The 237,929-nt window shown below is 45.0% G+C and overlaps 1 protein-coding gene and 5 long non-coding RNA genes across 12 annotated transcripts; 1 reads left to right on the forward strand and 5 right to left on the reverse strand.

Moving 5' to 3' along the window:
* The first annotated feature begins 31,717 nt into the window (after window positions 1–31,717).
* Window positions 31,718–148,433, forward strand: NOL10 (nucleolar protein 10). 4 transcript variants are annotated; one of them, XM_055251698.2, is made up of 21 exons: window positions 31,718–31,910; window positions 37,389–37,434; window positions 39,930–40,028; window positions 45,988–46,065; window positions 48,351–48,388; window positions 50,218–50,354; window positions 53,091–53,156; window positions 54,524–54,584; window positions 58,453–58,538; window positions 62,277–62,355; window positions 63,641–63,790; window positions 66,998–67,064; window positions 77,071–77,123; window positions 113,160–113,286; window positions 117,323–117,402; window positions 117,606–117,704; window positions 119,534–119,623; window positions 130,696–130,869; window positions 131,155–131,402; window positions 142,328–142,430; window positions 147,893–148,433. In XM_055251698.2, the coding sequence occupies exons 1-21, from the start codon at window positions 31,845–31,847 to the stop codon at window positions 148,010–148,012; spliced, it is 2,067 nt and encodes a 688-aa protein (XP_055107673.2). In that variant the 5' UTR covers window positions 31,718–31,844; the 3' UTR covers window positions 148,013–148,433. The 4 variants fall into 4 exon arrangements, with proteins under 4 accessions (XP_055107673.2, XP_055107674.2, XP_055107675.2 ...); XM_063623964.1 differs by lacking the exon at window positions 31,718–31,910 and adding an exon at window positions 31,919–32,133; XM_055251699.2 differs by lacking the exon at window positions 45,988–46,065.
* Window positions 129,361–137,055, reverse strand: LOC129467303 (uncharacterized). Of its 3 annotated transcripts, none has more exons than XR_010117257.1 (2): window positions 136,967–137,055; window positions 129,361–129,595 (listed from the first exon to the last, which is right to left on the reverse strand). It is a non-coding gene; the product is annotated as an uncharacterized lncRNA (long non-coding RNA). The 3 variants fall into 3 exon arrangements; XR_010117256.1 differs by lacking the exon at window positions 136,967–137,055 and adding an exon at window positions 131,140–131,274; XR_008652362.1 differs by lacking the exon at window positions 136,967–137,055 and adding an exon at window positions 130,680–130,804.
* Window positions 137,059–147,898, reverse strand: LOC129467301 (uncharacterized). 2 transcript variants are annotated; one of them, XR_010117255.1, is made up of 3 exons: window positions 147,644–147,898; window positions 141,663–141,808; window positions 137,059–137,100 (listed from the first exon to the last, which is right to left on the reverse strand). It is a non-coding gene; the product is annotated as an uncharacterized lncRNA (long non-coding RNA). The 2 variants fall into 2 exon arrangements; XR_008652360.2 differs by lacking the exon at window positions 137,059–137,100 and adding an exon at window positions 141,462–141,562.
* Window positions 148,434–148,704: 271 nt separating the features above from the next.
* Window positions 148,705–154,968, reverse strand: LOC129467302 (uncharacterized). The gene is made up of 4 exons (XR_008652361.2): window positions 154,772–154,968; window positions 151,424–151,504; window positions 150,706–150,848; window positions 148,705–148,798 (listed from the first exon to the last, which is right to left on the reverse strand). It is a non-coding gene; the product is annotated as an uncharacterized lncRNA (long non-coding RNA).
* Window positions 154,969–161,204: 6,236 nt separating this feature from the next.
* LOC134733608 (uncharacterized) lies at window positions 161,205–163,637 on the reverse strand. Its single transcript, XR_010117258.1, has 3 exons — window positions 163,304–163,637; window positions 162,032–162,216; window positions 161,205–161,385 (listed from the first exon to the last, which is right to left on the reverse strand). It is a non-coding gene; the product is annotated as an uncharacterized lncRNA (long non-coding RNA).
* Window positions 163,638–171,695: 8,058 nt separating this feature from the next.
* Window positions 171,696–199,355, reverse strand: LOC129467297 (uncharacterized). Its single transcript, XR_008652356.2, has 3 exons — window positions 196,838–199,355; window positions 174,949–175,054; window positions 171,696–172,077 (listed from the first exon to the last, which is right to left on the reverse strand). It is a non-coding gene; the product is annotated as an uncharacterized lncRNA (long non-coding RNA).
* Window positions 199,356–237,929: the final 38,574 nt, after the last annotated feature.

Consider the following 237,929-nt stretch of genomic DNA (forward strand, 5'->3'; position numbering starts at 1 on the left):
AGTGCACGAGACAGGGCCCACCTGTGGGGAGCCGCTCAACAGGTGCGCAGGTGCTCGGGACACACCTGGGTAGACAGCGAAGCTTTTCCTGTCCGTGTGGGCGCGGGTGTGCGCCCGGTTGCCCAGGAAACTCCCACCTCACCCTCTCCACCTTCCGAACTGCCCTGTGGATGGTGGGTGGGGGGGAGGTTACAGCTCACAGTGCGACGATCAGAGGTGAGTTCATGATCCGTGCTGTCTGGAACCAGGAGGGGAAACCCTGGAAATTAACGTGTGAAGGTTAAAAACAAGACAGAACCAAAGGAGAACTCGGAGAATTCATTTTCTCTGGACTGAAGGAGAAAGCTTTAAAGCATCCTTCCATGTGGGCGATGCTTTCAGTGGTTTCTGGGAAAGATGAAGATCTCAAGAGTGTCCTTCGAGGGGGCATTGGAGACGGTGTTCTTGCTTCCTTAAACGTGGGCTCCACCTCCTATGTAAACTAGCCGTATCTATCAGCCCATTCTTGTGAATGCATCAGGGTCTTTGGGAGAAGTATTTGACATCATCTGAGACTTAAGCTGTAATCATATAGGGTGGGATGGGAAGCCCCAGAGACAGGACAGAAAGGTGGCTTTGAGATCACAGTGGGGTCGTACTGTGAGCCTAGGGTAGACTTGGAAGTCCCGGCACCTGCAGCAGGCATCGTTATTGGGACACTAATGTGCATTAGTCAGTCGTTGCAACATCTTCCTGAGGGAGGATACCTGAAACCAAGGGATGGGGAAACCCCGGTATGTTTGAGGACATTAAGTGGCTATTCCAGGGAAGGAGTGGCCCAGTTAGACATGAAAGTGGGGTGGTCTCCAATCTTGGACATTATCCAGGCACACCATTTTATCCCGCCAGGGAAAACATCTTAGAGCTGGGGGCAGATCTCATCTGCAAACAAGGGTGGAGATGCCCACAGAAGTTACGTGAATTGCCCAGTGTCACACAGCTGGTTATGTCAGAGCTACAGTTGGAACTCGGGCCTGTAACTGAGTCTTATGTCCTTTCTACTGCTCCCAGCAAGCCTGCAGGACTAGATAATCAGGGTGAGGAAGAACACATGCTTTCTATTTTAATCCACATTTTCCCATCTGCAAGGTTCAAAGCCATGGACCTGGCTTCTCAGAGACTGAGCAACACATTTAGAAGTATCTGTGACTTTGCTCATGGCACCACTCTTTCTATACAGCTGGTTACCTGTAAATACTTTGTTTTGTGCCAGGCGTGGTGGCTCACACCTGTAATCCCAGCACTTTGGGGGGCCGAGGTGGGCAGGTCACCTGAGATCAGGAGTTCGAGACCAGCCTGACCAACATGGAGAAACCCCGTCTCTATTAAAAATAAAAAATTAGCTGGGTGTGGTGGCACATGCCTGTAATCCCAGCTACTCGGGAGGCTGTGGCAGGAGAATTGCTTGAACCAAGAGGCAGAGGTTGTGGTGAGCCAATATCACACCATTGCACTCCAGCCTGGGCAACAAGAGTGAAACTCCATCTCAAAAAAGAAAACAAAAAACCCAAACCAAACCAAAACAACAACAACAAAAAACAAAACAAAACAAAACTTTGTTCTGTGAAATAAGAGAGTCAGACACAAATAACTCCTGGATAGGCCAGGCACGGTGGCTCACGCCTGTAATCCCAGCACTTTGGGAGACCGAGGCAGGCGGATCACGAGGTCAGGAGATCAAGACCATCCTGGCTAACACGGTGAAACCCCATCTCTACTAAAAATACAAAAAAATTAGCCAGGCTTTTTTTTTGGCGGGCACCTATAGTCCCAGCTACTTGGGAGGCTGAGGCAGGGGAATGGCATGAACCCGGGAGGCGGAGGTTGCAGTGAGCCAAGATTGTGCCACTGCACTCCAGCCTGGGCAATAGAGCGAGACTCCGTCTCAAAAAAAAAAAAAAAAAAAAAAAAAAACTAGCTGGACATGGTGGTATGCACCTGCAGTCTCAGCTGCTAGGGAGGCTGAGGAGTGAGAATCACTTGAACCCAAGAGGCAGAGGTTACAGTGAGTCAAGACCATGCCACTGTATTCCAGTCTGGGTGACAGAGCAAGACTCCATCTCCAAAAACAAAAACACACAAATAACTTCTGGACATCATCCGATTAAGAAAATAATAAGGACCTACATTGTTCCTTGTCTTCCTCAAAATCTAAAATCTTTCTGGTCTTTCGCATCTTAAGTTTCTTGTTTCATAGCTGAATTTATAATGGATGATGTCTACTGCTGCAGGGGTAGCTTGACATTTTTCAAATAACTTTTTTTCTGCTTATATAGGTAATTCTCTCCTTTTCTTTTCTCCAACAAGAATGAGCTTGAAATTTCTCTTTTTTTAAAAAAGAATTTGGCAAACAGAGAAGTATAAGGAAGAAAATAAAAATTACTTGTAATTCTATAATTAGCTGCTGTTAACATTTAAATTCTTTATTACTGTTTAATGCATATTCATACATAGATGCAGATTTCTTTGCATGATTGAGATTATATATTATTCATAAAGCTTGGCATTCTGCTGTTTGCTTTCTAAAGATCAAAAAAGTTGATCAAATGTATCTTATCAGTAAAGGATAATCCAATATCATCAGAGTTTACCACAACTCAGAACTTGAGTAAGATTCTGAAGCCAAATAAAGACGCCTTGTTAAACAACTTACATCTTGAAAAGGTGGCAAGGCGGGCGGGAATCTTGTCCAGGAGGTTGTTTGATTTGCATTTCTCAAAGGCAGCCACATATGTACTTACCAGTTTTGAGTTGACTTGTGTTTTTCTCTCACAAAGATCAGCCTTTAACAGATAACTAGAGAGAACACAACAAAAAGTTCTGGAGCCTGCTCCCTTGGTATATTAGAAGAGTATGATTTAGCATTTACAGTCTATGAGGAAAGTATTTTTCTTCCATATTTCAACCTGAAGCACCATTTAGCAACCCATTTCTGTCCCCTCCCTATACATCCTTAAAGTCTCTGAAATCTGCTGCTAAAAGACTTAAAAGTGTATGTGCCTTAATCACTGCTTTTAAAATACTCCCCAGGTTATGAAAAATATAGTACCCAGGTCATAATAAATACCATCTCTTCCCAGGAATAAAGGCTGGGGAGGAAATGCCAGGAGCCTTGAATCATCTGCAGCTTATTATGAATTTGGCTTCAGTTAGTTATTTCTGAAATGTTTCTGCAGTTGGCACTGGTCATGCACTGAGCCAGGTGAAGTCTGTGCAACATTGAACAGTCCCGTCAGGTTTGGGAACCAGAAGGGTGAGGCTGGCCTCGTTGGTCTGTTGTCCTCTGGCCACTCCCAGCTGACGTATTTTGAACTTCTTTATTACTTCATAGCCATCCAAAGATGATGCTCTTTCCAAATCAGCCCAGATATCCTTGAATCTCAATCAGCTCAGGTGGGTTGTTCTGGGTTTTGCTGAGAAGAACCCTGGGGAGTTTTTCTATGGGGACAGATCCATAGTACAGAAAAATGCAAGTAGAGTTGTCGCTTGCACGTCAATACGGTGCTGTAGAAACAGATTAGGCTTTGCAATTAGACAGTCATATAAGCTGCTTACACTTGCTATGTTTCAGGTTTCCCAGCTGAAAACAAAGGAGCAAGATTGTGCCCGATTTTTAGGCTTGTTATGAGAATAAGACAGAACTGCATTTCTGGTGAGAGCAACTGAATGAGAGCTCCCCTCACTTCTCACTCTCCTGCTTTCTTAGGTTTCTTTACGGTTTTACACATTAAGTGCAGCACATTGTAAAAATCTCTCGAAATCATCTACCATCCTTCTTCAGGGCCCAAAGTCCTCTCATCTCTATTTTCTCTTTCACCCAAAAAGCCTTTGTGATTTTAGGACAGCCATTGTTATCACTGTCACTGTTTTGGTCAGAGAAATTAAGGCCAGGGAATTCTCAGGATTTGTCCTAGTGTACACAGACAAGGAGAAGTCACCTCTGCTCACTTCCTCATCTAACAAGTTTTTTTTTTCCCCACAATATTTGCCAGGCACTGTGGGGCATGCAAAAATAAATCAGCATTTTCATACTAGTACTAGAGCAAAGCAAGTCTGATAAACAGAATACTGAGCAGTTCCAACTCACTAAGGTCTGAACACAAAACACTAAGCAGGATGTGATATGTGCATACACATGAGGTGTAGACATACCAGGAAGACCATGATCCTCATTTCACAGATGAGGAAGCAGGCTCAAGGAGATTAAGTGAGCTGATCAAAGCACACTTAGTGGTAGAACCGGGTCTTGAACTTCATTCTTCTACCTCCAGTGTCTCTGGCATTACAAGCTCTAAACCACCCCTCTAGGGCCCGTGCAAAGACCTAGTTACTAGCACTCAGCCTGTAATTGCATTCGTTTGTTTGTTTGTTTGTTTGTTTGTTTGTTTTTGAGACTGAGTCTGGCTCTGTTGCTCAGGCTGGAGTGCAGTGGCACGATCTCAGCTCACTGAAACTTCCATCTCCTGGGTTCAAGCAATTCTCATGCCTCAGCCTCCTGAGTAGCTGGGACAACAGGTTTGTGGGTTTGTTTGTTTTTGACAGACTCTGGCTCTGTTGCCCAGGCTGGAGTGCAGTGGCACGATCTTGGCTCACTGCAATCTCAGCCTCCAGGGTTCAAGTGATTCTCCTGCTTCAGCCTCCTGAGTAGCTGGGATTACTACTCAGCCACCATGCCCAGCTAATTTTTGTATTTTTGGTAGAGACGGGGTTTCACCATGTGGTCCAGGCTAGTATCGAACTCCTGAACTCAGGTGATCCGCCCATCTCAGCCTCCCAAAGTGCTGGAATTACAAGTTTGAGCCACTGTAACTGGCCTACATAAGTCTCTTAACGTCAGTGGACTTTTTGGTGGGCTGTAAACTGTGGTTAATAATAGTACCTATCGGCCAAGCGTGGTGGCTCACACCTGTAATCCCAGCACTTTGGGAGGCCAGGGCGGGCAGATCGCCTGAAGTCAGGAGTTCGAGACCAGCCTGACCAACATGGAGAAACCTCGTCTCTACTAAAAATACAAAATTAGCTGGGTGTGGCGGCACATGCCTGGAATCCCAGCTACTTAGGAGGCTGAGGCAGGAGAATCACTTGAACCTGGGAGGCGGAGGCTGCAGTGAATCGAGATAGCGCCCTTGCACTCCAGCCTGGGCAACAAGAGCGAAACTGTCTCAAAAAAAAAAAAAAAAAAAAGTACCTGTCTCATAAGGTTTTCCCGGGAATTAAATGATATGGCAGAGTGAACAGTGCATATTAAGCAATTGACAAAGGCATGCTATTAGCATTTGCTACTTTAAAAAGCTCCATTCATCTCTGCTTCTTTTCCTCCTTTTATTTCTCACTTCCAAGTTCCTTTTTCTCCTCACAGCGTTCTTTGGGAAGATGCGAATTTTGCCCTATTATAAATATATGGCACATTGCCACTCCTGTATTCAGTCACTTTCAACCTATCTTTGATGGAGTTAGCCTACGTGGTAGGTTAACTACATCTTGGAGGTACCACAGGGAATAGGAGAGGTCCCTGGCCTCAAGAGTCCTGAGCTGGAGAAATAAGAGAAAGAAGAGAAGGAGTGTGGCTGGTGCTTAGGGAAGAGTCTTTGGGCTACAGCCAAGAGCCCTCTGCAGGAGTTTTGAGCTCTGGCTTTGGAGTCAAAACGATCTGACCTCAAGTCTCAGTTCTGCCACTTACTAGCTGTGCCCTTTCCAAGTTACCCAATCTTTCAATACTCCAGTTTTGAAAATGGGGACTTCAAGTTAGAGAATTGTGATGAAAATGGAATGAGATAACGCATGCAAAATGTCTAAGCATGACTGAGCCTGGTGTGCTCACAGTAAGTGCTCCCATCATTTTATTTAGATTATAGGCTTCAAGAAGGCACTCTGTTCACTGCCAAGTTCATAGTGCTGAATAGACAATATATTTTGGATCACTGCACTTCAAGCAAGGAGCTTAAATGCTGGAGGATGTCTGGAGAATCAGAGGAAGCTGAGTGTAAATGTTTTTGCTGTTAGATCTACCTCTTTTAGAAGTATGAAATGATTTGAAAGAGACATGAAAATATAACACTGTATATTTAAGTACTGGGTATCTACGTTACAGATGAGCGACATCTGTAGTCATTCAATTATGTTTATAAGACTGAAAATTGGAAACAACATATATGTCCAACAAAAGAGGATTGAACAAATTAGTAATTTTATAATCATGCTGTCATTAAAAACATTTTAGAGGAATATTAAATGACATAAGTGATCATATAATCCAGCATTTTGGGAGACCGAGGTGGAAAGACTTTGAGACCAGCCTGAGCAAGGTAGCAAAACCCCACCCCTATTTAAAAATTAACTAATTAATTAAAAAATAAATGATCATTAACTGTGGGTTTTTTTTTTTTTTTTTTTTTTTTGAGATGCAGTCTTGCTCCATCGCTCAGGCTGGAGTGCAGTGGCACCATCTTGGCTCAGTGCAAACCACCTCCCGTGTTCAAGCAATTTTCCTGCCTCAGACTCCCGAGTAGCTGAGATTACAGGCGCCCACCACCATGTCTGGAGAATTTTTGTATTTTTAGTAGCGACAGGGTTTCGCGATGTTGGCCAGGCTGGTCTCGCGCTCCTGACCCCAGGTGATCCGCCCGCCTCGTCTTCCCAAAGTGCTGGGATTACAGGCATGAGCCACCATCCCCAGCCTGATCATTAAATTTTAAGCAGAAAATTCAAAATCAGATTCCAATTCTCAGGCCAGGTACAGTGGCTCATGCTTGTAATTCCAGCACTTGGGGAGGCCAAGGCGGGAGGATCACTTGGTGCCAGGAGTTCGACACAAGCCTGACCAACATGGTGACTATGGCCAACATAGTCTCTACTAAAAATAAAAGAAATTAGCCAGGCATGGCGGGCGCCTGTAATCCCAGCTACTACCAAGGCCGAGGCAGGAGAATCGCTTGAACCTGGGAGGCGGAAGTTGCAGTGAGCTGAGAATGCGCCATGGCACTCCAACCTGGGCAACAAGAGCAAAACTCTGTCTCAAAAAGATAGAAAAAAAAGAGAGAAAGTCCAATTCTCTGTAATCCTAGTGCTTTGGGAGGCCAAGGTGGGAGGTTTACTTGAGGCCATGAGTTCAAGACCAGCCTGAGTAACATAGTGAGACCCCATCTCTACGAAAAATAAAAATTAGCCAGGTGCAGTGACTTGCACATGTATTCCTAGCTACTCAGAAGGCTGAGTACAAGAGTATCACTTAAGCCCAGGAGTTTGAGGCTGCAGTGAGCTATGATTGCATCACTGTACTCCAGGGTGGGTGATAGAGCAAGACCTCCTCTCTGAAAAATAAAAATAAAACCCCAAACCAAATATGGAAAAGGAGAAAACTAGAATAAATCCTGTGCTACTGGACTGAAACTGGAGGTGCCAGTCTAAACTCCTAGATTTTAAAATGGGTGGATGAAGGGAGAGAGAAAGAGAGAGAGAAATAAACCATTTACTAGCTCTGTTTGCTGGGAGACCTCAGAAACAATGATTTACCAGTAGCACTGAATATACCAGTAGTCCAGATCTTAGTTTCTAATACCACTATCCACTAAAAGGAACCAGGGAACCTTGGAGAAATGGGTGGCTTCCAGGCTGGATTAGAGGATAGTTAACAGATACGTCAATTTACTCTCAAATATTGTATACATATAATTATGTCATTATATAATATATAGTACATATTGTAAGTATATATTAGGTGATATACAGAACTATGTCATATATATTACATGCCAATATAATAGTCCTATCATATACCCACATCTGTTTATGGAAGTTCCTTGTGCTAGTCTTACAACTTTTCTGTAAGGCTGAAATTTACGAGGCTGTGTACGGTGGCTCACACATGTAATTTCAGCACTTCAGGAGGACAAAGCGGGCAGATCACTTGAGGCCAGGAGTTCGAGACCGGCCTGGGCAATATGGCAAGACCTCATCTCTACAAAAAATACACAAAATTAGCTGAGTGTGGTTGTGCATGCCTGTAGTCTCAGTTACTCAGGAGGCTGAGATGGGAGAATCGCTTGAGCCTGGGAGGTCGAAGTTGCAGTGAGCCGAGATCACATCACTGCACTCCAGCCTGGGTGACAGAGCCAGACCCTGTCTCAAAAGAAAAAGAAAAAGAAAATAAATTTTGTTAAAATAAAAAGTTATCAACCAACAACAGGAAAATCCCTTTGGCAGGCTTCCATTAGTAGAAGTGAGAAGGGTGGTCCTGTTCCCACCCCCAGCTCCCAGCCTGGCCCCACTCTGCCTAGAGGACAGTTCGGGAAGCCACAGGCTCTGAGGTCACCCTCCCCTGCTCACTCTGATCTCCATGCGGCTCGGCACACCCCCTCTTCAGTCCCTCTTCCTGTCCCTCCTCCACCCTCCGCCCTACATCTGTGCTCTCTGGCATTCATGTCCCTCATCCGCAAAACCTCTGGCTCCCAACTTCTTTCAATTTCCCCACCTTGTGCACTCCCCTGAGGACACTGTTTTACTCAGAACTCCTCAGAGGTTGGCTCTTTCCTGTCCCCAAACCTACCAGCACTGGGGCAATTCTCCTTCCCCCATCTTGCCACGTCAGGCCCTTCTCCTGCACTCTGCCCTAACTCCCCTCGTCCCCACCCCTAGCTTCCAATCTCCGCATAGACCAGCACTGGCCAATAGAACGCTCTGTGATCACTGGAATGTTTTATAACAGCACTGCCCAATACGGAAGCCATTGGCCACATGTGCACCTGAGGAGGCTGGAGAAACTAAGGAACAGTTTTACATTTCATTTAATTTTCATTACTTGATTTTTAAAAATTCATTAATTAGATAATTTTATTTATTTAATTATTTTGGAGACAGAGTTTCGCTATGTGGCCCAGGCTGGAGTGCAGTGGTGCGATCTCACTGCAACCTCCGCATCCCAGGCACAAGCCATCCTCCCACCTCAGCCTCCCAAGCAGCTGGGACTATGGGCACACGCCACCACACCTGGCTTATTTTTGTATATTTTGGTAGAGACAGGGTCTTGCCACATTGCCTAGGCTGGTCTCAAACTTCTGAGCTCAAGCGATCCTCCCACCTTGGCCTCCCAAAATGTTGAGATTACAGGCTTGAGCCACCGTGCCTGGCCAATTAATTTATTTTTTGAGACAAGGTCTCGTTCTGTTGCCCAGGCTGGCGTGCAGTGGTGCAATCACAGCCCCCTGCAGCCTTGTCCTCCTGGGCTCAAGTGGTCCTCCCATCTGAGGCCTCTCCTGAGTAGCTGGTACCACAGCGGCATGCCACCATGGTCAGCCTTAATATTTGCATTAATTTAAATGTAAATTGACTACACAGCTGGTGCTACTGTATTGGGCAGTGAAGTGTGGACAAACCGCTCTCTACCCTTCTTTTTATGGTGACCTCCAGACCCCCAAGTTCCTCCCTCTCATTCTAGTCCCCTTCTCCCCATCACTGTTCCCATCCTTATTTATGGATGGGTTTTTTTCTTTTTGTTTGTTGGTTGGTTTGAGACAGGGTCTTGCTCTGTCACCCAGGATGGAGTGCAGTGGCAGGATCATGGCTCACTGCTGCAGCCTTGACCTTCTGGGCTGAAGTGATCCTCCCCCCACCTCAGCTTCCTGAGTGGCTGGGACCACATACAGGTGCATACCACTACACCTGGATAACCTACTTATGTCTTCTTTTTTTTAATGGAGCAGGGTCTCACTATGTTGCCTAGGCTGGTTTTGAATTTCTGGGGTCAAGCAATCCTTCTGCCTTGGCCTGCCAAAGTGCTGGAATTACAGGCATGAGCCAGGGCACCTAGCCTATTTATAACTTTTAAATTCAGGGGTACATGGCCAGGCACGGTGGCTCACACCTATAATCCCAACACTTTGGGAGGCCAAGGCAGACAGATCGCTTGAGTTCATGAGTTCGAGACCAGCCTCTGGACAACATAGTGAGACTATGTCTCAAAAAATAAAATAATTTTAAAAAATGTTTTAATTAAAAAATTCAAGTCAGCTCAAGCATGACCTGCCCTTGAAACCATTCTTTTTTTTTTTTTTTTTTTTTTTTTTTTTTTTTTTGAGACGGAGTCTTGCTCTGTCCCCCAGGCTAGAGTGCAGTGGCGCGATCTGGGCTCACTGCAAGCTCTGCCTCCCGGGTTCATGCCATTCTCCTGCCTCAGCCTCCCGAGTAGCTGGGACTACAGGCGCCCACCACCACGTCCGGCTAATTTTTTGTATTTTTAGTAGAGACGGGGTTTCACCGTGTTAGCCAGGATGGTCTCGATCTCCTGACCTTGTGATCTGCCTGCCTCGGCCTCCCAAAGTGCTGGGATTACAGGCTTGAGCCACCGCACCCGGCCTGAAACCATTCTTGATCCTCATTTGGGCTTCCATCCCTGGCATCTCCCATCCCTCTATCACAGCTTTAGTGCCTGATCCCAAAGTCCTGGATTCCTTATCTGTCTGATCTCACACTGCAAGCTACTAGAGGGCACTCCGCTCCTCAGCTCTATATTAATGCCCAGCACCATGCCTGGCATAAAGTAGGTTGCCAGCAAATGTTTGTTTAATACGTGAATTCTTATAATTATTTTGATAAGCATTGTGATTTTTAATTCTTTAGTAAGTATATCAAATGTTTAACTATTTGGAAAATATATATTGCTCATTGCCATAATATGTGCTTAATTTGCCAATAGCTGATAAACATTGTGGAAACTCAAAATTCAGAGAACACACACTGTGATTAATAACTTTAGAGGTCAGTAATGTCCAATTCTCAGAAGAATACCTGTCTTTTTTTTTGTTTTTTGTTTTTTGTTTTGAGACAGAGTCTTTCTCTGTTGCTCAGGCTGGAGTGCAGTGGCGCGATCTCAGCTCACTGCAACCTCTGCCTCCCTGGTTCAAGCGATTCCCCTGCCTCAGCCTCCCTAGTAGCTGGTATTACAGGCACCTGCCACAGTGCCCAGCTAATTTTTGTATTTTTAGTAAAGACAGGGTTTCACTATGTTGGCCAGGCTGGTCTTAAACTCCTGAGCTCAAGTGATCCACCCACCTCAGCCTCCCAAAGTGCTGGGATTACAGGCGTGAGCCACCGTGCCCAGCCCCCATCATTTTCTTAAAGAGGTTTTCAAGATCCAATTTAGAACTGCTGGTTTCACCCATGAACATTTATGCTAGTGTGAGTGACCTCCTTCGCTCTCCCCTGGGATTTATTTGGCGGGAGTAGCACACTGACAGATGGACGGAATACAACATCAGGAATTAACAGCATCTTTTCTTTTCAGCACACATTATTTTTAAGGTGTATACACTTGGGAAATGGATGCTATGAGAATAGGGAATTTTGGATTCAAATGTTGTGAAGGAATAATGGTTCTCAGCCACACGAAAGCCATGGAATAACAGCACTGGTTTTCTCCAGTTATCCTGTTTGGTGGAAGCCTGCTGAGTCTATTGGCAGAGGTAAGCCATTGCAACTTATGGCAGCATACAAGGTAGGACTTTTGAGATATCAGTAGAAACAGGGGTGCACTGGTCCCTTCCTAGGAGGGGCAGAGGGTGTCAAAGGCATCTGTGGGTCTGGGTTGGGTGCGAGCCTGAGCCTCATGTGCATCGTGGAAGTTGCCCAAGATTGTGGAGTTTGATGGGGAGGCCCTCATGTTGCAGACCATCCCTCCCGTCTGCTTCCCGGGCACCTCTGCTTCTTCCCAATCTGCCTGTGTCCTCCCTAGATCCCAAAGCCCTGCAGCTCCCTGGAGCCATCTTCTGGAGTAAACAGACCCTGCGACATCATCCACCTGCCTCCACCCCCTGCCATGGCCCTCACCTGAGGACGCTGTGGGGAACTGCAGGTCTCTGCCCTCCAGGCTGCTGCTGCCAGACCCCGATACCTCCACACTTGTGTAGAAGACCCTGCTCCCCAGGGCTCCTGCCATCCTGCTGAACACCCTCTGCCCCTCCTAGGAAGGGATCAGAGAAAGTCATGTGTGTCTGCAGCGATGGGTTTGCGGGAGACGGTCAGATCCACTAGGGGAGCATCTGCATCTGCCTGGCTCACCACAGGGTAACGCTAATAAACACTAACTATTTCCCTGAATGAGCAAATGAACGATGAATGAATTAATGTTAACACCTGCCCACTCCCCGTCGCGCGGTGAATACTCAGGCATCTAGCTTTAGAGCAGTATTTTGCTCCAGCCCAAGAAGGGTGGCTTCAGTGCCCCGTGAGGACACTGGATGGCCGCCTCTGTGCACCTTCACTTCCTCCACTCCAAGGCCTTCCCTTTTCTCTCCCTTCAGGTGCCCACTCCTGTGCCACACCCTGTACCTTGTCATCACCTGAAACTGCTCCGCCCCTGAAATCCTGAATACCAGTACCCCACTCTCTGACCCCACCTCCGTCCCCCATGCCTGCCTCCCACCACACCTTCTCCTTAACTCACACACCACCTCTGCTCCCTCCCACCCCATCACCTCCTCCGGGTCCTGCTTCTCTTCCAGCCGAGCCTGAACCCCGGGCTGCCTGAACCTCCCTCTCATCAGCACCTTTCCTTCTCTGTGCCTCACCTTGTTTCAGCAGAACCCCAGCCTAGCTCAGCTTTTTTTTTTTTTTTTTTTTTTTGAGACGGGGGTCTCCCTCTGTCACCCAGGCTGGAGTACAGGACTCAAGGGATTCTCCCACCTCAGCCTTCTGAGTACCTGGGGTTACAGGCACCATGCCTGCCTAATTTTTTTATTTTTTGTAGAGATGGGGGTCTCACTATGTTGCCTAACCTGTTCTCAAACTCCTGACCTCAAATGATGCTTTCACTTCAGCCTCCTAAAGTGCTGGGATTGCCGGCGTGAGCCACTGTGCCCGGCTACATTTTTTGTTATATCACAATATCACCCTCTCCCAGGGTTGCCTCTTTCTTCTTAGCTCAGGGGATGCAGCGCCTGCGGTTCAAGGTCATTACCACCTCCTGTTTGGACACAGAATCCTCCCCAGCTTCCCATCAGCTATCTCCTCATTTTATCTTCAGACTCATTAGATTGACCCCTCCCCTCAGCTGGCAAATATGCACCATTGCCTTCTGTCCTAACGCCCTCCTCCTTTGGTCCCTGATGCCCATCAGCTGTCATCTAATCTCTCTCCTTCCCTGCGCATCTCACCTCCTCAGAAGGGAGGCCTCATCACAGTCGTCAGCACCTGCCTGCATGCACATGCACTCCCTCGACAGGGGAGGTCCTACCTGCACGTGCATCAGGCTTATGGCTGGGGAGAACCAGGAAAACATAACAGACAAGGCTGCCGACCTCCTGAAGCCTACATTCCAGTGCAGAAGGCAGGAAATCGGCAAGCAGATAGGTAACTACAAATGAGAAGTGCACACATTCTTTTAAAGCCCTATGAAGAAGATAAAAAGAGGCAACGAGTCTGAGCGGGCCGGACATGGGGTCTCACACCTGTAATCCCAGCACTTTGGGAGACCAAAGTGTGGAAGAGTGGGACATCATTTGAGACCAGCATGGGCAACATAGTGAGTCCCCATCTCAAAGAAAAAAAAAAAAAGAGAGACTGAGGGAAACTGAGAAAATGCACTTCAGTGAGCGTTCTTTCTGAAGCAACAACAGTGCCTGAAAGTTTATTTATTTATTTATTTTTGAGACAGAGTTTTACCTCTTGTTTCCCAGGCTGGAGTGCAGTGGCGCGATTTCAGCTCACTGCAACTTCCGCTTCCCAGGTTCAAGCGATTTTCCTGCCTCAGCCTCCCGAGGAACTGAGATTACAGGTGCTCATCACCACACCCAGCTAATTTTTATATTTTCAGTAGAGATGGGGTTTCACCATGTTGGTCAGGCTGGTCTCAAACTCCTGACCTCAGGTGACCCACCCACTTCAGCCTCCCAAAGTGCTAGGATAACAGGCATGAGCTACTGCCCCCAGTCTAGTGCCTGAAAGTTTGGAATGATCCAGATATGTGAGGAGTGGAGGGAAGAGCATGAGGGGCCCTGGGAACAGAAAATGCAGTGCCCAGGGCTAAGAAACCGCGTGGCTTAGGGAAAGCAAGTGCCGGTGGGCGCCACGCCCTCCTCAGCCCTCCACAGCCTGGTTTCTTCCCCCACCACCGCCTTGGAAGCCACACTCTTCTCCTTTGTGAGCCCGGTGAGCGGGTTCTGTCATATTGATTAGTCCTCCCTGCTCCATTTCTCCTTCCTTGATCTTCTTTTCCGGAGCCACCCCTTCTTGTGACTTCCATGACTGGGAGCGCCCCCCACCCTCCCTGCATCCGTGCCCACTCCCTGCCTAGCTCCTTTCCCGTGCTGCTTCCCTGACCGCCCTTCAGTTTGCTGGACCTGAGTCTTCATTCTCACCCACTGCTCCCTCACTCCACACCAGAGGGTCAGAACGTTTTCCGGGGTCATAGACTCCTTTGATTCTCTGCTGGTCACTCTTCCCAGAAAAAAATAAGTGCACATAATACATACATATGATTTTTTTCATACAACATCATGAAGGAGTTTGAGGGTCCCCCTAAATGTTGTGAACTCCAAATTAAGAAGCTTCATTTCTCATTGTCCCAGAAAGATTCCATCTATTTTCACAGTACTATCTGTTTATAGCTTTTTAAAGTTGAAAACTGCACTGTAATCCCAGCACTTTGGGAGGCCGAGGCAGGCAGATCACTTGAGGTCATGAGTTTGAGACCAGCCTGGGCAACATGGCGAAACCCTATCTCTACCAAAAATACAAAAATTAGCCAGCGTGGAGGCAGGCACCTGTAATCCCAGATACTCGGGAGGATGAGGGAGGAGAATCACTTGAACCCGGGAGGCGGAGGTTGTAGTGAGCCGAGGTCCTGCCACTGCACTCCAGCCTGGGTGACAGAGTATGACTCTGTCTCAAAACAAAATAAAAAGACCCTGAAAATTCAGGTGGGTAGGGATGAATAGGCAGACAAGAAGATCTATGTAATACTGTAGTGGTGGATACATGTCATCGTATATTTGTCACAGACACAGAATATACAGCACGAAGAGTGAAACCTGATGTAAACTGTGGGTTTCGGGTGATAATGACTTGTCAGTGTAGGTCCCTCCACTATAGGAAATGTGCCACTCTGGAGGATGGTGTTGATAGTGGGGGAGGCTGTGAGTGTGTAGGGGTAGTGGGTATATGGGACATCTCTTGAGAACGTTTTGCTCAATTTGCTCTGAAGAACAAAGCTCTAAAACTGCTCTAAAAAATAAAGTCTGGCCAGGTGCAGTGGCTCACGCCTGTAATCCCAACACTTTGGGAGGCTGAGGCGGGTGGATCGCCTGAGGTCAGGAGTTCGAGACCAGCCTGGCCAACATGGTGAAACCCCGTCTCTACTACAATTACAAAAATTAGCCGGGCGCGGTGGCAGGCACCTGTAATCCCAGCTACTCGGGAGGCTGAGGCAGGAGAATCACTGGAACCTGGGAGGTGGAGGATGTAGTGAGCCGAGATTGCACCATCCCACTCCAGCCTGGGCAACAAGAGCGAGACTTCATCTAAAAAAAAAAGCCTGTTATTTTAAAAATGAATCATATACAGGAAAGAGAACAAATTACATGTATGAAGCTTGACAGATCATAAGTGGGAATTCCCATGAAGCCACCACCCAGGTCAAAAATGAGCCCTGAGTGTGACCAGAAGCCCCCTCTTGCCCTCTGCTAGTCACTATCCTTGCCCACCCCCACAAGGAAGCTACCATGCTGACCTGCACCCCAGTGACCAGTTCTGCCTGTCATAAGTAGAATCATCTGCCATTGGCTCTTCCATACACCCGGCTTCATCCGTTATGCTTGTGAAATTCTACTTTCTTGGCTGTAGCAATTGTTCTTTCTCGTCCATCGCTGTCCAGTATTCATTGTCTGATGTCCCATAGTGTGTTTTGATGGACTTCTGTTTCAAGTTCTAGGCTATAATGAATAATGCTATTGGAGCATTCTCGTACGTGTCTTTTTTTTTTTTTTTTTTTTTTTTTTTTTTTTGAGACGGAGTCTCGCTCTGTCGCCCAGGCTAGAGTGCAGTGGCGCGATCTCGGCTCACTGCAAGCTCCGCCTCCCGGGTTCACGCCATTCTCCTGCCTCAGCCTCTCCGAGTAGCTGGGACTACAGGCGCCCGCCACCGCGCCCGGCTAATTTTTTGTATTTTTTTTTTAGTAGAGACGGGGTTTCACCGTGGTCTCGATCTCCTGACCTCGTGATCCGCCCGCCTCGGCCTCCCAAAGTGCTGGGATTACAAGCGTGAGCCGTGTCTTTTGAGCATTCTTGTAAGTGTCTTTTGGGTACACATTTCTTTTCTTTTTTTCTTTTTTTTTCTTTTTTTCTTTTTTTTTTTTTTTTTGAGGCGTAGTTTTGCTCTTGTTGTCCAGGCTGGAGAGCAATGACGTGATCTCAGCTCACTGCAACATCTGCCTCCTGGGTTCAAGCGATTCTTCTGCCTCAGCCTCCGGAATAGCTGGGATTACAGGCATGTGCCACCATGCCCGGCTAATTTTTTGTATTTTTAGTAGAGACGGGGTTTCACCATGTTGGTCAGGCTGGTCTCGATCTCCTGACCTCGTGATCTGCCTGCCTCAGCCTCCCAAAGTGCTAGTATTACAGGCATAAGCCACCGTGCCCAGACACACATTTCTTTATTTTTAATTTTTAAATATTTTTTAGAGACAGGTGGAGTACAGTGGCTATTCACAGGTGCCATCATAGCACACTACAGCCTCAAACTCCTGACCTCAAGTGATCTTCCTGCCTCACCTTCCTATGTAAGCTGAGACTACAGGCACATGCTACTGTGCTGGACTGTACATATTTCTTTTTTCTTTTCTTTTTTTTTTTTTTTTTTTTTTGAGACAGAGTCTCACTCTGTCACCCAAGCTGGAGTGCAGTGGCGCAATCTCAGCTCACTGCAACCTCTGCCACCCGGGTTCAAGTGATTCTCCTGCTTCAGCCTCCTGAGTAGCTGGTATTACAGGTGCCTGCCGTCGCATCTAGCTAATTTTTGTATTTTTAGTAGAGACGGGGTTTCACCATGTTGGCCGGGCTGGTCTTGAACTCCTGACCTCATGATCCACCTGCCTTAGCCTCCCAAAGTGCTGGGATTACAGGTGTTAGCTACCACACTGGGCCAGCTGTACATTTTTCTGTTGAGTGTGTATTTAGGAGCGGAATTGCTGGGTCGTAGGAGATACATATGTTCAACATATGTAGATAATTCCAAATAGCTTTCCAAAGTGACTGTACTCATTCACACACCCACCAGCAATGTGTGAGTACATCTCCATCCTTACCAACACTTGGTATTGTCAGAATTTTTAACTTTCACCATTCAGGTATGTGTGTAATGACAGCTGGTTGTGGTTTTAATTTGTATTTCCCCAATGACTAATCATGTAGAGGACATTTTTATGTGCTAATCGTTATTAATACAGTAATATAATTTTATTGGATTGCCTTTATATTATTGAGTTATAGGAATTCTTTGTATATATCCTGGATACTAGTCCTTTGTCAGACACATACTTTGTGAATATTTTCTCTTGGTGTATAGCTTGCCTATTTTATTTTCTTTCTTTCTTCTTTTTTGTTAGAGACAGTCTCACTCTGTCACCCAGGCTGCAGTGCAGTGGCACCATCATAGCTCACTGCAGCCTCAAACTCCCGGGCTCTAGCAATCCTCCTGCCTCAGCCTTCTGAGTAGCTTGGACTACAGGCACTAGTCACCATGCCCGGCTCCTATTCTTTTTTTTTTTTTTTTTTTTGAGACAAAGTTTCACTCTTGTTGCCCAGGCTGGAGTGCAATGGCACGATCTCGGCTCACCGCAACCTCTGCCTCCCGGGTTCAAGCAATTCTCCTGCCTCAGCCTCCCGAGTAGCTGGGATTACAGGCATGCGCCACCACGCCTGGCTAATTTTGTATTTTTAGTAGAGACAGAGTTTTTCCATGTTAGGCTAGTCTGCAACTCCCGACCTCGGGTGATCCGCCCACCTTGGCCTCCCAAAGTGTTGGGACTACAGGCATGAGCCACCGCGCCAGGCCCTATTTTCTTTTCTTCTTTTTTGAGATGGAGTCTCTCACTGTCGCCCAGGCTGGAGTGCAGTGGCGCGATCTCCACTCACTGCGACCTCCACCTCCCAGATTCAAGCAATTCTTCTGCCTCAGCCTCCTGAGTAGCTGGGACTACTGGCATGCACGCCTGGCTAATTTTTGTATTTTTAGTAGAGACAGGGTTTCACCATATTGGTCCAACTGGTCTCAAACTCCTGACCTTGTGATCCACCTGCCTCTGCCTCCCAAAGTGCTGGGATCACAGGCATGAGCCACTGTTCCCGGCCTTGGCTCCTATTTTCTTAATTATGTCTTTTGTTGATCAGAAGTTTTTCATTTTGATGAAGTCCAATTTAACAACTCTTACAATTGTTGCTTTCTGTGACCTAAGACACCTTTGCCTATCCCCCAAGTCACACGGATATCATCCTAGGTTTTCCTCTAAAAACTTTACGGGCCAGGCACGGTGGCTTACGCCTGTAATCCCAGCACTTTGGGAGGCCAAGGCAGGGGGATCACGAGGTCAGGAGTTCAAGACTAGCCTGACCAAGATGGTGAAACCGTGTCTCTACTAAAACTACAAAAATTAGCCGGGCACGGTGAAGGGCACCTGTAATCCCACCTACTCGGGAGGCTGAGGCAGGAGAATCGCTTGAACTTGGGTGACAGAGATTGCAATGAGCTGAGATCGTGCCACTGCACTCCAGCCTAGGTGACAGAGTGAGACTCCGTCTCAAAAAAACAAAACAAAACAAAAACTTTACGGTTTTAACTTTGATATTTAGGTCTATGGTCTTTTTTTTTTTTTTTTTTTTTGAGACAGAGTCTTGCTTTATCACCCAGGCTGGAGTGCAGTGGCACAGTCTCAGCTCACTGCAACCTCTTCCTCCCAGGTTCAATCAATATCAGTGCCTTAGCCTCCTAAGTAGCTGGGATTACAGGCATATGCCACCATGCCTGGCTCATTTTTGTATTTTTAGTAGAGATAGGTCTTGCCATGTTGGCCAGGCTGTTCTTGAACTCCTGGCCTCAAGAGATCTGCCCATCTCGGCCTCTCAAAGTGCTGGGATTACAGCTGTGATTCACCATGCCTGGCCTATGGTCCATTTTGAATTAATATTTTTTGTATGATGTGAAGTAGGACTCAAGGTCCACTTTTGGCCATACAGATACACAGTATCCCAGTACCATCTGTTGAAAAGCATTTTCCTTCCCCATTGGATTGCTTTGGTGTTTTTGTTGAAAATCAGGTAACTACATAAATTGGAATAGATTTCTGAGCTCTTTATTATTTTTATCATCTGTTTGTAGATTCTCAAACTAAAAGTGCATAATTCATTACTGTTGCTTTGTAGTATGTCTTGAAATCAAGCAGTGTAAGTCCTCTGACTTTGTTCTTTTTTTTGTTTTTTTGTTTGTTTTGAGATGGAGTCTCACTCTGTTGCCCAGGCTGGAGTGCAATGGTGCAATCTGGGCTCACTGAAACCTCCGCCTCCCAGGTTCAAGCAATTCTCCTGCCTCAGCCTCTCGAGTAGCTGGGATTACAGGCATGTGCCACCACATCTGGCTGATTTTTGTATGTTTAGTAGAGACCGGGGTTTCCCCATGTTGGCCAGGCTGGTCTTGGACCCCTGACCTCAGGTGATCCACCCCCCTCGGCCTCCCAAAGTGCTGGGATTACAGGCATGAGCCACCATGCCTGGCCTGACTTTGTTCTTTTTTGAAGTGTTTTGAGAAAAAACACTTTACATTTCTATATACATTTTAGAATCAGCTTGTCAACTTCTATCAAAAAAAAGATTACTGAGATTTTGGTTGGGATTGTGTTGAATGTATAGATTAATGTGGTGAGCACTGGAATCTTAAAAGTAAGTCTCATCCTGAATTGTTTACTTATCTCCCCTATTCTCCAACTGTCCACCAAAACCTGCTCTTACTGATGTATATTGTGTCTTAGGCAGAGTACCATTATCTACTATCCTGCCCAACCTTATAACTGGGAGGCACTTTTAACTTCACCCTCTTCCTTAGCCCTAACAACAGTCTTTAAGGCTGGCTGAATTTGCCCCCTAAATCTTACTGGATTCCTTCGTGACTCTTTGTCCCTGTGACTGCTGTGCTAATGTAGGCCTTCCTCGTTACTCACCGGGGTAACTGCAATCACGGCATAACTAGTTTTTCTACTCTAGGCCGGACCCTGCAAATCTAGTTTGCACTCAGCCTCAGACAGACTGCTGTTGCAAATCTGACCGTGCCACTCTAGCTCAAAGCCCATGGGCTCTAAGATGAAGTCCTGATGGCTTTGACCTGAGATGCGACGTGTTCATGATCTGGCCCTTTCCCAGCCCTCAGTTGCATTTCCTGATATTCCCTGTACTCTGTTTTTCTGAAAGTCTCGTGTACACCACAGATGAATAAGGGTCCCTTCTTAGTGTGCCCATAATGCTCTGTACACAGGACCAGCTACATAATTTCAAGAACCTAGTGCCAAATTAAAACATGGGGACCCTTGTTCAAAAACGGTTAAGAATTTCAAGAGGTGACAGTAGAATGTTAAACCAAGTGTGGGGCCCTTCTGAGCAGGGGGACCCTATATGACCATGCCGGGCCTGGGCACATCTCATGCTTGTTATTGTCTCTGTTTCTGTGATACAAACAGGCAGCCCTAGAGCTCTGGAGATCCCAGGCAAATCATCCATGAAGTAAGTTGCTTTCTTCCAAAATCAGTGGCTTTGGCTTTTGTTATAATCTGATTAACGTAAATGCTCTTACAAGGTCAAACATTCAGTTTTACAGTCCAGTTACTCAGTTCTGAAAACTGCAGTTAACTAATGACAATGTGTGAGAAGTCCTAAGATCAGGCATCGTGCGTCGTGATTAAATGGATTGCTGTGGTCACAATGTCGGTCAGCAGTTTCACCACAAATGTAGAGATTGTGATAAGCATTCAGACACACAAGTTACCTTGGGGTCAATTTGTATTCTATGTAGTATAATTAGCCTGTGCTTATTCTCAGTAAATATCTGACAATGTTCTTATTCAAAGGATTCTATAAATTAAATGTCCCTCCCCAGAATAGATTGGAAATGCACATTTATTTGCACTTGGTATTACTCATACAACACTTAGGTGTGTGATTAAAGGAGGAAATGTACAGTGAGGTGGCATCCTCTGACTTTGGTAGAGTATGGGTGTTGACTGTGGCATGGTTTGGGACCCAGGCTCTAGCAAGGGTCTTCATGGTCAAGTCTAAGGGTCTTTTGGTCTGTCCTACTGCCAAGCCACCTGACTTCATTAATCAGTCCCTAGGATTCCTTCTCAGTGCAGACAAACATCTTAGCCAGCCTTTTATTTCTATTTCTACTTATTATTTTTTTGAGATGGAGTCTTGCTCTATCGCCCAGGCTGGAGTGTGGTGGCACAATCTCGGCTCATTGCATCCTCCACCTCCTGGGTTCAAGTGATTCTTCTGCCTCAGCTTCCTGAGTAGCTGGGACTACAGGCACGTGCCACCATGCCCGGCTAATTTTTTGTATTTTTAGTAGAGACAGCGTTTGACCACATTGGTCAGGCTGGTCTCAAACTCCTGACCTCAAGTGGTTACACCACTCCAGCCTGTGCAACACAGCAAGACTCTGTCTCAAAAAAATAAAAAATACAAGTTTTTAAAAAATACACAAAATGAACAAAATTAGCCAGGCATGGTGGTGCACGCCTGTAGTCCCAGCTACTTGGGAGGCTTCAGTGCAAGGATCTCTTGAGCCCAGGAGGTCAAGGCTGCAGTGAGCCGAGATCACACCATTGCACTCCAACCTGGTTGACAGAGTGAGACTCTGTCTCACAAAAAAAAAAAAAAAAAAAATCTTAAGACTTTTTAATTTCAAAAAAGAGAAAATAAGTTGTAAATCTCCTACAAATATCCTAGAGTTCCCATTTACCACCCCCCACCGAGCACTCTAGTTAACATCATACATAACCATGGTATATATATCAAAATATGAAATGAACACTGATACAATGCTGTCAATTAAACTGCAGATTTTATTCGGATATTACCAGCTTTTCCACTAATGTCCTCTTTCTATTCCAGCATTGAGTCCAGGACACCACACTGACTAAAGACATTAATTCTTTTTTTTTTTTTTTTTTTTTTTTTTTTGAGACAGAGTCTCGCTCTGTCGCCCAGGCTGGAGTGCAGTGGCGCAATCTCGGCTCACTGCAAGCTCCGCCTCCCGGGTTCACGCCATTCTCCTGCCTCAGCCTCCGAGTAGCTGGGACTACAGGCGCCCGCCACCGCGCCCGGCTAATTTTTTGTATTTTTTTAGTAGAGACGGGGTTTCACCGTGGTCTCGATCTCCTGACCTCGTGATTCGCCCGCCTCGGCCTCCCAAAGTGCTGGGATTACAAGCGTGAGCCACCGCGCCCGGCCAAGACATTAATTCTTTTAAATGTTACTTAAAGATGTACAAATGGAAACCTAGTTACAAAGTGTATTATGCTTTTAACTCTTGTATTATTATAAACCAAATCAAAACAAATTTTTCTATATATATATATATATTTTTTTTTTTTTTTTTTGAGACAGAGTCTCACTCTGTCACCCACGCTGGAGTGCAGTGGTGTGATCTTGGCTCACTGCAACCTCCATCTCCCAGGTTCAAGTGATTCTCCTGCCTCACCCTCCCAAGTAGCTGGGATTACGGGCATGTGCCACCACGCCTGGCTAATTTTTTGCGTTTTTTTTTTATTTAGTAGAGACAGGGTTTCACCGTGTTAGCCAGGATGGTCTCAATCTCCTGACCTCGTGATCTGCCCACCTCGGCCTCCCAAAGTGCTGGGATTACAGGTGTAAGCCACCGCACCTGGCCCTTTATAAGTTATTTTCAAGCAAAACTTTAAAACTTCAACCTAGTATAATTCAAATTAATTTAGTACAATGATTGATATTGTTTTGATGGAAACCTGCTCTTTGCTAAATGAATGAGGAGCTCTGTTATGGCAAGAGTTCTCTTGCTTCCATCCCTGTGCTATCACGTTCTCTGGGATGATTTAATTCTTCCCACCCCTGACTTCGATTTGGTCAATTGCAAAACGCTTTTTCCCACAGTGAGCCATGACATCATTGACTTTCACTTGGCTCAAACTTGTCCATATCATATTACCTCCTATCAGACCCATCTCCTGTTTTTTTTTGAAACGTAGTCTTACTCTGTCACCCAGGCTAGAGTGCAGTGGTGCAATCTCAACTCACTGCAACCTCTGCCTCCTGGGTTCCAGCGATTCTCCCATCTCAGCCTCCTGAGTAGCTGGGACTACAGGCGCGTACCACCATGCCTGGCTAATTTTTCTATTTTTGGTAGAGACGGGTTTCACCATGTTAGCCAGACTGGTCTCGAGCTCCTTGCCTCAAGTGATCTGCTTGCCTTGGCCTCCCAAAGTGCTGGGATTAGAGGCGTGAGCCACCGTGCCCGGCCCAGAGCCTCTCCTAATCACTGAGTCAAGACAATAAAAGTAGTGGGGACAGGCTCGGTGGCTCATGCCTGTAATCCCAGAACTTTGGGAGGCTGAGGTGGGCAGATCATGAGATCAGGAGATCGAGACCATCCTGGCTAACACGATGAAACCCCGTCTCTACTAAAAATACAAAAAATTAGCTGGAGGCCGGGCGCGGTGGCTCACTCCTGTAATTCCAGCACTTTGGGAGGCCAAGGAGGGCAGATCACAAGGTCATGAGTTCGAGACCAGCCTGGCCAATATGGTGAAACCCCCATCTCTACTAAAAATACAAAAATTAGCTGGGCGTGGTGGTGCATGCTTGTAGTCCCAGCTACTTGGCAGGCTGAGGCAGGAGATTGCTTCAATCCGGGAGGCAGAGGTTGCAGTGAGCCGAGATTACACCACTGCACTCCAGCCTGGGTGACAAGAGCAAGACTCCGTCTTAAAAAAAAAAAAAAAAAAAAAAAGAAAAGGAAAAATAGTAGTGGCACATGGAACCAGTGAACTGTAAACTTAAATGCAAACTTGGCACTGAAATCAAGCAGCAGTGCTTCTTAGAAGATGGCCAACCAGAGAATTGGGTGTGCTTATATAAAAAGATTATCACTGAAGTATTAATAGAAGAAAAACACCTAAAGGTTATCTCTCTTTTATTATTTTTTTTTTCAAGACAGAGTCTTGCTGTGTCACCCAGGCTGGAGCACAGTGGCACGAACTTGAGATCTTGGGTCACTGCAACCTCCACCTCCCAGCCTCAAGCGATCTCCTACCTCAGCCTCCTGAGTAGCTGGGATTACAGGCAAGTGCCACCACATCCAGCTACTTTTTGTATTTTTGGTAAAGATGGGTTTTCGCCACATTGTCCGGCCGGTTTCCAACTCCTGGCCTCAAGTGATCCTCCCACCTCGGCCTTTCAAAGTGTTGGGATTACAGGCATGAGCCACCACACCCAGCCAGTTATTGTATTTATTTATTTATTTTTTTGAGATGGAGTCTCGTTCTGTTGCCCAAGCTAGGGTGCAGTGGTGGGGTCTCAGCTCACTGAAACCTCTGCCTCTCAGGTTCAAGTGATTCTCCTCTCTCAGCCTCCTGAGTAGCTGGGATTACAGGCCCACGCCGCCACACCCAGCTAATTTTTTGTATTTTAGTAGAGACGGGGTTTCACTGTGTTGCCCAGGTTGGTCTCGAACTCCTGAGCTCAGGCAATCCACCCGCCTCGGCCTTCCAAAGTGTTAGGATTACAAGTGTAAGCCACCGCGCCTGGCGCCAGTTAGAATACAAGTGTAGTCTGGGCATGGTGGCTCACGCCTGTACTCCCAGCACTTTGGGAGGCTGAGGCGGGCAGCTCACCTGAGGTCGGGAGTTCGAGACCAGCCTGACCAACATGGAGAAGCCCCGTCTCTACTAAAAATACAAAATTAGCCGGGTGTGGTGGCGCATGCCTGCAATCCCAGTTACTTGGGAGGCTGAGGCAGGAGAATCGCTTGAACCCAGGAGGTGGAGGTTACGGTGAGCCCAGATTGAGCCACTGCACTCCAGCCTGGGCAACAAGAGTGAAACTCCATCTCAAAAAAAAAAAAAAAAAAAGAATACAAGTGTAGGCTGGGTGCGGTGGCTCATGCCTGTGATCCCAGCAGTTTGGGAGGCTGAGGCAGGCGGATCACCTGAGGTCGGGAGTTCAAGACCAGCCTGACCAACATGGTGAAACCCTGTCTCTACTAAAAATACAAAAATTAGCCGGGTAGTGGTGCACGCCTATAATCCCAGCTACTCAGGAGGCTGAGCAGGAGAATTGCTTGAACCCGGGAGGCAGAGGTTGCAGTGAGCCGAGATGGCACCATTGCACTCCAGCTCTGGGCAATAGAGTGAGACTCCGTTTCAAAAAAAAAAAAAAAGCTGGATGTGGTGGTGGCTCATGCCTGTAATCCCAGCACTTTGGGAGTCCACGGTGGGTGGATCACAAGGTCAGGAGTTCAAGACCAGCCTGGCCAAGATGGTGAAACCCCATCTCTACTAAAACTACAAAAATAAGCTGGGCATGGTAGTGGGTGCCTGTAATCCCAGCTACTCGGGAGGCTGAGGCAGAGAATTGCTTGAACCAGGGAGGTGGAGGTTGCAGTGAGCCGAGATCTCGCCACTGCACTCCAGCCTGGGTGACAGAGAATCCATCTCAAAAAAAAAAAAATTATAAGCTCTAGTTTAAGAAACAAAACAGTGAGATGATACACAATGAGAACTTTGATCTCTAGAGCCTCTTGCAGGTGAAGAAAGATTCAAGAGAGTTACCCAGGTGTCTCAGTCCATTCTCTGTTGTTTACTACAGAATACCTGAAACTGGGTAATTTATAAAGAAAAAGAGTTTATTTGTTATAGCTATAGAGGCTATGAAGCCCAGGGTCAAGGGGCCATATCTGAAGAGGGCCTTCTTGCTGGTGGGGACTCTGCAGTCCCGAGGTGGTGCAGGGCATCACATGGTGAAGGAGCTGAGTGTCCCAGCTCAGGTCTCTCTTCCTTTTCCCATAAAGCCACCAGTTCCCCTCCCATGATAACCCATGAATCCATTAACCCATTTATCCATGAATGCAGAGTCCTCGTGATCCAATCACCTCTTCTAGGCCCCAGCTCTCAATACAGCCTCACTGGAATTAAGTTTCACTGTGAGTTTTGGAGGGACATTCAAACCAGAGCACTGTGCAGAGGAGGGTGTTAAAAGTAGCCAGAGGAGCAGGAGCAAAGGCAAGAAGAGGGTGAGAGAGGCCTTGTATTTTTCAGGCTATCAGTAATCCAGGATTTTCGGAGAGGGTAGTGAATGCAGGAGAGAGGCAGCAGCTTCGGCACTGGCTGGCAAAGGAAGGAGGGGCCAGGTGCCTATAAGGCCAGAACCTGCAAAGGTGTTCGAATATAGTATTTTCTTTTTCTTTCTTTTTTTTTTTGAGATGAAGTCTTCCTCTGTCACCCAGGCTGGAGTGCAGTGGCAAGATCTTGGCTCACTGCAAGCTTCGCCTCCCGGGTTCACACCATTCTGCTACCTCAGCCTCCTGAATAGCTGAGACTACAGGTGCCCGCCACTATGCCTGGCTAGTTTTTTGTGTTTTCAGTAGAGACAGGGTTTCACGGTGTTAGCCAGGATGGCCTCGATCTCCTGACCTCGTGATCCGCCTGCCTCGGCCTCCCAAAGTGCTAGGATTACAGGCATGAGCCACCATGCCCGGCCTAGTATTTTCTTTTTCCTAGACTGGGTCTCACTCTGTCACCCAGGCTGGAGTGCAGTGGTACGATTATGGCTCACTGCAGCCTTGACCTCCCTAGGCTCAGGTGATCCTCCTACCTCAGCCTCCCAAGTAGCTGGGACTACAGGCGTGTGCCACCACACCTGGCTAATTTTTTGTATTTTTTGTAGAGACGAGGTTTCACCATGTTGCCCAGGCGGGTCACAAACTCCTAAGGTCAGGTGATCGCTCAGCTGAGCCACTGCACTTGACCTTCAGATATGTTCCTTTTGGCTTTAGGAGAATTAAGAGTTTTTGTAGGAGTGCACCATAATCAGATTTGCCTGTTAGAGAGAATGAGTTTGACTCTTATGAGAGACAGACTTGAGGCTGGGAGAACAGGAAAAGGGACTGCAGTGGGCCAGGTAGGAGACAATGAGGTCTGAACTCCTGCAGCAGCAGGAACAGAGAAGGAATCTGATATTGGAAAGAAGGAACCAAATGCTTTGGAGACCCACTGGCCATGGAGGTAAAGAATTAGGAAAGGAGCCAGGCGCGGTGGCACACACCTGTAATCCCAGCACTTTGGGAGGCCGAGGTGGGCAGATCACCTGAGGTCAGGAGTTCGAGACCCAACTGGCCAACATGGTGAAACCCTGTCTCTACTAAAAATACAAAAATTAGCCTAAAAAATTAGCCAGGCGTGGTGGCATGCACCTGTGATCCCAGCTACTCAGGAGGCTGAGGCAGGAGAATCGCTTGAACCCAGGAGGCGGAGGTTGCAGTGAGCCAAGATCCTGCCACTGCACTCCAGTCTGGGCAACAGAGTGAGACACTGTCTCAGAAAAAAAAAAAAAAAAAAAAAAAATTTAGGAGAGCAAGCTTGAATGTTATTTGAAGGTTTCTGGAATGGCAACTAACACCAGAACACTTAAGGTTAGTTGGAATTTGTAACAACTAGTTTTTCTGGAACAGTTTTTAATGTTTCGGTTTTCTAATAACTAGCACTTATGTAGTGTTCTGTGTAAGCCACTGTTCTAAGTGCTTTATATGCACTTTATTTTATTGACTCTAAAAGACGATTACCTGTAAGATGCACCATTCCCTCAAGATATGCACGATACACTAGACACATCCTTTCAGAGATGTTAAAAAAATGGATGTCCTGAAATCAGTGATTTATGGCATAAACTCACTTTTTTTTTTTTTTTTTTTTTGAGACAGAGTCTTGCTCTGTTGCCAGGCTGGAGGAGTGCAGTGGCATGAACTCGACTCACTGCAACCTCCGCCTCCTGGGTTCAATTCTCTTGCCTCAGCCTCCTGAGTAACTGGGACTACAGGCATGTGCCACCACGCCCAGCTAATGTTTGTATTTTTAGTAGAGACGGGGTTTCACCATGTTGGCCAGGATTGTCTCGATCTCTTGACCTCGTGATCTGCCCTCCTCGGCCTCCCAAAGTGCTGGGATTACAGGCATGAGCTACCGTGCCTTGCCTTTCTTTTCTTTTCTTTTTTTTTTTTTTTTTGAGACGGATTTTCACTCTTGTTGCCCAGGCTGAAGTGCAATGGCACGATCTCGGCTCACCGCAACCTCTGCCTCCCAGGTTCAAGCGATTCTCCTGCCTCAGCCACCCGAGTAGCTGGGATTATAGGCATGCACCACTGTGCCTATAATTTTCTATTTTTTATATTTTATATTTAAAATGGCCAGCTACTTTTATATTTTTAGTAGAGACGGGGTTTCTCCTTGTTGGTCAGGTTGGTCTCTGGTCTCGAACTCCTGACCTCAGGTGATCCACCCGCCTCAGCCTCCCAAAGTGCTGGGATCATAGGCGTGAGCCACTGTGCCCGGCCCAACTTGCTTATTTCCTAACAAATCTCTGAACTAAGTACTATTAATCTCGTTTGACACATTAGGTTAACTTGCTCTCTACAAGCTCTATATGGGTTGCAAGGGGTTGAGGCAGTGTTTGAACCCAGGGAGTCTGGTTCTGAAGTCTGTGCTCTTAGCTGCAAGCACAAGCCTCTAATACAGCATTACATCTAAGTTCATGACTGCCTAGGGACAGGATGCTGTGTGACACACAATACTACAAACACTGGAGAAGCTGCACCTCGCACTGCAGCTCCATGCTCAGTGGGAAGCAACCCAGAAGGGAAGCAGGTCAAATTCTCAGGCCAGTGACTGCGGAGAGGGAGCTGTCCTGGCATGAGGACTGTGGATGCCTCGTTTTTTCTCAAAGTAAACACCATGTTCCCTTGCATGTGGTTCCTGACTATAAGCTTTGACATTCTTGATTGGAGAGACAAAGTGTTTAAGTGGATGTGTACAAAACAACAAAGAATCATCTGGTTGGGCGTCATGGCTCACACCTGTAATTCCAGCACTTTGGGAGGCCAAGGCAGGAAGATCACAGGAGCCCAGGAGTTCAAGACCAGCCTGGGCAACATAGTGAGACCACATCTTTATTATAAATATATATATGTGTGTGTGTGTGTGTGTGTGTATAAGCAACATATGTGTGTGTGTATATATGTAAGCGATATATATGTGTGTGTGTATATATACATATAAAACATTTAAAAAGAGAAACAGGCTGGACGTGGCGGCTCAGGTCTATAATCTCAGCACTTTGGGAGGCCAAAACAGGCAGATCACTTGAGCCCAGTTTGAGAGCAGCTTGGCCAACACAGCAAAACCCTGTCTCTATAAAAAATTTAAAACTTAGCTGGGCATGGTGGTGTACACCTGTAGACCTAGCTACTCAAGGAGGCCGAGGTGGGAGGATCCCTTCGGCCCAGAAGGCGGAGGTTGCAGTGAGCTGAGATTGTGCCACTGCACTCCGGCCTGGGGTGACAGAGTGAGATCCTGCCTCAAAAAAAAAAAAAAAAAAAAAAAAAAAAAAAAAAAAAAAAGACAGTCATCTGCAGAGAGCTATGCTGTTTTTAATATTACCAAAGGCTGAAATATATGGAACAAAAAATTACGATTTTGGATGAGGACAGAGTGCTATGTTCCTCATAAAATTCATGTTGAAATCCTAACCCCCAATGTGATGGTAATAGGAGGTGGGACATTGATTAGGTCTTTTGTGTGTGTGTTTGTGTGTGTGTGGGTGTGGGCGTGTGTGACAGCATCTTACTCCGTTGCCCAGGCTGGAGTGCAGTGGTGCGATGTCAGCTCACTGCAACCTCCGCCTCCTGGGTTTAAGTGATTCCTGTGCCTCAGCCTCCAGATTAGCTGGGACTACAGGTGCCCACCACCACACCTGGCTAATTTTTGTATTTTTAGTAGAGACAGGGTTTTGCCACGTTGGCCAGGCTGGTCTAGAACTCCTGGCCTCAAGTGATCCGCCCGCCTCAGCCTCCCAAAGTGCTGGGATTACAGGTATGAGCCACGGCGCCTGGTCATGATTAGTTGTGTTTTTTTTTAATTTTTTTGAGACGGAGTCTTGCTCTGTTGCCCAGGCTGGAGTGTAGTGGCACCATCTCTGCTCACCACAACCTCTGCCTCCCAGGTTCAAGCAATTCTTCTGCCTCAGCCTCCCGAGTAGCTGGGACTACAGGTGTGTGCCACCATGCCCGGCTAATTTTTGCATTTTTGGTAGAGTTTCACTATGTTCGCCAGGCTGGTCTCAAACTCCTGACCTCGTGATCTGCCTGCCTTGGCCTCCCAAAATGCTGGGATTATAGGAGTGAGCCACCGTGCTCAGCCCCTGGTTAGCTCTTAAGGACAGAGCTCTCACGAATGGGATTGGTGCCCTTATAAAATACAGGTTGAGTATCTCTAATCTGAAAATCCAAAATCTAAAATGCTCCAAAATCTGAAACAGCATGAGTGTCAGTGTGATGCTCAAAAGGAAATGCTCACTGGAGCATTTCGGATTTGAAATGTTTGGATTAGGGATGCTCAACTGGTAGACCCATCTCTATAAAAACAAAACAGCCAGCTGTGGTAGTGTACCTGTACTCCCAGCTACTCAGGAGGCTGAGGTGGAAGGACAGCTTGAGCTTGAGTTTGAGGCTGCAGTGGGTCATGATCATGCCACTGTATTCCAACCTGGACGACAAAGTGAGATTCCCCCATGGAAAAAAACCCATAACCCCAACAGAAAGTAGATTAGTGGTTGTCTAGGGCTTGGTGGGGGATGGGGCATGGAGTGAATGCTAATTGAGGCCAGGGTTTCTTTTTGTTCTAAAAATGATTGTGGTGATGGTTGCAGAACTCTGGATACACTATAAGTCACTACATTGTACATTCAATGGGCACATTTTATAGTATGTTAATTATATCTCAATAAAACTGTTAAAAAGGAAATGCTAATGGAATTTTGATACATTTCCACTTATTTGGTATATGGCATTTATTTTCAGTTTTATTTTACAAACATTTACATGGTCTTACTATGTGCCAAGTACTGGGTTCCAAATGTTTTATAAATATGAACGTATTTCTCCATCTTGGCCAGGCTGGTCTTGAACTCCTGACCTCAGGTGATCCGCCGACCTCAGGTGATCCGCCTGCCTCGGCCTCCCAAAGTGCTAGGATTACAGGCGTGAGCCACCGCACCCGGGCTACAGTACTTCTAATGTAACGTCGCAGAAACATTGGAGGAGAGAAAAGAATACACTTCCACTCGGAATTCGCACCCTGGTCGCCTTCGCTAGCTGGGTTCACTCGCTGAACCGCCTCGCCCCCGCCCGGGAGGATGACATCTCGGCCTGGGCAGAGAATCGAAAGCCTCCTCTTGCCGCTCGGGATGTTAACAGCAGGCAGAGCAGCGTCTAGTCTTGCCCCGTAGCAGCGTCGCTGACTGACCCGCCGGGTTGCCAAAGCCTCACTAATTTTCCTCCCGGCCGCCGCTCTTCCCGGATTCAGCCACTTTGCCTCTTCTGGGAACGTGCGCGCGTGTGCCGGCACCCGGAAGTGCGTCATCAGCCGGCGCCAGCGGCCGCAAGCCGCGGAGCAGGGGCTCGGAGGCCCCGGGATTCCGGTGCTCGAGCACGCTGGTGGGAAAGGACCTGGGACTTGAACAGTGTTGTGCGCCGCCATGCAGGTCTCCAGCCTCAATGAGGTGAAGATTTACAGCCTCAGCTGCGGCAAGTCCCTTCCTGAGGTGAGTCACTTCCCGGCCCCCTCACTCTCGAGCTCTTGGGGCCGTCTTCCTCGTGGGGCAGCCGCCCCACTCCTCGGCCCTAGCCGCTGTTTTAGCTGGACCCTGTCACCCCCCGACTCGGGGAGGCCCAGAGGCGGCTGACAGTTTCCTGGGGAGGTGTCGGCATTGGGAGACCAGGACACTGCCATCACCGCGCCAGAAGCTGGACCAAGGGGTAATCAGGGTCAGTGAGCTTTGCTGGAACTTTTGTGAAGTTCTCTGTTCCAGAGAACGCATCCATTTGGGCTTCTTTGGGTGTTCACAGTCCCTGCCACACACTGAGGTGGAAAACATGGAGATTGGTTGACGCATCTCTCCCCTATATGACCATCAGCTGTTTGTGGAGTCTCTATCATTTGCCAGGTCTTAAGGATACAACAGTTAACAAGGGAGATACAGACTTCGCATCTGCAGAATTTATGGTGTAGAGGACAGTATTTTTGAGCCTTGCTGAACTTAACCTGGTTCCTAGTCTTAAAGTTGGAAAGGGCTCGGACAAATCGGTAATTCTCTTCCAATCTTCTCGTGTTTAATGATGCAGCTGAGATTTAATAATGCGTTTGATATGCAGCTGAGATCCAGCAAGGGGAAGGGTGACTTGTCCAGCATGACACACTTAGGCTCTGAAACTTGTCTTTTGTTTCTTGTACGTGATGATCAAGCCTCTGTCCACGCACTACCACTGAGCACTACCTTTTGTGGAAGCTCATTTCCATTTTGAGACTCTGCACTTGTTAGAAAGTGGTTTTCAAATATGTCACCTTATAGCATGCCACTGTTGGCCTGAGTCCTGCCCTTGAAAACAGAGTAAAGATAGCTCTCCTTCCATGTGTCTGCTTCTACAAAAATTTGGAGCCAGTGCTTAGGTTTTTCCTTTCTTCCTAAAATTCTGGTTTAAATAATTCTCTGTCTTCCAATTGTTCTTCACACCTCATGAGCTTTCTCATTTTGTTCATTCATTCTCCACACGTATTGAGAAGTTACTATGTGCAAGCAACTCCGTTTTAAGTATTGAGATATATGGTGGATATTTCAGATAAGGTTCCCTGTTGGGGAAAAGGGGAACAAGTGAGCAAATAAGGCAATTTCAGGCAGTCAAAAAGTACTTTTCGTGATGAATGGTTAGAAGAGAGCTGTTTTGGATAAAGTAGTGAGAGAAAGTGTTTAGGATAAAACCTTCGGGGGGCCAGGCGCGGTGGATCACGCTTGTAATCCCAGCACTTTGGGAGGCCGAGGCGGGCGGATCACGAGGTCAGGAGATCGAGACCACAGTGAAACCCCGTCTCTACTAAAAATACAAAAAATTAGCCGGGCGTGGTGGCGGGCGCCTGTAGTCCCAGCTACTCAGAGAGGCTGAGGCAGGAGAATGGCGTGAACCTGGGAGGCGGAGCTTGCAGTGAGCCGAGATCGCGCCACTGCACTCCAGCCCGGGCGACAGAGCGAGACTCCATCTCAAAAAAAAAAAAAAAAGCTTCGGGGAAGGCCTCTCTACAAGAGGTGACATATGAGCAGAAACTTAAATGATGAAGAGGAGCTAGTCGTGTGAAGATATGGGGAAGAGTTTTCACTGCTGAGAACAGAAAGTGCAGAAGTCCCCACATGGGAATGTACTGGACATGTAGGAGGACCAGAAGAGGCACAGGTGTGATTGTAGTATGCTGAGTGAGGGGGTGAGAGCAGGGTGGATGGGGCTGGAGAGGTAGGCCTGGTAGGAAAGGTAGGAAGTTCAAGTTTTATTCTTAGTGCTGCTGGAAGTCACCGTTGTGTTTCGACGTGGGCTGCTGTGTGACAAATGACTAGCTGGGGAGGGTTCAAGTGGGGATTAATTAGGTAGTCCAAGTGAGCGACTTTGGTGGCTTGGGCTTGCTTGGTAACAAAGGAGATGCTAAGACACTGAGATTCAGGACATATTTTGCAGATAGGGCTAATGGAACTTGCTAATGGATTGGATTGTTGGTAGAGGGAAGTTGAGGTGACAAAAAGGAAGGAATCAGAGAACTCTTCAGTTTTGAGTCTGAACAAGCGGGTGCGTGGTATTGCTGCTAACTGACATGGAGAGGAATCGAGAAGGAACACGTTGAAGGGTGGAGAGGAGGAATGTAGTGAGCAAAAAGAGTTATGATTTTTTTTTTTTGAGATCACGTGCAATGGCCTGATTTTGGCTCACCGCAACCTCCCGGGTTCAAGCGGTTCTCCTGCCTCAGCCTCCCCAGTAGCTGGGATTACAGGCACAAGCCAACCACGCCCAGCTAATTTTTGTATTTTTAGTAGAGACGGGTTTCACCATGTTGGCCAGGATGGTCTCGATCTCCTGACCTCGTGATCCACCCGCCTCGGCCTCCCAAAGTGCTGGGATTACAGGCATGAGCCACTGTGCCCACCCCAAGATTTTTATTTTCAGTACTGAACGTTTGAAGTTCTAATACATACCAAATGGAGATGTTGAGTAGTTAGCAGTTGCATGGATACTAGGATGGAGATTGTAGGTGAAGTCACTGTCGTTGTTTGGGACTAGGTGAGATCAAATTGTGAGAGAAAGAACAGGAAGATAACTGGCCTGAGTACCTGAGGCAGTCTTAACATTTGTCATCCAAGAAGAGGAGGGGAACCCGGCAAAGAAGAAAGACTAGTAGGCACTGATGGAAGGGGATACTCGGAAATGTGTAGTTTTGTAGAAGCAAGTGTTTCAAGGAGGAGGGAGTGGTCATCTGTGTCAACTGCTACTGAGAGCTTCAGTAAGATGAAGGCAGAAAAGCGACCATCGACTTTGGCATGATGCAGAGCACCCTTGACCTTGGTGAGGAGTTCCAGTGGAGTGGTAGGGAGGGTAGCTTGAGCTGAGTGGATTTGGAAACCCCTGCTTGTCCTGGTTAATGTTTTCTGGTTATTTCTTTGAGGTGTGGTGCCTAAACTACACGTGGAACCCCAGTTGTTGTCTGATCTGTGCAAATATTGCTTCTCTCCTGGGCTTTACCTACATTTACTCCCCTGGTGATCTGATGCAGTCTCCTGATTTTAAGCACATCTGTGTATCGATAACTATCACATTGACGTTTCTAGCCCTTACCTCTACTCTGAACTGGACTTGTGTATCCAGCTGTTTCTTGACATCCCCACTTGGATGTCTGATAGGCATCTCAAACTTAACTTGTCCAAAGTAGAACACCAGCTTTCCCCCCGCATTTCCCCTCCTCCAACCTAGTGGTCTTTCCTCTCTCAGTCAGTGGCAACTCCATCCCTCAAACTGTTGACGCCAAAAACACTGGAGGCTTTTTGTTGTTGTTTCTTTGCTCTCATACAATCCACTAGAAAATGCTGTTGGTTCTATGTTCAGTATAGATCCAGAATCCAGTCATCTCCATTACTGTCACTGATTCAAGACACTGTCACCCCTGGACTATGCAATTGCAGTTATTGCAGTTGACTTCTAAGTGGTTTCTCAGTTTCCACCCTCTACCCCTTTATTCCACAGTCTATTATCAGTAAGCTGCCAGGGTGATCCTCTACCCAAAACCGTCCAGTGGCTCCTGGTCTCTTAGGGGTGAAAAGCAGAGTCCTTTGAGTGGCCTTTAAGGTCCTACTTGATGTTGTGCCTTCCCGCCTTCCTGGAGAAAGCGGTCGCTGTTCTCCACCTTACACTGGCCTCACAAGTCTCCTCACTGCTCGAGACCAGGCATACTCCTGCCGTAGGACCTTGGCACTGGGGATTCCCCCTGCCTGCCTGCTTTTCTCCCAGATGTTCACCAGGCTTGCCTCCTCATGCCTTTCAGGTCGTTGCTCAAGAGAACCTTAACCTTACTTAAAATCATAATTCTCTACCAACACTTTGTCTCCTTTTCTTGCTTTATTTTTTCCATGGCATACATAACCATCTGACATTCTAATTGTTTTGCTTCCTTATTTGTTGGTGTTCTCTCACTTGAAAGAAAGCTTCATGAAAGGAGGAGTTTTTAGATTTTTTAATTTAATTTTTTTCTTTTTTTTTTTGAGACGGGGGTTTACTCTGTTGCCCAGGCTGGAGTGCAGTGGCACAATCATGGCTCACCTCAGCCTTGACTTCCCTGGGCTCAACGATCCTTGCACCTTAGCCTACTGAGTAGCTGGGACTACAGGTGCGCACCAACATGCCCAGCTTCTTTTTTTTTTTTTTTTTTTTTTTTTTTTGTAGAGACAGTGATCCCATTTTATTGCCAGGCTGGTCTCGAACTCCTGGGCTCAAGTGATCCCATTGCTTCAGTGCTGGGATTATAGATATGAACCACTGCACTTGGCCAAGAGGGTTTTTTTTTCCTGTTTTATTTACTACTGCTATACCTAATTACTGGCATTTAGTAGTAATAAATATTTGTTTAATGTATTGATGAATAAAGTTAATTTTCATTTTCAGCCCTATCACTAACTTTTGACTTGGGGCTGTGGATTTTATTCACGCAATTTGACCTACAGTCTCCCATTCTGGAATTAATCAGCTTTTGTTGTATTTTTAATGCTGTTAAATTTATTTTCATTAGTTTTCCAGTGGTTAAGCCTGTTTTTTTCCTTTTTTTTTTTTTTTTTTTTTTTGATACGGAGTCTCTCTCAGTCACCAGGCTGGAGTGTAGTGGCAAGATCTCAGCTCCCTGCAACCTCTGCCTCCCGGGTTCAAGTGATTCCCCTGCCTCAGCCTCCCGAGTAGCTGGGATTACAGGTGCCCACTACCACAGCTGGCTAATTTTTTGTATTTTAGTAGAGACGGGGTTTCACCATGTTGGCCAGGCTGGTCTTGATCAGCCTCCCAAAATGCTGGGATTATAGGCGTGAGCCACTGTGCCTGGCCAAGTATCAGCTATTTGGTCAGTTATTTGTCTGGCTTTATTCTTTGTAAAAAATATATTTCTATAAGAAACATTCTTCTATAAATGTTTTACTTTTTAAATTCTCACTTAAATAGATTAAATTGTTCCGTATATTTAGTTATAACCCATAATATTTGAGGCTTTCTGCTTTCCTTTAGGTTGGTTAGATGGGTTAGTTTTTCTCTTGTGTAAAAGGTTGTAGTTCAAAAAATTTCTTATCTGGCCGGGCCCGGTGCCCATGTCAGTAGACCTAGCATTTTGGAAGGCAAAGGCGGGGATTGTTCGAGCCCAGGAGTTTGAGGCTTCGGTGAGCTGCAGCCACATCGCATCATTGTAATATAGACTGGGCAAGCATGAGACCCTGTCTCTAAAAAAGTAAAAATAAGAGAAATTATCTAATGTATTTAAGTATACACAAGAAAAAAAATCTAGGAGATATTTAATACGTTAAGAGTAGAGTTAGGATTAGAGAGTATTTTTGCTTCCTATGTTATACATACCTGTAAAGTTTGAATTTTTAAATATAAGCATGTATTGATTTTGCAAGCCAAAAAACAATTTAGCTAAATTTGTTTTAAAATAAAGTCTCTTCATTTTCTTTAAGTGGCTTTCTGATAGGAAGAAGAGAGCGCTACAGAAGAAAGATGTAGGTGAGTATTGTTTTTTCCCACTTCAGTTGCATTAGTGATCTATGTTCTAAGCTTTTACTCATTTGCTGTTATCATATATAAGTGAGGATTTATAAGAATGCAGTAACATATAGTGGAAAATGAATGCTCTTGTCCCTTTTTTTTTTTTTCCTTTGACATGGGGTCTTGATGTGTTGCCCAGACTGGTCTCTAACTCCTGGGCTTGAGCAATCCTCCCACCTTGGCCTCCCAAAGTTTTGGGATTACAGCCATGATCCACTGCACCCAGCCCTTCTCCTTTTTTTTTTTTTTTTGAGATGGAGTTTCACTCTTGTTGTCCAGGCTGGAGTACAATGGTGTGACCTCGGCTCACTGCAACCTCCACCTCCCGGATTCAAGCAGTTCTCCTGCCTCAGCCTCCTGAGTAGCTGGGATTACAAGCCACCATGCCCGGCTAATTTTTTTTTGTATTTTTAATAGGGATGGGGTTTCTCTATGTTGGTCAGGCTGGTCTCGAACTCCCAACCTCAGGTGATCCGCCCACCTTGGCCTCCCAAAGTGCTGGGATTACAGGCCTGAGCCACCGCGCCTGGCCGCCTTTCTCCTTCTTAAGAAACTTTTTGTTGTGGTTGGTATGTTCCTGGAGGGTATGAGATTTGATTTTACCTTATTAACTAATAAGTTAGCCTGTTACTGTTTCATGAATAACAACAGTAGACGCAAGACTCCTGGGTTAGAGATGCAGATTTTATTACTCACAGCACAGTAAATAGCATAAGCATCAGCATATTTGTGCCAGTTCCCCTCTTGAGTCTCCTGGGGACACTTAGCACAGTCCAGATGGGTGCTTGACACACAGTGGATTTGTGTTGTGGCTGAGCAACACAGCTTGGGAAGTCCGCTGCTTTTCTAGCAAGCGGTAAGCAAACCTGTGCTTTGTCTAGAAGGGACATGTTACCTGTCTATCAAGGTTCTCAGCAGTGTAAACAACCCTGAGAAATGGCTCAGGTAAGAGTGGCCGGGGCCTTGCAATCTCGCCATACCCAGTAAGCATGCAGGTCCAAGGAGGACTGTCTCTCCTAACAGGTCCATAATTGCTTTGCTCTCTGGTGTATCAAAATCTTATCCTGTAAATTAAATCCATTTATCAGTGTTTGAGATACAGAGACAGTGAGCATTTTTTGAAGAAAAGAATTTTACGTGTAGAATGTATGAACCCGAACAATAAAAGATGATTGCAGAAGATGTTGATTCTTTTAAATTTATGGCAGCAAGAAATTGTAAGAAAAATTTCTAACTTTAATAATTTTGGTGAACAAGTTTTTATTATATTTTCTTCATTATAGCTTGTCACATATGAAAGAAAATTTATTTTCCCATATATTTTGTGTAAGTTATTCTTTAAAAACCTAAGGTATCAAAGGCATTTCCTCTTGTCTGCAGACAATTGGTGCCAACAGAGGCATAAGTTAGGTTAGCTTCGTAGCAGTTTCTTATATAAACTTAAGAGGTTGGGCCAGGTACGGTGGCTTACACCTGTAATCTCAGCACTTTGGGAGGCCCAGGTGGGCAGATCACGAGGTCAGGAGTTCAAGACCAGCCTGGCCAACATAGTGAAACCCCATCTCTACTAAAAATACAAAAATTAACCAGGCATGGTGGCACGTGCCTGTAGCCCCAGCTACTCGGGAGACTGAGGCAGGAGAATCGCCTGAACCTGGGAGGTGGAGGTTGCGGTGAGCCAAGATCACATCACTGCACTCCAGCTTGGGCAACAGAGTGAGACTTTGTCTCAAAAAAAAAAAAGAGTTTGGAGGCTTAAACCTGTTATTTAGGAGAAGAAAAAGTTAGATTTTTGTCTTTGCCACGATTGAGTAGAATAGTGGTTTAGGGGCCCAGTGCGGTGGCTCACTCCTGCAATCCCAGAACTTTGGGAGGCTGAAATGGTAGGATTGCTTGGCCCTAGAAATTCGAGACCAGACTGGGCAACGTGGCGAAACCCCATCTCTACAAAAAATACAAAAATACCTGGGTGCGGTGGCATGCGCCTGTAGTCCTAGCTATTTGGGGGGCTGAGGTGTGAGGATCACTTGAGCCCAGGAGGTTGAGGCTACAGTGAGCCATGATCATGCCACTGCACTCTAGCCTGGGTGACAGAGTGAGACCCTGTCCCCCCACCAAAAAAAAAAAAAGTGGTTTAATGTTTATGTTCTTCATCCTAACACTGGATGTTTGATACACTGTTGTGGAAAAATTTTTTTCAATTAATGATGATACTTTTTTTCTTCTTGAAAAGTAAAAATGAAATAGCTTAGAAAAACAATGTATGAGCTAAAGAAAAAACCTCTGCTGTTTAACAGTTGGGCTATGCTGGTGACCTTTCCCAAGGCCAGGAAGCATTTGGGATGAATTTCACCTGTTTATAATTGTGGTGACTGCTTGGCACACATTTGTCTTGTTATGATAGAGAATAAGCACATGTTAGTGAAACTAGTTGTTTTTTTCTCTCTTTTTAGATGTCCGTAGGAGAATTGAACTAATTCAGGATTTTGAAATGCCTACTGTATGTACCACTATTAAGGTGTCAAAAGATGGACAGTACATTTTAGCAACTGGTAAGCATCTTTTTGGTTATGATTTCCATGCATTTTGTACCAGGAAATGCTGTGATGGGAAAGGTCTTTTTTTTTTTTTTTAACCCTAGTATTTTATTATAAAAAATTTCAAACACACAGAAATATTGAAAAAAATTATATAGTAAACACCCATTTAACTACTACCTGAATTCTGCTGTAAATCGTTTACTCTGCAGTATTTGATTTATCCCATGCATCTGTCTCTTTGTTCATACATCAGTCCATCTTGTTTCTTTGATGCATTTCAGTGTAAGTTGAAGATACCAGTATACTTCACCCCAAAACACCTCAGCATATATATCATTAGCTGGAGTTCAGCATTTATCAATATTTACTTACGACTTTTGCAAGGTAAATTTATATTGGTGAAATGTACAGATCCTAAGTTTACCATTTGATTAGTTTTGACAAATGCACACGCTTGTGTAACTCAAAGCTCTATCAAGATACAGAAACGTTTTTTTCCTGCAGAAAATTTCTCCCACTCATGCAGAGACAACCATTGCTGATTTTTTTCAGTACAGACAAGTTTAGCCTGTTTTAGAACTTAATATAAATGTAGTCATACACTGTATATTCTTTCTCTGTGAGACTTATTTCATGTAGGATTTTGTATTTGAGATTCATACACGTTGTTGTATGTGTCAATAGCTTCTTTTTTTTATTACCAAAAAATATTATTGTATGACTAAACCACAGTTTATTTACCCCATTTTCCATGTGATGAACACCTGGGCTGTTTTCATTCAGTTTTTTGGCTGTTACTAATAAAGCACTATGAACAATCACATAGAAGTCTGTTTTGTGGGTATATACTTTCATGTCTTTGGTAAATACCTAGAAGTGGAATTTTGGGGTCCTGGGTAGGTGTATGTTTAGTATTCTGGGAAACTTCCAAGTCTTTCCCCAAAGTGATCATGTCATTTGCACTCCTACTAACAATGAATGAGAGTTTTAGAAAAGGTCACTTATAACAAGATTTTCTGTATAATGTACTAATTTTTAAAAATATCCCTAAGATTTTACATTAACAGTATTTATCATTATCAAAAAATCGTGAAATATAGAGAACTTTTAGTGTGTTGGAGTGTTGAACAGTATCACCCAACCTTTAATGGTTGTGATTTTGGTGCGTAAGTCCTGTATATTGTCCAAACATTTTTTGCTGGTATCAGTATTCCTTTTCCAAACACTTTCTTTTTGGTAATACCTGTTATACATACGTAGGCCAGTCTCTTTTGCTTTGTGTTAATGATTATCTCAGTACTAACTAACACTATCTACATCTCTTAGCCTTCAGTTTTATGTTCAGAAACTGGTAAAAAGAATTGAGGAAATCTAAGATATATGGACACCCTTACTGAACACTAGAAGAAACTTAAATTTTCTTCATTTTCTAGATCCAGAGATATTAAGTGACTTGTCTAGGCTCACAGATCTAGTACTTAAGAAAGCTAGGGTACAGATTTGTTAAATGACACTTTCTTTTATGAAATCGTCCTCTATTCCCATGCAAAATTAATGGTTCTTCTTCTCCTTCTCCACCTTCTCCCTCTCCCTCTCCCTCTCCTCCTTCTTCTCCTTCTCCTCCTTATTCTTTTTTAACAGAGTCTCACTCTGTCACCCAGTCTGGAGTGCAGTGGCATGATTTTGGCTGACTGCAACCTCCACCTCCCGGGTTCAAGCGATTCTCCTGCGTCAGTCTCCTGAGTAGCTGGGACTACAGGTGCGCACCACCACACTAATATCTGTATTTTTTTAGTAGAGGTAGGGTTTCACCATGCTGGCCAGGCTGGTCTCGAACTCCTTGCCTCAAGTGATCTGCCCAACTCGGCCTCTCAAAGTGCTGGGATTATAGGTGTGAGCCACTGCACCTGGCCTAATGGCTTTCCTTCTTATTCAGAATGTCTCGGTTTTATTTTATCTTAAAAATATTTCATAAATAATATGTGGTCTGGGCGGGGTGGCTCACACCTATAGTCCCAGCACTTTGGGAGGCTGAGGCAGGCAGATCACATGAGGCCAGGAGTTCGAGATCAGCCTGCCCAACATGGTGAAATCCTGTCCCTATTAAAAATAAAGAATTTAGCTAGGCGTGATGGCGTGCACCTGTAATCCCAGCTACTTGGAGGCTGAGGCATGAGAATCACTTGAACCCAGGTGGTGGAGGTTGCAGTGAGCCAGGATCGTGCCACTGCGCTCTACCCTGGGCAACAGAGCGAGACTCTGTCTCAAAAAAAGAAAGAAAGAGAGAGAGGAGGGAGGGAGAGAGAGAGAAAATGTGAAACATGGTAGTGAGACTGAGACTGAGGAACTGAATGTCTTTTTTTTTTTTTTTTTAGAGACAGGGTTTCACTCGTAACCTTGAACTTATGGGCTCAAGCCATCCTCCTTCCTCAGCTTCCTGAGTGGCTAGAAATATAGGTGCTCACCACTATGCCTCGCTAATTAAAATTTTTTTTTTTTTTTTTTGAGACAGAGTTTCACTCTTGTTGCCCAGGTTGGAATGCAGTGGTACGATCTCGGCTTACCACAACCTCTGCCTCCCGGGTTCAAGTGATTCTCCTGCCACAGCTTCCTGAGTAGCTGGGATTACAGGCATGCACCACCACGCCCGGCTAATTTTGTATTTTTAGTAGAGATGGGGTTTCTTCATGTTGGTCAGGCTTGAACTCCCGACCTCAGGTGATCCGCCCACCTCAGCTTCCCAAAGTGTTGGAATTACAGGCGTAAGCCACTGCGCCCGGTCAAAAAAATTTTTTTTTAAATAGAGATGGGGTCTCAGTATTTTGCCCACATTGGTCTTAAACTCCTGGACTGAGGCAGTCGTCTGCCTGTCTCAAAGTGCTCGGATTAGCATGAGCCATGGCACCCAGCTGGAATCTTAAATTTAATTTGATTTTAATTAATTTTAACTTAGCCTCACATTGCTAGTGACTGCCATATTGGACAGCACAGTTGTGGAGTCCAGAGTCCTGGTTTGACTTTCCTAGAGGCCTTTTTCTGGTATTGGTAGGGGAAGTGGAGTTGGAGTGTCACTTGCTTCTGCATTTAATTTGGTAGAGGTTTTTCTTTCAATCTCGGTATCTATCCCTACTTCTTTCTCAGATTCCCTTTGGTGTTCTAGGCCTTGTGGCTAAAAACAAGTTGAATAAGATTGGCCCTGAAGACCTTTCATTCTGGTTGGGGAAATAGATTATCTAAGGGAATGAACCCAGGGGATGTGCTAAGTATTGATTTGTTACGGAAGTGACTGGCCTCTTGATTCCTTTTGGAAGCATTGGGTTTATGATCATGCCAGATTCAAATCTATCCTTAGTGGTTGTGTTAATTTTTTCTGTTACTTGGGGATGAAAGATAAGAAATAGAGGATCTACTTTTATTAATGTTTATATTTTTTTACCACTTTTTTCCCCCTAGTGGCCAAAGTAATACTTGTAAGCCTTTTAAACAGCATAGCAATAAAAAACAGCAGGGTACACAGTAGCTCATGCCTATAATCCCTGCACTTTGGGAGGCTGAGGCAGGATTACTTGAGGCCAGGAGTTCAAGACCAGCTTGAGCAACACAGCAAGATCCTGTCCCTACAAAAAATAAAAAGAAATTAGCTGAAAGTGGTAGTGTGCACCTGTAGTGTCAGCTACTCACGGGGCAGAGGCAGGAGGATTGCCTGAGCCTAGCAGTTTGAGGTTACAGTGAGCTATGATTGTACCACTGTGCTCCAACCTGGGCAATAGAGCAAGACCCTGTCTCTAAAAAAAAACTTAAAGCCCCAAAAACAAACGACAGTGGAATAAAGGTCCTGGCTATATTAAAAGTTTTATGTATAGCCTTTCAAATTATGTGTGTGTGTGTGTGTGTGTGTGCATAAAATTGTGTATGTATATATGTATCTGTCTATATGGATATAGATATATATATATATACACATATATACACACGCATATATATGTGTGTATACACACACACACAAATTTATTAAAATTATTCCCATACGACAGTGGGCTCATATTTACTGGTTTTAAACTTCTCTTTTTTAAGCTGGGTGCGGTGGCTTATGCCTGTAATTCCAGCACTTCGGGAGCTGAGGTGGGTGTATCACTTGAGCCCAGGAGTTTGAGACCAGCCTGGGCAATGTGGTGAAACCCCATCTTTACAAAAAATACAAAAATTACCCAGTCGTGGTGGCAGGCGCCTCTTGGTCCCCACTACTTGGGAAGCTGAGGTGCGAAGATCACTGGAGCCCAGGGAGGTTGAGGTTGCAGTGAGCTGTTATTGCACCTCTGTGCTCCAGCCTGGTTGACAGAGTGAGACCCCCATTTCAAAAAAGGAAAAAAAAAAAAAACACCAAAGAAAACCCCACAAAATAACCTTTTTTTTTTTTTTTTAAACTAAATCTTGGGTTTTGATCTATGCCAGAAAACAAAGGACTACCTCATTCTTTTATTTTTAAGATGTCTTTATTTTAAATACATAACATAAAATATGAAAGTCTCCGAAATTGCACTTCACGGAGATAGATTATCATTGTGAAGTTAGTTCCTCCAACTTTTGCCTTACAAAGTGCCAAAGTTAGGCCAGGCACGGTGGCTCACTCCTGTAATCCCAGCACTTAGGGAGGCGGAGACAGGCAGATCACCTGAACTCAGGAGTTCAAGACCAGCCTGGCCAACACAGTGAAACCCCATCTCTAATAAAAATACAAAAATTAGCCAGATGTGGTGGCAAGCACCTGTAATCCCAGCTACTTGGGAGGCTGAGGCAGGAGAATCACTTGAATCCAGGTGGCAGAGGTTGCAGTGAGCCGAGATTACTCCTCTGCACTCCAGCCCGGGTGACAGAGCAAGACTCCATTTCAAAGAAAAAAAAAAAAAGAGGCCAGGCTCAATGGCTCACGCCTGTAATCCCAGCACTTTGGAAGGCCAAGGCGGGTGGATCACCTGAGGTCAGGAGTTCGAGACCAGCCTGACCAACATGATGAAACCCCGTCTCTACTAAAAATACAAAAATTAGCTGGACATTGTGGCCTGCGCCTGTAATCCCAGCTACTCAGGGGGCTGAGGCAGGAGAATCTCTTGAACCTGGGAGGCGGAGGTTGCAGTGAGCCGAGATCACGCCATTGCACCCCAGTCTAAACGACAGAATGAGACTCTGTCTCAAAAAAAAAAAAAAGACAAAGTGCCAAAGTTGCCATTCAATTGTACAAAATTGGGATCGTATTATATGGATCATTCTCCAGCACTCGCCTGTGCTCTCCCTGTACTTTTACTTTATAGTATGTTTTGGCAGCTTTCCATGTCAGTGGTTACTACAGGTCTGCCTCATCCGCTTTATGGGCTATGTAATATTCCCTTGCGTGGATTTATTGTCATTTATTCAACCATTTTCCCGTCAGTGGACATTTTATTTGCTTTCAGTTGCTGACCATTTACAAATAATGCTGCAGTGAACATTCTTAATATCTTTGGCAGGCTTGTGGATATATTTCTGTGAGTTCAATTTGTGTAAGTTGAAATATAGATTGAAAGTGTACAAACATCATGTATTTTAGGGATTATCCTTCAAAGAAGTTGTATCAATTGTATACTAATCAACAACAGTATATGGGAATATTTTACACTTTCACCAACACAGTTATTAACCATTTTTTAATCTTTGCCATTCTGGTGGACAAAACTGTTTCATTGTTTGCATGTATTTTGTTAGATTACTTGTAAAGTTTCGTAGTTGTTTTGTTTGGTTTTCTATGACTTGCTTGGTTAGCTTTTGCTCAGTTTTTCCTTGGGGTGTTTGGGAGGGGCTGCTTTTACATTCCTTTCTTTTGATTTGGTTACAATTAATCCTGCTTATCTCTGAACAAGAAGTACACTCAGTGTATCTGGATGTTTTGACTATGAAAGTATGTCTTTAGGTTTTACATCACATTAATTTTTTGTAGGAACATATAAACCTCGGGTTCGATGTTATGACACCTATCAATTATCCTTGAAGTTTGAAAGGTGTTTAGATTCAGAAGGTGAGTAAAAAGCTAAATTTGAATTCATGAAAATGGCTTTTTATGTTTGTCTGCTTTTCTGGTTTTAAAATGAGAAAGGTTTGTAATTAGTTTTTTATTGCTATATAACAAATTACTGTACTAGAATCTCGATAGCTTAAAACTTCCATTTAGTAGCTCACAGTTGTGCAGATCTTAAGTCTGTGCAGGTTCTGTGCTCAGAGAGGAGGTCAGGGTGTTGACCAGGTGGAGCTCTAACTTGGAGGTGCTGGGCAAGAATATGCTTCCACTAGTTAGTTTGTAGTTCTTTTAGAATTGACTAGCAGCTTTTCTGGTTTTCAGAGAAAGCACCCTCCCCAACCCCGAAAATAATAAAAAATAAAAAAGAATTTGCTTCCACATACACTCAGGTCGTTGTCAGAATTCAGTTTGTTGCGGTTATAGGATTGGGGTTCCCATTTCCTTCTGGCTGTCAGCTGGGGGCCACTCTAGGCTTCTAGAGGCTGCATGCATTTCTCATCACCCGCTCACCTCCACCTTCAAGCCAGCAACAGCTCATCAGATCCTCCTTGTATTTCTTTTCCTTCCTTCCTTCCTTCCTTCCTTCCTTCCTTCCTTCCTTCCTTCCTTCCTTTCTTTTCTTTCTTTCCTTTCTTTCTTTTTCTTTCCAGGTAGGATCTAGTTGCCCAGCCTGGAGTGTTGTGGCATGATCATAGTTTACTGTAGCCTTGAACTCCTGAGCTCAAGTGATCCTCCTACCTTAGCCTCCCAGGTAGCTGGAACTACAGATGCGAGCCACCACGCCCCACTAATTTTATAATTTTTTGTAGAGATGGAGTCTAGCCATGTTGCCCAGGCTGGTCTCAAACTCCTGGCCTCAGCCATCCTTTTGCTTTGGTCTCCCAGAGTGCTGGGATTCCAGGCATGAGCCACTGCACCCAGCCCCTTGTGTTTTGGATCTCTCTGACTTTTTCTTCTGCTGCCAGCCAGAGAAACTCTGCTTTTATTTATTTATTTATTTATTTATGAGACGGAGTCTTGCTCTGTTGCCCAGGCTGGAATGCAGAGGCACGATCTTGGCTCACTGTAAACTCCACCTCCCAGATTCAAGCGATTCTCCTGCCTTAGCCTCCTGGGTGGCTGGGATTACAGGCGCACTTCACCATGCCCAGCTAATTTTGGTATTTTTAGTAGAGACGGATTTCACCATGTTGGTCAGGCTGGTCTTGAACTCCTGACCTCGTGATCCGCCCACCTCGGCCTCCCAAAGTGCTGGGATTACAGGCGTGAGCCACTGCACCCAGCTGAAACTCTGCTTTTAAAGGGCTCATATGATTATAAATCTCCCCTTTGCCATAAAATGTAATGTAATCATGGGAGCAATGTCTTATCAATTCACAGTTTCCACCTACACTCTCAAGGGAAGGGGGTTATACAAGGGTAAAGGTCACTGGGGGTCATTCTTAGAATTTTGAATGGCACTGAAGTCAAGTTAAAATGGGAAAGTTCAAGTGCTTTTATCGGTTGGCCTAGAATTTGGGATTGAGGGGAAAGGAGTTAATGGGATATATGGTCTGTGGAATTATATGCATAGTCTCCCAACTTGTTTCACCCTTTGTTGTTTTTTTTTTATTTTTACTTTTTAGAAACAGGATCTTTTTCTGTCACCCAGGCTGGAGTGCAGTGTTATGATCACAGCTCACTGCAGCCTCAACTACCCAGGCTCAAGAGATCCTCCTACCTCAGCCTCCCAAATAGCTGGGACCACTGGCGTGCACCACCATTCCTGGCTAATTTTTTTTCTGTTTGTTTTTTTTTTTTTCCCATAGTGATAGGGTCTTTCTATATCTTTGTTTATTGAAAACAATAGAAACTGTGTGTGCCACTAATAATGGCTATTTTTCGTTCTTTTTGTTTATCAGGTAGATATGAATGGGTAAAAAATGACTGTTATCTTTTTTGTTAAGTGACAGTTTTTTTGTTCTTTAATGTATATTTGAAAGTCTTTAAAATTATTTTGTTTTCAACATCTCAGAAAGTGTCAGAATTTAGAAGTCATTATATTTTGTGAATTTGCTTTCAGTTCTACAAGAAATCTAGTTGATGTGTATTGAGAAATTATGAGGCTTTTAAGTTTTGTTGGTGTTTTGGGACAATATACTATGACAATTTTCTTCTTGTTTCACGTAGAGGCAGAAAAAAAACTGGTATGTGTATAATTTCTGTGTTGAATTCGCTCATGAAGTTTGCATTGTTATTAAGAATGTTAATTGATAATTGTATTTTTCCTATTTCTTGTTTTTCAGTTGTCACCTTTGAAATTTTGTCTGATGACTACTCAAAGGTATGTTTTATAGCATTGGTTTGTACTGACTAGACCCAAGCAATGAGTGAGTGGAATTTATTTTTATGATAAGCAGTTTTATGATATTTTTCTTGTTAAACTAAAATGGCTGTGTAGTTCCATTGTTAAACAAAAATGGCTGTGTAATAAAATGTAACCCATCATTTTTTATTAATATTAATGCAATGATACAGATAGCCTTTGGCCAATCTAATATCAAAGTTAATTTTTCATATCATATATGAAACCTTATTTATATTTTTAAGAATTGGCAGCAGTCATCTTTTATATCATCTTATATTCTAGATTTGTGATTCTGATTATTACATTTAACCTAGATTTATTTGCCAGGTTGCTTTCATTTTCTTATTTATATGTGAAAAGCAAACTAGCAGGATTGTATGTTTGATTTTTTTTAACTTTGCAAATGGTTGTGGTATATTCTGAAACAGTTCAAAATATAGCTAAGTAGATTTCTTTTTTTTTTTTTTTGGTGCCGTTAGTCCATCTTTCAACTCTTTTTTTTGGAGACAGGGGCTTGCTCTGTCACCCAGGCTGGAGGGGCAGTGGCGTAATTTCAGCTCACTGCAGCATCAACCTCCCGAGTTCAAGTGATTCTCCTGCCTCTGCCTCCTGAGTAGCTGAGACTACAAGCATGCGCCTCCACATCTGGCTAATTTTTGTGTTTTTAGTAGAGATATGGTTTTACCAGGTTGGCCAGGCTGGTCTCAAACTTCTGACCTCAAGTGATCTGCCTGACTTGGCCTCCCAAAGTGTTGGGATTACAGGCGTGAGCCACTGCCCCCGACCCATCTTTCAACTCTTATAGTCACTTTCAACAGTTATAAAATTGTTAGTAAACTCTTGAATTTAAAATGAAACATTTTTAGTGATGTCAAATGGCATCTTGAAAGAAAATTGAATTTTCTTAGCTGACATGGCTTTATATTTTCAGTTTTGGAAACTATGGGGTACAGCTTATCCTTTTGTCTGTGGTATCATTTATCATACGTTTTGGAACATGTAATTTTAGAATGTATTTTCTCTAAATACTGACAAATTTGCCTTTACATACCATCTGTTGATGTTTAAGATACCCCTTTAGTACACTAAAGTCAAATGTATACAAGGAGTTTATCATAACTTGTGTGATAATGGTGGGATTATTATTATTTTTTGTTTTTTACTTTTTGAGACAGAGTTTCACTCTTGTTGCCCAGGCTGGAGTTCAACGGCACAATCTCGGCTCACTGCATCCTCCGCCTCCCGGGTTCAAGCGATTCTCCTGCCTCAGCCTCCTGAGTAGCTGGGATTACAGGCATGCGCCACCATGCCCAGCTAATTTTGTATTTTTAGTAGAGACGGGGTTTCTCCATGTTGGTCAGGCTGGTCTCAAACTCCCTACCTCAGGTGACCCACCTGCCTCGTCCTCCCAAAGTGCTGGGATTACAGGCGTGAGCCACCATGCCCGGCCAGGATTATTTAAATGTGTTCCCAAGTGAAAGAGGAAACTGATCATTGAGGGTACCATGAGAGTGCTCTATGTTATAACACGCTGGTGCCACATAAATGAAGGGTGTTTGTTTCACGTCTTTAATTAGTGGGTAAGGTTTGCAGAAAAGCTATCAGGATACAGAGAGGCATTAAGGAGCCGATGGAGAGTTTTCATTTTTAATCCCAGTGGAGAGTGTGTGCATGGACATGTGTGTTTAGATAGAAAAAGTGAGAGAGAGGTAAGAGTTTTCCTTGGTTTGCCAGTTTTTTAGGGATAATGAAGTAAACACCTAACTAGAAACCTAAGCAAACTAATTTTTTTGTTTTGTTTTCAGATTGTCTTCTTACATAATGATAGATACATTGAATTTCATTCGCAATCAGGTTTTTACTACAAAACCAGAATACCAAAGTTTGGGAGAGATTTCTCTTACCACTCTTCATCCTGTGACTTGTACTTTGTTGGTGCAAGGTATTGGATCTAGTCCCTTTTCCCCCTTTTCAGCTCCTGAAACAACCAACTTCTGTTCCTAAATTTGTTGTACATTTTCTCTGTTTAGATAACTTGCTTTAATAAAAAAAGTGATATGTGGCTCTTGTAAAAAAAAAAAAAGTAGAAAACACAGGATAGGCAAAAAATTCTATTTTCTACATATTGATTTACTTATGAGTACCATATACTGTTTTAACAACTGTTGTTTTGCTTAATACAATATTTTCTAATGTTAAAAATATCTGTGATAGTTACCTGCCTCATTAGAAAATACTGATGGGAAGTGTGTGAGCCTTTTCAGTTTAGCCCAGTTGCCACAATTTATGAGACATGGTGTTGTTTTATTTATCTGTTTATCTTCTAGATTTCTGTCTCTACTTTAAGTTTGCTTCATGTCAGTAATCAGTTTCTATCTGATCACTTTGTGATTAATAGGTCATATGTGGTTTTGGGCTCTAGTTTAAAAAAATCGGGAGAGGGCTTTATTATTATTTTTGGTAATTTGATAGTTTGACTTAATTTGATTTGCATGAAATGACAAAAGCATTTAAAGCATCTTTCATTATGTAGTTGATGTCCTACATTAATCTACTAAATTCTGAACAAAAGGTTATTAGCAAGTTTTCAAAAATTTAAAAATTAAACAGTTGTTTCAAAACCATTAAGTAGTAAATGTATTTAAGAAACTAATTAGGACAGATGTCATAACTTCAGAGCACCACTACCTACCCATGTTTTTTGTTTTGTTTTGTTTTGTTTTTCTGGTTTTTGTTTTTTTTTGAGAGGGAGTCTCACTGTCGCCCAGGCTGGAATGCAGTGGTACGATCTTGGCTCACTGCCACCTCTGCCTACCAGGTTCAAGTGATTCTCCTGCCCCAGCCTCCTGAGTAGCTGAGACTACGGGCACCCGTCACCACGCCCAGCTAATTTTTGTATTTTTAGTAGAGGCGATGTTTCACCTTGTTGGCCAGGCTGGTCTCGAACTCCTGACCTCAGGTGATCCGCCCACCTCGGCCTCCCAAAGTGCTGGGATTACAGACATGAGCCATGGTGCCTGGCCCTGTTTTTTGTTTTGTTTTGTTTTGTTTTGTTTTTTATCAAAGCCATTAGTGTATCTTTTTGGCTATTAGTATTAGCAATTTATCTACAATATTTAACAAGATAAATTGTAGGCAAAAATTTAATAAATTTCAATAGAAACATCCCTTTTTTTTCCCGTGGAAATACAGCAGTATTTGAAGGACTAATTTCTTTAAAGAAGAATAAGACATGATCTTTGCTTTTAAGTTGCTTAAAGGGTATAATTCCTACATGACTGACTCATTTAGGAGTTATATCTTTGGCTTCTGTTAGTATGGTGCTAAATTTGGAGAGATACATGTATAATTTAGTTGATAAAGTCAGTTTCTTAGCCCTATTGCACAGTATTTCAAAACTTTTTATTCTAAGTACCTTTTTGGTTTTATTTTTAGTTTTTTATAAAGATGGGGTCTCACTATGTTTCCCAGGCTGGTCTTGAACTCCTGGGCTCAGTGATCCTCTTGCTTTGGCCTCATACAATGTTGGGATTACAGGTGTGAGCTACTGTACCTGGCCCGTATTGTATTATTATTATTTTTTGAGATGGAGTCTAGCTCTGTCGCCAGGCTGGAGTGCAGTGGTGCAGTCTCTGCTCACTGCAACCTCCGCCTCCCCGTTCAAGAGATTCTCCTGTTCCAGCCTCCTGAGTAGCTGGGATTACAGGCACGTGCCGCCACGCCCAGCTAATTTTTGTATTTTTAGTAGAAACAGGGTTTCACCATATTGGCCAGGATGGTCTCGGTCTCTTGACCTTGTGATCCGCCCACCTCAGCCTCCCAAAGTGTTGGGATCACAGGTGTGAGCCACCTTGCCCAGCCCTGTATTATTTTTATAGTCATCAAAAAGGTAGCATTTGACCAGATATTTGGCTGTGTGTATGTGTGTGTATATATAAAATACATTATATATGTATATAAAATACATTATATATGTATATAAAATACATTATATATGTATATAAAATATATATATATATGTAGACAAATACATACTCATTTTAGAAAATTGGGAAAATATAGAAAAGAAAAAATTCAGGCTGAGCACAGTGGCTTATGCTTGTAATCCAGCACTTTGGGAGGCTGAGGTGGGCAGATCACCTGAGGTCAGGAGTTCAAGACCAGCCTGGCCAACATGGTGAAACCCTGTCTTTATTAAAAATACAAAAAATTAGCCAGGTGTAGTGACGGGCGCCTGTGAGCTGAGATTGCACTATTGCACTCCAACCTGGGCAACAAGAGCAAAACTCCATCTCAAAAAAAAAAAAAGAAAAAAGAAAAAATTCAGCCATAATTATACCACCCAGAGAGAATCCTTATTATGTTTCCTTCTAGTCCTTTCTTATATACATATGTAGATACATTACGTGTACTTTTGGATCTTGTATTCTCCATCTTATTTGTAAATAGTATTCTACGTAATGACTTCATAATATTTCCTTGGCACATAAGTGGTTTAAATCACCTTTATACATGAACAATTCATAAAGTGAATATTTTTCAGATTTAGAATACAATTTTGTATCAGTTTTACAAAAGGAAGTGATGGCTTATGAGTGATATATATTTGTAAAATTTATATTTACTTAAAGTTTCATTGTAGTTTAGCAAGTTTTTAACTTTCTTTATTACTTTACAGTTCTGAAGTTTATAGGTTAAACTTAGAACAAGGACGATACCTGAATCCTCTACAAACTGATGCCGCGTGAGTAGTTTTAGTAGTTCTGCTATATACATTTTGACCAGGAGGTGGAGCCACATGCTCAGTTTGTTAGCAAGTAACTACTGCAATTAAGCATAACTCCCAGCAACTTAGTTAAAAAGTACTGTTGAATTTATTCTTAAACAGAAAGTTCACTGAAAGATCTGGTGATTACTTTAAAAATTAAATAAAGGCTTTTTTCATATACTCAAATTTAAGTCTGTTAAAAATACTCAGTTTATTATTATTACTTGCAGTGTTCTTTAAATTTACATTCATAGTTTTGTGATATTTTCTCCTGTGGAGAAATTTTGAATTAATTTGGAGTGCCATTTTTAAATTTTTATGCTTTGCTAGCGGACATTTAAGGTTTTTGAAGGTTCCGTTTTATCATACGTTATAGTCTACACATACATATTATGCAGCAAGAGTTTTTAGGAATGAATCCATCATCATCATCACAACAAATAATAGTGATAAACACAATAGGAAAGCACTTACTTTGTGCCAGGTGTTATTCAGTCATTTTACTTTTATTAACTCATTTTAAACTTAGAACAGATTTTTGTGGTAAGTACCGTTTTACAGATAGGGCAGCTGAGGCTCAGAGAGGTAAGTAGTTTGCCCAAGGCCACACAACTAGTCAAGGGTGGAAGCTGGATTACTTCTCACTGTGTATATGAAGAGCTTGCTGAATTTTTCTTAGTGCTTTGAGAGGATTTTTAAAGGTTAGGCAAACGTGATAATAAGAACCAAGTAAACTCCAATATTTTTTTATTTCACATTGGCTAGAAATGCTTTTATTTTTATTTTAAAAAACTTGTAGTAGTAACTTCACAATGCATTATATTGAATGTCCTTTGTACCCCAGACACTGCTGAACACTTTGCATTCTTTTTCATTTAATCCCCATAACAACCCTCTGAGGTAGGTGAAATATCCATTTTACAGAGAAAGAAAATGAGACTTAGAGTGATGTACCCAGGACAAGCTTGTCAAGGCTCAGGATTGTCATGGTGATAGTGTGTGTTCTTTTAAGAATGTTACCTGCCTTGGAAGAAAATACCTTGAAAAAATAGAGTGACCCTTTCTTCTCACGGTAGTGGAATAGTATTTCAGAAGGAAGTCCCTCCTTGTTTGTCACCTAGCAGGTAGAGTTGTCACCCTGGGGATCAGAAACTGCAGTGACTGTGAGCCAGGCACTTAACCCTTTCATACCTTGGTGTTTTCCATTCGCAGATTAGTGAGAGAGAATCTGTGTGTCTTCTTTCTCCCCAGAATTTGGGTTGACTGTTTATTTATTTAATATTCCTTCCCCACTCAAGTAGGTGCTAACTAATACTTTCTCTCTTACTGCTTTCCCGTGTTAGGGAGAATAATGTTTGTGACATAAATTCAGTGCATGGCTTGTTTGCCACAGGCACCATAGAGGTAAGCATATGTTGACTTTATTTTTTAGAATATTTGTTTTATATTTGATTGGAATTTTTATTTAAAGACTGAGTTGCTTGATTCCTTAGAGCAGGATGATAATGAGGTGATAGCTTGAACATCCTGTAGAGTAGCATTCTGTAAATATTGAGATGAATGTACACAATATTTTTATTTTAAATGATAATGTCTTTGAATCAATGTCCTTCACACTTACCAATAATTTTTTTGTAGATTTGCATTTTTCACTTAAAACAATGATAAATACTCATAGTTTTTAAAAATGCAAATATGTCAGAAGCATGTAATTTTAAAAAGTGCCCTTTTATACCTTCCAGTCACCAAATCCTACACCCCAGAGGTAACACTTGAATGGTTTGGAGCAGTATCCTTTCAGATTTTTTCCTAAGTGCTATATGCCAATATGCATATGTGTACATATATATTTTTAAAAGTGGTTTACCAAACTGAAAGTGTATTCTACTGTAGTTCTCTATTTGCATTTTTTTTTTTAGACATAACAGTATATAATATACATCTTATTGGTACTTATAATTACTTACAATGCTACACTGATTTTAAAAAAATTTACAGGCCAGGCACAGTGGCTCACTAATCCTAGCACTTTGGGAGGCCAAGGCAGGCAGATCACTTGAGATCAGGAGTTTGAGACCAGCCTGGCCAATATGGCGAAACACCATCTCTACTAAAATTACAAAAATTAGCCGGGTGTGGTGGCACACACCTGTAATCCCAGCTACTCGGGAGGCTGAGGCAGGAGGGACGGAGGTTGCAGTGAACGAAGATTGGGCCACTGCACTCCTGCCTGGGTGACAGAGCGAGACTCCATCTCAAAAAAAGAAATGATAGTTTACAGATAGCATTCTGTTGTTTTTACTATAATTTATTAAACGAGTTTCATACGGATGGAATTAATGATTTTTTTTTTACTCAAATTATTTTTATGTTGAGAGATTAATGCAGCCACAAAAAAGAATGAAAGCATGTTCTTTGCAGCAACATGGATGCAGCTGGAGGCTGTTACCCTAAGTGAATTAAGACAGGAACAGAAAACCAAATACTGCGTGTTCTCACTTATGAGTGGGAGCTAACCATTGGGTACTCATGGCCATAAAGATGACAACACTAGACACTGGGGATTACTGGATGGGGAAGGGAGGGAGGGAGGCAAGGGTTGAAAACTAACTGTTGGCTACTGTGCTCACTGCCTGGGTGATGGGATCAGTCATACTGCAAACCTCAGCACTATGCAATATACCAGCGTAACAAACCTGCATGTACCCCCAGAGTCTAACATAGAAGTTGAAGTTGTATTTTAAGAAAAGATTAAGATTTGAAATGGGACACTGAGTTTGATCTGACAGATATTATGTAAAACTATGTTGAATGTGTTTGAATACTATTATGTCTAAATCAAGCTTTCTCTTGGTAGTCAGGTTACTTGAGATTACCAAGGGGAAGTTTTACAAGTTTCCCTGAGAAAATAGTTTTTAGGGTCCTTACAGGGCAGTCTAGGCTAGACACCAGGCAATGTGCTCTCTGAGAGAAGTTATGTATTAGAACGTGCTGCTCTTTCAGCAGCTGGTTTAAGACCAGCCTAGGACATGTTGAAGTGGTAGGAGGTAGGGATGCCCAAAGACTGGGCTTCCTGAAATTCCTTGATTATTAGCAGCTTGCAGTTTCATAAGCATCGTCAGATCAGGCTTAACAAATTCATTTTACATTGATTTTGATATTGTATCTCAGATTTTAGTTTCTTCTTTAGTTCTTAGTTATCATAATATTGTTGTCAAACTAAATGTTTGCATTTTGTGCTTTTTGAAGTGCCTAAGAGTGGAGGTTTGGCAATGGAAATATTCAAATTTAGGTAATAGAAAATCAGTGTGCCTAAAAATACATTTTGTATTTACACCGGAAGTTAACCTGCATACCCATTTTGTGTTTTTGGAATGCAGCTTTTCTTTTTTATCTCCATAAAGTTTATTAACTCATTTTGAGAAGACATAGAAGACTAGACCATTTGGAATTACCTGCTGTAGTTTAAAAAGGTTTCCCTTCCTTTGTTCATCTTTGCAACATACATACTTGTAATAATATTAAAAGATTAATGAGGTCAGAACCTCATAAGTATATCCAAAGTTTTGCTTTTAAGGTAGTTAATATATTAAACAATCTTAAAACATCTTTGTTTATGTTTTTGTTTTATCATTACAAAGTCAAATGATAGACAAGAATACAAAGTGAGAAGTGTAATTCCCTTCTGCCCTGTCCTATTCCTGTTTCCTTAAGTAAACACTGTTAATAATTTGCTCTGTATCCTCTCAGGTTTTTGTTTGTACAAGCATTTTTTTAAAAACATAAATGTTGGCTGGGTGTGGTGGCTCACGTCTGTCATCCCAGCTCTTTGGAAGTGCGAGTGGGTGCAATGCTTGAGTCTAGGAGTTCGAGACCAGCTTGGGCAACATGGCGACACCTCTTTACCAAAAATCCAAAAATTAGACAGGCGTGGTGCATACCATAGACGCAGCTACTGGGGAAGCTGAGGTGAGAGGATGGATTGAGCCCACAAGGTGGAGGCTGCAGTACGCTGTGATTGTGCTCTGCACTCCAGCTGAGCGACTGAACAAGACCTTGTCTCAAACACACAAACAACAACCCCTCATTTAAAAAAATAAATTGCTTCTTTGTGGACACAATTCTAGTACATGTATATTCACATCATTCTTTGTAATGGCTAATATTCAGTTTAAATGGACGTACTACAGTTTCTCCATTCTGTTTTTTTTTGAGACGGAGTCTTGCTTTGTTTCCCAGGCTGCACTCGGCTCACTGCAATGTCCGCCTCCCAGGTTCAAGCGATTCTCCTGCTTCAGCCTCCTAGTAGTTGGGATTATGGGCATGCGCCACTACGCCTGGCTAATTTTGTTTTGTTTTGTTTTTTTGAGACGGAGTCTCGCTTTGTCACCCAGGCTGGAGTGCAGTGGCGCGATCTCGGCTCACTGCAAGCTCCAGCCTCCCGGGTTCATGCCATTCTCTTGCCTCCGCCTCCCAGGTAGCTGGGACTACAAGCGCCCACCACCATGCCCGGCTAATTTTTTGTATTTTTTAGTAGAGACAGGGTTTCACTGTGTTAGCCAGGATGGTCTCGATCTCCTGACCTCGTGATCCGCCCATCTTGGCCTCCCAAAGTGCTAGGATTACAGGTGTGGCTACCGCGCCTGGCTGGGATTCTTTTCATTAAAAAAAAATTTTCCCCAGCTTTTTATTTTTAAAAAGTTCACATCTTTGTAAAAGTTTAGTGATAACTTATATATATTTTGCATTTTCTTTTCCTATAAAAATGTACATGTATTAAAAATGTTTTTTGAACCTTTTGAAAATAAGTTACAGACATTATATTTCTTCTCTAAATACTTGAAAATGGATTTCTTAAAAATAAGGACTTTTTCTACGAAATAAACAATGTTAATGTGGTTTATTTTTGTATGTGTTTTAAGGATTTCTTAGCAGCTTTTTTTTTTTTTTTGAGATGGAGTTTTGCTCTGTCGCTCAGACTGGTGTGCAGTGGCACAATCTCGGCTCACTGCAACCTCCACCTCCCGGATTCAAGCAGTTCTTCTGCCTTAGCCTCCCAAGTAGCTGGATTCCAGGCGTGCACCACATACCCGGCTAATTTTTTGTATTTTTAGTAGAAACGGGGTTTTGCCATGTTGGTCAGACTGGACTCAAACTCCTGGCCTCAGGTGATCAGCCCACCTCGGCCTCCCAAAGTGCTGGGATTACAGGCATGAGCCACCATGCCCGGCCTTCTACAGCTTTTATTTAAAATTGTTTTTCATTTGCTTAGGGTAGAGTGGAGTGCTGGGACCCAAGAACTCGAAACAGAGTTGGCCTGTTAGATTGCGCCTTAAACAGTGTCACAGCAGATTCAGAGTAAGTAGAAATTAATTTGCAATGTAAATGTTCATCAACTTTTAATTTAAGTGGTGTATCCATGTTAAATTGAAATAAATTGCTACAGTGTATCTGCAATTGTACTTTCCATGATTGCTTTTCATAAAGATCCTCTCCTGTAAAAGCTCACTAGTGAGTCAGCCCGATAGAATTTCTTTCCCAAATACTATACAGAAGGCCTTATTTCTTTAGTTGCTGTACGATTTTATTAAAACAATTACACTACAGGAATTTATATTCCACTTTTGTAGAATCTAGTGATAGAACCGGGAGTCCACCACAAAGTCCACAGAGGTGTGCTTTGAATTCTCTGGTGGAGGGAAGCAAGTGTTTTTTTAATATTTTCTTGTTCCTGTTTGCCTAATTTCTACATTTAAAACAATCAGAAGAGTTTTCACTATTATACATCCATTTACAGTTTTATGATTATTTCCTGAGAAAAGATACCTAGAACCTGAATTTCTGGATTAAATAGCATACATATTTTGAAGGTTTTTGGTACATTGCTACATTGCCCTATAGAAAACATAACCTCAGGTTAAATGTCTGCCTGCATGCCCAGAGCATACATTGCTCACTCTCCTCAGCCTGGGACGTCCATCACAGCACTGCTAATAATAAGCTTAGAAAGAGCCTGAGGATATTGATTAAATAAAGCTTAGTAGAAATAATAGCTGACAGATAGTGCTTTCTATTTGCCAGGTTCTGGGTCTAAGTTCTTTACATGTATTAACTTATTTAATATGACAGCCCTTTGCTATAGGCACTGTTATTGTATTTATTTTACAGATGAAAAAAATATTCATCAATGGCATACATGTTATTCAGCCTTTAGGAATTATGTTGCAGAAGCATATTCATTACTAGGAAAAGGTGGTCCAAATGCACCTGTCAATGTAAAAGGGAGCCATACTGTTGCCTATAGAGTGTTACCACATTGTTATCAGAAAAACAGTGAACACAAGTATAGTCATAGGAAGAGGGCTGGGTGTATACCAGAATGTTAAAACTAGGGTTTTTTTTTTTTTTTTTTTGTCTGATTTGGTTTTAGGTAATTTAATTTTTTAATTTTTTTTTAATGCTTAGCTTTTTTGTTTTTGTTTTCCCTACAAACCTTAGAAGCTGTCACTTCTAGGTGGAGCCAATACAGTATGAGAAAGCAGTAAGTGTTGGATAGGGGAAGCAGGCTGTCATTATTTGCAGATGATATAAGTTTCTCTGCCTGAGAAACTCAGGAGAGTAACTGAAAATCTATAAGAACTAATATAGACCAGGCACGGTGGCTCACGCCTGTAATCCCAGCACTTTGAAAGGCCGAAGCTGGAGGACCACCTGAGGTTAGGAGTTCAAGACCAGCCTGGCCAACATGGTGAAACCCTGTCTCTACTAAAAATACAAAATTAGCCGAGAGTGGTGGCGCATGCCTGTAATCCCAAGTACTCAGGAGGCTGAGGCGGGAGAATCGCCCGAACCTGGGAGGCAGAGGTTGCAGTGAGCCAAGATCGCCCCACTGTACTCCAGCCTGGGCAACAGAGCGAGACTCCATCTCAAAAATAAATAAATAAATAGATAGGCTGGGCACGGTGGCTCATGCCTGTAATCCCAGCACTTTGGGAGGCTGAGGCAGGTGGATTACCTGAGGTCGGGAGTTTGAGACCAGCCTGACCAACACGGAGAAAGCCTGTCTCTACTAAAAATACAAAATTAGCTGGGCGTGGTGGCGTATGCCTGTAATCCCAAGTACTTGGGAGGCTGAGGCAGGAGAATCGCTTGAACCCAGGAGGCGGAGGTTGCAGTGAGCCGAGATCATGCCATTGCACTCCAGCCTGGGCAACAAGAGCGAAACTCCATCACAAACAAACAAATAAATAAGTAAATAAAGTGTTACCACATTGTTATCAGAAAAACAGTGAACACAAACATAGTCATAGGAAGAAGGCTGGATATATACCTGAGTGTTAAAACTAGGATTTTTTTTCTAATTTGGTTTTAGGTAATTTTACTTTTTTTTTTTTTTTTTTTTAATGCGTTGGTTTTTTTTGTTTGTTTTCCCTAAAACCTTATAAGCTGTCACTTCTAGGTGGAACCAATACAATATGAGAAGGCAGTAAGTGTAAGTGTTGGATAGGGGAAGCAGGCTGTCATTTCCAGATGACGTAAGTTTCTGTGCCTGAGAAACTCAGAAGAATAACTGAAAATCTATAAGAACTAATATAACAGTTAAATAAATTGGTTGTAAAATGTTCAAAAATCAATGACCTTGTTATTTATTAGCACTATCCAGTTAGAAAGGTTATAAATGGAAAAACATTCTAATAACAACAAAAATTGTAAAACTCGATAAGAACATATATGGGCCAGGTGTGGTGGCTCACACCTGTAATCCCAGTGCTTTGGGAGGCCAAGGCGGGCAGATCACTTGAGGTCAGGAGTTCAATACCAGCCTGGGCAACATGGTGAAAACCCATCTCTACAAAAAAATACAAAAATTAGCTGGGAGTGGTGGTGCACATCTGTAGTCCCAGCTACTTGGGAGGCTGAAGCAGGAGAATTGCTTGAACCGGAATGTGGAAGTTCCAGTGAGCCGAGATCATTGCACTGCACTCCAGCCTGGGCGACGGGAGTGAAGCCCTGTCTCCAAAAAAAAATATGAAGAAAATGACAAAGGAATAAGTAGAGAAATATATCACTATACTGAAAGAAATGATTAAGTATACTTTGAAGAGTGAGTGACTAAAGTTGCTGTGCATATGAGGCTTCGAGGTTCCCACAGGTGCCCCAGTGCAGTTACAGGCTCAAGCTCTAGGTGGCAGAAGAGACCTGATGATGCCGACAGCCAACAGCCAGGACTGTAGGTCCTGGGCCAAGGGCATGTGGACGATAGGATTGATAGCAATATTGTCCACTTCTGACTCATCGCCTAGCACTCTTTCCACTGGAGATCATTGCTTTTGGTGCTGATTGGCTTGGTTGGTATGTGAGAAGCATATTCTAGAGTCGTGGCCATAGCATTCACTCTGTCTTTGGTACTTTCAGAGGCTGTAGGGTCCACATTTGAGGATTAGTCTTTTATTTTAGCTGAACTTGGCTAATTTTAAAGTGGAAATGGTATACCCATGTCCAAACAAAACTATTTCTTCTTAAGTATAAAAGGGGATGTTTCTATAAATACCTTATTCTGGCTTAATTAAAATGGAAGAAAGACGTAGATTACATTTTGTATATAAAGTGTAACTTTATTTTGATTATGAAAGTTTGAATACAATTACCATTTACTTACTATTTTTGAGACAGGGTCTTGCTCTGTTGTCCCAGTTGGAGTGCAGTGGAATGATCACAGCTCACTGCAGCCTTGACCTCCCAGGCTTGAGCAGTCTCTTGCCTCAGCCACCCAAGTAGCTGGGACAACAGGTGTGTGCCACCACAACTGGCTATTTTTTTTTTTTTTTTTTTTTTAATTTTTTGTAGAGATGGTGTCTCACTGTGTTACCAAGCTGGTCTTGAATTCTTGGCCTCAAGAAATCCTCCCACCTCAGCCTCCCAAAGTGCTGGGATTACAGGTGTGAGTCATCTTACCAGGCTGCAGTTACCTTTTAAACAGAAGGCTAGAAATGTGATTTGCCCCCATTAGATTTGAAGTGAAGATTAATAATGAACTTGTTACTTGGAAGGAGGTTTGGCTGTATATTCATGAAGCATGAATATTTTGCTTTTCAGGATAAACAGTTTACCAACAATCTCTGCTTTGAAATTTAATGGTGCCTTGACCATGGCAGTTGGAACAACCACAGGGCAGGTAAATATGTTTAATTTGGAAACTTCACATGTAAGTTGGTATTTCAGTGGTGTGTGTATGTGTCATGAGAAATACAATGCAGGAACAGAAAATGAGATCATACTATTTTAGCCAGACCAGAGGGTATGCCAGAATGCTGGATTCTTCCACACCTTGAGAAATCTTGACTCTTGCCTTGGTCAGTCTGCGGTGCTGTGGACTTAGAGCTGCAGTGGGATAGGCCTGCACCACCATACCTGGCTAATTTTTTGACTTTTTGTAGAGACAGGGTCCCACTGTGTTGCCCAAGCTGGTCCTGAACTCCTGAGCTCAGGCGATCCCCCCACCCTTGGCCTCACAAAGTGTGGGGATTACAGGCGTGAGCCACCGGGCTTGGCCATAGATATTCTCTTGTTAGTGGTTTGGAACAGCATTTTTCAGAGTCTTTGCAACAGAATTCTGTGGTCAGACAGTCTTGGGAGTCTGCCAGACTTTTACTCTTGAAGATTGACTGTGAGTTTCAATACTTTTTTAATGAAGGCTCTCAGGAATTCTTGCAGACAAGAAATATGTTTAATAAATATTTCCAAAATTTATGTGTTCTAGGAACTTTTTTTTTTTTTTTTAACATAGCATCATTAACTACAGCACATGCCATGAGTGGTCAGCAGAACATGCATTAGCAGTGCTAGTCTGAGGAGTACTTCTTTCTTTCCTTCAAGGCAGAGGCTGTACACTTGCCTCCTACAAGAGGTCTGAAACCCTGCCTTGGAAGATTTACTTTCTTTGTCGTCATGGGCTAGAGGGCATCTGTCACCTGGGACTTAATCGTAGGGGAGCTTTCCCAGGCTTCCTTGCCTCTAATGACAGGGGTCCAAAGAGATTTCCCCTTCTCCCAAGAAGTCACAGCCTTGTCACCACCATCTGTCTTGAATCTACTAGGACTGTTCCTAATTATGTCTTTCATTTTTGTTTATTGCTGTGACACTGCCTGGCACATAGGCCTTCAGTATGTATTTGTTGAACAAATTAAATTCTTATGGGCTTTCATTTTTTGTTCCTTTCTTAGTATGTTCAGTAGCTCTTACAAATTACTCTTGGGGTTGAATTCATAAAATGTATACTCTAAGGATTATTTAAGAGATCTTTCTGGAAAGAATCTCAAATCTCAGCACCTTGAGTAAGGGTGTTCACTGTGTTCATAACAAAGTAATGAAGCAAATGGCTGCCATTATTCTCACTTATAAATATTTCCTTTGAAGATAAAATGTCTAGTTTGTTTTAACAGAAATAATTTTTTTTTCAGGTTTTATTATATGACCTTCGATCTGATAAGCCATTGCTTGTTAAAGATCACCAGTATGGGCTGCCCATTAAGTCTGTTCATTTCCAGGATTCATTAGATCTGATTTTGTCTGCTGACTCTCGAATTGTCAAGATGTGGAATAAGAACTCCGTATGTATTTTTGGTTGAAATTACTTCTTTATTTGCGGGTGTTCCGAATGATCCTTTCCTCTCCATTGCCTTTTTTATGTGGGTTATTGAGAAAGAGATACCAAACATACATTTGGGAACTTAATGGGAGGTCAGTTACTTTTGGATAGATAATATCCATATTTAGATAAGATACTCATGATTGCTTTCTTTCTGTTAAGACATTTTCCTGATTATCTAGAATTGGCATGCATTTTAGATGTTAAATTAGGTAGAGAGAAAATCATGGTTTACAAAAGTTGATCTATGACCCGAGAAACCCCCAAGATACTGAGATTCCCTCACAGACGTATGAAAAGTCTTAAGAGCTACTAATTATCCTTCCATGCGCGTTGGTATTATTACATATCTCAAATTCATACTTTTCCTTTTTTTTTTTTTTTTTTTTTTTGAGACAGAATTTTGCTCTGTCACCCAGGCTGGAGTGCAGTGCTGTGATCTCAGCTCACTGTAACCTCTGCCTCCCGGTTTCAAGTAATTCTCGTGCCTTAGCCTCAGAGTAGCTGTGGTTACAGGTGTGCGCCACCATGCCCAGCTAATTTTGTATTTTTAGTGGCGACGGGGTTTCGTCATGTTGGCCAGTCTGGTCTTGAACTCCTGGCCTCAAATGATCTGCCTGTCTTGACCTCCTAAAGTGCTGGGATTACAGGCGTGAGCCACCTCACCTGGCCTTAAAAGCTGTATTTCTTAAGAATATTTTGATGGTCCTTCTCCTGGCTCTAAATGTCATTTGAAATGTAACAAAATCCTATATTGCTGGTTTTAATCTGTCTTCTGCTTTTCATTTTTCATTTTAAAACCTAAGTATTTTGAGAGAATAGTAAAAAGTTGATCAAATAAATGGGAAAAATGCATTCAGTATAGCTATGTTTTTAAGAGTTCTTTGCATTTAATTCATTAGAAACTTAGCATTTTTAGTTTAAAAACAGATAACTTTTAAAAAATTCCTATTTGTGATGAAGTTGGGTGGACGGTCCACCAGCCTGAGCAGTTCATGCCTAAGCGCAAGTGCCCGTCTATTCTGCGGGGGCTGCCTTTGCTCAGGCACACATGCTACAGACAGCCCCTCACAGTTCAGCTGCCTGTTGAGTCTCTGGCTTTCTGGGCTGTTACTTTGGTTTTTTAAATTTCGTTTTGTTAATTCCTGAAGTATGGGTCTTACTTGGCTTCTTTTCCTTTTTTTTCTGGATCTGTCCTGGAGGCCAGAGGTGTGTTCTACATCCCTGAGGCCCTCACCTAATTCATAGTTTCTGGTGACTTTGTTTATGTTACAGAGAAGAACATAAAGAAAAAGACAGGCTTTCAGTCTTTCCAAATTCTTGGAAGAATTGCCCTGATGATTGCCCAGGAAGTGTCTATGCTGTCTGCTTTGCTGGCTTTGAGTTTGAAGGATTTTGAGGGCTTTTTTAAGGAAGATTCATGATCTTAGACCAGAACTTTCTCTGCTCTTTTTCTGGCAATTCAAACTAATTGACATTAAAACAATATTTATTTTTAATACTACAAATGCATATGTTTTTATTCTTAAAAACTCATAAAACACTGGTAAAGTAGAAGTTATTTATCCTTGGCCTGGCTTTCATCCAACCAAAGGGAAAGACTGTTAACAATCTGGATGTATCTTTCCAGACCCTTTAACTGCTGCATAGTTTCCATCGTGTGGATTATTGTCACCTTTGACACCTTTTTGTTATTGTTCCGTGCCATATAATTCCTTTCCCTTTGCTTCCTGGTTTTCCCTCTTTTCCTTCCTCTTGCAGTGGGAACTTGAGAAGAACAGGAGGTAGCTGTGTGAGTTTCACTGTTGGTCTTGGGTTAGGACTTGGCTGTGTTCTTCATCGGACACAAACCATCTCGTCTGTGCTCTAACACTGCTCTTTTTCGCCGTGGGCACTCAGTCCATCCTAGTGTCAGACTTCTCATAATGAGTTACAAATGCAAGAGCTGGCAGAAATTTTCAACATCATTTCTTGAAATCATCACACTGTAATTGCTACAGTAAATTTTATTTTGGCATTTTTTTTTTGTTTGTTTCTTATGACTAAAGACTTCCTCTTGACTAACACCCACATTGCTTGGTTTTGCCTGACTTGCTTACCTTGTTTATCTTTCTCATCACCTTTTTCCACACCCACCTTCTTAGCATCTTTTTCTTTTACTTTCCTTCTCTTAATTTTTAAAAGATAAAACACTTTTCCCCCGACACTTAAAATAGAAATGGTTTAGCCCTAACTACATAGTAACTAACACTTAAGTATTTGTAGGATTTCATTTTGTATTTCATATCCATTGTCTCAGTTGATCCTCCTTGAAACCTTGTGGTGCAGGCATGGCAGTGTTGTCCTCATTTTCCATGCTGGCCATCTCTCTCCTCTGATTGGTTTCTTTTCTTTCCTTTTCTTTTCTTTTTTCTTTTCTTTTCTTTCCTTTCCTTTCTTTTCTTTCCCTTCTTTTCTTTCTTTTGTTTCCTTTCTTTCTTCCTTCCTTTCTTCCTTTCTTTCTTTTTTTTTGGACGGAATCTCACTCTGTCGCCCCGGGCTGGAATGCAGTGGTGCTATCTTGGCTGACTACAACCTCCGCCTTCTGGGTTCAAGCAGTTCTGCCTCAGCCTCCCTAGTAGCTGGGATTATAGGTGCAGGCCACAACGGCTGGCTAATTTTTGTATTTTTAGTAGAGTCAGGGTTTCACCATGTTGGTCAGGCTGGTATTAAACTCCTGACCTCAAGTGATCTACATGCCTCAGCCTCCCAAAGTGCTGGTATTCCAGGTGTGAGCCACCGCTCCCAGTGGTCTTCTGATTTCCTTCAGTACAAGTTGAGTTGGGTACACTTCACAGATTATGAGAGATTTTTTTTTAAGTTGATGCATAATTCAAACTTCATCTTTTCCTGCCATGTTGACATTATCTTTAAAATGTTGTAATTTTTCTTTTTTTTGGACAGGTCACTTCTCCTCCCTAGGCCTGTTTCTTCATCTATAAAATGAGATTTTTTGATAAATTGATAAGATAAATTCTCTAAGATTTTTAAGAATTTAAATTTTGTATTTGAATTAGGCTATTTCATTTATTTACATAGGAGTAGATGGTTGAGTTACAGCTTCAATTTGACATTGCCAAAGTTGTTGTTCTTTAACTTTTAATAATTTGTTTCTGCTTGCTATTTGTAGGGAAAAATATTTACTTCCTTGGAGCCAGAGCATGACCTTAATGATGTTTGTCTCTACCCCAACTCAGGTATGCATTCTGTAGTGAACATTGAGTGAGACAAAAAGGCTATACTTTTTTAGGTTTTAAACCCATTTTATTTCTTAAGATAGAATTTGGCTTTGTCAGCACAGTTCTTGGATATTTAACTTACTTAGAAGAATTAAGAGCAGGAAGTGGTGTGGATGATTCAGAAAATGGCACTCTTAATGACTCAGTGCTCAGTCCGCCCAGCTATTAGTGGAAAGTGGTAACAGCATACAGGTAGGAGGCAGGTGAAGTGCTATTTTAGTGTGCTCTTTAGCTCTTTTATGTGATTAGTAATAGTGTGTGGAAATTGAGGGCAGAGATTTGGAGAAAGCTAGATTGCCTGATAATACACAGATGGCTCATGAAGCCATAGGTTTTGTAAATTCTAAGTTGTGTGCCATTCAGCAATTTACATGTTAGGTTTCAAAATTTAACAATGCATTCAAGGCAAATCTGTGAAGAATTTCAGAGTATGGGAGAAAAATGAGAATAGTTTCTACTCTGAGGACAGAGGTACCCAGATCATCCTGATAGAGGGAAGTAAGGCAGAGCGTGAGAAATCCTATCACATTTGAGCAAAGAGTATTTTGACTGCTTGCTGGAGAGAGAGAGCTTTTACCCTGACCACTGAGAGCAGAGCAGTGAGAAGATTTTGCTTTGTGTTGAGCTGGAGTGCCTAGTGAGATTTGGTTAGGTGGAGTTGGGGGGCTGAGGTGATTCTCATGGGAGAGCAGTCCAAGATGACCAAAAAGGATGGGCACAGAGGGCTCGGTTGGGGTGGGGAGGAGCGTCCTGTGCCTGAGCTGTGGTGGCCCTGGGAAGGCTGAAGTGGGAGGCAGAGCGTGGCGGGTGGTGGAGGGCTGGGCGTGATGTGCTAAACGTCTTGGGCTGCATGTGCGGTCAGAGAGGACCTGTTCCGACTGTGCTTTCAGAGGCAGGTCTACCCACTGTGCAAAGGGTAGATTGGTTTTGAACAAAAGTGCCTCGGAAGTAACTGATATTCTGAGCTGAGATGGGGAGCACAGGTGAGAGAGCAAGTTCGGAAAGATTATGGCTTCTTTTTCTAACGTGTGAGGATTAGGAGGTGACAGGACAGTGGCAGTATCTGGCACTATCTGGCTTCCCATCAAAATCGTCTGCACAGCTTTAAAGGTACAGCTCCCTTGACCTTATACTAGGTATACTCACTCATAGTGTCTATGGAGAGGGCTTAGAAATGTGGTTTTTTTTTTTTTTTTTTTTTTTTTGAGTTGGAGTCTCGCTCTGTCACCCAGGCTGGAGTGCAGTGGCACGATCTCTGCTCATTGCAACCTCTTCTGGGTTCAAGCAATTCTCATGCCTCAGTCTCCCGAGTAGGTGGGACTACAGGCACGCACCACCACGCCTGGCTGATTTTTGTATTTTTAGTAGAAACGGGGTTTCACCATGTTGGCCAGGCTGGTCTTAAACTCCTGACCTCAAGTGATCCGCCTGCCTCCGCTTCCCAAAATACTGAGATTACAGATGTGCGCCACCGTACCTGGCCAGAAATGTGTATTTTTAACATACTTCCTGATGGATTCTTAGGCAGCAAGCCCTAAACTAATCCGCAGACTTGTGCTTGGGAGGCATGCCTGGCGTCCAGTAGAAAATGTGGTCTTGGGGTAAGCAGGTCTGTAGATAGAGAGTTTTGCGATTGTTCCAGAAGTGGTGGGAATGAATGAGATTACTGATAGGGAAAGCTGGGAGTGAGATAAGAAGTGAGCAGGAGCTGGTTCATTTGGGAGAATGAGGGGGAGGAGCCAGCTGAGAAACTGGGCGGGAATGGACAGAATGACAGTGCCAGGCCCCACAGTTTTTGAAGTATGGGAGAGATTCAGTGGGCATTGCTTAACAATGACTAAGGATTACAGAAGTTGGGGCAGAAAGGAAAGAACTAAAATTGATTGCATGCTGCTGTTATCAATCTGGATGATGGATGCTGTAATACAAACTTATTTAATCTTCTGTGACTGTGTAGTCAGTGGTCCATGGCTTTTATTTTTCTTTTTTCTTTCTTTCTGTTTTTTTCTTACCTCTTAAGGGGTCAGAAAAATTGGGTAATTCATTCAGGGTTGGTCACCCAGCTGGTGTGTGGCAGAGCCTCAGTTAGAACCCAGCCTTCCTGATTCTGGTGCCCATGCTGTTTTTTCTTTTTTCTTTTTTCTTTTTTCTTTTTTGAGATGGAGTCTCCCTCTGTCTCCCAGGCTGGAGTGCAATGGCGCGATCTCAGCTCACTGCAACCTCCCCCTCCCGGATTCAAGCGATTCTCCTGCCTCAGCCTCCTGAGTAGCTGGGATTACAGGCGCATGCCACCACGCCCGACTGATATTTGTATTTTTAGTAGAGACAGGGTTTCACCGTGTTGGTCAGGCTGGTCTCGAACTCCTGACCTCGTGATCCGCCCGTCTCAGCCTCCCTAAGTGATGGGATTACAGGCGTGAGCCACCGCACCCAGCCGCTCATGCTGTTTCTAATTGCACACTGCTCTCCCAAGAAAGATGAGAAACCCTGGACTTTATAATTTGCATTTCATCTGTGATAGTTGAGAGAATTTTATTATAATCATGGGAGTAAAGTGAAATTCTGGTGAGTTCAGGAATAGATTGCAGCTGAGGATGCTGGTTCCTAGTTAGAGTATTGAAATGACCTACACTGGGGTCTGGGCTAAGTAGGTAAGTGAGTAAACCGGGTGGAGCTGGGGTTGGGGCAAGGGTGATGAGCAGGGATAGTGCGACTGGGGGAGTGACAGTTTGAAGGGCACAGAGAGTGGGGAGAGAAAGAGTCTCACCTTGGGCTGTACAGTTTGGTAGCCACTAGCCACTCGTGGGCATTGACATGTACTGTAAGTGTAAAATATACATTGGATTTAAAAGACATTCTATGAAAAAAGGATGTAAAATAGATCATTAATAATTTTCTATTAATTACATGTTGAAATGAAAATATTTTAGACATGTTGGATTAGTAAAATATATTAAAATTAATTTTACCATTTTTTAAAATGTGGCTACTAAAAATTTTAAAATCACGTATGTGGTTCACATGCTCTTTCCATTGGACAGTGCTGGTCTAAACTGGGAGAGCTTCAACCCTTGAGGATGCTGGTAAGGTTTAATAGTGCTTGTGCCTGGCCCAGTGTAGCGGGGATTGTTGAGGCTGGTAGGCTGCCTCAGTTTTTCCGTTGTAACCAAGAATATAGAAGCCCAAAGAGACACCTGCTGAAATTAGTGCCAATCTGTTGGCCCCCGCAAGGCTGTGTGCCTAAACAGCTTCACCAGGAGGCAGGGCTGGAGAGTGGACTTGTGGGCAACTTGATTTCTCAGGTCAGTTTTTGTGCATCTCTTCCCCCACCTTTAATGGCTGTAAAGATCTGTTAACCCACAAAGGGTGTGACTACTTGGCAAAGAAGCTTCTTTCTGAGAAATACTCAGGCTCAGACTATTGAGGAACCCATTCTTGAAATTCCACCACTGATGACAGTGGTTGGAATCACAAGGACAAGGAGAGGAGGGAGGCTGATGTTAGCAGTGCGTGTTGTTACCCAGGTGACTGCCGAGGAAGAGACTTAAAATGGATTGAGAAGGTGCTGATAATTCAACCACACATCTGTGGAATACTGATTTTATTTTTTCGCCTGGTCTGTATTTATTTATTTTTTCAGAGACAGGGTTTCACTTTGTCACCTAAGCTGGAGTGTAGTGGCACAATTATAGCTCACTGCAGCCTTGAACCCCTGGGCTCAAGCAATGCTGTCTAGGCCTCCTGAGTAGCTGAGACTACAGATGTGTACCATCACGCCGGGCTCTGCCCTGTTCTTACAATAAAAATTTAAATGATTTGTCATTTAAAGTGGCATAAAAATTGTAACAATAAGCATGCTTTTAAATGAAATTTAAAAGTGTTTCTCTCTGGGAAAAACACCTAGAACACTTATTTAATGAAGATTATTGTGGCCTAGCACAGTGGCTTCCGCCTATAATCCCATCATGCCTATAATCCTGAGGCAGGAGGATCACTTGAGGCCAGGAGTTCAAGACCAGCCTTGTCAACACAGCAAGACCCTGTCTCTACTAAAAATAAAAAAAATTAACAGGAAGCAGTGGCACACGCCTGTAGTCCCAGATACTCTGAGGGCTGAAGCAGGAGGATCGCTTGAGCCCAGGAGTTTGAGTTTATAGTGAGCTGTGATCTTGAAACTAACTTTACTCCTGCCTGGGTGACAAAGCAAGACCTAAAGAAAATAATTATGTTGATAACATTTTAATTGTAGAAGCATTTATAGCACAGTGATTTAAATAGTTACTTATTAAAGTAATATTTATGAAGAAATGTTTGACAATCTGGTCAGAAAACATTCTTAATGAGTAGCATTTTAAAAAGTCTATTTGGCAAACTGACCTATAGGCCACATCCAGTCCCCCACTTGGTAATTTGCAGCCTTTGAATTAAGAATGGGTTTTACATTTTTAAATGGTTGGAAAAAAAAATCTAAGAAGAGTAATATTTTATGACATGGAAATTCAAATTTTTGTGACTGCAATTCAGATTTCAGTGTCTTTCAGCATAAAGTTTTATGTGAACACAGCCACCCTTGCTCATTTATACATTGTCCATGTGGCTTTTGCGGCACTGTGGCAGAGGTGAGTAGTTTTAACAGTGACCAGGTGGGCTGCAAAGCCTAAAGTGTTTACTGCCTGGCCCTTTACAGAGACAGTTTGCTGACCCCTGGTCCATATTACTAATATAAACAAAAAAGCTCATTTTATCCACAGTATTTAGTTATGAAGAATTTCAGGCCAGGCACAGTGGCTCATGCCTGTAGTCCTAGTACTTTGGGAGGCTGAGGCATGCAGATCACTTGAGGTCAGGAGTTCGAGACTAGCCTGGCCAACATGGTGAAACCCCGTCTCTACCAGAAATACAAACTTAGCTGAGCGTGGTGGCAGGTGCCTGTAATCCCAGCTACTCAGGAGGCTGAGGCAGGAGAATTGCTTGAAACCAGGAGGCGGAGGTTGCAGTGAGCGGAGATCATGCCACTGCTCTCCAGCCTGGGCGACAGAGCAAGACTCTGTCTCAAAAACAAACAAACAAAAAAAAACTGGTAGAATGAACATCTTTATATTCTCTCCTCAATGTTTTGTTATTGTTATCTTCACCATAATTTATTTATTTATCTCTGTGCTTCTGTGGTTGTTCTGGTTTCTTTGTGGAATCACTCCAAAGTCAGCTGCAGACATGGTGGCACTCACCTGCACCGAGGGTGGCATTGATCTCCTGAAAATCACTGAAATTATTAGGTCCCTTATTGTGCCTAATAAAAATGGCAGCCCTTTTCTAATATTGTCTTACATCCAGTCCATTTTCAGGTTTTCCTAATTGTTCCCCATATGCCCTTTTTTAGTTAGGTGTGGTTTTTTTGTTGTTGTTTTTTGTGTTTTTTTGAACCAGGATATAATTGAGGTTGTGTGTTACATTTAGCTATTGTATATCTTTAGTTTCTGTCAATCCAGAATAGTCCCCCACATCTTTTTCTTTTCTTCTCCATGATGTTGACTTTGCAAAGATCAGGCCAGTGGTCTCAGAATATCCCTCATCCTCGATTTATATGATTTTTTTTTTCTCATGATGTTGTTTAACTTGATCCTCTACCCTGTATTTTTTCTAAAATAGAAGTTAAGTCTAAAGACTTAATTAAGTTTAGATTAAATTTGGGGCAAGAGTAATGTGCAGGCTGCTGGAGTCTCCAGATCGTCACAGTATCAGAGAGGGGTAAGTTTGATCCCATTGTTAAGTGATATCATCATTACAAAGTACAGTTTCTTGCAAACCAGCAATTTTAAGCATGATGTTTTGGACAAAGGAATGACTGTTACTATCTAATAATTCGTAAGAGGTTAATCAAGAGTAGAAAAGCTAGCCAAATAATTTATTTCATAAGAGAGCAGGCAGAACAAGACCCGTAGGGGCCCCTTCTTTGTGGCTTGGATCTGAGTGTGGCGGGTGCATGTGCTCCGCTTTTCCTTGCTTTCTCACACCTTTTCCTTCCGCTCTACTCTTTGTGTCTGGTGCTTAATCATTGTGGGCTTAATCATAGTTTAGAAAAGCTGAAACTGTCTTTTTTCTTTTCACTTACTCATTTTGGAGTAATTGAAGCTAATCATGATTATGGTTTTGTAATATTTTTCTTATACCAAGGCTGCTCAGTATATTGGGAAATGGTTCCGCCTTCCTGCCTTGTTCAGGGCCCTGCTCCTATGGCTCATCGGCCACCTGTACAGTGAGCAGCTGCTCCATGCCGGTCAGGGCACTTGAAGAGACAGCATGGCTCTATGACTTGGGTGTGCATCAGATTCACGACACGGGGAGTTTGTAAAGCATACGTGTGTCTTGAGTCCCACTCCAGACCTGTGGAATCAGCATCGGTGGTTTCAGAACCATTGGTAGAGAGAAAAGAACATGGGCACTGGGCTCAAGAAAGACCCAATTCAGGCTTAATAGTGGTAGAAATTACCCAACCTCAGAATTCTCACCTGCCTTACAGGACTGTTGGAGACTGCCTGTACTGATAAATGTGAAATAGGCTTTTATTCTGTCAGTGCCCTCTAAATACATGGAAAACTGTTGAAGCCATCTATAAATATCTTTGGTGCCTTGTATAGTAAACTCAAATGCCCCATACTTTCGTCTGAGGTACTATATAGGGCAGGAGCGCCCCTGGCAGTCCCCTTTGGCACAGTTCTGTGTGCACAGCCTGTCTCCTCTAAGCTGTTCAAAGCAGTGACTGATGCCATATGTTTTTGCACAGCGCTTCCCAACATGTGTGGTGAAGGACCAGGATTTTGGTTTTTTGTTTTGTTTCGAAGTTTCTAATCCACTGCACATTGATGTCTGTGAAAGACAATACCAATGAATTACTAGGAAAATGATCACACATTTGGTTGTCACTGCAGTGTTGAATTGCAGGTTTCTAAATGCTTCTTTTCAATTTCTGCACTTATGTCCTGGCCTAGTAACAGTTTGCAGTCTGTCCCTGGGGACACACTTTGAGCAGCTGTAGAGCACTGTGTTTGTGTTGTGAGCTTCAGCGAGTCCTTTAGTCCCCAGAGCACACGCAGATGAGTACTGATTCATGCATGTTTCTGGGGAGGGCACGATTTTGTCAAATTCTCTTTTATTATATTATTACAGTGTACAGTGCACTGCATACTGTACACTATAGTGTACTGGTTCATATTGGAAATGTGTTCTTTTGACTCTAGGTGCTATCTTTTCCTTCCTTTAAAAATGTATAGTTTTATTGTGGATAAACTACATTAAAATAAATTTAAAGGAAAAAAGTCCTCAATGCCACAGTCTCTTTACATGTACTATTACGTACTGTTACTGTCTTCATGGGTGAAACTATATTAATCCTGTGTTCGTATGTTTTAAGTTGTCCTCACACTGTACTTACGGTTATCTTTTGCTTTTCAGTTTGACATTATATTAAACACATCTTTCACGTTGCCATGTGGTATTTATACTGACTTTCTTTTAGTGGTTTCTTACTTGATCATGCAAGAGGTCTTTTAATTTTATCTTAGTTGATGAAATGTCAGAGTCCCATGTTATGGAGCCTTGGAATTGGTAGACTGTCGCCGTCTCTACTTACTAGCTATGTGGTGGCCCTGAGCAAGGGAGGTAACTTGCTGAGAATGTGACTTGCCTGGCGTGGTGCTCATGCTCTTCTCTTCTCCTGCCTTGATCATCTTAATTTCTGCTGAACTAAGACTTTCTTTCATGGGTTTATTTTTCTGTTTCTGCTTGTTAGAAGCTGCTCATACTCTTTGGGCTCTATGATGTTCTTTTTCTCATTCATAATTGCTTTCAGCCCTGACCCTCCTCACTTGAGTTTGGTGGTAGACCTGCTTGTATCATTAGCCATATGTGGTTATGTGAGATCCTCCTCCATTTTAGAAAACAGTCTAGCTGTGTCCAGTCTGAATTTTTTCGTGTAATTACATTAGAGCCCTTTCTGTGGTTTGTTTGGTAGGTGGTGTTGTATTTCATTGTTGAGTGTTCAGGGTTGAGCCAGTGGAGAAGGCTTAGGAGAGGTCTTTAGAAGGAACCTTCCTTTTGGTTGTAAAGATGTGGCTTCTGTCTCCAGAACTTTAATTATATCCAAAGGCTCCTGGAGATCTTTCAGCAGTGCTGTTAGTGGAGACCTAGGAAGCACAATCAGTAGAGGCTGTTTCCGTCCATCATGACCTCAGTGAACATTGTTTGGAAGGCCAGAAAAAGTGCTAAGATGAAAGATTCTACAGGAGTTACAGGCTATGAAAAACAGCTCCGATTTTGTTTTGGTTTAATTTAGACATTATTCTTGCTTTTTTAGACTTCATTAGGTGCTTTTAGATGTTTTTACACGGTGTGTGTGTCTGTCTGTGTGTTTTGTGTGCATATATTTTTGGTGACCTGTTGCTCCCAGTTCAGGGCTAGCTCACACTTCTGATTTATAGGCAAGACGTGGTTTTGGTAAGATAGTGTTGAGGCCGGGTGCGGTGGCTCATGCCTGTAATCCCAGCACATTGGGAGGCCAAGGTGGGCGGATCATGAGGTCAGGAGATCGAGACTGTCCTGGCTAACACGGTGAAACCCCGTCTCTACTAAAAATACAAAAAATTAGCTGGGCGTGGTGGTGGGCGCCTGTAGTCCCAGCTACTTGGGAGGCTGAGGCAGGAGAATGACGTGAACCCAGGAGGTAGAGCTTGCAGTGAGCCGAGATTGCGCCACTGCACTCCAGCCTGGGCGACAGAGCAAGACTCTGTCTCAAAAAAAAAAAAAAAAAAAAGATCGTATTGAGTTCCTGCTTGAGTGGTAATTGACTCTGTTCACTCAGCATCTCATTTCTGTAATAGAGTCAAATATCATCATTTTTACAAACTTTTGTGTTAATAAAAGGAAAGGCAGCAAAAAATATTTTTAAAAACAGAATCTAATCATTGCCCTTAACATTTGGCATATTCATTTATCATTATGTGATCTGATAATCTAAATGTCTTCCCTCTGTGGATTCCTCTTGTATCTTACAAATAGATTTTTAAAATGAATTATTACTTGTCTGATCTGTAGAAGTCTTTATTTAAAAACAGGAGCTCTTGAGTTTGACTTTAGCTTTAACATTCTCTCACGACTGGGGCATCAGTCCCTCTGAGCTTTATTTTTCTGATCAATAAAATAGGGCTGATGATATATCTTCTTTTAGAGGGTTGTTGCATGTTCACTAAGATAATATATGTGAAAGTGCCTACATGATTTTGAAGGACTGGTCAAAGTCTTGCTGGTTTCAATGTTATTTAAAGTGCAGCGGTCTGGAGCAAGGGATCTGTGGAGTTTTGATGTTTGCATATTGCCATGTTGGAGCTGCTTCAAAACACTTGGGGAAGGAGTATGTTGCAAAAATGGCAGAGAAAAGGGAACAAAACTGAGACATTTGAATACTTTGATACTAAGTAGTTTAGTACCAAATAATGTATTATAGGTTGGTCCTGGGGTTATAGAGAATCCTTTATTGAATGCTGGAAAGTTATCTCTTTCTTTAGTTTTGCTTTCTTATATGCTGATCCCAAGGAGACTCAATTATTAACCACCCTGTTGGTTCAGTCTGTTATGGTTCCCTGTGAGGGAGTGACTGTGCTGTAGTCAGGGCTGTTAGAGTCCCTCTAGGACTTTCTGGTGTAGATGATAACAAAATGTAGACATTTTGTTTTGCAGTCAGTTTTGTAAAAGTTAGGAATTTGCTTTGCAAAAGCAAAGCAAATTTGTTCTGGAAAATTTGAATTTGTTTTGCAAAAGTTAGGAATTTGCTGTGGCATTTTGTGGGAAATGCTATACTTTGGTTCACTGACTAACAGAAGTTCCTCAGGCATTTCAGAATGGAAAGCAAATAGAAAAGGGTGCTTTCTTTTTCCTATGCGTTGACCTTTTTCATTGTGTTTCTTCTTAGGCATGCTTCTGACGGCCAATGAAACCCCCAAGATGGGCATCTATTACATTCCAGTAAGTAATACAAAGAGGAGTTTCAGTAAAAATAGGACAAGCAGAGATACTTTTTATTATTTATTTAATTTTTTGAGACTGAGTCTGGTGATCACCGATGCTGGGGTGCAGTGGCGCAGCCTCAGCCCACTGCAACCTCTGCCTCCTGGGTTCAAGTGATTCTCCTACCTCAGCCTCCTGTAGCTGGGATTACAGGTGCGCGCTACCACACCCGGCTAATTTTTGTATTTTTAGTAGAGATGGGGGTTTTGCCATGTTGGCTGGGGTGGTCTTGAACTCATGACCTCAAGTGATCCTCCTGCCTGGGCCTCCCAAAGTGCTGGGATTACAGGTGTGAGCCACCACTCCCTGCCAAAGATACTTTTTAAATTGGATGTATTGAGGAACCTGGGTCTACATGTGGCTGTGTACATTAGACACAGTGGACTCACCTGTGGGTTGAATTTGTTTTCTGGAGCCAGTCAATTCATGCTCAAACATTCTTTTTTGGGAACTGTTTAATATCATGTTAAAATGGACATTTAAATTAGTATTTATTCCTCTGATTTACATTTATTTTTTGTTTCCAAGTATTTCAGAATCTTAAACTTGCAGCTGTTAGTGATCCAGAAGTCTAATTCTAAAAAGTCTATTACTCTTCAAGTCATCTCAAAATTATCGTAGATCATTCTGATCAGGGGTGACATGTAGTTTGCAAAAAAAAAAAAAAAGCCTTTTTTTTCCCTCCTTAAATAATTCTTCTCTTAAATAGCCAGAAGCTCCCCACCCTTCTCTTTAAGTTTATAGTAGAAACGAAACAAGGAAATACGATTTCATAAGCAGAAAAACACATAGTATAAAGTTGGCATTAGATTACTTTATACTCAGCAGACATCTCCCTTACCTGAGATTTGAGAAGAGAGTAGAGTGAGGGGTACTGAAGATCAGAATCTGAGGGAGGTGAACTCTCTGTAACCACTATCATCTTCCAAGTATGAAAATTCTTCCGGTCTATGATAGTCCTTTTAAAATTGCTCAGTTATGTATTCTCACACACAAAAAAAGCCTGCTGCTTGCTGTTGACTGTGGTTTCGGGATACTGACGTGTTGTTGAAAGCGCTTAGAGATATTTCGTTTGGTTGGTAGTGAAATGAAGGCCGTTCAAACAGGAAGCATTTCGGTTTTCCTAAGTTACCATTTGTTCCTTTTCCCCTGGACTCTTGCAGATACTGCATTTATATTCCTATCAACTTATCCATCTTTCCGTGTATTCACTTGTAATAAATATTATGGACTACATCAACTGTGTGTCGGGAACGATGCTGTATGCTGGCAGTATTACAGCATCCAGGGTACTGCCCTTCACTTTGAGGAGTTACTGTTGGGAATCCAACAAGAAAGTAGGCAGTTGCCATTCAGTGTGAGGAATGCTACCAGGGTACTGTGGTGGGAGCATGTAGGAGAGACCCTGTACCCACTGAGGGCCCGGGAGCTGATGAGACGTATGGTTGGCGCTCAGGGAAAACTTCCCAGAGGGAGAGACTTTGAAGGAGGGACCGGAGGATAGCTGCGTAGACTGGGTGAAGGGGTAGGGTGGAGTGAGGTGCCCAACGGGAGAAGGGTTTTTTTTTCCTTTTCAGTCGACTTTCCCAGGTTGGACAGTAGACCTGGGATCGGATCTTGACAGTAGAGTGGGTGCAGAGCTGAGGGAGCAAGTACCTCCCATGGCTGAGCATTTGAGCCTGTGGGGGCAGCTAGAAAGCCAGGTTAGGAGGGGTCTTGTGAGCCGGCTGTGGGGATGTAGGGCAGGGAGTCCTGACAGAGTTGTAAGCGGGGGAGTGATAGGATCAGACCTGTGTTCCGAAAAGATTACTTTTGCTGCCACAGGGGAATGCATTAAACAAGGTCTAATCTGGACGCAACAAGCACAGGCTGTGGCAGCCCACAGGAGAGATGATGGCACCTGCATTACCTGTGCCAGGCTCCCTTTCTAGTAGTTGTGGCTCTTTGGGATTCTGGGATAATGTGAGAGAAGTCTAATCTTGTAGGCAGTACTTGCAGACGATTCATCCTTGAATTGCCTGGTGGCATGTCTCAGAGGTGTTCATTGATTGAGAGCTGTATAGATCACAAGAATGCTGCTCTCAGACCAGCGTTACATAGTTTTCTCCAAGTTTCTGCCCCTTTGGGGAACACTGTCAGGAGAGGCAGAATAAATCAGCTTGCCCCTAACCTTTTCATCATGAGAAAGGTCTCTTTCATCTTCCTCTTAGAAGTGCTTATTGTATTTTGATCACTACAGCAACATGGACAGCAAGTGCCTGTCCATGCTTTGGATCTTAGATCCCTTCCGCATGTCAAAAGTAGATAGAATCAACTAGTGGGCAGGTGAAAAAGCACTCTCAGTGTGGAGTGCTGCTTCGGGAGGTCGGCCTAGTAGAGGAGGAGATGTGGGCTGGAGAGCCACGTTGTGGAGAGGTGGGGAGGGGCAGTCCTGAAGACGGTTGCAGTGAGGCCACCTTACAAGCCTGTGTGAGGATGGTGGCCATGGGGATAGAATTGGAAGGGTTGTTATGGTTGTAAGAGACTTGAAATTGATGAATGTGGGAAGTAAGGAATAGGAAAGGACCAAGGATGACATCCCGGTTTTTGCTTGGGCAAATGTGCGGATGACTATGTCATTCTGAGCCCAGGAAGAGGCAGGAGAATATTAAACATTATTTTCTGCATTTTATAAAATGATCTTTTAAAAAAAGCAAAACAGCTTTTTTGTTTATGGAAACAATGTATGCATATTCCTATTTACTCTAAAGTTACAAAGTATATGAAAATAAAAACCAGCTATTCCCTCTTGATAATACTATAACTACCATTAATATTTGGATGTATTGTTTTTCAGTTATATTTGTGATGTTATGTGTGTGAAGTTGTATTTTTTTTTTAAGCTTTAATTTTTTTTTTGAGACGGAGTTTTTGTTGCCCAGGCTAGAGTGCAGTGGCATAATCTCGGCTCACTGCAGGCTCCGCCTCCCAGATTCGAGCAATTCTTCTGCCTCAGCCTCCTGAGTAGCTGGGATTACAGGCCTCTGCCACCACACCCAGCTAATTTTTTTTTTTTTTTTTTTGTATTTTTAGTAGAGACGGGGTTTCACCATGTTGATCAGGCTGATCTCAAACTCCTGACCTCATGTGATCCGCCTGCCTCAGCCTCCTGAAATGCTGGGATTACAGGCATGAGCCACTGTGCCTGGTCCTAATTTTTGTGTTTTTAGTAGAGATGGGGTTTCACCATATTGGCCAGACTGGTCTTGAACTCCTAGCCTCAAGTGATCCACCGCCTCAGCCTCCCAAAGTGCTGGGGTTACAGACATGAGCCCCGAAGTTGTATTTTATATACAAATTGGTTCCTGGTTTCTTCAGTTAACCTTGGAAATATTAATTCTAAGGTACTGAAATTACCTAAAATATTTTTAGTTAACCTCTATTATATGTCATTGGCTGGTTTATGACATGTCTATTATCTTAGAACCGTAAGAGACCCACTGTTTACTTCTGATTCTCTGGATCAGTTTCTTAGGGTGGGCGTTTTTGTTCCAAGTAGTGGTGACTTTAATTAGCATGAGTGTGAGGGGCTGGTGATGAGAAGAAGTATGAAGTGTGAAGTGTGAGGGGCTGGATGATAGCCAGGTGATGAGAAATTGCCTTCTTGACAGATGTTAGCTTATCTTAAAAGACCTTTTTAGTTTCAACTTTGTACCTGAGATTTAACAGAAAGCTGTGAAAAAAAAATCCAGAGAGCCCTCTCCTAGGTGAGGTGCATATGGGGACAGTGTGAGCAGAAGTTGCTTTTGCTAAGCGAAGCATTATGCTGAAACTCGGACTTCAGTGTTCCTTTCTGAGCTACCTTTCTGCCCTGCTCCCTCCCACAGTACTGAGTGATATTTTATAGCACCACTTGTCTTTACTTGGAAACTGCTCTTTGTAATACTCCTTCAAAGCAAAGAGAGAGCCCAGGGGTCTGAAAGCCTGCCATTTTTCATAAGATTTTATCAAACTTACCAAGCTGACATTTGGCAAGAAGGTTCATTTGAGGCCTATAGAAGCAAAGAAATGTGTGTTTAATGTATGATCCATGCCAAGTTTAGGAGGCCTGGACTGTGATTTGTATTAACATCTTATAAATCAGGTTTGAAAACTTTTTCCCTCTCTCTTTGGGGCATGCTGAAGATGAAGGCAACTTAGTGTTCTTTTAGCTTGTTAATTGTTGCCTATCTGATACCATCTTTCTTGATAATTGAAATCTTTATAAACTAATGCAGTTCCTGATACACCACCTTCTGGCACTTAGATATCTCTGTAGCCAGCTTGTCCTTTGAGACCAAATAGGTTGTCTCCAGCCCCTGTCCCATTTTCTCAGTTCTTTCCTTTTTTTTTTTCTCTCAGAGACCAGGTTCTATTGTTTTGTTTGTTTGTTTTCTCCAGGGTCTAATTCTTCTGCAGCTTCAGAGACTAATGCCAAGAATAATTTTTCAAGCTTGGTTTTTCCTCTGAAATATAATTTAATCTTAGGTTAGTTCTTTATAATTAACATCCTTGGCAACTATGTAGACTCCAGAGGGAATCCAAGTCCCCTGTGGCACCCAACCCAAAACCCAGCCCTTGTGCTTAATGGTGTTTCTGTTGGAAATGCGCCTGAGCTCCGAGCCCCTAGCATATCAGGGCACTCCTGCAGCCACTCATTGCTTGGTGGTGGTGGTTGGGGTGCAAGTGATTGCTTGCTGCTTGGTAATGTGGATGTGTAAACTTGAGGAAAAATGTAGGAGGAAAACTATTTGTTTGGGAAGCTGTTTGATTTAGACGGAGTCTCGCTCTGTCACCCAGGCTGGAGTGCAATGGCACGATCTCAGCTCACTGCAAGCTCCGCCTCCTGGCTTCACACCATTCTCCTGTCTCAGCCTCCCCAGCAGCTGGGACTACAGGTGCATGCTGCCATGCCCAGCTAATTTTTTGTACTTTTAGTAGAGATGGGATTTCACCGTGTTAGCCAGGATGGTCTCGATCTCCTGACCTTGTGATCCGCCTGCCTCGGCCTCCCAAAGTGCTGGGATTACAGATGTGAGCCACCGCGCCCGGCCCAAGCTGTTTGATTTAGAAGAATAAAAGTAATTCAGTTGGCCGGGCATGGTGGCTCACGCCTGTAATCCTAGCACTTTGGGAGGCTGAGAGATGGGCAGATCACTTAAGGACAGGAGTTTGAGACCAGCCTAGCCAACACAGTGAAACCCCGTCTCTACTAAAAGTACAAAAATTAACCAGGCGTGGTGGTGCATGCCTATAGTCCCAACTACTCAGGAGGCTGAGGCAGGAGAATTGCTTGAACCTGGGAGGCAGAGGGTGCAGTGAGCCGAGACCACACCAGTGCACTCCAGCCTGGGCAACGAAGCAAGAATCTGTTTCAAAAAAAAAAAAAAAAAAAAAAGTAGGCCAGGCGCGGTGGCTCAAACGCCTGTAATCCCAGCACTTTGGGAGGCCAAGGCGGGTGGATCACGAGTTCAGGAGTTCGAGACCAACCTGGCCAACATGGTGAAATCCCGTCTCTACTAAAGAGACAAAAAATTAGCCGGGGGTCATTGTGGGCACCTGTAATCCCAGCTACTTGGGAGGCTGAGGCAGGAGAATTGCTTGAACCTGGGAAGCGGAGGTTGCAGTGAGCCGAGATCATGCCATTGCACTCCAGCCTGGGTGACAAGGTGAGACTCCATCTCAAAAAAAAAAAAAAAAGGGAGTTCAGCTATAAGGGTATGTGCTTTGTTTTTGTTTTTTTCTTTTTTTAATGTCAATATTTAAGATGTTATAAAGAATAAATACATTACTGCACCCAGCTTTCAAGAATGGCATTTAGGTACTGTTATGTTATGTTATGTTATGTTATGTTATGTTATGTTACGTTATGTTATGTTATGTTATTTTTGAATGAGACAGGGTCTCGCTCTGTCACCCTGTCTAGAGTGCAGTGACGTGATCATAACTCACTGTAGCTTCATCCTTTGGGGCTGTAGCATCCTCCCACCTCAGCTTTGTGAGTAGGTAGGACTACAGGCATGTGCCACCAAGCCCAGCTAATTTTTATGCCGTTTTTTTGTAGAGGGAGGATCTCACTGTGTTGCCAAGGCTGGTCTCAAACTCCTGGCTTCAAGCGATCCTCCCACATTGGCCTCCCAAAGTGTTGGGATTACAGGTGTGAGCCACTGCACCTGGCCAGGTATTTTATTTTCTTAAGAAGAAACTCCTATATTATTTCTATTAAAAATATTTTGACTATTTAAAATAAAACACTGATTAAATATTTTAACATTTACCATTTAATTTAAAATTTGGAAAGTACTCTTGGAACCTGCAAATGAGGCAGTGTTAAAAACATGAAGAACCCTTCTAACCTGCACTAATACTTCTGCGTCTGTTCAGAATAGCACTGGAACTTATCCAGCAGTTCATAAACCCACAAAACTCTGTCTTTGCAAATAGAGGAGACTATGTGTTAAGAAGCATAAGACCTCAAAAATACACACAACACGACTTCACAGAGGCATGCAAACCAAAGGAAATGCACAATTAGAAGCCACATTTTTGGGAATGTAATAAAAGGTTGTTTAGTGAATGTTTCTAAGCCTCTCAGCTGAGTAGGTAGCACACTCCCCGCAGAGCTGAGGCTTTCTGATGCCATCACAGTCAACGCTGGTATCTCCTCAGGGCTTCAGTCACTGGGCTAGGGCAGACATCTGTGCTCCTGCACCTGTAAAGATGGCAAGGCAGTAGGTGCTGCAGAATTTTAGGGGTTGTCAGGGAGATGCTTTTGAAATCATTATAGCATTGGGAAGTCAGTTTTAGGGAAATGGCATGGACATTTTTCTAGTAAATATATGAATATTTGCAGTCTGGCAGATTTTTTTCTTGCTCAATGAAGAAATAAAAATAGATATTATAGTATTTTTCTCAGGTTTTTTTTCTGTAAGAGTTTTTGGTTTTAGTTGTTTTGTTGTTGTTTTTTTTGTTTGTTTGTTTTTTGTTTTGTTTTTTTTTTTTGAGACAGTCTTGCTCTGTGGTCCAGATTAGAGTGCAGTAGCACAATCAACCACCACCTCCTGGGTCAAGCGATTCTCTTACCTCAGCCTCTCAAGTAGCTGGGATTACAGGTGTGCACCACCACACCTGGCTAATTTTTGTATTTTTAGTAGAGATGGGATTTTGCTGTGTTGGCCAGGCTGGTCTCGAATTCCTGGCCTTAAGTGATCCACCTGCCTGGGCCTCCCAAGGTGCTAGGATTACAGGCATGAGCTACCACACCCGGCCTCTAAGGGTTTTGTGACAAAAACAAATTTAGGTGCAAACAATTTTAACTTCTGTCTGTGGTGAATTGAATTTGTTAGTCTAGTTCAAAACTCCATGACTATGTCAATGACTGTTGTCGTTAGGGAGGTACTTATGGATACTTTTTAATCATCCCTATGTGATCTTCTTCATAGATGGTATCCTTTTTCAAGTTCAGTATTTGAAACATTACTGTTCTGGTGTGTTTTGGCATAATTTTCCAGAGTCTTAAGAACACAGCCTTACTCCTCAGCTTCATTAAGAAGATACTTTTTTTTTTTTTTTTTTGATACAGGGTCTCACTCTGTCTCCCAGGGTGGAGTGCATTGGTATGATCACGGCTCACTGCAGCCTCACAACTTTCTGGGCTCAGGTGATTTTCCTACCTCAGCTTCCCGAGTATCTGGGACTACAGGTATATGCCACCATGCCCAGCTAATTTTGTTTTTTTTTTGTTTTTTTGTAGAGACAGGGTTTCACCGTGTTGCCCAGGCTGGTCTCCAACTCCTGGGCTCAAGCAGTCTTCCTGCCTCGGCCTCCTCCTAGAGTGTTGGGATTGGGATTACAGATGTAAGCCACTGTGCCCATCCAAAGATGCCATATTTTATCAGCTATCCAGAGTATATGTTGTTTTAGTTTAACAGTAGATTTGACAATGTCTTGAAAATAAGTGTCAAAAATTCCTAGATGGGCCAGGCATGGTGGCTCATGCCTGTAATCCCAGCACTTTGGGAGGCCAAGGCAGGTAGATCACTTGAGGCCAGGAGCTCGAGACTAGCCTGGCCAACAAGGCAAAACCCCGTCTCTACTAAAATACAAAAAAATAGCTGGGCATGCTTTGGCACATGCCTGTAATCCCAGCTACTTGGGAGGCTGAGGCATGAGAATGACTTGAGTCCGGGAGGCAGAGATTGCAGTGAGCCGAGGTCATACCACCGCACTCCAGCCTGGGTGACACAGACTCTGTCTTAAAAAAAAATAAAAAATACACGAAATTCCTAGATGGATGAGTGTTTTGCTATTTTGTCTATTAATATTTTTATTTTTTCTTCCTATATTATAAAAGTAAATGTAGGAGACCAACAAGTGCTTGTATTTGTTCAGAAAGGATATATTGAGTATAGTACTAGGCTGCAGGAATATGTTGGTGAAGAAAACCAGCATGTTCTCTATTGTACACTCACCGCCCTTGTGAGCTTACAATCTAGGTGAGGGGGTGATGATAAACAGATCTGTGACTAAGCGCTGTGAAGGAAGGCAGCAGGGTTCAGTGGCTTCCTAAGCATTTTCCCTAAGTGAAGGGTCAGGCACTTTGTATCAGTCTCTTTCTTTATGTAGATATTTTATCAGCCCCCTTCTTCTGTGTAGATATTATATATAGATTTGTAAAAATCTCCCCCACCTTCATCTTAAATTTGAATTTCAGGGTTGGAGACTTGGTGTTTTCTTCGACTTATGATCATAGCACATATCTGGGGCAAAACAGTGAATGATGATATTTGTCCCACAATCTCTGGAAACAAAAGAGAACAGCAGAGAGAATGTTGGCCAATAGAGAAGGTAGAGGTTGAGCCTCTATAATCCAAAAATCTGAAATGTAGACGCTCCAAAATTTAAAACTCTTTTGAGTGCCAACATGACTCCACAAGTGGAAAATCCAAACATGAGGACTTAACCTAAAGTTTGTTTCCTGCCAAAAATTATTAAAAATATAAAATGTTTAAAGGTATAAAATTATGCCGGGTGTGGTGGCTCACGCTTGTAATCCCAGCACTTTGGGAGGCCGAGGCGGGCGGATCACGAGGTCAGGAGATCGAGACCACGGTGAAACCCCGTCTCTACTAAAAATACAAAAAGAAATTAGCCGGGTGTGGTGGCGGGCGCCTGTAGTCCCAGCTACTCGGAGAGGCTGAGGCAGGAGAATGGCGTGAACCCGGGAGGCGGAGCTTGCAGTGAGCCGAGATTGCGCCACTGCACTCCAGCCTGGGCGACAGAGCGAGACTCCGTCTCAAAAAAAAAAAAAAAAAGGTATAAAATTACCTTCGGTCTGTGTATATAAAGTGTATATGAAGCATAAATGAATTTCATGTTTAGACTTGGGTCTCATCCCAAAATATCTCATTATTTTTATACAAATGTTCCAAAAGCCAAAAAAAAAAATCAAAAATTTAAAACTCTTCTGATCTCAAGCATTTTAGAAACAGGCTACTCAGCCTGTATTACTTTTCCTGGACAGACATGTGTACAGTCAGCCTCCATTTCTCCCTGAACATACGTCTCATACGCAGATCATTTTACTTTATCTCCAAGTGGTATTTAGAAACACAGTTGACCAGGCCTCCTTAAAACTCTGTGCCCAGCTTCTAGAAGGCCACATTCTCCTGGGATTCCTTCTTTCATCTAGTTATCTCTTTTCAGTCTTCACTGGCTCCTCCTCCTGCTGATAACGTCCTAGACTTCGGATCTTGCCTCTCTCCCCTGGCCACTGAATGTTAGTGAGCCCTAGGACTTAGTCCTTGTCTCTTCTTTATTTATATTCTGTCCCAGGGAGCTTGTTTATGCCTAGGCTTTATATAACAGCTGTGTGTTAATGACGTCCAATTTTCCCTCTCCAGCCTTCCCTCTGAGCTACAGAGGTACATATCCATCAGTCTACTCGGCTTCTCCACTTGGATGTCTAATAGCAAATCCTGTTTAATGTGTCTACATCAGAACTTCTGATCCAGCTCCCCACCTGCACCCCACCTGCCAGGGTCTCCATTTCAGCTGAAGCCCTGTTGTTGCTCACTTGGCTGTCTAGGCTTAGAGCACGGGAGCCGTCCTTGTTTCCTCTCCCCTCCACTTCATGCCTCCTCATCCAGTCCATCAGCTGTTTGCAGATTTTGTTCCACATCCAGCCATTTCTCAGTGCTTCCCTTCCATCAGGCCTCTGGATTGCTGTAATACTGGATAACTGATCTTTCTGCTTCTGCTTTTGTCTCTCTTGTAACCTATTTTCCATATAACAGCCAGACTGATTTAAAATATTAAAAATATAAACAAAACAGGCTCAGTGCAGTTGGTCACATCTATAATACCAGTGCTTTGGGTGGCTGAGCAAGAGGATCGCTTGAGCCTAGGAGTTTGAAACCAGCCTGGGCAACATAATGAGACCCCATTTCCACAAAAAGTTTTAAAAATTAACCAGGTGTGGTGGCATGCGCCTATAGTTCCAGCTACTTGCGATGCTGAGGCAGGAGGACCCCTTGAGCCCAGGAGTTTGAGGCTACAGTAAGCTATGACCATGCTACTGCACTCCAGCCTGGGTGACAGAGCAAGACCCTGTTGCTTAAAATAATAATAAATACACACACACACACACACACACACACACACACATATAAACAAAACAAATACAAATCAGATTGTGTTACTCTTCTGCTTAAAACCTTCCAGTGGCTCATTATTTTGCTTACAACTTGAAAAGTCTTACATAATAGAAAAGCAGAGAGAGACTAAAGAATCAGATTCTCTGTTTTCTTCTCACTCAACAGAGAATAGATCTCTATAAAGCATTAATCTATTTACAAAGATCACCAAATGGTCAGACTGTTAAACCAAATCCTCAGCCACTGCCACCATAAATGGGGAATAACTTATGGGCTGTTAAACCAAATCACCAGCTACTGTCACCATAAGTGGGGAATAACTTATGGGCTGTATATTAATAATACATCAATATATAATTAATACCAATGTTATGATATATTAATATGTAATTAATATATCAATTATATATTAGATAAGCATTATTAGATAAGAAATTTAAAATTAGAGCCTTTTGTGGTGGTACCCACCTGTAACCCCAGCTACTCAGGAGTGGAGAATCACTTGAGCCCAGTTCAAATCCAGCTTGGGCAACATGGTGAGACCTTGTCTCGAAAAAATAACAGAATAAATAAGTAAAATAAAAAAGAAAGACAGACACAGCCAAGTTCTACTGTTTTCATCCCACGAGCCAAGGACAGCTGTGCTTGGATTTCAGGAGCCCAAGTATGTTACACTCTGATGAGGAAGTTTTCCTGGTTCTGTCAGGTGAGTCCATCAGATATCTTAGTGAGACCTCCAAAACTGCCAAAAGATAACTTCCCCAAAACATGAAATCATGATTCTCATATAGATATGAAATAAATACATGTTAAAATTTTAATTTAGGCCTAGTGCTGTGGCTCACACCTATAATCCCAGCACTTTAGGAGGCTGAGGCAGAAGGATCACTTGAGCCCAGGAGTTTCAGACTAGCCTGGGCAACATACCAAGACACTGTTTCTATTATTTTTTTAAATAATATTTAAAAAATTAAAAATTTCACATTTTAATTTAACCTGTAAATTAAATGAGGGAACCAGGCCCATGGTTAAATCAAAAGATAAAATTTTAATTTAACTTTTAAAAGGAAAAGTGTAAAAAAGGACAAATTTACATGGAATAAAGTTATATTGAATTGGGAATGTGCAAGTAGACACAAAATGGTCTATTTTGGACTATTTGAGGTCTTTTCCAAAGGTATAAACTGTCCACCAGACATAATTCATTTGCATGTCTATAGATAATTATTTTGCATTGCTTCCAGTTACCTACAATTTGCAAAGTTGTAAAATAGGTCCCATAGAATGAGAATCAGATGATCTTGCAGGGTGTACTCTAGACTGGGGTTTGGGAAACTAAACACCAGCTGTCTGTTTTTGTAAGTAAAGTTTTATTGAAACACAGTGAGCCCATTCATTTATGTATTATCTATGCAGCTTTCTGACTATAATGGCAAAGTTGAGTAGCTGTGACAGAGACCATATGGCTCGTGAGCCCTAAAATATTTTCTCTTCATTTATTTACTTCTTTATGTCTATCTTTCTCCATTGTAATGTAAGACATGAATGCAGGGGCATTATTTTGTCTTTTTCCCTGTTATATCCTCAGCACCTAAAGCAGTGCCTATCACACTGTAGGCCTTCACTTAATGGGTGTTGAAAAATTAATGAGCACACAAGTGAGAGTGACCTGATTACTACAATTTGGAGCGTCTTCAATAATGGTTGTATACTTTGACCATGGCTGGTTTGCAGTGCTTCTTGACTGTACTTATGCCAGATTGAAATTTTGCATTTGCCCTTTTCTGCTACTACTATTAAAATATAGAAAGGCACTTTGGGAGGCCGAGGCGGGTAAATCACCTGAGGTCGGAAGTTTGAGACCAGCCTGACCAACATGGAGAAACCCCATCTCTACTAAAAATACAAAATTAGCCGGGTGTGGTGGTGCATGCCTGTAATCCCAGCTACTGGGGAGGCTGAGGCAGGAGAATCACTTGAACCTGGGAGGCAGAGGTTGCAGTGAGCTGAGGTCGCGCCATTGCACTCCAGCCTGGGCAAATAAGAGCGAAACTCCATCTAAAAAAAAAAAAAAAAAACAGGGAGAACATGGTTCATGTGTGCCAGGGTATAATTTTTATACGGTAGGATTAGCATCAGTTCTTTGGCTCTGACAGTGCCTTCTAATCAGCCACATCTGAGAATGGTGATATGATGCAATCGTTGTGTTTGGGAGTGCCAACAGATTTTTAAAAGTAATACCTTGTCCAAAAGATTTAATAGTGATTCTGTTAAGAAGATAGGTTAATTAAACTTTTTTCCTATAAAAATCCAAAAGGAGAATATGAAAGCAAGGGCATTTAGCTTTTGTCTTAACTTTTTTGGAATTTGTGCAGAAGTTGGCTTTGTATCTAGAGTACGACAGCCTTATTGTATGTTTTAAAGATTGAAAAGAATGCCTTTTGTTTTTCTCCCCGTGCTTTTAACTGGAGTTGCTGGGAGTGTTGCACATGTCATTCCCTAAGATTTGGGTTTGACTCAAGACCACGATTGGTCCAGTTGATGTGTTTCAGTTCAAAGCCAACAATGTAGGATCATTGATGTTTACAAAATTGATATTCTGGAGAAGTCCCCAGTAAGAGATCTCTTTGCCCCATTAGTATATGTTGAAATGGCCCTGAATCTGTTAGTGTCCGTGTAGAATCCTAAATATGAAAGATCACACTTTCATCTAAAGTGCACATTTAAGCAGAGCGCTATTAGACATAGTGACAGATGTAATTTTGCTAGAAATTGCTTTTATAGTACCAGTAGCAACATACTCTCTTTGTTTGGGAAGGTAGTGTCAGATGAAAAGGAAACTCTTCCCTAGGGAATTTATCAGTATACAAACGATGTTCCAGACAGAATGTAAACGGGAAAGTCGTAGCTCAAATCTTGTCCACACTAAAGGATTTATCCGTGTGCTTTAAAGGAAAGGGGAAGCTTTGGAGCATAGACCATCAGAGCTAGAAGGGATCTCCAAGGTCATCTAGTCCAGCCCTTAATTTGTAGCTGAGGAAGCAAGTTTTTGGTTTTTTGTTTTGTTTTGTTTTTCCTGAGACAGTGTCTCGCTCTTTCACCCAGGCTGGAGGGCAGTGGCGCGATCTCGGCTCACTGCAAACTTCGCCTCCCGGATTCACGCCATAATCCTGCCTCAGCCTCCCAAGTAGCTGGGACGACAGGCACCCGCCACCTCACCCGGCTGATTTTTTGTATTTTTAGTAGAGATGAGATTTCACCATGTTAGTCAGGATGGTCTCGATCTCCTGACCTTGTGATCTGCCCGCCTCAGCCTCCCAGAGTGCTGGGATTATAGGCATGAGCCACCGTGCCCAGCCGCAAGTTATTGTTTAAGGTCAAATGGCAAGTTGATGACAACTGGATCTAAAAGGCATTTCTTCATTCCACATTGCATAGTAGAAATAACTTAGACTTTGGAATTGTTTTGACCCGAGTTTGAATACCAGCTTTGCCATTTATAAATGTTGTGACCTTGAATGAGTTACTTATTCTCTCCAAACACTAGTTTCTTGAGCAACAAAAGAGGAATGATATTGTAAGGCATTTATGTAGAATGGATATACTCATTCAGTCATTTCTCATGTTCAGCTGATTTCTTGTAATGAACAGAATTCACAGGGTCCGTGGCAGAGACTATTTGGATAAAATTAAGTCATTAAGCTGGGCATGGTGGTTCATGCCTGTAATCCCAGTACTTTGGGAGGATGAGGTGGGAGGATCACTTGAGGCCAGGATTTCTAGGCCAGCCTGGGCACCATAGTGAGACCCTCTTTCTGCAAAATGTTTTAAAAAATTAACTGGGCATGGTGTTATGCACTTGTGGTCTTAGCTACTCAGGAGACTGAGGGGAAAAAATAATAATTATGGCATTATGTGAGCATGGACTTTTATTTAGCTTTTAGAAGGGAGTATCATGTTGAGCAAAATAAAGCTATACACAGAAAAGATTGTGACAAACTTATGAATGTGAGCAAGGAAAATGACTTAAGACATGATTTGGGATTGTTTAGTCTGATAATCACATAAGATATAGATTGAGAGAGGTCTGTTGTGCCATTAGTTTTGCCATTGACTATTGAAACAGAAAGCAGTGATAGCATCTGGTTGTTTAAATAAGAAGTCTGATTTTTTTAAAGTGAAGTTCACTTTCCCCAATTATATCATCAAGGCGCACTCTTTGCAGAAAATATGGCAAATACAGATGAGTAGAAGAAAACTAAAATACCCTTCCACTGCCTAAAGACAAATATTAACATTTTGCTGTATTTTTTCAATATTTAATCTGAAACTTTGTTAATATGGTTTCATATCTTGTTTTTTTCCCATTAAACATTTCTCTTTATTATTATAAACTCTTGGAAATTATTTAAAAATATATTTTCTATATGAATATAAATAATAGTTATTTTTGAAAATACATAAATATCAGAAAAAGATGAAAAAAACTATAAATCTCACTAGTCAGAGACATTCTTGCCAACATTTCTGTTACATTTTCTTTGCATTTGGGATATTTTAGTGGCTACTGATTGGATTTAAAGTGAAATCCTGTCAGAAGCTCATTTAGCTTACATCAGTTTCAGTAAAAGCCCTTCAAGATGTTGGAGGCTGGAGGTGGAGGGGTGGGGAGGGGGAGGGAGGGAGGTGTATGTAGGGGAGAGGTGGAGTGAGCAACCGAGCATGTTTGCACTCTTAGGCAGTTTCACTTATGTGGCTGTCCATTTGCTCGGGGGACATATGTCCTGGACTAAACTTGAGATGGGAGGGCCTTTCTCAACCAAGAAAACGTGTTCCTAATTCCCTAAGGCATCCAGTTTATGTGATCAGTTACCTTCTCTCCCATGCATTTAGGATGGCTCCAGTGATGGATTGTTGTTGGGAGAATTGAGAAAATAGTTACTCGGTTATTTTTGTGTTCTTGGTTGAGATGAGGAAGACTGTTTGAAAAAGTTTGCTTCAATCTGTTGTTTCCTAATACCGCTCATGGCAGCATCACACTCAGTGTGATTCTGGTCATTTAAGACATGGGATTTTTTGGTATGACGTAGTCACCAGGTGCAAGTCTCCTGCTGTATCTGGTCTTATTCTAACACCAGATGGAAATTCTGACGGGCCTTTCAAGTTTAGGTTTGCTTATATTCCATTTAGTCTTATCTGCTTGACTTTAGAACCTGATCTTTATATAAGAGATTAAACCAATGAAATTAAACCAGAAATATTTAATGCAATGGATAGAGTAGGAGAAGGGGAACAATTTTAAAAATATAATTAGCAGAATGGATGAGATGGTGCCTAGCAGCAGCATCTATTAACAAAAAGAGCTCTGTTGGTTTCAGTCAACTGTAAGTCAAAGGAATAAAGGTTAAGTAGAATATTGGCAGTGACTCCACTTGTGAATGGGGGTCGAGAATGTCAGGGTAGCACAGTGAAGGGGCTGTCTTGGGGCTCTTCATGTGCCGAGTGTACCTGTGTTTGTTATTTCTTCTAGTGGTGGTAAGTTGGAGAAAGCTCAGAAAAGAATTCAAGAATCGTGTTTCCAGGCATCATCTTAGATAGAGAAGGCATGATTTTAGGATCTAGGTAAAGAGTAAGATCATGCAAGAAAGATACCTTGTATGAGGTACAGAAAATGATAGAATATTGGCCTGAAGAAGAAAGTTTTCATTGTTTGAGGGTGTGGGAAGAGCTGTCAGACAATGGGAGGCAGTGAAGCACTCGCCTTTCACAGCTTCTAAAAGACAAATTTGAATGAAAAATATGATTTACTTTAAATTGAGTTCAAATTTGAATTCAGATGTATATTTTTAATTTTTTATTATTTTTATTTTTTAAAATTTTAACCTTTTTTTTTAGATTCAGGGGGTACATGTATAGGTTTGTTACATGGGTATTTTGTGTGATGTTGAGGTTTAGGGTGCGATTCAACCAGTCACCCTGGAAGTGAGCATAGTATCCAACAGTTGTTCCTCCCTCCCTCTCTACCTCCCTCCCTCCCTCTCCAAAAGATGTGTTTTTTGTTGTTGTTGTTTGGTTTTTTTTTTTTTTTTTTGAGACGGAGTCTCACACTGTCACTCAGGCTGGAGTGCAGTGGCGCAGTCTCAGCTTACTGCAACCTCCACCTCCCGGGTTCATGCCATTCTCCTGCCTCAGCCTCCTGAGTAGCTGGGACTACAGGCACCCGCCACCACGCCCGACTAATTTTTTGTATTTTTGGTAGAGATGGGGTTTCACCGTGTTAGCCAAGATAGTCTCGATCTCCTGACCTCGTGATCCGCTCACCTCAGCCTCCCAAAGTGCTGGGATTACAGGTGTGAGAAGATGTGTATTTTTAAGATGTCTTGATTCATAATAGGATAAAAGAAACATATGCCTAATCTTATTCTCCAAGAAAGATATTACAGTGATAAAGCCAAGCCTATAAGAAAGATCTGGAAAGATAAGACATCTTATGGAAGGTAAAAGACCTAATTTTATGGGGAAAAACTGTGGAGTTCTGTTTTGTAATTTTTCAGTTATATATTCATAACTATGAACTGGGAAGCAAGGCACAAATGTCAAGTGGTTAATACATATTCTTCTGTAACAGAAACAAGTTGTTTGTGACTTTACAAAGGGGAAATGTGGACTTCCTATTTTAATCTAAACACTTTCAGGTAGTAACAGTATCTGTGGCCTTTTTCTTAACAAAGGATATCCTCCCCATTTCCCATCACAATTTATTGGATCACAAGAATAGCAGACATACAGAAGCATTAAAGTGTGACAATCAGGAAGTAATTTTCTGAGCAATCCTGTCACATTTTCAAAGTTAATTCCAGTTCTGACTGGGTAAAAATATATGTAATTTTCATGGAGATATTTGATATACATATGACATACATTGTGTTAGTGTATCAGATGATGTTTGTTTTTGCTTAAATAGTCTTACGTCTGGCATGTCCATTTTCTTGAAAATAAATGACAACTTCCTATTCAGATGCTAGTTTGACTTCAATGTTGACCAAAGGCCTTGTCTCCTGGTTCCGGCATTTCCTCCATCTTGGTGCTTACCAAGTCGGTCTCGTTACCATTCTTATTTTGGATGAGATAGAGTCGGACTTAAACCTAGTATTTCAGTGTCCTGGTTGTGTAGTCACTTAGGTGGCGATGTCTTTAGTTAACATGGCCATTATCTGTTTTCGTTTTTTGTTTTTTCCTTAAAAAAGAAGGTAGCTTATACAAGTAAGCCAGAAATTTAGACTACATTCTTTTAAAAGGCCCACCTTATACAGAAAATAATAAGAAAGTTCTAGGACTTACACCGTCTCTACTTTGATTCAGTGTTCTCAAATCCCACGAAAGTTTCTCTTCTGATGCCCACTTAGGATGTAAGCTCCACAAGGCGGGAACTTTGTATGTTGTGCTTTTTGCTGTGTCCTTGGTTCTTAGAACAGTGTCTTATACTTCATAGGCTTTCATTGACTCCATGCATGCTGGTTTAAAGTAATGAATATTGACCCTTTTAAAATATGTTTTATTTATTATTATTTTTTGAGACAGGGTCTCACTGTGTCTCCCAGGCTGGAGTGCAGTGGTGTGATCATGGCTCACTGCAGCCTCCAAACTCCTGGGCTCAAGTAATCCTCCCATCTCAACTTCCCATGTAGCTGGGACTACAGGCACATACCACCATGCCTGGCTAATTAAAAAAAAAATTTTTTTTTTTTCTAGAGACAGGGTTTCACTATGTTGCCTAGGCTGATCTTGAACTCCTGAGCTAAAGGGATCCTCCCATCTTGGCCTCCCAAAGTACTGTGATCATAGGCATGAGCCACCACACGCGACCTGACACATTTTTTTAATGTATTATGAAAAAAATGTATTTTAATTGTCTCTCATTGGTTAGAGGAGAAAAAGTTTCAAATAGACATAAAAGTAGAGAGAAATGTAACAAACCCGTCTTCTACCCATCCTTTTGCTCCCATGTCATCAGCTTTTCCCCCAGGCTTTTTTTTGTGGGGGTGGATGGAGGTAAATTTGGCTTATATCGTATTACTAGCACTGTAAATTGCTCTAGAAAGTAGTTATTACAGCTTGTTAAATGGGAACGAATATTAGATCTTGACATGGGCACAAATCCTCATTTGGATTATAGGTTTACCTTCTTGAGGAACAGAACATTATTCTTGGTTGGAAAACAAGTAATATATAAATGATGGTAGTGGGACATTGAAAGAAAGATTAGATCTGCCTGTCCATGTTTCTTGCATGTCTGTACATGGTTACGTCATTCATTCATTCGGTGGTCTTTATTTTTTAGAGCAGTTTTTGGCTCACAGCAAAATTGAGTGGAAAGTACAGAGTTCTTATGTCCCTCCCCCACACGCTCCCTCACCATCAGCACTTTATAACAGAGTGGTCCATTTGCTGCAGCCAGTGAGCAGACATTGACACATCACCACCTGAAGTTCATAGTTTACATTAGAGTCCACTCTTGGTGGTGTACATTCTGTGGGTTTTGACAAATGTATAATGACATGTATCCACCGTTACAGTATCACATAGAATAGTCTCCCTACCCTAAAAATCCTCTGTTCCACCTGTTCATCCCTTCCTCCACCCCCCAAACCCTGAGCAATCACTGGTATTTTTACTGTCTCTAGTTTTGCTTTTTTCCAAAATGTCATATAGCTGAAATCATACAGTATGTAGGCTTTTCAGATTGGCTTCTTTCACTTAATCCTGTGCTTTTGAGATTCTTCCATGTCTGTTTGTGGCGTGATAGCTCATTTTCCTTTATCGTTGAGTAGCATTCTCTTGTCTGGATGTACTGCAGCTTGTCTGTTCATTCACCTATTGAAAGGCCTCTTGGTTGTTTCCAGTTTTGGCAGTTAGGAATAAAGCCGCTTTAAACATTATCGTGTAGGTTCTTATGTGCATATAAGTTTTCACCTTGTTTGTATAAATGTCAAGGAACCCAATTGCTATGTCATATGGTCACAGTACGTTTAGTTTTGAGAAATTGCCAGATGGTCCTCCATAGTGCCCATACCTTTTTGTATTTCTGACAGCAGTGAATGAGAGTTCCTGTTGCTCCACATCCTCGTCAGCAATTGGTTTTGTCAATGTTTCTGCATTTTAGCCATTCTAATCGATGTATAGCTTATAGTATCTTATTTTAATTTGCAAGTATCATTTATTTATGTTGGTCAGTCATGAAAATGACACACCATGGTTTTTGTCTTTTTGGGCTTAACTAGATAGTTGTGTTAATTAGTTGTTAGTTTTGAGTATTTGGGGGGCTGGGTCATTTATTATACAAACATTTGTTACACAAACACTTAGTGAGCATCTTTCCTGTGCCAGGACCAAGGGTGGGATATCAAAAACTGCACTAGGATATCGAAGGTGTTTGAAGATACGGGCCTTGCTGCCTAGGAGCTGTTAGTCTAGTAAAGGAACAGATAGTACAGGTGATAAGGGACTTTGGTTTACAGGATCTTACAAGAGGTAAGAAAGTCACTTTCCCATAAGTAATGTTTCATTCAAATTTCGAAGGACATTCAGGAATTAGGCAGTGATGGTGGATAGAAGGCTGGCAGAATCAGGGAGATCATCCTGTACAGAGGGAGCTGAAGTGAGACCCGCGAGCCCCAGTCTATTCAGTCTGTTTGGGAGGAACTTGGGTTTTTCAGCGGCTATTAAGGAACAGGAGATACCAGTACTTCTCCAGTCTTACTGGAGAAGTATCAGGACTTAAAGCCAAACCTTTTGTACCATGTTAAAATTTTTGCTTTTGCTTTAACTAGAGTGGCATGCCTTTGAAGGGTTTTATTCAAGGGAGTGAAATCAGATAGGTGTGTCAGATTATTCTGCCTGTATAATGGGGGTTGGTTTTGGAAGCCAGGGATAGGACACACTGTAATTGATTAGAAAAAATAATGAGGGCCCCATTTAAGGCAGTAGGCATGGTGAGGGAAGAGCTGGGTGTGAGACACAGTAAGGAGTATGCTCATGGAATGTGGTGATTCGTAGGGAGTGATGGATGAGGGGGAGAGGGGAACTGAATGCACAGTGATACCATTCACAGAGATAAGGTGGAGTAGATACTAAATTCAGTTTTGGCCATGTTGAATTGTCTTAATTCTAACTCTTCATATATATGAGTTAAACTGCTTCCTGGGAGGGAGTTTTGAGCTTTTGTTTTTCTGGTTCCTCTCCGTGGAAAAGGTCAAAGGTTATGACTTAGGTTCTTGAATTTTCTGGAGAAAGAAAAAATCATCTTTATTAACTACACTTTGAGTATCTGTTCTCAGCCAGTGGCACTAGTACTGACTTGAGTGCTCACTAATAGCCTCAGTTTTGAACTAGAGGCCGGGTCTCTGCCCCTTTACAGAGTATTTGAAATAATTGAGGTTTCAGTTTGATAGTGTAAAGAGCTTGTTCACCACTTGGTATCTGCATCTATGCCTGTATTCTTTTGGGGGTGTTTATTTTTTCTTCTCTCTCTCTCTTTTTTTTTTTTTGAAAAACGCTCTAACTAAAAAAAAAATTTAACCTTGTAACAATACGTAACCAAGAAGATAAAAGTCCTTCATTACCATTATTAACAAGCTATTAACAAGTTGGTGCACATGCTGTGCAGTCAAGTCACATATGACGCACACAGCACTGGCATGGGGCTTGAGCAGAATCAGGGTCTCCTTATACTATTCTCAAAGGTTTTTTTGATCACTAACAATATCATTTTGGTCAGCACGTAAATCAAGCTCTCTTTTTAATAGTTGCATAGTATTTTGTTGTGTAGATATATCATACTTTATTTACATAGTTTCCTGTGTAACTGTTTACCATCTACATTTTCCAATTCTCTAAACCAAAGTCTGCCACCAGCGTTTCTGTGATGACAGACGTGTTCTGTATCTGCTGTGTCCTATGTGGTAGCCATTAGTGACATGTAGCTGTTGAGCACTTGAAATGTGAGTACTGCATCTAAGGGACTGAATTTTTAATTTCATTTAATTAATTTTAACTTAATTAGCCACAAGTGGCTTAGTGGCTGCCTTATTGGGCAGCATAGCTCTAAACTATTCCAGAGTCAAGTGAGATCATTAGGCTACTTCCTTAGACCACATTACTTTGGCCTTCATCAATTATGGTTTAATGATTTTTCTTTGATGTCGAACTTATGTAAGCCTCTCAAAGAAATAATTTTGTTGCCAGACTCCCTTAAAGGTCTATGTTATGCTACTTGAGTTTTGTTCCAACAGAGAATTTCTCCTTCCAGATCTATCAGTATACTTTCCTCTAGCAAGTAAAGGGTATCTGTCCACCTTACTGTGCATCTCCTTTTGCCTTGGTTGCCTAGGAGCCCAAAGTTAATTTTTATTTTTATTATTTTTGAGACAGGGTCTTATTCTGTTTCTGTTGCCCAGGCTAGAGTGCAGTGTCCTGATCACAGCTCAGTGCAGCCTTGAATTCTGGGGCTCAAGTGATTCCCCAACCTCAGCCTCCCAAGTACCCAGGACTACAGGAATGTGCCACAACACCCAGATAATTTTCGTATTTTTTATAGAGATGGAGTCTCACCATGTTGTATAGGCTGGTCTTGAATTCCTGGGCTCAAACGATCCTCCTGCTTTGTCATCCCAAAGTTAAATTTTTGATTGAATTATGGCAGTTGGTTTTTTTGCCTCTCACCACCATCCCTATCAAACTTCATCACTTTCTTTTCCTTCTGAGTTTAAAGATTTCATTATGTGTATGGTTTTTTTTTTTTTAATAAAGCTGTTCATACTCTTTTTGAAGATGCTTAGATTTTACATGAAGTATTTTGGATCTATCCTAAAACTTCACTAAAAAATGATAAGCAGCAGCCAGGCACAGTGATGCACGCCTGTAATCCCAGCACTTTGGGAGGCCGAGACACGTGGGTCTTTTGAGCTCAGGAGTTCGAGACCAGCCTGGCCAACTTGGCAAAACCATCTCTATTAAAATACAGAAAATTAGCCTGGCGTTATTGTGCATACCTTTGGTCCCAGCTACTCAGGAGGCTGAGACAGGAGCATCGCTTGAGCCCAGGAGGTGGAGGCGGCAGTGAAGTAAGATCATGCCACTGCACTGTGGCCTGGGTAATAGAGCAAAACTCTGTCTCAAAAACAACAACAACAACAAAAATCAACAGTATATACATACTGCTTCCCTCCCACAGTCATCCACACCCACATATCATACATCTTAGTGAGATTCTAAATATTATCACATGTTTGTGGGAATCCTGTTTATCACCTCAGAGGAAGCTATGCATATTTAAGACTCTACTTAAGTACTTTTGTGGTTGACCACATTTTATTCCACTGAGTTCGGATTGAGTTCCTTTACGTCCTTTGCTGTGCCAGTATCATGCTTTCTTTCCTTCAGCTTTATTTGGGGAAACATATGGGAAATCTTATTTTGTATGAATTTAAGGTATGTTCTTCAGGATTTCCTAGTTCCGTGCATGACCGCCTCCCCAAGATAATCAGTAACTGCTAAATGGTGTTAAAATATTTTTTCACCTTCCTAGAATAGCACTGTTAAGGTATAGAACCTTGAATAAAAGTGTACATATAATTTTTTTAAAGTTTTGCTCTTCCTTTTTTTCTGCCGAGTCTCCCCCCCTGGGTATTTTTAAATATATTGGTACCCTTAGTTTTTACATAGATTTCAAAATTAAGAATTAGAAAGCAATAAGAATATGCATAAAAGTTATTAATAAACACTTTTGCCTGCAAGGAAGTTGAGTAGAACCAGGAAACTACTGATGTGCTAAGGATAACACACCAAACCATCTGTGTTACTAACTCTTGGCAGGAATAAAATGACAAAACAAGATCTTGGGAGATGCTCATTACCAGGTGCATGATCAAAAAGATAAATACATTCTCATGTAAAAAAAATTGGTTTAGTGCCTTTAGCATCCTTGGGGCATGTGTGCGTGTGCATGTGGGCAAGTTTAGCATTTGATGTAGCTAGGAAATTGGGAGAGGAAAAGGGTAGAAGTAGAGGACTTTAACATTGCTTAGAGTCATTGTTATTGCAAAGTCTGGAAGTGAACTCTAGGAAACTGCACTGGAATTCAAGTGTAATATGATGATAAACATCAAATGACTGTTTGTAGCCGAGGTGCAAGGCCAGGCTCTTCAGGAAAGAATGAATAGGAGACCTTAAAATAAACATCTGTTTTTTTATTCAGCTAACAGTGGACTTTGAAGAAGATTGGGGCCATGTTAAGATTTTCTTTTTCTTCCTTGAGAATTGAAGAAAAATGTCAGCTGAGGATTTTTTCATGCTATTTAATATGTCATTTGTAGTGTTTCATGAAAAGCAGACAGATATGTAAAGCTTTTTATTCTACTTCAAATTAGAATAATAAGTTAGATCCAGTTTTGAATTTAAAAGAGAACTTTAACAGATTTGTTTTATGAGTGAGTTTCATGATTTTGAATAAAATTTTGACACACTTAAACTACAGTGGTTTGGCCAGGTACAGTGGCCACAACTGTACTCCCATTGCTTTGGCAGGCCAAGGTGGGAGGATCATTTGAGCCCAGGAGTTCAAGACCAGCCTGGGCAACATAGTGAGACCCCGTCTCTACAAAATAAAATAAATTAGCTAGGCATGGGTACATGTCTGTAGTCCTAGCTACTCAGGAGGCTGAGGCAGGAGGATAACTTAAGCCCAGGTGATCAAGGCTGCAGTGAGCTATGATCATGCCACTGTACTCCAGCCTGGGTGACAGAGCAAAACTCTGTCTCATAAATACATATATACATACATACTACAGTGGTTCATTTGAAAGTAACTCTATATGTCCTGTTCCTAAATGTTTTAGGAATATCTGGTTTTCACCAAGCTTGCAAGTTCTGAATCCTGCTTAAGTTCAAAGTTTATAAACCTCCAGTAGGTATGTGAATTTGGTTTTCAGCAAATCATTCCTTTGGTTTCCCAGAAGCTTCCTTCACATTCCAGCTCCTCAAGTAACTGTTAAAAGTTTAAACAGGAAAAGGAGTGAATTGATTTTGTGTATATTTTTGTTTGGTGAAACAGCAGAGTGTAGGCACAGTCTTTTCATGTAAGTTTGCCTAAAAGTAGTTTCCTGTCACCTCCCTTTGAAAAGAACTGAGGTGTGCTCCGTCCTCAAACCTACCATCTTTCCAATTTATTTGTTTATTGGGGTAGTAGGTGGGAATAAATGTTTCTTAGATTTTTCTGGCCTCCCTTCTTAAGCCAGGGTAGCTCCTGGCAAATAATCTCCAGACAAACCTTAACTGGGCCGCCTTCCTAGAACCTCATTTTATATCCAAAATACAAAAAAATAAAAATACAAAAATATGAAAACACATGAAAATAAAGTGCTGTAAACACACGACTTTGCAAATATTAATCATACAGAGCCAATTGCTTATAGTATAGAAATAGTCTGAAGTATTCTTTTGGCACAGCATTGCCTGTGTGATTCTCACCAGAAACGAACTGGATCTGATTATGAGCAGTGATCAGCAGAGGACTGTGGGGACCCTTGCAAATCGGGGCTCTAAGAGCTCTGGCCTGAGCCTTGAGCAAATGTCCACGTCCTGAAAGTCAGTGAAGGTGGGGGGCTCCTAGATTAAAGGAAACTAAGGAGACATAATAACCTCCTTAATTCATTTTCCAAAAAAAAAAAAAATACACCTTTTTAAAGACATAATACACATACCATGAAGTTTATCCTTTTAAAGTGTATGGTCCTAAGCCAGGCTCTGTGGTATCCACCCATAATCCCAGCTACTCAGGAGGCTGAGGTGGGAGGATCACTTGAGCCCAGGAGTTTGTCAGCTTGGGTAACATATTGAGACCATGTCTCAAATAAGAAAAAAAAAAAAAAAAAGAAAACATGAAGTGTACAGTCCACTGGTTTTTAGTACACTCAGAGTTGTGCAGTGGTTGCCACTAATTCCATGACGTTCTGTCACACTAACCAGAAACCCCATGCCAGTTTTTCTTCCTTCTCCCTCTCCCAACCCCTGCAACCACTCACCTACTTTCTGTCTATACATTTGCCTTTTCTGGACATTTCGTATACAGTATGTGGTCTGTTTTTTCTTTAACATGTTTTCCAGGCCCGTCAATGTTGTACCATGTCTCAGTACTTTATTCCTTTTGATTGCTGAGTGACATCCCATTGTATGGATATATCACATTTGTTCACCATTCATCAGTGGATGAATGTCATTATCCAGTTTTTACTCTTAGTGAAATAACTAGTCTCTTAAAGATGAGTTCTCTGGCAACTTTCCCCCTCCCTGCATATGGACCCTGCTTTTCTTGTTTCTTTGCATGTCTTGTAATTTTTTTGTTGGAAGCTGGATGCTTTAAATAATATAATTTAGGAATTATGGAACTCAGTCCCTCCCCCAGGTCCCCAGGGTTTGTGGTTGTTTGTTTGTTGAGTGACTGTCATGGACTAATTCTGTAAAATCTGATTTCTTTCTAACATGTGAGCACTGAAGTCTCTGCTTGTTGCCGAACTGTCAGCTAATGAATAAACAGAGATTTCCTTCAATGCCCGGAACAGTCAGTTGCCTAGCCCCAGCTACAGTGATCCTCATGAATGCCCCTGCTCACCATTGCTCTCTCTATTCAAGCCACACTGGGCTGGTCTTTTTACTGATCCACAAACATGCCAAGCAATTCCAACCTCTAGGCCTTTGTAGTTGTCAGGTAGTCTTGAGGGTCACTCCCTCCTGCCCCTTGGGTCCCTGTCCATCATGTCCCCTTCCCCTCTATTCTTCATTGCCTTCTCTCCTTCAGTTTCCACAGCACCAGTCTCTGTCTGTCATACTCTCCACTGCCTCTCCCTTGTTTGTTTTTTCCCCTTTCTGGAAGGTAAGCGCCTTGAGGGTGGGGATTCTTCTGTGTTTTGTTACTGAGTATCTAGAGAGGGGGGAAAGTGCCCCCCTCTTTGTTGAATAAGTGAATGGGGAGGAAGCTTAGGCAACCTGTTCTTGTTTAAGAATGAGGGCCAGACGTGGTGTCTCACTCCTGTAATCCCAGCACTTTGGGAGGCCGAGGCCGGTGGATCACTATAGCTCCTAAAAATACAAAAATTAGCCAGGTGTAGTGGCACACGCCTGTAATCCCAGCTACTTGGGAGCCTGAGGCACAAGATTCCAGGAGGCAGAGGTTGCAGTGAGCCGAGATCGCACCACTGCACTCCAGCCTGGGTGACAGAGCAAGACTCTGTCTCAAAAAAAAAAAAAAAAAAAAATGCAGGATGATCTTGTCCACTGGTAGTTTTCATGTGGACCCTTCAGCTAATGGCTGTACCCAGATATCAATATCTTAAAGTCTGTCTTCTGGGACCTTTCATTTTCTCCAGAGAAGAATCCCCCGGTTTTGTCCTGAGGTGTTAGGGGTTTGGGCTGGTAGAGTGGACGCACAGCAGCATAGGCTTGACTTTGGCATTCCAGGGGCTGGGAAAAGGAGGCGAAGGTCCCATGGTTTGATGTCTAGACTGCCATTAATTGTCCTGACTTTAGCCCCACAGCTCAAGTCACCTGTGCCTGGTGGCATACTCCCCACCCACCCCCCACATAGGGCAGCTTTGGTTCCCCTCCTCCAGAGAATTATCTTCTGGTCTCTTTAGGCATGGTGGGGATTTGGGTGTTCATCAGCTGCATTGTTCCCCCTTTATTCGGGTCTGTGCCTCATCCTGTCGTCCCCCATGCTTAGAGCCTTGAAGTTCTTATCGCAAGGATTCTGAGAGGAATCTTTTCTCTTTGCTGTTCACCTCTGTAAGCTCTCATGTTTACCAGGTTAAGTTGCTTAAACTACTGCATCGTCTTCTTCAGTTCTTTTTGTCCTTAAAGGTTAATACCTTTTAAAATTCATTTACTGTCATTTTAAAAAGGCTTGACAGCGATGGGGGTACCATTATTAACCGAAAGCTCTCTGTGTTTCTTAACATCAGTTTTAATTTGGTGTTTAAATGTTTGCTTGGGGCGTCCTGTCTCTGCTAGCCCTTGATCGAAGGCACTCTGTCGTGCGTATTTGTACTCATAGTGTCACATAGATTGACTATTGCTTGATGGGCTATTAGTGAGATACTGGCTTAAGGAATCTTAACAATTTTTTTTTAACTTGGCCTTATTTTTCTTGTTATTTCATTTCAGTCCCTAAATTATCTTTTCAAATATTAAATCAAGTCATGGCAGATAATAGTTTTTCTTTTTTAAAAATAAATCTTTTAAAATGTTGAAATTAAATTGCTTCCTTGCTAATCTGATTTTTAAGAACAAAACACTACAAGTAGAGTACATTTAAATGACTCATAATTACTCACACAAATGCATGTAAACTTGGATATGCAATTAGGCAGCTCATTATGCTGCAAATGCAATTACACGCTTAAGGTCATGGCCACTCCCTCTGGCTCACCCAGTTGTTTCTCTTGGGTTTATGATCATTTATTAAGCCTCAGCTGTCAGAATTTGAAAATACATGCTGCTGCTAGTGAGGCCTTTCCAACAATAATGGAAGAAAAGCTGAAAAAGAAAATTTTCTTTTGAGTTTATATGCAGAGTTGGTTTTCTTAATTGGCAAAATCCCATTTTCCCACCGGAGATGCAGGCTATGTAATTAGAAAAATTATCATTAATCATAATAGTGGTCAGTGATATTTATAGTATATCTATATTTAGTACATATTTACCATATGTAGCTATGTATAGTGTGTATATGCATTATAGTACAACTCCATCTCTTATCTGCAGTTCTGAAATTTAAAAAGCCTTGAAAGTTTGTTTATAACCCTGTGGTGAACCCTGACTGGACCTGATTCATTCAACCTATGTGAAATAATGAATTTCTTTGTAGTTCTGTGTTTATCCCAAATCACTGGTGTGAATTTGTGTAGGTTTTGCTGCAGAGATGTTAATATGGTTTGATCATGGGCCACTGACCCAGACCTCACTGAAGATTTTTTGTTATATACAGCATACATACTGTATACAAAATACAAAAAAGTATTACTTTTTAAAAATGCAAAAAGTTGTTTGTTTCAAACTCTGGCTCCAGTTGTTTCTGTTAGAGAACCAGGGCCTCACTGCAGTGAGCTATGGTCATACCACTGCACTCCAGCCTGGGCAACAGCAAGATCCTGTTTCCCAAAAAGAATCATGGCCTCACAGTAAGGGTAACAGATTTCTGGTTAGACCTGGATTTAAATTCTAATAGGGGGCTGGGCGCACTGGCTCATGTCTATAATCTCAGCACTTTAGGAGGCTGAGGTGGGCGGATCACCCAAGGTCAGGAGTTCAATACCAGCCTGGCCAACGTGGTAAAACCCCGTCTCTACTAAAAATACAAAAATTAGCTGGGCATGGTAGTGCATGCCTGTAGTCCCAGCTACTAGGGAGTCTGAGGCAGGAGAATCACTTGAACCTGGGAGGCGGAGGTTGCAGTGAGCTGAGATCGTGCCACTGCACTCCAGCCTGGGTGACAGAGTGAGACTCCTTCTCAAAAAAAAAAAAAAAAATTCTAATGGGGGATAAAAACCCTCTACCTCTTAGAGTGTGGGTTGCTAGTGCTATTATTATTTTTATTGTTGTTGTTGTTTTTATTATTGTTCCAGTTCCAGAACTGATATTTATATCTATTTTTAGAGTGTCCTGAAAACAGTTCTATAATAAAATAACTAGGTACTTGATATGGTTGCTAGGTGGTAAAAAAACTTTTATATTCAAACTTCCTGTTGCTGTTAGTCAGTAAATGTAGTTCTTACCTGTTTGATTTAATAGTGTCATTATAACATAAAAGTTTAAATTGAATTTCTAGGATTGTAATAGTATAAGATCACTAAAAGGTAAAAATGACAATTCTCCTAACTAAACATCTTGTGTAATTAATCAGTGAAATATATTAATTTTATGTAGCACTACATTCTAACTATTCAGTATGGCAGTTAAGCTTTACTGATTATGAAACCATAACCTCTCAGTTGTTCAGGGCCTTGCTCATGTGCCCCTTGCAAAGCTATCTTGATCGGCCTCAGCAGATAAAGGGCTTCCTAGAACCTTTTAAAAATGTCTGTTTTGGCACTAATCCCATTGTATTGTACTTGATTGTTTTCCACATACTTATGTTTGACTTTAGCACTTAACTTTTACCAAATGCTCAGTTAACTTTTTGAATGAATGAATGAAGTTGAAGAAATTAAGAATCATTTAGTCCTTCCACATAAGTATTGCTATATTTGAAACAACTCTGTTCCTTTTGGGTTTCATTCTACTATTTTTATAGGGTATACTGTACTTGGAACATAATAAATATGGAATTTAATAAATATGTGATGAATAAAAATTGAATTGAAATCTATCTCATTACATTTCATGGTTTCAGTTTTATTCCTGAAATTAAAATAATTTACTTAGGTCCTTTTTCCATGTGATTCTTTTTCTTTCTTCTCTCTTCTCTTTTCTTCTCTTCTCTTCTCTTCTCTTCTCTTCTCTTCTCTTCTCTTCTCTCCTCTCCTCTCCTCTCCTCTCCTCTCCTCTTCTCTTCTCTTCTCTCTTCTCCTCTCTGGTCTTCTCTGGTCTTCTTTCTCTTTTTTTTTTTTTAACAGGGTCTTATTCTGTTGCCCAGGCTGGAATGCAGTGGTGTGATCATGGCTCACTGCAGCTCAACCTCAAGTGATCCTCCCATCTCAGCCTCAGGAATAGCTGGGACCACAGGCACATGCCACCATACCTGGTTAATTTTTAATATTTTTTATAAAAAATATAAAAAATTGTAGAGACAAGGCCTCACTACATTGCCCAGGCTTGTAAAAGAATATTTCTAGGCTGGGTGCCCTTGAAATCCCAGCACTTTGGGAGGCCAAGATGGGCAGATCACCTGAGGTCAGGAGTTTGAGACCAGCCTGGCCAACATGGCGAAACCTTGTCTCTACTAAAAATAGAAAAATTTAGTTGGTTGTGATGGTGAGTGCCTGTAATCCCAGCTACTCAGGAGGCTGAGGTATGAGAATCGCTTGAACCTGGGAGGCAGAGGTTGCAGTGAGCCTAAATCATGCCACTGTACTCCAGCCTGGGATACAGATGGAGACTGTGTCTCAAAGAAAAAAAATAATATTTCTAAAAAAAGATAATTTCAAATTTAATGGGTGTTCTATGTTATCAATTATTTTCTTATTTTTCCATTAATAGTACGTTAGATAATGAAAGGCTTTGTCATACTCAGTGGCATTATAAGTAAGCAGAAAAAAATGATGGCATTTGTATTGGTTTAGTAGACTTTGGTTCTTTGTCTATAATATTAATAGTACTTTGTTGTTGTTTTAATCACTCTTGATCTGTTAAAACCATTTATCTGGTAATCCTCAATCTTTTTTTCTGTCTCAGCACAGCTTTGGGATGTAGCACAGTGATTTTTCTAAAATAGAGTGAGGGAAGGAGTATCCTCTTTCAGCTCCCTAAGAGTATTTATTTATTTTTATTTTTATTGTTCTTAGAGACAGGGTCTCACTCCATTGCCCAGGCTGGAGGGCAGTGGCACCATCATAGCTCACTGCAGCCTCCAAATCCCGGGCTTAAAGGATCCTCCCATCCCACCCTCCTGGGATAATAGTTGGGACTACAGGTACATGCCATCATGCCCAGCTGATTTTAACAATCTGGCTTTTTTTTTGAAGAAGGGTCTAATTCTGTCACCCAGGCTGGAGTGCAGTGACACAATCTTGGCTCACTGCAACCTTCACCTCCCGGGTTCAAGCGATTCTCATGCCTCAGCCTCCTGAGTAGCTGGGATACAGGCATGTGCCACCACGCCTGGCTAATTTTTGTATTTTTAGTAGAGATGGGGTTCCACTATGTTGGCCAGGCTGGTCTTGAACTCCTGACCTCAGGCGATCTGCCCACCTCAGCCTCCCAAAGTGCTGGGATTACAGGTGTGAGCCACTGTGCCTGGCCAACAATATGTATTTTTGTAGAGATAGGATCTCACTGTGTTGCCCAGGCTGCCTGGAACTCCTGGGCTCAGGAAGTCCTCTCACCTTGGCCTTCCAAAGTGCTGAGATTAGGCGTGAGCCATTACACCTGGCCCCTAAGATTTTTAGTATTCACCCTTTTTCCTCCCCACTTGTAGTCCTTTACAGGAATACATGAGAATTTTGAGTTTTATAATTAACATCTTAAAGACAAATTGTAATCATAGAAGCAGTGATCATCTTGGGCACATGGCATGTATTTTCATGTCCTTTAAAATTGGTTCTTCCACTCAAGTAGATTGGCACAAGCAGATACTTTGCTGCATTTGAGTTGTGGCCTTCTTGTAGCATGTTAGTACATAAAGATTCATATTTTGGAGAATCAAGTATTTTCATTTAGATTGGTTGATATGATTATCATTAAAGTTGCTAAGGGAGCCACATTATCCCTTTCTAGCAATCTGATGAGTCAGTTTTCAATTTTCTACTTTTATTAATACTGACCCGTGAGTTGAAGAAATATTTGCTGGGCACAGTACCACTGCCTGTAATTCTATCTATTCTGGAGGCTCTCAAGAGTTTCAAGACCAGCCTAGGCAACACAGCAAGAACCTGTCTCAAAAAAAATAAAAAGAAAAAAAGAAAGTCTTATAAATTGACCACAGCATGGGCAACATGGTGTGACTGAAGTATAGAATACAGCAATGTAACAGCAGGACAGAAAACCTGGAAAGTTTGAGGTAGTAGTGATAGTCCATATATGTCTAAAAAGGATGTTTTCCTCAAGTTGTAAAATGTGGAATTTAGAAAGTAAATTAATATATTTCAAAGGATTAGTTGAGGTTTAACATATTTTATGGCTATGAAGGCAACAAAGACATTTTACGCGTTGATGCTGTGATGTAGCTACATCAGAGAGTGTGACGTGCCTGCGGTTGAGCCCTCCTTATTGGCTAAGCTGGCCACTGTTTTTGAAACTTAATGGTAGGCCTCTGAGGAAAGGTCTAGTGTGGATAAAACCTGCAGTTTATACCAGTGTAAATCAATAATTTCAACTTTGTTATGGTGGTTTTGATGTTTTTTCTCTGAAAAGGAACTCAGGAAATGTGATTAATAAGGTCAACTACTAGATTTAATTTTGTTTTTGATGGAAATATTTTTTCCTAGAAAATTTAATGGCCATGAATCTGATTGCAGAGATTATTTGCCATAACTAGACCTGTCCCCTGACAGGCAATTTAAACCACTTCCATTAAAATCTAGATAATCAGAAAGAATGTTGTGGAACATTATAAAAGAGGGCTATGTGAAAGTAAATTCACATCTAGACTGTTTTAGTATTCCTGCCCCTCACCTCCAGAAGTCAGTGCACACGGTATGATCTTTTTATTGTCTTTGAAGCCCATGTTTATGATTGATTTAAAAAGGTGGAACAATTTATTTTGAGGTTCTTTGGGTAACAGTGTACCCTTGCATAGGAGTCAAGATAGATCTGACTTTCACCAGAAGTATTCATATACCCAGTAGCTTTATGGTGAGGTATTTGAGTGTTTTTATCTGAATAAGGAATATTAGACCAATTTAGAAATACTTTTGCCAGAGAGGACCCTTTCAGTTTTAGTACTTTATGCATATGAAATCCATGTGTTTTATACATGAATAGATTTATTTATCACATAGTTACTAAGCACCTACTATTTGGCAAGCACTGTTCTAGGTACTAAAAATTCAGCAGTTAACAAAACAGATGTCTCTCCTCTCCTCAGAGGACAATATCTTGGATATTATATTCTAAAAAAGCAATAATAGCATACTTTGTTCTTGTCTAGAAAAGAAAAGATTGCTGTTTTAGGGAGTACACCAGTATCTGATAGAGCTTTGCATTTGCAGGTTTGTGACTCACTGGAAGCAGATATCCCTGTAGTTACAAGGGCCTCAACTCTCTCGGCTTCAGAAGATGCCTGTGATTTTCCTAGCTTGCTCATGTGCTCCTTCCGACATGAAGTCCTTTCTCTTTTTTTTGAGACGGAGTCTCACTCAGTCGCCCAGGCTGGAGTGCAGTGGCATGATCTCGGCTCACTGCAAGCTCCACCTCCCGGATTCATGCCATTCTCCTGCCTCAGCCTCCCTAGTAGCTGGGACTACAGGCATCTGCCACCACGCCTGGCTAATTTTTTTTTTGTATTTTTAGTAGAGACAGGGTTTCACCGTGTTAGCCAGGATGGTCTCAATCTGACCTCGTGATCCTCCCACCTCAGCCTCCCAAGTGGGAGGGTGGCATGAGCCACCGCGCCGGGCTATGAAGTCCTTTCAAATAGACTTATTCGGTGTCCCAGCCTTCCCTAGTTTTTTTTAAGCCATCTTCCCCTTGGACTCAGTGCCGTCTGAGTTCATTGCACACACATTGTGTGTGTATGTGCGTGCGTGTGTATGTGCGTGCGTGTGCACATGCAAGTGCACACATGTGCTTCAGCTGGATTTTAAACTTCAGGGAGATTGTGGTCAGTGTCTTTAATTTAGCACAGTGCTTTGTATGTAGTAACATTTAGTTGTTGACTTCAAGCTATTGTCCTAAAATTGCTTAAAACCATAGTTCTTTTAAAAAGTGTTGTATATGGAATTTTTAAGAAATGTCTTGCATTTCTTGAAGGTTTGTCTTTGATGGCTGGAGTCAAACCACTTAGTATATAAAAACCTTTACTTCTATTTTTAAAAACTGTAGATTGCGCTAATATGAAATTTCTGTGGAAGACTATATGCTCGAGTTTTTTTCATGTTTATGAGTACCATAGCTGTGTTGAGGTGAAGAGAATCACTCTTTCTAATCAGGCAAAATAATATAACTAAATTATTATGGCCATATCTAACATTTACTTTTTATTTGAAGAGGGTGTTAACAGGGGCTGTTTTTCTTTGTTACAACTCTCTTCCTTCTACCTTTCGTTCTTCAGAAAGTTTAAGCTAGATTTAATAATTTCCATTATGATTTCTGGGTTTTTTTCCAGTATGCTTGATTACTAGTGAAATAAACAGGTTAAGTCATCACTGGAAGTTCCATTTTGCCCGAGCCCAGTGTTCTCTCATCGGAATACCTCTAGCTTAAGGGAGGATTTCACTGGCATATCTTCTCTGTCGACTGAGCAGGTTTCCTTTGGCATACATTGACCTCAGTGGGTGTGGCATTTTGTTGGGGAAGATTTTATCAATAGCAAAAATGTACAAAGTGATCATAGTATTTTATGAAAGTAATTGAATTATATTTTTTCATAGTTGGATTACAAACTTAATGATTCATATTTTATTAATTGGTTGTAATTCTGTTCAGCCTTTTGTTCCTCAGCCTTTCATTGGGATAACTCGTGGAGCCTGGTCACCCATTTAGTTTTGAAGAATTCTTTATACAGAAATTTTTAAAATCAACTAATTATTTTTAAATGGCAAATAAAAATTATATGTATTTGTTGTGTACAGCATGATGTTTTGAAACATGTATATGTTGTGGAATGGCTAAATTGAACTAATTAACATTTGCATCACCTCACGTAGTACTTACCATTTTTTGTAATGAGATCATTTAAAATCTACTCTTCTTAGCGATTTTCAAGAATACAATATATTGCCATTAACTATAGTCTAGAATTTTAGTTTTTAATCAGTTAAATGAATTAAATGAAGTGGACCATGCAGAATGGAATGTAATTGTCAAGTAATTAGTTGAAAAATCTTAAAGGAAAGTAATTTTGGGCCGAGTGTGGTGGCTGAGCCTGGCAGATTGCTTGAACTCAGGAGTTGAAGACCAACCTGGGCAACATGGCAAAACTCTATCTCTACAAAACAATAATAATAATCATAATAAATATTGTTTTTTAAAAAGGTAATTTTTCTTTTAGACTTTTGTTTGGCAAACTTAAAAAATCTAGTGTACCAAATAATGCTTTTGTAGAATTCCAGTAGTATTTTGAAGGAAGGAGGTGATACATGAATGGATGGATGTTATTATAAGTATCTGAATTATTTATCTGTACTTTGATAGTGCTAATATAAGAACATTCATTCATACTTTTGTACCCTAGACTAAGTGAGATTGTTTTCTCTTACAAGCCTAAACATTTACTACTTTGTTTATTCTCTTCTGTTATATACTTGTTCATTATACATATTGCATCCATTTGTCAATACTTCTGATAGAAAAAAGGATTTAGAAATCATATTTAACAAAATCTGGTTATAAATAACTGAGACTTGGATGGCATGGTAAACTGTGCCTTTGCTGACCTTCTCATAAACACCAACAGGTTTTGGGTCCTGCTCCTCGGTGGTGTTCCTTCTTAGACAACTTGACCGAAGAATTAGAAGAGAATCCAGAAAGCACAGTCTATGATGATTATAAATTTGTCACCAAGAAAGACCTTGAAAATTTAGGTAAAAAAAAAAAATTGTGATAAAATATTATGTAATTACTTTATTTCTACTTTTTTTTTGAGTTTTGAACATGAGAATTGGCTGAGCCATGTTTACCTCATCTCCCAAATCTTCCCTTTCTGCCAAATCAGATATTAAACATATTATATATTGTCAGATTTGTAACCTTTCTTCTTAGAGAAAAGTTCAAGTAAATTTAACATATTGAAGCTTTTTTATATTTTAAATGAGAATTTATTTTAGCAAATAATTTTCTTTTAGCGTACTAGCTATATAGAGGAAAAAAATTGTAACGAAAGCAGTGATTTTTTTTCCCCAGTATTATCTGAAGTATAATAAGGTTTTGAAAATGTCTCAGAGACGGCAAGTAAATGATTCCTGCCTCCCTTTTAAGTTTGATTATAAAAGACCCAATCCAGAACTTAGAAGTGATACATTGAAACTTCAGATGTAGAAGAACCTTAATAGTTACTTTATGTTTAAAGGTCACAGGCCAAGAAGTGTCTTAAAAGAACAGCAAATACTTATGAGATAGGGCTTACTATGTGCAGACAGTATCCTTTTTTTCTTTTTTGAGACAGAGCCTTGCTGTGTCACCCAGACTGCAGTGCAGTGTCCCAATCTTGTCTCACTGCAACCTCCACCTCCCAGGCTAAAGTCATTCTCCTACCTCAACCTCCCGAGTAGCTGCGATTACAGATGTGCGCCGCCACGCAGCATGGTAAGACGGGGTTTCACCATGTTGGCCAGGCTGGTCTTGAACTCCTGGCCTCAGGTGATCCACCCACCTCAGCCTCTCAAAGTACTGGGATTACAGGTGTGAGCCCCCGCGCCCAGTCTGTGCAGGCAGTATTCTAAGCGTTCTACATGTAACTCATTTAATCTTCACATCCCTATGGATTGGGTACTATTATGATTCCATTAGATAAGGAAACTGAGGCAAAAAAGAAAAAAAAAGATAAATACATGTTGCCAGAAGTTTCAGTGGTAGTAAACTTGAGAGTTGAGCTTTAAATCCAGAGTCCGTGCCCTTCCCCCAGCCATCCCAGCCCCTGCAGGACATGTTGGGCCTGCTTGCCTAGCCCTCCTCTAGGTTAGAGTAGATGGTGCTCATCTTGTTCTGCTATTGCCAGAGGGGCTACAGCAGAAGTTACTGAGAGTGGGAAAACTTAGAGGGTCCATGCTGTGCAAGGCAGGGCAACTTAGTTGTCTTTGGAACAAATAAATGTGCAACAACAGTTGAGTATTAAAACAGAATCATGTTACCATTAGATTAATTAAACTTCCTTTTTAACCCATATCTCATAGCACAGTTAATCAAGGCAGAATTACTTTCTGTCAGTTACTACCAAAAAAGAGCTGAATTTAGCCTTTTAAAAAATGACTTGAATGAAATAGGACCTTCTTACTGCAGTGCCTTCTTAGGTGTCTCCTACATAATTTTTATAATATGCTGTGTCACACTCACCTACATTTCTAAATCAAATGAAAGAAGGTCATTGTTCTTTTGTGGATTTTTTTTTAAAACTACTGTGTTTAGTACATTTTGGGTTCTTTTTCAGTCTTTTTACTGGGTTTATTTTGGGTGAAGAAAGCAGTTATATAAGTTTAGGTATATTTTGTTAAAAATTAATTGTACTGCTCATTTTTAAAACTATAGAAATAGATACTCAACAAAATGACAGTCATACTAGAAAGCATTTTATGTATATTACTAATATCTTTTGATGTCAAATGAGCTTTTATCATTTCCCCATAATATATAAAACCTTCTAAATAGAATATCTTAAGAGTAGAAGTAAGTAATGAACTTCCCTTACTTCCTAAGATTATTTTTAGTGCAGCATTAGTATATTGAAGATTTGCAAGTTCTGACTCTTCCGGATATGGCCGATAGCAGATCTTATAGCTGGGTATTTCCCACAGTGCGTTCTTTGGAAAATTACGTCTGTAAAAAGGACTGGGTGAATAGCATAGTGGCTGATGTTGTGGGCACTACAGGTAGACTGACATGGGTTTACATCCCACCTCTGTCACTTAATGTCTGCACAACTTGGCCAATTCACTTAGCCTCTTTAAGCCTTGGTTTCCTCATCTGTAAAATGGCAATAATATTGGTCCCTGCCCATAGGGTTGCCTGGAGAAGGAATCAGAAAATGCTTGGAAAATATTCAGCACCCTGTTATTTTAGGAGATTTGTGGCAAATAAGGGAAATGCTAGGTTAAGCACAGTTAAATCAATTTCTTTACCTCACATACTTCTTAGAGCCTTTAATACCATCATACATTGTAAATCTCCAAACAGGAGGAAAGTGTGAAACATTTCCCAAACTTACTTGACCATGGAGCCCTTTTTTCTCAGAAGATCTCTTGGGACTAGTGATCCATGGAGTTAACTGTAGGAAATGCTGCTGCATCCGATTCTCGGGTTAGGATTGTTTCACTATGAAAAGCGCTTCGCTCGGTTTTTATTTATGACCTGACTGGGATTAATTCTGTGACATTAATAAAAGAAACAAAAAATTACTTTTGCAATCACTGGTATATGTATTTTATAGTGTAGTGGTTAATCAGACCCTTATCCTGAGGAAGATTTATAGAATATACACGTGCAGTTGTATACATTCACATTTCATTAAGGCTCAGCCCTCTTTTGTTAAGACTCCATTGTGAAAGTTCAAACCCTATAGTTTATTAACCTAATGAATTCTATGACAGTATTTTCCTAATCAAGTTTTAGAATTCCATTATGAGAATATCCTAAATTAAATTTTCTTTTTTATATTATACTATAACGTATACTATTTTATACTACTATATGATTTTGCTCAGTACTTGATTTTCAGGTCTAGATGGATGTATATTTCTAAAATTTGGAAATTAGAGTAATGTTTTCCTTAGAAAGACAGTCACTTATACCAGGGGTCCCCAACCCCTGGGCCATGGACCCCATACCAGTCGGTGGCCTATGAGGAACCAGGCCACACAGCAGGAGGCGAGTGGTAAGTGAGCATGACCACCTGAGCTCTGCCTCCTGCCAGCCATGTCATTTGATTCTCATAGGAGCGTGAACCTAGTGTGAACTGCACATGCGAGGGATCTAGGTTGTGGGCTCCTTGTGAGAATCTAATGCCTGATGATCTGAGGTAGAACAGTTTCATCTGAAACCATCCCTCCCCCCATCCGTGGAAAAATTGTCTTCCACAAAACCAGTCCCTGGTGCCAAAAATGTTGGGGACCACTGACATATACTATAAATGTTCTGCATGTGAGTACATCACATGTGGCCTTATTTTGAAGATAAGTCTCAATCTTTTTCTGTGTCAGTATTTGGAATTAATAAATAATTCCTGTGACGTAGTCAGAGCATTCTTATGTGACCACCAGCACCACAAATTCTAAGTGTAACCTATTAAAACTGGGAAACTCTGTGAAAGGTATTGTTTGAGGCCGGGTTCTCAAATCCTGACTGGCAGTGGACTTTTCATTAGTCCCTGATGAGGAATGCATATGTGATACGAGTATTAATATGCATGTATGTATGTTTATATATGGTGGTAGGAATTTGTCAGCTGTTCTTTCTTGGAAGATGGTTCTTTGTACATTGTTTTTGTGAGTGTCCTTTGTTTTTGCAAATGGTCCGATAGCAGTGTTTCTCCTCTCTCCCTTCTCCTCATTTCAATTTGGCAACTTACTGTTGATCCCCAGTATTATTTTCTAAATTGAACTTGTTTGTGGAAATAAAAAATCTGAGGACCACTCAGAGGGTATAAGGGAACCCTCTTTGTCTTAGTTCATAAGGACTTTCCTCATCATTTTTGTGTGTAGTATTACTACATTTAAAATAAATAAGGATGATATTGCTGAAGTAGATTAAATGTTCTCTATAGATATCGAAGAAGGTTAGTAATTCTAATCCTTAAATTTTTAGTCTGAAGTGAAATCTTATTATAATCAAATTGTTGCCCAAGAAAAACTGTGGAATTTTAATGAAGATTGCATAAGGACCTGCTGTCTTCTGTTTGACCTTTCCCAGGGCTCACCCACCTCATTGGATCTCCTTTCCTCCGGGCATATATGCATGGGTTTTTCATGGATATAAGACTCTATCACAAGGTAAACAGAAAACTGCAGTTATTATATTTCAGGTAACTAATGTGTAGTCTATGGCCATTTCCTCACTACTCGCACTTTTGTAAAACATACATAGGATTTGTAGGGGATCTGCCTGTTCTTTGGCATAACTGTCGTGGTGTATATGAAAACGATATTACTAAATACCATTCTTTTATTTTAAAAACTTTTTTCATTTTGAAAAGGTGAAACTGATGGTAAATCCATTTGCTTATGAAGAATATAGGAAAGATAAAATACGACAGAAAATAGAAGAAACACGTGCACAGAGAGTCCAGTTAAAGGTAAATATTATGCTTACCATTGAATTTATCAGAGAAGAGTACTTAATTTTCATTTTGTGTATTATTCCAAAGAAATCTGCCATTCTTTTCTGGATTTTCCATCTTTAATTTGCATCTTTTACTAATGTTTTTGGTATAGTTTGTTTGTCATCAGTGTGTCATGTTTGTCATGAGGGTGCAAAACTCTACAATTTTAGCATTATGACCTCTGCGGTAATTGTACTGTGGGAAATAATGCCAGGATGATTGATATCATCACCTCCACTAGAAACCCGATAGCATTTTTAAATGGGTTTTCCATTTTTGGAGTATCCGGGCTTTGCTAATCCCTATTCCTTACTGACCTTTGGCAGTATCTTAGGCTCTGTTTGGATCATGGGAAATGGTCGACAGTCATAAACGGCACTCGCTGTCTGAGTACATAGAATTTAATGTAAAGAATGATTAACTTGGTATTCGAGAACTGAAAAGGCAGAACTGCTAAAGGATGGAGGAGAGAGGTAAACTGCAGGAAGCAGCCACTAACTCAGAGCTGGGGAACAGCCTGGGGAATAGGAAGAGGAGGCCTCGTGGAGTTGGACCCAGGCCTCTGAAGAGGGGCCGCAGGCTGGTTCCAGGGCCCTTGAGGCATAGCGAGGATGTTCCCGGGAGCATTGGAAACTGCAAACTGGAATCCACCACTGCTGTGGAACCATGTGTTGTTTCCGGGACAAAGAGTTGCTGTTGTGTGATGCCAGCGCAGACAGGGAAGGGCAGGCCCTGCTCTGGCGCCTGCCTTGCAGTCTGGCTGCAGCCGCCCCTATTCATTTCAACCACCAAATGATACCAATGTGTATAACTGAACGTTGGTATACATACATCCTCTGTCACTATAAAAGACTAGTGACTGTTTTCTGCATTTACCCTCAGTACTTTTTTGTTTTTCCAGACTGTTAAAAGATTTCTGGTGTTTTTTTTTGAGACAGGATCTTGCTTTGTTGCCCGTGGTGGAGTACAGTGGCATGATCAGAGCTCACTGCAGCCGCGACCTGAGCTCAAGTGATCTTCCCACCTCAGCCTCCCAAGTAGCTAGGTACTACAGGCACACACTACCACACTCAACTCATTTTTTGTAGTTTTAGTAGAGATAGGATTTTGCCGTGTTGCCCAGGCTGGTCTTTAACTTCAGGGCTAAAGTGAGCCTCCCATCTTGGCTTCCCAAAGTGCTGGGATTACAGGCATGAGCCATTGCACTGCCTCTCAGTGCGCTAGGAAGAGGCTCTCAGTGCCCTGGGAAGAGACATGGGGCAAGTTCCCCAGCAGTAAGCTGGGGTTGCCGTTTTTGTGCCGTGTGGCCCACCCGGTATCGTCACCTGTCTACATTTCCTACTATGAGGATAATGAAATTTTAAAAATAAGAATTAGTTGGCTGTGCGTGGTGGCTCATGCCTGTAATCCCGGCACTTCGGGAGGCCAAGGCGGGCGGATCACAAGGTCAGGAGATCGAGACTGTCCTGGCTAACACAGTGAAACCCCATCTCTACTAAAAATACAAAAAATTAGCCAGACGTTGTGGCGGGTGCCTGTAGTCCCAGCTACTCGGGAGGCTGAGGCAGGAGAATGGCATGAACCCGGGAGGCGGAGCTTGCAGTGAGCCGAGATCGCACCCCTGCACTCCAGCCTGGGCGACAGAGCGAGACTCCATCTCAAAATAAATAAATAAATAAAATAAAATAAGAATTAGTTATCTCCTATTTATGAAATTATACTTACACAACTGTTTACCTTTAAGCTAATATGTAAATATGTAAGCTTTTAAAATAAAATATCAGCTTTTATTTTCTGTCTAGAAATTGCCAAAAGTTAACAAAGAGCTGGCACTTAAATTAATTGAGGAAGAAGAGGAGAAGCAGAAATCTACATGGAAAAAGAAAGTTAAGGTAAGATGAAAAAGTATCAGCAAATTGTTTCTGCATTTTGTTGATAGTAACTTACATCTTTTGTATTTTCTTTTTACTTTAAAAATACATGTAGGACTTTTTCTTTCCGCTTATAAGATTAGTATATGCTTAAGATGGGAAGTCTGGAAAATATAAAAGAATATCAAGAAAGCTATCCTTACAATTCTTATACCAGAGAAAGGCACCATTAATATTTCAGTGAATTTTCTTCCTGTCTTGTTTGTTTCAAAATTAGAAACTACAATAGCAAGAGTCTTGTATGTGTAAAATGTTTATCTTGATTCTTTAAAATAACACAGGTGGTTTCCCATTTTGTTAAAAATTCTTCGTAAATATTTTTAATGGCTACATATTCTGTTTTATGGAGTGATTATAATTTACTCAATCTTTCTACTGTTAAACATTTAGATTATTGTTTTTCTTTGTTTATAACTCCAGAAGTAACTGATTTTTATTTGGACTTGGTGTTCTTAGGAGTATGCAGGCTGAAGTGTAACTTCTACCTGCTTTCCTTTATTAATGTGAAAATAGACAAAGATCAGTCATAAAATAAATAAAAGTTAGCACTTTGTTTAGTTGGTATTGTCCAGAGGTGAGAGATTTTTCTAGTGTTTTCAGATATATGAAGAGTACCTTGGTCCTTTGCCAATCCTGTTTTCTCTGCTTAGATGAGGCAGGCAGATAGCCAAGCTTGGTTATGTGCTGGAATGAGTTGGAAAGAACTGATCTCTGCAACAGCCTGCAGAACCTAATGAGTAAGGAGCTGACCTTGTAGTTTTGGGCCAGCTGTGTGGAGCCCTCAGGAGGTTTTTTTTTGTAGCTTATTCTTTCTCTGTCCTCTGGTTTTTAACCAGGTACATGCATCTAAGATGGCTGAGCTCCTTTTGTCTTCATTTCTGTTTATGCTCTTCAATACCCAGGGACTGCAACTAAAGGATCTTGTTCCTAGCTCTTCGCACACTGGTTATGTAATCTTGGGTGATTGCTCATCTTCACTGGGTCATAGTTTTTTCATCTATAACATGCAAGAACCGGAGATGGGCATTCTTAGAGCTGTGATTTCCAAATGGATTCAGACTCAAGACTCCCCCTTGCTGTCTTCTGCTTCCTTAGCCTCTCCCTGCATCCCCTTATCCTCGTTTATTACATTCTTTTAGTATATTATTTAAATTTTAATTTCTGGAAGCCTCTCAAGTAAATAGAGGACTTTTAGGTTTCCATTTTCATGACATGAATAGTATGCCAATGTTGAAATAATTCCTCAAACTTATTAGTATTTGAATTTATGTCTTTGTGCTATGGCTCTGCACCTTCCTAAGTTACACCAATGTGTATAAATGAATATATATGTCTTTAAGTGTTTAAAACACAAGTCCTTCCTGCTGTGTTGACTCTCTCCTCAGAGTATTCACACTGATCTTCTTGTTAGCCAAGCCTAAGCATGATTAGGGAGGTAACTTTTCCGCTTTGTAATGTCATTTTACAGTAAAAGCTAAATGGAAGTGATCTTTGGATGTACATGCCCTAAGGCTTCAGTAGATAGAGAGTAGAGCTAACTTAGACTGTATGTGTTTGCATTCCTATCTGTGTTTTATGCCAGAGTCTTTATCATCTGATAGAGGCAAGAATACTTAAGTTACAATTCAATTTTGCTACTTTGTGCAGCATGGTATACCAGAGCCTTTTTGTAAGGCCCTGTGATTATCTAGATGCAGAAGTGCCCTTCCTTTCCCCCTATTTCTTTGGTAGACCTTTGTTGAGGTTGAGGGCAGCCAGAGAAGATTTAGAATACCCCGTAGTGCAGGATGGTAGAAATGACCTCACAAGTTGAACACATGCAGAGCAATCTTCATGGTCAGTAGGGAAAATTAGCATTGTTCCATGCCTTTAAACATTTTTGACAAAACATTAAAAACTCTCTTACTGTCCATTATAAATTGGAAAACTAGGATCTTTTTAGTGTATTGTAATTTAAAACATTAGGAATAAAGCGTAGTTGAGTATTTTATTTTCTTTGTTTTCTTTCTTTTATTTTTTTTGTCAGTAGTACTTGGAACAGTGCTTACTTTTTTCTCCTCCTAAACTTTTGATACGGAGCCAGCATTTTTCTTTGCCTCAGCAAATTGTCATACTCATTTTCTAAGTTTGGATAAGCTTCCGATGTTTCATCCTTTGCTCTTTTGACATTATGAAATGTCTCTGAGAGTTCCTTTAATGTGAAGTTTTTTGCCAGCGTCACTTCCACTGGGACACTTTTCTTCTTGTCACAACTGTTTTCCTCATTTGTTTTCAGAGGTTCGCCATTACTCGGTCCCCTCACTACAGACTTAGAGTGCCAGCCAGCAACAGCAGCCACATTCCCTGTATTCCCACAGCCAGCCCTTTCTTCTACAACTCCCTTTAAATTGATTCACATTTTTGTTGTTGCAGTTTTATCTTGTTGATTAGTTCTCTCTGAATTGTTCTTTTTTGTAAATGTCACGCGAGTTTGTCTTTGGTATCTAAAGAAGCAATGCAACAGTTATACATGCGTCCTGTCTGCCGGAACTGAACAGGAAATGCATTGCGCATCACACCGCCTGATGCAGTGACCAGTCACTGACAGGCTTTGAGAAGAGCGACCCATTATTTACGTAGAGATTTGTGGACTAAAGAGCTCGCAGTGGAGTTATACTTTATGCACACACTCAGTTGATGAACAGAGATAACTGAAATTTGAACCGTTTTATTGGGGCACCTGGTATTCTTTAACTACATTCCTTGGCTACTCCTTCCTGTTGGCACTGTGCGAATCAAGGACTTGCCTTTCTGTTATCTCCAGTCACAGCTATGTTCCGTTGGTGTTCACTCATTTTGTTGCTACATATTCTCTAATTAACTATCAGGGTGGCATTTGATTATTTTAAAACCTGTTTGTGGGTCACCCTGTAAAGAATTACCAAGCTGTATACCATTTTACCTCCAGTGAAAAGGAGGAAGAACCTTAGAAATTCTTATCTTCTTCCATCAAACAGCAGTTTCTCTGCAGCTCTTCATAGCTGGAAATGCGATCTTTGTAGCCATATCTCATGATAACAGAATTCTTCCAAAGAGTAGTATTTGTAAAATGTGCCCCTAATCTTCTTGTTTGTGACTTCCTAGCCCAAATCAGACCTATTATCAGAGCTCATTTTCATTCCAGAAATATTTATATATGGTCTTTTGAAAATCTGAGGCTGTGCTTGGAAAAAGTTTGTATAATTTGTTGTTGAACAGTTTCATCTTATGTAAAGTGAAGGTCGTAGAAATAACTCATGAATTAAGGAAAGAATCCTTCATTATAATTTAAAAGAATACTTGAAAGAATTGCTAAGTCCCATCAGCAGATAATTAGTCTCGCCTTTGAACTCAGCTCCTCAAAAGCTTGAGAACTTTACTAGCTGTGAGACCTCCTGATTTGAAAGTCGGTATCTTGCAATACCAATTTGAAAGGTATGTTTTGCCTTGTCTGCAGCTGAAATTTATTGGAGGGAGACAGTGAAATGTGTTCCCAAATATTGCTGCCACTGAGAACACAAAAATCGAATAAGATGTTTACTATATTGTTGATATTGAACCTAAAATGGGAAGTGGCCCACCACATAATGTCAATCAGCGTTATATGGACATTATCCAAACTCAGAAATTTTGGTTGCATTAATTCTAGTTAACAATTAAGGCCGAGTGCAGTGGCTCACGCCTGTATTCCCAGTACTTTGGGAGGCTGAGGCGGGAAGATTACTTGAGCCCAGGAGTTTGAGTCTGCAGTGAGCCATAATCACACCACTATACTGCAGCCTGGGCTACAGGGCAGGACAGCATCTCTTTAAAAAAAAAAAAAAAAATGAATGAATGTATTTATTCTTTCAACAAATATGTGTTGAACTTCCAGTATGCACAAACAGCTTTCAGAGGCATGGACATCTGTGATCTGTTTGATTTGTGAGGGTTTGAGTTTTGGTTACAGCTATGTTTCCTATAGGTATCATTTTTTGTATGTTAGCCTTTTTTGTCAGTTTCTTGCTGTGGCCTTAAAGTCTCTGATAAATGTACTTTTCTTGCATTCTGCAGCAGCTCAGGCAATACTGTGCATGAGATTTCTAGGCCAGGGGTCTCCAACCCCCAGGCCATGGTACTGGTCTGGGGCCTGTTAGGAATCAGGCCGCACACCAGGAGGTGAGCCTCAAGCTTCATCTGTATTTACAGCCACTCCCCATCGCTCACATTACTGCCTGAGCCCCACCTCCTGTCAGATCAGTGGCCACATTAGATTCTCATAGGAGCATGAACCCTATTGTGAACTGTGCATGCGAAGGATGTAGGTCGCATGCTCCTTATGAGAATCTAATGCCTGATGATCTGTCAGTGTCTCCCATTAGCCCCCGATGGGACTTTCTAGTTGCAGGAAAACAAGCTCAGGGCTCCCACTGATTCTATATTATGGCGAGTTGTATAATTATTTCATTATTATTGCAGCGTAATAATAATAGAAATAAAGTGCACAATAAATGTAATGCGCTTGAATCATCCCAAAATTCCCTCGCCCCCCCGCCCCCACCCATGGAAAACTTGTCTTTTGCAAAACTAGTCCCTGTTGCCAAAAAGGTTGAGGATCACTGTTCTAGGCCATGTGTATTCTGTGGCTAGGAACTCATGGAAGAGATATTTTAGCAGTTTCAGAAATTACTAAATACCACTAAGAACTTATATTAAAGTAATACTTCATCTCTCTAGGGAATACAATTAGGTACAGATACTTTGGGTTGAATCAGATCAGTTTTAACATCCAAAGTATTATTTTTAAAGCTTTTTTAGTATCAACTAAAATTTTTGTTTTTTTAAAATTACAGTTATACATACACAGTTTTAAAAACTAAACATTTCAGGCTGGGCATAGTGCCTAACACAAACATTACGGGCTCACACCTGTAATCCCAGCACTTTGGGAGGCCAAGGCAGGCAGATCACTTGAGGCCAGGAGTTTGAGACCACTCTGGCCAACACGGTGAAACCCCATTTCTACTAAAAATAGAAAAACTAGCTGGGCATGGTGGTGCGCACCTGTAATCGCAGCTACTTGGGAGGCTGAGGCAGGAGAATTGCTTGAACCTGGGAGGCAGAGGTTGCAGTGAGCCAAGATCACGCCATTGCACTCCAGCCTGGGCAACAGAGCAAGACTCCATCTCAAAACAAACAAACAAACAAACACAACAAAAAAAAATTTCTGTAATCCCATCACTTTGGGAGGCCAAGGCAGGGAGGATCACTTGAGCCCAGGAGTTCAAGACCAGCCTGGGCAACGTGATGAAACCGCATCTCTACAAAAAATTAGCTGGGTGTGGTGGTGCATGCCTGTGGTCCCAGCTACTCAGGAGGCTGAGGTGGGAGGATCTCCCTGCAAGGCCGCAGTTAGCCGTGGTCGTGGCACTGCACTCTAGCCCAGTAACAGAGTGAGACTCTGTCAAAAACAAAAACAGAAAACCTAAACATTTCTCCAAGGTTTGTTAGGAATGTAGGCCATCCCATTGTCTGCCCCTTTTCCTCCCTCCCCCTTCCTCCATTTTCACCTCTTCTCAGACAACCACTTTTGCCTTTTTAGCTGATTATTTTGGTATAAATCTCTCTCTCTCTCTCTCTCTCTCTCTCTCTCTCTCTCTCTCTCTCTCTCCCCCCCTCCCTCCCTCTTGCCTGTAGTCCTGCCTCTAACTTTTTACTGTTAGGTATTATCTTTTGATAACTTTCCTTTCCAAGGACGCTATATTGTGGTTTTGATTAAGTTGGTATTCAACATTACATTGTTGTACTTTTGTTTTTTCAGACAGGGCCTATTACCCAGGCTGGAGTACAGTGGCAAAATCATAGCTTACTGCAGCCTCAGTCTCTTGGGCTTAAGTGATCCTCCCACCTCAGCCTCTCAAGTAGCTGGGATTACAGGTGCACACCACACCCAGCTAATATATATGTATGTATATATTTTAGTAGAGATGAGGTCTCACTGTGTTGCCCGGGCTGGTCTCCAACTCCTGAGCTCAAAAGATCCTCCCACCTCAGCCTCCCAAAGTGTTGGGATTATAGGCACGAGCCACCATGCCTGGCCTATGTAAGTGCTACTTCCAGCAGAGTCAGTAGTAATCTGTGACTGCATTTCTTGTTCAATCTTTGTGTCCTTTGAAGTTAATAATTGTCTCTCTTGCTCGTTTTCTATGTAGTTATCACTAATCAACACCCAATTCTATGCCAGTTCTCTAAGTCTTATTTTGAGGTATTTAGATAGGTTAGACTTATACTTATTTATCTTTCTGAAGAAGTTGGTTCTAGAACTTTCTGCCCCATTCCATTCTGGCCTGGTCACCTTCTAATCCTGGGACCTCCCTTTACCATTATCCTGGGGATTCACTTCACCTCAACCCGTATTGGACAGAGAATTACAAGAACCTTCAGTTTCCTGAAGGAATATAGTTTCCAACCTAGACAAGCAGTCAGTCCATGTGAGGGTATGGTAGATATTTTCAGACATGCAAGTTCTCAACAACAACCAATTCCCCTTAAGTGCTGCTTTTCCTCGGGAAGTTGCTAGAGGCGTTGCTTCTCTAAAATAACAGTGTAAGCCCAGAAGGAGGAAGCGTCCTGGGAAACCTGACACGAAACGACTGCACTGTGCTGCAAGCCCATCTCAGTCTAGAAGTTCGGTCTTCAGTGCTGGCGAGTTTTCTTGAAAGAAAATTTCAATTAGTTTTTCCTGCCATGATCCATAGTTATTTTTTGGCAGTGAGGAATAAGAGAGTTAAAAAACTGAATGAAAACTCTAGGTGGGGACAGGGTCCCTCAGTCGCTGTGCGGTGACTTGGCCACACTGTCTGTTTGGGGAAGGACGCTGCACATGTCATTGTCTCTTAGGTCTTTCTCTTGGCTGGTCAGGTCCTCCTGCTTGGGGGGGTAAAGGCCTGGCTACCAGCATTCCTAGAACTGACCACTGTAGGTCACAAGAGGTTGGAGGGGTCCAGAGGGCACCTCACCCCCATGTGCCAGCCTTGCCCTTCCCTCCTTGGGGCCAGCACACCTCTCTTGCTCTTGCAGTGCCAGCCTCAGCCAGGCAACGTCTCAGTGGGAAAGGGCCGGGGCCAGGCTTTCCAGAGCTGGGGTGTGATTTTAAATAGGCTTTCCTTCTGGCTTCCAAATTTTCATTACCCCTATTTCCTTTCCTTTTTTTCCTTAAGGGTTTATGTCCTTTTTAAAAAGCTCCTTTTCTGTTGTTCCAGTGAGGTTTTAGGAGAGATTAGAAGAAGATACTAGTGTTCAAGCCACCATCTTTACTCAGAAGTCTGTACCAGCCTAACTTCATAGGTATCATAGCATTGAAATAACTCATTTGATTGGCTGGGATGCAGTGGCTCACGCCTATAATGCCAGCACTTTGGGAGGCCAAGGCAGGCGAATCACCAGGTCAGGAGTTTGAGACCAGCCTGACCAACTGGTGAAACCCCGTTTCTACTAAAAATACAAAAATTAGCCGGCCGTGGTGGCGCATGCCTGTAATCCCAGCTACTCGGGAGGCTGAGGCAGGAGAATTGCTTGAACCCGGAAGGCAGAGGTTGCAGTGAGCCGAGATCACACCACTGCACTCCAGCCTGGGTGACAGAGCAAGACCCCATCTCAAAAGAAAAAAAAAGAACTAACTTGTTTCAAATGGCAATCATTCTTCATATATGTTACTATGTTGGAACAAAATAATAATAGGCATCCCACTCAGGTAGACAGACACCATTCTTCCAGGTAGGACTGTGGTATGAATAGCACTTTAATGTTTTCTATATTTTAATGGTAAAGTTGAGCATGTGTAGACGGGTGTGTATAGGATGGATCACTAGCCAGACACTTGTAAGCTCCTATAGAACATTAATAGCTATACCTTATCCTACTTTTTCCCTTAAGACAGCTGTGAAAACAAACAGACTAGGAAAAAACCCTGAGGGAAATATTTTTACAAGCTGGGTCAGAAGAGGTTTTATTTTATACTTGTTCATCCAAAGCTTACTTGTCTTTAGGCAATGCAATTGATTTGTTTTAAATTAAGAAAAAAATCTTAATACCAGCAACATATGTAGTCTTTGTAACATTTTCTCTATTTATTAAATATGATTATTACTTTAATAAATATAGTAAGATGAAAAGAAAGTATTTGCCCTTGGGGCTTTTTTAACCTGAAAACATGTAATAGGCACATAGTTATTCATTTGAAAATATCTTTGACAATATCACCTATCCGATATCTACAGATAACTCCAAAATTTACATCGTAGCCCCCTCCTTTCTCCTGAGACATGGCGCATCGTTCCCAGACACCTAGTGGTGTCCGTCTGAATCCTGGTGCTCTTCTCCCTGTGCCACAGGCATAGGCAGCCCTAAATGGAGCGTGATTTCTTCCCCTTTACTCCACCCCTGCGTTTTTTCCTAATGCTCTCCAGTGATGGATCCTAACTCAGTGTCGCCAGCTTTCTGGTTGCTTAAGCTACATGTTTGAGAGAAGTTTCTAACCCTGTTTTTAATTCTTAACCCTCCCATCTCCATAGCTGGATCTGTCAATTCTAATTTAGAACTGTATCTCACAATTATTCTTTCTTAAAAACTGTCTGTTCCCATTGCCCTAATTCAGGCCCTGTCTCTCTTGCCAGTTTCTTAAAATGGCTTCTTAGTCTTCTCATGATGCTAACTGCTTACTCAGCTGTCTGTCAGACATCATGCTGTTGCAGACTCTTGAAGCACAATTTTGGGTTGTTTGTTTGTTTGTTTGTGACAAGGTCTCTCTGTTACCCAGGCTGGAGTGCATGGTGTCATCTCAGCTCACCACAGCCCTGACTTCCCAGGCTCAAGCGATCCTCCTACCTCAACCTTCCAAGTAGCTGGGACTACAGGCGTGCACCACCACGCCTGACTAATTTTTTGTGTTTTGTATAGACAGTGTCTCACCATGTTGCCCAGGCTGGTCTCAAACTTCTGGCCTCCAGCAGTCCTCCCACCTCAGCCTCCCAAAGTGCTGAGATTGCAGGCATGAACCACCACCTGGCCAGTTCTGTCATCTGAGAGTCTTGAAGCACACTTCATCCATCTTCTCCTTCCTCCCTCCTTCCCTGTCTCCCTCCTTCATTTCTCTTCCTTTTCCTCTTCCTCTTCTTCCTCCCCCTCCTCTTCTTTGCTAGTGGTTTCCCCTTATATTTCAAAATAACAGTCACGGTATTTAAAATCCTTTACAGTATGGCCCAATCAAAAAATTGTTTTTGAAATTGCATCATTCTTGTCGCCAGACTATTCACCACTCCCATCTCCTGGAAATGCTGTTTCTTCAGATTTCTGCTTGTTGAAACCTACTCATCTTTCAAGCCCGCTCCCTGATGCCACACCCCCCAAGGCCCCTCCCGGGATGTCTTTTGTTGGGATTCCTTTATCTGTCCTCTCCTGTGGCACTGTCAGCACTTCCGAGCAGCCCTCACAAGAGGCCTAGTAGCAAATGTGTTTGCAGCGTCTTTTCTTCCTTCCTAGTTTAGGGTCAGGAACCCGATCTTACCTTTCTTTTTCCCTCCGTCCTAAGTCTTTCTTGGAAATGATGTTTAATCAGGGAAGACTTGTTGCATTTAATATCTTAGATTTTTAGGTAAGGGTTTATCTGTTTTTAGGTACATACAAGTAATAAACAGGCCAAGTTCCTTGACACCTTATGATTTACTAAACTTTTGTATAGGTCTGTCACACAAATAATATTCAGAACTCAACTGCCTGCAATCTTGTTTACTCTCAACAGTGGAGAAATAGTAAAGTAGTCTGTTCAGCAGAGTCAGAGTCCATCACAAACAGGTCAGCTTTTTCCAGCAGTGTTGAGGGCTGTTTACTCTGATTGACAAACAATTCTAAGTAGGCCGTTTCATCTGGCTTCCAAGCCTGTAGCAGAGAAGGAACAATAAGACAGTCCTACATGTGTAAGATTCTCTGTCGTCTACTTAAGTGAACAGTTAAGTTTACAGTACAGTTTAGAAAACTTTCCATTGAAAATGGTACAAATAAAAAGGAATTTAGTGTCAGTCCTGAGCTATCTAAATGGGTCTCAGTAGCCAAAGTTTTTGTATCTGAAGGATACACAATATCCTTTGACAACAATTAGTTGACCTGAGGGGGAATGTTGATGAAACCACCCTGTAGGGGATGGAAACATCCCTTCTGTTTCCCAGTAACTCAGCTGGAATCGGTAAACTGACATCACCAGCTTCCTGCATCCCACCATGTGAGTTACTGACTTTGTATACCTCCTCTCCCAGTTTTGGAATCTGAAGTTGAAAGAATTGCTTATTTTAAGTCAGTGTAGTCACTAAGCTTTATTGTAAAAGCCCTGTTTTCGGATATAGTGGCTCATGCCTGTAATCCTAGTACTATGGGAGGCCGAGGCACGAGAAATTGCTTGAGCCCGAGAATTCAAGACCAGCCTGAGACCCATCTCTACAAAAAATAAAAAATCAGCTGAGTGCGATGGTGCACCTGTGGTCCCAGCTACTTGGGAGGCTGACTGAGGTGGGAGCATCACTTGAGCCCAGGAGGCTGGGGCTGCAGTGAGCCATGATTGTGCCACTGCACTCCAGCCTGGGTGACAGAGTGAGACCCTGTCTCTAAAAAATAATAAAAGCCATGTTTGAAAAACTTACGTATTTCCTTGAAAGGTATTTTTTGCATTAAAATGTTAATTGAAGAAATTCTTTCTAATGTGTTAAGCATAAAGTTAGCCAAAAGGCTCATTCTTAGCTCATTGTGTGTAATGGCTAAGTGGTGTAGATCATCTGCAAAGTAGATGAATAGAGGTTGTTTTGGTGGTGGCAGCTAAAACCTAGGGGCACGTTGAAAGTCCTGGAAGAAATTTCATAATGAGTTAATAATGTATGCCTCATGCCGCTTACTAATTTATAGCAGAATCAGTGTTTTAAAACCATGTTTCTGGTCAAATTTTAATCAGATATTAACTTAAATTTTTACGTACTTTTTCCTCATTATAGAGTCTTCCTAATATTCTCACCGATGATCGATTTAAAGTTATGTTTGAGAACCCTGACTTCCAAGTAGATGAAGAGAGTGAAGAATTTAGGCTTCTGAATCCACTTGTTTCAAAAATTAGTGAAAAAAGGAAGAAGAAACTAAGACTCTTAGAGCAACAAGAACTTCGTGAAAAGGTAATGTACTCCTTATCAGTTAGAATTTGCTACTGTTTCTTTAATATAATGTTTTCTTTGTAAGTTAGAAGAGTCTTTGATTATACTTGATATAATTAATTCCATATTAAGTGGTTGACATTGGGCTTAGGAGTATTATCTTATTTAATTAAAGGCATTTCTCCTGATGCATGCAGTAGAGCAGCTGTTAGGCACTCATTAATGGGCCAGTGCTGCTTCAGAGAAACCAAGGGGTCTGTGTTTGACTGGGGGAAAGGAGTTGCTGCTTACTATTTTTATTCTCAGGAAGAGGAGGAAGAGCCGGAAGGAAAACCAAGTGATGCCGAAAGTTCGGAGAGTTCAGATGATGAAAAAGCCTGGGTTGAAGAGGTCAGGAAGCAACGCAGACTCCTCCAGCAGGAGGAAAAAGTGAAGCGGCAGGAACGACTCAAGGAGGACCAGCAGACAGTCCTAAAGCCCCAGTTTTATGAGATCAAAGCAGGAGAAGAATTTAGAAGCTTCAAAGATTCTGCCACAAAGCAGAGACTGATGAAGTGAGTAGCACTGCCTGAGCTCACAGTTAACATGTAGCCAAGCCTTTGCTTTTCCTCTCTGGCACATTGCCCTAAAGATGACATTTCTGTCTTTGGATGATGGAGGTGCAGAGGGTGGAGGGGACGAGGGAAGTGGGAGGTAAGGCCGTGCGGGAGCTGATGTGAGGGACGCACCCAGGAGGCCTGAGGGGAGTGTTGCTATTGAAGTACATTGGTCTCTAGGGGATTTACTTATTTGTCACAACTTTTTGAGGTGTAGTTTACATGCAGTAAAATATAGGGTAGAGAGAGCCTTATGACGATCAGTGGAACACTTTTAAGCTGCAGAAACCACACGCTTTCCTTGTCCTTGTTTTTTCCCCATGGGGTTCCCTCACCTACAAATACTTATTCTGTGCCCTACAGATCAGTAGTTTGAAGCCTTTTGGACAGTGGTTGCTAGGAGATGACAACTTTTCTGCTTCTTCACAAAGTTATTTTAAAAAATTAGAACCTCGGTTATGTTTACCCCATCTCACTTTACCTGGTTATTGAAAAGATTACTTGGAAAATTTGCCAGAAATTTTAAGTCTTTTTCAGGCAAATTGAGAGATCAAAAAGAGTGGTATTCTAGAATAGGCAAATATGTAGAAAGAGGCAGAAAGTAGAATGGTGGTTGCCAAGTGTTTCATGGGTACAGAGTTTCAGGTTGAATTATGAAAATGTTCTGGAAATAGTTGGTAGTGGTGGTTGTACAACAGTGTGAATGTGCTTAATGCTGCTGAACTGTCTACTTAAAAATGGTTAAAATGGTAAGTTTTATGTTATAAATATTTACCACCCTTCCAAAAAAATTAACCTTCCCCAAAAAAGATAGTTTTATTTGAATAATTTTCAGTTGTCAGGAGTCTGAGTCAGGAACAAGCTAGGTGTCAAGCCCAAGTTGTATATAAACTCTAAATTATGCAAGTCTCTGCTTTGAGAATTCCTAGGCAAAGTATTGATGCACAAGATTGGAATATGATAGATGGTCACAGGAGATATCTTAAAAGAATAGCTGGAATGTCTGGGGAGCCAAGGGAGCAGTCTTGAGGTGGAGCAAGAGGAGTGGGCAGAACAGACAAGGTGTTAGGTTGGGGTCAGTACATTTCTGTACCCTGTACTTCTCCAGCTTCCAGCTCTCCATGCAGGAGAAGGTGTTTTTTCCGAAGTGGGAGGAGGAAAAAGGTGGGGAGGACATCAGTGAACAGGTGGAATTGTTTCTGGGGTTGAGGTATGTTTTATTCATCTTTATTTCACCAGCTTCTAGCAAATATCTGCAACACCAGATGTAGTGAATCCTTCAATTTAGAATTCAGAAGCACCTCAAAATTCTGGTTCTGATGAACTAACTAAAGATACATCCATGAATAAAGAAGCTAGTAGAGTTGACCCTTGAACAACTCGAGGGCTAGGAGTGCCAACCCCCTGCAAAGTAAAAAATGTGCATTTAGGCTGGGCACAGTGGCTCACGCCTGTAATCCTAGCACTTTGGGAGGCCGAGGTGGGCGGATCATGAGGTCAGGAGATGGAGACCATCCTGGCCAACATGGTGAAACCCTGTCTCTACTAAAAATATAAAACTTAGCTGGGTGTGGCGGCGTGTGCCTGTAGTCCCAGCTACTCAGGAGGCTGAGGCAGGAGAATTGCTTGAACCCAGAAGGCAGAGGTTGCAGTGAGCCAAAATCACGCCACTGCACTCCAGTCTGGCAACAGAACTAGACTCCATCTCAAAAAAAAAAAAAAAAAAAAAAAAAATATATATATATATATATATGCATTTAGCTTTTTGTGTTATTTATTTTACTAGAAAGTCTAGACCTAACACATACAACTTTTGATTTCCCGAAAACTTCATTTTTTTTTTTTTTAAGCCTTTCTGGTGACTTAGAACCTAGAATATCCCCAAAAACTTTACTAATAGCCTACTGGTGACCAGAATTTTTAACAGTCAGGGGTCAATTACCACATATTTTGTATGTTCTATGTATTGTATACTGTACTCATACAATAAGATAAGCTGGAGAAAAGAAAATGTTATTAAGAAAATCATAAGGAAAGGAAAATATATTTATTCATTAGGTGGGAGAGGATCATTGTAAAGGTCTTCATCGTTGTTGTGTTCACGTTGAGTGGTCTGAAGAGGAAGAAGAGGAGGGATTGGTCTTCCTGTCTCGGATGGCAGAGTCAGAAGAGGAGGAAGTGGAAGGGAGGCAGGGGAGGCGAGTAATGGTGTTAACTTTTATTGGAAAAACTGCGTGTAAGTGGAGCAGTGCAGTTGAAACCCATGTCATGCGAGGGTCAACTGTAATCTTCTTGATATCTTTTGAAGGTGTTTTCTTTACTGACCAACCTCACTTTTTAAAATAACAACTTTCTTGAGATATAATTTATGTAACATACAATTCATCTACTTAAAGCATGCAGTTCACTGGTTTTTAGTATATTCACAGAGTTCTGGAACTATCACCATGATTTTAGAACATTATCATCACCCCAGAAAGAAACCCCATGCCTTATGGGCAGTCACCCCACATTTACCCTACCCCATCTCCCATCCTGAGGCAGTCACTAGTTTACTTTTCTGTCTCTATCGATTTGCCTTTTCTGACATCTCATGTAAAAGGAACTGTATAATGTGTGGCCTTTTGTGGCTGGCCTCTTTCTCTTAGCACAGTGTCTTTAATGTTCATCCGTGTTGTAGCATCTATCGGTATAGTCGGCCCTCTGTATCCGAGGGTTCCTCATCCATAGATTCAACCAATATGGGTTGAAAACATTCAGAAAAAATTTGTAACTGTACTGAACGTGTACAGACTTTTTTCTTGACTTTATTCCCTAAACAATACTATAACAACTATGCATGTAGCATTTACATTGTATTAGGTATTATAAGTAATCTAGAGATAATTTAACATATAGGAGAGGGTGTGCACAGGTTATATGGAAATAACCACACCATTTTATACAACTTGAGCATCCATGGATTTTAGTATCCAAGGGAGGTCCTGGAACCAATTCCCCAGTGGATACCAAGGGACAATTCCACTCCATTTGTTTTTATTACCAAGTAATATTCCAGTGTATGTATAGACCAGTTTATGTATCCCTTCGTCAGTTGATGGACATCTGGGTAGTTGCCACTTTTTGGCTATAATGAATAATGCGGCAATGAACATTGGTTCATACAGTTCTACATGTGTTTTGCACATGTTTTCATCTATGTGCAAGAATTGGAACAAATTGCTGGTCATATAGTAACTCTGTTTAGCCTTTTCAGAAACCGGCAAACTTGTCCATAGGCTGTGCCATTTTACATTCTCCAGCAGCGTGTGCAGCCTCACTTTTTATGCGTCTGTTAGGCGTAGGTGTTTTGTTGGGAGTCCTGCTTGGTTTGTGCTGTTCTGGTTCTGTGGAGTAAATGTATTTGTTGAGTATATGCTGTTTTTGTCTTGCTCTGTTTACTGGTTTATCTCTAGCTCTTGAATAAGTACTTAGAATAGAGTGGGCACTTGAGAAATACTTGCTGAAAGTGTGAATCTTTTTTGCTGTGACAACACATCAGGCAACTCAGAAGTTACTCCTTCAAGATCTGCTGAGAAAGGACTCCTTTTCCCCATAGCCATTGACCAGGAAAATCTGGGAGCAGTTGTTTTGAGTGTAACCACAGCAACAGGAGGCTGTGATTTGGGGGTAGGCGGTCTGAGTAATCTCTCTAACATTCTTCCTTTTGCCTGGGGGCTGTAGTAGGATATGGAAGTATAAAACAAAGAGGATAAAAATTTGTATCTAAGAATAACCCATAGCGAGGTGAATAAACTGCAGTTAAACATTCTAAGTTAAATATCACCAAGTTAAACATTCTTACTAAGTTAAATATAACCAAGTTAAACATTCTTACTAAGTTAAATATCACCAAGTTAAACATTCTTACTAAGTTAAATATCACTAAGTTAAACATCCTTTTTGAGAACTATATAAGTGATAATATTTACATGAGTATTTGGTGAAGCATTAAACCATGATCCTTCAGAGAACTAAAGTGTCTCTGTATGTTTATTCTGCAAGTTACCGCAAGCCAGTCAACAAGAGACATCAGATTGAATGTGTTATATTTAGATGTTCACTTGGACTTGCCTAGCTTTAAAACTGTTTCTATAAAGGGAAAGGTGGATCGTGAATGGTAGCTGGAGACTTGAGTGAGCTGTCTGCATTGCTCGGTGTGGTTATATGGCTTTAGATAAACACATGTGTCTGTTGACACATATTTTTATGCCTTACAGTGGGCTAACTTTGTGAGTCTGTTCATTCACTTATCAGCCTCTCCACCACCCATTCATTCATCAAGCATTTATCAACTGCTCAGTGCGAGCATACCAGCATTCTAGACCCAGGGGATGGGAAGAACGACATGGCCTGCGTACCTGAAGCGCTCATGGGAAAGGAGCATAAGAAGGAAGGAGCTGAATTTGGGGAGCCTTGAAATCATATAGAAACTGGTTGTGGAAAGATGCAGAGTGGAGCATTCAGGGCTGGTGGGAAAGATAGCGTTCCTGGCAGAGGCACAGCGCAGCCACAGGCAGGCCATGCTAAGGGTTGGGGGTGCCTTCCTACAGCCAGAGCACAGGGTGCCTGAAGGGGTGGCCAGGCAAGCACTGGAAAGCCACGATCTTACAGCTTAGATGAATGGGATCCAATCTATTCCAACCCCTCCCCTGGTATTGTAAATACTTTTATAATAAAAGCAGTGCATGTTTGTTGTAGCAAATAAAAACATAGGCATAAAAAGTCCCTATTCCCAGAAACCCATTAGCAGAATATCTCCATTTTAGAAAGACAATGTACGGAGACCCTGGACACCCAGAGACCAGCTCTCAAACCATTAGAATCATCCCAGTTAGAAGGGCCACAGGCCTGAATGATGGGATGGAGAGGAGCAGACAGACCAGAAGACTAAGAGTGAGAAAGAAAAAAGGCACAAACTCCACAATCGGTTCCTAATAATATCAAAGGAGAAGGGAATAGTCAGGGATGACGTAGAGCTGTCTAGCAATGTTGCCATTGAGGTAAAAAATACAGAATGCAAAATAGATTTAAGGCTAAAAGTAATGAGCAGGGTTTTGTGCAATTAAAGGAGCCCATGCGTCTTCTGTGTCACATTCAGTAAACCAATGGCGATATCCATCAGGCCCAGGAAGAGGAGGCTGGAGATGTCAGTTTGAGAGATACCAGCCTTTATCGTGTGGTCAAAATCACGAATGAAAAGAGATTTACCATCATTGTATAAAGTAAGATTAGGGCTAAGAATGGAAGCTTGGGGAAAAACAAATATTTTACTTGAATCTGTGATAAAAATCCATACCATACACCTCTCTAGAGAGAAATACAAATGCCTGTGATGTATTTGCATAGAATTTTAGAGACCTCACAGATGTACTGATTGCCTAGGACTAAAAATTCTATTAGAAAGCAGACAAAGGAGAAGATGGGCAGTAAAAATACTGGAGTTGTCAACAAGCTGAGAGGAAAACTGGAAAGGACCAAACCTGGAGCGTGTCTCGTGGAAGGGAGTGGTCCTGACACCCAGTGGAGCAGAGAGGCCCAGGCACGAAGGCTGGGAAAAGTCCAGTATGCGGATGGCCTCACTGGCACTCGTTTCTCAGTCCCGCCAAATGGCCAGCTGCAATAGAGAGATGAGTGACTGGGAGATAGAAAACACGGTAAACAGTTAGTGTAGGTGAGTCTTTCAAGAAGTGTGGTAGTGAAAGAAAGGGATGAAAGCCAATAACTTGATTGAAAGCGGTTTATAGACTTGAGAGACGTGATTCGTTAGTAGGCAGAGAAGACTTAGCCACGGAAAGGGGGTAGTAAGGAATTGAGAGAATTGAGACAGTTAATAAAGTAGCATCTGGTAAGGAACCGGGTGGCAGTGGGCCCGAGTACCAGGTAAAGAGAGTCTCAGAAAAGACAAGGTATGCATCCGCAGAGACACGGAGGAAAGAAGTCCAGATGCGTGGACGTAGGGGGCATAATTCTGGTTAGAGGTAGAAAGATTGGGAAGGCCATGCTTGTTGGCCTCAGGAATCTGGGCACATCAGCCTTTTCTGGTATCTGGAGCAGCCGTGACCTGCAAGGTATAGGAGTGGAGCTGTGTGCGTTGGTGAACAGTGGAGGAAGAGAGTCCTTAGAATGAAAACTCTCCACATTTCAGTAGATGGGGATAACTTCTCCTCTTGGGTAGTCAATACTAGCTGCCAGGCAGCCTTTCAGTTCCGTTTATGAAAGCAGTCTTTGAAGTAGCTGCCCTGTGGTAGGTCCTAGAAATTCAAAGATGTTTAAAACAGTCCCTGCCTTTGGGGAGCTCATCTTCTTCACTGGGTAGCTTGGTAGCTTTGGGTGAGCTTTTTATCGTGTCTGCAACATTATCCACTTTGTGAATTAATATAGCATATTTTTACTCTTCAGCTCACATTCCTCTGATAGTGGATAAGAGCTGAGGTAATGCAGCTTTGTTTTAATATAAGCATTTAAAAATCTAATCTGGGAAGTAATTAAATTCCAGGCTTACATTTTTAAAAAGAGAATCTTGTATTACTCAAGGAATATGTCCTCAGTACTATCTAGGCATGTTATCATTGTAATACTTATGAGTGTGGACTGAAGGTTAAAGCCTCTCCTGTCCCCCACCTCCCTCCCTGAGGTCATGGCTGTGTGTGCACCATACTTCTCTCCTTTAAAAAATGCATTCACTCCTTTATGTGTTCACACCTCATACCTGTAGCTTTTTTTCTTTAACATGAATGGTTCATACTCTTTGTTATTTTTTGAGATGGGTCTCACGCTGTCGCCCAGGCTGGAGTGCAGAGGCGCAATCATGGTTCACTGCAGCCTCGACCCACTGGGCTCAAATGATCCTCCCACCTCACCCTCCTGAGTAGCTGCGACTACAGGCCACCACATGCGGCTAATTATTAAATTTTTTGTCCAGATGGGGTCTCATTTTGTTGCCCAGACTGGTCTTGAACTTCTGGCCTCACAACATCCTCCTGCCTCAGCCTCCCAAAGTGCAGGAATTGCAGGCATGAGCCACTGTGCCCAGCCTAATTATACTGTTTTAACTTGCTCTTTTCATTTAACAGCAAGTCTTGGAAATGTTTCTTTATAAGTACAGTAGGCTTACCTTCTGGCTGCATCAATATTTCATAAGGTGGATGTGCTGTGATGTATGTTGTTCCTCTAACTGTGGGTGTTTAGGTTGCTGCTTTTTCTCTTTCCCTTTTCACAGTCACAAATATGTGTACGCACACGGACAAGTATTTCTTTATAGTATATTCCTAGTAGGAGTTTGCTGGATCAGTGGGGGTATGTGATAGAGACTGCCAGATCACCCTCCGAAAAGGCTTGAGCACTTTGCACTCTGGCCGGAGCGCCTGTTTCCCCACACTCCGGCAACGCCGGATGTTAGGAATCTTTTAAATCTTCGTTATGCCTATAGATGAGGCATCAGATTTCATGGTTGCCTGAGTTTAAGTCTCTTGAAATAGGGCCTTTGAAGCAACACATGGAAACGGAAAGCATTCAGATAAAGTTTTTACTAAACCTTGTGGCATACGTAAATATTTGTCAAAGGTAGTTATTTAAAGCAAAGTACTTAAATTTAAAAAATACTTAATCCTTTATCTGTGGATTCTCTTTCTCCATTTTCTAATTTATTCCCTCCGGTATAGACTATGGAGCGGGGGCTCCTTTAATTAGAGTTAATTAACTCTTCTCAATTTTGTCCCGAAGCACATGCCTTTATGAATATGACCCCCACCCCCACACTGCCCCTTCCATGCAGCGGGATTCAAAACCTCTCGTCTGAGGGGCATTGAGTTGTAATTAAATACGTGTGTGTGTGCGCGTGTGTTCATATTTTAAAACCTCAAAGTAAATTAGCCTCCTTGGTGCATCTAAATATTTAGATTTTCTTCCTTGTAGTTTCTGCCCACTTTCCATTTTAAGATAAATTTTTTCTTCCTCTGGGAGCCTTCTGCATTCTACACTGAGTAATTCTACCCACTTTTAACATTGTAAAGCCTATATCTATTTTCTTAGCAATCACAAGTTTGGGGATTGTTTTTATCTACTTGTTCCAATTAGATTTTCCCCTAGAATCCTTTACTATACACCAGTGAAAAAGTCGCCCGCGGCTGTCAGACCTAACGTAAAGCCTAGGCAGGGAAAAGAAGTAGGGGCACGGCGGGGTGGGGAAGGGGAGAGGAGGGGGAGGGGAGAGGAGGGGGAGGGGAGAGGAGGGGGAGGGGAAGGCCAATTCTGCCATCCTCCTCTGCCACCTGCCAGTGTCCTGGAAGAAACATGCTGAGAAGCGCATGCAGTGTGGTGTTCTGCCTTTTGTTTTTCTGTTCAATAAGGAACTTTCAGGTGTTCCTACAGCAGTGTCTACTTAGGTCATCTCTGACCAAAGTCACACTCAAAAAGCAGGCTGTGGAACTGCTGGTTAGCAAACGCTTTCAGTGAACTGACTTTCAAAGGGAGGGAAGTGGAACTTCTTTAATGTAGAAATCTCCACACACGGTCTCTGTCTGTGTCTGATCTTCTGCCATGGTTTGTTCCAAAACTCAGCTTGTCTTTCCAAATAGCCTAGACAGAACAAGTTTTTACAAGTGCACATTGAAAGTACATTGAGAGAAACCCCAGAATGTGTATGCCCTATCATGGAGGAAGTAAGGTCATTCTTAACAGAGTAATAATTGCTCACAATTTACTGGCAAAGTCTTTTTCTTCCTAAATTAGTGTTTTCTGTATACCATCTTCTCTCAGTGGTTCCATAGTTATTCAGAATTCCTGTTAACTTTTTTTTTAAGTGAAAGCAGGTTTATTAAGAAAGTAAAGGAATAAAAGAATGGCTACTCCATAGGCACAGCAGCCCTGTTAACTTTGAAACCTCAGAGTTTATGGCTATGAAAAGAAAGAAGAAGAATGACATGAACAGGTTGAGGAATTTGCTGAGGCTCACATAATTCACATGCATGCTAGAGTCCTGTTTACACTTTACTTTTGAATTGTTAGGAAAAAAAAAAAAGCTAACCTAAATCTTCATTTCATTCCGTTTGTCATGTGGAAGCTTGTCATTGAGAATACTTAATGGACAAGTTTCCCGAACAAAACTGTGTAAATCAAGTATGGCCTGACACTTGCCTGGAAACCAGCAATTCTGAAATTGGAATCCTGCTTAGAACTGAATCCTTACACGGCCTGCAGCAAGTCATTTCACATCTTACCTCCCTTTTTTGCCATCTATAAAGGATAAATACTTCTGTCTCAGGGATGTTGAAAGGATTAATTAGTTAGTCTATAAAGAACTTTGAAGATGAAAAGTACTTTAAAAGTGCTTCTTAATAACATTATTGCTTAGAAAAGAGTACCACTTTTATGCTAACCACTTTATGTCTCAAATTATATAAAGAAGGTATGTTTAGTACATTACTATGAGTTGTAAACTAGAGATAAATTTCTCATAGTGTGAACATCAAACATGAGCTTCAGTATTTCAAAGAAGCATCACCTTGTCTTAAGGATCATTTAGGAGCTGTGCTCTGCTCAGTAATTAGTTACAAAGATATATTTCAGGGAAAAAAAGACCCTTTCACACAGTTCAACCTTTTTTTTCTTCAGTCAGGTTTCTTAGCCATCACTTTAAAGGGCTGCGTTGAATTTCATCTGGGGCAAGGAGGGCAGGAGACAGAGTATACTATTTTTGAGGAGGGAACAGAATAGAAGAGAACCATATTCTTTGTTTTGTCTTCCCTGGCATCTCTCTCAATCTTATCAGGGGGATAGGAATCTATTGCTTTAGCCACTTCTAGAAAAGTTAGAGTAACTGTTTAAACTTACTGAAAATATATATCATTAGGCTTAATTCAGTTTATTTCCCTCTAAACCAAGTGAACAAAAAAGGCCAGTGTTCTAGTTTATAATAAAACATTATTATAACTTGCAGTGAAGTTTCATATAACAGGTACAAAATTCATACTTAACCTCTTTATTAGAAAGCAGAGGGGGGTTGTGTTAATTATACAGATGACAGTGAAATGCAGGGCACAGCAGACTAACAGAGACACAGATTATATAAAGAGAGCCTAGAAAAATTTGGAAAATGTGATCAAGAAATGAGATTTAAATTTGGAATAAAGTATGTCAGAAAGAGTAAGTCAAGTAAGAAACTAAAAGGAAAGATACCTGGAGAGACAGCAGTGGCTGGAGCTGAATCAGGTAGAGTTACCCAAAGTGTAATTGCTTTTGTTTTCTCTCAGCGTCATCAGGCAGATTCATGTTTCAAGCTGTTCATGCTGTGGGATGATGGCTTGCAGTCTACGGAGTTAAGACTGAGTGAAGGAAAAACGAGAATTATCATAGCTCTTCTCTGTGGCTTGACCTGGAGGACTTAATTTGTGCTCATTCCTTTGTAAAAGGTGGACGAGTGGCCAAAATACTCACATACCTAATTTGTGTATTGTTTAAATATATCATTATATCATAAATGCCATGACCATTATGATCAATTACAGGCTTCAGGAGTAGATTGCGCTTTGCATTTGGTCTTCAGAAATATGATAGATTTTAGTAAGGAAAGTAGCAGGCATTGAAGTGTTTGGTCCTGCCACTTAAGATATTAAATTAGTGGGTGTTTTTGCCAGCCATTATTTTACAGTCTGTCTCTGGAATATGAATAATGACTATTTGAATGCACCTAATTCTTTCAATTTATTGTGTTAAATGAATGATATTTTCTGTTTACATGTGTAAACATTTTTCTTTGCTATCAATTCCAATCAAAACTTGTTTCAAATAGTAAATTAAAACATAATTTTGATTAATGTGGCATTCTTTTGAATTTCCCATAGCAAAACCCTTGAAGATCGTTTGAAAATTGAAGCAAAAAATGGGACACTGAGTGTATCTGACACCACCGTTGGCAGCAAACAATTGACATTCACGTTAAAGAGGGTGAGTTGTCTTTTATTGTTATTTTTTAATTCAAAAAGAAAAGCTTTTGATACTGTTTGTGTGTGTGTCCTCAGAGCAGCCTTCTCACGCTTCTCCCCTATTGAGGAAGCTGTGTTCCCTGTTCTAGCATTTCCCCTGCAACCAGAGCCCCTGGTGGGCCAAGAGCACAGTGTGTGGCTGCAGCAGAGCCAGGAATGTCACTGGTGTCCCAAGGGAGACAGGGAGTTAGTGGCCCTGGAGTTAGCTCTGTTGGAGATGAACCAGCTGTCTTGGTTTCTGGATCGCTCTGTGGCCTCAGGTGCGGCTTATAAAGCAAAAGTCCCATCCTGACCCTCTAAAGATGTAGGGCTACTACGTCCTGATCCTCTGAGGATGTAGGGCTACCTCGCATGTATATGGACTTTGAAGAAGACTGGGAATTGGTGAGTTCTGATAACTTGTGACAGTCACACCCAGCTTGCCCAGATACTATCATTTTAGCAGACAGACTACTCTGCCAGTGGTCATCCTATTCTAAATTGATTTATAAGATCCATTTTTTTTAGCCAGTGGTAATAATACCTGTCACACATTGTAGGAGGAGTAAGCTGCTTAAATAAATATTTACTGTTAACTGGATACAGTTTTATTTCTCAAAAAATTTTTTTCTCATTCATAGTCAGTCCTCTTCAATATAGTCACCAAATAGAAAAGAATGACAAAGATTTCATCCCTGTGTTTTTTTTCCTAAGCAGTAGTAGGGAGATTATTCTTTTTTAAAACTGAGATATAATTCACAGACCATACGCATCCTTTTAAAGAGTACAATTCAGTGGTTCTTAGTGTATTCACCGAGTTGGGCAACCATCACACTATGTAATTCCAGAACATTTTCATCAGCCCAGAAAGAAGCCCTATACCCTTTAGCATTTACCCCCATATTTTCATCCCCCAGCCCCTGGCAACCACTAATCTACTTCCTGTCTCCATAGTTTTGCCTGTTCCAGACATTTCATACAAATGGAATCATTCAATGTGAAGTCTTTCATAACTAACTGGCTTCTTTCACTGAGCATGATGTTTTCAAGGTTTATTCATTCAGTGGTGTAGCTTGCATCGGAATTGCATTTCTTTTTATGGCTGAATAATATACCATTGTATGTATATAACACATTTTGCTATTCATTCATTTTTTAAGGGACACTTGGGTTGTGTTCTTTTGGGGGAAGCGATTAATAATTGGCTGTGAAAATGAATGTGTAAATTTTTGCATGAACATGTGTTTTTATTTATCTTGGGTCTATACCTAGGAGCGGAATTGCTGGGTCGTACAGTGTAGCTATTTAACTTCTTGAGAAACCTGTCAGACTGTTTTCCAAAGTGGCTGCACCATTTTACATTCCCACCAAGCAGCGTATGAGGGTTGCAGGTTTTCCACATCCACACCAAACCTGTCTCTGTCTGTCATCTTTATTATAGCCATGCTAATGGGTGTGAGTGGTGTGTTTGATTTGCAGGTCCCTAATGACTAATGAGTTGAGCATTTTATTATGTGCTTATTGGTCATTTGTGTATCATCTCTGGAGAACTACCTCATCACATCCTGTACCATTCATCTCTGATTTCTCTAAAAGTTTCCCAACCTGCATCCAGGAGGCTTGCCAAGTAATAAAAAAACTTCATTATTCTAAGTGCAAAAAGCTTTTCAGTTAATTCTATCTGCTGAGAGCAAATTTGCCATCTTACATTTATCACTTACATAAGCTAAATACACATTCAGAGGGACCTCATTGTGCCTGTTCCTAATTTCTTACCAATTTTCTTTATACCTGGAAGTGTTCCTTGATTCCCTCTGAAACTCAAGTGATGTCAAATGGGGCAGGAGCAGCACAGCCTGGAAGGATCCCAGGTCTGCAGCGCAGCCACCTCAGCTCCTGCAGAGGCCCCTCTGCTGGGTTGAGTGAGCACCTATTTTGTAGTAACATGGAAATACAAGCCTTTTCCCACTGTTTCTAAATTGGAAGGTACTGAGTTGAAGATCAGTTTAAAATTTGTAGTAAAATGAAAATAATATGGCTCTGAAATTATATTTTTGTTTATAAAAAAAGTATTAAGAATTGCTTAAAAAGGCCTCATAACTGAATCAAGCAGAGGCTTTGAAACTGTTCTGAGGAATGTGTCAATTAATGTTTGATGTGTGTGTTTCCTTACTTGACAGACATTTTAATTATTAAATCTCAGTTTTACTTGAGTTCTAGTTTTCAGTAAATTTTACTTATTCGGGCAGTTGTTCATAGAAGTCTCTTTTTACCATGTTTGATATGCTCAGGTAGAATCTTGAGTTTTTCCCATATTTGCATATATACCTCCTAAAATTTCAATAAAATTGAAGAGGGAAAATCTATGCTTTAATGTCATTTAAAATTGTATAGTGGCAAAACTGGGATTGTCACAAATCTAATTTTAAAATGCCATTTAGTACAGTTCTTCATCAAGCGTGAGGCTGTTGCTGATACAAATGTGCCTGTTTGCACCTGTCCTCCTCCTCCCTCTGTGACAGGAGTGCTGGAGGCTGTGGTGAAGTAGTCGGGAAGAGGAGGCAGGAGCACCCGGGAGAAGCGCTAACGGGCCCATAGATCCCATCCTCCTGAATCCACCACATGGCAGCAAGGCCTTCCAGACGCAGCCTTGGGAGAGAGGCTAGTCATAGTCCTTTTTCTGCATGGAGATTTGTCTGCAGAACAATAGCCACTGCTTACAAGCTTCTCTCGAAGCTCCTACCTTGGTGGAGAAAGTCTGGCAGAGCTTCCCAAAATGTGTTCCAGGAGATGTAAATAGTGTCCCTGGAAGATTACTTTTGCCATCAGACAGATAAGGGAAAAACCTTGGACTGATGTCCATGTTGAAGACTTATGAAGGTACCTCAACTTAGAAACTCCAACACACATACCTTATCTGTATTTAGCACATCATTTTCCAAAATTATATGAAGAAACCCTTTTTTTTTTTTTGAGACAGAGTGTCGCTCTGTTGCCCAGGCTGGAGTGCAGTGGCACCATCTCAGCTCACTGCAAGCTCCACCTCCTGGGTTCACGCCATTCTCCTGCCTCAGCCTCCCGAGTAGCTGGGACTACAGGCAGCTGCCACCATGCCCAGCTAATTTTTTGTATTTTTAGTAGAGACATGGTTTCACCATGTTAGCCAGGATGATATCGATCTCCTGACCTCGTGATCCGCCCGTCTCAGCCTCCCAAACTGCTGGGATTACAGGTGTGAGCCACCACATCTGGCCTGAAGAAACCCTTTTTAAATAAATCCTGATTAACATGAAGAATCGAAATATTGAGTAACTAGTGTTGGTTCACTTTACAGGGCTCCTGGTGGTGTCATCACTTGCTCAGCTAGGGAGCGTTAGGAGTTCTGAGTTTTCCATTAATGCATGTGTATTGATGCCTGCCCTGTGCTGCATGCTAGGGACAGACATGGCTCTTGCGACCACAGTTCTCAGTCTATTGGGAGAGAGAGACAGTGGGTAAAAATTATACACCTCTAATTATATCATTAGAACTGTGGCAAGTGCTTCAAAGGAGAGCAGAGGGCTGTGAGAGTGTTTGGTAAGGGACCAAACTTTGCACAGTCTCAGTAAGCACAGTACTGAACTGACATAGTATTTCTATTTTTTTTAAATCCTTCCGGCTGCTGCATGGAGAGTTGCCTCAAGGGGTATTTGAAAGGAAGCAGAGCACAAGGAAGGCAGCTCCGTGGTGGCCGTGCTTAGGACGAGCAGCAGCCTGGGCTAGGGTGGGACCCTCTGAGATGGAGCACGGTGGAGGAGTTTGGGACACACTTCAGAAGAATACACAGGACAGGATTTACTTTGAAAAGACAGTTGAAGAATAGTAATCGAGAAGGGACTTAAAGAATTATTCAGAAACCCAGTTTAAGAGCTTCTTAGAATAGGAGAAATGCATCCTTTTTTTTTTTTTTTCTGACATTACAAATTGCTTTCCTTCCCCACTATTCTCTCACTTTCAACTCTTTTAGAAGATTGGGTAATATCCACAAGAGGTGAATCCACTGGAGACTTTCTCCTCAGGGGTAACATACAGATGCATATGTTATGTTAGGTGTGTAGAAAATACAGATCCTGGCTGGGCGCGGTGGCGCAAGCCTGTAATCCCAGCACTTTGGGAGGCCAAGGTGGGTGGATCACAAAGTCAAGAGATCGAGACCATCCTGGACAACATGGTGAAACCCCGTCTCTACTAAAAATACAAAAATTAGCTGGGTGTGGTGGCGGGCACCTGTAGTCCCAGCTATTCTGGAGGCTGAGGCAGGGGAATCGCTTGAAGCCGGGAGGCAGAGGTTGCAGTGAGTCGAGATTGCACCATTGCACTCCAGCCTGGCAACAGAGCAAGACTCCATCTCAAAAAAAAAAAAAAAAGAAAGAAAGAAAAAGAAAATACAGATCCCAGTGAAGCAGGTTCTCTGGGTGTCCATAAGACGGTGCTTTTCCGCCTTGTCAACTGAGGCCCCTGACAATGCTGTCTCAGTTTACCATCTGTGCAGTTCCACCACTAAGACTATTTTTTTTTTTTTTTTGAGCTTTTCATTCAGGAGTTTGTATTTTCAAAACCGTCAAATGTGTTTTTAAAACCGTATACCTCTTACCTTTGTTGTGGATTCTGCATTGATGCTCTTCTAAGAATTTCTGCTGAAAGTAGTTAAACCATTTGGCACCAGGGATGGGGAAGGGAGGAGTTCCAGCTCCTATGTGAGCCAATGAGCATTGAGAACAAATGTGAGCACCTTTCCAGCAGTCAGCCCGAGAGTCCACATGCTTATTGCAGCTGTGAACTTATGCATCGTCTGCCTAGCTTTTATTAGTGATTAATGAGAGCAATTTGCTGCTTTTAAGGAGAGGTGGAGTTTTGGGAAACAGCTAAAAATTCTTTGGAGCGAGTTCTAGTGAATGAATGCTTTAATAATGTACTTTTAGTAAATTTAAGTATTTTTTTCTTTTGTTTTTAAGAACAGTGGGAATAAACTAATGGTTCTAGTTTGTAAACAAAGATCTCTAAAAGGAAAGTGGACACTCTGTAAGTGATATCATCTTCTTAAGGTGGCTCTTGTGTAGGCTCTTTTAAAACATGCCAGTGGTTGTGTGAGTGTGTTTGTTGTAAAACCAGTCTCCTACTTTGTAGGAGACTGGTCTGTCAGGGCCCTTCTCTTACCTGGGGTTCAGAATTTCTGCTTTTGCATTGATAGTGAAAGTTGGCCTTGGTCCTGCTGTTTCTGCCAGGGTAGCATTTGTCAGAGCAGAGTCCAGGCAGCCCCACCATGTCCCCCGGAGCCTGTGGGTAGCATTTCTCCTGGCAGCAGGTCTGAGATTGGTGGTGGTACTGTTGGCAGCCTGACGGTTACCAGAAAAGAGGTATAGAATTTTCTCTCTTTCCCTCTACTCATTTAATTTTCTCTTTTAGTCTGAACAGCAGAAGAAGCAACAGGAGGCTGAGAAACTGCATCGACAAGAAAGGAAAAGACTCCGTCGTTCGGCCGGGCACCTGAAGTCAAGACACAAAAGAGGACGGTCGTTTCATTGATTTGGGAAGTGGTCCTACCTGTGATTAGGGAGGGGTATGTCTCCCCCAAACTGATCATCGTTAGGGTGTTAAACACAGACAAGGGAACACACGTGTTTAAAGTTCATGTACATTCCTGTACACAGAGGGAAAGATTTGAAAACCTGTGCCTTGTGGATTGGACTTTGAAGCTGGGCCCTGCCGATGGCCACCGCATAGCCCCAAGGGTGTGCTTGCAAGCCGTTGCTCCCTGGAAACATTGTCCTTTCCCCATGGTTTTAATCATGAAAACCAGGTTGGTTGATTTTTTTTTTAATATTGTGAAATGTACACCATGAAATGAAAGGTTTATCCTGTGCCAAAAACCAAGGTTTATCATGCTCTAGAACTTTTTTCTTGCACTGCCTACCGCCATTCATGATTAAACCATCCAGAAATAGCATCCCTGTTTTACCTGGTGTCTGTGTATTGCCTGTGTTTGCGCTTATTAGTTTATGCTGATAGGTTTGTTTGGCTTGCTTATGTATTAGTTTGGGATTTTTAAAATAATTTATACCAAGAGAGTATAATCTAATGGTGCAGGTTGAGAGCATCCCAAATCCGAAAATCTAAAACTGTTTGAGCACTGTATTTATCTGTTCTTGCACTGCTATAAAGAACTACCTGAAACTGGGTAATTTATAAGTAAAGAAAAGAGGTTTAATTAACTCACAGTTCTGCCGGCGGTACAGGAAGCATGGCTGTGGAGGCCCGGGAAGCTTACAATCGTGGCAGAAGGTGAAGCGGAAGCAGGCACGTCCTACATGGCTAGAGCCGGAGGAAGAGGGCAAAGAGGGAGATGCTACACACTTTCAAACACCAGATCTCCGAGGACTCACTAGCACAGAATAGCTAGGGGGAAGTCCGCCCCCATGATTCAGTCACCTCCCTCCAGGTCCCTCCTCCAACACCAAAGATTACAATTTGACATGAGATTTGTGTGGGGACACAGAGCAAAACCATATCAAGCACTGACATGACATTGGAGGAAAATGCTCATTAGAGCTTTTCAGGTTTTGGATTTTCAGATTTGGGATACTTGACTAGTAAATATAATACAGATATTCCAAAACACAAAAAAATCCAAAGTCTAAAAGACTTCTGGTCTCAAGCGTTTCAGATAAGGGATACCCAACCTGTAATAATGGGAAACAAGCAGTGGAGGCTGTTGGTTAATCTTGGCACAAGTTTAATTCAGGTTTTTTTTTTTTTTTCCCTGTTTCTTAAGTACAGTCAAACATAAACTTACTGGAGGAAACATTTATAAAAATAAATATACTTTCATTTGAATAGCTTCTTTGAGAAAGACTCCAAGAAGATTTTTTAATTAGACAAACGGTGGTGTGCACTTGTAGTCCCAGCTACTGAGGAGGCTGAGGTGGGTTGCCTGAGCCTGAGAAGTCGAGGCCAGCCTGGGCGACAGAGCAAGACCCGGGTCTCAAAAAAAAAAGAAAAAAGAAAAAAGAGAACCAACTTTGGTTTCCTTAGTTTTTCCAGTGTTGATGTGATTTTGGAGGTGCCTTTATAGATTTTTAAGGGTCTTTATATACAACTGAAATGGTAACTCTTTGGACTGTGAATGATACAGCCTAACTTCGAATGGCATAAGCTGAGAGGCAGAATGCATTAATTTACATAACCATGCTTGGGACATGGAACTGGCCTCAGGAACACCTAGATCCATGGCTCCACAGTCAGTCAGCTGGCGCATGCGCACTCTGTCTCTGTTTCCCTCTTTCTCTCTCTCTCCTTCCCCTACTCCCCCCTTCCTCCTCCTGTCTCACCATTGTTCCTTCTCTCTTCAGGCCTCCCCTGCTCTCTTTTCTCTGTGTTTCCCGTCCCCCTGCCTCTGCTCTCTGTGCTGCTTCTGCTTCTGTGCAGATTGGCTTGTTCCCAAGGCAGGGAACAGCTCGGCCACGTGTCCACTTCTGTGGTCCGAGAAATGAGGTCTGTTTACAGAAAAAAGGTGTGTGGAAGGTGGGGTATGTGTGTATGTTCTTGTTCCTGGGGCAATCAGCCCCATTTGTGCTGTGGTACCAGGGAGTCCTCCAGCTGTTCCAACCCCTGGACCGGTACTGTCCTTTCTCAGCTTCTTTCCCCCTAAACTCTTGCTCAGTGTCCACCTCTTCTCAAAGGAAGGGCTGCAGCTTCCTGTTGCCTTCTCTTCTCTGTTTCCACGCTGCCTCCCTCAGGGATGGGGGTTTTTAAAAATTTAGAGAGGGACACTTTGCTGGCTGGAATGTCCCTGGGGGTTGGGTGTTTATGCCCTTGGCCTGTTCCCTGAGGTCAGGCTCTGTCACGTCTACTCCTGGCTTTCCCAGGCCCCTCTTTTCCTTCCTTCTTGAAGGGCCTCCTGGTTCTGTGGGCAGCCAGTATTCCGCAGGGCCAGATTCCGCAGGCAGCGGTGCTCTGTTCACCCAGCGCCCTCAGCACACCAAGAGGTCAGGACATCAGGGTAGAGGAGGAGGGCCAGGATCACTTCTGGGCACCTGGGAGGCTGGCAGTGTAGTAGAAAGAGCTTGGATTTGGAACCACCCTGACACAGGGTCGAATTCTAGGTCTGTTGCCTACTAGTTCTGTGTCTTTTGACTGTTCCCTTAATCTCTGTGAATCTCATTTCCTCCTGTAGATCAGCCTAATACTTAGTTTTTATTAGAGTAAAATGAGGCACTTACATTAGGTACAGCACCTGGCACTGTGCAAGGCTCATGAGGACTTGACAAAGCTTCTTGACCATTGAGAGTTTTCAAGAGCAGGGGAGGTGTCCGCTTTTGCTCTGCAGAGTTGCTGAAGGGCAGGCAGAGGGAATGCGCTGAGTCTGAGGGACACAGAAAGAGCATCTGCTGACAACAGCTGCATGGGCACTCCTTCTAGGCCCGACCCGTCCCTCTCATTGCCCCAGTTTTCCTACCGATTCAGCCCTTAACACAGGCCTGCCTCTTCAGGGCTGATTCCCATCGTGCCTGCTCTAATCCTTCATGTCTTCGAAGTTTCCTGTTTTCAAGTTTTATGCAGCTTTCATACTCTACTCCATAATTTTTCCATGTGTATGATATACTACTCACTAGCCCTAGGAAATGGCCATTTCCCGTGGGTCTCTGTCCCAGGCACACGCAGCTGGGGGTGTTCATGAGCCAGCGCTAGAAGCATTTCCTCGCAGATGGGGCTCTGAGGGCATGGCTTTTACATCGGGACTGAGCTGGGGGTGTCCTGGACTGCCATTTCTCCCCTTCCCCTGCTCCAGATCCCCTCACCCTCCGACACCCCAGATCTAAGGCCCAAGTTTGTTTCCAAGTTGTGCTCAGCAGTTAGGATAGTGGTGGCTTTGGAGAGAGGGGGGAACATGGCTGGGAGGGACGTGATGGGGGATCCCGTTTGGTCCTCTTCCCTCACCTGGTGGTGGCTTTTCCCACAGGCGCACTTTGACCACTCCTGGGCTGCTCACGACTCGTCTCTTTCTCTGTGCTTGTTGTCCTTGAACAGAAAGTTTCATTGAAAAAGAATTACTCATGTTAGCCAGGATGGTCTTGATCTCATGACCTTGTGATCTGCCCCCCTCGGCCTCCCAAAGTGCTGGGATTACACGATGAAACCCCGTCTCTACTAAAAATACAAAAAATTAGCTGAGCATGGTGACGGGCGCCTGTAGTCCTAGCTACTCGGGAGGCTGAGGCAGGAGAATGGCGTGAACCCGGGAGGCAGAGCTTGCAGTGAGCCGAGATCGCACCACCACATTCCAGCCTGGGCAACAGAGCGAGACTCCATCTCGGAAAAAAAAAAAAAAAGAAAAAGAATTGCTTTATCAAAGGGACATGTTTCATGGCTCCTCACAAAACCATTTCTATAGATATAACACTGTAAGGTTATGTTTTTTAGATATTTTTCTGTTCTATAGACAATGATAGACACATCTGTTTTAATAATACAAATGGGATCACACTATATATGCTGTTCCTGAACTTGATTTTTTTATAACTAACAATAAATTAGAGATATTTTCCCAGGTCTATACATATTAATATGTAGGGTGATCTACCTCATCCTTTGTATAGAGTATTTCATTACATGGCTGACCCATAATTTATTTAACTCTCTGTCTACATACAGTTCAACCTAAAAATCTAAAGAAATAACCTTTTAAAATCTTTTTTCAAAAAAAGTTTACATTCGAGGAGACACATGTGCTTGTTTGTGAGATGGGCATATTGCACACTGGTGAGGAGTGGGCTTCCAATGCACCCATTACCCAAATAGTGGACACTGCATCCAATAGGCAGTTCCTCAACCCTCACCACCTTCCCAGCCTTTGGGGTTCCCTGTGTCTGTTATTTCCATCTTTTTTTTTCTTTTTTTGAGACAGAGTCTCATTCTGTCACCCAGGCTGGAGTCCAATGGCACAATCTCAGCTCACTGCAACCTCTGCCTCCCAGGTTCAAGCCATTCTCCTGCCTCAGCCTCCTGAGTAGCTGGGACTACAGGCACCCACCACCACACCCAGCTAATTTTTGTATTTTTATTAGAGGCGAGGTTTCACCATGTTGGCCAGACTGGTCTCGAACTATTGACCACCTTCCTCAGCCTCCCAAAGTGCTGGGATTACAGACATGAGCCACCATGCCCGGCCAGTTATTTCCATCTTTATGACCATGTGTACCCATAAAAATCATTTCTATAGTAAGTATAACCCAAGTTATTTTTTAAATGAATGTAGTAACTTTGCAAAACATTTGTATGTAGTAAAACAATGGAAAAGTCATTTTGGTTATCATTTTCTTTCTTTTCCTTCACTATATGGGGCTTGATAGTTTTAACTCCACCAGTTAGAATAGAGTTTTAGCATCTTTTTTATTCATCATTTGTCAGAAGAGCAAAAACAAATACTTTATAACATTTTATTATAAAGTAACAAAAACAACCTTCATAACATTCTTTTAAGTACCATTTATGGTACAACAATTGAAAAGTTCCTAGGACATTTCTATGGATTTCCCATCTCTTGTGAATAACTCCCTCAGTTATTCTTCAGCTACAGGAGAGGGTGGGGTGCGTGGGGCTGGGGCAGAAGCAGGAGACCACTTGGGAAGCGCCATAGCATCCTGGGTAGGTGATGGGTCTGGCCCAGGGGTAACAAGGGCAGGGCCCCAATAGGTTTTGCAGGTAGGATTGACAGGATGTGGAGGAGAGGAGCCAGGCATAGCTCTGACATATTTGGCCTTAGCAATGGCAAAGATGGAACTGTCCTTGCTTGGTACCACAAAAACCACAGCAGAAATAAGTTTGGGGGTGAGGAGGTAATGAGGGATTCTGTTTTGACCAGAATCAGCTTATTTTATTATGTACGTATTATTTATGTGGGGACAGGTTCTCACTCTGTTGCCTGGGCTAGTGTGCAGTGGCATGATCACAGCTCATTGCAGCCTCAACCTCCAGGGCTCAAGTGATCCTCCCCACTCAGCCTCCCAAAGTGCTGGGATTACAGGCACGAGCCATCTTATTTTTATTTATTTATTTATTGTTTTTAGAGACGGGCTTGCTATGTTGCTCAGGCTGGTCTTGAACTCCTGGCCTCCAGTGCTCCTCCCACCTCAGCCTCTCGAGTAGCTAGAATTGCAGACTTTAGATTGAATGCTTATCATTTTTCTCTTTTTGAAACGCCCCGTGGTTCATGTTCTCACTCAGAGTAACAGTCTACGTCCCCACAGCAGCCCACAAGGCACTGTGTGGCCCCAGCTGGCCTGTCCAGTGCTCTCCCCTCCCCCTGCTCATCCTCTGCATTGCTGGCCTCCCTGTCGTTTCTAGAACACTCAAGCATTCTCTTAAGCCAAGGCCTTTGCAGCTGTGATTCCCTCTGCATGGAATGCTCTTCCCCAGCCATCTCCTGTCACTCTCTCACCCACCCCATCAGGTCATGACTACCCTATTTAGATTGTCACACCCCATCTCCTGGATTGAAGATGAGATGATATGCAACGTGCTTTTTAAAAAGACTCTACTATAGACAATGTCAAACGTATACCAAAGTAGAGAAGAATTTAATATGCTTCCATGTACCCAGCACCTGCTTCAGTAGTCAACAGTAGCTAACCCTGTTTCATCCTCACTCCTACCCATTTTCCCATTGTTTTGAAATATTTAATCCCAGACATCATATTGTTTCATTCATAAATCTTCGTAGTGGCTTACTTGTTTATGGTTGGTTCCCCAGCCCCACTTCCTTCCACAGCAGCCTAGTAAGGGTAGGGATGTGGGTTTGGATACGTTTTGCTCATTGCTGTATATCCAGCATCTAGAACAATGCCTGGCACCTCGTAGCTACTTATCAATATTTATTAGATGAATAATTAGGTCAAGTTTGATGAAGCCTGAAGATTGAACTCTAGCTTTAATACAAGAGGGGTATTAAATTTTTGACTGCAGCTGTTTGAGAGGGGCTGGGAATGCTGAACAGCCTAATTGGAGTAGTTGAGGAGAGAATGAGGGAAAGGAATCAGAAATAGTGATTATGCACAACAGTTGATACAGGGGAACAGAAAATAGGACATTTGAGATCAAGAGAGGGCTTTCTTTAAGAGGGTAGATATTATAGCCTGTCTGTGTGCCCCTGGGAATGATCAGGAAAGACTGAAAGCGATGATGCCAGACAGAGGGCAGCTCCTGGAGTGATGTCGGGAAGTCCGTGTGGTGGTCCTCTGTCGCCGCATAGCAAACTACCCACTACTTAGAGGTTTAAAAGAAACGTACCTCACAATTTCAGTCGATGAGGAATCCAGCTTAGCAGGGTAATTCTGTCCAAGTTCCTCCTGAGGGTACAGTCATCTAAAGGCTTGCCTGGGTCTAGAAGAGCCCTCTTCCAAGCTCCCACACATGGCTTTCGGCAGGCAGCCATCGTTCCTTGCCACATGGCCTCTCCGCAGGGCTGCTTCAATGTCCTCACAGCATGGCTGCCTTCCCCCAGAGCAAGCCATCCAAGAGAGCAAGAGACTAAGATGGGAACCCCAGTGTCTTTTATGACCTAGTGTTAGAAGTTGCATGTCATCCCTTACTCTGATTTGTTAGAAGGGAGTCACTAAGTACAAAGTAGGGTGGCCAGACATCCAAATAAAGATAAACAAAGGCTTATTAGTATAGGTGTATTCAAAATATTGCATAGGGGATTCTTATACTAAATAATGACTTTATCTGAATCTCAAAGTTAAGGTACGACCTGTATTTTTATTTGTTAGATTTGGCAACTTCAGAAGGAATTTGTGGACATACTTTTAAACTACTGCAGTAGCCAAAGGGAATGGTATGTAGTGCATATGTAGAGCTCAGGCCTACGGAAACACCACAGATCATAGGGAGAGGGCAGGCGGAGTACCTGGCAAATGTAGATAGGTAGGCGGGCGGGTAGGCAGATGCAGTGAGGGGAGCAGGTGGATATGCTCTTCTGATTGCTTCTTTTTTCTCACTGGAGTAAGCAGCAAGGTTACGGGCAAGGTAACCTTCTCACGCCCAGCCATACACCTTGCACAGAGCTTACCCTTGACTCACACCCTCGGTGCTGGGGGAATTACCTCCCTGTGACCATGCTAGGAAGACACCTCTTGGCTCTTGGAGAGTCAGAAAAGCACAGGACATGGAGTTGAGAAACCTGGGTTCTGCTTTTTCTTTTTTTTTTTTTTTTTTTTGAGACAGTCTCGCTCTATCGCCCAAACTGGAGTACAGTGGCACAATCTCGGCTCACTGCAACCTCCACCTCCCGGGTTCAAGTGATTCTCCTGTCTCAGCCTCCTGAGTAGCTGGGATTACAGGCACATGCCGCCATGACCAGCTAATTTTTTGTATTTTAGTAGAGATGGGGTTCCACCGTGTTGCCCAGGCTGGTCTCGAACTCCTGAGCTCAGGCAATCCGCCCACCTTGGCCTCCCAAAGTGCTAGGATTACAGGTGTGAGCCACCACACCTGGCCTGCTCTTTCTTTTCCCTGTTATGGCCTCTCTGGGTTTCCAAAATTCTACCTCAGTGTTTTTCTTTTTTTCTCTTTTTTTTTTTTTTTTTTTTTTTAATGGAGTCTCACTGTGTCACCAGGCTGGAGTGCAGTGGCACAATCTTGGCTCACTGCAACCTCTGCCTCCTGGGTTCAAGCAGTTCTCCTGCCTCAGCCTCCCGAGTAGCTGGGACTACAGGCATGCACCACCAAGCCCAGCTAATGTTTTTGTATTTTTAGTAGAGACAGGGTTTCACCATGTTGGCCAGGATGGTTTCAATCTCCTGACCTCGTGATCCACCCGCCTCAGCCTCTCAAAGTGCTGGGATTACAGGCGTGAGCCACTGCGCCTGGCAATTTTTTTTTTTTTTTTTTTTTTTTTTGAGACAGCGTCTCACTCTGTCGCCCAGGCTGGGGTGCAGTGACGCAATCTTGGCTCACTGCAACCTCTGCCTCCCAGGTTCAAGTGATTGTTGTGCTTCAGCCTCCCTCAATGTTTTTTTACTTTGTCCCACAGTAAGAAATCCATTTGACATCATGGTGCAGAATACATGTACATCAAAGGTATTAGAAAATTGTTATCTTGCATCATACAAAGGACACTGTTATTTTTCTATCCAGTCCTGCTCTAGTTCGTTTACACCTCCCCCCAAAAAAGTTCACATGCATTACTGTGGTTCCACCACCCACTAATGATGGCTGCAACCCCGAGTTGAGAATCACTGCCTACTACCCTAATCAACTGATGGCATTCTTACAGGAGTATGTTGACAAAGCCCATACTGAAATGTGTCCCCCAAATGTGTAATTGTTCCTATTGTAATGTGATAAATTGTGTAATGAAACATTTTGCTGGAGTTTTATGAGAATTTTTTTTGACTGAAGACACGAAATGAGTTTTTAATGCTTTTTTTCAAAGCTCTATTTTCAGCGTAAATTAAGTACAAAATATATTTTATGGAATAGTTATAGGGTTTTATAGGAAAATTTAAAAGATTTTGTGGTTCTAAGGAAAACTTTCAACGCGTTAAAAACCTATCCAGGGCCCTGGCGCAGCGGCTCCCGTCTGTAATCCCAGCACTTTGGGAGGCTGAGACAGGCAGATCACTTGAGGCCAGGAGTTCAAGACCAGCCTGGTCAACATGGCGAAACCCCATCTCTACTAAAAATACAAAAAAATTTGCCAGATGTGGTGGCAAGTGCCTATAGTTCCAGCTACTCAGGAGACTGAGGCAGGAGAATCACCTGAACCTGGGAGGCAGAGGTTGCAGTGAGCCAAGATCGTGCCACTGCACTCTAGCCTGGGCAACAGAGCAAAACTCCATCTCAAAAAAATAAAAATAAAAACCTGTCCAGTTTTTTTGTTTGATAAATTTTGATTTTGAAATGATTTTCAAACCTGACTTTACCCATGTAGCCATGAAGTTAAAACAAAATCCTAGAGTTTCTGCTGTCATCATAAGCAATTACAAAACTTCATTTTACTCTTTGTGGAAGACTAGTCTCCATTTCACATGCAATAGAAGATTCAACTCTCTTTTGCACTTGAGAATACTAAAAGTAAATGTATTTTAGTAAAGAAAAAAAACCCATATGTAAATGAATGTGTGTCTTGGAGCAACTGAATTCTATTCAAAACTTTGGAAGGAAACAGCAAAGTGTTAGAATACGTGATTTTTAAAGTGTATGTATAAATAAATACCGTGAGTAAATATTTGCTTATTTCTTGTGACATCCCTAAAAAGTTTATAAATACAAGTTGGCATAATTTTTTTTCTTCCCCTTGGGAAATAGTGTAATTGCCTTTATTTGGAGTTTCCTTATATTTAACCGTTTATAATTATAGTAGCTTGATTTAGGACATTACACATCTCTTTGAACGTGGGGAAATTTTCAGTCCTGAAAATTTTTATTCCTAAAATTGTTTTTTTATTAACATGTACATTTTCCAAAATTAATACAATAACAAATCTGACAGTTAAAGAGGCCGGGCGCGGTGGCTCACGCTTGTAATCCCAGCACTTTGGGAGGCCGAGGCGGGCGGATCACGAGGTCAGGAGATGGAGACCACGGTGAAACCCCGTCTCTACTAAAAATACAAAAAATTAGCCGGGCGTGGTGGCAGGCGCCTGTAGTCCCAGCTACTCGGAGAGGCTGAGGCAGGAGAATGGCGTGAACCCGGGAGGCAGAGCTTGCAGTGAGCCAAGATTGCGCCACTGCACTCCAGCCTGGGCGACAGAGCAAGACTCCGTCTCAAAAAAAAAAAAAAAAAAAACAAATCTGACAGTTAATATTTGAAAGAACTATTTTGGTGAGCAGCATGCTGCCTCCTACTGAAAACATCTAATGTTCCCCATGAGCACATACTGGGTGAATGGAAACTTCTAAGACAATGTCAGTCCTTACCCTTGGAGATAGGACGGCCTGAGGCAGGAGTGTCAGGAGGGACACAGGTCACCATGCTGGTGCAGGCTCCGGGTGTGCAGCTCCCTGCAGGGGGTGGAACCCTCCCCGCTCCCCAGGCATCCTGCCCAGTGAGAGTCCCAGACGCACATCTTAATGCACGAGGAAGTTACTATTCTCTCACTGTTGTCGGTTGCAGACCCTATTTGTGACTATTCTGTAAACCCAGATGGAACTTCAAAGCAGTAGGGTGGAAGGAGGCCAACTATATTTTTCTAGTAGCCTTAGGTTTCTTTCCAATGCAGGACAAAATCACGAATCTCAGCCTCTCAGGATTTGAGGGATCTTCTAGTTGAGCTGGCTGAGACGCCTACCTGATTGGATTTCCCGAGTTGCCTTCTCTCCCATTTCAGATGATCTCATTGTGAGTTGAGATTTGGAAAATCAAAACATCTCTCCCTGCCCTTCCCCCCCCTTGCTTCCTCCTGCCCTTGCTAGGTCTGCCTTCCAGGGTTCTGCAGAACTGCTCTGATTTCTCCTTGCACTCCCCTCCCTGTCCCCATTTCCCCTGCACATCACCCCTTTCCTTGCTGGGACCCCCCTCCAGTCCCCTCCACTCACCACTCAAGCTTGTGGGAGAGAAGCTCATCTCCCGATCTCCAGCCTTGCTAGCCTCCCTGGGAGCTTCGACACGGCCTCCATTTCCCTCTTGTCCTCGGCCTCCTTGGTCTCTGCCGACTCCTCATCCTCACCCACGCAGGTGTTAACATGCTCCAGGATGTCTTTAAGCCTGTCACTCTTCTTCCTTCCACAGTGTCACCTCTTTTCAGTGTCCCAGAGCTGCCTCCCAGATAGCCTCTGGGCCTTTCATCTGGGTGGCCGCTGGCACTTTGAGTTCCACATGCTTAAAGCAAAACTCATCCACCCCATCCCACCCACCCGAACACTTGCTGCTACTCCTCATTCGCCCGTCTATCAACCTGAGCCAGAAGTCACAGTTGCCGCAACCACTACTTATCGAGCACTCTGTGCAGGTGACTCAGCAAAGAGCCGTTTCCCTGAGTTTATGCTTCACGGGGGAGACAGACAAGATCCAGTAGACACGATGCAGGCCACACAAGCCATTGGGCAGGAAGGAGAGCTGGGAGGGCAGGGCTGAGAATGCAAGAAATCGGCTGGCTCGGAAGAGGCCTCTCTGAGAAGGTGAGAAGTGAGCAAAGCCTGGAAGGAGGGGAGGGAGTTGGCCAGGGTATCCGGGAGGAACGTTCTAGGCAGAGATCTCCAGGGTGCATCAGAAGCCCCTGGAGGGCATGTAAGGCAGGGTTTCTAATTCAGTGGGTCTGAGGTGGGGGCAGAAAACCTGCATTTCCAACATCACAGATGCTGCTGCTGCAGCTGGCCTGGGGCCCCACCCAAGAACCACTGGCTGGTGCAAAGGCCCGAGGCAGGGCTTTGCCTGGATGCTCAAGGAAGACTCCATTGGCCCCTGGGGCTGGCAGGGAGTAAAAGATTCCCCTGTAATCCGGCGGGTGTGGCTTGGTGTCAGCTGTACCAGAGTGAGTTGTGGGGCACTTGGGTCCTTGCATTGCTGTCCCAGCCCATGGAGCTCTCCGTGGGGATCTTTTCATCCCAGGAACCTCAGCCACAACTTCCTCCTTGCCCTTTGCTCGCCTCTGCAGCCTCCTGGCCCAGCAGCCTTCTCTGCACGCGAATGGCAGCAGCATCTGGGCTCCCCAGGCCAAGCTGTGGGAAACTCTAAGCCTTTCATGATGATGGGCTTTCAAAATCCAGGATGGACTGATTAGTGAAGACAACAGAAGGAAACAAGACCTGGGTCTGGTCCGGACTTGCTCATGGCGAAGATTTCAGTTAGTGGCCAAGTCACTTAACCCGTCCATGCCTTGGTGTCTACATCTGTAAAATGGATTTAATAGTATCTGTCCCCTAAGACTTCAGAAGATGTTAGTGGAGCCTAGTGAGTGAAGTCCATTAAATTCAGAAGAAAGGCGTAACTAAATACAAAGCACTACTAGAATTAGCTCTCAGGTTCTTTAAGCCAGGTTGCATCTTGTTTTAAGAGGGTTACCATGGCGATGAGTTTGTTTGAAAACCATATGTTTAAAAGGCTTGGCTATTATCTTGCAACAATAAGTAAATTTCATTTTGCTGGTTCCCATTGTAACTGAGAGACGCAGTGCCTCACCAGCAGCCATGACAGCCAGCACTGCTGCGACTGCCACCTTCTGCCATGGCAAAGAGCATGGTTACTCCTCCTGGACGTACAGTACTTATTGTACGTTGTAGAGGCCACTGTGATGGCGTCTTGTCATGCGGATAGAGGACTGTCCTGTGGACAGAACCCACCAGAATAATGCTCCTGCTATACCCACAGCTGTGGTTAAGCTGGATCTGCACTGGGCCAGAGATGTTGGTGGGTTGGGCAGGGAGGGGTGAGGCTGAGCATCCTCCAGGAACGACTCTGTACCAGGCACCATCAGATTCTTTACACGTCACATCTCATCAAATGCCCCCAGCAGCCTGGCACTGTCCCGGGCAGCAGGATGGGGGTGTGGGTGCATAAGAGGCAGGACGGTCCCTCCCTCCATGAGAACACAATTCAGCCTAAAAACGCAGACAGCATGACAATGCTGGGGAGGTGGTGGGGGTCCTAAAACTCAAGAACAGGGGCCAGCCCAGAATCTGGGGTCCTGGGGCTGGGCAGGGGCTTGGGTCAGTCCCTGGGTGCAATCCCAGCCCCACCGCGCAGCAGCTGCATGACAGTGGACAAGTCACTCACCCTGCTTGCCCTGGTTTCCACATACAGGAGCACGCACAGCGCTGTCAGTGGGACGCGGGGCACGCCACGTTCAGAGGCTCCATGTGAGTGTCTGGCAGGCAGCAGCAACTGAATGAATGGGGCAATGGGGACTGTGGCCCTGGATGGGGACACGTAGCTCCTCGGGTGCTGCTCTAGCTCCGTGGTCCTGATTGGACAGGAAAGACCCTGTCACGCCGCCGTTGCTTCTTCTCAGAGCTGGACCCACCACAGGCACCTCACACACCTCCTGGAGTGCAGGAAGCAGGACCCCTTCTCTGTGTGGGGCCACATGAGCAGAATCTTGCTCAGGTCTGAAAGCCCCGCCTCTGCTAAGAGGGGCTTTGAGGGGGTCACATGTCCTGATGTTCCTGCTCATGATTGGGCTTTGGTGTCCCTGCTGTGTCACAGGCCCAGTCGCAGCCAAGGCAGGACCAGGGGCTAGAGGGTCTCAGAGGCTGCCGCTCAGCCCCTGCCTCAGTTTCCTCACACTGTGGAGTCAGGTGAGCCTCCCGTTGCCTGGTTTTCCTGGGGAGGGTGGGGTCTTCCTGTCCAGCTTGGACGTGGAGTGGAGCACCCCTCTTTCCCACAGTCCCGCTAAACTGGACTCATTTTCCTTCAAAGCCTAAGTCTTGTGAAGACACTTGTGCCCTGGAGGGCTTGGCGGCCACGAGGTGGGCACTCCATGGCAGGGCCTCGCCACCAAGGCACCTGCCGCTCAGCACAGCGCTGTGCACAGCAGGTGCTTACTACATACAGGCTTAATGAATAAGTGAATGAATGGAGAAGGGCATGAGAGAGGGGAAGAAACTCACCTGTGTTCGCTCAAAACAGCCCAAATTCTGGCCTCCGGTCGGCATGGTACCAAGGAGAGCCGCGCATGTGGTGGTCTGAGCCTCAGCCAGGGTGGGCCCAAGGGTGGGGGTGAGGCGAGGGGCACCCATTTTCCTGGGAGCTGAGCTGGAGGCTGATCCCGGCTCAGGGCCTCCTGCTTCCTCTCCTGTGTGGGGAAACGAGAGGCATTTCCTGGAAATGCAGCCTGGGCGCAGCCGAGGACAGAGCCAGGGAGGCTGGGAGGAGGCTGTGGGCCAGGGCTCTGGGACAGGTGAGAAGACCCGGGTGCTCTGCCCAGAGCCCCCGTCCCCCAGCAGAGTGGCTACAAATTTCCTTCCCATCAGAAGTCAGGCCCTGTAGGTCCATGGACCAAGACAAGCCAACTCCAACCAGAAAGAACTCTGGAGAGAGGTGCCTGTGTCCACACCCGTGGTTGCTCAGGGACCAGTCAGGCAACCTCCTGCCTCAGTTTCCCCCTACAAAACAGGGAGATCAGCATGGCTCATTCTGTGCCCCCAGGAGAGGCACCTGTTATACAGAGCATGGCAACAAACAATGGCCCATGGGCCGAACCCAGCCACGGCTTGGTGGTGCTGCTTCCTTTTCAGCCACCCACCTTGTAGTGCCTGGCAAGGGCAGCCTAAGGGAACCCACACCCTCTCTGACACCTCTGTTGTGTGGCTCTCACAGCTCTCCCTGCTGTCATAGCTTATCATTTATTTATTTTTTTTTTGCGACTGAGTCTCACTCTCACCCACGCTGGAGTGCAGTGGCATAATCTCGGCTCACTGCAGCCTCCGCCTCCCGGGTTCAAGCGATCCTCCTGCCTCAGCCTACTGAGTAGCTGGGACTACAGGCGTGTGCCAATACACCTGGCTAATTTTTGTGTTTTTTGTAGAGGCAGGGTTTCACCATGTTGGCCAGGCTGGTCCCGCACTCCCGACCTCAGGTGATCTGCCCACCATAGCCTCCCAAAGTGCTGAGATTACAGATGTGAGCCATCGCGTCCAGACAGAAGTTATCATTTATTTATTTTTGTTCATCTTCCTCTACTAGAATGGAAACTCCACTAAGAGCAAGGATCCCGTTTATTCTTTATTTCCGTATCCCCGGTGTCTTTGAAAGTGCCTGGTACGTACTGGCACAACGTTTCTGAAATGAATGAGTAGATATGGCTCTGCTGGTGTCCTGTGACCCACATAACCAAGTGCTGAGAGCTGGGTGGCTCACAACAACAGAACCCGTTCTCTTACCGTCCTGGAGGCCAGGCGTCTGACATCGAGGTGTCAGCAGGGCCCTGCTCCCTCCAACGGCTCCTGGGGAGGTTCCTTCCCTGCCTCCTCCAGCGTCTGGGGGTTGCTGGCAATCTTTGGCACTCCTTGGCTTGTGGACGCTTCACTCCAATCTCCGTCTCCGTTTCTGCCCAGAATTCTCCCTTGTGAGCCTGTGTCTTCGCTTTCTCAGGGGAATTGCTCATTCCAGCTGCAGTTCTTCCAGAGGGCGGCCTGCGCGCGTGAACTGCCTGAGCGGGGAACCCAGCAGGATAATGAACTGCCCAGGCCCCAGCTCCCGGCTTGATTTGCCGCGGTTTTCCTAATTGGAAGAGAAACGTATGCTGATTATTTTTAGACATAAACATTACAGAAATGTAACAAAAGCAAGTGAAATTCCCCCCAGCCCCATCTCTCCCTGCTCAATGGCGTGATCGCACACAGTTGGGGCTGGTGCCTCAACTCAGGCCTCTCATCACCCACGGAGGCCTGGGATGGGCAAAGCATGACGTCAGGCACCATGGGGGGCATCTGCAGCCTTGGAAATGCCCCAAGGGGAAGGGGACAAGAGGACAGGGAGTGAGACCATGGGATGGACCCGCGGGCCTTCTCGCTCTAGTTCCCAGCCTCTGCCTGCCCCGCGGGAGGCTAAGTTCCCCGAGAGTGCGGGAACGCACAGTGAGCCAATGCTGGTTGCTAGGCCTGCGTGCACACAGGCAGACTCTCCGCTGTGTCTTTCGGTGCCTGCGAGCGCCTTGCCGGTCTGCAGCTCGTAAACCCTCTCCACTCACCATCTATTTTGCTATTTTTTAATTGCCTGAGGTCAAATCCAGAAAGCAGCTTCTGAGATTCCCGCGGCTTCCTGCCCGCCTGGTGTCCTACGCTACCATTTTCCTGTGCAAACACTTGAGGGGCGTTGGGAGCTGAGGGAATTGGAGCAGCAGGCCCTGTTCCTTCCCCTAGCCGTGTGTTTAGGAAGGTCTTTGGAAACACAACTGTTTGGAAAAGTCTTGAAATAGGAAATAGAGTCCCAGCTGAGTGTCTAGGTTACATGAGAGTCAAAAAATATAAAATCATTTCCTCCAAGGTTGCCAAGTTTGGAGGGCCCACCCCGCTCTGCACATCCTGCAAATGACTCAACTTGAATTTACCTCCGTGACTCTTGCGCGACTTCCACGCATGAAGCCAGCACCCGAAGGAGCACTGGGTGCCCCTGGCGGCCTGGACACCAGCCTCCCCTCCATCACAACACGGGGACCCTGTCCCAGGCCGGGCCTGGCCCACTGCTCAACAAGCGTCACACTGTCACCTGGGGCATCTGCAGAACTTTTCATCAGACAAGGAGAAATGGCCTGTCCCTTGCATGGGGAGAATTCCTCTGCTATTTTAACCATTTTCTTTCTTTTTTTTTTTTTTTTTTTTGAGATGGAGTTTCGCTTTTGTTGCCCAGGCTGGAGTGCAATGGCGCGATCTCAGCTCGTCATAACCTCCGCCTGCTGGGTTCAAGCAATTCTCCTGCCTCAGCCTCCTGAGTAGCTGCGATTACAGGCATGCACCACCACGCCCGGCTAATTTTGTATTTTTTTAGTAGAGATGGGGTTTCTTCATGTTGGTCAGGCTGGTCTTGAACTCCCGACCTCAGGTGATTCACCCGCCTCGGCCTCCCAAAGTGCTGGGATTACAGGCATGAGGCACCACACCCGGCCTTATGTTAACCATTTTCAAACATGCAGCTCAGTGGCAGGAATCCATTCATTGTTGTGCAACCATCACCAACATCCATCCCCAGAACTTGTTCATTATCCCCTGCTGCAACTTTGCACCCACAAAACACTCCCTATTTCCTCCTCCTGACTTTCTCTATGAATTTGCCTCTTCCGGGTGCCTCCTATCAGTGGAATCATGCAATGTTTGTCCCTTTGTGTCTGGCTTATTTCACTTAGCATCGTATTTTCGAGGTTCACCAGTGTGGTAACAGGTATTTGAGTTTCATGCCTATCCATGGCTGACTAGCATCCACTGTGTGACTGTGCCGCACTGCGCTGATGCGTCCCTCTGTGGAGGGACAAGTGGGTCGCTTCCACCTTCTGGCGACTGTGAATAATACTGCTGTGAACATGGGTGTGCACTCTCTGTTGGAGTCTCTGCTTTCAGTTCTTTTGGATATATACCCCGGCATGAAACTGCTGGGTCATATGGTAATTCTGTGTTTAACATTTTTTTCTTTCTTTCGAGACACAATTTCTCTCTTGTTGCCTAGGCTGGAGTGCAGTGGTGCGATCTCGGCTCACTGCGACCTCCGCCTCCCGGGTTCAAGCGATTCTCGTGCCTCAGCCTCCTGAGTAGCTGGGATTACAGGAGCGTGCCACCACACCCAGCTAATTTTTTGTATGTTTAGTAGAGATGGTGTTTTGCCATGTTGGCCAGGCTGGTCTCGAACTCTTGACCTCAGGTGACCCACCCACCTCAGCCTCCCAAAGTGCTGGGATTACAGGTGTGAGCCACAGCACCCAGCCTGGGCTTTTTTTTGTTGCTGTCGTTGAATTGTAGTTCTTTACATGTTCTGGAGAGTGATATCACATTCTATGTTTGATTTTTATCCATCTGTACACACATATCCAGAAGCAGAAATTCAAGTGTAGGGGGGCTGTGGGGGGACTGAGAAAGGCTTATATAAAAGGCATGGCAATAAAATCAAACCAGCCTTTGCAGAGGTCCCTGTTCCTTCCATTCCCAAGGGAACATTCCAGAAATCCCCATTGTGGGCTGGGCTTCTCAGTCTTTTCTCCATGTCCTGTTGCAAGCCTGAGAGCCCTGAGTCCATGGGCCTGTGTGGTGGTGGTCCACAGCCTCCAGGCCAGGAGAGGAAGGGTGGACCTTGCTGGGCTTGGGTGCTCACCCGCCAGGCTCCCATCCTCAGTGCCCCTGGGAACCCTGTTGGCATCGCCTTGAGTGCCCCTGCTGTCTGTCTCCAGCCCGCCTGGGTCAGCCCCTTCCTGAATGCCCCTTGCACCCATCCGTGCCCGTCTTCTCCAGGAACAGGAATTCAGCCTGTAATGGATGCAGTTTTATTATTGAAGGAGGCAATGAGTGTGGGTATCAAAAAGGAGAAAGAAACCCACTCAGCATTCTTCCACAGCACGCGACGTAGATAAAGGATACAGTGGACTTACCCACTTCAGTGACTCCCAAATTATTCATCAGATTCCTCGAATTGTACATACATCCCAATTCCTCATCTAGAGGGCGTTTTCCACCTGGCATCAGCCCCCACAGATTTTGGCCTTGGTTGTCACTGCTTGGCTGGGAAGGGGAGGTGATGAGCTGCATGCTGGTGGCAGATGCAAGTTGAATTTGAAGGCCCCCAGCTCCAGGACTGGATGTGGTGCCTGCCCCAGCCTGCGGGGCACCATAAGGGCACTGTGGCTTTAAGAGCCAAGGCTGGCTCTGTCCCCCTGCTCAGCCCAAGTTACTAGAAGGCCAAGGCAGAGGCCTCACAGCCTCAGAAGGAACCAGCCCTGCCCACATCTTGGTCTCTGGCCTCCAGAACTGTGAGACAGGACGTGCCTGCTGTTTAAGCCCCCGGTGTGTGGTGCTACGTGACAGCAGCCCTGGCAAACTCACATACCTGGAAGCCCTGGTTAGAGCCACGTGGTTTGTTGAAGTGGAGCTTGGGGGCCTAAAGGAGGGGCTTCTGCTCTGCCTACAGCCCCCGAGCCCAGGGGGGTTTCAACAGTGATGCCCTCTAGGTTCTGGCAACATGGTGTGTCCTCAGGGGTAGTGGAAGGGAGCATCTCGCCTGGCTGATTGAGACTGGAAAACAAGGTCCTGGCGAGAGAGAGAGAGAGAGAGCAACAGAGAGAGAGCCCGAAGCCCACCCATGGGAAGCCCCCATCACAGACTTGGCCCTGCTTAGGCACAGACCTCTCCATGTTAGTGGTGGAAGTCATCTGAGTCACACGGCAGCAAAAGATATTAGCAGCGGCGAATCCATACGGGGCTGCAGCAACCTCCTCAGAAGAATGAATTTTAGGGGCATGAGGCAGGAGAGACTGGGGCAAGTTTTAGAACAGGAATGAGTTTATTAAAAAGCTTTAGAGCAGGAATGAAAAGAAAGGAAAGCACACTTGGAAGCGGGCCCAGTGGGCGACTCGAAAGACAAGTGCGGGGGCTTGACCTTTGACTTGGGGTTTTGTATGTTGGCATGCCGGGGCCTTGCATCCATTCTCCCCGATTCCTCCCTCGGGATGGGCTGTCGCATGTACAGTGGCCGCCAGCACTTGGGAGGGGAGCACGTGCAGTGTGTTTACTGGAGCTGTACGCATGCTTCCTTGAGGCCTTCTTCCTATGCCAGTCGAATGTCCCTAGAATGTCATATACCGCTTATACTCCGCCGTCTCACCTCAGTGCACATGTGTGAGCCCATTTGCCCAGCTCCTGAGATCTCATGGGGCAGCTGCTGATGGCCAGATTCAGGTGTTTTCTATTAGGAGACTGCCCTTCCCTGGAGCTGGCTGCAACCAATTATTATTATTTTGTTATTTTTAATTTTATTTTATTTTTTTGAGATGGAGTCTCTGTTGCCCAGGCTGGAGTGCAGTGGCGCGATTTCGGCTCACTGCCACCTCTGCCTCCCGGGTTAAAGCAATTCTCCTGCCTCAGCCTCCTGAGTAGCTGGGATTACAGGCATGCACCACCACACCCAGCTAATTTTTTAATTTTTAGTAGAGACGGGGTTTCACCATGTTGGCCAGGCTGGTCTCGAACTCCTGGGCTCAAGTGATCAGCCGCCTCAGCCTCCCAAAGTGCTGGGACTAGAGGCATGAGCCACTGCGCCCGGCCCCATTATTATTTTAGAGAGACGGTCACCAACCGCCTGACCATCCCTTGATGGTCGCGAACACACCTGGTGGGGTGGGGGTGCCTCTCCTGCCTTGCTCATGTCTGACCAGCCACCTATTGTAACATGGGGAGCCTGAGTGCTGGTGGATGGAGCAGGGGCAGCCCCCAGCACCCGCTGCCACCTGGTGCTGGATGTCCCTCTTTCCCGATCTGAAGAACGAGCGGCCATGGAACCAGTGATGCCGGCTTATTGCTTCCTGGATGGAGCAGGCTGGGTTTCCTTCCCGTCCCAGCACTACCCCCACCCCCCACCCCCAGGCAGCAGCTCCCTCCCTGGAAAAGGCTGAGGACACGTGTATCCTGGCAGCTGGGCTGAGGGTACTTCCTCTTGATTGTTTGAAGGAAAGTTCAGGAGTAAATATGGAAAAAGCCAGCAGCGTGTGGCAGGCTGCCTGCCCCAGGGGGTGTGGCCGGGCCCTGGGAGCATGGCCCCCCTGCCACTGGCCTGGACGCAAGCCCCAGCTCCCCAGTGCCTGGGACTCCTCTCCACAGGGACGCTGGGGTCAGGAGAGCCTGGAGAGCTACTGGGTCTGATGGAACAAAAGACAGCATTTTCAGGGGGTGCTGGGGGTCCCCACGGTCCACAGCAACCTGTTCCAAGGTCTGCCCCAGGGCCCAGACAGCCTCAGGGGTGGAGGCAGACAGTGGACAGTGGTGCCCCGGGAGGCCAGGCAGGGACGGGGCCTCACCATCTGGCCGCCCTCTGGGGGCTGGGAAAGGGGTTCTGTTGCTGCAGGTGTCTGGCCCAGTGCCCCTGGAGATCAAGCCCCAGTCCCTTAGCTGCCCCCGTAGTCCTGCCTTACAGCCTCACTGTCCCTATCTCTCAGGGTGCCTGCCCCTCACCACTGCACACACTGTCACTCCAGGCCCAGCACCACTCTCTGCACACTTTGTGGGCTGTAAAGACCTATTTGTTTGCCGTTTGTCACCATCACTCTGTGACTTGATTTAGAAGGGTCCTAGGACGGGATCCCCTTCTCAGCTGACCCCCACATTCTCCCCACCTGGCACAGAGCAGGCTCTCAGTTCAGGGCTGGGTTGCTGCATTTAATTATTCCTGGGTAGAAGAATCGAGCAGGTTGAAGTTCAAGCCAAAATGAACCATGTACATAGAGGAGTACCAAATTGCCTGGGAGGGTGACAGCACCTCCGGAGGGGTGTGTTCAATCAAAAGGTGCGGGGACACACGGCCCTGGAGGGCCTCCAGCACTGAGGTCCTGAGCGCCTTTGTGAGTGGAGCACACATGCCGAGTGGCCTTCATCAGATGTGACATCTTAGAACCTGGGCACGGTCCAGTGTCTCACAGATGCCAGCTGCCTCCAGACGTGTCTCCTTTATCCCCACCACAGTGCACTATTTGCTGCTTCAAAATGCTTGTGATGCCTGCGTGCCTCTTCTCCCCTTCTTCCAGCTGGTACCCCAAAAGTGAGCACGTGCCCCTGGAGAAAGCGCCGCCTTCACAGCCTCCCTGAACTCACTCAGTTCTGGACAAGGAGATGTGAGCAGAAGCGGGTGTGCCACTTCTGGGAGTTCATGTCCTCAAGGATGGAGCATCCCTTTCAGTCCCCACGGCTGGAATTTCAACATAATGACCCAAGTTCCAGCAGCCGCGAGGACAGGTCGTGCACCCCAGGGAGGACACGCTGAAACCGGGAGGAGCCTGATCCCTATGATATCGGTGCCAGTGCTGGAGGCGACAATGAACCTCTGGGACATGAGAGGACAGGGCTTTGGATTTTTCTGCTAAATCTCCTACCTAGTATAGTCAAATCACAGCAGTGTCCGGGAAGGGAGACTGTTATGTTTCCTTGGAGGGGGAGCCCATATTTTACATTCGTTTGTATTCTTTTTGGCATCTAGCACAGAGTAAGCATTTTGACCTGATTTGATCCAGTCTTTTCAAATTCTGTTACCCAGGGAGGGACAAAATCTACACCATGCCTCCCTGCCGTCTCTAACATGCCCTGTTTTCTCATCAAACTCCCTCTTAGGTTCCAGACAGGCCCCTTTGGAAGGCTGCAGAGCTTGCTTTTGCCCCAGTTTCTGCTGATCGCGGGTCTGGATGACATCACCTCTTAGATCTGATCTTTCCAGATGGGACATCCTCCCCAGCAGTGGCTGCTTAAGGCATCTGCTGCTCACCGACTGAGCATCTGAGCAAGCCATGTGGCAGGTCAGAGTCCGAGACAGGAAGGGCTTCCAGGAAGGAAGGGCTGGGGTCAGCCGGCAGATGCTGAGCCGCTCAAGGTGGGGAAAGCCGGCCTTCCGATGGGGCCCGGGGCCACAGGACGGGGTCATCCCAGCAGAGGCACACACGCGGCCAGGCTGCAAGCACTGAGGGCGCCTGGAGCAAGGAAAGCCACAGCAACAAGGAACCACCCCTCGTCAGGGGAGTTCACGGCGATAGGAATGAAATAGAACAGTGGCTTCGAGAGCCACAAGGTGGACTTTCCTTGGATAGAATCTAGAAGTGAAAAAGTGACGGCTCTTTTTCAACGAGTGGCAGCCATTTCTCCCTGGCCTGGGTCTGCGCTCCAGGCATTGCTGCGGGGAGGGGCAGGCACTATTTTTTTTTTTTTTTTTTTTTTTTTTTGAGACGGAGTCTTGCTCTGTCTCCCGGACTGGAGTGCAGTGGCGCGATCTCAGCTCACTGCAAGCTCCGCCTCCCGGGTTCACGCCATTCTCCTGCCTCAGCCACCCGAGTAGCTGGGACTACAGGCGCCCGCCACCACGCCCGGCTAATTTTTTGTATTTTTTTTTAGTAGAGACGGGGTTTCACCGTGGTCTCGATCTCCTGACCTCGTGATCCGCCCGCCTAGGCCTCCCAAAGTGCTGGGATTACAAGCGTGAGCCACCGCGCCCGGCCTACTTTTTCTTGATAGTACCCATCTGTATTGCTTATATTTTTTCAAAGCCTGTTTACCTACTCCTGTCATTTAAAAGAAAAACATTTTAAATAGATTCCTGAGCGGGTCATCAGACCAGGGGCCACCAATAAAAAGCTTGGAAGTTCCACTTGCTCCAAGGACTTGGCTTTGGGGGGAAATGTCAGAATCAAAACAGGCAGCCGCAGATTTTGACTGGAACGGGTCTGGGACATCCCTTTCCTCTGAGCCTGAGGTGGTCCCAGGTCCCAGCACGAACCCTTTGTTGTCATGTGACCAGGAGCCAAACCCTGCCCTCGGTTTTGTTTCCTGTAAAATAAGGTCCCGGGTGGCAGTGGCAGGGTGGAGGTGTGTTTTCATAGTTGGGGGTGAAGCCAGGTAGTCACGAAGGTCAATTATAGGGCAGGGACAAGGCCACGGGGCCGTCTAATAATGAAAGGATATACGCGATTGTCTTTCTTTCTTTCCACACGCAGCTTACTCCTGTAGCTGCTGTGCTGAGCTCCGTATGAAAAGGTTACTGACCACAGAGCTTTGGGTTAGTTCCTGGCAAGAACTCCAGGGTAGGGCGGGTAGGGGAAGTGTGCCTTCCGCCGTGGGACAGTGTCTCGGTGCCTGACTGTATTAGGGTTCTCCAGAAAAATGGAACCAACAGGATGCATAGAGAGCCGTAGAAAGAAATTTATTATGAGGGATTGGCGTGTGATTACATAGGCCACAATGTCCTAAGATCTGCTGTCTGCACACTGGGGATTCAGGAAAGCCGATGATGGAAGTTCCAGGCTGAGTCCAAAGGCCCTACAACCGGGAGCTCTGACGTTGGAGGGCAGGAGAAATGCATGTTCCAGCTCAGGAGAAAAGAGCGACAATGGGCCTTTCATCTGCCGCTTTGTTCTATGAAGTCTTCCTCGATGGGTTGGATGAGGCACACCCGCAGGGAAGAGAGTGGATCTTCTTTACTAGGTCCCCTGATGGAAATGCCAATTGCTTTCAAAAACTACGCCCCCTGTCCCCCCCCCCCGCCCCCGCACCGACACACCCAGGAATAATGTTTTACCGCTTATCTGAGCATCCCTTAACCTAGTCAAGTTGACTCATAAAATTAACCACCACACTAACCCCAGGTATGCTACATACCTTGAAGTGCTAAATACTGGATGAGACACTTTACTGCTGGGATCTAATAGCTGCTCATCCAATCCTAGAAAGCCCCTAGGATCTTCCTCCTCATGAATGAATAGATTAAGGCTGACCAAGGTCTCCCAGCCCCTGAGTGACCCAGCTGGAATTTGAGTTCGTGACTATCAGTCTTCAAATCTGAGCCGTGCCTACTCCAGGCTGACACAGCCCTGAGCGGCTGAATGAGCTGGCAGGCGCAGGATGTGTCTACTGAGTTAAATCGAATGTACTGGAAGGGAGGGGACTTAGGACAAATTATATTATTCATGCATTTTTGCACTTACTTATCAGGGACCTGCTGTGTGCACATTCTGATGCTGAGCTCAGCAGAGGTACAAGAGAAATATACCGCCACGGCTTCGTTCAAAGAGCTTGCCGCATGGCTGGGAAGCAGTTGCAGGGAGGCTTTGCTCAGTGCAGATGGTAAGATCTGTGGGCCTCAGGAGAGAGAAACCCCGCGCCTGGGGTATGGGGTAAAGGCATCATTCAGGAATATTTCCTGAAGGAAGTTGGGGTTGAGCTGCACAATATGGCATGAACAGGGCTCGAGTTCATGCCAAGAACTCGGGAATTTGCTACAAGGACTTTGTTTGGAACTTTGTTCCAAGAAGAAAGGAAGAGCATTCTAAAAGGGGAAAATGGAATAAGCGAAGCACCAGAGATAGGTACGTGTAAGGCATATTTGGGGGGCAATAGATCAAACCGGCTGCAACAGCAAAGGCTGTGGTGGCGTCTAGTAAGTTTGGAGGATACCAATAGATAATTATTCAACATTTATTTATTTAGAGACAGTCTTACTCTGTCGCCCAGGCTGGAGTGCAATGGCAGGATCTCAGCTCACTGCAACCTCTGCCTCCCGGGTTCAAGCAATTCTCGTGCCTTAGCCTCCCAAGTAGCTGGGATTACAGGCTCCCACCACCATGCCCGGTTAATTTTTGTATTTTTAGTAGAGACGGGGTTTCACCATGTTGGCCAAGGTGGTCTCCAACTCCTGACATAAAGTGATCCACCCACCTTGGCCTCCCACAGTGGTGGGATTACAGGTGTGAGCCTTTAAAAAGAAAAATTCTGGGCCAGGCTTGGTGGCTAACGCCTATAATCCCAGCACTCTGGGAGGCCAAGGTGGGCAGATCACCTGAGGTCAGGAGTTCAAGGCCAGCCTAGCCAACATGGTGAAACTCCGCCTCTACTAAAAACACACGCACAAAAAAAAAAAAAAAGAAGGAAAGAAAACGAAAATTACCCGAGTGTGGCAGGCACCTGTAATCCTAGCTACTCAGGAGGCTGAGACAGAAGAATCGCTTGAACCCGGAGAGGGAGGTTGCAGTGTGCCAAGACTGCACCACTGCACTCAAGCCTGGGCGACAGGGCAAGACTCCGTCTACAGGAAAAAACAAAAAGAAAATCTCTGACACATTCTACGCCATGAATGAACCTTGAGGACATGATACTAAGTGAAATATGCCAGTCACAAAAGGACAAAAAGGCTGTGATTCCACTCCTGTGAGCTTCTAGAGCAGCCATAGTTACAGACAGAAAGTAGAATGTGGGTGCGGGACTGGAAGGTAGGGGGAATTGGGAGTTGTTGTTTAATGGGTATGAAGTTGCAGCTTTTTTCTTCTTCTTCTTTTCTTCTTCTTCTCTTCTTCTTCTTCCTCTTCTTCCTCTTCATCTTCTTCTTTTTTTTTTTTTTTTTTTTTTTCTGAGACGGAGTTTCATTCTTCTTGCCCAGGCTGGAGTACAATGGTCAGACCTTGGCTCACTGCAACCTCTGCCTCCCGGGTTCAAGTGATTCTCCTGCTTCAGCCTCTGGAGTAGCTAGGATTACATGTGTGCGCCAGCACGCCTGGCTAATTTTTTGTATTTTTAGTAGAGACGGGGTTTCACCATGTTGGCCAGGCTGGTCTCAAACTCCTGACCTCAGGTAATTTGCCTGCCTTGGCCTCCCAAAGTGCTGGGATTACAGGTGTGACCCACTGTGCTTGGCCATGGAGTTGCAGCTTTGCAAAACGAAAAAGTTCTGGAGATGGATGGTGGCGATGGTTGCATAACAATGTCAGAGTACTCAATGTCATTGACCTATACACTTCAAAATGCTTATGATAACATGTTATGTGTGTGTGTGTGTGTGTGTTGTGTGTGTGTATACTTTTTTTTTTTTTTCTTTTGAGACAGAGTCTTGCTCTGTCGTCCAGGCTGGAGTGGAGTGACACGATCTTGGCTCACTGCAACCTCTGCCTCCCAGGTTCAAGCGATTCTCCTGCCTCAGCCTCCCGAGTAGCTGGGAGTACAGGCACACACCACCCACGCCCGGCTAATTTTTGTATTTTTAGTAGAGACAGGGTTTCGCCATGATGGCCAGGCTAGTTTCAAACTCCTGACCTCAGGTGATTCACCCACCTTGGGCTCCCAAATGCGGGGATTACAGGCATGAACCACCGTACTCAGCCATGTTATGTATATTTTACCACAATTTTAAAAAATAGATCAAAGTTTTTGTAGTTTGGAAGGTACAGACGTCTTTTGTGGGTTGCGTGCTGCACACTGAGGAGTTTGGACTTCACCTCGTGGGCTAGTGGTCTGCTTCAGTTTCCTCTTGCTACGTAACCAACTACCTCAAAGCTCAGAGATTTAAAACAGCCACCACTTTATTTGCTCACATTCTGCGGGTCAGGAATTTGAGCAAGGCTCCACTGGGCGGGTCTTCAGTTCCACGTGGTATTGGCGTGGGTCTCTTGTGAAGCTGCTATCACAGGATGGCTGGGGCTGGAACAACCAAGACAGTTCCACCTATGTGTCTGGTGTTTGCAGGAATGGCTGGGACAGTAAGACTTCTCTCCTTTTCTCCCTATATTCCTAACTTGGTGGATGGACCACAAGAATGGGCTTCCCAAGTGACCAAGGTAGAAACTGTTTCTATCTTAAGGCCAAAATTTGGAGCCTACATAGCATTAGTTCCACCGCATTTTATTGCTCAAAACAAGCCCAGCTTCAAAGGGGAGGGGGAAAGCTGGCACTATTTCCTAAGGAAATCGTGGCAAGGTTGCTTTGCAAAGGAGCAGAAAAGATAGAGATTATTGTTACCATCAGTAAAAAGTCTTGGAGCTAACTTCGATATATATGTTTCTTTGCAAACTATACACATATATTTTTATTATTTTAATTTTTATTTATTTATTTTTGAGACAGAGTCTCACTCTGTCACCCAGGCTGAAGTGCAGTGGCGTGATCGCAGCTCACTGCAAGCTCTGCCTCCTGAGCCCAAGCAGTTCTCCTGCCTCAGCCTCCCAAGTATCTGGGATTACAGGCGCCTGTCACCATGTCTGGCTAATGTTTTGTATTTTTGGTAGAGACAGGGTTTCACCATGCCGGTCAGGCTGCTCTCGAACTCCTGACCTCGTGATCCACCCGCCTTAGCTTCCCAAAGTGCTGGGATCACAGGCATGAGCCACCGCACCCAGCCACACATATATTATTGTACTGATATATCATGTACTTATAAAACTTACACAAAAAATGGAAACAGAAAGACTTACTATAAAGTTAGATCAACAATATTTTTAAATGATTGTGATTTTGGTTTCCATTAACGGCTCAAAAATAACCTTTTGCTCTCAATAATCTCAACAATAACATTTTGTTGGTGAAAGTAAGATGATGGGCTATGCTTTGTTCTCTTACAAAATCTTGGTTTAATAATTGGTTTAATGATCTGAAGATCTTGTTCTAAGTTATTTCAATACTTGGTTTTGATGGACGTCATAGCTGAAAATACACAGCCAAAGATACAGAGAGCCGGGAGGAAGAAGGGCTTTGTCCACCCACATGAAACCGTGTTTCTCTTTTAAATCCACTGACAAAGGGCTAATATCCAGAATCTACAATGAACTCAAACAAATTTACAAGAAAAAAACAAACAACCCCATCAAAAAGTGGGCAGAGGACATGAATAGACACTTCTCAAAAGAAGACATTTATGCAGCCAAAAAACACATGAAGAAATGCTCCTCATCACTGGCCATCAGGGAAATGCAAATCAAAACCACAGTGAGATACCATCTCACACCAGTTAGAATGGCCATCATTAAAAAATCAGGAAACAACAGGTGCTGGAGAGGATGTGGAGAAATAGGAACACTTTTACACTGTTGGTGGGACTGAAAACTAGTTCAACCATTGTGGAAGTCAGTGTGGCGATTCCTCAGGGATCTAGAACTAGAAATACCATTTGACCCAGCCATCCCATTACTGGGTATATACCCAAAGGACTATAAATCATGCTGCTATAAAGACACATGCACACGTATGTTTATTGCGGCACTATTCACAATAGCAAAGAGTTGGAACCAACCCAAATGTCCAACAACGATAGACTGGATTAAGAAAATGTGGCACATACACACCATGGAATACTATGCAGCCATAAAAAATGATGAGTTCGTGTCCTTTGTAGGGACATGGATGAAACTGGAAACCATCATTCTCAGTAAACTATCGCAAGGACAAAAAACCAAACACCGCATGTTCTCACTCATAGGTGGGAATTGAACAACGAGAACTCATGGACACAGGAAGGGGAACATCACGCTCCGGGGACTGTTGTGGGGTGGGGGGAGGGGGGAGGGACAGCATTAGGAGATACACCTAATGCTAAATGACGAGTTAATGGGTGCAAGAAATCAACATGGCACATGGATACATATGTAACAAACCTGCACATTGTGCACATGTACCCTAAAACCCTAAAGTATAATAAAAAAAAAAAAAAAAAAAATCCACTGATATGCAAACATTTTTGTTTGCTTGTTTTAAAAATCTAACAACTGTTACCATCCTTATTGTCAATCTATTGTTTTTGTAAACTAACTGGAAGTTTTTAATATTTTTAATAAATGTGATCAAAATCTACCAATTCTCCTCATTGGGATGATTTTTAAACAAGTTAAAGAATTATGTTTTTTGGCCAGGCATGGTGGCTCACGCCTGTAATCCCAGCGCTTTGGGAGGCCAAGGCAGGCAGAGTTCGAGACCAGCCTGGCCAACATGGTGAAACCCCATCTCTACTAAAAAAATACAAAAATTAGCCAGGTGTGGTGGTACACTCCTGTAATCCCAGCTACTTGGGAGGCTGAGGCAGGAGAATCGCTTGAACCCAGGAGGCAGAGGTTGTGGTGAGCCAAGATCACACACCATTGCACTCCAGCTTGGGTGACAAGAGTGTGACTCTGTCTCAAAAAAAAAAAAAAAAAAAAAGAATTATGTTTTCAAGTTTGTCATTGCTGTTGTCCACAAGTTTTTTCAGCCTGAAGATGTGAAAGTTGTTTAGCTGACACATCGTTCATTGCTCCTTCCCTAAAAATATCAAGCAATAATAACATTTCCAAACATTGTTCAAACTGCCCAATTGCACAACATAAAGCAATGACTGTCTTAGGATTATCAGAATGTCACTGTCTTCGGCAGATTGTGTGAGTGTGTGCCTGTGTTCTCAGAGTCAGCTAGGGAGCTACCCCTGGTAGCCACCCGTATGAAAGAAAGGGTCACTAAAATTGGAGCACTTGCTTTTTGTTTGTTTGTTTAAGGCTCGATGGGTCTTTTAAATATTCTGTCACAAGATCACCAGTGAATCTCTGCGGAACAAAAGATTTCCTTTGCTCCTCATCTCAGTGCAAGGTATTGAAAAGCTGCTGATCTGTTGACAGGTCTTGCTTGATGAAATTGACCACTTCTGATCACTCTGCTCTCTGGCCTCCTCCCCTACCTGCCTCAGTGATGAAGGCAACGAATTCCCTGTTTCTCTCTCTTTGTAACCCCAGCCTGCCTTCCTTTTTCCTTTTAAATTCCAAGTAAAACACAGCCCCTCTGGCTTACAGAGTTTTTCTTTTTTTTTTTTTTTTTTTTTTTTGAGACAGAGTTTCACTCTTTTGCCCAGGCTGGACTGCAGTGGCACTATCTCAGCTCACTGCAAGCTCCACTTCCCGGGTTCACGCCATTCTCCTGCCTCAGCCTCCTGAGTAGCTGGACTACAGGCACCCGCCACTGCACCCGGCTAATTTTTTGTATTTTTAGTAGAGACGGGGTTTCACTGTGTTAGCCAAGATGGTCTCGATCTCCTGACCTCATGGTCCACCCGCCTCAGCCTCCCAAAGTGCTGGGATTACAGGCGTGAGCCACCGCGCCTGGCCCCAGAGTTTTTCGATAACACATTGTTTTCATTACAGAAGTCATTTACAGTTGAGAAAATGCCTTCTCTGGCAGGTCCTTCCTTTGGTGGCTCATGCAAAACGAGTTCTTTGTGCACTTCATCTGTGAAACATAACCTTTCCCAGATACAGTAACAATATCTGTAGTTTCATCCAATTGTGTGGCAAACTTCCCACTGAATAATTTGTTCTAATGGTTGTCTTCACATTTTCACTCGTGTTTTCCAACACTATTTGTTGACCAAAAAAATGTATCTTGGTTTGCTGCCATCTTGCTTTCCAGTCTGTAATCCATTTAAGCATTTACCCACCAGTATTGCCTCTTGGACTTTTTCTATTAAAACAGAAACAAAAACAAAAAAACCACCTCAGAGGGCTGGCCACGGTGGCTCATACCTGTAATCCCAGCACGCTGGGAGGCCAAGGTAGGATCATTGCTTGAGCCCGGGAGTTCAAGACCAGCCTGGGCAACATAGCAAGACTTCATTCTATAAAAAATTAAAAATTAGCTAGCTGGGCATGGTAGGGGGAGGACCTACAGTCCCAACTACTCGGGAGGCTGAGGCGGGAGGATTGCTTGAGCCCTGGAGGTCGAGGCTGCAATGAGCTGTGATCGTGCCACTGCACTCCAGCCTGGGTGACAGAGCAAGATCCTATCTTAAAAAAATAAATAAACATTTTTTAAAAAACACCTAAAGGCCGGGCACAGTGGCTCACGCCTGTAATCCCAGCACCTTGGGAGGCCAAGGTGGGCGGATCACAAGGTCAGGAGATCAAGACCATCCTAGCTAACACGGTGAAACCCTGTCTCTACTAAAAAAAAAAAAAAAAATACAAAAAATTAGCTGGGTGTGGTGGCGGGTGCCTGTAGTCCTAGCTACTTGGGAGGCTGCGGCAGGAGAATGGTGTGAGCCCTGGAGGCGGAGCTTGCAGTGAGCGGAGATTGGGCCACTACACTCCAGCCTGGGCGACAGAGTGAGACTCCATCAAAAAACGAAAACAAAAACAAAACAAAAACACCTCAAAAGAAGCTTCTAAACATTTTTCATTAAATCTCAAGAGTCCATACAGAGTAGAACTGTAAACATCACAAACAGTGTTGAGGTTTGTCTTGGGTTCTGAAAGCTGAGTTTTGTAAATGTGTTGCTAATTGAGATAGTTTTATGCAATCTTGAGCTACGATCCAATGCCAATGCATAACGTAGACTTAGAGGGAGGCTTCTTGTTAGCAATGACGATAGATATATAAATCCACATTTCCAATAGCTTTGGTAGTCTTGGTAGTTTAGAAAAGGGAGGGGTGCTGACTTCTCATCACATTGGATTAGGTCTCTATTGCTTTTACTTGATATTTGTCAGCTCGGTTACCTGTTGTGTGGTTCTCCAATTCTCTAACCCCAATTTGGTGTTCAACAAGTTAATTAGATTCTGACACTATCTACTTGGAGTTAGCATCAGACCCCACAGCTGAAGGGCTCAGTTCCACAAGACAGCCTCATTCAGATCCCAGCCACAAATGGGGTCCTCAGCCGACCCACACTTCTGCCCAGCTGACTCCGAATTCAGGAGTCCCCACCTCCAACCCTCAGGTTCGCTAATTCGCCAGAACGCCTCTCTGAACTGAGGGAAGTGTTCCCCGTGCTGTTCCAGTTTATAGAGGATACAAACAAGCCGTCCAGTGAAGGGGCACATGGAGAGTGCCGGAAGGGGCCAAGTCATGGCAGCCTGTGTCCCGGTGGAGCTGGGGCGTGCTGCCCTGCTGGCGTGCGGATGCGTTCACTAACTTGGAATCTCCTGGAACCCCATCACTTAGGGGTTTTCAGCGGAGGCTTCACTATGCAGGCAAGACAGAGGAAGTCACTGGCCATTAGTGACAACTCACTCTCCAGCCCCTCTCTCCTTCCTGGAGGTGGGGGATGGGGTACTGAAAGTTCCAACCAAGGCTTGGTCTTGCTGGTGTCCAGCCCCACCCGGAAACTGTCTCAGTGCCCCATTTCCCCAAGACCCATCATTCATTAGCATAAAGAAGACACTTCAGTCACTCGAGAGAGTCCAAATGTTTGAGGAGTTCTGTGTCAGGAGCTGGAGACAAATATCAGGATTTTCGTAAACACACCTGTTGTTCACTGGGGCTTGCATGTTAGGATTATTTTCAATTTTAGGACTTTTTTTTCTTTTTAGCTGTGTTTTTTGAAGCTACTTCTCCATTTTAACAGTTACTTTGATTAAGATCTGATAATATAATCTATATATCCATAATGAATCCACCTAACTGGGCAAACGTTTCATGATCCTAAGAAGAGACAAATATGGGCAAGAGCGCCTCTGTATTTTTTTTTTTTTTAACAGGGTCTCACTCTGTCACCTAGGCTAGAGTGAAGTGGTATGATCATGGCTCACTGTAGCCTCCGCCTCCTGGGCTCAGCGATCCTCCTGCCTCAGCCTCCCAAGTAGCTGGGACTATAGCACATGCTACCACACCTGAGTAATCAAAAAAAAAATTTTTTTTTTTGGAGAAATGGGAGTCTTGCCATGTTGCTCAGGCTGATCTAAAACTCCTGGGCTCAAGCAATCCTCCCACCTTAGCCTCCCGAAAAGTTGGGACTACAATTGTGAGCCACTGCGCCCAGTCTCCCCTGTATTTTGCATGCAGAAGTAACCTTCTGACTTAACCTGCCAAGTGGGGGACCAGTACCAATCTGAGTGATAAATATTTGTAAATCTTACTCTTAGGAAACCGAGTCATCAGCAATTCTTGAGGTAGGGTGACTCATTCTTCCATGCAACCCACGGACATGTGTCAAGAGCTTACTGGGTTCTAGGAGGTGTGGCGGGCGCTGAAGCCACCAGGTTGAATGCTAGGCCCTTGCCAAAACCAGGATAATCCTGGGCACACCGGGACAGCAGCCCCAACTCCATCCTGAGGAATGAAGAAATGATGCCACCCTCCATTCTGAAAAACCACATTCCCCCACGCTCCAGCTCTCCCGCATGCTTCAAACATGCTGCTTACAGGCGTGAGCCGCTCAGCCTGGCTCAGCTCTTGTTTGTTTGTTTGTTTTTGTTTTGAGATGGAGTTTCGCTTTTGTTGCCCAGGCTGGAGTGCAATGTTGTGATCTCGGCTCACTGCAACCTCCGCCTCCCAGGTTCAAGCGATTCTCCTGCCTCAGCCTCCCTAGTAGCTGGGATTATAGGCGCCCGCCACCACGCCTGGCTAATTTTTTGTATTTTTAGCAGAGACAGGGTTTCCCCATGTTGGCCAGGCTGATCTCGAACTCCTGACCTCAGGCAATCCACCCACCTTGGCCTCCCAAAGTGTTGGTATTACAGGCATGAGCCACTGCGCCTGGTCCCCAGCTCTGTTTTTAATAGCCAAAGAATAGTCAGACAGGAGGCGACTCTCTATCCAAGTCCCAGGGAATATCGATGCCAAATATAAAATGCCACCCCAACAGCTGACGACGGGGCTGGTGGGCAGGCTCAAGGCCTGGCTCTGCAGCATCGCTCAGTGGGGCAAACACCTGTCTGGGAGCAGGCCAGGTCCCACACGGGAAGGATGAGTGCAGAAGACGACAGTCATGGGAAACAGAAAGGGTGATCAGGCTTCTGTCTGTGAAACGCAGCACCGGATAGGTGGCTCTGTGTGGCTCTGGAAACTTGGAATATCACAGCGCCCTCTGTGTGCTCAGATGGTGGTTTCTCAAAGCACTCACCAGAAAGCCCACATCCTTCCACTGAGGTTTAAGGTCCAGGGAGAATGTTCCTGGTACCCAGTCCCATAACCCAGGTTTTATGTGCGACTTCCCCCTGCATCTGTCTGCCAGGTGCCACCAGCCTCTAGTGCACCATGGTAGGGAGCAAAGCCCTTCCATCTCTGAGCTGCTCTGATGTCCACACCAGTCTTAATCTCAGTAGCCCTAAGCCACTGGTGTTGGTTGTTTTGTACTCTGGGGTTTCATTCTAGAAGCGAGATCCTTCTTTTTTTTTTTTTCTTTTTCTTTTGAGACAGAGTCTCAGTCTCTCCCCCAGGCTGGAGGGCAGTGGCGCGATCTTGGCTCACTACAACCTCTGCCTCTCAGGTTCAAGCGATTCTCCTGCCTCAGCCTCCCGAGTAGCTGGGATTACAGGTGTGCACCACCACACTTGGCTAATTTTGTATTTTTAGTACGGGCGGGGTTTCACCATATTGGCCAGGCTGGTCTGGGCAGACAACAGGGACACCGTGACCCCTCCCCGCCACTGGGCTTGACATTCATTGAGTGTGTGTGAAGGACACACACAGACCAGAGGAAACGTACATCCAGATTCCTCCTGAAAGGCGGCCACAGGATGCCCAAAGGAGAGGCATTCCGGAAATCAGTAAATCTCCCCAGGGGATGTTTGAGCAAAAACGCACTCAGCAGTTCCATCACACGATGTTTGCTGTCTTTTTTTTTTTTTTTTTTTGGTGGTTGTTTCCTGTGTAAATATTTTGTTCTTTTGTCTTTGTCAACAGCCTTGACCGCACACATGTAAGCTTCGTTTCACTCAGCGGTTTCCGAGCTGACAATGTCCCAGGCGAGGCCGGGTTTCAGTGGACGCATCCCTGCATCCACCACCAGGACTGTTTGTTCTGAAATCCTCTTGCTCATGGGGATTCCGGGGAAAACCTCACTTAGCCCCCTTTCTCCTCCCTGTGCGAATGTCAGCATTCTCACCCTGGCTGCAAATTCAACTCACCTGGGGAGACTAAAAAACACCCAATACAAAGGATCCACCGAAACACCCCAATACACAGGACCCGCCGAAACACCCCAATACACAGGACCCGCCCAAACACCCCAATAAACAGGATCCACCAAAACACCCCAATACACAGGACCCGCCAAAACACCCCAATACACAGGACCCACCGCAACACCCCAATACACAGGACCCGCCCAAACATCCCAATACACAGGACCTGCCCAAACACCCCAGTAAACAGGACCCCCCAAAACACCCCAATACACAGGACCCACTGAAACAACCCAATACACAAGACCTCCTGAAACACCCCAATACACAGGACCCGCCCAAACACCCTAATACACAGGACCCGCCAAAACACCCCAATACACAGGACCCGCCGAAACACCACAATACACAGGAACTCCCGAAACACCTCAAAAAACAGGATCCACCAAATCACCTCAAAAAAACAAGATCCACCAAAACACCCCAATACACAGGACCCGCCGCAACACCCCAATACACAGGACCTGCCCAAACACCCCAGTACACAGGACCCGCTAAAACACCCCAATACACAGGAACTCCCGAAACACCCCAATAAACAGGATCCACAAAAACACCCCAATACACAGGACCCGCCGAAACACCCCAATACACAGGACCCGCCGCAATACCCCAATACACAGGACCTGCCCAAACACCCCAGTACACAGGACACGCCAAAACACCCCAGTACACAGGACCTGCCGGAACACCCCAATACACAGGACCTTCCCAAACACCCCAATACACAGGACCTCCCAAAACACCCCAATACACAGGACCGGCCGAAACACTCCCATACACAGGACCCGCCCAAACACCCCAATACACAGGACCCGCCGAAACACCCCAATACAGAGGACCTGCCCAAACACCCCAATACACAGGACCTGCCCAAACACCCCAATACACAGGAGCCGCCCAAACACCCCAATACACAGGACCTCCCAAAACACCCCAATACACAGGACCCGCTGAAACACAATACACAGGACCCCCCGAAACACCCCAATACACAGGACCTGCCCAAACACCCCAATACACAGGAGCCGCCCAAACACCCCAATACACAGGACCTCCCAAAACACCCCAATACACAGGACCCGCTGAAACACAATACACAGGACCCCCGAAACACCCCAATACACAGGACCTGCCCAAACACCCCAATACACAGGATACACAGGACCCGCCAAAACACTCCAATACACAGGACCCCCCGAAACACCCCAATACACAGGACCCGCCCAAACACCCCAATACACAGGACCTCCCCAAATACCCCAATACACAGGACCTCTCGAAACACCCCAATACACAGGATCCCCTGAAAGACCCCAATACACAGGACCCGCCGAAACACCCCAATACACAGGACCTGCCCAAACACCCCAATACACAGGACCTCTCGAAACACCCCAATACACAGGACCCGCCAAAACACCCCAATACACAGGACCCGCCAAAACACCACAGTACACAGGACCTGCCGAAACACCGCAATACACAGGACCCGCCAAAACACCCCAATACACAGGACCCACTGAAACACCCCAATACACAGGACCCACCCAAACATCCCAATACACAGGACCCACCCAAACACCCCAATACACAGGACCTCCCCAAACACCCCAACACACAGGACCTCCCCAAACACCCCAATACACAAGACCCACCCAAACACCCCAATACACAGGGCCCGCCAAAACGCCCCAATACACAGGACCCTCTGCAACACCCCAATACACAGGACCTGCCCAAACACCCCAATACACAGGACCCGCCGAAACACTCCAATACACAGGACCCCCCGAAACACCCCAATACACAGGACCCACCCAAACACCCCAATACACAGGACCCGCCCAAACACCCCAATACACAAGACCTCCCCAAACACCCCAATACACAGGACCCGCCAAAACACCCCAATACACAGGACCCGCCAAAACACCCCAGTACACGGGACCCGCCGAAACACCACAATACACAGGACCCGCCCAAACACCCCAATACACAGGACCCGCCCAAACACCCCAATACACAAGACCTCCCCAAACACCCCAATACACAGGACCCGCCAAAACACCCCAATACACAGGACCCGCCAAAACACCCCAGTACACGGGACCCGCCGAAACACCCCAATACACAGGACCCACCCAAACACCCCAATACACAGGACCCGCCAAAACACCCCAATACACAGGACCCGCCCAAACACCCCAATACACAGGACCTCTCGAAACACCCCAATACACAGGACCCGCCAAAACACCCCAATACACAGGACCCGCCGAAACACCACAATACACAGGACCCACCGAAACACCCCAATACACAGGACCTCTCGAAACACCCCAATACACAGGACCCGCCCAAACACCCCAATACACAGGACCCGCCAAAACACCCCAGTACACAGGACCTGCTGAAACACCACAATACACAGGACCCACCGAAACACCCCAATACACAGGACCTCTCGAAACACCCCAATACACAGGACCCACCAAAACACCCCAATACACAGGACCCGCTGAGACACCCCAATACACAGGACCCGCCGAAACACCCCAATACACAGGACCTGCCCAAACACCCCAATACACAGGACCTCTCGAAACACCCCAATACACAGGACCCGCCAAAACACCCCAATACACAGGACCCGCAAAACACCACAATACACAGGACCCGCCGAAACACCCCAATACACAGGACCCCCCGCAACACCCCAATACACAGGACCCCCCGAAACACCCCAATACACAGGACCCGCCCAAACACCCCAATACATGGGACCCGCCCAAACACCCCAATACACAGGACCCACCTAAACACCCCAATACACGGGACCCGCCGAAACACCCCAATACACAGGACCCGCCCAAACACCCCAATACACAGGATCCCCAAAGCACCCCAATACACAGGACCCGCCCAAACACCCCAATGCACGAGACCCGCCGGAACACCCCAGTACACTGGATCCCACAAAACACCCCAATACACAAGATCCGCCCAAACACCCCAATACACAGGACCCTCCTGAAACACGCCAGTACACCGGACCAGCCCAAACATTCCAGTACACAGGACCTGCCGAAACACCCCAATACACAGGACCCGCCCAAACACCCCAATACACAGGACCCACCGAAACACCCCAATACACAGGACCCGCTGAAACACTCCAATACATAGGACCCTCTGCAACACCCCAGTACACAGGACCCCCAAAACACCCCAATACACAGCACCCACTCAAACACCCCAATACACTGGACCCGCCTAAACACCCCAATACACAGGATCCCCCGAAACACCCCACTACACAGGACCCGCCCAAACACCCCAATACACGGGACCCACCCAAACATCCCAATATACGGGACCCGCCGAAACACCCCAATACACTGGATCCCACAAAACACCCCAATACACAGGACCCGCCCAAATACCCCAATACACGGGACCCACCCAAACACTCCAATATACGGGACCTGCCGAAACACCCCAATACACAGGATCCCCGAAACACCCCAATACACAGGACCCTCCTGAAACACGCCAGTACACCGGACCAGCCCAAACATTCCAGTACACAGGACCTGCCGAAACACCCCAATACACAGGAGCCGCCGAAACACCCCAATACACAGGACCCGCTGAAACACTCCAATACACAGGACCCTTTGCAACACCCCAATACACAGGACCTGCCCAAACACCCCAGTACACAGGACCCCCTGAAACACCCCAATACACAGGATCCCCGAAACACCCCAATACACAGGACCCGCCCAAACACCCCAATACACAGGACCCACCCAAACACCCCAATACACGGGACCCACCCAGACACCCCAATACACAGGACCCACCCAAACACCCCAATACACGGGACCCACCCAGACACCCCAATACACAGGATCCCCTGAAACACCCCAATACACGGGACCCACCCAGACACCCCAATACACGGGACCCACCAAAACATCCCAATACACAGGACCCGCCCAAACACCCCAATACATAGGACCTGCTGAGATCCTGATTTAGTGTCAGAGAACCTGCCTCCCCGGTGATCCCAGTGTGAAGGCCTGGGCGGACACCTGTTTCAGGTTCCCACACCAGCAGATGCCGAGTGACCATGCCTGGCCAGGCAGGGCTCTCATTTCTTCCCAGCTGTGTGACCTTGGCAGGGCCCTGCAGCTCTCTGAGCCTTGGGTTCCCCCCATGTGTGCTGGGATAGTGTCCCTGCCTTTTGTGTCTCTCAGGACTATTGAGAACATCAAGTGAGTTCCAGGATGGGGCCAGTGCAGGCCAGCAACCAAAAGTGCCCTGCTCCTTCAAGGCAGCGCCTGGAGCCAGGCCACAGAGGCCGGAAGACGCTGGAAGTACGGTGGGAGCCGGTCCAATCTGCCCTCCACACTCTGCCCAGGCTTCTGCCGCCGAGCACGGCCTGGACCTGGTGGGGCATGGCTGGGACCCGGGAAGGATCTGCGACGTCAGTGACATAAAGCCCGATAGGACAGAAAAAGGAAGCACTTCTCTCATTGGAAGTGTTACCTAGATGTGGGAATGACAGTGTGGTCATTGTGAATGGAGGTCCTGGGGCCGAACCGCCCAGGTGAGAAACCAGCCTCTACCAGGAGAAGCTGCTGAATTCTCATTTCTTCACCTGCACAATAGGCAGAGTTGCTTTGAGAATTAAATGAGATAATCCATACAAGGTGCTTGGCTTTTGTTAGGATTATGACTGGTACCTTACAGGCGCAGTTGCGTTTCTTTTTCACAACAATCCCTGTTACTATCATTCTCCTCTCTTTTACAGGTGACACCATGGAAGGTCAGAGAGGTTAGGTATCTAATTGCCCAAGGGGCAACGCCAGCACGTGGAAACAGAGCCAGAACCTGAACCCACATCTGCCTAACTCCAAAGACAGCTCTTTCTGTGTGGTGTCCTGCTTGGACTCAGAATGAGTGCTTTTGGGGCTGTCAGAAACGGGAGTGAAGAACCTCCCAGGCAGCTGGGAGGAGGGCAGGGCCTGGCTGGAGACCCCCAGAGCAGAGTACAGGGACCACCTGCAAAAAGGAAGATGCAGAATCGGAGCCCCAGAGCAGTGGGTCATGGAGGTCGAGGGCCTGGGGCCTAAAAAGGAAGTCACATTCTTTGAGCGTCATGTGTCCCAGGCTCTGATGCATGTGTTGAATCATGAATCGTCATTGTCCTGCAGACCGTCTGTGACAGAGGAGGTGAAGATCAGGCCCTGGCCAGTCCCACGGGGGGCACTGTGGAGCCCGAAGCAGCAGACAGAGGGGTGAGGAGGGCCTGAGCCCTGCGGCAGGTGGGGGCCTCTAGGTGCCCCCTGCGGTGGGAAAGGCCCTGCCACCCTCCTGTCTAACATCAGCCCACTCCCAGCGGCCGGCTCCCATTCTCCTTCCTCCACAAAGCAAACTCCTATCCACAGCCCGGCAGGCCTCCTGCTGTCTACACCCCAAGGCCGCCTCGGCCTGTGTCGGGGTGAGCTTCTGCCCTCACTGGGACCTAGAAGGCGCAAGAGAGGAGCATGAGGTGGCAGCCACGTGCTGGGGGCCTGGATCCTGGGGCCCACATGCTGGGTCATATGGGGCAGCTGTGAGGTCTGTACTGGGGTCTCAACCCTGCATTCTAAGTGGGGTGAGGAGGGATTTCCTCTAGAATCCCCTCGGTGTCTCCCGAGGGTGTTTCTCTTGGTTACTGGCATCGAGTTTGGCTCCTGGCTCTTTACAGCAGGGTCACTCTGAGCAAGACAGGCTTTTTGCAGCAGAAATGGCTGCTGGCATTGAACCCTCAAGAGGACAGGACCTGAGATGGACCATCCTTACTATTGGGTTCACAGGCAGCGAGGGCCCAGTTGGCATTAGAAGATGGGCACTTTCCTTGGCATGTGGTGGAGAAAGTCACTGGGCTGTGGCCAGTGCTCACCGGGAGTGAAGACCCATGAAGCCTGGGTGCAGCTGGCTGCCTGCCATGGGGTGAAGCACGTGCGGGTTGTGAGGCAGCAGCTCCCAGTGACAGTGGGGGTTTACAGAAGGAAAACTGCAGGCTCAAGGCATAGGAACAGAACCAGCCAGAGAGCTTGTAGTCACAGTCTCTGGACTGATGCAACTTACAACCAGAGCCGAGTCTGGTTTCAACACAGGGCGAACTCACAGCCCCTCCAGGTCTCTGACTGAAATGCTATGGCATTGTTGGCAAACAGCCGGAGCCTTCGGATTGTATCCAGGACTTCGGGAATGTTCACCTCACTGATTCCCAATCCCCAAAGCCCACAGAGCTGCCTTTGCAAACGAAAGCAGCCCCTTCCTCCTGTCTGGTAAGCTGGAGACCCTGTGCACAGCGCACCCATTGCCTTTAGACCTGTCACCCAGCAGGACGCAGGAGCCGGTAGGTACCCACTTCTGGAGACAGGAGGAGTATGCCTCCCAAAAAGCGATATTTGCCAATGTATTTTGTCAAAAACTTGGGGAATATGTCAGGTACAGTGGCACATGCCTGTAATCCCAGCACTTTGGGAAGCCAAGGGAGGTGGATCACTTGAGGCCAGGAGTTCAAGACCAGCCTGGCCAACATGGTGAAACCCTGTCTCTACTAGAAATACAAAAGTTAGCAGGGTATGGCAGTGCACACCTGTGGTCCCAGCTACTTGGGAGGCTGAGGCAGGAGAATCGCTTGAATCTGGGAGGCAGAGGTTGCAGTGAGCCGAGATTGCGCCACTGCACTCCAGCCTGGGCAACAGAATGAGAGTCCATCTAAAAATAAAATAAATAAATAAATAAAAAACTTGGGGAATATATGTGAGAATGGATTTGAGACTATTAGGCTTAGGAAGAAAGGAATAATTTTAGAATGGACAGATTTTATTACTATGGTGCAACTACAGCAAAATCAGTGCCGTTTTATGGTACAGTTTTTCAACATTCTGGAGTCTGTGTGCGTGTGACTGTCCTAAGCCAGGACAGCTGTAGGATCTATGGCCATTGAAATGAGCTCTCTGATTTCAAAGGGAAGGGTGGGACTGTGACTGAGATGGGCAGCAGGACCCAGGGGTGAGCAGAACCAGCTGGGAGCTGATGGTCCCACAGAGCCAGGAGTGCTCCAAGTGTTCGTGAAGGCACTGGGGGGTCCGAGACCAGCCCCTGTGAAGGCATCACAGCACAGGTGCCAGGCGACAGAGCAAAGCCACACTCTCATCAGCAAGAAACTATGCACTTCACAAACATCTCCGAGGCTAAACGTCAACCACAGGGACACCAAGTGACCACGATCACAAGCTATGCATCTCGAACTGAGCCTTGTGTGAGCCAGGGAGTCACAGGCTGGGTGTGCTCGGCCACAGTTAGTCATCAGGGAGGTGGTGTGTACATGGCTGGGCTTGAGAAGGTCCTGAAGGCACAGATAAGCTGGCTCTCATTCCCCTCCTCTCGCTGCACCGCCCTCCCTGGCCCCTCGGTCTTGGCCTAACTGGCACCTCTGAGCACCATCCACTCACCCCCAGGTTCCCAGGCTGCCCAGCAAAGCTGACCCTCATGTCCTACCAGAGGATCCCTACGGCCAAGTGTCTTCATTCCCGAGGGCTGTCATCAGAAAGTGCCACAAACTAGGAGTCTTAAACAACAGAAATGTATATTGTCTCAGTTCTGGAGGCTCGAAGTCCAAAATCAAGGTGTCAGCAGGGCCACGCCCCCTCTGAAGCTGTAGGGCAGTCCCTCACTGCCTCTTTCGGTGCCCAGTGGTGGCCAGCAGTCCTCAGTATTCCTTGGGTCACGGGTGCGTCACTGCAGTCCCTGCTTCTGTCTCCCTTCGTGTCTGTATCTCCTCTTCTAAGGACACCAGTCATATGGAATTAGGGGCCCAACCTACTCCAGTATGAACTCATCCCAACAAATTACTTCTGTAATGAGCTTAATCCAAATGAGAATTGCATTCGGAGGTACTGGGGGTTAGGACTTCAAATGGTCTTTTTCAGGGGGATATAATGCAGCCCAAAACACCAGGAGACTAGGGAGGAGAAATCTGAGCTGGGTTTCAGGACGGCTGTGTATGACCAGCTGATGCCAGCACCTGTTGGATGGGCTGCCAGCTATGCTGCAGAACCCACTGGGCTCAGTCCTGAAGGATGATGGGGAAGGGACAAGGAGGCTAGATCGCATGCAAACCAGAAGTCAGATGTGTCAGCCAGTACCCTGTGATAAATATCTCTCTTCTTAAACTGGCAAGAAGGGATCGTATTAGCTCAACAAAAACCCTATGATTGAAGCATTCTTTTTTTTTCTCTTCTGAGATGGAGTTTCACTCTTGTCACCCAGGCTGGAGTGCAATGGTGACATCTCAGCTCACTGCAATCTCCACCTCCGGGTTCAAGCAATTCTCCTGCCTCAGCCTCCTGAGTAGCTAGGATTACAGGTGAGTGCCACCACGCCCAGCTAATTTTTGTATTTTTAGTAGAGACGGGGTTTCGCCATGTTGGCCAGGCTGGTCTCGAACTCCTGACCTCAGGTGATCCATCTGCCTCGGCCTCCCAAACTGCTGGGATTACAAGCGTGAGCCACCACACCAGGCCGCCTTCTTTTTGTAATTAGAAAAAATAGTAAACATGCAAGCAAGAATCTTCCCAGGGTGATGCAAGCGGAGAAGGGGGGTGAAAAAGAGGGAGTGAGGGGATGGTGATCTGTGGGCTGCTGGGAGTGCTGGCCCCGCCCTTTTCATCTAAACCCTCTGTTTGGTCTCGCTGTGTTGCCCAGGCTGTTCTTGAGCTCCTGGGCTCAAATAATCTCCCCCACCTCCTGCCCCAACCTTAGCCTCCAGCAGAGCTGGGACTATGGGCACGCCCCACCACACCTGGCCTGGGAGGTGCCTTTTCTAGCAATAATGCTCAGAGCCATAGTGGCTCTACATTCCAGGTCCTCTGGGATCTGTCCCCACCAACTTGCTTCCTCTTCAGCCCAACTCCAGCCAAAGACCCAGAACTCCCCAGTGAGACCCCATTTTCTGCCTCCCTGAGCGACACACTGCTGAAGCCACCGGGGGGAGCCAGGCCTAGTCACACATCTGGGAGGGAACATGAGGGTGACTCAGGCCACGAATCAGCTGCGGGAAGGAACATGCTCTTGCGGCTTGGAGACGCTTAGATAAGAAGTAGATTGGGAGCGGGCAAGCAAGCAGATCTGATTAAAGGGAGCTGAGTGAGCGGCCCTGAGTGAGCCGGGCCGGTGAGCCTGTTCTGTGTCTATAGCCTCCAGTCAGCCTCTCAGTGCCTCTCAGCAGCAGGGCACCCCAAGTCCCTGCAGTCCCAGCGAAGAGCCCCGGAAGCAGAGCCCAACCCTTCCATTGTACAGGTCAGGAAACTGAGGCCTGGGGCTGGGACCAGAGCCTGGCCCTCCTTGGTGCCTCGTTCTTGGCCTGACTGGCATCTGAGCATCGTGCACTCCCCAGGTTTCCAGGTCGCCCAGCAAAGCCATCTGTGTCCTTCTCTACAGGCCCTGCCCAAGAGGCCCTGGGGGAAGAATAAATGAGAAACCCCCTCCCAAGGGAGAGGGCAGAGCAAAGGCCTCAAGGAGGAGGGCTGCAGCTGTGGCCGTCTCCAGAAATAGCGACATTGCTCACAGCAGCATCCAGCGTGCCAAACAGCCCATTTAAAATGCCAGTTGAGGCTGGGCACGGTGGCTCACACCTGTAATCCCAGCACTTTGGGAGGCTGAGGCAGGTGGGTCACTTGAGGTCAGAAGTTCGAAACCAGCCTGGTCAACATGGTGAAACCCCGTCTCTACTTAAAATGCAAAAAATAGCTGGGCATGGTGGCATGCGCCTGTAATCCCAGCTACCCAGGAGGCAGGAGAATCACTTGAGCCCAGGAAGCAGAGGTTGCAGTGAACCAAGATCACACCACTGCACCCCAGCCTGGATGACAGAGCGAGACTCTGTCTCAAACAAATAAATAAAATAAAATGCCAGGGCGCAGTGGCTCACGCCTGTAATCCCAGCACTTTGGGAGGCCGAGGCAGGCAGATCACCTGAGGTCAGGAGGTCGAGACCAGCCAGGCCAACATGGTGAAACCCCATCTTTACTTAAAAAATACAAAAATTAGCCGGGCGTGATGGTGGGCTCCTGTAATCCAGCTACTTGGGAAGGCTGAGAAGAATCGCTCGAACCCAAGAGGTGGAGTTTGCAGTGAGCCAAGATCACAATATTGCACTCCAGCCTGGGCAACAGAAGCAGACTCTGTCTCAAAAAAAAAAAAAAAAAATTGCCAGTTGGCTTACAGGCAGCTCAGCCCCAAGTGCAGGGCTCTCCACGAACCTGGCAGCTCACACGTTCCCCCCGCTGGGGCCTCCCACGACCTGAAGCCGCTGTGCTCATTTTCCAGCGGGTTCAAGGTGCAGCTGAGTTCCTGGGGGTCTGTGCCAACCCTGGAAGCCACTCAGGAAGAAGTGCAGGCCCCCTCCTGCCTCACTGGCCATCTTGATACTATTTCCCTGAACACTCAGATCTATACCCTTTGCCCCGCCTTCTATGATTATGAAAGTAATCCATGCTCATGAGAAACTAGGAAAATGAAAAAAAAGTTGAATAAAGAAGACAAAGATCACTCATAATCACACATCTGGGCAGATGTTTGTGGTTATCTTCTGGATTCTTTGCAGCATATAAAAGTAAGTTTTAAAGGTAGTCATAACCGGGGCCACACAACCTACTGTTTTGTATCTTGAGTTTTTTTTTTTTAAACAGCGTAATGTTCTCTGAATTTTCCCACATTAATAAACAAAAATTATCCAAAAACAAAATTATTGATTCATTTTTGTTTTCTTTGAGACAGGGTCCAGCTCTGTCTCCCAGGCTGGAGTGCAATGGTGCAATCATGGCTTACTTTGCAGCCTCAACTTTCCTGGCTCAGGTGATTTTCCCTCCTCAGCCTCCCAAGTATCTGGGACCAAGCAGCGTGCACCACGACGCCCAGCTAATTTTTAAAATTTTTATAAAAATTATTTTTATAGAGATGGGGTCTCTCACTACATTGCCCAGGCTGGTCTTGAACTCCTGGGCTCAAGTGATCCTCCCAGCTTAGCCTCCCAAAGTGCTGAGATTATAGGTGTGAGCCACCAGGCCTGGTCCACTTTTTTTTAAGCCTAAATTTTTCAGGAGGTTAAGTTATCCGTGGCGTTGAGCACAAGGTAAATCCCCACTGCCAAATACATATCAAAATCAAAACCCCACTTCATCCCTGCGTCCCACATCTTTCACCACTGAGCTGGCCAAGCAGGTCAGACACAAGATATTTGGAAGCACCTGTGCCTCATGGGGAAGAGGCTCTTCCAGGACACAGGACCGTTTACCAGAACAGTGAAGGGGTTGGCTGGCCGAGCCCTTAGTGCAGCCTCTCTGTTAAAGAGTTTTTTGTGGCAGCTGGGCACGGTGGCTCACGCCTGTAATCCCAGCACTTTGGGAGGCCAAGGCGGGCAGATCACGAGGTCAGGAGATCGAGACCATCCTGGCTAACACGGTGACACCCCGTCTCTACTAAAAATACAAAAATTAGCCGGGCGTGGTGGCGGGTGCCTGTAGTCCCAGCTACTCGGGAGGCTGAGGCAGGAGAATGGTGTGAACCCAGGAGGCAGAGCTTGCAGTGAGCTGAGATTGCACCACTACACTCCAGCCTGGGCGACAGAGCAAGACTCCGTCTCAAAAAAAAAAAAAAAAAGTTTTTTTGTGGCCAGGCGCGGTGGCTCACATCTGTAACCCAGTGCTTTGGGAGGCTGAGGCGGGTGGATCACCAGGTCAAGAGATTGAGACCATCCCTACTAACACAGTGAAACCACATCTCTACTAAAAATACAAAAAATTAGCCGGGCTTGGTGGCATGTGCCTGTAGTCCCAGCTACTTGGGAGGCTGAGGCAGGAGAATTGCTTGAACCTGGAGGCGGAGGTTGCAGTGAGCTGAGATTGCATCACTGCATTCCAGCCTGGGTGACAGAGCAATACTCCGTCTCAAAATAAAGAAGAAAGAGTTTTATGTGCATTATCCCTTTAGCCCACTGGCAACCTGTCAAATGGGACAGTGGGGCAGAGGTGGCCTAATTTCCCCCAATAGTCCTCCCCTTCGTCCTTAGCAATAGGACCTCAAATTTATCTGGACACACGGCTGCTGGAATAAAGACCACGTTCCTCAGAATTCCTTGTTGCTGGGTGGGACCATGCGACAAATTCTATCCAAAGGTCTGTAACCCAGTGTGTTACATGTAACTCCCAGGAATTGTGCTTTAAAGAGAACCCTTCCTCCCTTCTGCTAGCTGGAAATAGGACACAGTGGCTGGAGCGTGGCAGCCACACTGGGCTATGAGGTGAAAGCTTCCTGCTGAGGATGGTGAAGCAGCAAGAGAGAAGGGGCCTGGGTCCCTGCAGATTTACCGCACCACCAGCCCTGGACTGTTTACCGGTAGACTTTTACTGAAATGAGAAATACATTTTTATCTTGCTTAAAAATATGCTACAGCAGAGGCCTCTCAGAGCCCTGAACTCTCTCCATAGATAGCTTCCTGCTATTAGGAAAGGTTATTCACATTTATTGCGTGTCTACCTCTTGCCAGGCATGTCATATACTTTCTTTAGTCAAATTTCATGTATTTTAGCTTCATTTTATTTCCCCAACAACCCTACAGTGTCAGTATTATGATCCCCATTCTACACATGAGGAAACCTAGGCTCAGAGAGGCTGAGGACTGTATCCAAGTCCCACGGGTAAATGACAGTGCCTGACTCCCCAGGTCCTGCTGGCCCCATGGGCCTTGCTGCCGCCTCCCCAGTTCTCCCAGGTTCATTCAATTTTGCTTCTGAAGGAAGAGTTCCCACCTGAGAAAATCAAGTCACCAAAGGTGGCCATAGGCCAGGTGTAGTGGCTCACGCCTGTAATCCCAGCACTTTGGGAGGCTGAGGCAGGCAGATACCTGAAGTTAGGAGTTTGAGACCAGCCTGACCAATATGGTGAAACCCCGTCTCTACTAAAAATACAAAATTAGCGGGCATGGTGGCGCACGCCTGTAATCCCAGCTACTCGGGAGGCTGAGGCAGGAGAATTGCTTGAACTTGGGAAGTGGAGGTTGCAGGAAGCTGAGATTGTGCCACTGCACTCCAGCCTGGGCGATAGAGCAAGACTCCGTCTCAAAAAAAGGGGGGCGGCATTGTTTTGTTACCCACCAGCCTCATATTTGAGATGAAGTCCCAGAAACTGAGCCATTTCCCAAGGGTTTGAAGGAAAACTTCAATCATGTTTTAATATCAGTAAATTATTTTCTTTCTCTACTTAAGGGGAAAAGAGCCATCGTCAGCTATCATAAATCCAACTCAATTACCCTTATTATAGTGATTACTGCCCATGCCAGTCTAATTGGCTTCACCCAGCATTTTCATTAAGAAACCGTATCTTCAAAGCTTTATACTCAGACACATTTTTACTTGGAGCTAAAATTTGGCTTTAACAGCCAAATTGGGAGCTCAGGCGCCGGAGGTGCCGCCCCAGCAGGCAGGCAGGCAGGCCAGCTTACCTTAGCGCCCTCCCAGCCTCGGGCGGTGCTAGCAGGTCTGTCAGGACAACTGGTCACGACTGTGCAGTTGTCTCCACACGGGCCTCAGTCTTGTTGGGACAGGCCCTGGGCTTGTCAGATGGCAGCGTGGCCACGGCCTGGCCGAAGCCTGGCTCCAGCCGGGTTCTGGATCTCACCATGGCTTGAGCAAGTGCTCAGGAGGTGCTAGTTCTGGGCATGGTGGGAGGAGGCAGGACGGGGAGCCGGAAGGCCTGTATGGGAGTTCTCGCTCCCCCATGGCTTTTGGGAGGGTGCTTGAGCTTTCTGAGCCTCAGTTTCCCCCTCTTCAAATGGATAATAGTTGTCATGAGGCTCGAGATAGATCAGGTGTGGAAAGCACTGATGCAGGTGGTACCGTTTGACTGCGAGCCGCAGCACGGACCCAGCCCCAGCGTTCCTCTCTCCAGTGGAAAGCTTGGACGGGTCAGGTCTCCAGACCTGTAGAGACACAAACTCAAGTCAGTTCTCCATCCAGAACTGTCAGTGGCAGGCCATGGTGCCCAGCAGCTGGCATCTCAGGCTACTGGCAGCCGAGGGGCTCCTGCAGGGCAGAGGGCCAGGGCACTGCCCTGGCACTGTCCGAGGTTCAAATCCCACAGCTCCAAGTATTCTCCATGTGACTCTGGCTTCTCAGAGCCACAGCTTTCACTGGAGTAAAATGCAGATAATAATTGTACAAGGCGCAGGCTGGCACAGGTGGGCTCTCAACAGATCAGGCCTATTGTTACTAGCAATGGAGAACCTCGCAAATTCTGAGAGTCTTGGTGAGCGGAGGGCACCTAGCTGGCCAGCAGCCTTGTGGTGCAACATTTTGCCAGCCCTGGCGACCGCTTGTGAAGGAAGAATGAAACTCGCCCCACGTGCCACTAGTCCAAGTGGGTGGCCTTGCAGGGGCTTACCTGGAGAACCAGACTTGGGGTGCTTGTCTAGAACCCCGAGAGCTCCCCTTTCGCAGCTCCACCTGCTGCACTGCTGCTGCTCCCCCCAGTCAGCTTTGGAGGAGCATTATTGCTTTACTTCTTGAAACAAGACCGAGATGGCCTTGACTCACGGCATTTGCAGGGAGGGAGAAGAGGTGGGCCTCACAGAAGGGCTCCTTCTGTGAAGCCAAGACGCAGGACGGCTGGGAAACGCTGGTGGCAGGGAAGCTGGAACTCTCTCTGCTCCCTCTTACCCTGGTCCCACTGCCCTGGGATGCCTCCCTCCCTCTGTCACATTCGGAGACATGAGCACAAGTAGACCGTGGCGTCCTGCACGGAGTGTGAATCTCGGCCCCAAACACTCCATCACCAGCTGGAGCAGCTTCCAGGGCTTCTCTGGTCCTCAGTCTGCTCATCTGTAAAACGGGTAACACTGTTCACCTGGCAGGGCTGTGGTCCTATCTAAACAAGGAAACAAGGCGTGCACACGAGGAGGCTGCGCTGGGCCTGGCACGTGGTCGGTTCTCAGCAAATGGGGCTGATGTGGTTTGGATGTGCGTCCCCTCCAGATCTCATGTTGAAATGTGATCGCAATGTTGGAAGTGGGGCCTGGTGGGAGGTGCTGGATCGTGCAGGTGGATCCCTCATGAACGGCTCCCCTTCCCACATGAGTGTGTTCTTGCCCCGGGAGTCCACGGGAAATCTGGTTGTTTAAGAGTGTGGTGCTTCTGCCCTCTCTTTCTCTGGCTCCCCTTCCACCATGATTGGAAACTTCCTGAAGCCTCACCAGAAGCAGATGCTGGCGCCACACTTCCTGTTCAGCCTGCAGAACTGGGATCCAAATAAACCTGTTTTCTTTATAAATTACCCAGTCTCACGTATTACTTTGTAGCAATGCAAGAATGGGCTAATACAGGGGCAAAAGCAACAACTCCGAACTTCCAGGGACCTTGGTGATCACCTGGTCCTGCCCCATTATTGAACAGACCAAGGTCCCGGCATCTGAGGTCCAGAGGCAAAGTGAGTGCTGGACCTGCACTCACACCTTGCATCCCACCCGGAGCCACCCCGTCTGTGTCTCCCACCAGGCCTCTGCTGGGCCTGCACTCACACCTTGCACAAAACCCCTCCAATGCCCCCAGCACTGTGTCTCCTGCCAGGCCTCCACACCCTCCAGCTGCTGCTCCTCCACCACGGCTGCCCTCAGCCCTTGGCAACTCTCGCCTACATCACAGCAGCTCCTAAGGTCTCCCTGCCTCTGGCACTCCCTTTCCAGTCCCTTCTGAGGCCCACTGCCTGATGAGCCCTCCTAAAATGTCTTCATTTAAAAATCCCCATTGGTTTCCAAACCCCTCAGTTTCAACTCAATTTGCCACTTAAAGCCCTACAAAAATGGATTTTGCCTCCAGCCCCATCGCCCTGTTTCCCCGAGACAACCCTCCTGTCACAGCCCAAAGGGTCCCATTGGAGTTTCCAGAACCCCAGGCCCTGGCTTGACCATGTGGCTGGAGACCAGGCTGCCTGGGGCTCAGGACAAATTTACCTCGGCTGCAGGCTCCCCAACAGGGCTCATCTGGGGACGGCTTCCTGGGGAGCAGCCCCTCAGTCCCCCCACCTCTGTCTGGCCCCCCACACCACCCTAGAGAGCTCCTGAAAGGCCCCTTCCCTGAGTCTCCATGTGCCATGTTGGACCACGGTCTCAGAAGCGGAGAGGCCGGCAGCCGAGGGATCTGCAGAAGTGACACAGTTGAGGGTCCTGAGATCGGAAGATGACCTGGGATTATATGGATGGACCCTGAGTGGAATCACAGCTGTCCTTATAAAGGAGGGCAGAGGGAGATGTGATGGAGGAGAGAAGTGGGTGACGTCACGAAGGAAGGGAGGAAGAAGCGATGTGGCCTCAGCGAGGAGGTGCGCCCTGCCCACTGTGTGCCCAGCACAGGCACGGAGCCGGTCCCACCTGTGCCTCCAGAGGGAACCCCCCCACCCCCAGCTCACCCAGAACCGTCAGGGAGCACCTTCACGTATTCAGTCATTGGGTTTGAGCTTATTTCTCACAGCAGAAAGAAGTGAGGTCACCCAGGCGTGCAGTTGAGGATCACACAGCTGGGCTCCAGCCCATGCCAGTCCAACTCCTGGTGCCAGGATTTTCCCCCTGCCCCCCGGGCCGGATGGCCACAGGGCTGCCACAAGGCCCATGATGAGCTGCCACCTCTGGAGCATTGCCTGCACTTGGCACGAGGACTCACCTGCATGGGCAGAACAAGGGCCTGCCAGGTGGCCCTCACAGGCATGCTTGCAGGATCCGACCCTTCCACTGTGCCTCTGCCCTCGCCCCGAGGCCAGCACCTGCGGCTGCCTCTGCTCCTCTGCCCAGGCTGCCCAGGGCCCAGGGCCCTCCCTCTGCTCCCCTTGTAGCTGCTGCCCTCCACTCGGAGGGCAAGTCAGAGTCTCCTGGGTGCCCCTGCCCCAGCCCTCCCATCGCTCCCTGCACATGGATCCCCCACCCCAGCCCACTGCCCTCTGCTGCCCCTGCCAGCCTCTGTGGCTCTGTGGTCCTTCCTCCCTGACAGAGCCTGCCCACTGTCACCTTCTTACTCCTCAGCCCCCACAGACCACCGGCTGCCCGTGCTGGCTCGCTCATCGCCCATCCACACCTCCTTCACTCGGCAGGTGATGGCGAGCCCCATAGGCGCCCATGAGACATCCGGGATGCAGACAGAGAAAGGCCCCGGTGGTGGGTGGTGGCTAGTTCACTCCAACGGGGGCAGCCCCACAGTGAAAACATCAAGTGAGCAGATGGTGCCAGGAGTGAGATGGGGCTGAGCAGGCTGGGGTTGCTGAGGAGGCTGGGGGTGCTGAGGAGGCTGGAGGGCTGAGGAGGCTGAGCAGGCTTGGGGTGCTGAGAAGGCTGGGGGAGCTGAGGAGACTGGGGGTGCTGAGAAGGCTGGGGGTGCTGAGGAGGCTGGGGGTGCTGAGGAGGCTGGGGGAGCTGAGGAGGCTGGGGGTGCTGAGGAGGCTGGGGGTGCTGAGGAGGCTGGGGTTGCTGAGGAGGCTGGGGGTGCTGAGGAGACTGGGGTTGCTGAGGAGGCTGGGGGTGCTGAGGAGGCTGGGGGTGCTGAGGAGGCTGGGGTTGCTGAGGAGGCTGGGGGTGCTGAGGAGGCTGGGGGTGCTGAGGAGGCTGGGGGTGCTGAGGAGGCTGGGGGTGCTGAGGAGGCTGGGGTTGCTGAGGAGGCTGGGGTTGCTGAGGAGGCTGGGGGTGCTGAGGAGGCTGGAGGGCTGAGGAGGCTGAGCAGGCTTGGGGAGCTGAGCAGGCTGGGAGGCTGAGCAGCGTGGGGGAGCTGAGCAGGGTAGGGGCCCCACTGCCTGGAAGGGACCAGCCAGGGAAGCTGGTGGCAGCAGAGAGTGTCCATGTGGTGTCTGGGGATGAGGGCTCCAGGTGGACAGAAGGATGCCCTGAGGCTGGGCCTGTCAGTTGGAGGAGAGCGGGAGCGGGAGAGGTGGGCGGAGGTAACTGGCACCCCAGACAGGGCCTTGAGGGAAAGGACACTCGGCAGGGTGTAGGGCTGGGGCTGCAGGCCTGTGTGGGATCATGAGGCTGAGACTTAGAAGGCAACTGCTGGAACTGGGAGGGGCCCCAGGCTTCGTGGGAGGCCGGATGTGTCTTCAAGGGGGTCCCCCTTTGACTAAAACCCCCTTTACCAGCTCCCTTGGCCGCCCCCTGACTGCTCCCCACCCCCCACTCCACTCCCAGGGCCGCTTGCTCGGAGCCGCCCCTCCCCCACACCCAGTCACAGCCTTGGGAATCTTCAGTGCCCACTGGTGACCCCCTCATCCCCAGGGGACAGACCACAACCCTCAGTCATGCCCAGACAGCTGCCCCTCAGGTTTCTCTGAGCTACCTTCAGCCCCACAACTCCTGACATCCCCTCTCAAACGGGCCCAGCCCCCTCTGGTGGGGCCTTCTTTATCTCTCAGCCTGACCCCAGGGTTCCTCCGGCCTCCCCTGTCCCCCTGCACCCCGTTTTCTGCCCCCTGGGTCCACAAAACCCACCATCCATCAGTCCCACCCTATGTCTTTCCCATCGCAGCGCCAGGGGCCTGAGCTCGCTTCTGGGAGGTGCTGTCCAGCGCCTGGGTCTGGGTCCTCGAAGAAGCTTGGGAGACCGACCCCGCCCCTCAGGGGGCACCCGGTCCCTCCACAGCTCCTCTTCCCACCTGGCTTTCATGGTGACGAAACGTCACAGGCTGGACGGTTTCAGCAGCAGGCACTCCTGCTTGTTCTCACCGTTCAGCTGGAAGTCTGAGGTCAGGGTGCCCCAGGGTCCATTCTGCAAGGCCTGTCTTCTCGGCTGGCAGAGGTGGAGGGACAGTCCCCTTGCCCCTCTGATAAGGCTGAGGTCCCATCAGATCAGGGCCCTACGCTTACGACCTTACTTACCCTTAACTACCTACACAGTCACACTGGGGTTAGGGCTGCAACCCAGGCATTTCAGTCCACAACACCCTCCACTTCCCGGAGGGTATGGAGGCTCCCGGTCAGATCTCCCTCCCTCCCTCCAGCCTCCCCTCCTGGCCTCAGCCCCACCCTCCGCTTGCCCCAGCCTGGACTGGGCTCCATCTGTCCTGCTCACTGGCTCCCCGGGCCTAGCTCGCACATCCCTGCCTCAAAACAAACATGAGACCAAAACCCCAAAACCCTTCCCCTGATCCCACGGCACCCACCCCCATCAATCTCTCACTTTCTTTTCCCTTAGAGACTTCCCAGAGACTGTCTACATTCGCCGTCCTCAGCCCACTCCTTCCCACCCCAGGGAGTCCACACTGTCAGGGTGTCCGCTTCTGCCCCCCAGGGGCCGGCTAAAACACAGAGCCCGCCTCCGCCTCCCAGAGTTCATGTGGAAGCCCTGATCCCCAGTGTGACGGTGTTTGGAGATGGGGCCTTTGGGGGGTGATTAGGTTTAGGAGCGGTCATGAGGGTGGGTCCCCCACGAGGGGACTAGTGTCCTTCTAAGAAGAGGAAGAGAGAGGCTCTCCCTCTCTGCCATGTGAGGACACAGTGAGAAAGTGGCCGTCTGCAGGCCAGGAAATGGGCCCTCATCAGAAACAGAAGCCACTGGCATCTCAACCTCAGACTTCCAGCCTCCAGAATGGTGAGAAATAGATCTCGGTTGCTGAAGCCACCCAGCCTACGGTATTTGGTTACGGCAGCTCAAGCAGACTGATATCCAGGTGAAATACCAAAGGCCACCTGCAGGGAGTGCTCCTGTGAACATGCAGGTGGCCCTAAATGAACACACCTGCTTTGGGTAAATAAGATGCCCCACATACGCCAAGGAGGTGTGCCCAGATCGGATGCCCAGGATTCGGGCCCCTGGTCAGCAACTGACTGGGGCCTGCTGTTCAGAAGAATCTCAGTGCCCTGGGGACCAGGTAGGTCACTGCAGCCAGTGACCTTTCGAGGTGTCTGTGCCCCTCACAGCTGCTGCCCCGTTGGCTCCCAGCCCCGCTGCGGTGTCCTCATCGACTGGATGCGCCTTCTGCCCAGGGCAGCTTTGACCAGGAGCCAGTGTTCCCCATGCTTATCTGGAATCTTCTTGCCTTCTGGTCTCCGTCCATTGAAGGATTCACACATCTTTTCATGTTGAAGGCAAAAAAAAAAAAAAAAAAATTACAAAGCATTTAGAAATTACAGAAAGTTACAAAAATATTAAAACTGATTTTGGTTAATATTTTATTTCTTTCCATCTTACTCCCAGTATTTTCCTGTGGGTGTGTTTTCTGAAATTCTGTCATATCATATATATAATTGTATGCCCTCTCCTTTACTTCTTTAGAATATATATTTATTTTTCTATCTAGCTGTATCTTAACATTGTATCATGAGCAATTTCACATGCCCTGACGCAGTCTTCCATTTGTGGATTTAGGTTTTCCATTCCTTTATTCATTCAACAAATGTGTGTTCAGAGCCCACTATGTATGTGCCAGACACTGATAATATAGCAGTCAATGAAACAGTTGGAGTTCCAGGCCTTTTGCGGATTCCAATCTGATGGGAAAGCGGGGTAGTGAATAAGCATTTGGAAGGGAATTCACAGTGCTGGGGAGGAGAAGTGCGGCTTGCTCTGGGTGCAGATAACACGAGAGCCCGGCCGGGAGGCCGTAAGGACCTGAGATCTGAAGGCTCTGTAGACAGATCGACATCAGGTTGTCTCTGGGGTAACATCTCAGGCAGAGGAATAATAGCAGGTGCAAAGGCCTTAGGTCTGGGGAGTGCACATAAGAGAAAAGAAAAGAAAACCCTTCGGGGCAGCACGGGAAAAGCCTGCTCCTTCCTCCCTAGAAGGCCGTGCAGGGATGGATTTCTGCTGTCCACATCCCCTCAGGCATCCACCTCGGGAAGCCCAGTGTGTCACTTGCCAACCCCTGGAACTGAAGAGCAGCAGTGTTTTGCCCGAGGTGGAAACATGGAGGCAGCAGGACACTGGTGCGTGTGGCCAGGCTTCCACATTCAGGTCTAAGAGGCAGGCCCAGCTAGAGATCCAGCCAAAGACAGGCCGAGTTACGGTCCCGACCCAGAGGGTGGGACAGCCACCGAGGCCTCCGAAGCCTCACCTTCAGAGCGGGGCAGGTGCACCCTCTTGGACCCTGGCCCTCTGATGCTCACGCTGAGAGTGACATACTGCGAGCATGATTTTCTGAAGGGATCGTAATTAGGGAGGACGTCCTCTGATCCCAGAGCCACTCCCCACACCTCGTTCTGGCACCGAAAGAGGAAAAGCTGACCGGCGTCCTCACCCAGAGGCCTGGCCTGGGCCTGCGTGCCCTCTCTGCCCTGACCGTGGCTGCACTCCCCTGGCCTGATCCACATCCGAGAGGGACCGTCTGTGAAGGGAGCCTTCTCTCCCAGGCATTCGGTGTGTGTGTGTGTCATTGCGTGTGTGGAGTATGTGTATATGGTGTCTGTGTGGTGTGTATGTGGGATCTGTGTGGTATATGTGTGTGTGGTGTCTGTGTGTGTGTGATATGTATTGTGTATGTGTGTGTGGTATGTGGTATGTGTGGTGTGTGGTATGCGGTATGTGTATTTGGTATCTGTATGGTATATGTGTGTGTGGTGTGTGTGGTGTATGTGTGTGTGGTGTGTGTGGTGTATGTGTGTGTGGTGTGTGTGTATGTGTGTGGTGTATGTGTGTGTCCTGTGTGTGGTGTGTGGTGTATGTGTGTGTGGTGTATGTGTGTGTCCTGTGTGTGGTGTGTGGTGTATGTGTGTGTGGTGTGTGTGTAGTATGTGTGTGGTGTGTGTGGTGTATGTGTGTGTGGTGTGTGTAGTGTGTCTGTGGTGTGTGTGTGGTGTATGTGTGTGTGGTGTGTGTGTAGTATGTGTGTGATATGTGTGTGTGTGGTGTGTGTGGTGTGTGGTGTATGTGTGTGTGGTGTGTGTGTAGTATGTGTGTGGTGTGTGTGGTGTATATGTGTGTCGTGTGTGTGTGGTGTATGTGTGTGTGGTGTGTGTGTAGTGTGTGTGTGGTGTATGTGTGTGTCCTGTGTGTGGTGTGTGGTGTATGTGTGTGTGGTGTGTGTGTAGTATGTCTGTGGTGTGTGTGGTGTGTGTGTCGTGTGTGTGTGGTGTATGTGTGTGTGGTGTGTGTGTAGTGTGTGTGTGGTGTGTGTGGTGTATGTGTGTGTCCTGTGTGTGGTGTGTGGTGTATGTGTGTGTGGTGTGTGTGTAGTATGTGTGTGGTGTATGTGTGTGTCCTGTGTGTGGCGTGTGGTGTATGTGTGTGGTGTGTGTGTGCATGTGTGGTGTGTGTTCTATCAGGAGACCTGTCCTTCCGCTTTGAAGCCCGCTTTCTGGAGGCTCCCAACAAGGCAGGCTTTTTCTGTGTGTTGACTTTGTGCTGCTTTGCTGGAAAGTGGGCAGTGGGCACAGCAAGCTCCGAGCTCATGGCTCTGGGTTGCTTTCCACAGCCAGTCTCCCCTCTGCCTTTCCAGCATGCCCCGACTGTGCCCAGTGTCCAAGGGGAGCACCGCGAACGGTCCGAGCTGACCTTGACAGTCTGATTCCATTTTGCCACATGTTCCTCAAGCCTTCCCACAGCCGGCAACAGGCATGTGACTGAGTCTTGGACAATGAGATACATGGGGCGGGGGCCTCTGGGGAACCATTGGCCTCCCGATAAAATGGACAGATGTGACTGGTGCTCTTTCCTCTTTTTCCCGCCTTAAACATGGACATAACACCTAACATTATGGTGGCCATTATGTAATTATGAGGCAATAAGCATGAGGAAGCATTAGAATCCCAGAGAAGAAACATACAAAGAGCTTTGACCCTCCCCTGCCCGCTAGGGCATTCCTGAGCCGGTGAACCAATACCACCAACTGTCTACCTTTAGAATTCTTGTTAGGGAAGAAAAATAAGCTTCTATTTGTCACATTGCTACTACTTGTAGTGGAAAGCATTCCTAACTGATTCATCTTGTAAATTTAAAACCTCTAAAATTCTCAAAAGTTGGTTTTGTAGTTTTTATGGCTTCAGGTTGTTTAATCTGAGCAAGAACTAACCATATCTGATGTAGCGAGAAGAATGTCATGTTTCATTTCAAGGAGACTTGTCTCCTTCCATGATTTTCCAAGATTTAGTGCATTACCAATAGATTCATCACTGTGCTTAGAAGAAAATTCACCTATCAGAATTTCAAGCCGAGAATCAGAATCCCAAGCCCAGAATCCATGTAAGGCTGAGAACCAGCCAGAAGATCTTCAGCCTATTATGCTAGAACTCTAAAGGGTTACACATCCAGGATTAGAGTGAACCCGAAGGAAATTTTTGCCTTCTCTCCCCTCAACCCCCCTTTAGAAATAACAAGGAAATGTTTCTTGGCACTGAGGAGAGCGGGAGAAAAGCTCATCTCTGGGAAGCTGTAACCACACACTGACCCTTGTGCAGACTGGTACCCAAATTCACACCCCCTGAATGGCCCAGAAAATTTCCAGGAACAAATTCAGATTAAGGTGATCTTGGACTGGAAGTGTCCCTAGGTGCATGGCAGATGCAAGTGCAAATTCTTATCACATTCATCCGAGATCTCAAAGAATTATCATCAAGTAATAGCTCAAGAAAGTAAGCAGGCCAGGCTTGGTGGCTTACACCTGTAATCCCAGCATTTTGGGAAGCTGAGGCAGGTGGATCACGAGGTCAAGAGATCGAGACCATCCTGGCCAACATGGTGAAATCCCATCTCTACTAAAAATACAAAAATTAGCTGGGTGTGGTGGGCATGCCTGCAGTCTCAGCTTCTCGGGAGGCTGAGGCAGGAGAATTGCTTGAATCCAGGAGCCGGAGGTTTCAGTGAGTCAAGATTGTGCCGCTTAACTTTGGCCTGGTGATAGAGTGAGACTCTGTCTAAAAAAAGGAAAAAAAAAAGAAAAAAGAAAAGAAAGAAAGCAGCACTTAGTGAAAAATAAGGAAGCACACAAGGAAATAAGGCAACATGAGCACGAATAAGCAGAAAAAACAAACAGCTAAACTGCTCCCAAATATTTCATATAATGAAATAATAGGAAACAAATTATACAATTGCTATGTTGAAAAAACAATACAAGCTTAAAGATATTTGCAGGAAACAGAGAACTATGAAAAAACTGATTTGGCAGGTTTTTCAAAAATCAAATAGATCTTTCTTATAGAAATGAAAAACATAATAACTGAAATTTTAAATTTAATAGATGGATTTAATAGGATATTAGATATAGGCAAAGAGAGAATTAGTGAACTGGAAGATGGGTCAGAAAAAATTATCCAAATGATAGCACAGAACAACAGAAAGATGAAAATCATGAAAAAGAGGAGGATAGAGTGAGAAGGTCTAAATACATTTAAGTGGTATTCCAGAAGGAGAAGCAAGGGAGATGGGGGCAAAAGTATTATTTAAAGAGATAATGTCTGATAATTTTTTGGAGTGGATCAAAAGATGACAATCCATTCATTTAAGAAGCTCAACAAATGCCAAGGACAAAAAATAAAAATAAAAGTGAAAAAAATGTTCAAACTGAGTGGCTATCACAAATCTGTCTCTTACTGGCAGGGTGACCCAATGGTGTGTCCAAGGGGCTGATATTACTCATCCAATCCTGGGACATGGAGCTCTGAGCTCTTGCAGGGGATGAGCAAAGCAAGTACAAGTGCAATAATGGGCTCTGTGAGGCCCACTCCTTCTGGCCTGACCTAGGTCTGTTGGCACCATAAACAGAATGATGGTGGAGGTACCAGTGCATTTTGAACCTCCATCTGTTTATTATATATAACACAGGAGAGATGGACAAATGATGGAAAACCCTTTCCTCCAAGACGAGATTTTTTTCAAGAAGTCTGGCATAAATTCATTGTTTTCCCCCACTCTACCTTGTAACTTAGTCTCCATATCTACCTTAGAATTGCCATGTGCTTGGGATTTCATAGGAAATACTCTGAAAATCTTGTCTAGCAGAAAGGCTCACAGAGAAAAATTCAAAATTATAGATTTTTTGAATATCAAAGCTTAGGTTTGATACAGTTCACCTCATGTTAAGATGGAATAACTGAGGCCAGAGAAAGTAAGAGACACTGGGAGAGTCTGTGACAAGGCCAGGCCTAGGTTGTGATCTCCTGGCTCCAATTCCAGGGCTCAGTCTCCATTCATCTACCCACTTCCTAGAGAATGAGGAGGCTCTTTGTATGTTTCTTCTCTGGGATTCTAACGCTTCCTCATGCTTATTGCCTCACAATTACATAATGGCCACCATAATGTTAGGTGTTATGTCCAAGGGATGGTATTTCAACAATGGTTTGTTACGGCATGTATCCGGTTGTTTAAAAAAGAAAATTCTCCAAAGCTTCCCAGAGGTGACATAGAAATACAGATACAGACACCCCAACGGGTAAAAACAGCCTCAATTACATAACCACGACAGCAAATGGTGAATCATTGCCGTGTAATGAAAAAACTCAGATTGGTCACTAGTAAAAGTAAAAGGATCGCTATGGTGAGTCACTGGGCCCACCCTCCTGTGGAGCCGCTGAAACGCAGACACCTACCAGTTGATTCAGAGTCTGGGCTTTGTCTTCCTTTCTTCCACATCGATGTTTCGGTATTTCACAATGGAGCTTTGCAAGTGACGTAAATTTTCAACAAGGGCTGGGCCGCAGCCCCACACTCTGTCTCTAGACTGTTTGAATAGATGGGTTCTGCACCTGCACCCAAAAGAGAAGATGACTTGAAATGTACAAATAGCAAGTATTATTGAGTGCCTACTGTGTTCCCAAAAGACACGTGGACTGGAGATTCATTACACCGGTTCATCCTTGTAAACTCTAGGAGATAGGTACTATCCTAATTTCCCTGAGGCCAGAACAAAGGCTGGGGGGATTCAGAACTTGCCCAGAGTCTTACAGTTAGTAGGAAGTGACAGAGGCAAGACTCATCCCAGGCAAAACCATGTGAAGGCCTACCCTCTCTCCACCAGGCGAGAAAGCGTCCTCCAGCCTTTTGACTGCCTTGGTGGCACAAGAGAAAGGTGGGGCACCAGGTGGTGGCTGACGCATGGAAGAGGAAAGAGCAAGTAGAGGTGGGCCCTCACATCTGTAGAGTGGACACTTCCACTGTGCGTGAAGTGGCTGAGCAGTGGATATCGGCTTCCCTTAGCAGTAGAATAGAAGAGTTGAAGTGAGAGAAGACCATTTTGTTCAGTGGAGAGCAAGGCTTCCATCTACCTGTTACTCCTTTGGCAGACTGTGCTTTAAATTGACCCTCTGAAACCAAGTGGGAAGTTCCAGAAACAGCCTTTTATTCGACACTGATGTGAAGCACTTTGTGGGTGGTCTCTCAGCAATCTGCTATTCTGGCCTATACTGTGGAGTGGAAACTCACCCAGAATAATATTTTTCAAAGCAGCTTATTCACTTGGTGGGTGGGTAAGAAGGGTTATCTCTTCCTCAGGAAGTTCCAGCTGAGCGGCATGAAAACACACTATTCTTTTTTTTTTTTTTTTTTTTGAGACAGAATCTTGCTCTGTTGCCCAGGCTGGAGTGCAGTGGCACGATCTCAGCTCACTGCAACGTCTGCCTCCCAGGTTCCGGTGATTCTCCTGCCTTAGCCTCCTGAGTAGCTGGGATTATAGGCACCCACCACCATGCCCGGCTAATTTTTTGTTAGTAGTAGAGACAGGTTTCACCATGTTGGCCAGGCTGGTCTTGAACCCCTGACCTCAAGTGATCACCTGCCTCGGCCTCCCAAAGTGCTGGGATTACAAGCGTGAGCCACTGCACCTGGCTGAAAACACATTATTCTTTCTGATGGTCTGAAAAGTAATTCACTTATGTATATACATTACTGGTATGACCCTCTTCCCCAGCCACATCTCCTTTTTAATATTAACATATTCAAATGAGCCATCGAGTATTCATAAGTGCAATTGCCCACAAGCCTTGGGGCCTCGGTCCGAAAGAGCCAGTGCCTCTGCATACAGGTGTGGAGAGGCGAAACTGTCATAGCCTGCAGCTGGGGGGTGAGAGTGGTACAATCATTTTGGGAAACCATTCGGCAGTATCCACTGAAGCTAAATCCATGCTGCCCCCTGAGCCCAGCAATTTCGTCCCTAGGTGCATGCCCGACAAGGGTGTGTGTGTGCGTGCACAAATGTGGGGGAATATTCACAGAAGTCAAAACTCCTATGAATACAAAGGTCTACCAACAGTGAATAAAGAAAGAAACTGAAGTTTAATCACCAAAAGATCATATACAGTAATGAGAGTGGACAAGCCGCTGTTTCTTGTGACAGCATGTGTACGTCCCACAAACATAATATGGAGCAAAAGAAATGGACGCAAAGAACATACTGCAGGCTTCTGATGAACACACTTGTTCATATATATGTGAACATACTTCATATATATATGAAATTTAAAACAGTAAAAAGGGATCAACAGTGGGCATAACAAGTCAGAAGAGAAGTTACTCTTGGGAGAGTCAGTGACTGGGCGGGGGCACAAGGTAGCTTCTGGAATGTTCTGTGCCTTGATCTCGGTGCTAGTTTAACCGAGTTCATTTATGATTTGTGCACTTTTCTGATGTATATTATTGTCAATCAAATTTTTTCTTAAAAATGTGAAAGGGAAGGGGTCAAGGTCTCCATCCCTTTTCCTCCAAGAGGCTTCTCCCACTGTGTGCTCACCCACACTCTTGCTATGAATCGTGAATTCTGCATTCCAAGGGATGTTTCCAGGGACAGCCTTTGTCAAGACAAGATGCCTGTTCCCAGGTGCATAGCTTGGAGGCCAGCTCTGGGGTTCTGCCCCGATAAAGGGAATGTGCTTTGCTCTTCCTGTTACAGAAGCACCTGGCATCTTTAAAATAACAACTTCTCCCACCAAAGCCAGCAAACAACAAGTTTCGCCTCATCTGCATGCTGCTACACACACACACACACACACACACACACACACTTTCTCTCTCTCTCTTCTCTCTCTCTCGCTGTTTTTCTGATTATCCAAGAACTCCAGGCCTGTTGTAGAACACTCAGAAAATGTAGGGGAAAAAAAGGAGAAAATAAATAAAAATAAAGGGGAAACCACTCATGATCTTATTACCCAAAGACAATATAAGCTATTATTTTCTCTCGTTTTCTTCCAGTCTTTTTAAACACACATATTTGATAAATAGGGAGTGTTTTGTTTTGAACTTTAAAGATCAGATTTATCTGGAGAAAACAAAAAACCCACAACCCAAAGGATGGGATTTTACATCTCAAGACATCTCCCAGGAATTAAGCCTATAGATTACAAATCATTTTTATAGAAGATATTTTTGTACAAATTTTATGTGTATTCAGGAGCGGGATGTAAATCAGTCCCCATTTCTATTTTAACGGCGGCAAAGTAGGAGAGTGGGAAAAACAGTTTTAGATACAAATATTTGAAAGGAGAGAAGACATGAAACTTTTTATTATCTACAATCAGTAGGTTTAAAAAAAAAACAAAACAAAACTTTCAATCTTCCGTATCTCTCTTTAACCGCTCACTTCTTAGCTGCTAGCCAATCCGCACCAATTATTTAAATTCACTTGGTATACACCTTTTGTCCACTAGGCAAATTATTCATTATGCCCACTGCTGCAGTATGCATAAACAACACCCCTGCTTGGCTGAACAGGGCCTAGGACTGATGGGAGATGGGCTTGAAACTGAGATCAAGGTGTCATTTCTCTGCAGGTGCTAATATTGCCCATGATGGGGAAAGATACCATCTACCAAGCTGATTCCTACACAAATGCACATAAAGGCAGACAAGTTTAGCTACTGTGTTGCAAGAGAAACCAGGACCTTGTTAAACAGTTCTCTCCATTACCATTTATTTTCTCAAGGGAAGTTTTAAAACAGACAAGAAAAAGCCCACACATTGGTCTAGGCCACCTTATAAATCCAAGCATTGGTGTAGCATTTCAGTGGAGAAGGAAACTTGGGGAAAAAAACAAACAAACACACAAACAACCATCAACGTTGTAAGAAAGGCTCCCAATTTCAGTGTCCCTATTTATCCACCCTTATTCATCAACTGAGACCGTCAATTCTAGAGCAGGATGAATACAGTTTTAATAGCGTTAATGAAGTATAATTTACATCTAGTGAAAAATTCACTTGTTTTAAGTGCATAATTTAATGATTTTTGGCAAATTTACAGTCACGCAACCATCAGCACAATCCAGTTTTAGAACATTTTCATCACCCCCAAAAGATCCCTCTTTCCCACCTGCAGTCCATCTCTGTTCCCATAAGCCCCAGGCAGCCACTGACCTGCTTACTGTCTCTAGAGCTTTGGCCTTTCTGGACATTTCATGTTATACGAAATCTTCTGTGTCTGGCATATTTCACTCACTATAGTATTTGTCGAGGTTCATCCATGTTGTCACATGTATCAGTTTGTTCCTTTTTCTTCTTGAATACAATTCTAGGGTACATCTATATATATCACATTTTGTTTATATACTCATCAGTTGATGAACATTTGGATTTTTTGGCTGTTATGAATAATACTGCTATAACAATCTGTGTACAACTTTTTGTATTGCCAGATCTTTTCATTTTCATTGGGTAGTTTCCCAGGCGGGTGGGCAGGGAGGAATTCCTGGGTTGTATGGAAAAATTACCCTTAAGTTTTTAGGAAACTGACAAACCATTTTTTTTCGAGGTTGCTGTACGATTTTGATTATGGACATTCTAGTCAGCGTGAGGTGGTATCTCACTGTGGTTTTAAGATGCATTTCCCTGGTGACTAATGGTTTTGATCATATGTGTATTAGCCATTTATTTGTATTTTTTGGTAAAATGCCTATTCAAATATTTTGCCTATTTTTAAAATTGGGTTGTATGTCGTCTTATTGAGTTGTAAGAGTTCTTCATATATTCTGGGTAGAAGTCCTTCATCAGGTATATGTTTTATAAAAATTTTCTGTCAGTCTATGGCTTGTCTTTCCATTCTCCTAATGGTGTCTTTTGAAGCACAAAAGGACTTCATCTTGATGAAGTCCAATTTATTAATTTTTTCCTTTTACCACTTGCACTTTTGGTATCTGAGAACTCTTTGCCTAACTCAAGGTCATAAATATAGAATTCTACGTTTCTCCTAAAAGTTTTATAGTTTAAGGTCTTACACTTAGGTCTAGGATCTATTATAAGTTAATTTCTTTATAAGGTGTGAGATAAGGATCTGAATGCTTCTTTTGGCATGTGGGTATACAATTATGTCAGCATCATTTGTTAAAAAGCTATTCTTTTTCTCCATTGAATAACCTCAGTACTTCTGTTCAAAAGCAATTAACCATAAATGTAAGGTCTTATTTCTGAACTCTTAATCCAGTTCCATATATATATATATAATATTATATATATATTTATGTATGTGTATACATATACAGACACACGTACATATCTTTATGCCAGTACTACACTATCTTTATTACAATAGGTTTACAATAAATTTTGAAATTAGGAAGTGTGAATTCTCCTACTCTTTTCTTCTTTTTCAAAATTGTTTTGGCTATTCTGGGTTTTTTGCATTTTCATGTACATTGTAGAATTAGCTTGTCAATTTCTGCAAAAATCCCTGCTGAGATTTTGATAATGATCGCAATGTATCTACAGATCACTTTGAGGAGAACTGCCATCATAACCATATTGAGTCTTCCAGTCCATGAACATGGAATATCTCCTCACTTATTTAAATCTTTAGTTTGTCTCAGGGATGTTTTACAGTGTTTGGTGGACAAGTATGGTGCTTCCATGTTTTATGCTTAATTTATTCCTAAGTGTTTTATTCTTTTGATGCCATTGTGAGTTAAATTGCTTTCTTATTTTATTTTTGGCTTGTTAATTAATTTTCGGTTTTGGTTTTGTTTGTTTGAGACAGGGCCTCATTCTGTTGCCCAGAATGGAGTGCAGTGGCATGATCTTGGCTCACTGTAACCTCCACTTTCCCAGGCTCAAGCAATACTCCCACCTGAGCCTCCTGACTAGGTGGTACCACAGGCACCTGCCATCACACCTGGCTAATTTTTGTATTTTTTGTAGAGACAGGGTTTCACCATGTTGCCCAGCCTGGTCTCAAACTCCTGAGCTCAAGCAATTCCCTCGCCTCTGCCTCCAAAGTGCTGGGATTACAGGTGTGAGCCTCTTTGCCCAGCCTGATTTTTGTATATTGATCTATAACCCATGACCTTGCTACACCTGTTTACTACTTCCAGTAGTTTGTGCATATGTGTGCGTGTGTACATGTGTGGGTATTCTTTACGATTTTCTACATACAAAATCATACTGTCTGCTAATTAAGGCAGTTTGGCTTCTTTCTTTCCAATCCTATTCATTTGCTTTTACTTGCCTGTTTGTACAGGCCAGAACTTCCGGTAGAATGCTGAATAGAGGTGGGGAGAGTGAATATCCTGGCCTTGTTACCAGTCTTAGGGAGAAAGCACTCAGTCTTTTGCTGTGAAAAATGGTGTTAGTTAGAGGTTTTCAGTAAATCTTTTTTTTTTTTAAGTTGAGGAAATTTCCTTCTATTACTAAGTTGTTGGGAGTTTTTGTAATGAATGGGCATTCAATTTTGTCAAATGCATTTTCCTGCGTCTGTTGGGTTGACCATGTGGTTTTTGTTCTTTATATGATGTATTACATTAATTGATTTTCTTGCATTCTTGGGATAAATCCCAATTGGTCGTGATGTATAATTCTTTTACATGTTGTTGGATTGAGTTTGCTAGCATTTTGTGGAGGATTTTTGCATCTATAGTCATAAGAGATATTCTTTAGTTTTATTTTCTTGTAGTAGCTTTATCTGGTTTTGGTATCAGGGTAATACTGACTTCATAGAATGAGTTGGTAAGTGATTCTTTCTCTACTATTTTCTGAAAGAGTCTGTGAAGTATTGGTTTTATTTCTTCATTAATGTTTGCCAGAATATACCAGTGAAGCTCTCTGGGCCTAGACTTTTCTTTGTGGGAAGTTATAAAATTACTAATACAGTTTTGGTTTTTTTTTAACATGTTACAAGTCTATTTAGACCATCTCTTTCTTTCAGGAGTTTGAGACCAGCCTGGGCAACATGGCAAAACCCTGTCTCTACAAATAAAATACAAAAATTAGCCAGGCGTGGTGGCACATGCGTGTAGTCCCAGCTATTCGGGAGGCTGAGGTGAGAGGATCGCTTGGGCCTGGGAGGTGGAGGTTGCAGTGAGCAGAGATCATGCCACTGCACTCCAGCCTGGGGGACAGAACGAGACCCTGTCTCAAAAAGAAAAGAAAAAATCCTAAAGCTTTTCCCATAACATTAAATACTCCTTAAAACCCAGTTTTGTAAGTGCTTAACATTGCATCATATTGAAGAATACAACTTACTTAGCCGTTGCCCTATTGTTAAACATTTGGATCGTTTCCTAGCTCCTCATTATCATAAACAATGCCTACATGAACATCTTTATCCCTAAATCTATATCTAATTATTTCATTAGACTGATGTCTTAAAAACCAGGTTTCCTGGGTGAAAGCATGTAAACACTAACTCCTTTCTAGAAGGACTTTCCCACTCTGCGCTCCCACTGGCTGGTGTGAGGGTGTTTATTTGACTGCACTTGCCCAGTGGATGTTTGAAATGGAAGTCTTGGCCCAGGTTTTCTGGGGCCCAGTGACAGTGGGGCCCCTGGAGGCTCCAGCAAGGCTGAGTCTGGGGACAAGCCCCCCAAGCTGCTTTCAGCTGGGAACAGGTGCAGTGAAGGTGAAAGATGCCCTTTCCCAGGCGGTCTCTGGGTCCTGGAGACCCCTGTGTGTCAGCCCTGTGCTCTACCAAGTTGAAGCCAATAGTGCCAGCCTCAGCCCCTGCTGGTGAAAACCTTGAGCTTGGTTCCTGGGCCCCTGGGAGCCACAGGGTTCCCACAGGGTCGGGGGACCTGTGTCACTCATTCCATTCAGCACATGCTGTCATGCACCACACTGCAACCGCCAGTGTGATCTTCCCAAAGCATAGATGAGGGTGGTTCACCCCATACCCCAGAGCTCTTCATTGTCTGCAAGGAACCAAGTTCAAGCTCTTTAGCTTGGTGTTCCACAACCTTCCATGACCTGCCTCCAACTTACCCTTCAAGCTTTGTTCATTCTTTCTTGTATTCAGCAAATATGAGTAATTGCTGCATGCAGTAACCAAACCAGACTCTCACTATAGAGGACATTTAGAAGCGTTTCTCCCTGTCCACAGCTCTACCTCACTATTCCCAGAACATCCTGACCCCAGTGGCCGTAAAGTTCTGTCTGCTCAGCAAGACCCTTCTGGGGCTACTTCTCTAAGAGAAGCCTTCTCTGTCTCCCTGGCTATGGGCAGGGCCCACGGCACACAGTGGGTCGCCAGTAAATGTCTACGGACTATGCAATTTCATGGTGCTGGGCACCTCTGGAGTCAGGCCGGGCCTCTGGGCCAGCCCCAGCAATGCCATGGATCCCCTGAGTGCAGGGGAGCGTGGCAGGAGGGGTGCAGGTGCAGAAATCATAGCATGCCGGTGACAGAAGCCGCGATGGACATCAGCTCTGTGCTCTGCGCGGGCTACGGGACACCAGCTCTGCGCCCCGCGCGGGCTATGGGCTGCTCTACAAGGCGCAGGCCTCGGACTAGATGAGCAGTCCTCAGGCACCAGTGACCCGACAGTCCCCCTTCTGGAACTTTTTTTTTTTTTGAGACAGAGTCTCGCTTGGTCGCCCAGGCCGGAGTGCAGTGGCTTGATCTCGGCTGGCTGCAACCTCCGCCTCCCAGGTTCAAGCGATTCTCCTGCCTCAGCCTGCTGAGTAGCTGGGATTACAGGCACCCGCCACCACACCTGGCTGATTTTTTTTTTTTTTTTTTTTTTTTTTTTAAGTAGAGACGGGGTTTCACCATGTTGGCCAGGCTGGTCCGAACTCTTAACCTCAGGTGATCCACCCACCTCAACCTCCCAAAGTGCTGGGATGACAAGTGTGAGCCACCGCACCTGGCCCTTCTGGGACTTCTGTTACAAGGCCAAGTTCCTTGTCCTAACCCCAGAGATTCTTAGACAGGGGCCTGTGGCAGGGCTCAGAATCTGTATTTTCATGACTGCCCCATTCCTGGCTTCGGAATTACTAGAGCAGGTGATCCCTAACGGCCACACAGCCTCAGTTTCCTTGAGCTCTTGGATCTAAATGTGATAATTCAAACCAGAAGTTCTGTGAAAGAGTCTCATTCACGGAGTATTCCTTAAACTCCCCCAATGAAATCCGCTCCTTAGAAATTCTGTCCATTTTTCTTCCTTTTAAAAAGGGGACCCGCTGGGGGGCCGTGAAGGTGACCTGTGTGTCCCTGGACAGGCTTGCCCAGGTACAGGCAAAGCTTGAGATGGAGAGGCCGGGCCAGTGGGACCGTGCACAGCCCTCTCCTGCATAGCTTCGTGGCTGTGTGTGGCAGCTGTTCTGCAGTGTCCTAGTGAGCCCAGGGGCCCGGCCCGGAAGTTTTGCTCACAAGCGGCCCCCTCTGGCCTCCCAGGAGGCCCACAGCCATAGGCACCCCGCAGGGGTGGGTGGCCAGGAGCCTCAGACCTGGAGTGGGCTGGGAGCAGGTGCTCTGCAAGGGGAATGGTCCACTTCAGAGGTCTAAGGGCCAATCAGCCACCTCACTGAATCTCGGTTTCCCCATTTGTTCCGTAAGAGGACTCCTGCTGGCCTGCCTCCCAGCGAGTGCTAATGGGAGGGACAGGGATGGCCCGTGCGCTCCAACCTGAGCCCCCTCCGTAAGGAGGAGCGAAGCCCAGGCCCAGCCCATTGTCCACCTCCAGGGAGGACAAGCAAGAGAAACCCGGGCACCTCTCAGGCGGAGTCCAGACAGGAGGCCGCAGCCCCACAGGGCCCTCGTGAAAAGGCCCACGGTGGAGTCCAGGCTGAGGTGCAGGTTTCCAGGAGCCGGTCAGGGAGCAGCTGCTGGAGGAACTCAGCGCTCCCGTCCTGGCAGCCCTTCCCTGTGTGACCCCCAGTCCCATCTCAACTGACTGTTGGAGACTCCAGGGGTGCCCCGTGAGCACTCCCTGTGTGACCCCCAGTCCCATCTCAACTGACTACTGGAGACTCCAGGGGAGCCCCGTGAGCACTCCCTGTGTGACCCCCAGTCCCATCTCAACTGACTGCTGGAGACTCCAGGGGTGCCCCGTGAGCACTCCCTGTGTGACCCCCAGTCCCATCTCAACTGACTGCTGGAGACTCCAGGGGAGCCCCGTGAGCACTCCCTGGGTGACAGCCACCTTCTGCAGCAACAAAGACTCTAGCAACCAACCTAGGACCCCGCTTTCTGGAAACACTTCCGAAAACCTATACTGGCCGGAAAGGGAGGTCAACATGGGCCCAGCCACCCCAGGACTCTGGCCATCTGAGCTAGAGATTGAGGCAAACTACAGATGAGGTTAGGGTCTGGGGAACCCGAACAGCATCTGGCCCAAAGTGTCCATGTTACAGACAAGCAAACCAAGGCCCAGAGTCTGGAGGCAAATCTGCTCAGCGTGGAGCCCCTGACTCAGGTTCCCCGGACTCGGGGAAATCATTTCTTCGGTGCTGTTGTCTGAGGCGGAGGAATTTTGCCTCGTGCTGGCTTCCCATTCCTTTTCGTCCCCTCTTAGACTGGCCCATGCCTGGGTCCTACCGGGTGTGTTCCTCAAGACGTGCCTGGGGGAGCTCCTCTCTCCAAGGAGGCTCTGGGGCGAGAGGCCATGAAGAGGTGGAGTCAGACCCTCAGCTCAGCCTTGACAAAACACGCACCGGGCGCCCCTGACCTCTGTCAGCTGAGGGAGGAAAAACAAACATTTATTGCACCACATCATTCACCTTGAAGCTTCTTGCTACCCCTTGGGCAGCAGAGCTCTGAGGTAGAAGTTGCTTTTGTTTTTTGTTTTTGCTTTTTTTTTTTTTTGGAGACAGAGTCTCACTCTGTCGCCCATGCTGGAGTGCAGTGGTGTGATCTCGGCTCTCTGCAGCCTCTGCCCCCTGGGTTCAAGCGATTCTCCTGCCTCAGCCTCCCGAGTAGCTTGGATCACAGGCGTGCACCACTATGCCCAGCTAATTTTTGTATTTTTGGTAGAGACAGGGTTTCACCATGTTGCCCAGGCTGGTCTCAAAGTCCTGGCCTCATCCACCTGCCTTGGTCTCCCAAAGTGCTGGGATTACAGGCGTGCACCACCGTGCCCGGCCCTGTGGTGGGAGTTTTTATCTCATTTTTACAAGCAGTTGGGAGAGCCTGTAAGGGAGGCCTGGGGTTTGAACCCTGGTCTTTGTCTTCAGGAGAGAGCTCTAGAAAGGGAAAAGAGAAATGCGAAATGGCGGCAGCATTCACGCTTGAAGGGTATCTCCAGCCATCGTGTGCGGGCTGCAGTGAACAGTCTCCCTGTGCTTCAGGAGCTCGTTGTTAGCTCTTAGCCACAGCAATTATGTGAGGGGCATGATAGTAGCCCCATTTGGCAGATGAAGAAACTGAGGCTCGGAGGGAGCACCTGTCCTAGGTGGGGTCACCTCGCTCATAAGGACGGAGGCCTGACGCCACCTCTTTCCACCGCCTTCCGCTGCCTCTGTTTGGAATTCTCTGGCAAGTTGTGTAAAGTGTAGGCCTGCACCTGCCCTTCAGTTTTACATGTGGGGAAAATGAGGCTCTGAGGGGCGGCCACACAGCTGGTGTAGAGACTCCAACCAGCCCGTCAGCCTCCAAGCCCAGCAGCTTCTCTAGACCAGCCCCTTCCAATCACACGTTCTCTGTCCCTTGGTTCCCTGGCTCTTCCCAGACCCCCAGAGCCCTGGCCCTAACACCGGCCACCTCATAGCCCCCCTGCCACCGTGAGAACCAGCCCTCAGACAGAGGCAGCTGAGGCAGAGGACAGGCAGGGGAGATACTCACAAAAGCCAGCACGAAATGCAGCCATTTGGTACCTTCATCTTTTTGCAACTCCTGAAATAACACCTTTTAATTGCTTCATTTTCTGTATTCTTTCATTTTATTTAGACTAGTCTGGGGCTCTCCAGTCTGGTATATTAGAGAACTTCTTACTTTTTAATAATAATACTTAGTGTTTACGTAGCATGTTTCATGTTCAAAGTGCTTGACAGAGTTCACTAATTAATCCGAACGCTAAGGGTTGTCCTGGGCAGGTTTGCCCAAGTTCGCAGGCTCCTCATTGTGAGGGGTGGAATTCTTCCTGCTGCCTGACCCCTGGTTCCCTCTCTGGACCCCCAATTCTCTCTGCAGTTGAGACTCTAGGCTATCAATCACAGTTGACCTGTGTGCTGGCTCATGCCCAGGGCTGGGGGACATGGAGCAGGGGCAGACACGCTGCACCTCAAAGGGCCCTGGAACAGTGAGGAAAGAGACTGTAGTGCTAAGACATGTGTCTCGGTGGAGAGAAGCCTGGGGACAGCAGGAGCACAGGAGACAGTGACCCACTGGTCTTGCAGAGCTGTAGGAGGAGGGGATTTGAGGAGCGAAGAGGAGCTTTCCAGGCAGGCCGCCCAGGCAGGAAGGGCATCCCAGGCAGAGAGCGCAGCCCGTGCCCAGAGGTGGTGTTGAGAGGCAGACATTCAGAGGGCTTAAAGGAGGAGGGGGAGAGATGGCATGGAGGCCGGGCCAGGCTGCTGGGGCTGAGGCCTGCCGAGGAACTGGACCTTACGCCAGAGACTGTGGCTGGAGGAGCCAAATGCTTCCCTGTGGCGAGAAGACACAGAAGCCAGGCTTGAAACGTGGTTCTGCACATTCAAGGTTCTTCTGTGGGCTGCGAGGGGCTGAACCGAGGACAGGCATGAAATGGAGAAGCCTGAACTAGGGCAGAGAGAAAGGAGGCCGAATCTGGGAGAGATTGGTGGGACGACAGGACTCAGAGGCCCGTCAGGTGTTGGGGGTGGAGGGGAGCCTGGCAGCGGGGTAGCCTGAGGGTCCTGGAGTGCAAGCACAAGTCCCTAAAGGGGGCTTGAAAAGGCGGTGCCTGTGGACCCCTCCTGGTGTAGCTGCAGGTGAGATGTGGGGCGTTCACTGAATGACGATACGTGGATTCATGGGTCAAGAGCTTGGGCAGGGTGTGGAGAGGTCTGGAAAGAGCCATACTTGGTGTCACTGTGTCCAAGTGGCATTTGATACCCCGAGAGTGCCTGGGTTCATCTCTGGGGACATCAATAATTAAGGGGGCGGTGGAGGCAAGGGGCTGACATGGGCTGCTGAGTGAGTTAGGCAGAGTGGGGCAAGATCTGAGCAAGGTCCGCCGGATGGCTTGGTGCCACTGCCACTGAGGGAGAAGGCTGGGTAGCAGGAAGGGGAGGAAAGGCTGGTGGAGGAGAGGTCAGAGCTGGGGAGAGGCTTTGCATGATCGTGTCCACAGGCCCAGTGGAGGGAAGGAGGCTGGCTGCCGGGGCAGGTGCCTGAGGAGTCCAGCATGGGTGTCCACTTCCACCATGTGGTGGGGGTGGGAGGAGGCGGATCAGGGCAGGTGCACTGGGGGGAGCCGAGGGAACTCACCTGTGGCTGGAGCAGCCAAGTCCTTCCCTGTGGCAAGAAGACACAGAAGCCAGAATCAGAGGCCCTGCCCCTGTCCCAGGTCCGCCCAGTCCTCTTCCTGCAGAGCCAGGAGGAGCCCCGTGGCCATCGGGGTGGAGGGCAGGCCTGGGGTCTTGTGGAGGCTCTTGCCTACAGCTTGTAGGCCAGCTGTGCCCATGGAGGGTCCCAGTCTTCTTCCCACCACCTCCTGGGGGTGTCAAAGCCCCTAATGGTACAGCTGGGGCTCCCTGCCTGGTAGGTACCAGCCACCAGCAGCTGTTCCTTCGAGGGCAGGGTCTCAGCTGTTTTGTTGGGGGGCAAGCCCCACCGCCCACCCTCCCAGGCAGCCCTTCAAGTGGGGCAAAAATATAGCCTGTGCCTGTCCTAACTTCCAATTCCCCACCCAGACTCCAGCGAGAGAGTCGGAGACAGCCTGAAGTCCCGAGGGCCTCAAGTCCCACCTCCCCACTGGCCCGGATGCAGCCCGTGCTGGCCATGCCCAACCTACAGCCTCTGGTCCTGGAAGACCAGGGGACCGCACAGAAGTGGGAGGGTGGGCAGGAAAGCGGATGGGGGCCAGGCCTGTCCTGTGCAACTCAGCCCTCGCCCTGCAGCATCTTCCACCTGGTAAAAGAGGGGCCTTGGAGATTCCCAGCTTCGGACCTCGGGCAGGGGAAGAGGGACCGGGAGGCACCCGCAGGAGAAGGGAGCCAAGGTGGGCAGGTGCTCCCTGGCGTCTCTGTGTGTTTGTCACAGACACAACAGAAGAGCTGGGAGGAAGGAGGGAGGCGTTGACTTGTTGGGGCTGGGGCTCTGCCAGGTCTGTGGGGACTCGGAGACAGAAACGTTGCTGCCCTGGAGGGAGGGAAGAGTCTGCACTCAGGGCTGTGACTAATGAGGTGCTCACCATACAGGCCTGGCTCCCTCCCGGGCTCGTGAGTCCCCAGGGCTGGGTCGGAGAGGAAAGTTAATTGAGCATCTAATAGCTAACAGGTCCCGTGCCAAATAATAATAATTAACTTTTATTGAGCGCTGTGCTTGGCACTCCTGAGCTCATCACAGGAACTACCTCATTTAAGGTTCACGGCAACCCTATGAGAGAAGTGCCACTCCACATTACAGCTGGGGAAACTGAGGCACACTGAAGTTAAGTGATATGGACGAGGCTGCACCACCAGGATTGGAACCCAGCAGCTGAGCACCCTCATGCCAGCCCTGCACTTGTGGTGCTACTGTTCACGTGTGCTGATGGGGGCACGATGCACCCAAGGTCCCCATAGTGGTTCCTAAACAGAGTGGCCAGAGCCCCCACCTAGGCCTAGCTGCACACTGGGCCCTGCCACATTCTCCCTAAACTTCACCTGTGTCCTCCACATCGGCCCAGGCCAGGGGAGACTGGGTGGCCAGAAAGAAGGCTGTCCATCCACACACACCAGCGTACATCTGCACGGGAGTTCAGCCCCCTCGAGGGGTTTTTATTTACAGTGATGAGCCTGCTGATTGTCGGGCCAGTATCAGAGAGACCCCTGGTCCCAGGGCTCCTCTAGTTACAGAATCTAGGAGGCTGGGCAGTGGCAGCTGTGCCCGCTGGTGCGGAAGCATGACCCTATTGTAACGACCAGTGCAGACGAGCTGGTACTCTCCAGTCACAGACTGGCTGGCTGCCCTTCCACTTCTGCCGCAGACTCTGTGCCCACTGCCTGGAGCGATGGGGTGGCCAGAAGTGGCTGGAAGCTGGGCCAGGGCCAAGGAACTGCCTGCGGCTCCCATGCAAACCAGCTGGAGTGGGGTGACAACTCCTGGGAGCACTGGCTTCTTCCTTGAGCTGCAGACCTGCCTCACTCCATCCTTCACTTCCTTCTTCAGGGCCTGGCTGTCTTTCTGGGCTCCTGGATGCACTTAAGAACTGAATATGGTGATTTCTTTTGCATGTTACAGGATGCTAATAGAGTGGCTTAATGCAGTAACCTAAATGGGTTTGTCAAACAAATCAGAATCCTGAGTTTTATCCCTGGAAAGTCCCCTAGCCATGATGCAATCCAGACTAACTTGGCCTGAACAGGTGGCTAGCCAGCCCTTGCTTGAATACCTCCCATGACGGCAACCTCACTACATATAAGGCAGACTCTTTCACTTCTCAACTGCTCTTGTGGAAAGTTTAAAATCTGCCCTTAGCAGTGTACCTAGAATAATCGTTAACCTTTTCTGCAGAACATTTCAAGTACTAGAAATCAGGACTCACATGGCCGACTGGAGCAGCGGCTTCCACCTTGAGTGCTGCACGCCCAGCCCTCCCAGCGCACAGTGCAGGACCAGCCTCCTACCCGTTCCATCCACTGAGTTTGATCAGGCCATTGGCTCCAGCTCACAGTTCTCCTGGGCTCTTGGCTCACTCACCATTTCCTAAGAGCTCTTCCAGCCTCCTTTTAAGACGAGAAACATCTATTTTAGTTCATAGAGTTTGTCAAAGACCCCATGAAGGTGCCCTCACCCTGTGAGACCTTTGCTGGTAGAGGGAGTATGTATGGCCTGGGAGAGAGATTGCGTGGTTAGGACCCCAAGGGCCCAGGTGGTACCGTCTACCAGCCATTGGTCAGGAACACAGCTAGGGGTGTCTGGCCAAGGACTCCCCACTTGCTAAGCTGTGTACCCTGGTCGGGGGCTGCATCTTCCCAGAGGTGTGCCTTCAAATTCACACAAAGCAACTGTAAGAGCTAGATCCGGCCTTGCTTGGGGGAGTCAAATGGTCTGTTTGAGCCTCAGTTTCCTTACCTGTAAAACAAGGATAATAACAGTGGAGGGACCAATGAAGTGCTCAGAAATATTTGGGGTTTTTTTGTTTGTTTTTCTTTTTTTAGATGGAGTCTCTCTTGGTTGCCCAGGCAGTGGCACGATCTCGGCTCACTGCAACCTCTGCTTCCCAAATTCAAGCGACTCTCCTGCCTCAGCCTCCTGAATAGCTGGGATTACAAGCATGTGACACCACGCCCGGTTAAGTTTTGTATGTTTGGTAGAGATGAGGTTTCAGCATGTTGGCCAGGCTGGTCCCGAATTCCTGACCTCAAGTGATCCTCCCACCTCAGCCTCCCAAAGTGCTGGGATTACACTCATGAGCCACCACGCCCAGCCAGAAGTGCTTAGAAATATTTGAATGAATGGATGAATGAATGAATGATGCCCATCTTACTGGGTTGTCATGAGACTTAACACTGCACCCATGAGCCCATAAGTACTCAACGAAGGATCACTTTCTCATTTTACCTCCTTCTCTTTCTTAGGTCAAAAGAAGCAACTCCTGCTGCATTTGCCCTTCCTCAGGCAGTGAGGCCCTGGGTCTGTCTTGAATTTCCTTCTGTCTCTACACCAGGCTCTGTGCCAGGAGCATCCTCTGCAGGCCCTCCCCCCAATCCCCCCTAGGTCCAAGGTGAAGATGAAAGGCAGGTGGCTGCTCCTGGAGGTCGGAGCGGCTGGTGGGCCTCCGGGCCTGGCCGGCTGTCTTGGCCGTGGGCTGGGGGAGGAGCTGTGCTGTCTCCATGCCCCTCCCTCAGCAGAGGCGATTCAAAGCCATGACAGAGGAGGAGAGTGAGTCTCCTGCCACCCAGCAGCTGTAGCAGGCCTGTTACATCACAGCCCACACACCCGGCTGCCTGTCACCCACCCAGACAACGCCCCGGCCCGGCCCGTGGTGTGCAGTGACTCATCGCTGCCGCCTCGTCCAAACAGCTGGCGGGCCCTGTCTTGCCGCGGCCGGCTGGCACCTTGGGCTCCTGTTCTTAGCAGGATCATTGCAGGGAATGTGGTGTGTGCAGCCTCGCTGTCTCTCAAAGTGAGGTGGCCCAGGGTGCTCAGCATCCACGGGCTCCTATGACCAGCGCCAGGTGTCCAAGGTCAGCCTCAGACTGTCACTGGTTAAATTACACCTGCGGGCTGTGCAGTTAAACAGCTCTGCCACCTACTAGTGGAGACTGGACACATTTCCTAGCATCTGAGCCTCAGTTTTAGCTGCTGTAAAATGGGAATAATAATGACACCTACTTCTTGCAGTGTCTTAAGATAACGCTTATGAAGCCCTCAGTGCCACATGCTTGATGCAGAATAAGAAATTAATAAAAAAAGTGCAATTGCTTTCATAATGTTTGACTATTCTTTGTTTTTATTTGTTTATTTCTTATTTAGTAGAGACAGGGTCTCACTACATTGTCCTGGCTGATCTCGAACTCCCGGGTTCAAGTGATCCTCCTGCCTCAGCCTCCCGAAGTGCTGGGATTACAGGTGTGAGCCACCACACTCAGCCCTGTTCTTTTCATTTACTAGTGGTCAAAGCCACTGCCAATGATACATGGCAGCATGGAGAAGAGAAAGAAACAGCATAATCTTTGAATTATAAACATACTAAATGAGTTGAGGATCGCCGGCTGGGGGATTATTGGTGGGAAGGATGAAACAAAAGTGGCAAAGGTGAAGGTTATTAAAGCTGGGTGGGAAGCATGAGCGTTCATTATACTATTTGCTCTTTGTTTGTGTTTACTGTTTTCTTTGTGTATGTTTGATATTTCCATAATAAAACAGTTAAAGAAAATCATGGTGTCTGCGAGGCAGATCGATTGACTCTGGACTCTCTTTACTTGCTGGCCGAAGTGAGGCAGGTTTCACAGCAATCTTAATGAGGACTTATTCTCTGCCAGGCTGGGAAATCAAAACTGAGGGCGAGGGGGGCCCAGCCTTGCACATGCTTCTGGTTCAATGTGAAGGGGATGCATAACATCTCTTTTGGAGATGAGCTCAAAAGAGGGGTCTTCCGAGAGGGAGGGTGTCTGCATGGTCTGAAGCCAAATACAGGGCAGGCAAGCATAGAGGCGGGAGGGGCATTTCAGAGCGGAGCCCCCCTGGCACTTGTGCACGGCCTGAGAAGTTCTGGACTCAGGGTGCCGTGTGACACCAGAGGTGGCAGGTGACAAAGCTGGGTGGGTGGCAGGTGGCAGGTAGCAGGTGGTAGTAATGCCAGCCTGTGTAGCTGGGCATTCACTTGGGGGCTGAGAAAGAGCCCCAGGAGGCTCAAACAGGTGACAGAATGGCTTGCGGTCAGACGGAATTGAACTCAGCTCTGCATAAAGTGGACCTAATAGACATCTACAGAACTCTCCATCCCAAATCAACAGAATATACATTTTTTTCAGCACCACACCACACCTATTCCAAAATTGACCACATAGTTGGAAGTAAAGCTCTCCTCAGCAAATGTAAAAGAACAGAAATTATAACAAACTGTCTCTCAGACCACAGTGCAATCAAACTAGAACTCAGGATTAAGAAACTCACTCAAAACCGCTCAACTACATGGAAACTGAACAACCTGCTCCTGAATGACTATTGGGTACATAATGAAATGAAGGCAGAAATAAAGATGTTCTTTGAAACCAACGAGAACAAAGACACAACATACCAGAATCTCTGGGACACGTTCAAAGCAGTGTGTAGAGGGAAATTTATAGCACTAAATGCCCACAAGAGAAAGCAGGAAAGATCCAAAATTGACACCCTAACATCACAATTAAAAGAACTAGAAAAGCAAGAGCAAACACATTCAAAAGCTAACAGAAGGCTAGAAATAACTAAAATCAGAGCAGAACTGAAGGAAATAGAGACACAAAAAACCCTTCAAAAAATTAATGAATCCAGGAGTTGGTTTTTTGAAAAGATCAACAAAATTCATAGACCGCTAGCAAGACTAATAAAGAAGAAAAGAGAGAAGAATCAAATAGATGCAATAAAAAATGAAAAAGGGGATATCACCACCAATCCCACAGAAATACAATCTACCATCAGAGAATACTACAAACACCTCTATGCAAATAAACTAGAAAATCTAGAAGAAATGGATAAATTCCTCGACAAATACACCCTCCCAAGACTAAACCAGGAAGAAGTTGAATCTCTGAATAGACCAATAACAGGCTCTGAAATTGTGGCAATAATCAATAGCTTACCAACCAAAAAGAGTCCAGGACCTGATGGATTCACAGCCGAATTCTACCAGAGGTACAAGGAGGAACTGGTACCATTCCTTCTGAAACTATTCCAATCGATAGAAAAAGAGGGAATCCTCCCTAACACATTTTATGAGGCCAGCATCATCCTGATACCAAAGCCTGGCAGAGACATAACCAAAAAAGAGAATTTCAGACCAATATCCTTGATGAACATTGATGCAAAAATCCTCAATAAAATACTGGCAAACCGAATCCAGCAGCACATCAAAAAGCTTATACACCATGATCAAGTGGGCTTCATTCCTGGGATGCAAGGCTGGTTCAACATACGCAAATCAATAAATGTAATCCACAATATAAACAGAACCAAAGACAAAAACCATATGATTATCTCAATAGATGCAGAAAAGGCCTTTGACAAAATTCAACAACCTTCATGCTAAAAACTCTCAATAAATTAGGTATTGATGGGACGTATCTCAAAATAATAAGAGCTATCTATGACAAACCCACAGCCAATATCATACTGAATGGGCAAAAACTGGAAGCATTCCCTTTGAAAACTGGCACAAGACAGGGATGCCCTCTCTCACCACTCCTATTCAACATAGTGCTGGAAGTTCTGGCCAGGGCAATCAGGTAGGAGAAGGAAATAAAGGGTATTCAGTTAGGAAAAGAGGAAGTCAAATTGTCCCTGTTTGCAGATGACATGATTGTATATCTAGAAAACCCCATCGTCTCAGCCCAAAATCTCCTTAAGCTGATTAGCAACTTCAGCAAAGTCTCAGGATACAAAATCAATGTACAAAAATCACAAGCATTCTTGTACACCAATCACAGACAAACAGAGAGCCAAATCATGAGTGAACTCCCATTCACAATTGCTTCAAAGAGTATAAAATACCTAGGAATCCAACTTACAAGGGATGTGAAGGACCTCTTCAAGGAGAACTACAAACCACTGCTCAATGAAATAAAAGAGGATACAAACAAAGGGAAGAATATTCCATGCTCATGGGTTGGAAGAATCAATATCATGAAAATGGCCATACTGCCCAAGGTAATTTATAGATTCAATGCCATCCCCAATCAAGCTACCAATGACTTTCTTCACTGAATTGGAAAAAACTACTTTAAAGTTCATATGGAACCAAAAAAGAGCCCGCATCACCAAGTCAATCCTAAGCCAAAAGAACAAAGCTGGAGGCATCACGCTACCTGACTTCAAACTATACTACAAGGCTACAGTAACCAAAACAGCATGGTACTGGTACCACAACAGAGACATAGATCAATGGAACAGAACAGAGCCCTCAGAAATGATGCCGCGTATCTACAACTATTTGATCTTTGACAAACCTGACAAAAACAAGAAATGGGGAAAGGATTCCCTATTTAATAAATGGTGCTGGGAAAACTGGCTAGCCATATGTAGAAAGCTGAAACTGGATCCCTTCCTTACACCTTATACAAAAATTAATTCAAGATGGATTAAAGACTTAAATGTTAGACCTAAAACCATTAAAATCCTACAAGAAAACCTAGGCAATACCATTCAGGACATAGGCGTGGGCAAGGACTTCATGTCTAAAACACCAAAAGCAATGGCAACAAAAGCCAAAATTGACAAATGGGATCTAATTAAACTAAAGAGCTTCTGCACAGCAAAAGAAACTACCATCAGAGTGAACAGGCAACCTACAGAATGGGAGAAAATTTTTGCAACCTACTCATCTGACAAAGGGCTAATATCCAGAATCTACAATGAACTCAAACAAATTTACAAGAAAAGAACAAACAACCCCATCAAAAAGTGGGCAAAGGACATGAACAGACACTTCTCAAAAGAAGACATTTATGCAGCCAAAAAACACATGAAGAAATGCTCATCATCACTGGCCATCAGAGAAATGCAAATCAAAACCACAGTGAGATACCATCTCACACCAGTTAGAATGGCCATCATTAAAAAATCAGGAAACAACAGGTGCTGGAGAGGATGTGGAGAAATAGGAACACTTTTACGCTGTTGGTGGGACTGTAAACTAGTTCAACCATTGTGGAAGTCAGTGTGGCGATTCCTCAGGGATCTAGAACTAGAAATACCATTTGACCCAGCCATCCCATTACTGGGTATATACCCAAAGGACTATAAATCATGCTGCTATAAAGACACATGCACACGTATGTGTATTGCGGCACTATTCACAATAGCAAAGAGTTGGAACCAACCCAAATGCCCAACAACGATAGACTGGATTAAGAAAATGTGGCACATATACACCATGGAATACTATGCAGCCATAAAAAATGATGAGTTCATGTCCTTTGTAGGGACATGGATGAAACTGGAAACCATCATTCTCAGTAAACTATCGCAAGGACAAAAAACCAAACACCGCATGTTCTCACTCATAGGTGGGAATTGAACAATGAGAACTCATGGACACAGGAAGGGGAACATCACACTCCGGGGACTGTTGTGGGGTTGGGGGAGAGGGGAGGGACAGCATTAGGAGATATACCTAATGCTAAATGACGAGTTAATGGGTGCAGGAACATGGCACATGGATACATATGTAACAAACCTGCACTTTGTGCACATGTACCCTAAAACCTAAAGTATAATAATAAAAATAAAAATTTAAAAAAGAAAAAAAAAAAAGAAAAAGAAAAGACAGTGCATTTCACAGTGTGAGGACCAGGGTTGGGTGGACCAGGAGGGTGGGTAAGATTCAGAAAGTAAAATTGGCAGGACTAGGGTGGGATCAGATGGAGGTGGGAGCAGGACTCTGGACCAACCCCCAGTTCGATTTGCAGAATCTGAATGTAGGGAGGGAACATGTAGGATGGACCCCCAAGGCTGAAGGGCTGAAAGCAAACCTCCCGGGGGCTGCTGTCAGGACTTTCCAGGAGGCTGATATGCAAGGTTCAGCCGTGGCTGGAAATGGGGGCTTGGGTTGTGAGTGTGGAGGTGACAGCCGGGGAGCAAGTGAGTCATTCAAGAGGAACCTTGACAGAGGAACAGAGGGCAGTCATGGCACCCCATCATAAAGGGGGGTGGGATGGGAAGGGGAGAGCCACGCCATGGAAGCAGCATGGAAGAGAGGGTCAGGAGGCGGGCGTGCCTGCAGGATGGGGCCAGGGCACAGGGCATTTGCTCAGCAGATCTGGCAGCAGAGCCATTGCTGGAGGTGCGGCCCAGGGAGGGCTTATTTAGGATGGGTTGAGTTTACGGGCAGAGGGGTAAAGCCGATGAGAAGATAAGATATAGGAAAGGGCAAAGCACTGAGGAGTGGGCTGTGAGCAGGAGCTGGAGGGTCTGGGAGTGCGGGGATCCCGGGTGCCTTGTGCAGGATGAGCAAACGAAGACTCAGCATCTTCATGTGCAGCACAGCGAGCAGGGAGTGACTGAAACAGAAGCACACTCAACTTCAAAGGGCCGAGCATATCAAGTGTAGGTGAGGATGGAGAGCAACTGGAGCCCTCATCTGCTGCTGGCAGATGTGGAAAAGTATAACCACTCTGGAGAACAGTCAGGGCCAATCTACACCTGGCCTATAACCCAGCCACATTCCACTCCCAAGTGTTTACCAAGACATGAAAGCTTATGTTCATGCAAAGACTGGTACACGGATGTTCCCAGAAGTTTTATTTGCAGCAGCCCCAACTAGAAACAACCCAAATGCCCACCAACAGACAGATGGGTAAGAAATTGTGGTCAAGACACGCAAAAAGATAATACTCTAAAGGACAGAAGGAAGAAAAGAAGGAAGGGAGGAAGGAGGGAGGAGGTGAGGGAAGGAGGGATGGAGGGAGAGAAGGAAGGAAGGAAGGAAGGAAGGAAGGAAGGAAGGAAGGAAGGAAGGAAGGAAGGAAGGAAGGAGGGAGGGAGGGAGGGAGGGAGGGAAGGAGGGAGAGAGAGAGGGAGGGAAGGAGAGGGAGGGAGGGAAAGAAGGAAGGGAGCAGGGAGGGAATATCTCCACCCATGGTGGTGAGGCCGACTTTGTCTAACTCTGCACCCAGAGGAAACCCATCTGGAGGACAGTGGGCAAATCCCATCCCTCTTGCCCTTCAGTGACCGGCATGTGGCAGGCATGGGGAGCCTTGTTAACCACGGTGAGTGATGACACAGATGTGGGACAAGCAGGGAACACCAGTGCTGGGCTTCTAGGTGGGGAGGCAGCTCTCTCCTGTGGCCTGCCCCTCACCTGGCCCACCTGCAAGCCTCCGTGGCCAGTTGGGCCCCTTCCCCAGCAGCTAAATGGGTGGGACCCTGGTGGGGTTTTACCCCAGCCTGGCTGGCCCTTGCCCTCGACTGCTCTTCCTTGGGAACTGCTGTTGTGCCTCTGGTGTGCATCGGTCCTGGCCCGCCCCAGCCCTGGCCTCCCCGACTGGCTTCCGAAGACATGTCTGTGACCCGTGATCCATAGGGGCAGGCTCAGCTCATGGAGTTTTGATCCAGCTGCTGGACTTCCATGGCCCATGTCTGGAAAAGGTCCTGACTGTCCACCCACAGCCCCATCCTTCTGCAGAACCCCCAGCCCTCTTGTCCTGACTGTGGGGCCCACCCATGCTGCCAACGTCAGGTCTGAAGACCTAGGTTCTCTTCCCAGCTCCACCAATTCTAAGTTGGTATTCATGAACTTAGAACAGACACTTCACCTCTGTGAGCCTCAGTTTCCTTGCTAGGTCATTGCTGAGCGGGGGCATGGCCACTCACGGAAGGCCATTGCGTGGTGGTAAGGTACACATGTACGGAAGGGAGGGTGACTCTTAGACAGCACCAGCCTCAGTCCACAGGCACTGGCCTCAGTCCACAGTCTTAGTGTGCCAAGGGTCGGTCTCCGTGACTCTCACCGTGGCAGCCCACACTCTGTTAGAAGCTGGACTCATCTACTTTGGGTTGTAGCCAGCTCTAAGGGCTTCATTTGTGACGTGTGTGTGTTCTAGAGACAGCTCGAGTCCACAGCACAGTCCCTCATTCTGCAAAAGCAAAGCTGGCTCAGCCTCGCTGCCTCCCTGCATGGCTTATGGCTGAATCAGTGGGACGGTTTACAGGTGCTGTTGAGTAACCATCCTCTCGGGGGTTCCCCTCGCTCCAGGATGTGGCGTGCAGAAAGCTGCCGCCCCGGCATGAGCCTGGCCCCAGCGTCATCGCCCAAGTTGTGTAAATAGCCAGCCAGTGAGGCATGCAAAGGGTAGGGGCTGCTGAGGCAGAGGCTTCCGGGGAGAGGTGGCACAGGGCCCGGGGCGAGAAGCGCTGAGGCTCCTGGAACCGTGACTGGTGGTTCCCACGCAGGGCCAGGCTCTCCAAGGGCCAGTTCTCATATTTGGTTGTTGATGTTTAGGTATGGAAATGTCAGCCCAGGGAGAGGCAAGCTTGCCTCCTAATGGACAGAGTTGTTGCCAGGGATGAGACACCTGCTTCCTTGTGGTTAAAGGGCTTGGCCCCTGGGAGGCGGCACAAGACTTAGGCCTAGGAGGATCATTCATGATCAGCTTGGTCAGCAAATCTTTGACTGAGCACCTACTATACGCTCATGAGTGTGTCTCTGAATCCATCATAAAATTACAGGGTTTTAGGGTCAGAAAGGACTCATAGTCATCTAGTCAATCCTGCCTTCCAAACCCTGTGTGTGAACAATCTCTCCAGTAGCTCTCCTGGGCAGTGGCACAATCTCTGCTTTGTTAAATACTCCCAGCGACGTGGAACTCACTGCCACTGGAAGTAGCTAGTGCTGTCTCATAGCAGCTTCTTTTTTTTTTTTTTTTTTTTTTTTGAGACAGAGCTTCCCTCTTGTTGCCCAGGCTGGAGTGCAGTGGCATGATCTCAGCTCACTGCAACATCCACCTCCTGAGTTCAAGCGATTCTCCTGCCTCAGCCTCCCAAGTAGCTGGGATTATAGGTGCCTGCCATCACGCCCAGCTAATTTTTTGTATTTTTAGTAGAGACGGGGTTTCACTATGTTGGCCAGGCTGGTATCAAACTCCTGACCTCAGGCGATCCACCCACCTTGGCCTCCCAAAGTGCTGGGATTACTGGTGTGAGCCACCGCACTAAGCCAGCAGCTTCTTATTCTAAGGAAGGATTTTCCATACCCAAGAGTTTTGATGGAGCCTACAGAGCCACAGGTTCCTCATCTACCTGCCAGTCCTCCAGGTGTTTCAACACAAAGCCAGTGCTGCTGCTTCTCCCTCTCACTCTCCTTGTCAATTGAGATAGAATTTATATGCCATAATGGGTACAGGTCCATGACTTTAGAATATATTCACAAGGCGCTACAACCATCACCATGATCTGATTCCAGATATTTTCATCGCCCCCAAAAGAAACTCCTCACCCCTACCTCCACCCCGGCTCCTGGCAACCAATGACCTACCTCCTGGTCTATAGATTTGCCTATTCTGGACATTTCATACAAATGGAATCACAAAATATGTGGCCTTTTGTGTCTGGCTTCTTTTGCTCAGCATTATTTTCAAGGTTCACCCATGTTGTAGCAAGTATCAGTACTTCATTCCTTTTTACTGCCAAATAATATTCCATTGGATTGATTGACCCCATTTTTTAATGCATTAATCAGTTGATGGACATTTCAGTTGCTTTCACATCTTGGCTATTATGAATAATGCTGCTCTGGATGTTTGTGTACACATTTTTGTGTGAACCTGTGTTTTTAAGAATGGCATTTTTGGCCAAGTGCAGGGGCTCACACCTGTCTCCTGCCTCAGCCTCCTCAGTAGCTGGGATTACAAGGGTTCATCACCACACCCAGCTAATTTTTGTATTTTTAGTAGAGACAGGTTTCACCATGTTGGCCAGGCTGGTCTCAAACACCTAACCTCAGGCAATCCACCCACCTTGGCCTCCCAAATTGCTGGGATTACAGGTGTGAGCCATCATGCCTGGCCAGTATTACATCTTAAATGTAAGCTATCACTTAATCTAAGATCACATAGATTTATACCTAAGTTTTCTTTTAAGAGTTTTATAGTTTTAGCCCTAACATTTAAAAATTTTTGATCTTTTTTTGAATTTTTAAAATATGGTGTGAGGTAGGGGTCCAACTTCATTCTTTTGTGTGTGGCTATTCAGTTGCCTCAGCACCATTTCTTGAAGACTGTTCTTTTCCCCATTAAGTTGTCTTGGCAGTCTTGTTGAAAATCAATTGTTCATACATGTATGAGTTTATTCCTGGATTCTCAATTCTATTCCATTGATCTATATGCCTATATTTAAGCCAGTACCATACTGTCTGGATTATAGTCACTTTGTAGTAGGTTTTAAAATCGGGAACTGTGAGTCCTCCAACTTTGCTCTTCTTTACCAATATTGTGTTGGTTATTTTGAGGCCTTTGAATTTCCATATGAATTTCAGAATCAGTTTGGTCAATTTCTGTAAAAGGGCCATCCTGATTTTGATAGAGAGTACAATGAATTTGTAGATCAATTTAGGAAGTATTGCCATCTTAACAATTAAGTCTTCCAATCCATAAGCATGGGGTGTCTTCCTCTTTATTTAAGTCTTCTGTAATTTCTTTCAGCAATGTTCTCCTTTTCACTCTTGCCACTCCCAGCCTTTTCCTTCCAGCAAAACAACTGTAGTTCCCTGAGGGAACAGGCAGGACATAGGGACAAGCCCCTCAGCCTCCAGCTGCTTCTCTGAACTTGCTCCTTGTTGTCCACGTCTCTCTTACAGGGTGGGGCCAAGAACCCCTGAGCACTGAGCTTCGAGTCTGGCCTTGATGTAGAGGGAAGGCGACTGCCCCCTGGGGCTCCCCTATCCCTTCGGACACCATGCCGACCTCAGGTAACCCACTGCTCCTCGCCCCAGCATGCCGATGCGGCATTTCCCTGTCTGTTTCCCTCAGGACACTGTGAACTCATTTAAGGCAGTGATCCAGGCTCAGCCAGCTCTGTGCCTCTGCAGCGTAATTCCAGGGCTTCTATTAATGTTTGTGGAACAAGGCAACTTCCTTGTTCTGGATCTAGATAACACTGAACTCTGCCTGTGAGTACACTTGAGGCTGACTGCTCCATGACATGGCAGATCTTATGACAGAGATCCTGGGAATAAAAATCCCTCTCTCAGCCGGGCTCAGTGGCTCACGCCTGTAATCCCAGCACTTCAGGAGGCCAAGGTAGGTGGATTACCTGAAGTCAGGAATTCAAGACCAGCCTGGCCAGCATGGTAAATCCCCATCTCTACTAAAAATACAAAAAATTAGCCAGGTGTGGTGGTGCACACCTGTAATCCCAGCTACTCGGGATGCTGAGGCAGGAGAATTGCTTGAACCCAGAAGGCGGAGGTTGCAGTGAGCCAACATTGCGCCACTGTACTCCAGTCTGGGCGACAGAGTGAGACTCCATCTCAACAGAAGTAAGAATAATAAATAAATAAATAAATAAATATCCCTCTGTCTTTGGAAACCCAGCATTCTGTGCATTATTGGAGATTTCACCCACTCTTCTCTTTACTCCACGGCCAGCTTCGAACTGTGCTGACCCAGGATGCAGCGCCCGCCCTAAATGTTTGAATGGGGACTTTGCTGGCCTTATGAATCCCCAGAGGCTCAGAGCCAGAAGGCTTCAGAAGTGATAAGTAATAACAACACTACTCTCGTCTCCTGGGGACTGAGTTTTAAATTAAACGTTTTGTTTGGGTGGTGCCTTCCAAAGCCTGCAGGCAACGTGTAGAACCTTCCGATAGGAGTTGCAAACAGTGAGAACCATGACTCAGTCACCCAAGAGACTCGAGGGAACGTCAGGGTGCTGTTTCTGAGACACTGGATCGCACGAGACAGAAGTAATCAGAAGTTTCCGAGTGGATAGAAACAAGATCAGTCAGAATAGAAGAAATCGGACATGTTGTAAAATAGATCCAGACCCTGAATGCATGCACGCTCCCTGGAAGAGAGCTGTGAATCCCCTGAAATTCTGCCCATGCCATCCTGCTAAAGGCTCTCACGGAGGCTGTCCAGGAAATCTTCGTTGACTGAGACAGCCGGCTCCCTATGGCTTACCTAGATGCCACAGTGGGTATGTCACATTCACTGCTGATTGATGCAAAGTGAGGCTGGTTTTCTGCCTGGATGTTGCCAGAGTGATTGCCCTTACCTTCCAGAAATTCCAAAGCAGGTGCAGCTGCACAGCCTGGTGCTGGTCCTGCATTCTGGGTGCATCTTATTTTCTTAGAGCAGGCACCATAGAAATCTGATTTTCAAAAACTGATTCTGTTCTATGTGAAACTGCTCTCAAATGTTTATTGAAGGCATTTGAGAACCTGTGACCAGGTTTTAAAACAGGATTAAAAAAAAAAAAGCATCTTCACACCAAGGTGCGTTTTGCAATCCCACCAGCTCCAAAATAAAGGCCTAAAGATACAGATAAGGTTGGGCATATTCAATACAAATGGCCCAAGAAGATCCCCTGGCAGCCCTGCCTATGCTACGTGTTCCGGACTTCCTATTGCCATTTTCACACTCACACTTTAATAGGTGCAGACAACTGAGAATCTCAGATCCTGACCTACAGAGACTTAAACAAACAGGTAAGCTGAGGAAATAGACTATGTGGGGGCGGGGGACACGGGGAATCATTCTTATTGGGTTCTGAAAGGAACGCTAATTCCACCCATGAAACAAGAAACAGATGGTATAGAACAGGAACATTCAGAAAATAGAAAACAGCTCTTGAGAATTAAAAACTTGAGAGCAGAAATGAAACAGTCAGCAGAAGGACTAGAACATAGAGTTGAAGAATTCTAGGAAGTAGAGCAAAAAGGTAAAGTGAAGGCATAGATGGAAAAAGACAAGAAATGGCAGGTCCCACCAGGAGGCCCAACTTTTTTTTAAAAATGGGCATTCCAGAAAGAGGAGAAAACAAGAGAGGAAATAAACAATGAAATGATTCACGAACATTTTCTCAAACTACAGGGCATGAATGTCCACAATGAAAGGAGCCCTGAATTCCAGCTCAGCAGACCAAAACAGGTGAGTGACCAAGCCTTTCTCCTGAGTCGGTGGCTTGATTAATTTCTCTTAAAAGTTGTAAGCA

The sequence above is a fragment of the Symphalangus syndactylus genome, chromosome 18 (genome assembly GCF_028878055.3).
Source record: "Symphalangus syndactylus isolate Jambi chromosome 18, NHGRI_mSymSyn1-v2.1_pri, whole genome shotgun sequence".
In the NCBI taxonomy this organism is placed as follows: Eukaryota; Metazoa; Chordata; class Mammalia; order Primates; family Hylobatidae; genus Symphalangus; species Symphalangus syndactylus.

What these genes read in the sequence shown, in the direction of transcription:
- NOL10 (XM_055251698.2), top strand. Translation starts at nt 31,845, where the DNA reads ATGCAGGTCTCCAGCCTCAATGAGGTGAAGATTTACAGCCTCAGCTGC. An exon ending in ACAGTACATTTTAGCAACTG is followed by an intron (nt 40,029 to 45,987) that starts GTAAGCATCTTT and finishes AATTTTTTGTAG; the next exon opens with GAACATATAAACCTCGGGTT. An exon ending in ATATAAGACTCTATCACAAG is followed by an intron (nt 117,403 to 117,605) that starts GTAAACAGAAAA and finishes CATTTTGAAAAG; the next exon opens with GTGAAACTGATGGTAAATCC.